The following is a 278,344-nucleotide window of genomic DNA, read 5'->3' on the forward strand; positions in this document are numbered from 1 at the left end:
CGGTTCCACTGCAGAACAACTCTTAACGTCAGAAAGATCTTTCTGATGTTCATTCAGAATCTCCTTTCTTGAAACATAAATCCCTGGGCTCAAGTCCTACTCTCCGGAGCAGCAGAAAGCAAGCTTGCTCCGTCCTCCGTGTGACAACCCTTTAGATATTGGAAGATCTTGACGTAATTTTTTTTTAAGTAGTTGGCAGGTGGTTCTGGAATTCTAGAGCGATGTGGTTTCCTTAACACCTCCCACCGAACTCCTCAGCGTCCTGGTTCAAACAGCTTATCAGTGACATCTTGCCATGATAGACTGGTATGTTTTGTTTTGACTCGTAGACAATCCTGGCGCGATCAATTAAAGGATGACTCCTAGGCCTTAACTCTTCTCTGCCGGTCGTTGAAATGCTGTAGAAATTTGGCGCGGTTGCTTAAGAGGCCTCTCCCTCAGTTTCCCCATTTGCATGATGGGGATAACGATGCCTTGATGTTTTAATTAAGAGGGATTTATTTTATTTTTTTGGCAGGCAAGGCCTGCCCTTTCGCAGTGCAGCAGCGAGAAGGAAAGTTCCACACTTGGAAACCGGCAGTCTTGGCTTGCCCTGTTAAAACGCTTGTGCAATATTTCGATCCATTCTTTCCCGGTGTGGAACAAGTGCCAGTTGTAAGTTTGTTGTCATTGGCAAAGCGTGCCAATATTCTGACTGGGCGTGTGGAAAGAGCTGCTGGGAAGGGGAGTAATTCTCCAATTTAGCCAAAGCTTCTTTGCATAGGTACAATATTTATTTCCATCCTTCCTCCAAACACAGAGCAGCATACAGGTCTCCTTGTTTATCTTCGCAACAACCCTTTTCAAGTGTCCTTACTTTCCAAGGACAGTCCCAGATTGACAGAAGCCGTCCCGGTTTCTGATTTGATCCCGGAATGTCCTGCTTTTCCTTACGTCATCTCTATTTTCATCAGAGAAATGTTCGAAGGCATGGAGTTATGCCACCCCCGAGCCAAGAAGATAAGTAACTACAGTATACAACCTTTAGAAGACACCCAAATGCAGCCCTATTTTAAATGTTCGTTGTTTTATTACAGGCATCCCCAAACTTCAGCCCTCCAGATGTTTTGGACTACAATTCCCCAACCACTGGTTTTGCTAGCTAGGGATCATGGGAGTTGTAGGCCAAAACATCTGGAGGGCCGCAGTTTGGGGATGCCTGTTTTATTATATTTTTATATATTAATAATAATAATAAATAATAATTTATTATTTATACCCTGCCCATCTGGCCGGGTTCCCCCAGCCACTCTGGGCAGCTTCCAACAGAATATTAAAATACAGAAATCCATCAAACATTAAAAGCTTCCCTAAACAGGGCTGCCTTGAGATGCCTTCTAAAGGTTTGGTAATTATTGTTCTCTTTGACCTCTGGTGGGAGGGCATTCCACAGGGTGGGTGCCGCTACCGAGAAGGCCCTCTGCCTGGTTCCCTGTAACTTGGCTTCTCGTAGCGAGGGAACTGCCAGAAGGCGCTCGGCACTGGACCTCAGTGTCCGGGCAGAACGATGGGGGTGGAGACGCTCCTTCAGGTATACTGGACCGAGGCCGTTTAGGGCTTTAAAGGTCAACACCAACACTTTGAATTGTACTCGGAAACGTACTGGGAGCCAATGTAGGTCTTTCAGGACCGGTGTTATGTGGTCTCGGCAGCCGCTCCCAGTCACCAGTCTAGCTGCCGCATTCTGGGTTAGTTGTAGTTTCTGGGTCACCTTCAAAGGTAGCCCCACATAGAGTGCATTGCAGGAGTCCAAGCGAGAGATAACTAGAGCATGCACCACTCTGGCGAGACAGTGTGCAGGCAGGTAGGGTCTCAGCTTGCATACCAGTTGGAGCTGATAAACAGCTGCCCTGGACACAGAATTGACCTGTGCCTCCATGGACAGCTGTGAGTCCAAAATGACTCCCAGGCTGTGCACTTGGTCCTTCAGGGGCACAGTTACCCCATTCAGGATATGTTGGAAGCCGCCTGGTGTGGCTGGGGCAACCCAGTCATGTGGGCAGGGTATATATACAGTGGCACCTCAGTTTAAGTACACAAATGGTTCCGGAAGTCTGTTCATAAACTGAAGCGTACTTAACCTGAAGCGAACTTTCCCATTGAAAGTAATGGAAAGTGGATTAATCCGTTCCAGACGGGTCCACGGGGTACTTAAACTGAAAGTACTCAAACCGAAGCGTATTTAAACCGAGGTATGACTGTAATAAAAATATTCTTATTATGGAATAGGACGTCCCTGTTTTCACCGGTCAAATGTTGGAGGGTATGCTTTGAGGTAGGTTAGGTTGAAAGAGAGGGGGTGGGCCCAGTGAGATTCATGTCTGAGCGGGACACATTAAAATGAATGGGCCTAATTTGAGTTGTGCTCATCAATTTCAAGTTTTGGTAAAAATTGAATGGCACGCATATCTTTTTTTAAAAAAACCAACACCACCGGGAACAAGGGAGATAATACAGTGTTTGGTTATTCCTTCCCTCTCTCCGTGAGCCTCCCTTGTCTGTCATAGCAAGGAGGGGCTCCAGCTTGCTCTGTCACAGGGCAGGAGTTGTGGGGCAGGTGATGGGGCAGATAGGAAGACGAGAGGGGAAGAAAAACGCAATTTCCTTTGCAATTTTGAAGGTTTGGTTTGCACTGCTAGGCTGCAGCCTCTCAGCACCAAAGCCATACATATGTTCTGTGTTTTCAGGACGGGAACAAATTGAGTTGCAAAGGTAACCCAAATTCTCAACTGGCAAAGCAGCGGGGGACTCAATTTACAAATGGAACACACTCAACTGGAAGCGGAACATGTTCTGCTTCCAAGGCAAAGTTCACAAACCAAAACACCTACTTCCGGGTTTGCAGCATTCTTAATCCAAGTTGTTCTTAAATGAAGGTACCATTGTACATAGTTTTGCCCTGTTTCTGATAGTAAGGGGCAAGGGGCGAGGAAATATGTAGACCACATCCAGCCACCCTGAAAAATGTCAGTCATACATTGGTATCCCCCTTCATGGATCAATGCCTTGTCGTGGCGAAGGGGCTTGAATAACTCAGAGAAGCTATGAGCTATGCCATGCAGGGCCACCCAAGATGGACAGGTCATAGTGGAGAGTTTTGACTAAACGTGATCCACCTGGAGAAGGAACTGGCAAGCCACTCCAGTATCCCTGCCAAGAAAACTCCATGGACAAAGACAACAGGCATATAAAAGTTATGACGCTGGAAGATGAGCCCCTCAGGTCGGAAGGCGTCCAACATGCTACTGAGGAAGAGCGGAGGACAAGTACAAGTAGATTCAGAGCTGATGAAGCGGCTGGGCCAAAGCCGAAAGGACGCTCAGTTGCGGATATGCCTGGAAGCGAAAGGAAAGTCCGATGCTGTAAAGAAAAATATTGCATAGGAACCTGGAATGTAAGAACCATGAATAGAGGTAAGCTGGATGTGGTCAAAAATGAGATGACAAGAATAAATATCGACATCCTGGGCATCAGTGAACTAAAATGGAAGGGAATGGGTGAATTCAGTTCGGGTGACTATCATATCTACTACTGTGGGCAAGAATCCTGTAGAAGAAATGGAGTGGCCCTCATAGTCAACAAAAGAGTGGCAAAAGCTGTGATGGGATGCAATCTCAAAAATGACAGAATGATCTCGATACAAATCCAAGGCAGACCTTTTAACATCACAGTAATCCAAGTTTATGCACCAACTACCGGTGCTGAAGAAAGTGAAATTGACCAATTCTATGAAGACCTACAACACCTTCTAGAAATGACACCAAAGAAGGATGTTCTTCTCATTACAGGGGATTGGAATGCTAAAGTAGGGAATCAAGAGATAAAAGGAACAACTGGCAAGTTTGGCCTTGGAGTTCAAAATGAAGCAGGGCAAAGGCTAATAGAGTTCTGTCAAGAGAACAAGCTGGTCATCACAAACACTCTCTTCCAACAACACAAGAGACGACTCTACACATGGATATCACCAAATGGGCAGCATCGAAATCAGATTGATTATATTCTCTGCAGCCAAAGATGGAGAAGCTCTATACAGTCAGCAAAAACAAGACCTGGAGCTGACTGTAACTCAGATCATCAGCTTCTTATAGCAAAATTCCAGCTTAAACTGAAGAAAGTAGGAAAAACCACTGGGCCAGTAAGATACAATCTGAATCAAATCCCTTATGAATACACAGTGGAAGTGAGGAACAGGTTTAAGGATTTAGATTTGGTGGACAGAGTGCCTGAAGAACTAGTGCCTGAAGAACTATGGATGGAGGCTCGTAACATTATACAGGAGGCAGCAACGAAAACCATCCCAAGGAAAAGGAAATGCAAGAAAGCAAAATGGCTGTCCAACGAGGCCTTACAAATAGCGGAGGAGAGGAGGCAAGCAAAATGCAAGGGAGATAGGGAAAGATACAGGAAACTGAATGCAGATTTCCAAAAAACAGCAAGGAGAGACAAGAGGGTCTTCTTAAATGAGCAATGCAAAGAAATAGAGGAAAACAATAGAATGGGGAAAACCAGAGATCTGTTCAAGAAAATTGGAGATATGAAAGGAACATTTCGTACAAAGATTACCATAATCAAGGACAAAAGTGGTAAGGACCTAACAGAAGCAGAAGACATCAAGAAGAGGTGGCAGGAATACACAGAGGAATTATACCAGAAAGATATGGAGGTCTCGTACACCCCAGGTAGTGTGGTTGCTGACCTTGAGCCAGACATCTTGGAGAGTGAAGTCAAATGGGCCTTAGAAAGCACTGCTAATAACAAGGCCAGTGGAAGTGATGATATTCCAGCTGAACTATTTAAAATTTTAAAAGATGATGCTGTTAAGGTGCTACACCCAATATGCCAGCAAGTTTGGAAAACTCAGCAATGGCCAGAGGATTGGAGAAGATCAGTCTACATCCCAATTCCAAAGAAGGGCAGTGCCAAAGAATGCTCCAACTACCGCACAATTGCCCTCATTTCACACGCTAGCAAGGTTATGCTTAAAATTCTACAAGGCAGGCTTAGGCAGTATGTGGACCGAGAACTCCCAGAAGTGCAAGCTGGATTTCGAAAGGGCAGAGGAACCAGAGACCAAATAGCAAACATGCACTGGATTATGGAGAAAGCTAGAGAGTTCCAGAAAAACGTCTACTTCTGCTTCATTGACTATGCAAAAGCCTTTGACTGTGTCAACCACAGCAAACTATGGCAAGTTCTTAAAGAAATGGGAGTGCCTGATCACCTCATCTGTCTCCTTAGAAATCTCTACGTGGGACAAGAAGCTACAGTTAGAACTGGATATGGAACAACTGATTGGTTCAAAATTGGGAAAGGAGTACGACAAGGTTGTATATTGTCTCCCTGCTTATTTAACTTATATGCAGAATTCATCATGCGAAAGGCTGGACTAGATGAATCCCAAGCAGGAATTAAGATTGCCGGAAGAAATATCAACAACCTCAGATATGCAGATGACACAACCTTGATGGCAGAAAGTGAGGAGGAATTAAAGAACCTTTTAATGAGGGTGAAAGAGGAGAGCGCAAAATATGGTCTGAAGCTCAACATCAAAAAAACCAAGATCATGGCCACTGGTCCCATCACCTCCTGGCAAATAGAAGGGGAAGAAATGGAGGCAGTGAGAGATTTTACTTTCTTGGGCTCCTTGATCACTGCAGATGGTGACAGCAGTCACGAAATTAAAAGACGCCTGCTTCTTGGGAGAAAAGCAATGACAAACCTAGACAGCATCTTAAAAAGCAGAGACATCACCTTGCCGACAAAGGTCCGTATAGTTAAAGCTATGGTTTTCCCAGTAGTGATGTATGGAAGTGAGAGCTGGACCATAAAGAAGGCTGATCGTCGAAGAATTGATGCTTTTGAATTATGGTGCTGGAGGAGACTCTTGAGAGTCCCATGGACTGCTAGAAGATCAAACCTATCCATTCTTAAGGAAATCAGCCCTGAGTGCTCCCTGGAAGGACAGATCGTGAAGCTGAGGCTCCAATACTTTGGCCACCTCATGAGAAGAGAAGAATCCTTGGAAAAGACCCTGATGTTGGGAAAGATTGAGGGCACTAGGAGAAGGGGACGACAGAGGACAAGATGGTTGGACAGTGTTCTCGAAGCTACGAACATGAGTTTGACCAAACTACGGGAGGCAGTGGAAGACAGGAGTGCCTGGCGTGCTATGGTCCATGGGGTCACGAAGAGTCGGACACGACTAAACGACTAAACAACAACAACACATTGGTATCAATGAGGGCTAGAAACTTGCTCTTTTTAATGCATGCACACATGCCCGCTTTTGGGAAGCTGAACCATCTTTAGGGGTGGTGGTGGTGGTTTTGCTTCAGCATACAGTGGAATCTCAGTTTTCGAGCATCTCGGAAGCCAAATGTTTCGGATCCCGAACGCTGAACACCTGGAAGTAATTGCTTCCGTTTTCAAACGCGCCTTGGAAGTCGGAACAACTTCCGCTGTGTGTTTTTCAATTTTCACTGTTGGAATTGCCAACAGCCCTTTGCACCTCGGTTGTCAAACATTTCAAAAGTCGAACCGTCTTCTGGAACAGATTACGTTTGACAGCCGAGGTTCGACTGTATTTATAACGAAACGCACACAGCTCTAATTAAGTAACAGCATCTCTCTTTACATAGAGGGGAAATGTTACTTGTGCAGTGGCAGCCTGGGTCCAATAGATGGCACAAGTCATTGTTTTTTTAAAAGTGCAAAATCAGTATCTTCACTGTAATTGAAAGGTGGATGGACGTAAGCTACTGCTGGCCTGTCCATTGGTAGCTGGGCTAGCTCAGTTGGTAGAGCACGAGACTCTTAATCCCAGGGTCATGAGTTTGAGTTGCACATCGGGCGAAATTTCTACACAGCCTGCGCAAAATGAGGTTCCCACACCCAGCCAAGCTTGACAGACAGAGGGCTTGGAATGGTCCGGGGTGCGGCACGGCAGGGCCTAACCTGATCGCAGCTCCCCTTTTCACACGAAGAAGCTCTGGGAATTGTATTTCTTGAAAGATACCGGTTTGAGCAATGTGCGTGGTCAACCAACCCTCAAGAAATGACTTGGCAGGAATGGAGAAGTGGGTGTCTTTTGGGAAGGTGTCGGGACTTCCTCTGTAGATAACCTGGACGAGTTGTTTGCAGTGGGGTTTGTGGGTAGCAAGGCGTTCTTGCATTCGTGTAGTGGTCTGGCGGTCGTGGGCAGTCGAAGACCCTTTACGATTTCTGCAACAGGGTCCTTGCCTCCAGTGTCCTTGGGCTGACCGCTCAGCATAAAAAGAGGAGGGTTGGGTTTTTTAAAGCCGTGGTGTGCTCCAAAGCGAAACATTTAGGAGCGCTGAAAACACAGTGTGTAAGTTCTGTTATGTGCAATGAAACTTCAGGGTAAACATGCTTTAAGTCACTCCGAAATAGGGTATCGGAGCACTCCAAACCATTTGCCCGTGTATGCGCACAGAAATTTAACAGAAAGGAAACACATGGAGATTGTTGCAATGCAGCCCTAGTTATTAATATTTTATAATTATAAGGGTTATGGTATAATCTAAGGAGATGCATGGCTGTCACCATCAGGAAATACCCCGGACTACTGGCATTGCTGCTACACAACTGTGTGTGAGAGAGAGAGGGACAGAAAGAGGCTTAAAATGCAACGCTCACTGTCCAAAGTTGCCCTCCTAGCAAATGCAGAATCACAAATTGTAGAGTTGGAAGGGGCCAGTCCCTGAGGGTCATCTAGCTCAACCCCAGGCAATGCAGGAATGTGCAGCTGGGTGTTCATAATACTACAACTTGGAGACGTCCAGTAAAGCTGAACAATGGGAGATTCGAGACAGAGGAAAAGATGCACAACATATTTGAGCTACTCGGGAGAGATGCAAAAAGGTCCTCTGTGCAGCAGACTGTATTGTTAAACTATGGAACTCGCTGCTGCAGGAGGTAGTGCTGACCACCAGCTTGGATAACTTTGGAAGAGGATGAGGCAGATTCATGGAAGAGAAGGTTATAGTGACTACTAGCCAGAATTTCATCATCACCCAGCCAGATGGGCGGGGTATAAACAATTATTTATTTATTATTGGTTAATTCCACACATCTTCTCAAAGTGGTGCACAAAACACAAGAACAGCTACCAAACGGTTAAGAACCAAAACAGGAAACAGCAGCAGATATTTTTTTTAACAATACAAAGGTGTCGGAGACTTATCCATCTGGCGAAGCTTGTTGGCGGTGGGGGGGATGTCTCAAAATGTTTCAGAAAGTGCAGGTGGCGAGCACCTGTCATCCTAGCGGGAACGCTCCTTCATATAACAGGGGCAGCCACACTGAAAACCCTGTTTCTGTGTCTGTCTTCTGCCTCTGCAGTTGGAGATGCCAAGTCTCTATAGCAGACATCCCCATACTTGGCCCTCCAGATGTGTTTTTGGCAATCGGTGTGATACGGAAAGGCGGGGTTAATATTTCTGCCTGCCCTAGATTTAACCACCTGACTTTTGCTGCTTGAGTCTGTGTTTTAGCAGTAATTAATCTTATCAATATGAACATTTTTTTTAACTGAATAAAAACTTTATTTAAAATTCTAAACTGCCCTTCCCCCATATGTGTCATTACTGCTGTGGGTTTGGGTTGTTTTTTATATATAGATGAAATAGTTTTTACTGTTGATATTCTTACTGCAAAATCACTTCGGAATGTTTTATGGGATGCAATTCATAAATGGATTAATGGATAAATAAAAGTATTATTATTATTATTATTATCATTATTTTGCTAGGCAATAATAACAATGTTTTTAAATACTAATACTAATAATAATAATATTGTTTTCTTAAGCAAGAATATTTGTAAGGATGTGGGAGAGGGCCTTCTCAGTGGCTGCTCCCAGATAACTTTGGAACTCCCTGCCTAGATAACTTAAACCAGCTTCCTCCCTGTTGTCCTTCTGGCGGCAGGTGAAGATGACCTTGTTCCAGTAGGCTTTAATGAAAGGTTTTGTAAGCAGAGGTTGGATAAGCCATCTGCCATGGATGCTTTAGTTGAGATTCCTCCATTGCAGGGGGTTGGACTAATGACCCTTGGGGTCCCTTCCAACTCCACAATTCTAGGATTCTATGAAAGGGCGCTGGTGCTGTACTTTATTGTAATTATCTGTATGTTTGCGCGTGCTTACAGGTATATAACATATATCACACACACATATATAACACACATATAATCTATTAATTGCTTCCCAACCCACTTTTTTTATCTGCTCTTATTTTTATCTGCAAGCTAACCTCCAGTCCCTGCCCCGGGGAATCAGGCAGGGTCAAAATAAATATATCACTGTCTTTCTCCATGCCATAATGATGCCCTTCTCAGCATCATTGGTCAAATGTTTATTATTATTTTATTTATTTATATTATTATTATTATTATTATCATTATCATCATCATCATCATCCTTAATGCCGCTGTGGCTCTTTTCCCACGCGTCACCGATCACCGCGGCAACAAAGCGACTCCGCTCGGCCTTTTTTTGGCAAGGCGCTCTGTTTCCAAACAAGTGCGTTTTTGGCCAGCCTGCCAGGTAGGCGGGGTGCGCTTGGAGAGGGTGGGGAGAGCGAGCTCCAGAGGCGGCGAGGAGTTTCCTGCTTTCCGAGCCGCCCAAGGGGTCGGTCGGGGAGCGCGCACAGAGAGGAGGCAGAGCAAGGGCGCTCGCTCTCAGCATCGTCTTCTCTCGCTCCCTGCTCTCTCCCCTCTCCGGGAAGGGAAGCAGGAAGGGGGACACTACCCTCCCCAGGAAAGGCGAAGGAGGAGGACAACAGCGAGCTGGCAGACAGAAGCGCCACTGTGGTCCGGGGGATGGAGAAGGAGGCGGCTCGGGGAGCAGCCGCCGGGAACGGATGGCTCTTCTGCGCTGCGGGCGGAGGCGCAGAGCGTGCAAGGGGCGATCGGGAGCTGCCGCGGGCCGGCGCCGCTGAATGGCCATTGTGAGCCGGAGCAGGCGGGCGAGGGCGCAGCCGAGAGAGGGCCAAAAGGAGGCGACCCGGCCGCGGGCCACTCGGCGCTGAGCTCCAGGAGCAGGCGGAGGCGGCCAGCGCCCCTGTGCGCCCCCGCGCAGCATGAGCGGAGCCGGAGGCGGCGGCGAGGTGGTCTGCTCGGGCTGGCTGCGCAAATCGCCGCCGGAGAAGAAGTTGAGGAGATACGTAAGTCCGGAGGAGGAGGAAGCGAGGCGGTTGGAAAAAACGGACAAGGAGTGTGTTTGTTTGTGTGTGTGTGTGTGTGTGAGAGAGAGAGAGAAATCGGGAGAGGCCGATCGGGCTGTGCCCAAGCGGGAGTCCAGGATTGTGTGTGTGTGCGTGTGTGTGTAGAATTGCAACATCCAGAATTGTTTGGATGGGCGTGCGCAATTGCAAAGTCCTGGATTGTTTGTTTGTCTGTGTTTGTTTGTTTGTGTGATTTGCAAAAGTCCAGGATTGTGCATGTGTAGCTTATAAAGCCCTAGTTGGTGCGTGTGTGTGACTGCTAGGTCTTGGGATTATGTGCCCATAATTGCAACGTCCAGGATTGTGTGTGTGATAGCTACAAAGTCCTTGTTTGTTTTTTGGGGGGTGGGGGGTCGGAATGCAAGGTACTGGATTGCGTGTCCAGGATTGTGTGTGTGTGTGTAAATTGCAAAGCTCATGGTTGTGTGTCATCGCAACGTCCAGGATTGTGTACGTGTAATTGCAAACTCCAGGATTTTGTGTGTGTGCAATTGCAAAATCTCGGTGCAAGCATGGATCCCCCCCTCCCCGCCGCCGCTGCCGCCGCCGCCCCAATAGCTTGTCCTTAGTTGAAGGTTAGCTAGCGGTGAAAATGATCGGGGGGGGGGCGAGCCGCGTCGCTGGGGTTGGTTGGGCTGCTGCTTGTGCAGACGGGATCGATCGTGTCCCATGAGCCCCGGTCCCAAACAAGAGAAAGGGCGAGAGAGGCAGAGGGCTGGTTTGGGATCAGTTCGGAAAGGCAGCCCGCCTTCCTTCCTCTCGGTGCCTTCTCGCACATCACACCCGTTTGTCGCTTCTCCGCGGAGAGAAGCAGGTGCGGGGAGCAAATCACCCCAACATTGTTACTTGAAAGTCGGTGCTGCGTGCCTTCGCGGGATCGCACCCCAGTGGATCGGTGGGGGTCTGGCTTCGATTTTGCCCGGCTTTTAATCCGGTGTAGGGGGTGTGTTTCTAAGTAGCACGGGTGTTTGTATATCATCACAATGATTTTCGGCGGTTTCTTCCCATCACCACCCCGCTTCCCCCACCAATTCATCTTGCCCCTTTCCGTCTCCGCTTTTGAGGTCATTTCCAGAGGTGCGAATTCGGATCAGGGCTGGACCCGGGTGCGTAAGAACAGCAATTAAAAACACACACAAACCCAAAACGCTTGCCTGGCTAGACTTTTAAAATAAATTTCGAGAGTGACTTCTAAAAACGAAACAACGAGACGACAGACTCGCCGCTTGGGTGGGTGGGTGGGTGGGGGAGGCGGGCAAAGGCGAGCGCGCGTGTAAGCATCCCTTCCCATGCCGCTCCGGAGTGACTCCGGATCTCAGTGCGGAGCTGCGGATCCAAGCGGCGCTGGGCGTCTCCGCCAGGGTTGGCCTGGGCAGCAGCCGCCACCTGGGCGGAGAGCGGCTTGGCCTGTTCCCGGCTGCGCTGCTCCGGCTGCTACAGGTGCGGACTGGGAGGGGCGGCGGCGGCGGCGATTTGTTTTCGCTGTTTGGGCTGGAGCGCTCCGGGAGCGTCTGGCTGCTGCGGGCGCGCCTCCGCCTCGGCCCGCCTCTGCGCGCCTCCTGGCGGCCTCGGCTGGGAACGCGCGCGGCTGGGTTCGCGCTGTATGAACCCGGTTCCGTCGACCCGCCCCGTCTAACACTGCCGATTTAAAGCGGCATGGCGACGCTTTAAGCATCCGCGGCTCTCCCACCCCATGGGGAGAATGGGATCCCCAATTGTTTAGTTTTGTTTTTATAAAAGCATTGAAAGTACACAAATTAACCGAGATTCGATTCGATTTGTGGAATTTGTATACCCGCAGGTCTGCCTGCCCCCTGCAATGTTTCCAAAAAAAGCTCAACCTGAGGGTCTTCTACCCAACCCCCTGCAATCCAGGAATTTTTTTTGCCCAACATGGACCTCGAACCCACGACACAGACTTTTGGCGTCTCATGCTCAGTGCTCCATTTCCTGTCAGCACCAAGCCAGCATGGACAGTTGTGAGAAGTTATGGGAGTTGTAGCTCAACAACTTTGGGAGGGCTATGGGTTCTCCCACCCCTGTGGGAGAGAGAACTAAAAACGTGCGCAAAAAACAAACTTTGTGTTTGTTTGTCCCCGTCTTTGACGTAGGAAAAAGCTTGCCATTTCTGTCTCTCGACAGCTGTCTGTCAAGCAAAAATCCAGCATGCTACTCTAGAGGTGGTCACTGACCAGCTTTTGTGGGATTTTGAGCAATGGTGATTTCTGGAGTCATTTTCCCCATCCCTCCATAATAGAGTCCTCGGTGTTTGTGTATGCACACAAATTAAACAGCGGACATATTGTAGTATAGCCGTGTCATTAAGCCGTGTGCTCCAGTAGGTGTGAGGAGCCATTAGATATTTGTCATTGCTTGTTTTTTTTAAGAATTCCTCGTTGAGTCATGGAGTCTCTTAGTGTTTCTGAGGGCATTTTCTGTGTTGATATACAGTGCTAAAGCACCTCCCGACTTAGGCCCTATTCTCATCATAAATGGAGCAAGGGGCTGTCTCCGAGATCCCCAGTTCCTTCTCCTTCTCCTCCCTTCCCATCCCTGCACGGGATCTGGAACTGGCTTCAAGGTGAGGGATTATGACTCAGCCTTCTGCAAAGTCTGCAACTCTTGGCTGCCACGACTCCTCCGCTGACGGCGAAATTGCACCAGCTTCGGGTGATGGATGAAATTGCTGAGTCCCTGATGCTGTTAGCCGAGATGCATTGCCGGTTGTGCTGCTAAATTCTGGGATTCATTAGAAAACAGATCTGAAACTTGTCAGCATTGTCGTGCCTTGACACAAAGGCAGGCTGACGATGCCTGTATGGTGAGCAGTTTTGGTTGCCACTGTGGGAATGTTCAGGGAGGCAGGAGAGGATATATTGTTTATTAATATCCTTCCTAACTTGCGCTAGCAAGTTCCTTTACTTAGCCGAGTTTTACGTTCCCCTTTAAAACGCACAGCGGATAACTGGTTGCAGGCTTGTACTGTAAGCCTTTTTGCTATTATACGCTTCAGTCTGTTTTAGACTGAATTGTACGTTCCTGGTAAGTTCCCTTAAATCCCTCTTAAAAAAATAAAGACGCCACAATCTTATTCGAAGTCAAGAAAAGAAGTTTACTTACATCAGGCAGAGCACAGTGTGAACCCTGAAGGCAGACTTAGTTACAAACTATATTCATGTGGATCTATCCCAGGGGTCCCCAAACTAAGGCCCGGGGGCCGGATGCAGCCCAATTGCCTTCTAAATCTGGCCCGCGGATGGTCTGGGAATCAGCATGTTTTTACATGAGTAGAATGTGTCCTTTTATTTAAAATGCATCTCTGGGTTATTTGTGGAGCCTGCCTGGTGTTTTTACGTGAGTAGAATGTGTCCTTTAATTTAAAATGCATCTTTGAGTTATTTGTGGGGCATAGGAATTCGTTCATATTTTTTTTCCAAAATATAGTCCGGCCCCCCACAAGGTCTGAGGGACAGTGGACCGGCCCCCTGCTGAAAAAGTTTGCTGACCCCTGATCTATCCCATATGGCAGTGATGGCCAAACTTGGCCCTCTAGCTGTTTTGGGACCACTAGCTAACAGGACCAGTGGTCAGGGATGATGGGAATTGTAGTCCTAAAACAGCTGGAGGGCCAAGTTTGGCCATCATTGCCATATGGGGATAATCCCAGTGTCCTCTGTTGGCTGGAAGCCAGCAGAGCACCTTTAGCTTAAAAAGCTGCTCCAACGACAGAGGAAGTCAAAAAGAGAGAGATGTGCTGCGTGCCTTGTACTTTTGTTACCTGGACAGGTAAGGTCACGCCCACCTCTAGTCACATGCAAAGGAAGTATGTCCCAGCCAGGAGGAAACAGGAAGTTTTCGACTGGCTGGACCAAACATTCCCTTGCATGTCCATTCTAGGAAAACAAGGAATGTTGTATTTGACTGCTATTTATGTATCACATCCCGCAGCCACATCTCAAAAAGGGGGTTATAAAGTGGGGAAAGAGGGATGCACAAGGGTGATGGAATTCATATCACCACCAGCTAAACATTGTGGTGTATTATGATGTCTGAAATAAGGATGGAAGAGGTGAACATCTCGGGCTGGGCGATACCTGGTTTTCAATATTGCAATATCTTCTTTTTTTGGTGATCACTCATAGCCGAGTAAGATTGTCTTCCATAAACACAGTTTTCACAGTGAGTCCATAAGTGACTGTGGACGCCAAGTCTGGATCCACACGTCCTTCCACAGTGGGGACATAGGTTCCCGGGCAGGAGTTGATCACGGTGAGGGTTTGCCAAGTGTGCCTTCCTGTTAGCACATTTCTCCCTTTCATCTTGACTTTGAGCATCTTCAAAGTCCGTGACACCTTTGGTAAAGGCTGTTCTCCAATTGGAGCGCTCGCCGGCCAGTGTTTCCCAGTTGTCGGTGTTTATAGTACAACATTGTGATATATCCGCCAGCTAAACTTTGTGATATATTACGATATCTGAAATAAGGATGGAGCTCTGTAGAGGCATTGGCTGGCTTCACAATTGGTCCCGCATCGTGATTTTGGCTGGCGCCTGCTCTTGTAATTTGTACGAAGTCGCGGTGAGCTGTGTCGGCGCAGTTAACAGGGGCCGCAAGAACCGAGAGAAGCATCAGCTGGGTTCAGGGTTTGTCCCAAATTGTCATTTGGGCATGGGGGCACACATGTCATGATTCACGACATATTGTCAGGTCAGAAAATGATGAAACCGATATCCCGATATGGACTTTGAACCGGTTTTGGACGATACAGCAAAATATCGCCCAGCTCTAACGTTCACATATTTACAAGCTTCAGGATAAAACCTGTGAAATGGGGACGTCGCAGCCCCCAGATGGGCTGGAAGGTGGGCGAGGGCCTTAGCTGGGTTTTATCCTTCGTTAAGGCGTCTTCCAAGAATTAGATGCATTAGTGAAATGAGTGAAGCTCACCTTGGCTAGCCGGTGATGGAAGTAAATGCCGTGGCCTGGGAGTGAGCAGGACTAAGTGGCTTCTCGCACCTGTCTAGCCAAGCAGATTAATGGCCTTTCCCTGCCCTTGCCGCTCCTGTGATTTTTGCAGCAAGGTGTTTTCGCCCACTCCTCCTCGTATCCTTTGATCTCTTCCTTCGCCACTTTCGCTTTCTTTCTCTTTATTATAAGAGACCTTTGCACCTGTGGGCTAGGCATTCTGCAGCCATGGATCAACTTGTTTCTTTTCTTCGGGGAGGGGGAGGTCGAGATGGCATGTTTTTGTCATTAGCATTAATTATTTAATGGCCGCTGAACTCTTTGAAGAAGCGAAGGGCTTTCAAAGTGCTATTGTTACAGCCCAGGAGGAGATCAAACGGGAGCTTAGAAGCCATAAAGGCAAAGCCGACCGGACGTGATTTCTTTAATAAAAATTCACCGCAACTGGGGCCTTGCAAACGTCGAAATAAACAGACATTTCTTGGAACAGTTCTTGGAAGATGGTAGGGAACTTTTGCAGATGCGGAGATTGTGGCCGCGCTCCAGAAAGAGTGGGGGAAAGCAAAACAGGAGAACAGGTTGAGGTAACCGGATGCTTTAGCTGAGGTTCCTGCATTGCAGGGGGTTGGACTAGATGTCCCTTGGGGTCCCTTCCAACTCTACAATTCTGTAATTCTATGATTAGCAGAGAATTGGGCCAGACCGAGGCAGAACAACAACTGGCCCAGCACCACCACCAAATCCTACACTTGGGAACACCCCAGCTGTACGTTTAAAATTCTGTTGTGATACCACTTTAACAGTCATGGTTTCCCCTGGAGAATCCTGGGAATTGTGGTTTCTTACCGATGCTGAGAGTTGTTAGGAACCCCTTGCAGAGCTGCAGTTCCCAGAGGCCCTTTCGAAGATGGATTGCATGCCCAACCATTCTGGAAGAGGAGTAGAGGTCTCCTAACAGCTCCCATTTCACGAAACCCTCATCCGGCTGTCTGAGGCAGACGCCTCACTCTGCCCATTGATAGGGGCGGCCCCTAGCATAGAAGCCTGCTTCAGATCCAGTTCTTCCAAAGTCCACCGATTCTTGAAGCAAAGTATTGGGGGCATACGTATAGAGCCTGCTGGATTAGGCCCTTGGCTCACTTAGTCGTGTGGTGCCGGTGGGAAACTCAAGTTGAAGCTGAGCACAAGGGCAATTCTCCCCTCTAATTTGCCTAATCTGTTTCAAATCCATCTAAATTGGTGGCTTTCACTACCTCCTGGGGAAGCGAGTTCCATAGTTTAACTAACACAGTATGCGAAGAATGACTTTCTTTTACCTACCCAGACTATTCTGGCATTGAGCTTCAACACATGTCTCTAGAGAGAGGGAGAAACACTTTACTCCATTCACTTTCTTCGTACCATACAGAATTTTTTATAAACTTCAATCGTGTCTCCTTTTAGGGTGTTCGTCGTGGTGTTGTGGTCTAAACCACTGAGCCTCTTGGGCTTGCCGATCAGAAGGTCGGCGATTCAAATCCCTGTGATGGGGTGAGCTCCCATTGCTCTGTCCCAGCTCCTGCCAACCGAGCAGTTAAAAAGCACGCCAGTGCAAGTAGATAAATAGGTACTGCTGTGGAGGGAAGGTAAACAGCATTTCTGTGCACTCTGGCTTCCATCACATTGTCCCGTTGTACCAGAAGCAGTTTGGTCATGCTGGCCACATGACCCAGAAAGCTGTCTGTGGACAAATGCCGGCTCCCTCGGCCTGAAAGCGAGATGAGCGCCACAACCCCATAGTCACCTTTGACTGGACTTAACTGCCCAGGGGTCCTTTACCTTTACCTTTACCCACACTTCTGCTTTTCCATGGGTCTGAGCAGTTTTCTGCTTGAGCCACGCTTTCTGGGTGCAGTTCTGGGTGTTTTTCCTCCTGGCCACTCCTTTCCCTGAGAAAAGCTGCTCTTTAGCCCTCAGTCGGAACAGGCGACAATCTGCAGAAAACCCAATTGCCATTTCCTCCGGTTGAGCATTAAAGAGCGGTTTTCTCTGGGGCCGGTGTGTGTGTGTGTGTATGGGTAAGCCCTAACTCACCTTCTCTCTGAACCGAAAAGTCCCAAACATTGCAACCTTTCCTCCCAGGGGATTTGCTCCATCCCCTTTATCATTCTGGTCCCTGAGCAGAGAGCCCCAGACTGTAGCATTTGCCCCATACCTGCTGCAACCCAACTTTCCCGCAATCTAAAGTGAAAGATCTACATTGGCTCCCAGTATGTTTCCGAGCACAGTTCAAAGTGTTGGTGGGACCCAGGTGGCGCTGTGGTTAAACCACTGAGCCTAGGGCTTGCTGATCAGAAGGTCAGCGGTTCGAATCCCTGTGGCGGGGTGAGCTCCCGTTGCTCGGTCCCAGCTCCTGCCAACCTAGCAGTTCGAAAGCACGTCAAAGTGCAAGTAGATAAATAGGAACCGCTACAGCGGGAAGGTAAACGGCGTTTCCATGTGCTGCTCTGGTTTGCCAGAAGTGGCTTTGTCATGCTGGCCACATGACCTGGAAGCTATACGCCGGGTCCCTCGGCCAATAATGCGAGATGAGCGCGCAACCCCAGAGTCGGTCACGACTGGACCTAATGGTCAGGGGTCCCTTTACCTTTACCTATGTTTCCGAGCACAGTTCAAAGTGTTGGTGCTGACCTTTAAAGCCCTAAACGGCCTCGATCCAGTATACCTGAAGGAGCGTCTCCACCCCCATTGTTCTGCCCGGACACTGAGGTCCAGTACCGAGGGCCTTCTGACGGTTCCCTCATTGCGAGAAGCCAAGTTGCAGGGAACTAGGCAGAGGGCCTTCTTGGTGGTGGCGCCTGTCCTGTAGAACGCCCTCCCATCAGATGTCAAAGAGAAAAACAGCTACCAGATTTTTAGAAGACATCTGAAGGCAGCCCTGTTTAGGGAGGCTTTTAATGTTTAATTGTTTTATTTCATTTTTCTGTTGTAAGCCACCCAGAGTGGCTGGGGAAACCCAGCCAGATGGGCGGGGTATAAATAATAATATATTATTATTATTATTATTATTATTATTATTATTATTATTATTATTAGACTGGGAAACTCCCAAAAGTGGAGGTTAGTAGGCTAGGAGGGGGTTCCCATAACCTATTGCAAATGATATATAAAGAGATACCGTAGTAAGAACAAAAGCCACAATGGCATCCTGATGTTTACCTGCAAGTAGCCGCATTTACACAGAGCAAGGCTGTAGCCGTTCCTTTGCTCACAGATACAAACTTGTAATGCTTTCTGTTGCTTAGCTGTTTCACGTCGAAGCGTAGCTGGCTTCAAAGGATGTAGTACATGTGTGGGTGTTTTCCTTTTTTTAAAAAAAATGGCAGAGAGTTCAACTACGCAGTAATAACAGAGAAGACGTTCGGTTTGAAAGCCTTCAATCCCGGAACAATTACTTGTCAACGTTTGGGAGCCAAGTTGTTTGCAAAAATGACACTCTGTTGACTTTTATGCAAATACCTTCCTGAGGACGGATGGGTTTATGCAAATAGAGTTTTTTTATCTTGTGGCTGCTGTCCAAGGGACAACTGTTAAAATGTCTGAGCACAGTGTTATTTTTCAGGGAAATAAGGCGTGCGCGGGTGCGCTTTTTCTGAAATCCAAAGGGGACGTCGCCAGGAGAGCATCAAATGAATATTGGAACACCTTTTTGCAAAACTATGAACCGCCCAGTAGCATAAGAGTGGTGGATCAGGCTCACATCCTGTTCTCACAGTGGCCTGACAGATGCCTGGCAGAATTCAAGCCCGCTAGCAGGACCTGAGTGCAAATTTCAGTGTTGGAAAAATGGCACCTTAAATTTTGGTAATGGTTGCCACAACGGAAAGTCTAGGCGCCTTTTTTCTTTTGGCGGTGACATTTATTATCATCATTATGATTATTATTATTATTAGTTTCATTTCTGTTCCACTTTATATTTTAAGGGACAAAATCTCGAAGTGGTTTACAACATAATAATAATAATAATAATAATAATAATAATAATAATAATATATTATTTATACCCCACCCATCTGGTTGGGTTTCCAGCCACTCTGGGCGGCTTCCAACAGAAATATTAAAATACACTAATTTCTTAAAGATTAAAAGCTTGCCTTAAGATGCCTTCTAAAGGTCTGGTAATTGTTATTCTCTTTGACCTCTGGTGGGAGGGCATTCCACAGGGTGGGTGCCACTACCGAGAAGGCCCTCTGCCTGGTTCCCTGTAACTTGGCTTCTCGCAGTGAGGGAACCGACAGAAGGCCCTCGGCGCTGGACCTCAATGTCCGGGCATTAAACACATCAAACATTAGAACATCAAACAAAACAGAATAAAACGAATTAAAGCTCCAAGGAAAATCTTTCAGATCCTTCTCTAAGTGATATTTTGCTTTCCACATCTTTATTTACCTCCTCAATCTATATCGCTGCCCCATAGCAGAAGGACTCAAGGAAGCCCATGTGGTACAGTGGTTAGAGTGTCGGACTAGGACCTGGAAGGCCGGGGTTCAAGTCCCCACTCGGTCATGAAGCTCACTGGGTGACCTTGGGAGTCAGTCACAGCCTCTTGGCCCTACCTCGCAGGGTCGTCGTAGGGATTCACTGAGGAGGCGGATGGACCATGTACTCTTTGGAGAGAAAAAGTGGGATAGAAATGCAATGAATAAGCTCTTCTGCTGACCTGCTTAAGAAAACTGGAGGGGCCAGCTTTCTGGTTGCCAAGCTGGCATCCAGAGATCTCTACGTCATCACAATTGGACCCGCGCCCGTCGGAAAACACACCTGACAATTTCTTAACACCGAGTGCAACAGCACACTGCCCTTCCCAGCAACTGGCGTTCAGAAACATCACGCCTCCAACAGTCACACCCCTCCCTACCTGCAAAACTTTGTGTCAAAATGGCAGGTGGGAATAAATATGGGGAGAAGGCGGTCTTTCCTTGGGGGTTTACCACTGGGTCATCTGGTTGATTTCTTGGTTCCTGAAAATTGTTCTGATTGGGCAGATAAAATATCACAGCGAGAATTCTACAGGATGTGTTGCTAGTGTGAAAAGTCACGATCACCGGATCCCCAGGAATGCACCTCCATCGGGCATCTTCACTTGTTTTCAAGTGGCCAATTGTTGTTTAGTCGTTTAGTCGTGTCCGACTCTTCGTGACCCCATGGACCAGAGCACGCCAGGCACTCCTGTCTTCCACTGCCTCCCGCAGTTTGGTCAAACTCATGTTCGCAGCTTTGAGAACACTGTCCAACCATCTCATCCTCTGTCGTCCCCTTCTCCTTGTGCCCTCCATCTTTCCCAACATCAGGGTCTTTTCCAGGGAGTCTTCTCTTCTCATGAGGTGGCCAAAGTATTGGAGCCTCAGCTTCAGGATCTGTCCTTCCAGTGAGCACTCAGGGCTGATTTCCTTCAGAATGGATAGGTTTGATCTTCTTGCAGTCCATGGGACTCTCAAGAGTCTCCTCCAGCACCACAATTCAAAAGCATCCATTCTTCGGCGATCAGCCTTCTTTATGGTCCAGATCTCACTTCCATACATCACTACTGGGAAAACTATAGCTTTAACTATACGGACCTTTGTCGGCAAGGTGATGTCTCTGCTTTTTAAGATGCTCTCTAGGTTTGTAATTGCTTTTCTCCCAAGGTTTGATCTTCTTGCAGTCCATGGGACTCTCAAGAGCAGGGGTCCCCAAACTACGGCCCCCGGGCCGGATGCAGCCCAATCGGCCTTCCAATCCGGCCCGCGACGACCCCCGCCGCCCACTGCCGCCGCCCGCTCTCACGGCGCGCGGCGCAGCGACGATCTAAAAAATCGCCAAAAAATCGCCGAAAATCCTTTGTGCGCATGCGTATGGGCCTCTCCTGACCCGGAAGAGGTCATTTCTGGTGCACTTCCGGGTCAGGGGAGGCCCATACGCATGCGCACAAGCGATTTTCGGCGATTTTTTTCCCGCACGGGTGCGTGTGCGCATGCGCACGGGCGCGCACTTCCCCGCCCTCCGGCCCGCTGCGCGCGCACTCCCCTGCCCTCCGGCCCACCGCGCGGTCGGCGCGGCGGGCACCGGCCCGCCGCACGGTAAGTCTGGGGACCCCTGCTCAAGAGTCTCCTCCAGCACCATAATTCAAAAGCATCAATTCTTCGGCGATCAAGTGGCCAATAGCCAGGTGCAAAATGCGCCTGGCAAATTTCGAATGCAGCTCCAGGAGGGCACCAGGCTGGCCAAGCCTGATCCAGACGACATCAGCTGCCTGGAGCGGCCTGTGTGCTGTTTTGCTTCCGTGGACCTCTGGAGAGGATGGGACGCAGCTGCGGGTTCCGCTCCCCGACATCGTGACATCACATCCCTGACCCTTGACCTGCCAAACAATGAGCTTCTTCATTTGGGTATCATCCTGTGCTCTTCCCGTTGGAAACTCAAAACTGACTGTGCAGCCTACACACTGAATGTGGGGTGGGGGCGTCGATCTAGGAAAGGAAGGGAGGGAAGAGGAATGGGGAGAGAATTTGAATCGTAATCAGACCGTACAATTCAAAAGCCATGTTTTCCCTTCTGGCTTCCTGCAGGTCTGGGAGATAGTTCCTGAGCATCGTGTTTTAAAGCTGCCAAGAAGCTGCTCAAAATATATTTTGATTTTAAAGGAAGGGGGCGGGGGGGAACAACCCAAATGTCAATCATGGCGGAAGCAGTGTGTGTGCAGGGACCGCTTCCAACAGCATTCGCTTTACGGAAGAGGTTTTTAAATTGCGTTTTGGAGGAAGAAAAGCCGTAGGCGCTCACGAGGAAAACGTAGCATTGGGAATTCGGAGTCCACGTGAATTTCTCTGGGATGGCAAACAGCAGGAACACCCAAGAGAGGGGAACGGGGGGGGGCAGGCTGTGTTCGGGTGTCAGTGGTGTGTGGACCCTGCCAAATGCCCCCCCCCCAATCTTCCCTAGGCTTGCTCCACCATCAGAACCTTCATGGAACCAGAAGAATCATAGATTTGTAGAGTTGGAAAGGACCCTGGGGTCATCTAGTCCAGCCCCCTGTAAGGCAGGAATCTCAGCTAAAGCATCCGTGGCAGATGCCATCTAAGCCTCTGCTTAAAAACCTCCAAGGAAGGTGAGTCCACCACCTCCTGAGGGCATCTGTTCCACTGTACAACAGCTCTTACTGTCAGAAAGTTCTTCCTGATGTTTAGTCGGAATCTCCTTTCTTGTAACTTGAAGCCGTTGGTTCGAGTCCTACCCTCCAGAGCAGGAGGAAAAGAGGCTTCCTCCATCTTCTGTGTGACAGCCCTTTGAGATATTTGAAGATGACTATCCTATCTCCTCTCGGTCCCATCTTAGCCAGGCTAAACATTCCCAGTTCCCTCCACTGTTCCTCATAAGGCTTGGTGTCACGGTGGCCGGATTGGGCTACTTCAGAGTAACGACTCTACACAGCTCTGCATTTTATCTTTTATTGGTGCTGAGTATTTACAGTGCTGATGGCAGTGCTATTTACAAAGACACATCTGTTCAGCTTGAATCAGAACCTCCAAGTGGCTTTTGGCACGTCTTGCGCCAGCATAACAACTTGGGGAGACCCATCCTCTTCCCCCGACGCTTTCTGCGAAGTTCCGGAGTTGGGGGGACTGGTCTGCCCCCCTTCCTTCCCCCTTCCTGTCCCACCTGGGACGATGGCTCTTCTACCCTGCCAGAGCCTTGTACACCACTTCCTGTTTCCCCACTTGAGCTGGAGCTTTCCCTCTTTTCAGCCTCGCTCGGGGCTGGGCTGGAACTCAGGAGGGGAGGGGCTTCGCGATATCCCTTGCCCCTCACATCCACCCCCCTCCCAGGCCCCCCTTCTCCCCTCCCGAGAGGCTGCACGGGTGTCGGTGGTGACTGAAAGCCTAAAAACTCCGTGCTGTCCGAGCCGGTTGGTGTGAACACCTCCCCCCAGTCCCGTTGGCCCCCTCCTTCCTCCTGGGAAGAGGGAAAGCCCAAAAAGTCCGTGGCCTCAGAGCTGGTGGGGGTGAAAATCTGCTGCCAGTCCACCTCTTCTCCTGACTGAATGGACCTCGGAGATGCCCATATCTCCTCCTCCGTGTCCTCAAACTCTGCTTCCCATCTCCATGGCGAACTGCTTTCCCCCTCCTGTGCTTCCTCCTCCTCCCCCTCCCTCTCCGGGAAGGATCTGAGGTCGCGCCCGTAGTTGGCCTTAAAGGGCGACACCCCTGTGGAGACGTGCACCGCATTGTTGTAGGCAAATTCTGCCAGTGGCAGGCGATCCACCCAGTCCGTCTGTCTCTGGCTGACGTAGCATCTCAGGTACTGCTGCAGAATGGCGTTGACCCTCTCCGCCTGTCCATTGGTCTGCGGGTGCCGAGCCGTCGACAAGCTGACCTCCACCTGCAGGAGGTTCATGAGCCGCCGCCAGAACCTGGAAACAAATTGGCGGCCTCGATCCGAAATAACCCTTAAAGGCAATCCATGCAGTCTGAAGACGTGGTCAACAAACAGTTTGGCTGTCTCTTCTGCCGAGACTGCCCTGGCACACGGTATAAAGTGGCACATTTTGGACATGAGGTCCACCACCACCAACACTGTGGTCTTGCCCCTGGAAGAAGGCAGGTCAGTGATGAAGTCCATGGATACTACTTCCCACGGCCTGTGCGGTGTGGCTAATGGCTCCAGCAACCCTGCTGGTGCTGCTCTGACCACCTTTGCTCGCTGGCAGGTGTCACAGCCCCTTACATAGTCCCGAACATCCTCCCGTGTTCCTCGCGCTTCCTCCTGAGCGGCAAGTAATTGCTGGTGTGCCTGCGCTGTCAGGTTCTGCAATTTCTGTAATTCTTGTGCCGCGGCTTCGGCCTCCAGCCTCCACTGCTCAGCGTCTTGCGCGCTCATCGCGGCCGCTCCAAAGTAGCCAGAAAGACTTGGAGGTTGCTGTCACGGTGGCCAGATTGGGCTACTTCAGAGTAACGACTCTACACAGCTCTGCATTTTATCTTTTATTGGTGCTGAGTATTTACAGTGCTGATGGCAGTGCTATTTACAAAGACACATCTGTTCAGCTTGAATCAGAACCTCCAAGTGGCTTTTGGCGCGTCTTGCGCCAGCATAACAACTTGGGGAGACCCATCCTCTTCCCCCGACGCTTTCTGCGAAGTTCCGGAGTTGGGGGGACTGGTCTGCCCCCCTTCCTTCCCCCTTCCTGTCCCACCTGGGACGATGGCTCTTCTACCCTGCCAGAGCCTTGTACACCACTTCCTGTTTCCCCACTTGAGCTGGAGCTTTCCCTCTTTTCAGCCTCGCTCGGGGCTGGGCTGGAACTCAGGAGGGGAGGGGCTTCGCGATATCCCTTGCCCCTCACACTTGGTTTCCAGACCCTGGATCATAGAATCATAGAGTTGGAAGAGACCACAAGAGCCATCCAGTCCAACCCCCTGCCAAGCAGGAAACACCATCAAAGCATTCCTGACAGATGGCTGTCAAGCCTCTGCTTAAAGACCTCCAAAGAAGGAGACTCCACCACACTCCTTGGTAGCAAATTCCACTGCCGAACAGCTCTTACTGTCAGGAAGTTCTTCCTAATGTTTAGGTGGAATCTTCTTTCTTGTAGTTTGAATCCATTGCTCCGTGTCCGCTTCTCTGGAGCAGCAGAAAACAATCTTTGTCATCCTCTCTGCACATTTCCCAGGTTCTCAACATCCTTGTGCTGCTCAGAATGGGCACAGTATCCCAGGTGTGGTCTAACCAAGGCAGAAGAGAGTGGGACCATGACTTCCCTTGACCTGGACACTAGACTTCTTTCTTGAGAAACCGGCTTCTTCCAAGAAGAGCAAAACTGCCGCATTTCACTCGTCTTCCTTCTAAGATCTCACAGTATGGCAACCGGACTCCCCCGTGTCGAGAGTGCTCTGAAAACAGCCTGCACATGAAGTCCATGTGCACCTGGTCTCATTGAGAAACATATTGCCGACGAAACAGAAGCCAGCAAGCGCCGTCCGAGCTGTTCCCATCTACCTGCTGCGATAGATCGCATAGCCGCACGTGTTTCCAAGCCCTGCTTTGCGCTCAAGGAAAGTCATGTACATTTTTAGCTCTGGATTCGTTGCTTGTGATGGCTCACGCTCAGCACTGAGCATGAATGATTTATCTTCCTCCCGAGTCCGAGTGCTCTATAAAAGACATTTAAGGGCATGCAGGAGGAATTCGTACCCTGGAGGAAACGTAAAGGGAACCGACCATTCTTTTAAGGGCTGTTCCAGATTATTATTTCTGTTTATTCAATCTATATACCGCCCTTTCATAAAAAGATCCAAGGGCGGCGTACAACATTAACACAGAACAGCAAAGATAAAAACATAATAAAAAGCCTACCGACAGACAGATGGCCTCCTGTTTATTCAGCATTTTTCCTGATTTGCTTGGCCAGAGCTGACACAGTGGTTTGTGAACACCAGATTTTTACTGAGCATTCGTTCGGATTTGTTTATGGGGCTGGTATACGACAAACAGCATTCACCCTAATTTGCTTTTGGGGTGTTTTACGCATCTTCCCGTTAATCATTCATTTGTCCTAGACTTTCCAGCGCGTTTTGTTGTTGTTTTCTAAGCGGATTTGTTGAGCTAAGGCAGTGGCACCCAAACTTTTTTCCCTGGGCAATAAAAATTGGCATGCACCATCCTGATTTTTTTTTAAAAAAAGGCACCTGGCTATCGGGCACTTGTGACCCTGTGAAGATGCCTGGGCACCAGATGGCTCTGGACATCTCCACCATCTGGAGCTGCTTGCCTGGGGATCTTGACTGCTTTCACACGCAAGCAACCCATCCTGCAGAATCCTGCCCGCGATCTTTCGTCTGCCCAATTTCAGGAACCAAAACGCCGTATTGGAAAATACGACTTTTGAGACGTCTGGCCGCAAAATGCCAACTAGGCGTTCCGTTTTGGCGACTGTAACCCTGGTTCAAGGGGCCATTTGGCACCTAGCTAATATATCTGGAGTTTCTAACACTGGTTTCCTTCTCTAACAAAAACCCACCCAGCATGGGGTTTTCTTCCTTTTAGCTTGGGGAGGGGGAAAGGCAATTTAACAGGTGGTATGATTGGAAGAAGAAGAAGAAGAAGAAGAAGAAGAAGAAGAAGAAGAAGAAGAAGAAGAAGAAGAAGAAGAAGAAGAAGAAGAAGATAAGGAGGAGGAGGAGGAGGTGGTGGTGGAGGAGGAGGAGGAGGAGGAGTTTGGATTTGATATCCCGCTTTATCACTCCCCGAAGGAGTCTCAAAGCAGCTAACATTCTCCTTTCCCTTCCTCCTCCACAACAAACACTCTGTGAGGTGAGTGAGGCTGAGAGACTTCAGAGAAGTGTGACTAGCCCAAGGTCGCCCAGCAGCTGCATGTGGAGGAGCGGAGACGCGAACCCGGTTCATCAGATTAGGAGTCCACCGCTCTTAACCACTACACCACACTGGAAGCCCTGAAATTACTCACAACATTGAGAAATTGGGCAGAGAACTTTCCTCCCTCTCCTAATGTGGGCATCCAGGGATGCTGAATGATGGAAGATTAAAAAGCATACTCCTTCTTGCAGCATGTACTGTATTTAAAACTATGGGACTTACTCCCCCATAATTTTTATTTTATTTACTGCATTTCTCCTCCATCTTTTATTTCCCAAAGTGCTCAGGGTGGCGGTCGTGGTTCACCCCCATCCTCATTTAATCTCTACAACAACCCTGTCAGACAAATTGGTGGAGGAAAAGGCTATCCATGGTTTGAGGCAGCAATGCTTCTGAAACTGCAGGAAGGGGTGTTATGTATTCCGTGGCCTGTTTTTGGCTGAGCTTGTCTTGATTAAGGATTCTGAGCTCCTGTGTTCTGATTCGATATATGATGTCCAATCACAGAACATTTCAGGATTTGGGCCTCTGCCATTGGCCCTTGTACTCTTACTTTGGCCAATACTTTGGCCACCTCATGAGAAGAGAAGACTCCCTGGAAAAGACCCTGATGTTGGGAAAGATTGAGGGCACAGGGAGAAGGGGGCGACAGAGGACGAGATGGTCGGACAGTGTTCTCGAGGCTACGAACATGAGTTTGACCAAACTGTGGGAGGCAGTGCAAGACAGGAGTGCCCTGCGTGCTCTGGTCCATGGGGTCACGAAGAGTCGGACACGACTAAACGACTAAACAACAACATTGTTCCTCGATGATATCAAGGAATTCTGAAAGCAGATGGTCGTTTGGAAGCAATCCCGCTCAATGGGATCTTGAAGGGCTTGAGTGTTCATTTTGTCCCTTGGTTTCCTTCCAAGGAAAGTGGGAGGCAGTGGAAGACAGGAGTGCCTGGCGTGCTATGGTCCATGGGGTCACGAAGAGTCGGACATGACTAAACGACTAAACAACAACAACTCTTAACAACAACAACAACAACAACAACAACAACAACAACATATTATTTATACCCCACCCATCTGGCTGGGTTTCCCCAGCCACTCTGGGCAGCTTCCAACAGAATATTAAAATACAATAATCTATTAAACATTAAAAGCTTCCCTAAACAGGGCTGCCTTCAGATGTCTTCTAAAAGTCTGGTGTAGTTGTTTGAATCGTGATTTGCAGTTTGGAAGTTTAGACAGCCAATCCCGTTGGGAGTGGGAGTGGCCCAGGCTTTCAGGACGGTATATAAGCAGTTTCTTTGCCCCTGTTGTCCGGTTATGTAGTTCAATAAAGGTTCTTGCTGTTATCATTGCGGCTTGCCTTGTGGGAACCCACCTACACTTCAGGGAGAAGGGGTACTTGTGCTCACTTCCGGCTTGCAGGCTTCCCACGGGCTTCTGGCCTGATGCCTGATTTTTACACAACACAGGGTTTTTCCATCATCTTAACGTCGCCCATTGATTGCCAGCTGGCCTGACCTAAATTCCTGCCCTTTTTATTTCAGGCGGTTGGCTTTCAAGCTAGGAATCCATTCTCTGTCTGTCTGTCTGTCTGTCTCTGGCTGTGTGTTTGCATGTTAGTTTGTCCGTCGGCACAAATAACCCAAGACAAAAAACTTCGTATGTTTACCTCAGGACATAATTCAATCCCAGTTTCCCTTTATTCCAAAAGATGCTCCCAAGTGATAAAAACTATGTCCAGTGATTATTTTAAGGATTGTTTTTGTGTGTTTATGTTTAGCGATTCCAGCTGCCTTGATTTCTGTCCGGGAAAAAGTCTGGGTGTAAATATATAAGATGGAGGATGGAGAGGAGTGTCAAGAGAATTTTTACCTATTGCAAAAAGGTAAAAAAATTGCATCCATTGCTCTGCCAACCTTTTGCCTCTAGCCCAGCCCCCCCCCCCGGCAGGTGTGGCCCCCGGGAGGTAGCCCAGAAGGGAATTTGGCTCTCAGGCTGAAAAAAAAATCCCCCACTAGTGCACTGACCCACCAGGGACCCCCGGAACCCCTGTCACGGAAATGCAAGAGAATTGCAAAGAATCCTAGTCCATGTCCCAAACGACCCTTTCTATTGTCCCTTCCAACTCTACAATGCTGTGAGTTGATGACACATTCCAGCTAGGCAAGAACACCCAAGGAGGGTGCAAAGTTGGGCTGGGGAAGGGAGGGGACAGAGGACCCGTTCCCCCCCCCCCCCCCGGATTACTCAATATGGAAAAGGTCCCTTTAAAATAGGACGTTTGAAGGCCGCTACTTAGCGCTATAAATAAATATTTTCTTAAAGTTTATTTGCCCAAGCAAATGCAAAGGGTGGTTTTTTTAGAAGCAAAAACACTACATTTTGGTCCTTAAAACTTCCGCAATAAAGGCACTTTTAGTGTTTGGTATTTGAGTGTAAATAACACTTCCCATTATGACTAAGGAGCAAATTGGTAATTCTGCGAAAGCTTCCTTCCTTCCCCCCCCCCCCCCTCTCTCTCTCCCTCTCTCTCTCTCTCTCTCTCATTTCTGTTTTGTCTCACAGAGCATGTGGGTGATTCAAACTACAATGACAGCCGTTGTTGATGGTTGTTGTGGGGTTTTTTGCCCTTTTTTCGGAAACGGTCCATGCGGAGGAAGGAATCAATTTGGATAATGAGAGAAATGGTGTAACAGCACAACAGAGTTCAGGCTGGCCTGCCAGATCTGCGTAGTAGAGGGGAAGGATGAATGAAGCAATTTGGATTAGCTGGTGGTTTTAATCGGTTTTCCTCTTCTCTTCCAATCCAGCTCAAAGCAGTTGGGAACGCTGGGCCGAGCAAAGAGTCGGCTACTGGGCCCTAATTAAGCATGTGCACCGTGATGCTTAATGCAATTTCAGTAATCTGGTTTGAATAAAACCACGTTTCTTTCTCTGTGTGTGTTTGTGTGGTCAAGCCAAGAGAACTCTTAGCTAGAAGGGCTTGGGGCTGATTCATCAGCCATGAGGATTCCCACCCTCCCCAAAGGGCATGTTCGTTTTTGTTTCGTTATCCGCCGCTTTCCGCAAAAAAGAATTGTCTCAAGGCAGCTTGCAAGTCCGTAATGGTTTAGTTTATGTAAAATATGCAGGGATTTATGATATGCAAATTGAACCATGGAAAGAGAAGAAGGGAAGTCATTGACATTTTAAGGTTGCTTAATGAATACCTATTTTGAATTGTAAAATAGAAAACTTAATAAAAATTATACACACACACACACACACACAAATAGTTCTAGTTACGGCTAGGTAGCCGTGTTGGTCTGGCGTAGGCGAAACAAAAAAAAAAATTCCTTCCAGTAGCACCTTAGAGACCAACTAAGTTTGTCATAGGTATGAGCTTTCGTGTGCATGCACACTTCTTCAGATACACTGAAACAGAAGTCTCCAGACCCTTATATATAGTGAGAGGGTGGGGAGGGGTATTACTCAGAAGGGTGGTGGGAATGGGTGATTGGCTGATAGGTGTGGTAAACCAGTTGACTGTTAATGACTGCAATTGGTCCTACAGGAAAAGGCAAGGGGTGAGATGGCTAAAAATAGCTTTATTATGTATAATGAGATAAGAATCCAATGTCTTTGTTCAGAACAGGTCTCTCCATGGTTTTAAGTTTGGTAATGAGTTGCAGTTCAGCAACTTCTCTTTCCAGTCTATTTCTGAAATTCTTTTGTAATACGACAGCTATTTTGAGATCTTGTATAGAATGTCCTGGTGTTGCAAGCCAAAAAATGGCTTACCGGTATCTTCTGAGTTAGGCCAATAAGACTCAGAGACAAGAGGAGTTAGGAGTCCATTATGTTTACTGCAAAGCAATAAGGTTACAGTCGAATCTTTTCGCAAAACTACAACCCCCCCCCAAAAAAAAGATTTGGGCAGGGGTATTTATAACATTTCAGACAAAGGATTTCAATTAAACCAATCATATTTCATTACCTCATATAAGTTTAGTACGCATGTCATTACCTAATCTGATATGCATGCGCAATAAGCATTGTTAAGTGAACCTTGATTTTCAGTAATCTGCTACAATTTTGTTAGTTTGCATAGATGAGGACCTGGGTTCCGTGTATCTATTTTCATGTAACAATTTATGTTAACTTAGCTATGAATACGCCTTTGTGTGACTGACGTAATTGCTGTCCTTTCCCTGTAAGGAAGGCCCTTGCTGAATCATAAGTTTCTTCATACAGCAAGTTCCCATAATTCACTAATATAAGCATATTCCAGGATTTATAAGGATTTACATTATCACTTTAATTGGGGCCCTTTGGGTCCCTGGTACTTTCGGAGATTGAAGTGTTCTCCTACTGCAGTGTTTCTCAACCTTTTTTGGGCCAAGCCACACTTGTTCCATGAAAAAAATCACGAGGCACACCACCATTAAAAAAGTTAAAAAATTTAACTCTGTGCCGCCCTATATTGACTATATAATTATGACTGTAAGAAACACTTGCCAATTGCTGTGTTGGTTGCAATCTCCTGTAATAAGGCTTCACAAGCCGCTGATTTCTCTGCCAGCACAATCCTTTGCTCAGCAAGTTTCAGGTTGAGCTCATCCAGCCAGCTTCTTTAAGTTTGTCTAAAACCACCCTCCCGTGGTGGTGACTGTTGAGAGCTGCGCTCGCTCCGCGTCGTGACCCGGCCGGCTTCCTTTCCGGCGGGTTAGTGCTGCCTATTGGTGGCCGCCAGGCACGTGACAATGCAAATCGCCCTTCTCGTCGCCGCACACCAGCCAGCGTCTCGCGGCACACAGTTGAGAAACGCTGTCCTACTGGTATCTGTGTCTTGTGATTCCTGATGTCAGATTTATGTCCATTTATCCTTTGGCGTAGGGTTTGGCCTGTTTGTCCAATATAGAGAGCTGAAGGGCACTGCTGGCATTTGATGGTATACACAATGTTAGAAGATGAGCATTTTTAAATAGTCCTGAGATGGTAAGTTTTATGTTGTTGGGGCCAGGAATGGTGTTGTCCGGGTGTATGTGGCTGCAAAGTTGGCACCTGGGTTTATTGCAGGCTCTGGTACCAGTGTCCATGTTAAGTCTGGTGGTTGTATTATTGTGGGTGAGCAGTTGTTTAAGATTGGGTGGCTGTCTGTAGGCAATGAAAGGTCTTCCTCCCAGAGCTTGAGAAAGAGAGCTGTCATTGTCTAGGAGAGGTTGTAGATCTCCGATGATGCAGTCCCACCTTCCGCCATCTTTAAGAGTTCATTCGCAGGTCAACTGGTGTGTCTCATTTGAGGCACACTGACCTCTCCAACTTTGACCCTTGTTGATGTTTTTTTAATTAGTGACGTGTTGTTTAATTCAAATCAAGTGGGCGAGGGGGCTTTTGCTCCCAATTCTGTAATTAGGTGACTCTGGAGTTAAAAATTAACCTGTAAAAAAACGAACTTCTAGGAGGCTCCTCTGCTTCAAAGGCAATTAAACCACTGAGCTCATAGCCCCCTCCACAATTGCTTTGGCAGCTCGTATTTTGGAAAGTTTCCCATCTCTCTTTTTAACCGTTCGGGATGTAACTTTAGTTCAGAAGGCTAATTGCAACCGTTTCTACAGTAGCCCAGACCCGTAAGCGGAGAGTCTTGAGGGACTATTCTTCATTTGACTTCCCTCTCTGCATTCATATTAGAAATAAGCACGCCGCAAATTGTGTGTCCCTTTCCCTCGTGTTTCCTTAACCTCTTATTACTATCGATTAGCTTTTCGAGGCTCAATTTAATTCTGTTGGAGCTGACTTTTACCTGTGGGATGCAATCCACTGGGAGCAGTCAAGTACAACAATACCTGTTTTGCTAGAGTGGACATGCGAGGGGATGTTGTTCCAGCCAGTCGAACTTCCTGCTACACCTGGCTGGGAGCATCTTTCCTTGCATGTGACTAGTAGATGGGGTGTGACCTTTCCAGACCTGGTAAAAGGCCAAGTTACGCAGCGACCTCTCTCTCTTTGATCCTCTTTTTCGTCCTGCAAACATCCTGATTCACCTGGACTGGACGGCTGGCAGCCAGCCAGCAGTCTCCCTATGTTATCTCCCATATGGGGTAAACCTGTTTGTACATGTTTGTAACTTTTAAGCCTAAAGTCTGCCTTCAGGGATCACACTGCGCTCTGCCTGATCATGAGTGAAACTGGCTTTTTGTTACTTATGAATAAGACTGTGGTGTCTTTATTCTTTCAGGAGGGCTCAAAGGGGTCTTACCAGGAATAATAGAACATACAGTGGCACCTTGGTTCTCAAACTTAATCCATTCCGGAAGTCCGTTCCAAAACCAAAGCATTCCAAAACCAAGGCGCGCTTTCCCATCGAAAGTAATGCAAAATGGGTTAATCCGTTCCAGACTTTTAAAAACAACCCCTAAAACAGCAACTTAACACGAATCTGATACATTAAATGAAAGCAATAACCAATGTACTGCAGTCACACAATCAATCAATCAATCACTAGCTGAACTGGGTTCCACACAGTCAGAAAAACAAACCTCTGCGTAACACTCAAAACAGAAGGGTGGCACTCAAAACAGAACACGTTTGGCTTCCGAAAAAAGTTCACAAATTGGAACACTTACTTCTGGGTTTTCAGTGTTCAGGTTCCAAGTTATTTGAGTACCAAGATGTTTGAGAACCAAGGTACCACTGTATCTCAATCTGGGCATGCCAGATTGAATTGCTTGTTGTTTTAAGAGACTCACATGAGTTGGCAACCAGCTTTCTGCTGCGTAAGAAGGGGAATCCACTCTGCTAAGTGAATAAACTTGCTAGCGCAAGTTAGGAAGGATATCAATGATCAATATATCCTCTTCTGCCACCCTCAACATTCCCACATTACCTCCCTGATGTGTCTACTGGCGTGCATAGGCTCCTTCTGGGGTAGTTAGGTTCCCACCCTGCAAACAGCTCTCACCTGTGACTCCTAGAAGCAGCTGTACCAAGGGAAAGGGCTTCGACTGGCCGGCTAAACCAGGTGAGGGACTTCCTCTGCATGCAAAGATAAAATCTGGCAGATTGAGAGGATGAGACACAAGAGTGGGTCCAACGGTCTAGGAGGCGGTTTCTGCACGTGCTATGGAGGGAAGTGAGGGGCTCATCAAACTTGGAAGGTAGCCCATCTAGGAGAAGGAAAACTCTGGTCCTAAACCTCCTTGCAACAGAAAGCAACAGGGTGGATTTGATTTAAATCAGATTGATTTAAATCTCGATTTAAATCACTAGTCAGTAAGACTTGATTTAAATCAATCCAGTTCTGGGCACCACAGTTCAAGAAGGATACTGACAAGCTGGAACGTGTCCAGAAGAGGGCAACGAAAATGGTCAAAGGCCTGGAAACGATGCCTTATGAGGAACAGCTTAGGGAGCTGGGTATGTTTAGCCTGGAGAAGAGAAGGTTAAGGGGTGATATGATAGCCATGTTCAAATATATAAAAGGATGTCATATGGAGGAGGGAGAAAGGTTGTTTTCTGCTGCTCCAGAGAAGTGGACACGGAGCAATGGATTCAAGCTGCAAGAAAGAAGATTCCACCTAAACATTAGGAAGAACTTCCTGACAGCAAGAGCTGTTCGACAGTGGGATTTGCTGCCAAGGAGTGTGGTGGAGTCTCCTCCTTTGGAGGTCTTTAAGCGGAGGCTTGACAGGCATATGTCAAGAATGTTTTGATGGTGTTTCCTGCTTGGCAGGGGGTTGGACTGGATGGCCCTTGTGGTCTCTTCCAATTCTATGATTCTATGAAATGCAAAACTGCCTAGCCCCCTTCTTCAGTTCCTCTTCTAAAGTTGGGCAAATCCAGATGTTGTAAAAAATGATTAATTTGTTGTGAACCACCCCGTGATCTTCGGTTGAAGTGTGGTGTGCAAATTTAATAAATAACAACAACAACAACAGCACCAGCTCTCCACCTGCTCTTGGACTGCGGCCCTCAACCTCTGGAGGGCCGCAGCTTCCCCATCCTTGTGCTAGATGAAGTCAACCAAGGACTGGAAGCCATCTCTTGCTCATTCTCTCCCTTCTAGGCAGAAAGCCGTTTCAGCAAGCCCCTGCTAAACCTGGCATTGTGACCTCACCACCATCTCGACTGCTTTCTAAGAATGAGAAGTAATCTAGTTTCCAAGCAACCTCCTCTCTCCTTTCTCCACAGGGGGGAGAGAGACGTTGACAGCAGCATGTCAGAGCAGGTTCCCGTATAATTCGTATAATTCGTTTCAGCCTTGGAAAGTAATGGAGGAAGGGGGCGGGAATTTGCCAGTCGTGGAGTCGTAGAATTGCAGAGTTGGAAGGGGCTCAAAGGAGCACGCTAGCCCACCCCCCTGCAATGCAGGAATCTCAGCCAAAGCATCCACGACAGATGGCCATCCAACCTCTACCTAAAAATCTCCCAAGGAAGGAGAGTCCACCGCCTCCCAAAGGAGACTGTTCATAAGGGAGCTGTTTCCAGATAAAGTACCCTAAGGGACAGAGAGAGGTTATTGGTTTCGCCCATGGAGCCCCCCCTTCCAGTCATAGGAACTTTTATAAGGGAATTGCTTAATTAATGGATAGTTTGACTTGACCTCTTAGTAAGCTGTGTGCTTCCTTTAATGGAGTGATGGCCAAACTTGGCCCTCCAGTTGTTTTGGGACTACAATTCCCATCATCCCTGACCACTGGTCCTGCCCCCCCCCCCGAAAAAAAACCAGCTGGAGGGCCAAGTCTGGCCATCACTGCTTTAATGTTTAGATATGTTACAGTCCCTTCGACTTCCAAAACGCTCGGAAACCAAAGCACGGCTTCTGATTGGCTGCGGGAAGCTCCTGCAAGCCAATAATAATGAAGAAGAAGAAGCTCCTGCAAGCCAACAATAACAACAACAACAATAATAATAATAATAATTTATTATTTATTATTTATACCCCGCCCATTTGGCTGGGTTTCCCCAGCCACTCTGGGCGGCTTCCAACAGAAGTATTAAAATACAATAATCTATTAAACATTAAAAGCTTCTCTAAACAGGGCTGCCTTCAGATGTCCTCTAAAAATCTGGTAGTTGTTTTTCTCTTTGACATCTGGTGGGAGGGTGTTCCACAGGGCGGGGGCCACCACCGAGAAGGCCCTCTGCCTGGTTCCCTGTAACTTGGCTTCTTGCAGCGAGGGAACCGCCAGAAGGCCCTCGGCGCTGGACCTCAGTGTCTGGGCAGAACGATGGGGGTGGAGACGCTCCTTCAGGTATTCTGGACCGAGGCCATTTAGGGCTTTAAAGGTCAGCACCAACACTTTGAATTGTGCTCGGAAAATCGGAAGCTGCGCTGGATGTTCGGCTTCTGAAAATCATTCGAAAACCAGAACACTCACTCCTGGGTTTCAATTGTTCGGGAGCCGATTTGTTCAGGAGCCAAGATGTTTGAGATCCAAGGTACAGGCTGTATTTGAACTGTGCATTGCTAACTTTTTTTTTGGCGTTACATTGCAGTGATGCAGTAAGCCTGCAACTCAAGCACATGTAACTTGTGCTCATCAGCCTTAAGCGCATGGCAAAAAAAGAATAATACAATAAGAAATACAAAAAAAGAATACAAATACAAAAATAAGAAATACAAAAAAAAGAATAATACAATAAGAAAGGGGACAGGCATACAGGGGGAAAGGCTATGGCAATCCCACCCGCCACTGAACCCAATGTGTTTTGACCATACGCAATGCTGACTTCAGGTGTGATCCCCAGAATGTAATCACTTGGGTAAGTTGTGGGCTAACTGTATTATTTGCCTTGGTCACTGTTTTGATCGGGGATTTACTTGTTGAAAATGTGATATGTAAGTAAATCGGCCATGACTTAAAGAAAAACCCGAAACATGCAGAGCCAACTGGGAAGGCTCTGGACCTCAGACTTCATAGATGGGGCTTCCTAGATGTTCCTCCTAGCATTTGCAAAGCCAAGCAGGGTCCAGTATGGTTTCAAATTGGATGGGGGGGGGGACTGCATGATGAGATCCCTGCATTTGCAGGGGGTTGGGCTAGATGACCCTCGGGTTCCCTTCCAACTCTGCGATTCTGTGTGCCTGCCGATCATTTGTGCAAGAGGGTCCGAGCACTCTCCAAAAGCTTTGAACACTTTGCTCCAAACTACGCTCCACAGAGTTCATTTCCGTTTTTCCCCTTTACCCCTTTGAGCCTGTTATCCCAGGTCGCTGCCTGACGAGCTGTTTCTTGGGCATTCATCCGGATCTGAATTAGATATCAAAAAGGCAACAACAATGAGTCAGGCATCGGCTATCTATTATTGAGCATGTGCTCTGATTTGCTTGCAGGGAAACTAGACAACGTTACATCAAGCAAATGTTAACCCCCACTTCCCAGTGCAGCATTATTATTATTATTATTATTATTATTATTATTATTATTATTATTATTATATCACCCTCAATCTGATAATCTCAGGGCGGTTCACAAAATTTTAAGAGTCTAGTTTCCCGAACTTTTAAAACTACTGCTGGCCTTTCCCCCTTCCTTTATTACACACAAAAGGTCTGATTTGCAGAAGGATGGGGGCAATGGGTTCATTGCACAAGAGTGCTCATAGAATCATAGAGTTGGAAGAGACCACAAGGGCCATCCAGTCCAACCCCCTGCCAAGCAGGAAACACCACCAAAGCATTCTTGGCATATGCCTGTCAAGCCTCCGCTTAAAGACCTCCAAAGAAGGAGACTCCACCACACTCCTTGGTAGCAAATTCCACTGCCGAACAGCTCTTACTGTCAGGAAGTTCTTCCTAATGTTTAGGTGGAATCTTCTTTCTTGTAGTTTGAATCCATTGCTCCGTGTCCGCTTCTCTGGAGCAGCTTGATCAACTTCAGTCGTGCATTCTGAATTGTATGCAACTAACACACACACCCAAACAATGCCTGCGGTTCAAAAGGTTGCCCCCTGCCCCCCAGGGTACTGTGTCCCCACTTGCTCCGAACCACTTTTCAACTCCATGTCATTCCCCCCCCCCTTAATTGCTGGCAAAGAAAAACGACACACGTGTGGTTTCATTTATTAGAGTGGTTATCCAAGTTAAATTATTAAATTCAGGGTGGGGAGGGGGGAGAGAGGGAGGGCAGAAAGCGTTCAAGGCATGAAGAACAGGTCCTTTCTCTGGACAGAGTTCATTCATGAGCCTCTGTTTCCTTGGGGATTGATTGCAGCCAGTTAGCTAATTGGTTTTGGGAGCTAGCCTGTCCGTGCTTTCCAGAGGAAATGTCTGTTTTACAGTTTACTATAAAGAGGATGGATAGATAGATAGATGGATAGATTTGGGTAGAATGTTATTATGATGGCAGAAAGCACCCCTCACCCTATGCCATTACAACTTCAGTGTTGTTGTTGTTTAGTCGTTTAGTCGTGTCCGACTCTTCGTGACCCCATGGACCATAGCACGCCAGGCACTCCTGTCTTGCACTGCCTCCCGCAGTTTGGTCAAACTCATGTTCGTAGCTTCGAGAACACTGTCCAACCATCTCGTCCTCTGTCGTCCCCTTCTCCTTGTGCCCTCCATCTTTCCCAACATCAGGGTCTTTTCCAGGGAGTCTTCTCTTCTCATGAGGTGGCCAAAGTATTGGAGCCTCAGCTTCACGATCTGTCCTTCCAGTGTAGAACATCAGTAATAATTGCAAATGGGAAATCCATTATAGCGTCTGCGGAGGGAAGCAATGAAAACATTAGTAGAACAATACTCAGGTGGTGTCCATTTCTCACTTAACCGCTTGCCTAGTGCCCTGTGCACAGTTGAATAGTTTTTAAATGGGCAAGCGAAAGTGGGTTTATGCCCTTAAGTGGTTTGTTGTTGTTGTTTTAAAGAGGTTTTCACGCACGATGACTTTGGGAATCACGCAATTTGTTATGCATCTTAGCAAATTGCCACAGAGAACACAGAGTACAAATGGGGAGGGGGGGGGGAAGGAAAAAATCCAAATGATAAATTCAAAACGACAGTTTCAAAACCCAGAATTCTGACGGTTGATAATACAATTCCTGGGGCAAGACTGTAAATCATCTTTCCCCAGCCTGTTAGCTTCCAGAGATTTTGGACTACGGCTCCCATCAGCCATTGCCAGCATAGCCACATACCATATATACTTGAGTATAAGCCTACTTTTTCAGCACCAAAAATGTGCTGAAAAAGCCGCCTTCGGCTTATACTCAAGGCGGGCGGTGGCGGAGAAAGGCACAAGACTGGGGGTTCGGAGAAGCGCCGCGCTGCGACTCGCCGAATCCCCGTCCTATGCTTGCTCTGTGCGAGGCGACGGGGAGGGAGAAGCGGCGAGGAAGGGATCCTTCCTCGCCGCTTCTCCCCCCACCCCGCCACCGACAGCTGGGAAAGGCACAGGGTGGTATTTATTTTTATTTTTGAAATTTACCAGTAGCTGCTGCATTTCCCACCCTCGGCTTATACTCGAGTCGATAAGTTTTCCCAGTTTTTTTTTTTGAGGTAAAATTAAGTGCCTCGGCTTATATTCGGGTGGGCTTATCCTCGAGTATACACGGTATGTGAAAATGCGCATTTTTGTGGGAGAAATTGCTTGCCCGTTAGGAATCATAGAATTGTAGAGTTGGAAGAGACCACAAGGGCAATCCAGTCCAACCCCCTGCCGAGCAGGAAACACCATCAAAACATTCTTGACATATGCCTGTCAAGCCTCTGCTTAAAGACCTCCAAAGAAGGAGACTCCACCACACTCCTTGGTAGCAAATTCCACTGCCTAACAGCTCTTACTGTCAGGAAGTTCTTCCTAATGTTAGCACTAAAATTAGCACTAAAATGCTGGTGGATTTTCGGGAGGATTTTTCTTCATTTATTCCACACGTGAAAGAAATGTGATGAGCAGACAACTGGAAGACAAGGAACCGAAGGAAGTCTAAATGGGCAAATTCACCCAAGCCATTACCAGACACCCTATTTTACTTGGTCTCATTTTGTGCTTCATTGATTTGTCTCTTGGTGCTGCGCACAACACAGGCTCATCTTGGTTCAAGGCTGACCGCCAAGTCTCCATCAGCAAAACGGAACAACCCCATTTGCAATATAGGCAGAGGATGTATAGAATCGCCTTCCCACCCCCCGTCCGGCTCGATGCAAGTTCCCTCAGCCAGGAAACATAAAATTCCCTTTCTATAGGAAGCATTTCCTCTTCCTGCCAGGATGTTTGCCTTTATAGCTGCTGCCTTGTGTTTTCCACGACCTTGTGGGGAAAGAGGGAGCCGGAAAAAACCCGGGTGTCATCCTCCCACCTTGCAGGCGTCAGCTGACTAGGGTGCCCCACTTTTTCAGGGAACTGAACAGGCTGGGCCATGGGGGCAAGAATCAAGATTACTGCCCCACTCAACCATGATGCAGGGAAATCTGTGCTTGCTGATGTCTTAGCTCTTATTGTTAAAGTGGCAGGTAGAAAGCTCCCAAGCCATCAGTTTGATGTCCATTAGTATTAGTTTTGATTTTCTTTATTCTGCTTGTTAAAAATGAAACCGTAACAGCTTGCAGAACACCCACAAGTGGGGCTTGAAACAACCATAGTACAGTAGTTTATAAGGGTTTACTTACGGTACACGAAAGCCCACAAAGAGTAATTTAGTACAGTGTTCCATTGCCAAATAGAAATTAACCATGAGCAGATTCTGTCGCAGCTCCTCTCTAAAGTCTCCCCACTCCTCTCTTCCAGGGACTTAAGGGTGTAGGAAGTGGCGTTTTACTGAGTCAGATCATTGGTCCCATGTATTGCAGCCTTGTCCGCAGTCACCAGCATTTCCAGGCTTCCTCTCTCAGTCCTACATAGAAATGGTGGGATTAGAACCTGGGACCTTGTGCATCCAAAGCAGATCCTCTATCCACTGGGCTACAGCCTTTCCCCCACCAACCATCCCTATGATTCTGTCATTTGACCTCCCCGCAAACTGGAGAAGGGGGAGAAATTCAATTTTTTTGGGGGGGGGCCTACAAAATGTTCACTTTCTGGGACCGAAAACACAACCCCATCCTTTAAACGTCATGCTTCTCTGGGTCGTGCTGTTCTCCAGCCAAGTAATTTGTACAAAAATGCAGATTTAAGTGAAAACAGCATACAAAAAAAAACCTCAATTGCCTCCGGGGGAATCGTTTTGCAAAAATGGGTGTGTTTGGCAGATGTGCATGTAAGAATGTGTGAATTAGGGGAAATTTGCACTCAGATGCTGAGGAATTTTATCACAATTTGATGTGGAAATGTGAGGGGTGCAACTTAAGACTAGAAAAATCAGAAATGGAGAGGAACAAACAGAGATTCACCCATAATAGAATCACAGAATTGTAGAGTTGGAAAGATCCCCAATGCTCACCTAGATCAGGCTTCCTCAACCTCGGCCCTCTATATGTTTTTGGCCTACAACTCCCACGGTCCCTAGCTAGCAGGACCAGTGGTCAGGGATGATAGGAATTGTAGTCTCAAAACATCTGGAGGACTGAGGTTGAGGAAGCCTGACCTAGAACAACCCCCTGCAATGTGAGAATCTCAGCTAAATAATCCTGGACAGGTGGCCATCCCTACTGCAGACTTCTGCAAAGAAATCAGGATGAATACCGTACTCAACAAACAGGTCATCTGGAAGCAACCTCAGTTCCTTCCCCCCCCCCCCCAACCCCCTGGTGAGTTGAAGGATTCAAAGAGCCATCTGCTTTTGGCTTGGTGTAAGTGGCAATGAGCAAGGCATTGCTCAATTCATAACTGAAAATGAGTCACCAGGTACAGTTCAACAACAATAGTCCCTGGAAAGGCAGTAGCTGTGGATCGCCGTGATGTGCTCCTTACCAGAGCTATGACGAGTGCCGACAACTGCTGGACAGGTCACCAACTAATACGCTCTACAATGGCTATCAAGATTATACCTCAACGCAGGCTTCGAGGAAGGAAACCAAGGGACAAAATGAACACTCAAGCCCTTCAAGATCCCATTGAGCGGGATTGCTTCCAAACGACTCTTAAGGACCATCTGCTTTCAGAATTCCTTGATATCATCGAGGAACAATGTTGTTGTTTAGTCGTTTAGTCGTGTCCGACTCTTCATGACCCCATGGACCAGAGCATGCCGGGCACTCCTGTCTTGCACTGCCTCCCACAGTTTGGTCAAACTCATGTTCGTAGCTTCGAGAACACTGTCCAACCATCTCGTCCACTGTCGTCCCCTTCTCCTAGTGCCCTCCATCTTTCCCAACATCAGGGTCTTTTCCAAGGATTCTTCTCTTCTCATGAGGTGGCCAAAGTATTGGAGCCTCAGCTTCACGAACACTCAACCAAGCTAAAAACATCCATGGGCTTTGAAGACGTTAAAACTCAGGACGCAAGGGAGAAACGTGCTAAGAGGAAGGCACGCTTGGCAAATCCACACCGTGATCAACTCGCGCCTGGAAACCAATGTCCCCACTATGGAAGGACGTGTGGATCCAGAATTGGCCTCCACGGTCACTTACGGACTCGTTGTTTAAACTGTGTTTATGGAAGGCAATCTTACTCGGCTATGAGTGATTGCCAAAGAAGAAGAAGGTAAGAAGGACTCTTCCTTCATCCATCCACCTCTTGCTAGTCTTCCCAACGTTCTCCAGGTGTGGGGCATGTGTTCTCATCCTTAAGAGAGGGACAGAGAGATGAAATTTGGGAGTGGGAAGGAAGAGAGAAAACGTAACAAGGAAGAATCCAGGAAAATAGTCTGGGATGGTATTTGTGTGTTTGTTATAAGTGTCTAAGAAAAGATTTCCTGTAAGTCCTGAAAAAGGAGAATAAGCTTTGCCTAAATATAAACAGGTTATTCTGTGGAAGTGTTAGATGGTTCCTGCGGAAAAGAGTCTGGTTTGACAGCCAGTTGACTGGGGTCTGCTCTCGAGGGCAGTCCCCCCGCAGCCTCCTTCCACTGCATTAGCATGAGATGGATCGATCCCGAGATAATCAGGCTTTTCCTTCTGCTTTCCTTCCAAGTCTCCATTTATTGAATGGGAGTAGATACCTGTCAAAAGATCTGAGAGGTGAGATAAATTGGGAGTTCTGTGACTGCGTTCGGTCATAGCGCCAAACCAGGATTTAGCATTGCACGATGCTAAATCATAGTCTCCCCTCTCCTCCTCCTCTTCCTCGGGCGAAGCTGTGAGGAAGAGATTTCTGGAAGCATTCCCGTTTCCCCCTTAACCACAGCTTAGCGTTATATCCGAACCCAGACAAGCAGTTGTTAGTCTTAACTGCGGTTCACTGAAGTAAGCCAGCGTCAAACTGTGGTTTGCAAAAGTTGGGTTGTTACAGTAAACCGCGGTTCATTGCAATTTAGGGTTGAGGCGTAGCACTAAACCGCCGTGAAGTGAAAACAGAACCGAATGGGTCCTGTCACCTTGATGTGGTCTTGACAGAGAGGGAGAAGGAGACACGGAAGCTCAAGGGTTTTGTATGAAACATCGCAGCAAAGACCCAGCTCTGCACTAAACAAAAACGTTGCATTACACCCAACCCAGGCCAATAGTTTGTGTGTTTCTGACAGAGCTTTGAAAACCTTTGGTTCCCAGTAGGACCATGCAAGGCAAGTCGAAGTCATCTTGCTGCCATTCTTCATATTTGTAGCTCCTCAAATAGAAACACCGGGAATATTTCTCTGGCATATTGGAAAACGGGTTCTTACAGTTGCTTAATAAGTCTGCTCTCCCCCCCCCCCACCTTCCACACCTAAACCTACGAGCTCTAATTTTATCTCTGCCAATTCCTGAGCGGTGAAAGGGAGATGATGAGCCCGGCAAACATGTCCTACCTGCCTATGAATATTTCACCGGAACGATCGCCCAAGGGTTACCTTAGCGGTAAGACGGACAGCGCTGCCTCCCCGGGAATTTGCGAGGTTTTAAAAAACGAATATTAAGCGTTTCCGCGAAGGGGCTCTATTCATTGTCGGGCCGGCGAGTGGTTTTGCCGTTGCCATGGAAACGACTACAGTTGCGCGGTGGGGTTTTTGAAAAGCTTCCACCCGTTAATTAAGGAGCACTTTGGGGGGGGGGAGAATCCTTTTCACCATGCAGCTTTCTCAGAGAGAAAGCTCGTAATTTTAGACTCCTTCCCGTAATTATTTGGACGGAAAGGTCACCTCTTGTAGGGCGCTGGGACGGAAGATAAAAGTTTTCAACCTGTCTGAGACCATTTTAATTAAAAGATTTGCCCTCCACTACCCAGAAACCTATTATTATTATTATTATTATTATTATTATTATTATTATTATTATTATTGGGACTTGTTTTGTTTTTCCCCTTTATGTGTACGCACGTCTATTTAAAAATAAACTCTGATGGGAAGGTTATCATCCGCCTCCTCTGTGTTTGTTTTGGCCTGGGATGCCATTCCACGTTCCTAGAAAAGCTCCATAGGCCTTTTTTAAAACTCTCAGGGAATGTCGTGGGTGCAAATGCCTTGGACCCCCTCCAGCTTGTGGAGAAAGTCCCCTCAAAGGATAGGCTCAAGATTTAGAAACCCCCCCCCCCGCCTAACAACTCTCATTTGTTTCCTTAGTCCTTGGTAGTTTCAGAATTAGAAGTATAGATTTCTTTTTTCCATTCCGGGATTTGGTTTGGAAGTTGTAGGCCCTGTGCGTGTAGGAGTAGGGGATAGATGGATCTGACCATTGTGGTTTCTCTCAGTTTTTTTTGTTTTTCCAGCCTAATTTCAGTTTGCCATTTTTCCACCTCCGCGTGTGCATTTTTAAAAAAGTCCTCGTAAAAAAAAATCCACCGGCATCTGAGCGAGCATTTCTTCCCTTGTACAAACTTTGGCATGCAGTTTCTCCATGTATCTTGCGACTTACACATATTTAACTTCTGCACATTCAGCTTTATGCTTTGGGCACCCAACAAAAAAATAAAAAGGCGATGGAAGGGGGCAGGGTATCCAGGGGGGAAAGACTTTGGCAATCCCACCCACCATCAAAGTCAATGTGTTTCAACTATACACAATTTTGGCTTTATGCGTTACCCCCAGAACGCAGCCTCAGCATATCTTGAGAGTCGTGTGTATAATGCATTTTGTATGATATTTTTACACACGTGCCTGCAAGCACCATTTAAACCTCTGGGAACCCTGTAAAAAACCAAAAATCCACCCAACTCCACCACAATTGCTCTCTGCAAACCACCTTTCTAAAACTCCAACTCTTCTCTGGACTCAGAGGTTGGTGCAAAGGCTTCTGGGTTTGCTAGATGCTGTTTTTGTGCCGTTTGCAGGTTCACAGCAATGTGCATGTGTGTGAATGCGCATGGGGAGTTGTCTGTAATTTTAGATGGAAGTACTGGTGGCTATTGTTTTTATTTTTACTCATATGTTGTTTAATTGCTTTCTAAAATACTGATAGCTAAAAAGTAAAGGTAAAGGACCCCTGGACAGTTAAGTCCAGTCAAAGGCGACTACGGGGTTGCGGCGCTCATCTCGCTTTCAGGCCAAGGGAGCCGGTGTTTGTCCACAGACAGCTTTCCGGGTCATGCGGCCAGCAGGACTAAACCGCTTCTGGCGCAATGGGACACCGTGACGGAAACCAGAGTGCACAGAAACGCTGCTTACCTTCCCGCCGCAGCGGTACCTATTTATCTACTTGCAGTGGCATGCTTTCGAGCTGCTAGGTTGGCAGGAGCTGGGACAGAGCAATGGGAGCTCACCCCGTTGCAGGGATTCAAACCACCAAGCTTCTGATCAGCAAGCCCAAGAGCAGGCATCCCCAAACTTCGGCCCTCCAGATGTTTTGGACTACAATTCCCATCATCCCTGACCACTGGTCCTGTTAGCTAGGGATCATGGGAGTTGTAGGCCAAAACATCTGGAGGGCCGCAGTTTGGGGATGCCTGCCCAAGAGGCTTAGTGGTTTAGACCACAGCACCACCCACGTGATAGCTATTGCATTCTCATTGTGAGTTTCAGTGTATCTGAAGAAGTGTGCGTGCACACGAAAGCTCATACCTATGACAAACTTAGTTGGTCTCTAAGGTGCTACTGGAAGGGTTTTTTTATTTTGTTTTGGCTGCGTCAGACCAACACGGCTACCTACCTGTAAATCATTGTGAGTTAGAATCATAGAGTTGGAAGAGACCACAAGGGCCATCCAGTCCAACCCCCTGCCAAGCAGGAAACACCATCAAAGCATTCTTGACATATGGCTGTCAAGCCTCTGCTTAAAGACCTCCAAAGAAGGAGACTCCACCACACTTCTTGGCAGCAAATTCCACTGTCGAACAGCTCTTACTGTCAGGAAGTTCTTCCTAATGTTTAGGTGGAATCTTCTTTCTTGTAGTTTGAATCCATTGCTCCGTGTCCACTTCTCTGGAGCAGCAGAAAACAACCTTTCTCCCTCCTCTATATGACATCCTTTTATATATTTGAACATGGCTATCATATCACCCCTTAACCTTCTCTTCTCCAGGCTAAACATACCCAGCTCCCTTAGCCGTTCCTCATAAGGCATCGTTTCCAGGCCTTTGACCATTTTGGTTGCCCTCCTCTGGACACGTTCCAGCTTGTCAGTATCCTTCTTGAACTGTGGTACCCAGAACTGGACACAGTGCTCCAGGTGAGGTCTGACCAGAGCAGAATACAGTGATACTATTACTTCCCTTGATCTAGACGCTATACTCCTATTGATGCAGCCCAGAATTGCATTGCCTTTTTTAGCTGCTGCATCAAGACAGCCTGTCTTGTGTATTGTCATTGTGTGTGTGTGTTTCCTGTCCTTTTATTTTTTTAAAGAAGCAACCAATCTGTTTTCCCCCCTTCCTTGTTAGGTTTGACACTTAAATAGTAAATATTAAAAGGAAGGTGGAATTACCAATGAGATCTAGCAAAACACAGTATGGCGGTTAGCAGCCCTATGTGATCCTCAGGCCACCCCAAACCCCTGGATGAACTCAGTCTGCTGGCTAGTGGGCTTGATCACTAATTGTCTTCCTTGCTTAATGGGAGAGAAGGAGGGGAGGCCTTGTGTCAAATGGATGATGTTTGATTCATTTCCTGGCTCTTTCTTCCTGAAGATAAAAAGCTACCCCATCTATCTTCAGGGCTGCTTTCTGCCAGTTTGCTAACGGGCTCTCAAAAGCAGGAGCCGGTTCGTACGAGACAGGCGTCGCAAGTATGTGTGTCCATTAGGGAGATGTCTCCTTGCTGGATGATGATAACCTACCTGCAGTTTAGTCCAGGACAGATTTCACCCCTCCGTCCCTCATTACGAACACGCTCCGGATAGATGCAGTTGTTAGCAGAGCGACTGGATTAAAGCAGATGGGAGTCTGGAAAGGAAAGAAGTTTATAGGAGAAGAGATCAGAAAGATCAAAGGTTTCGGATGGATTGGAGTAAAGTCATTGAATATGTAAAAAAAAAAAAGTATTGTCAAGATTTGGAAACACTGACAGGACTTACATAATGTCGGCAATCATCAACATAGAAATCTCTGACCATAAGAATCATAAGGAGAGTATAAGGCAGGCATCCCCAAACTGCGGCCATCCAGATGTTTTGGCCTACAACTCCCATGATCCCTAGCTAACAGAACCAGTGGTCAGGGAAGATGGGAATTGGGGATGCCTGGTATAAGGCAATAGGGACAGGGGTAAACGTAGGAAAGCGAAATAAAGACGGTGCAGAATAAAACCAATGTAGAGAAGGAAGGAAGTCACAGGCTCGGCGGAGCATCAGTTTAGTTTGACAAATTGTAAAAATACAAGCTGTATATATGTGTTCTATTTATTTATTTTACTTTTTCTTGATGTATGTCTATCTTTTTCTTTTTTCTATTGTTTTTGCTCGTTTCTATATTATCCTATACAGTGGTACCTCGGTTTATGAACACAATTGGTTCCGGAAGTCTGTTCATAAACTGAAGCGTTCATAAACTGAAGCGAACTTTTCCATTGAAAGTAATGGAAAGTGGATTAATCCGTTCCAGACGGGTCCGTGAAGTACTTAAATTGAAGCGTTCATAAACTGAAACATGGGTGTAATTGGTTCCGGAAGTCTGTTCATAAACTGAAGCGTTCATAAACTGAAGCGAACTTTCCCATTAAAAGTAATGGAAACTGAATTAATCCGTTCCAGATGGGTCCGCGGCGTTCATAAACCGAAAATTCATAAACCGAGGTGTTCATAAACCGAGGTTCCACTGTATAATAAAGTCCCTGTGTCTCTGCGTCCAGTCCCTGTATCCGCGCTACTGTACATGTGCCCCACGGACACAGGGACTGGACGCAGAGACTGGACGCACACAGAGCCCCATCCCCGTGCACTCCCTGTCCCCGCGCACTCACGCCCTCGAGCCGGGGGTGGGGGCAGAATGCGGTTCTCTCTCCCTCAACGGCTTCCCCTCCAAACCGCCGTTCCGCGCCTCGAGCTCCGGGCTCCTTCCTCCTCCTCCTCCAGCAGCAGCAGGAGCACGACCTCCTCTGGGCGGGACAATGGCGGGACCCCCTCCTCCCACTTCCCAGCAGCTCCGGCCGCCCCTCACGGCTCCTTACGGGCGCACCTCGCCCTCACGTGGCAGAGGCTATGGCAACGTTCCGCTCTTCACCACTGACCTCCCCGGTGGCCCCCTCAGCTTGACGCCCACCGCCTCGGCCCGGGCCGCCCTCCTCAGCCCGCCGCCGCCTCAGCCAGTGTGTCCCCACTCGGCCCCACTCGCCATCCCTCCAGCCGGCCTCCGAAGGAGATGGCCACCGCGACCGTGAGGTAAAATCGAGCGCGGAGGTCTGAGGGTGGGAGGGGGAAACAGGCCGTTCGCCTCCCTCGGCCTCCAGACAGCTCGGAAACCTTCCTCAGGCCTCATTCTGCCCCCTTCGAAGGCCGGCTGGGGAAATGCCTCAACGACGAGTGGGGCTCACAGCTCCCCCTCAGCCCCCTTCCCTTTGTCTCGCCTACCTACCCCCTTTTCCCAGCGGTGGGAGCGGGGCTCGCTCCGGAACTCATTGTTGGTTGTCGGGCAGCAACGCCTCTGAGCGTGTGCAGAGTGCCTGCACTTTTCTAGCGCCCATTTACTTAACGGGCTGAATGACACTAGTTGCAAAATAAAAATATTTTTTTTTAAAAAAAAGGAAAGAAGTTTATATTGCATTACAGAGGTAATTGGAATGAAAGAATTCAATATTAGGAGAAATAAGAAGAAAAGTTTGTCTTCCTAAGCCAGGCCTACACGGGGGAAATACTCATTGAGAACCACTTTTCCTTCCAACTCCTGCAGCTGTCAAATCTCAGCCATCTTCCTCGCTGACAGCTAGTTCCCAACTGACTAGGTCCTCCAGGCAGTCGGAGTCTGCTGTCATCCATGCCCATAACAAAGTCACTCCGCTATCGTGCTCCCAACAGGATGAGATCATGACAGGACGGCAGGGATTTTCATCTTGCTGGCGTTGTTAAGGGTAATAAATAATAACAGTAACGGTAAATTAATTCGCATGTCGCTTAGTCGCCGACGTGGCTTCTAAGCAGCTTGCAAGTATAAAGGCAATTGCAAAACAACAACAACAAAATTAAATACAGCGAAACAGCACCATTGAAACACTGGAATAAAAACGCACAGTTAAAATGCGCATATGATAAAAGGGCCATTAAAACTGCACCGCGATTGCAAAAAGCCAAGTAAAACAGGAGGTTTAGGTCAGGAGAGCAAACCAACGCTTGTCTTAAACAGGTATATCTTCAAGAGCTGGCAGAATACCAATACTGATGGGGGTCTCTCATATTTCAGCAGGGAGAGGGGCCACCACTGAAAAAGCCCACCTCCATGTTGCCACATGACAGTAATCGGCAGCCCACGGCAAAACTCCCTGGGTTGTATTTGTTGGTTGTAGTAAGTCCTTAAAACTGGCACATGTTAAATCCCTGGAGCATGTACGGATCGAAAGAAAATATTGAGCAGGTGGAGGGGCATGCTTGAGATTTTGAAGGAATCGCAAGTGGTGGTGGAGGAGGAGTATTAATTGGTCAGCTAGCCTTAAAACTTCACATTTTGATTTCGTGATTGTGAGCGCTCCCTGGTGAGATCAGGGGGCTTCAGGGTTGGAGAGGGTGTAATTTTGCCCTACCTTTTAGCACCTCACCTGGTGGGGCAGAGCTGTAGCAGTGACCCACAGTGGGAGGGGCAAAATGATAGTGAGGTCAGGGCTGGGGAGTGGGGTTGGACGTCATTGTGCAATGCGTCACCCCAAAAGAGGGTTTTTAAAAAAAGATAAAGGACCCCTGGATGGTTAACTCCAGTCAAAGGCGACTATGGCGTTGTGGCGCTCATCTCGCTTTCTGGCCAAGGGAGCCGGCGTTTGTCCACAGACAGTTTTCTGGGTCATGTAGCCAGCAGGACTAAACCACTTCTGGCGCAATGGAGAACGATGACAAGTGCCAGAGTGCACAGAAACACTGTTTACCTTCCCGCCGCAGCGGTACCTATTTATCTAGTTGCACTGGCATGCTTTCGAACTGTTGGTTGGCAAGAGCTGGGACAGAGCAACGGGAGCTCACCCCGTCGCGGGGATTCGAACTTCCGACCTTCCGATCAGCAAGCCTAAGAGGCTCAGTGGTTTAGACCACAGCGCCACGCGCGCCCCTCCCAAAAGAGGACAAACCAAAGATATGCACCGGATTTCCCTGTGATAAGATATATATCACACTTATATATGTGCAATATATGATATTATCATGTGATATATGTGATAACATATGTATAGAAGCAAATTTGGAAGGAAGCAAGATCACCCAGCCCTTCACATACAGAGCTGTTCCCCTGTATAGCAGGATACGTGCCCATCCCTGTTTAATAACCACCGAGGCCAAATATTTAATTCTACTATAAAAAGCAATGGTGTTTATGACTTGTGAGTCTCAAGGTATTTGCAGGCTAAGCCAGTGTTATTTTCAACCCAGCAGGCTATTAATATGCTGGGGGCATCTTTAAATGTCAGGACGCAAACTTTTTATTTCCACAAGTACCGGCGGGGGTGGGGGCAGTGTGCTGCTGAGATAATTTGGAGGGCTGCTTAGGCGAGACAGACGTGCAAAGCAGAGGCAAAGGGGTGGATCAAAACCCAGGAGAAAGAAACATCAATAATTGTGCTGTGGAAGGTCTCGGTTCAGGTCAGGTCAAGGTAGGACAGACTCAGGCTTAGGTTACAGACAGGTGCATCAGGGTCCAAATAGGGCAATAACTTTTCATCAGGCCCGTCCTAGCCATAGAGGCTAGTGGCACGGAGAACCACGGCGCCGGGCACTGGAAGGGCGCCAAGTGAGCGCAGGGTTCCAGCGATCTGGCCACGACTGCGCTCCTTCTCCGAGGACTCCGCGCTGCGCCTCCTTCTCGTTTCCCCAGCGCTGGGTTCCGCTCAGTCGAGCTTCGCCACCAGCGCGCACACAGCGCCCAAGCAGCTCTTGCTGGTCCCGCGGTGTGCGCGCTGGTGGCGAAGCTTGACTGAGCGGAACCCAGCGCTGGGGAAACGAGAAGGAGGTGCAGCGTGGAGTCCTCGGAGGTGGCCTGCCGCTGCTGCCGCGGTCCGCTTGGCACTCCCGGGCCCTTGGAGAGGCTCTGGAGGGGGGCGCTGGAGGGACCTAGCGCCAGGGCGCTGGATGGGCTTAAGACGGCCCTACTTTTCATCGATCAGTTTGGGTTTTGTGACTGTTTCTAGAATATTGCATATGATCATACATTGGTACATTATGCAGGAATGGATTTCGACACTAGGAGAGTATATATTGTTATTGCCCTTCCTTGCTCACACGAGTGAGATGAGTAGAGTACCACCTTTTGCAGTTTTAAACGTGGAAGCTAAGACAAGGTTGATTTAACCTTCTGGAAACAATAATCTAGGGTGCTTGAAACGCAGACTGGATTTTCCCTGGTGTTACCCCCTTTAATGCATCCCTTTCCCCCCCACTTAAAAATAACGTGTGCACATACACACACACACATAGTGTTTTGTGAAGAAGTAAAAGTAGCATTTACTTACATAATCTATGTCTTGAAGCAACAGTTACAGTAGCAAAAGGAAGGAAGGCTTATAACTACTATCTAAGTTAAAAAGGTAAAGGGACCCCTGACCATTAGGTCCAGTCGTGACCGACTCTGGAGTTGCGCGCTCATCTCGCATTATTGGCCGAGGGAGCCGGCGTATATCTTCCAGGTCATGTGGCCAGCATGACAAAGCCGCTTCTGGCAAACCAGAGCAGCACATGGAAACGCTGTTTACCTTCCCGCTGTAGCGGTTCCTATTTATCTACTTGCATTTTGACGTGCTTTCGAACTGCTAGGTTGGCAGGAGCTGGGACCAAGCAACGGGAGCTCACCCCGTTGCAGGGATTCGAAAAAACCGACCTTCTGATCAGCAAGCCCTAGTAAATTCAAAATGGTGTCTGAGCTGCAGAGCTCACACACACACATGTGGTCAGCTTGCAGGGATGGTGCAGAAAGAGAGTTTCCCAGACAAGAAGCAAGTATGTTGTGCCACAGTTTCCTGCCATGGCAGACAAAGGAAGTGACATCACAAGAGTTCTCTGTAGCAAAATTTACAGAAAGGTATTGCGACCCTTGGCCCCTTCATATGCCTATCTGACAAAACATGAATTGTTGGTTTGACTGCAATAATGTCCCACATGTTGAACGTGTGTGCAGCTGCCGATCTGATCTGTAATATACATTCATTCCGTCGGTTTTTTGTGTTGATTTTTTGATTCACACAAGCATCTTCGCAGACTCTTTGTCTGTGTGTACAGCACTTGTCATGTGTGAACAGCACTTCCCTGTCTTCCCCTCTTTCTTCACTGTAACATGTTGCTTCATCTCCACGTTCCAAGTCATTTCCCGGGAACTCACTTCCTGGAAGAGAGTGAGTGGAGGAAAGGGACTATTTCAGCTAGGTCCAGCTTGAGAGGCTTCCCATCGGGGCATCCGACTGGCTACTGTGGGAAGAGGATGCTGGTCTAGAAGGGCTATTGGCCTGATCCAGCAGTCAGACACTTCTTAACATCCTTAGGTTCTGTGCTCTGTGTGATTGTGTGCTGCTGGCAAGCCTGAGCTCCATGTCGGAAAGTTGGGATGTCGGAAACAAATTCCGTAGGGGACAATTCATGCCTAATCTTTCCCCCACCCACTATTTTTTCCTCTTCCAGCCAAACTCTGAGAATGGAAGAAACAGAGGAGTCAGCTGGGGCAGGGCAAACAGAATCGGCAAAAACCAGGAAAGCTTGAGCCTCCCTTGTAAATCTCCCCTCCTGCATTTGCATTAACTGGCGGTGAATGTTTGGAAAGTGTGCTTTTGGGGGGATGCTGCGCAGTCCTGCCCTCACGTAGATGTTTTTGGCAGAATGTTTTTGGACGTCCTCATTTCCAGATCCTCCACATTTGCTTTGCAAAGGGCTTTGGGGCTTCTCTCGGAGGAGAGGCCTGAGAGAGAGTGCGTTAATATTAAGTCATCTGAACTGTATGTCTCTGCCAAACGAGATTTGTTCATAGTGATGTTATTTGCTCTCCTAATTCCAAGAGGTTGAAGTGCTAAAACTCTCCCGCCCGAGGAGGCGATCCTGCACTCTAAGGTTTCACGGCTATGTATCATGAATCTCTGGTGCCTGGGGTTTTTTGTGCTGCTTTCAGTACGTATCTGGACTTTCCGTGCATTTGCTTAAACTTCTTGCACTGAAACTCCTTTCTGGTTGTGAAAGTCACTATCCTGAAACTTGCAGATTTATTTATTTTTTAAGTTTCTAGACCTCATGGCTCTGGAGCAGTGTTAGGTTCCTGCATTGCAGGGCGTTGGACTAGATGACCCTTGGGTCCCTTCCAACTTTATTCTATTCTATTCTATTATATTCACCCAAATAATCCCTGTCTTCCACTGCCTCCCACAGTTTGGTCAAACTCATGTTCGTAGCTTCGAGAACACTGTCCAGCCATCTCGTCCTCTGTCGTCCCCTTCTCCTTGTGCCTTCAATCTTTCCCAACATCAGGGTCTTTTCCAGGGAGTCTTCTCTTCTCATGAGGTGGCCAGAGTATTGGAGCCTCAGCTTCAGGATCTGTCCTTCCAGTGAGCACTCAGGGCTGATTTCCTTCAGAATGGATAGGTTTGATCTTCTTGCAGTCCATGGGACTCTCAAGAGTCTCCTCCAGCTATCATATCACCCCTTAACCTTCTCTTCTCCAGGCTAAACATACCCAGCTCCCTAAGCCGTTCCTCATAAGGCATCGTTTCCAGGCCCTTGACCATTTTGGTTGCCCTCCTCTGGACACGTTCCAGCTTGTCAGTATCCTTCTTGAACTGTGGTGCCCAGAACTGGACACAGTACTCCAGGTGAGGTCTGACCAGAGCAGAATACAGTGGTAATATTACTTCCCTTGATGCTATACTCCTATTGATGCAGCCCAGAATTGCATTGGCTTTTTTAGCTGCTGCATCAGACTGTTCTGGAAGGCCAGTGTTGTTTTCAGGCCCCAATCAGGATTGTTCCTTGCTAAGTAGAAATGTGTACTTGAATTATTAGGGTAGGATAATTCACACGTGGAAGAAGGAAAGAAGGGCACACTCACAAACCAAGCAGGCCCTTTCCGGTCCTTGATGCCATGACACAATGGCTCTCTCGACTTCTAGCGCTTAGCAAATTCCTCACCCTCGCAGGCAGTTATCACTGGACCTGTCACATAGCCAAGCTAAATAATTAGCTCATAAGCCTGGCTCGCTCAGCTCCTTCAATAATAGTTTGTTGTGCAAGTCTTTTGGATTTCTTCTTCTTCTTTTATCAGCAAGGCTAAGCAGGGCCTCGCTCTGAATACGCTGTTGTAGATCTCCTTCTGGAAAAACCAAATTCGACACATTCGCCCTTCCCTCATAAGGAATCCAGCGCTCGGAGAATGAATTCATTGTTAGGATAAACGATAAATGACTTGCGCATCCTTCTGCTGGTGCCCGAAGGTTCTCCGGGAACAGCATCGTTTTGGCTTCTTCATCCCAATGACAACGGCCTGCCATACGTCCCAGACGTGATTTCAGTGCACAAAAATATTTCAACATCATCTTTTCCCCGCCAGCTGGTGGTTCCCTCCCAGGCTGATGAGCCTTTCGCCGTTGCAGCCGCAATCGAAGGAAACACGCCTTTGCAGTTGCCGTCTCCCAATCTTTCCCAAACTACTGGCTGGGGTGTTCTCATTTCCTACACCCCTCCCGCTAGTCTTTCTGCCACCTCATCATCTCACTGGAGAGAGTGCTTGCACTTTCCCTCTTTTTGGGCAGAAAACAGCCCTGCAGATGATGTAACCAGCAGTTGAATTTTTCCGCCCTCAGCTCTCGCTGCAGACAGCCAATGACCACACCATCCTCACAAGACCCATATGGCGAAATGTTACGGTCTGCAGATGGGGGAAAAACACTGGCAAACAACAAAGATCTTTGTGTGGGTGTGTCAAAGAGTCCATACTGAGTTTTTAAAAATAAATAAATCGCAGAGCTGCCTAAATGCTGCAGGCGCGGGATGCAACACTTGAAATAAAAATTCTGGTGCCAGGACGGAGACCCAGGACCAGAGTTGGAGATCAGAACAGGTCTAGCATTAGATTTCTTTTTAGAAGTAGAAGAAACTCAGAACGAGGCAACCAGAATGATGGAGTGACGTCTGTTAAAACATTTGTGAATTCGGTATTAATAATAATAATAATAATAATAATAATAATAATAATAATAATTTATTATTTATACCCCGCCCATCTGGCCGGGTTCCCCCAGCCACTCTGGGCGGCTTCCAACAAAACAGAAATTCTAAAACACAGAAATCCATCAAACATTAAAATACAGAGATCCATCAAACATTAAAAGCTTCCCTAAACAGGGCTGCCTTGAGATGCCTTCTAAAGGTCTGGTAGTTGTTGTTCTCTTTGACCTCTAGTGGGAGGGCATTCCACAGGGTGGGAGCCACTACCGAGAAGGCCCTCTGCCTGGTTCCCTGTAACTTGGCTTCTCGTAGTGAGGGAACCGCCAGAAGGCCCCCGGAGCTGGACCTCAGTGTCCGGGCAGAACGATGGGGGTGGAGACGCTCCTTCAGGTATACTGGACCAAGGCCGTTTAGGGCTTTAAAGGTCAACACCAACACTTTGAATTGTGCTCGGAAACGTACTGGGAGCCAATGTAGGTCTTTCAGGACCGGTGTTATGTGGTCTCGGCGGCCGCTCCCAGTCACCAGTCTAGCTGCCGCATTCTGGATTAGTTGTAGTTTCCGGGTCACCTTCAAAGGTAGCCCCACGTAGAGCGCATTGCAGTAGTCCAAGCGGGAGATAACTAGAGCATGCACCACTCTGGAGAGACAGTCAGTGGGCAGGTAGGGACTCAGCCTGCGTACCAGATGGAGCTGATAAACAGCTGCCTTGGACACCGAGTTGACCTGTGCCTCCATGGACAGCTGTGAGTCTAAAATGACTCCCAGGCTGCGCACCTGGTCTTTCAGGGGCACAGTTACCCCATTCAGGACCAGGGAGTCCTCCACACCCGTCCGCCTCCTGTCCCCCACAAACAGTACTTCTGTCTTGTCAGGATTCAATCTCAATCTGTTAGCCGCCATCCATCCTCCAACTGCCTCCAAGCACTCACACAGGACCTTCACCGCCTTCACTGGTTCTGATTTAAAAGAGAGGTAGAGCTGGGTATCATCAGCATACTGATGGACACCCAGCCCAAACCTCCTGATGATCTCTCCCAGCGGCTGCATATAGATGTTAAAAAGCATGGGGGAGAGGACAGAACCCTGAGGCACCCCACAAGTGAGAGCCCAGGGGTCTGAACACTCATCCCCCACCACCACTTTCTGAACACGGCCCAGGAGGAAGGCGCGGAACCACTGCATGACAGTGCCCCCAGCTCCCAAGCCCTCTAGACGGTCCAGAAGGATGTTATGGTCGATGGTGTCAAAAGCCGCTGAGAGATCCAGCAGAACAAGGAAACAGCTCTTACCTTTGTCCCTAGCCCGCCGGAGATCATCGACCAGTGCGACCAAGGCAGTTTCAGTCCCATGATGAGGCCTGAATCCTGACTGGAAGGGATCCAAATGGTCCGCTTCTTCCAGGCGTGCCTATGGTGGCTTCCTTTGGTGGCTTCCTATGTTCTTAGGATGCAGCCACCCAATCTGTCCGTTTTGGCTTGAGTGGTACATGCCTTGGTTGGACTACTGCAATGCGCTCTACATGGGGCTACCTTTGAAGGTGACCCGGAAACTACAACTAATCCAGAATGCGGCAGGTGGCCTGGTGACTGAGAGTGGCCACGGAGACCATATAACACCAGTCCTGAAAGATCTACATTGGCTCCCAATATGCTTCCGAGCTCAATTCAAAGTGTTGGTGCTGACCTTGAAAGCCCTAAATGGCCTCAGCCCAGTAGACCTGAAGGAGCATCTCCACCCCCATCGTCCAGCCCAGACACTGGGGTCCAGCTCCGAGGGCCTTTTGGCAGTCCCCACCCCCTGCAAGAAGTGAGGTTGCAGGGAACCAGGCAGAGGGCCTTCTTGGCGGTGGTGCCTGCCCTGTGGAACTATATGACTTTTAGAAGACATCTGAAGGCAACCCTGTTTAGGGAAGTTTTTAATGTTTGATGTTTTATTAATATTCTGTTGGGAGCTGCCCAGTGTGGCTGGGGAAACCTAGTCAGATGGGTGGGGTACGAATACAAGAATCATCATCACAATCTGCTTTTCAGTCTCTGGTTTTAGCTGACAGAATGTGGAACTGTTCCCTAGCTACATGTTTTTTAAAACATTTTGTGCGGATACTTATTTGGACATCTGAAGGATTTCTCAAAATGCTAGATTTTGTGGACGTCCAATGAAGCTGAATGTTGGAAAAGTCAGAACAGATTTCTCAGAGAGAGAGAGAGATGCGAATTTTGAACACATTTCATCCCAAAGCATGCATTTATGCCGGAATGTGCATTTTTGTTTGTATTTAAAACTTTAAATACACTGTTGTTGTTGTTCTTGTTCACACTTCCCTGTGTTTTCTGCTGTGTGCGTGTGTGTGTGTGTTTGAGCTGAGGACAGCATTGCAAAATTCAGAGCATTGTTAAAAGCAATGGGTAACAGTGCCCTGATCTGCATATCAGCCTGGGAAGTACAACAGAGCTGGATTTGCTTAAAAAATGTGGGCTGAACAACCTCCTCCAACATCCCTAACCAAGTGGGATGACCCTTTGACCTCTTCATCACATGCAACTCTCTAGGCAGCGTGAGCCTATTTCTGCAGACAATTTGCCCTAGACCTCCCTCCCTGTCTCCGGCACATCTGATGTATTAGCAGCTCTGGAGAGCACGTTCATTGGGGGGGGGTGTCAACTGCGAGGTCATCTTCTAATGCAGCGAACCCGCTTGCCCCATGTGCATTAACAACAAAGGATTTTTTTTTTGTTCATTAAATAATGCATGCAGGTGGGAACTGAGTTTTGAAATGCTTGTCAAATATTCATGGGGTTAAGCAGGGTAGTGGCGGAATCAGTGGGGTCGAGGGAGGGGGAATGAAACCAATAAATGAAGCTGGTCCGATTCCTAATCCATTGTAAATCTCAGCCCGTGAGGACGAATTGTTGGGGCTGGGAGGGGTCCTCCAGAAAATTTAGGAGGGGGTGTGGAAATATGAACAAGGGAGGTGTCAGCATGGAGGGAATGAGTAGAGGGACTCATTTGTTTTATTTTCATTTATTTTTTAATGTTTAATGTTTTATTATCATTTTGCATGTGCTGGAAGCCACCCAGAGTGGCTGGGGCAACCCAGTTAGATGGGCAGGGTACAATTATCATTATCATTTGTGTTATTATTAATGCTCTGCTCTTCTACTTAGTAAGTGCTCACAGCAGCTTACAGTTGAAATAATAATAATAATAATAATAATAATAATTTATTATTTATACCCCGCCCATCTGGCTGGGTTTCCCCAGCCACTCTGGGCGGCTTACAACAGAAAAATGAAATAAAATAATTAAACATTAAAAGCCTCCCTAAATAGCAATATGATAAATAATAATCTGATTTTTTGCTGATCGCTTGTAGCCGAGTAAGATTATCTTCCATTGCTGTTGTTGTTTAGTCGTTTAGTCGTGTCCGACTCTTCGTGACCCCATGGACCATAGCACGCCAGGCACTCCTGTCTTGCCCTGCCTCCCGCAGTTTGGTCAAACTCATGTTCGTAGCTTCGAGAACACTGTCCAACCATCTCGTCCTCTGTCGTCCCCTTCTCCTTGTGCCGTCCATCTTTTCCAAAATCACGGTCTTTTCCAGGGAGTCTTCTCTTCTCATGAGGTGGCCAAAGTATTGGAGCCTCAGCTTCACGATCTGTCCTTCCAGTGAGCACTCATTTCCTTCAGAATGGATAGGTTTGATCTTCTTGCAGTCCATGGGACTCTCAAGAGTCTTCTCCAGCACCATAATTCAAAAGCATCAATTCTTCGGCGGTCAGCCTTCTTTATGGTCCAGCTCTCACTTCCATACATCACTACTGGGAAAACCATAGCTTTAACTATTCGGACCTTTGTCGGCAAGGTGATATCTCTGCTTTTTAAGATGCTGTCTAGGTTTGTCATTGCTTTTCTCCCAAGAAGCAGGTGTCTTTTAATTTCATGACTGCTGTCACCATCTGCAGTGATCAAGGAGCCCAAGAACGTAAAATCTCTCACTGCCTCCATTTCTTCCCCTTCTATTTGCCAGGAGGTGATGGGACCAGTGGCCATGATCTTGGTTTTTTTGATGTTGAGCTTCAGACCATATTTTGCGCTCTCCTCTTTCACCCTCATTAAAAGGTTCTTTAATTCCTCCTCACTTGTCTTTCATGAATACAGTTGTAACAATGAGTCTGTAAGTGACTGTGGAGACCAATTCTGGATCCACACATCCTTCCACAGTGGATCTGTGTGGTATCCGGGCGGGAGTTGATCACAGTGAGGGTTTGCCAAGCCTGCCTTCCTCTTAGCATGTTTCTCCCTTTTGTCCTGAGTTTGAGCGTCTTCAAAACCCACAACACCTTTGGGAGCAGGTGTTCATAAACAGGGTTGTTCTATTGCCCCAACTCTATTCAGTGTGGTGTAGTGGTTAAGAGCGGTAGACTTGTCATCTGGTGACGAGCTGCTGGGTGACCTTGGGCTAGTTACACTTCTCTGAAGTCTCTCAGCCCCACTCACCTCACAGAGTGTTTGTTGGGGGAGAGGAAGGGAAAGGAGAATGTTAGCCGCTTTGAGACTCCTTCGGGTAGTGATAAAGCAGGATATCAAATCCAAACTCTTCTTCTTTTCATTGCCATGATCCTACAATTTGTCAAAGGGAAACTCACCTCCAGAATAGAAATCGTAAATCGAACAGATCTTTAATCTGAGCAGGCTAAAAGCAAAGAGTAAGGTTACTCTAATTTCTGTCATAGAGCTTCAGTATGCTGATGACAATGTAGTGTTTGCACACTCAGAGGATGACCTCCAAACCATCCTAAATATCTTCGTAGAAGCTTACGGAAAGCTTGGCCTATCTACCTAACAGTTACCTCGTCCGGTTCACATTTTTTCAGCTTCTTTGCAAGAATACCATGGAGGACTTTGTCAAAAGCTTTAACAAAATCAAGATACACTGCATTCACAGCATTCCCCTAATCCACCAAGTTTGTAACATAGGAAACTGCCTTATACCAAGCCAAACCATTGATCCATCAAACTCAGTATTTCCTGTACAATTGCTGATATCCAGCTCTCCAGAGTTTCAGACGGGGGAGTCTACCAGCCATACCTGAATATGCTGAGGATTGAACCAAGGACTTTCCACGCACAGTGCAGATGTTCTGCCAGTGACCTCTGACCTTTTCCTATCAGCCTCAGCCAGCATGGTCCATGGTCAGTGATGGCTGGAGTTGCAGTCCAGCGACATGGGAGGAGATCATAGAATCATCGAGTTGGAAGAGACCACAAGGGCCATCCAGTCCAACCCCCTGCCAAGCAGGAAACACCATCAAAGCATTCTTGACATATGCCTGTCAAGCCTCCGCTTAAAGACCTCCAAATAAGGAGACTCCACCACAAACCTTGGTAGCAAATTCCACTGTCGAACAGCTCTTACTGTCAGGAAGTTCTTCCTAATGTTTCGGTGGAATCTTCTTTCTTGCAGCTTGAATCCATTGCTCCGTGTCCGCTTCTCTGGAGCAGCAGAAAACAATCTTTCTCCCTCCTCTATATGACATCCTTTTATATATTTGAACATGGCTATCATATCACCCCTTAACCTTCTCTTCTCCAGGCTAAACATGCCCAGCTCCCTAAGCCGTTCCTCATAAGGCATCGTTTCCAGGCCTTTGGCCATTTTGGTTGCCCTCCTCTGGACACGTTCCAGCTTGTCAGTATCCTTCTTGAGCTGTGGTGCCCAGAACTGGACACAGTACTCCAGGTGAGGTCTGACCAGAGCAGAATACAGTGGTACTATTACTTCCCTTGATCTAGATGCTATACTCCTATTGATGCTATACTCCTATTGATCATGTTGGGGTAGTCCTGAGCTAGGTGGAATAACGGTCTGCCTTGGCAACAGGACACTTTCCATGCATGGGGAAAAAAAGAAATGGAAATGGAATCTGTCGCAAATGGAACGGAAGTATTTCTGTTCTCCACTGAACTGAGATCAACCAAGGCCACCTCCCTCGAAAAGGGAGGTTGACTTATGTTACGTTGTGTGCAATAATGGAGACCATCCAGCCCCCAAATACGCTGGGACTACCCAAGATCGGTCACAAGGTGCCTTGCTTCAAAAAGCCCATTGCGGGGAGTCAGCTGCCATCCTGCGAACCTCTTTTATCTCCCTCCGTCTCTTTGAAACCAGGCTCTCTGTGCCCTCCGGACTTTTGAACTTAACCACACTTTCTCATCTCGTAACCTATGTTCCCCCGAACGTTTCCAGCCAGCCGTTGAGCTAATCGCACTGACAGGCGACGTCTAGCAGCAGAGAAGAAATAGCAGCAGCGCAGCAGCTGGAGAGAAGCTTTCCTAGAATGACGTGACCAGGCACACACTCGTGATGAGCGCAGAAAGATTTCCCCTTCGTTCTGCAAGGCGACGTGTCAGCCGGGTGTGAACGACATACACACCCCGCTTCTCGTTTTAGCAAAACAAAACGTGAGGACTTGTTTTGCGGGAGCAGGCCCCAGGTCCGTTGTCTCCAGCAATTGAGCTTGCGATCCTGACTAGCGTAATGCTCCTTGGAAGTTCACCTGCAGGACCTGAAAGAGGTGGCCCCAGAATCTGATAACTGGGAGTGTGCTGCCTCTGAATATCTGAAGGCCTGTCCTCACACTATTAACATCCACTCTTTTAAGGTAAAGGTAAAGGGACCCCTGACCATTAGGTCCAGTCGTGACCAACTCTGGGGTTGCGCGCTCATCTCGCATTATTGGCCGAGGGAGCCGGCATATAGCTTCCAGGTCATGTGGCCAGCATGACAAAGCCGCTTCTGGCAAACCAGAGCAGCACATGGAAACGCCGTTTACCTTCCCGCTGTAGCGGTTCCTATTTATCTACTTGCATTTTGACGTGCTTTCGAACTGCTAGGTTGGCAGGAGCTGGGACCAAGCAACGGGAGCTCACCCCGTCACAGGGATTCGAACCGCCGACCTTCTGATCAGCAAGCCCTAGGCTCAGTGGTTTAACCACAGCGCCACACTCTTTTAATGGACTCCAAATCAACCTCAGTTGCACAAGCTGAATTGGCCAGTATGTGATTGAATCCCAACCCACAAATGTTCTAGAAATCATAGAATTGTAGCGTTGGAAGGGACCCCAAGGGTCGTCTAGTCCAACCCCCTGCAATGCAGGAATCTCATCTAACGTATCCCTGACAGATGACCATCCAACCTCTGCTTAAACACCTCCAAGGAAGGCGAGTCCACAACCTCCCGAGGGAGACCCTTCCACTGTCGAACTGCTCCGACTGTCAGAAAGTTCTTCCTGATGTTGAGTAGCAATCTCATTTCTTGTAACTTGAAGCCATTGGTTCGAGTCCTACCCTCCAGAGCAGGAGAAAACAAGCTTGCTCCGTCTTCCATGTGACATCAACAAATCCCTTCCAGTACGCTGGTTTGTGCACCCAAGTGCCACAGAATCTTAAAACGGAGAGATGGAGAGAACCTTTTGCTTCAGAATTACATTTCCATTCTTTTTTAAAAAAATATATTTTTATTTTCACAATAACAAAAGAAATACATTTAATGCTCATACTTTACATTCTACAAATCAATACTGATACTCCGCCGAGCCTGTGACTTCCCTCCATCCCTGCTATTGGTTTTCAATTCAATACTCAATTTACAGCTTTCTATTCAAAAGCAAACACGAGTTGCATTAATAGAACAGGTCACTTGGGCAATAGGGCTTTCCTGCCCCCTCCTCTCCTAGGCAGCCCCTCTGGCCCTGAAAGCCTCACCTGAGAGTTAAGGGACCCTCCATAACAGAGTAGGGTGCAGTGCTGCAGAATGTAAACCTAAAATAACTCTCTGCAAGCAGAAAGCTAGGGTGTCAGAGAAGTTTGGAATGCTGTCTCCATGATGCTACACTTTTCCATTCAATGATGTTATTGTAGAGTAGAGCTTGAAGGCGCATCCTTCTCTTCAGCCTTGGGTCCCCAGATGTTGTTCGACTACAGTTCCCATCCTCCTTGACCATGGGCTAATCTGGATGGAGGTCATGGGAGCTGCGGTCGCTACAACAGATGGTTCCAGCACCTGCAATCCGAAATCCTCCGTCCCAGCAAGAGCTGTGGTTCGTATGAGTTTCCTGATCGCGTTTTCTATGAAATAGAAGGCTCCAGAAAACAACATTGCTGATAGGCGAACCTAGCGCTCTCCTGATATTTTGGACTACAACTCCCATCAGCCCGAGTCATGTGGCGATGGGCTCGTGTCGTCTGGAGCGAGCTTCTCATTGCGCTCCTCGGCCTTCGTTTCGCTGCGTGTGTGTTTGTGGCTATTGCACTGCCGCCTTAATTTATGTATCATCTGACTCCCTTAGATCCTTTATTTATGGTTCCTAGAATGAGAAGCTTTGTTTTCCTCGTTTTATTTTCTGTGTGCATTTTGAAAGCCCCTTTAATGTGGGATGTGGTGTGCCCCCCCAAAAAAAGACAGGAAACCCCCACTCCCAATTAATGAACAGGCTAAACAAAAACCTTCCGACGGACCTTTCAACACCTCCAAACTGCAACCAGTGTGGCAGATAATTAAAGTACGTTCTGGGGTGCTGATTGGATACGGCAGCAGGTCCGCTCCATGCGCATCAGGTATTTTCCCGATGAATGTGGGCAAATGTGACTTCAGTTACATGGACGATTCTTTCTGAAGGATTTTGCTTTGTGCATTCAGCTTTGGCCAATCTTCCCCTTCTCCACGCCAGCCTCCCCCTGTCTTCAGGGCACATAGGGAATCTCAACAGCACCAGAGTGGGAAGCCACTCTGGTCAACACAGGTGACATTAGGGTTGCCAGACTCAATAGAGGGCAGGACTTCTGTGCCTTTGATTGCCCTGCTCTCTTTTGAGTCTGGAAACCTTAAAGTGAAACCAGCAGACCCTTTGCTTGGAAATTAAACAAAGGTTCCATCCCGTTTTCCATTGTGTTTTTTCCCCCTCCCCCCCTGCACGCTATCTTCCCTTCCTTTTATATCATAATGACAATACAATAATCTCCCGTTCCTCCTGTTGCTCATAGTTCAAATCCCGCTCAAGAGTGCATCATTTGATATCGTTTCTTTAAGTAATCCGAAAAAGGCTTCCCTTCTTCCACAAAACAATCACCACTAGTTTCTCTTATTTTGGCTGTTAACTTTGCCATTCCTGCATAGCCCCATCGCCTTGCATATCCATTCCTTGGTGGGAGCATCGTTCCATTTTTGTGCATAAAGAATCCTAGCTGTTACATACCTAAACAGCTGGACCATCTTTTTTGGAAGCTGCCTTCTGTTGAATCAGGCGTTTGGTCCATCTGGCTCGGCAATGCCTACCTTCTTGACAACAAACCTCCAGGGATTCAGGGCGGAGCCTTTCATAATCTTACCTGGACGTTCTGCATGCAAAGCAGATGCTCTTCCGCCAAGCTCTACCGCCCTTTCCCCAGAGAGCGGCTTTCAATCAGAATAGACAGTTCTGGGTTAGATTAATCAATGACTTGGTGCAATAGCACATAGGTTCACAAAGGATGCAGTTCATTTTTTTGTTCTTAGGTATTGCTCTCAATTTCCTATTTAATTCGGATGTGGGGGGATATTAAATCCTAGCTCCCAGAAGGAGCTACTCAAGCTCAGAAATTAGATTTGTCCAGCCAGCCATGGCAAAACCAACTACAAACTCCACCTATTGCTTTGCCCAGTGACAAATTGTAGCTGTGTGCAGCCATTTCCTCTCTACATCTTAACATCTTGGCAAATGCAGGGCCATCTTAAGCATGCCTGGCGCCGTGGTGCAAAGATCCCTCCGGCGGCGCCCCCACCCGCGGTTTCCCAGAGTTGCCAACCTTTTTAAAGGGAGGACAGCGCTACCGGCGATGCACCCAGCTTTGCGGGGCTGGAGGAGGCGAGCAGAGGCTGGAGGGCAGCTCCTCCGGTGGGGAAGAGGCAGTGTCTGGATGCGTCGGCTCCCGGCTCAGTTGGCTGCTTCGTGCTGTGGTGGCCACGGCAGGCGGAGGCTCCGGGCGCAGCGTTGCTTCGGCACGCCATGGCAGAGGCGGGCAAGGGTGGCGAGCTGATGCCGGGAGGCGCCACGTCCAGCCTCCGCCTCTTCCCTGGCGCCCTCCAGAACTTGGCGCCCTAGCTCCCTGCGCCACTAGCCTCTATGGGTAACACACCCCTGGGCAAATGCTCTTTTCAAGGAGTCGCCCATTCCCAAAAGTTACAGGTATTATTATCACAAATAATAGTAAGTGGGACCTGCGGCAAAATATTGGCAGTGTGGGGTGTCCCTCATGGATAATCCAGCATTGCCCGATCGTTCTTAGAATAATAGAATCATAGAATTGGAAGAAACCACAAGGGCCATCCAGTCCAACCCCCTGCCAAGCAGGAAACACCATCAAAGCATTCTTGACATATGCCTGTCAAGCCTCTGCTTAAAGACCTCCAAAGAAGGAGACTCCACCACACTCCTTGGTAGCAAATTCCACTGCCGAACAGCTCTCACTGTCAGGAAGTTCTTCCTAATGTTTAGGTGGAATCTTCTTTCTTGTAGTTTGAATCCATTGCTCCATGTCCGCTTCTCTCTCCTCCATATGACATCCTTTCATATATTTGAACATGGCTATCATATCACCCCTTAACCTTCTCTTCTCCAGGCTAAACATACCCAGCTCCCTAAGCCGTTCCTCATAGGAAGCCGTTCTTACTCAGCATAAGCCGGCTTCCTATGTTTCTGTGGAAAAGATCGTCCCTCCCTGACGTTGGGTTTTGTCAGATTGTGTGAACAGCTAACCCTTCCCCAAGAACTGATGCACAACGGGCTCATGTACAGTACTTTCTTCATGTTCCTCTCATGCGCTGTGGACTCTCCTGTGTTTCCTTGTTGGAGAACGTGGCTGAAAGCAAACAAACCCAGCTGTTGGGTAAAAGGCAACATTGGATTAAAAGGCGCTTTGGCTGTGTAAACAAAAAGTACGTATGTTTGCATTTCGTTTCGGGAGCAAGACGCAGCAGGATTGGCTGTGCGGGTTCAGCAAGGAACAGCTCTTTTCTAGAGCCAGGTAAAGTCACCACAATCTTCTGCTCTAAAAACACTGCACTCTTAATTTGTAGAATCCTAAGAGGGGGTCATCTAGTAAAATCCCCTGCAATGCAGGGATCCCCCCCTCCCTCGGCCAATGTGGGACTCAAACCCACAGCCCTGAGATGTCAGAGCACGGGTTGGCAAACTATGGCCCAGGGGCTGGGGCCAGCGCAGTTGCCTTCTGGATCCGGCCCGCGGACGGTCTGGGAATCGCCACATGGATCGGCGTGGGGATTCTGATCATTCGAGGTGTACCATTCCCCCCCACACACACACACAGCTCAGTGGCGCCTCCTCCCCCCCTCCTCCTAGCTTCTCCCCGCCCTGCCTAGAGGAGGAAGGGGGCTGGGCTTTGTTGAGCCGCGGTTGGCTGAGCGCCATTTTAAGCAGCCCCTTTCCGGAGCCAGCCCTTTCGCTCCGCTCATCGTCCCTCCACCGCCGCCAGCCCCTACCGCTCGCAAGGCACAGGTAAGCAGCCACCAGGGCTCAGCTGGTGCTGTGGAGAAGGGAGGGGAGAGTCGTGGAGGGGTTCAAAATATAGTCCACCCCCCTACAAGATCTGAGGGACAGTGGATTGGCCCGCTGCGGAAAAAGTTTGCTGACCCCTGTGTGAGTCTCACCAACTGAGCTATTCGTCAGGTCATTTGATCCACCTAGCTCAGTGTGACCTACACCAACTAGCTGTGGGCCTCTGGGCTTTCAGGCGGGGGCATCTCCTATCCGAGGATCGAACCTGAGACCTTTGATACTCTACTCACCGGGCTACAGCCCTTCCCCACCTCTTTGTCTCCTCTCCAGACAACTAGGGGTGAATACCTTTGTATGTTCAGCAAATGTGTAAGAGAGGAGCAAGACCACACCTGCTAGTTGTGAGTTTGGTGCAAGTGATAAAGGGTCTTAATGTGGATACAGCTGCTTCGCACTTTCAGGGACCACATTCTGTGTGCCTAATAATAATAATATTAATAATTTTATTATTTATATGCCGCCCATCTGACTGGGTTACTTTCCCACCACAGGGCTGTAGCTCAGTAGAAGAACGTTTAGTTTGCATTCTGAAGGTCCTAATTTCAGTCCCCAGCTGGGAATGTACCCAGAGTCCTGGAGAACTACGGTCGGTCAGTGTAGGTGATACTGAGCTAGAGGGAGGCAGCTCTTTATGCAAACTGTAGCTCAAGCCCCAAATCAGCCATGGAGCCTTAGGGTATCCTTGGGCAAATCATCACAAATGGGGGGGCAACCTTACAAGATGTCATGAGTGCTTTAGTTGAGGTCCCCGCCTTGCAGGGGGTTGGGCCAGAAGGCCCTTGGGGCATAGCTGCCAAGTCTCCCGCATTCCCCGAGAAACCCACGTTTTTCCAGCTGTTCCCAGCCGAAAAAACGATATTTTTTTTGTTTTTTCCCGGTTTATTTTGGTGCGGCGGCCATTTTGGAACTGGGCGGAGCATGCTCAGAAGCGACTTTTGATGCTGCTTTGCCCAGTTCCAAAATGGCTGCAGCGCGACTTCTGGTGCGGCGGCCATTTTGGAACAGGGCAGAGCAGCATCAAAAGTCGCTTCTGAGCATGCTCCGCCCAGTTCCAGAATGGCGGCAGCGCTACTTCCAGTCCAGTCCCTTATTTCTCAGGCCAGAACTTGGCAGGTATGCCTTGGGGTTCCCACAATTCTGTGATTTTAGGGTTGCTGAGTGGCTGAACACCAACAAAGGCAGGGGTGGGCAGCTGACTGCTTAGGGGCTCAATGTAGGCCTACGTCTAGCCCCCAATCCCAATACTCTGAACATGGATCTCAAGCACAATTTCCACAACACCCCTCAGTCCTCTGACTTTGCACCCCAGGAATTTTTGCCTACCTGGGATGAACACTGATAAATTTAAGGTCCAGAGACACCATTGTTTTAGCAGTTAAAATGGTTTCCCACTGTGTGGCCGATGAAAAACTTACATGCATTGCTCTTCCAACTGTTGGGATACAGCCCTTGGGGATGTTACCCATAAGGCAATGAGGCCCCTGGGCTGAAAGGGATTCCTTGGCCGGGCACTAAGTCTAGCTAAAGCCCACGACAGAAGGGAATTGGGGCAAGGACAAGGGGGTGCGCGCACACTCCCAAATTTTGGGCCCCGATAGCAAGCCATGCTTTGCAAGAAGCCGCCAGAGCTCACCACAACGGCAGGGACACTACAAATGCAGTCTCTTGTCTGCCTCTCTTCATCTGCAAGGAAAGATCATCGGCCTCCCTCATTAAAATGTCAAGGCTCGTGCAGTCCTGTCCTTGGAGTGTGAATTCTTCAAGCTTGGGTTGCCCTACCTGCCAACCTGATGGATGCCCCAAGGCCGGGAGCCAATCGTGCTTAATGGGGCGTGCCTGCCCTTTTTGCAAAGAGAAACCACCTCAGCATACAGGAGCATGGTTGCTTGCGCTCGGACCTATTTCCTCATAAATGCCAATGAATCATGATGTTCGGGGGGGGGGTGTGCTTCGGGTATCTTCTTGCAATGTCTCTTGCATCTTTCCTCGCCTCTTAAAATCCGGGTCACGGCTGTGGTGCTCAACCTCCAGACAAAGAATTGCTCCATAAAAACGTGCAAACCAAGTTTGATTGTGATGTCTCGTCGCTTGTGGGAAATGCCAAGTTAAAGCATGTGCTTGTTGGTGTCTTCCCTGCCTCCCTTAAAAACTAGGGGGGGGGGTGCTGGTTGGTTTCCTAGCTGGGATTTGAACTGGAAACATAACCATTTTGGTTGCCCTCCTCTGGACACGTGGACCAATGGTCAGACTTGGCATTGAGCCTCTTCAACAGCGTTCAAAATTCGCCAGCCGCATTTTGGACCTGGCTATCGGCCACTTGCCACCAAGTGAAGATGCGCAGGCACTAGGATGGTGCCTGATGTCTCCACCATCTGGAGGTGCATGCCTGAGGATCCTTGGATCCTGGCTGTTTTCACACGCTAACAACTCAATCCTGTAGAATTCTAGCCATTATATTATATCCGCACAATCAGAACGAATTTCAGGAACCAAAACATTGTCTTGAAAAATACAACTTTTTGAGCCGCCTGGCCCCAAAATGGCAACAAGGCATTCAGTTTTGGCGACTGTAACCCTGTTTTAAGGACCTTACCTGAATACTGTGCCCAGTTCTGGGCACCACAGTTCAAGAAGGATACTGCCAAGCTGGAACGTGTCCAGAGGAGGGCAACCAAAGTGGAAACGATGCCTTATGAGGAACGGCTTAGGGAGCTGGGTATGTTTAGCCTGGAGAAGAGAAGGTTAAGGGGTGATATGATAGCCATGTTCAAATAGGAGGAGGGAGAAAGGTTGTTTTCTGCTACTCCAGAGAAGCGGACACAGAGCATGGATTCAAACTACAAGAAAGAAGATTCCACCTAAAGATTAGGAAGAACTTCCTGACAGTAAGAGCTGTTCGGCAGTGGAATTTGCTACCAAGGAGTGTGGTGGAGTCTCCTTCTTTGGAGGTCTTTAAGCAGAGGCTTGACAGGCATATGTCAAGAATGCTTTGATGGTGTTTCCTGCTTGGCAGGGGGTTGGACTGGATGGCCCTTGTGGTCTCTTCCAACTCTATGATTCTATGATTCTATATGGTGCCTAGGAGTTTTTGCAGTATAATCTAAAATATATCCCAAGAGCAAACCTGTGTCCTTTCATTCACTGAAACCTAGGGTGGTGCCCCTTTAGAAGGAAAGTGCTTGCAAGCAGAGCCCATCTCTTCCCCTCCGAGTGGATTTTGCTCTTTATTGACTTCTCAGAGCCAGGGCAGCGGAAGTTCTCTTATCAGCTACTGCTGTGATTAAATGAGTTGCCAGGGCCTTGCCTCTGAAAGGGTGTTTTGTAATCTCTTGCTAAAGTATTATGGACTGTCTGCCTCTGGTGCCTTCTTTCCACCTTTTATCTGCTGCTCTGCAATAACAGGGGAGATAATGCTTCGGCAGGCGTTGCTAAGCCAGAAATCCCTGCAAGGAAGCACATTTTCTAAGTCTCGGGACTTGCCTGACCTCACCTGCAGAGCTAGCTGGTGTCTGTATCGGCCTCTCTGCTAGCTAAAAGGCTCCACAAAATCAGGAGGTCAGGTGGCTGTTGGTTCAGCAGGGCTAAGTCCGTGATGATAGTCAAGGGGGTGACGTGAACTTTGCAGACGTAACCTGATTTACAGTGCAGTGTTTGCACGAGCGTTTTCTGGTTTACTGGAATATTGGAGCCAAATAGCGCAAATTGCCCGGGGGTTACAGAATGGCATCGTCTGGTTTCGCCATCTGCACATAAACGGAGATATGTAAACATCGGAAACCAAGACTAGGGCCCTTGATAGTTATTGGGGTGGTTATGCCCAACCCCAACAGTTTACTACTGTTCGCACCTGCCCAAGTTCAGGGCGGACATCTTGCTCTGTTTCCAATCGCCGCCTGTCCCATAGCTTCCTGCTGAAATCCCGCAACTTTGTATGCCAGGAAATATTCCATTTATTTATTTATTTATTTATTTTGACCCACGTTTGTTGCGCTGTAGCACAAGAGGGCTCGTCCAGATGGCAATAATGTTGGGGAATCCATGCAGAATGACGAATAAAGCGCGCCGATGCATGTGGATGGTCCAGTATAAATCTACCAGAAATGCACTATTAGCATAGCTGCCAAGTACCCCGTTTTCCCCGGGAAACCCCCGTTTTTACTTACCTTTTCCCGGTGGCCCCCCGTATCACTTCGTCTCCCGTTTTTCTCCTGCCGGCGGCCATTTTTTTCCTGATTTGCCCTTCAATGGGCACCAAAAATGGCCGCCACCAGCTTCAAAAGTACCGGTAGCTTCTACGCATGACCGGAAGTGCGACGACGCAACTTCCGGTGTCGCTTTGCCCTTCTATGGGCACCAAAAATGGCCGACGACGACACCGGAAGTCGTGTCAATGCACTTCCGGTGTCACACGGCTGCCGGTCCCGGATTCTGCAGTCCGGGACTTGGAAGGTAAGACTATTAGTGTGTCAGTGAAATGGTGCAGAATGCACATGGAAAAAATCTGCCACACCCCTAAAAAAAAAAACACCCCGGCAGGCAACTGTTTCTGTTGTTGTTCATATTATTATTACCCCACTTGCAGTCATCTATTCCAGGTTGCCGTTTTTGCAGCTATGTTTTGCAAGCTTTTTTAAAAAATAATAATAATAGGAAAACGAAAAGTCAAAATAAAAACTACACGCCATCTTAGTGTGAAATTTTAAGCTCAAGGGGAGAGGGTATGGATTGAAGCAGTGCAGAATCATAGAGTTGGAAGAGACCACAAGGGCCATCCAGTCCAACCCCCTGCCAAGCAGGAAACACCATCAAAGCATTCTTGACATATGCCTGTCAAGCCTCCGCTTAAAGACCTCCAAAGAAGGAGACTCCACCACACTCCTTGGTAGCAAATTCCACTGCCGAACAGCTCTTACTGTCAGGAAGTTCTTCCTTTTTTTTTTTTTTTAAAATACATTTTATTCCAATTTTCCAAATTCAACAAATTAACAAAACCAATCTTTTATACAAAATCTTATATTCACATCTTTTACCTTGCTCCGCCGAGCTATGACTTCCCCCCCTCCCTTCATGCGGGTTTCTTGTTAATTCCTTTTTTTTGCAGTTCCTTTTTTAACATATTGGTCAATTCGTAAGGTTTATTTTAGTCCTGCGAGAGTTTTTAATGATCTACAGTTTTTCTCCATATAGTCCACATATTTACTCCAGTCCTTTTGAAACCTTGTCTCCCCCTGATCACGAATCTTGCATGTCAATCTAGCATGTTCAGCATAGTCCATCATTTTTATCTGCCACTCCACAATTGTAGGTAATTCCTGTAATTTCCATTTTTGGGCTAACAAAGTCCTAGCCGCGGTTGTTGCATACATAAACAGTGTTTGATCTTCTTTTCTAATCTCTCCTCCTATTATTCCTAACAAAAATGCTTCTGGTTTTTTTGGAAAGGTATATCTAAACATCTTTTTCAATTCATTATATAAACTTTCCCAAAATCTTTTAACTTTTTCGCATGTCCACCACATATGATAAAATTCACCATCTTTCTCTTTACATTTCCAGCAACTTTTATCACCCATTCTATACATTTTAGCTAACTTAACTGGAGTTAAATACCATCTGTACATCATCTTATATACATTTTCTTTCAAGGCAGTACATGCTGTAAATCTTAAAGTTTGATTCCATAATTTCAACCACGCATCATATTCAATATTATGCCCCAAATCTTTTGCCCATTTAATCATCACTTCTTTTGTCAACTCATCTTTTGTATACCACTCCAACAACAGATCATACATCTTTGCCAAAAGCTTTGTTTTGCCTTCTAGCACTTCTATTTGAAATTTGGATCTTTTATCCTCAAAACCTATTTTTCTATCTTCTTTAAGCACATCATTTATTTGATGGTATTCTATCCATCCTGTTAACACTCCTTTAATGTCCTCAAAAGGTTTTAAACTCCATCCTTTTTCAGTTTTCGTCAAGATTTCCTCATACGTGGCCCGCCTCTTTTCCATATTTACTTTCTTAACTGTTAATACCTCTGCTGGTGAGACCCACCAGGGTGTTTTAGTCTCTAACAGCCTTTTATTTCTTTCCCACACCTCGTACAGAGATCTTCTTATCACATGATTCGTAAACCCGGTATGTGATTTCTTTTTGTCATAACATAAATATGCATGCCATCCAAATCTATTGTTAAAACCTTCCAAATCTAACAAGTCCGTATTCTCTAGAGTTATCCATTCTTTTATCCAACAGATACAGGACGCTTCATAATATAGTCTCAAGTCTGGCAGGGCGAATCCACCTCTTTCTTTCTTATCTACCAAAATCTTATGTTTTATTCTAGGTTTTCTCCCCTGCCAGACAAATCTTGATAAAATCTTTTGCCACTCTTGGAATTGCCTCGTACCTTTAACCACAGGTATAGTTTGAAATAGGAATAACATCTTAGGTAATACATTCATCTTTATTGTTGCAATTCTTCCTAAGAATGACATTTTCATATTAGTCCATCTTTCCAGGTCTTTCTTTATTTCCTTCCATACTTGTTCATAATTATCACTGTAAAGATTAATATTCTTTGCTGTCATCCATATTCCCAAATATTTTACCTTTTTAGCCACGTCGAGTCCATGTTTTAACTGTAATTCCTGTTTTTCTTCTTTCGTCATATTCATTGCCATAACCTTGGTTTTTTGTCTATTTAATTTGAATCCTGCCAATTGACCAAATTTCTCCATTACTTCTATAGCTTCTGCAACACTTTCCTTTGGATTTTCCAATGTTAAAACCAAATCATCTGCGAAGGCTTTCACTTTAAATTGCTTTGCACCTACCTTAATACCTCTAATTGTAGATAGGTCTCTTAATCTGATCAATAATATTTCCAGGACCATGATGAACAATAACGGTGATAAAGGGCAACCCTGTCTAGTTCCTTTTGTGATTTCAAAATATTCTGTTAGGGTGTTATTAATTATCAATCTTGCCTTTTGCTCTGAATAGATCGCCTCGATCCCATTCACGAATGTATTCTTCCCAACCATTGATTCCAAATTCCTCTTCATGAATTGCCAAGATATATTGTCAAAAGCTTTCTCAGCATCTACAAACATCAAGACAGCTGGTTTATCTATCTTGGTCTCCAGATATTCTATTACATCTATTATGTGTCTTACATTATCCTTTAGCTGTCTACCAGGAAGAAAACCAGCCTGATCCTTATGTATTATTTGATTTAAAACTTCTTTCAATCTCTTGGACATTATATCTGCAAAGAGTTTGTAATCATTATTCAATAATGAGATTGGTCTATAATTTTTGACTTCTAAGCCATCCGTATCCGGCTTTGGGATCAATGTTATGTATGCCTCTTTCCATGTATTTGGGATCTTTCCCCCCAACAGAATATCATTCATCATTTCCTCTAAAACTGGAACCAACAGTTCATTCAGTACTTTATAATATTTCGCCGTTAAACCATCTGGTCCTGGGGCTTTACCTTGTTTCATTCTCCCTATTGCTTGTTGTAATTCTTGTGTCGTTATCCTGTTATTTAGCTTTTTCCTCTCTTCTTCTGAAATTGGTTTCAATCCATATTTTCCTAGATACTCACTGATCTTCTTCTCATCTTCTTTCTTTTTGCAATACAAATCCTTATAGAATTTTTGAAAGGTTTTCTTAATCTCCTTTGAATCTTCCGTCATTCCTCCCTCTGTTTTAATCTTAGTTATTATGTTCTGATTTTGACGTTTCCTTAACTGCCAAGCCAACAGTTTTCCTGTTTTATTCGCCGATTCGAAATTTCTTTGTCTCATTTGTTTTATTTTCCACTCAATCTCCTGATTGATCAACATGGAGAATTGTATCTGTAACATCTTTATATTATTCTTTATTTGCTGATTCTCGGGTTTATCAATCAGGTTCTTCTCATTTTCCATGAGACATTTCAAAATTTCTTCTTTCTTCCTTTCTTTCTTTCGTTTCAGAAAACTGTTTTGCTGTATTAGAAAGCCTCTCATCACTGCTTTACTTGCATCCCATACCATATCCAGTCCGGTATCCTTGTATAAATTCCAATGAAAATAGTCTTTCAGGGTCTTCTTAGCTTTCGAGACCACCTCTTTATCATCAAATAAATCTTCGTTCATTCTCCACCTGAAGGACTTTTGGTCTTTATTTTTCAATTCCATGAATATAGAGTTATGGTCTGACAGTGTACGTGGTATTATCTCTGTTTTACTCACCCTGGGCACTAGTTCCTTGGAGATCCACATGTTATCTATCCTTCCCGAACTCTGATTTGGTTCTGAGAAGAATGTAAATTGTTTAGTTGTAGGGTGCCTCAGTCTCCAAATATCCACTAGACCCAGGTTTTCTACTAGTTCAAAGAAGGATTTTGGTAATTTACCTTCATTCTTCCTTTTCTTGGTCCTATCCAATTCTGGCACTGTCACTCCATTAAAATCGCCCATAAGCATTATCTTTTGATCCATATATTCAGTCAGCCTTTCCTCCAGATTCTTGTAGAATTCAGCTTTATTTTCATTCGGTGCATAGATTCCCACCACTAACATTTTTTCTCCCTCAATCGATATTTGAGCCGCGATTATTCTTCCTTCTTCATCTTTAAAAATCAATTTCGGATCTAATTTCTCCTTTATATACAAGACCACTCCTCTCTTTTTCTTTTCCATCGAACTTATAAACTCTTTACCCAACCTTTTATTTTTAAGAATATAACTATGTTTTTTTGCCACATGTGTTTCCTGAAGACAAATTATATCCAAATTCTTCTTCTTCAAAACATGATCAATTTTATTCCTTTTAATCTTATTATTCAAGCCATTCACGTTCCAGGAATGTATCTTCAATGCCATTTTACTTCCTACTATCAGGAAGAGCAGAAAATTATTTTGCTAAACTTGGTCGGGTTCTTTATTTAAATCCTTATCTTCTTCTTCTTCTTCCTCTCTCTCTGACTCTTGATCTTGGTCTTCTTCCTCTGCCTTTTCTTCTTCTTCCTCTCTTCTCTTTCTCCTCCTTCTTTGTGGTCTTGGGTCTTCTTCCTCTTCCGCTGTTACTTCTGCTAGAACAGCCAGTTCTGGGTCCAACTCTCCCAAAAAATTTTCGTACTTCCTCAATAATTTTCCGATATCCTGTATACTTGTCAGCACATGTCTCTTCTCCTTATAATGAAACATCATTCCTTCGGGGTATTCCCATCTATGTTGAATTCCATTTCTCTTAAGCAAGGCCACCATTGCTTTATAATTGTCGCGTTTTTTCAAAAATCTTCCTGGTATCTCTTTAAACACAATTATAGGCTTACCACTGATGATTAGCTTGTTGGTGAAACTCAGTCTTAAAATCTCATTTTTCATCTCCATTGTATTGAATATCACCACACAATCACCAGGTGCTTTCCTTGCTTTGGCCTTTGCTGATTTCACCTTAATTCTAAATACATTTACAATTGTCTGACTCACTTCTTCATCTGTTTTTCCCATCCATTTTGCCAATTCAGCAATTATTCTCGATTTGATATCTTCTCCCGTTTCTTCAGGAATACCCCTCAATTTCAGATTCAACTGTCTTTGTTTCATTTCTATCAATGCCAAATTGTCAAGCATTTGTTCATGTGCCTTATCCAGTTTTTTCACTTTGTCTTTCACTTTATCCGTTTCCTTTTTAACCTCTTTTACTTCTTTTTGTGTCTTCTTAATTGAATCTTCCATTGTTTTGGATCTCACTGACAGATCTTTTATCTGAGTCGAAAGCTCTCCCACCGCTCCTTCAATCTTCTTGTCAATCTCTCCCAATTTCTTATCCATTCGCTGTTCACTATGTTTAAATTCATCTTTAATTTTTTGCCATAAAGCTTCTAGGTCTTTAACTTCTTCTTGTTTAGAGCCTCTTCTGTCTTTCAGTGTGCTTGCCGGCTTCTTTTCCTCTTTACCTGCCATTTTTATTCAGGAGGGAAACAAAAACAAACAAACAAACAAAAAAAAAGCATTCTTGACATATGCCTGTCAAGCCTCTGCTTAAAGACCTCCAAAGGAGGAGACTCCACCACACTCCTTGGCAGCAAATTCCACTGTCGAATAGCTCTTGCTGTCAGGAAGTTCTTCCTAATGTTTAGGTGGAATCTTCTTTCTTGAAGTTTGAATCCATTGATCCGTGTCCGCTTCTCTGGAGCAGCAGAAAACTGAGCCCCGCTTGGAACAGGAGGCAAAGTGAATGGAACAAATTGGCTCAGGGCTGACATACCAGGAAAATGGGTTTCAAACCAAACTAGGAAAAGGCCAAACCCCTGAAATGAACTGGAACTGGGTCTCCAGTTGAGCATTTTGTTGGCTTAATGGCCCAATCCTTCAACCTGGGTCCTCTAGCGTCTGCAGGTGGGACGTTGTGATTAATGGATACCATTTGAACGTGCAAGGTGCCTTTTTCTTTTCTGAAGCAAGGTGCCCTTCAAATTTCGTTTGGCTGGCCAGCCATGTGGAATGCACAGATATTGGAAGGAGGAGGATGCCACTTGGGTGCAAGGAGGTCTGTGCACTAGCGTGCCATAGAGATGGATGGCCAATTTGTTTGTGTGTGCACTTGCGCACTCAGAGTAAGTTGGAAAGGGAACTTGATTTTCAGAAAGTTTGAGAGAAAGCACAAACTTCCACCCATACCATAACAGAAGCAATCCTTCATTACCGCTCCTTTCCCCACTGATTATTCCTTGAATGGTCTACATGCAAAGGGAATAGCTTGCAGGAAGCATACTTTTATATATAGGGTGTTTAATGGTACATTTTAAGGTCTTTGGGCACGTTATGCTATATGAGAGCCAGTGTGGTTGGGAATTTGTCGCCTTGCAGGTGACGTTGGACGGTGGGAGCCATGTACGTCACCTTGAGCTCCTTGGAGGGAAAGGTGGGATTTACACTGGCTCCCAGTACGTTTCCGAGCACAATTCAAAGTGTTGGTGTTGACCTTTAAAGCCCTAAACAGCCTTGGTCTCCACCCCCATCGTTCAGCCCGGACACTGAGATCCAACGCCGAGGGCCTTCTGGCAGTTCCCTCATTGCGAGAAGTGAGGTTACAGGGAACCAGACAGAGGGCCTTCTCGGTAGTGGCACCCGCCCTGTGGAACACCCTCCCTTCCAACAGATCTCAAGGAAATAAGCAGCTATCCTAATTTTAAAAGACATCTGAAGGCAGCCCTGTTTAGGGAAGCTGTGTTGTTTTAATATTCAATTGGGAGCCGCCCAGAGTGGCTGGGGAGACTCAGCCAGATGGGTGGGGTGTAAATAAATTATTATTATTATTATTATTATTATTATTATTATTATTATTATTATTATATAAATTCAATGAATACATGCACTTAACAATGTAAAATACAGTGGTACCTTGGTTGTCTATTAGGGACCCAGGTGGCGCTGTGGTTAAATCACTGAGCCTAGGGCTTGCTGATCAGAAGGTCGGCAGTTCGAATCCCTGTGACGGGGTGAGCTCCCGTTGCTTGGTCCCAGCTCCTGCCAACCTAGCAGTTCGAAAGCACGTCAAAATGCATGTAGATAAATAGGAACCGCTACAGCGGGAAGGTAAACAGCGTTTCCATGTGCTGCTCTAGTTTGCCAGAAGCGGCTTTGTCATGCTGGCCACATGACCTGGAAGCTATACGCCGGCTCCCTCGGCCAATAATGCAAGATGAGCGCACAAACCCCAGAGTCAGTCACGACTGGACCTAATGGTCAGGGGTCCCTTTACCTTTACCTTGGTTGTCTAATGACTTGGCTCCCAAACACTGCAAACCCGGAAGTAAGTGTTCCGGTTTGTGAGCGTTTTTTGGAAGCCGAACGTCGAACACAGCTTCCGCGGCTTCCGGTTGAATGCAGGAAGCTCCTGCAGCCAATCGGAAGCCGTGCCTTGGTTTTTGAATGGTTCCGGGAGTCAAAGAAGACTCCTAGAACGGATTAAGTTCGACAAGCAAGGTATTGCTGTATACCACAAAAATCCACAAAAGTGATGCAAATGTTCTAAAAGTGATCCTTCACAAAAATCACCCAGCAACATACAACAGTTACCCTGTCCACCTAAGGGTGAGCACAATGAATAAAAGAACAAAAAAACCAGACCATTAGAGCTCTCTGTAGAGATGAACAGAGCTATTTTGCCTTCACTGGAGCATTGCATATATATTGAAATTAAACAGATTTTCATAAAGGCCCTGGGAAGGTTATCTTGACCTCCCCATTCACTTGGGGAGCGACAGAGCATAAGCCTTTATCTTTCTTTCTTTCTTTCTTTCTTTCTTTCCCCATCCCATTTCCTTCTCCGCTGAGGAAGACCCAAGTCATATATTTCCCCCCCCCCATTCAGTGATGGGCGCAGCAAGATGGCTGCGCGTCTATATTTAGCTCCTCTATTAGCAGGCATGTCAAAGGGGAAATTGCATTTAGTTCCCAAACTAAATTGAAATCCGAAAGCCGGTTTTGCTTTTATTTTATTGCCAAACAATTTGCTGCTCTGCTGCCTTTGCGAAGATCCGTCTCGCCGCCTCTTCCTCGGCGGTTGCGCGGACGGTTGGAGATTTAGTGCAAAACTAATTAGGTTGCAAATCTTTGGAGTGACAAGACAAAGGAAGGCATGGGGAGGGAGGGGGGGGAAACGGCAAACAGAAGGGAAGTCATCCTTCTCCCTCCCCCTTCTGGGATATGGTTGTGTTCCTGCTCATTGAGGCTGTAATCCCAGCATCTTGAGCAGGAAGCAAGTTCTGCTGGCTCTTAATCCTTGTTGCTCCCAACTTGTACTTTGGGCTTCTTGTCACAGGGGCTTGCACTGTGGGAGCAGACCAAGTTCTGTCTAATCCTGCATGCTTCCAAGAGCTCCCAGCCAGCTGTTTTTGGAAGCTCACCAGCTGGAGACGATGCAGAGCGCCTTACCCTATTGTTTATGTCCTCCATCTGGCGATTAGAGGTATCCTGTTTCTCAACGCAGGGGCTCTTCTGTAAAGCTAAGATCTATATTGTGGGGAGTGTTAGAAATTCAGGTATATAAGCTAGGTGCTAAGTGGCTCATTAACCCAGGGTTACAGTCGCCAAAACCGAATGTCCAGTTGCCATTTGGGGGCAAGAAGGCTCTAAAGTCTTATTTTTCAAAGGATGGGCTGGCTGTGGTTGATTCTCAGTTAAACATCTGGATCGTTCAGGTGACAAACCTTGAGCTGGGTTAAGAGCTTTGAGAACTTGAAGAAGAAAAGTCACTTGATCCAGGGACAGTCCACATATTTGTAGGACTATTCCTAACTCCTTTTCTTAACAGCGACATGGACCATTCATGTTGTTGTTGTTTAGTCGTTTAGTCGTGTCCGACTCTTCGTGACCCCATGGACCATAGCACGCCAGGCACTCCTGTCTTCCGCTGCCTCCTCATGTTGGTAGCTTCGAGAACACTGTCCAACCATCTCGTCCTCTGTCGTCCCCTTCTCCTAGTGCCCTCCATCTTTCCCAACATCAGGGTCTTTTCCAGGGAGTCTTCTCTTCTCATGAGGTGGCCAAAGTATTTGAGCCTCAGCTTCACGATCTGTCCTTCCAGTGAGCACTCAGGGCTGATTTCCTTCAGAATGGATAGGTTTGATCTTCTTGCAGTCCATGGGACTCTCAAGAGTCTCCTCCAGCACCATAATTCAAAAGCATCAATTCTTTGGCGATCTGCCTTCTTTATGGTCCAGCTCTCACTTCCATACATCACTACTGGGAAAACCATAGCTTTAACTATACGGACCTTTGTAGGCAAGGTGATGTCTCTGCTTTTTAAGATGCTGTCTAGGTTTGTGGTTGCTTTTCTCCCAAGAAGCAGGCGTCTTTTAATTTCGTGACTGCTGTCACCATCTGCAGTGATCAAGGAGCCCAAGAAAGTAAAATCTCTCACTGCCTCCATTTCTTCCCCTTCTTACCATTCATAACGTAAGATATTCTTCACAGCTATGAGTGGGGTAGGGGTAAGTGAAGACAAGCGACATCAGTTAACTATAACGTTGTTCACTGCCCCTGCTCAGGCTGAACAGGTAGAGCATTTTGGTTCCAGAAATTCATTCCAACTGTGCAGATAAAGTACAGTGGTGCCTCGCAAGAAGAATTTAATTCATTCCGTGAGTCAATTCGTTTTGCGAAAAAATGCGTCTTGCGAATCGCGGTTTCCCATAGGAATGCATTGGTTTTTGCCCATAGGAACGCATTAATTAAATTTCAATGCATTCCTATGGGAATCTGCGATTCGCAAAACGAATTTTTCGCAAAATGAATTCATCTTGCGAGTCACCATCAGATCGCAGAGTCTTGCGAAAAATTCGTCTTGCAGGGCATTCGTCTTGCAAGGTACCACTGTATAACAGATAGAATTCTACAGGATAGGGTATTAACATGTGAAAACAGGCCAGATCCAAGGATCCCACCTTCAGATGGTGAAGATGTCAGGTGCCATCGTGACTCCTGGGGATCTCCATTTGGTCGCAAGTGGCCAATAGCCAGGTGCAAAATGTGCCTGTCCTTGTAGACCAGAGGTCGGCAACCTAAGGGCCATGGGCTGGAAGCTGAAAATCGCTTCGGCACCACAAACATGCACAGATGCGATTTCCGGGATCACGCTGCGCCGGCCCGGCCCATGGAGGAGTGATCCAGCCCATGCCTGGTAAGTCTTGCCAACCCGTGTTGTAGACCCTACAGAGCTAGATAGAGTGGTGGTCTTACTCCGTGCAAAGCTATGTTCCTACATTGACCCAGCACAGTTCCTGTAGTTCCAGTCAGGAATTCTTGCCAATGCTTTTGACTGGGTGAAACAGTTGCAGGCTCAACGCAGGCGTACTGCCTGAGTATCTGGGCTGCCTCTTCCCAGCAGCTGAGCGCAGAGGCCTCACCTGCGCAGAAGGAGATCGGACCTGTTTACGGGAGATAAATGCCACATCATGCTCGGCTTGGCTCTGAAAAGGCAGCTGATGAATGGTTTTGGGGCCCAATTAACTCACTGGTTGTTTGCCAAGCTATGCAGAGGTCTCCTCTTTCCTTCCTGCCCTTTGCTTTAGTCCTTGCCTGCTTCATCGGAACAAAATGCCACTTTGTCTTAATCGCAGGTGGCAAAAAGGTGACCTCTGAAGGAGGAGGAATGCACCAGTTCCTGTACTGCACGCCAAGCACGTAACAGGCGCTGTCCTCGCTCAGAAGACTTGCAGCCCCGGGAGATGAGTAGTTCCTCTCTCCGTTCCCCCCCCCCCCCCAAAAAAAGTGTTGGCAACATTATTATTTATTTATTTATTTATTTATTTATTTATTTATTTATACCCCGCCCATCTGGCTGGGTTTCCCCTGCCACTCTGGGCGGCTTCCAACAAATACCAAAATACATTAAAATATCACAGATTACAAACTTCCCTAAACAGGGCTGCCTTTAGGTGTTTTCTAAATGTCAGGTAGTTGTTTATCTCCTTGACCTCCGATGGAAGGGCGTTCCACAGGGCGGGCGCCACTACCGAGAAGGCCCTCTGCATGGTTCTCTGTAGCTTTGCAGGGACTTTTGGGTGGTGGCTCCCCATTTGTGCCTCTGATGTGGTACATGTGTCTCCCTCGCTGTTGATGCCCAGAAGAAATCTAAAAGCATTCCTATAGCCCAGGCACTTGATGGCTGATTGATACTGGCCGTGAAATTAAGAACTGCAAAGCTGTTACAGTATACGTTTTTAGATTTTTCTAAATGTATTTGAATTGTCTTGGATGGTTTTATATATTTTTAATGTTTTAAACTGTTTTTATTTTGTTTTTAATTAAAATTGTACCGTTTTGAGCTTTCAACGTTTGATGCCTTGTTTCCTTTTGGAAGAAGGGAGGGAGTCGAGTCTGGTCCACCAATATTAGGCGTGAGAGCAAAGTGGAACCTCATACTGCCTTGCTTGTGGATTTTCTGTGAGGGGCCTGGTTGCTGTCACTGTAAGAAGCAAGGCACTCAACTAGGTGGCCTCTTGGTCTGATCCAGCTACTCATTAGAGATTTTTAAGCAAAAGATGGAGAGGGGTAAAGACCTGTTATTTCATTGGGTCTCTTCTTTTTGATATTGTCTGCCGCTGTTGGAGAACTCCTGTGTTGCTTCTCTTCTGTCTTATGTTTACAGCGTCTTAATTGCTGAATGTCGCTGTTAGTTAATTGTTGTCTTAACTGATTACTATTTTTAACGGCTGTTGGGACTGCTTTGGGAGTCATCCTGGTTGTAGAAGCTGTATGCAAATGTTATTGTTGTTGTTTAGTTGTTTAGTCGTGTCCGACTCTTCGTGACCCCATGGACCATAGCACGCCAGGCACTCCTGTCTTCCACTGCCTCCCGCAGTTTGGTCAAACTCATGTTCGTAGCTTCGAGAACACTGTCCAACCATCTCGTCCTCTGTCGTCCCCTTCTACTAGTGCCCTCAATCTTTCCCAACATCAGGGTCTTTTCCAAGGATTCTTCTCTTCTCATGAGGTGGCAAAGTATTGTAGCTGACTCAGGGCTGATTTCCTTCAGAATGGATAGGTTTGATCTTCTTGCAGTCCATGGGACTCTCAAGAGTCTCCTCCAGCACCATAATTCAAAAGCATCAATTCTTCAGCGATCAGCCTTCTTTATAGTCCAGCTCTCCAGCAAATGTTATGAATAAATATAAACACAAAATAAATCAGAGCCTCTCTTGGTCTGGCGGCGGCGGTGTTTTCCATGGGCGTATTCTGCAACCTGTGACTAATGCAATAAATAGTGCATTTAAAAGGTAAAGGGACCCCTGAACATTAGGTCCAGTCGCGGGCGACTCTGGGGTTGTGGCGCTCATCTCGCTTTATTGGCTGAGGGAGCCGGCGTACAGCTTCCGGGTCATGTGGCCAGCATGACTAAGCTGCTTCTGGCAAACCAGAGCAGCGCATGGAAACGCCGTTTACCTTCCTATTTATCTACTTGCACTTTGATGTGCTTTCGAACTGCTAGGTTGGCAGGAGCAGAGACCGAGCAACGGGAGCTCACCCCGTCACGGGGATTCGAACCACCGACCTTCTGATTGGCAAGCCCTAGGCTCTGTGGTTTAACCCACAGCACCACCCACGTCCCAAAATAGTGCAATTACTAGTGGATTAATACGGGACTGTCCATGCATATTCCGCTTTCGTTAGTTGCCCTTTGGTGCTACCCCAGCGTTGCAGCAATACTGCCGTCAGGAGGGGCACCCTTGTTCTGTAGCACAGCAAAAAACGAGACAGAAGCATACCTGCCAAGTTCCGGCCTGAGAAATAAGGGACTGGACCGGAAGTAGCAAACCAGAAGTAGCGCTGCCGCCATTTTGGAACTGGGTGGAGCATGCTCAGAAGCGACTTTTGATGCTGCTGTGCCCTGTTCCAAAATGGCCGCCGCACCAGAAGTCGCGCTGCAGCCGTTTTGGAACAGGGCAAAGTAGCATCAAAAGTCGCTTCTGAGCATGCTCCGTCCAGTTCCAAAATGGCCGCCGCGCCAGAATAAACCGGGGAAAAACAAAAAAAATCCGTTTTTTCGGCTGGGGACAGCTGGAAAAACGGGGGTTTCCCGGGGAATACGGGAGACTTGGCAGCTATGGACAGAAGTAGTAATGAATCGAAACAGTTGTGGTATGAAAAGACACAGGGTTTCTGCCGGAAGTTACAGGCCATGAACTGATTTGGAAACAAAGCTGTGTGTCCCCCAGGAAACGTTTGCAGGCCAAACCAGTATTGAAAGCAGTATCGTCTATAACCACCTGATACCATCATGAGCATAAATAATCGATTTGTTTATTATTTTAGTCTTGAGAACATAAGAGATTTGTTGTTCCGAAGTTTCCATCATTCAGTTTCGTTGCATTTCCTCAAATTTTGAGAGGGGGAGGAAAAAACTTTGCTCTATCCCCTTTCTTGAAAGGGTGCTTAGTTTTGTATTGCCTGACGTGTATGTAATCGGTAGTTCTCGCCAATAGATTACAAGTGAGCCCAACCCACGTGGAGCGCAACTCAAGAAAATCCTGTTGGGACCTCATAATGCAGAACAGGCCCTCCTAATAGCACGAGCCAGAGTTTATCTCCCCACCCTGGAAACGTGGCCCAAAATTGCACCTATACTTTATAAAATCAGCACAGGGGGCATTGGTATCAGGGGGCTTTACCTACAGATGCTAGCAAAAGATGCTCTCTGTGGTATGTTCAAGTTATGTGCGGAGGGGCACTTCATACGAAGGCGTGCAGCATTAGCTGGGACAGCTGTGCATTCAAGGACTGGGTGGATCTCATCCGCGCTCCCATGACAACCTATGATTAAAGGCCGGCGCTGTTTCTCGCGCTTTTTAAAATTCTAGCTCCGGTCCCTGCTGTCTGTCTCTTGACAGCTGGGCCAATATGCATTCGACAGATCCATGCGCTGCTTGGCAGGGAGACGCATGATCTGAGAAACAGCCCTCGGAGCGAGCGTCACTCAGCCAGCTCCATCCTACATACAAAACAGATGTTTTCCGGGGAAAGGGAGATAGAGTTGAGCGCCGCAGAACGTTCGGAGACTTGTGAAATTGGTCCTCCGTTAGCTGGGAAAGGAGATGGAGACGCCTTTCAGTCATCCCACACCAGCAGAAGCAACACAGAGGTATCTCATAGAGCAGGGCTGGGGGACACTTTCATGCCAAGGGCCACATCCCATTGTCGGCAACTTTGGGGGGCCGCATAGCAGTGAAGTGAAAGTGGGCAGGGTAGTTGCAGACACCTCCGCTTCGGTGCATAGATCAGGCATCCCCAAACTTCGGCCCTCCAGATGTTTTGGACTACAATTCCCATCTTCCCCAACCACTGGTCCTGTTAGCTAGGGATCATGGGAGTTGTAGGCCCAAACATCTGGAGGGCTGCAGTTTGGGGATGCCTGGCATAGATGCTGAATTGGAAATGTGGGGGACCTTAGAGAATCAAGCTGCACAACACACACACACACACATGCAGATACTGAGCTTTCCATGAGTTAGAATCATAGAATCATAGAGTTGGAAGAGACCACAAGGGCCATCCAGTCCAACCCCCTGCTGAGCAGGAAACACCATCAAAGCATTATTGACATATGCCTGTCAAGCCTCTGCTTAAAGACCTCCAAAGAAGGAGACTCCACCACACTCCTTGGTAGCAAATTCCACTGCCGAACAGCTCTTACTGTCAGGAAGTTCTTCCTAATGTTTAGGTGGAATCTTCTTTCTTGTAGTTTGAATCCATTGCTCCGTGTCCGCTTCTCTGGAGCAGCAGAAAACAACTTTTAGTGTTAGTGTGTGTTAGTGTGCCGCAAGTTCAAAAACGTATTAGGAGACATTTTGCGACGGGGGTCCCCGGAGATTTTGACTGCCTAAGGGGTCACCACAGGGGTTAATGTGGCACTGAATGGTTTAGTGGTTAGCACGTCTGAATTTGGGGAGACCCGATTTCACAGCCCTGTTGAGACAGCTGCCCTGACTGCAATCCTATGGGTAGTTTCCTGGGAGTAAGCCCCATTCAGCTCAGTGGCGCTACCTTCTGACAAATGTAGGGCACACTGAGTTTTAAACGCAGCAATACAATCTTCAGCCCGCTGAAATGCTTTTAATTACGGGCCCCATTTACATGCGTTCAGGATGCGAATCAGTGCGAATCCGGAAGTGACCTGGAATCGTCATAAAAGATGTCACTAAAAGGGCGGGGCCTTTGACTGTGTCGACCACAGCAAACTATGGCAAGTTCTTAAAGAAATGGGAGTGCCTGATCACCTCAACTGTCTCCTGAGAAATCTCTATGTGGGACAAGAAGCTACAGTTAGAACTGGATATGGAACAACTGATTGGTTCAAAATTGGGAAAGGAGTACGACAAGGTTGTATATTGTCTCCCTGCTTATTTAACTTATATGCAGAATTCATCATGCGAAAGGCTGGACTAGATGAATCCCAAGCCGGAATTAAGATTGCCGGAAGAAATATCAACAACCTCAGATATGCAGATGACACAACCTTGATGGCAGAAAGCGAGGAGGAATTAAAGAACCTTTTAATGAGGGTGAAAGAGGAGAGCGCAAAATATGGTCTGAAGCTCAACATCAAAAAAACCAAGATCATGGCCACTGGTCCCATCACCTCCTGGCAAATAGAAGGGAAAGAAATGGAGGCAGTGAGAGATTTTACTTTCTTGGGCTCCTTGATCACTGCAGATGGTGACAGCAGTCACGAAATTAAAAGACGCCTGCTTCTTGGGAGAAAAGCAATGACAAACCTAGACAGCATCTTAAAAAGCAGAGAAATCACCTTGCCGACAAAGGTCCGTATAGTTAAAGCTATGGTTTTCCCAGTAGTGATGTATGGAAGTGAGAGCTGGACCATAAAGAAGGCTGATCGCCGAAGAATTGATGCTTTTGAATTATGGTGCTGGAGGAGACTCTTGAGAGTCCCATGGACTGCAAGAAGATCAAACCTATCCATTCTTAAGGAAATCAGCCCTGAGTGCTCCCTGGAAGGACAGATCGTGAAGCTGAGGCTCCAATACTTTGGCCACCTCATGAGAAGAGAAGAATCCTTGGAAAAGACCCTGATGTTGGGAAAGATTGAGGGCACTAGGAGAAGGGGACGACAGAGGACAAGATGGTTGGACAGTGTTCTCGAGGCTGCGAACATGAGTTTGACCAAACTGCGGGAGGCAGTGGAAGACAGGAGTGCCTGGCGTGCTATGGTCCATGGGGTCACGAAGAGTCGGACACGACTAAACGACTAAACAACAACAAAAGGGTGGGGCGGAACAGGGTGTTTGCGGGCTTTTTCAGTTACACACAATTTCACGGAAGTGTGTGACGACCAGGAACGTAAGCCCTGCGCAAATTGTGGCTTTTCTGTATAAATGAACCTTTGCAAAGATTCTGCTGATGTTGAGGAGGGCTTTGGGTTCAGACTTTGCATTTTCAACCCCTACAAGCCCTCCAAAATGATGTTACAGGTCACACGACTCACAATATAGATATATTTATTAATTCAGACTATATACTTTAGTGCCTTGTGCCCTGAGCAAGTTGGAAAGAGGTTTCAAGATACAATTGTGCTAAATAAATGTTTCCTCAGATCAGGCATTGGCAAATGGTCTTGCTCAGCGCTTCCGCCGCCCTGGACCAGAGTTTACTGACAGTGCCCATAAATCACAGCTCTGCATTCATTGCCCATTCAAGGTTGCTTCCAGCTAGTTCAAGGCCCATCCAAGAGATTTTTCTGCATGAGGCAGCAAATCTGTCACAGACAGACAGACACTTTTTCTCTTTCTTTCTCTCTCATTAACTTGTCTTCTCCGGGCCCTTTTCATTTCATCTATCCTTTTTGCAGCTCACAGTGGTACCTCGGTGTTCAAACGTCTCCTTTGACGAACATTTCAGTTTCCGAATTGTTTGCCGTAAATGCTTCTGTTTTCGAACGCACCTCAGAAGTCAAACATGAAGCGCGGCTTCCGTATTGAGTTTTCCGTTTTGAGGCTTCCGTACTGAGTTTTCGGTTTTTGAACGTTTCGGAACTCAAAAGACGGTGTTCCGGAACACGGATTACGTTCGAAAACCGAGGTTCCACTGTAAAATCTTTTGGTGGATTGGGCCCCATGGTTCTGACGTCTCTTGTCAACCTGCTTATTATTGAGCATCCATCTCAGATTTCTTTGCACAAAGTTTGGGAGTATTTTGCAGGACATTGTCTGCTTATTCATCCCAATTGGTCTGCTAGGAAGTAGCCCAGAGAGGCTGGGACAACCCAGTCAGATGGGCAGAGTGTAAGAATATTATTATTATTATTATTATTATTATTATTATTATTATTATTATTCCTTCGTTTCAGTACTCAGCAGAGAGAAGTACTGAGGCAAAATCTAGAATTAGTTGACCCTGCCTGTCAAGGCTTCCCTGAGTTGGGAAACTTTTACCGCAGTCAGCATACATAAGCAAATTCTTTTGGACAGTGGTGCCTCGACTTACGAGTTTAATCCGTTCCGAAGGCACCTTCGTAGGTCGAAAAATTCGTAAGTTGAAAAGCGCCATTGGAAACGTGGTTTCCCGTAAGAATGCATTGGAAACGGAAGAATTCGTAAGTCGAAGCAACCCCATCTAAAAATTCGTAAGTCGAAAAAACCTTATCTAAAACCGCCACGGTTTCCGTTAGGATGTCGAGAAATTCATAAGCGTGCGGCCATTTGCCCCATTCGTAAGTCGAACAATTTGGTTGTCGAGTCGTTCGTAAGTCGAGGTACCACTGTACTTTTGGTAAGTCGCACTCCTATAATACCTAATAAGAAAGCTTCTGGGGTTTTTTTTTAACAAAGGTTCTTTTAAACATTTTTTTTCATTTCATTGTAAATCATTTCCCAATATTTCTTAATATTTTTACCACATATGGAAAAATTTCCCCTCCGTTGCTTTACATTTCCAACATTCGCTTTCCTTAGTTTTATACATTTTTGCTCATTTTGCTGGAGTTAGATACCATCTTTACCTCATTTTCATATAATTTTCTTTGATCGCCACACATGTTGTAAATTTTATATCACTTTTCCATAAATTTTCCCATTCCGCCATCTGAATGTTATGTCCCACATCTTGTGCCCATATAATCATGACTGATTTTACCTCTTCATCCTTCATCCTGCATATATACAGAAGCAATGTACAGTGGTACCTCAGATTACAAACGCTTCAGGTTACAAATGCTTCAGGTTACAGACCCCGCTAACCCAGAAATAGTACCTAAGGTTAAGAACTTTGCTTTAGGAACAGAACAGAAATCGTGCTCCGGCGGCATGGCGGCAGCGGGAGGCCCCATTAGCTAAAGTGGTGTCTCAGGTTAAGCACAGTTTCAGGTTAAGAACGGACCTCCAGAACAAATTACGGTCTTAACCAGAGGTACCACTGTACATAGGTTAATACATTAGCAGGGTTTTAAGAATACATATACCAGATTTTTAGAAGACATCTTAAGGCAGCCCTGTTTAGAGAGGCTTTTAATCTTTAATCGATTATTTCATTCTTCTGTTGGAAGCAGCCCAGAGTGGCTGGGGAAACCCAGCCAGATGGGCGGGGTATAAATAATAAATTGTTGTTGTTGTTGTTGTTGTTGTTGTTGTTGTTGTTGTTATGTAATTTTATTGTGAATGGACTACAGGTGATTTCAACATGTTATAAACTTAACAATGGACATGCAGTATCTCGATAAATAATGAAACCAAGGAAGGGATTAGAGGGAAGTCCATTGGTTTTGTTTTGTTTTGTTTCTGTATTGTTTTTTTTTAAATTTTTGTTATTTTTGGAAAATTAAAAAACATGACAGGCTCATCCATGCTAGCCAGGAGATGCTTAATTCCAGGAATTCAGACTGTTCCCAACCTCTTCTCTCTTTCCTAGGCATGGAAGAAGCGATGGTTCATCCTTCGCAGCGGGCGAATGAGCGGAGACCCCGATGTGCTGGAGTACTACAAGAACGACCACTCCAAGAAGCCGCTGCGGGTGATCAACCTCAACTTCTGCGAGCAGGTGGACGCCGGCTTGACCTTCAACAAGAAGGAGCTGCAGGACAGCTATGTCTTCGATATCAAGACTAGCGAGAGGACTTTCTACCTTGTGGCCGAAACGGAGGAGGATATGAACAAGTGGGTCCGTTGCATTTGCCAGATCTGTGGATTCAACCAGTCCGAGGAGAACCCAGGTATGCGCAAAATTTCATGGCAGAGAGGTGGCATCTAACTTCATACATCGCTACCATTTAGAATAAAAAGCCCTTAAAACAACGGGCAGTAAGCTCTTGCGGAAAAGGTTGTTTCTTACATGTATAAGTGGAAAACCTGACATGTATTTTCTAGGATGAGAGCAGGTAAGTTGACAAGTACATTTGTGTGGTCTAAAGCAACCATTCTTTTCAAGCTGTCCACAGGGAACAAAAATGACCGGTGACCTTGGTGAACCACGTCGTGAATTTGGGGTGTCTTAGTGAACCACGTCCTGAATTTTGGGGGCTCTTGGTGAACCACGTCCTGAATTTTGGGGGTCTTTGTGAACCACGTCCTGAATTTTAGGGCTCTTGGTGAACCAGGTCCTGAGGTTGGGTGCTCTTGGTGAACCACATCATGAATTTTGGGGGTCTTTAGCCTGTTCAATAATCCATTCCTGGTCCTCACTTCTTATAGGTCCTCACTTCTTATTGTACATGTGAAAAGGATCTAGGAGTCTTGGTAGACCACAAACTTGACATGAGTCAGCAGTGTGATGCAGCAGCTAAAAAAGCCAATGCAATTCTGGGCTGCATCAATAGGAGTATAGCATCTAGATCTAGGGAAGTAATAGTACCACTGTATTCTGCTCTGGTCAGACCTCACCTGGAGTACTGTGTCCAGTTCTGGGCACCACAGTTCAAGAAGGATACTGACAAGCTGGAACGTGTCCAGAAGAGGGCAACCAAAATGGTCAAAGGCCTGGAAACGATGCCTTATGAGGAACGGCTTAGGGAGCTGGGTATGTTTAGCCTGGAGAAGAGAAGGTTAAGGGGTGACATGATAGCCATGTTCAAATATATGAAAGGATGTCATATAGAGGAGGGAGAAAGATTGTTTTCTGCTGCTCCAGAGAAGTGGACACGGAGCAATGGATTCAAACTTCAAGAAAGAAGATTCCACCTAAACATTAGGAAGAACTTCCTGACAGTAAGAGCTGTTCGGCAGTGGAATTTGCTGCCAAGGAGTGTGGTGGAGTCTCCTTCTTGGAGGTCTTTAAGCAGAGACTTGACAGGCATATGTCAAGAATGCTTTGATGGTGTTTCCTGCTTGGCAGGGGGTTGGACTGGATGGCCCTTGTGGTCTCTTCCAACTCTATGATTCTATGATTCTAGGCATGTCCATCTTGCAGCGTCACAAAGCCATACCGTTAGCACTTGCTTCCAGAGCCTTTCACTTCATGGTTTAAAAAAATCTGCAATAGTGTCCTTTTAATCTGTTCACTCTTGCCCTTGCCGTTTCTACATTAGAATACTGCATGCTCCAAGTGAGTCTGCTTTGAAGGCAGTTTGGAAAGTACAGTGAGTCCAAAATGCGGTTGTTAACTGGAGCCTGCAGTTCGGAGCACACAACTCTGGTAATGTTTTATCTTTGCTGGCTTCCAGCTTGTTTTGGGACCCAGTGGTAGTTTTGACCTTAAATGGCCTGTGACGGAGATAGCTTAAGAACCGCCGCCTCTGATACTGGAAGCATCTGAAACATTTGAGATGTGCATCAAAGACTGCATTTGGTGCTGCTAGTGGAGGTGTGTTATGTTTGACAGGGCCTTATCAGCTGTGGCACTGTCACGGTCCGGTCGGCGGGCGGTTGAAGCCCTGGCTGAGGACGTCAGGACCAGAGGCAAGATGGTGATGTAGAAGCAGGAACAGGTGCAGGGCTGAGGGTCCAGCAGCAGGCAGTCGCAGGGTCAAGGAGCAAGGCAGAGGCGAAGGTCTGGGAGTCAAGGAGCAAGGCGTCGGCAAGGCAAAGGTCCAAGGGTCGAGGATCAAGGCGTCGGCAAGGCAAGGGTCCTAGGAGCAAGAGGCCAGAGGCAACCAGGCAGGGATAGTGTTGCTGTGGCAAAGAGCTGAAGGGAAATGCTGAGCTTTTATCCCTCCCAGCTCCTGCCACCAGGTGCAGTGAGGTATCAAGTGGTCTCACCTGAGTGGTCACTCCTTGCCTCTCCAGCACAAGCTGAGGCCTCACCTGAGTGGTCACTCCCTGCTTCTCCAGCACAAGCTGAGGCAGGCCCCAGTCCTGCAAAGCACTACAGGCCCCAGAGCCTGACTCCTGCCCATACTCCTGACAGGCACCAAGGTAGCAGAACACCTTCCGAAAGGAGGTCTGCTTGGGTCCACACTGCCTTCATGGTGTAGTGGTTAAGAGTGGTGGACTCGTAATCTGGTGAACTGGGTTTGCTTCCCTGCTCCTCCACATGCAGCTGCTGGGTGACCTTGGGCTAGTCACACTTCTCTGAAGTCTCTCAGCCTCACTCACCTCACAGAGTGTTTGTTGGGGGGGAGGAAGGGAAAGGAGAATGTTAGCCACTTTGAGACTCCTTCAGGGGAGTGAAAGGCGGGGTATCAAGTCCAAACTTCTCCTTCTCCTTCTCCTTCTCCTTCTCTTCTTCTTCTTCTGTGGGCAGGGAGTCTGTGGCTCTTCCAAAGAGCCTTCGGGCCACAGCCTTATCTGAAACTGTGTTTCGATCATGTGGAATTTATAGTACCATATTTTTCGCTCCATAAGACACACTTTTTCCCTCCTAAAGAGTAAGGGGAATTGTCTGTGCGTCTTATGGAGCGAATGCACTGGACGGCAGTGGGATCCCTCGGCTCCCGCTGCAGTTGGGAACTGAGAGATGCCTCCGCCGCCGGAGCCATGGCTCCCGCTCGCTGTAAAGCAAGCAAAGCGAGAGCCGCTTACATACACGCTTTGCGTGGCTCTCGCTTTCCTAGCGAGAGCCGCTCAGAGCGTGTAAGCGGCTCTCGCTCTGCTTGCTTTGAGGCGAGGTGAGAGGAGGGACGGAATAACAAATAAGTAATTCCTCAGTCCCCATGCCCTACTGAAATGAAGCCAAAGTAGGTGCCGCTGCATTTGCTGGCATAGAGCCCTTCGTGTGTTCTCTTCTCCCAATGGCAAGAAGTGGAAGAGCAGCACTGCAGGGCTTAGTTGACTCTGCTTCAGCCTTAGAGCATGAGCGATGTTCCTGTGAGCCTCCAAATGTTGTTGGACTGCATCTCCCATCAGGCCCTGCCAGCACGGCCAATAATAATAATTACAAATACCTTCAGGACCGCCGTTTCCTTCTTATAACTCAGTAAAGTAGCACCTTCACTAATGGTGTCATGTCAATATGAATCATATCCAGTTTCCGTATGCTGGGTTCTTGGGAGAGGGACCACCAGATGGCATCTCGGTGATGAATGCAAGTTGTTTGGCTTTTTGGAGATGTCCCTTTGCAGGACCTTGGTCTCGACATTTATCAGCCAGGCGTCCGGGCTGCAGTTTGTGTTCCCGTTAGCAAAACAAGCCCCGGTTCTGCAGAATCAATACGGGACTTCCAAGTGTAATCGGAGTCTGGCTATTGTCATCAGTAGCACCGTGGAAAACAAGCTAGGAGCAGACTCATCCCAGAGGGAGAAGAGGAATTGCTTGAGATGGAAAAGCTCCAAGCGTCGACCATTTGAAAAGAGCGCTGTCTTCCCCCACAGACCCTTTGCCCCCTCCATCTCGCACTTGGTTAGCGCCCTAGGAAAGGAAGCAAATTCACCTGCCAGGACCGATCTCTTCTGAAATAGCCTAACGAAAAGCCACGGCGTTTGGCGGCAGCGAACTCAGCAGAAGTGTCTGGATGCATTAGGGAGGAGAGGCGTCTCGATGGGGGAATCAGTTGCTCCCAACCTGTTTTATGTTCACGGGAAGAAGGAAGACTTGAGCCTACAGAGGACATATGGCCGTTTATAGACATTCCTGATGCATTCTGGGTATAAAAGGTAAAAGGGTAAAGGGACCCCTGACCATTAGGTCCAGTCGTGACCGACTCTGGGGTTGCGGCACTCATCTCGCATTTTTGGCCGAGGGAGCCGGCGTACAGCTTCCAGGTCATGTGGCCAGCATGACAAAGTTGTTTGGCTTTTTGGCAAACCAGAGCAGCGCACGGAAACAGCATTTACCTTCCCGCCGGAGTGGTACCTATTTATCTACTTGCACTTTGACGTTCTTTCGAACTGCCAGGTTGGCAGGAGCTGGGACCGAGCAACGGGAGCTCACCCCGTCACGGGGATTCAAACCGCCAACCTTCTGATCGGCAAGTCCTAGGCATAGCTGCCAAGTACCCCGTTTTCCCCGGGAAACCCCGTTTTTACTTACCTTTTCCCGGTGGTCCCCCGTATCACTTCGCCTCCCATTTTTCTCCGTTATTTTCTCCTGCTGGCGGCTTCAAAAGTTGCGTCGACGCACTTCCTGACATGCGTACAAGTGACTTTCGAAGCCGACGGCGGCCATTTTTGGTGCCCATAGAAGGGCAAAGCGACACTGGAAGTTATGTCGACGCAACTTCCAGTGTCACACGGCTGCCGGTCCCGGATTCTGCAGTCCGGGACTTGGAAGGTAAGGTCCTAGGCTCTGATTTAACCCACAGCACCACCCGCCTTCTAAATCCTCATGTGGCTGAACCTTCCCACCAAGAGTGATGGTCCTCTAGCTTCTCTCCTGCCCTGCCTGCCTCTTCCTCCTTGATTCACCAATCTTTCCCCTAGCCCAGCATTCTTCAAAGACAATAGTGGGGACCAAAGCCCTCTCTACCTGGCCCTTTGGACACCCCTCACTCATCCTGCTTCACACCCCTTCTGCGTGTTTTGGCCTAGCAAGGATGTGCCCCTGAAACCTGATAGTGCCTCTTGATTGCCTGGACAGAGGGATGTTTCAGTACGTGTAGAAACTAACCTACTATACAGTCATACCTTGGTTTTCAAACAGCTTAGTTCTCGAACGTTTTGGCTCCTGAACTCTGCAGGCCCGGAAGTAAGTGTTCCAGTTTGTGAACTATTTTTGGAAGTTGAACGTCCGACGGGGCTTTCGGGGCTTCCGATTGGCTGCAGGAGCTTCCTGCAGCCAATCAGAAGCCGCGCTTTGGCTTTCGAACGTTTTGTAAGTCAAACAGACTTCTGGAACAGATTCCGTTCGACTTCCAAGGTACGACTGTAATGTCAATTTTTACATTCATTGCTCTGCCCACTTTTGTGGAGACTGGACAAATTAATGAGGACTAGTCTTAGTAGCATTAGTAACCGTAATGACTATGTTGCATGCCACCAAGCAACAGATGGCGACAAGGGGCAGCAGTAGAAGAGTAGTCTTTGTGTCTGCTTCACAAAGTCACTTAACACAAGCAGAGTCCAGAGAGGAAGAAATCCCAATAACACTTTGCTGTGGTAAACAGTGCATAGCCGTAGGCGAAATAAAGTTTTGCCTTCCTTAGTTCAGGCCTTGTACAGAGCAGGGAGACATTCAACCAAACACGCAGAGGACAAACTCCCTCGGAAGTGCATAGCCAATCAGAGCACTAGAGATCATACTACTCTGACTGGTTGCTAAGCAACAGCTCCACACATGCCCCTTGGTTAGCTGGTTTACTGATAACATAATTAACCCTCGAGTTGAAAATGTAATGATTCCTGCTGCTGCAAATCCAACACTGTCCGGCTTGTAGGCGCTTCCAGGAACTATCTGTATGGCCACTATATACGGCTCCAAGTGGATCTTTGGTTTTATCCGTCAGGGCACTTCTGGATCTTGTTATCCACAAGCTTGGTGTGCGCTCGAGCCACGTGGTCTCGTTCTTTGGGCTTGACTTGCAGCATTCACGCCAAAGCACTGGCTACCCCTGCTGCAGAAATGCCAATCGCTTCTTAGGAATGGCGCTGTCTGTATTTTGCCTGCCCCAATGGGCAGGTGTCCAACTCTCCTCTGGGAACCGAAGTTTCTCATCTTGTTTTGCTAAAACATACTTTGTGTGCCATTAGCTCTCTGCGCCTCTCTCTTTCTGCCTCCCCCTCTCACTTTTGGATCAGATGAGGAATCCTGCCCAACCCACTCTGAGCTATGCTTAAAATAAATACTGCTCAGGGTACAAGTGCAGGCTTCCCATAAAATGCATCTGTGTTTGGCTGCGGTGAGACTAGATGGGCCCGATCCAGCAACCAAACTCTTCTTCTGTCCTTAAGTGCATCGTTCAGATTTATGAAGCAGGAACGCTCGTGGAACAAAAACACGGACTCAGGAATGTGATTTGTTTTCAGCAACTGGGTGCTCCCGCAACCTGAGTGCAGTGCCCGTAAGTGCCAACTCTGTAGGGCTGAGGTGTCTTCAGCCCCCCACCAAAGTCTGTTGGGATGGGGCTGAGCCCCATCCCCACCCCAAATGTGTGCTGGATTACCATACAGGCAGAGTAGGCACCGGCCGATGAGCCCTTTTCGGAGCCCTGCAACAACAGATCAAAATAATATTGATTAGATCTTGATCTTCCGCACACGACAGATAATCAGGGAATTCTGGGAGCTGTAGTTTGTTACGTGTGCTGGGACTTTTTAGGAGACCCTCTAGTCCCCTCACAGAGCTACAATTCCCAGTGTACCCTGTGAAAAGGCATTGATTGTTAAGCCACTCTGGGGGTTGTAGTTTTGCTAAGGGAGTAAGGGTGTCTCCTAACAGCACTCAGTGTCTTTAAGAAACTACAGCAATGGGAAGAGAGTGCACACACACACGTGATGGTGAAAAATCATGTGTGTGTTTAATGTGCACTCTCTTCCCATTGCTGTAGTTTGTTAATGAAATGCATTGCGTGCGGAGAACTAGCTTGCAAGAAAATATTAGCAGGCAAAATGGCACACAAAGGTGTGTATATATTAAGCGATAAAATGCCTGTGGGTTTCACGAGGACTTAATTGCAGAGAAATGCAGAAATACAGATGCCGGAAGACTGGTTAAATGAGAAACGGAAGGGACCAAGTGTCACAGAGTCATTTAGCTCCATCGGTAGTGCATGAGACTCCTAATATCGGGGTTGTGGGTTCGAGCCACATGTCGGGTTAAATTTCCTGCATTGCAGGGGGTTGGACTGGATGACCCTCGGGGTCCCTTCCAACTCTGTGATTCTATGACCCACCCACCCCTGCATGCCCTCAGGCAGTGTTTCCCAAATGCCTGACACTTGAGCATGAAAAATAAGGGTTAACTTGCCTGCAAAGGAGCCTGTTTTGAGGAACTGTTTGAAGTCATACACACACACACACACACACACACACACACACACACACACACACACACACCCCGATGCATTTCTGTGCGTGGCCTGAAAAGCACAACCTTGGAAGTGTGTACAGTGTGTCTCCTCAGGTCGCACAGTTCCTGCCTGCCCCCCTCTGGTATGGGTTTTGCTTCTCTCCCTCTGCACAGAAGATCTTTGGAAAGGAGGACAAGAGAAAGGCAAGGGGACAAGGGGAAGAGAATGGAGGGGAGGGGGTGGGGTGTCTGAGTCACAGACTGTTCTGACACAGGGGCACAAAGGACTTAGTGTGAACACAGCAGCCTCTGGAAGCAAAGTTCAGAGCGGCCCTATCAGAGAACTCTGTGTGCTCACAATGGTCCTCTGGTGGCAACAGAAGTTAACTTTTAACTCCTCAAGACTCCTGTTGCTTTTCTGGGAGGAAGTGAGCAGCAAGCAGGCAGAAAGCCCCAGATTAAATGCCCTGCATCTCTTATGTAGGGCTGGGATATGATGATGATGATGATGATGATGATGATGATGATGATGATGATATTCAGGACAGATCCTGAAGCTGAGGCTCCAATACTTTGGCCACCTCATGAGAAGAGAAGACTCCCTGGAAAAGACCCTGATGTTGGGAAGGATTGAGGGCACAAGGAGAAGGGGACGACAGAGGATGAGATGGTTGGACAGTGTTCTCGAAGCTACGAACATGAGTCTGACCAAGCTGCGGGAGGCAGTGCAAGACAGGAGTGCCTGGCGTGCTCTGGTCCATGGGGTAACGAAGAGTCGGACACAACTAAACAACAACAACATTATTATTATTCATTTCAATCCTATGCTGGTTTGTATTCTTATGGGGGGATGCAGTTTACAACCTACATTAAAACATCAAATAAAACATCCCAGAAGAAAACATTACATTCCTCCGGCGGTCATTCCAGAGCAATGAATTAATGCATATGTCATAGAATCACGGAGTTGGAAGGTACACCAAGGGTCATTTAGTCCAACCCCTTGCAATGTCATCCGACATCTGCCACCCTCATTGCTAGTGGGATGGCTGCCTCCAGACAGTTCTTAGGTGGGCCAAAAGTAGATTCTTGCTCGACGGGGTTGAACAAGGACTGTTTTTCCCCCAGTTTCAAAATCACATCTCCTATCTAGAGTTTAGATTTTTAAATATCAATTTTTAAAAGCGTGGCTTTGTGGTTCAACCTGTAACAGTGATATATTTCTTCCAGTAGCACCTTAGAGACCAAGTAAGTTTGTTATTTGTATGAGCTTTCGTGTGCATGCACACTTCTTCAGATACACTGAAACAGAAGTCAGTGTATCTGAAGAAGTGTGCATGTACACGAAAGCTCATACCAATGACAAACATAGTTGGTCTCTAAGGTACTACTGGAAGGATTTTTTTTCATTTTGTTTCGACTACAGCAGACCAACAGGGCTACCTACCTGTAACTAGTGATATATTTGTTAAATTATGATCTAATTTCCCTGTAGCATGGTAAAAAGATAAAGGGACCCCTGACCGTTAGGTCCAGTCGCAGACGACTCCAGGGTTGTGGCGCTCATCTCGCTTTACTGGCCGTGGGAGCCGGTGTACAGCTTCCGGGTCATGCGACCAGCCGCTTCTGACGAACCAGAGCAGCGCGCAGAAACACTGCAGTGGAACCTCGGTTTATGAACACCTCGGTTTACAAATTTTCGGTTTACGGACGCCGCGGACCCATCTGGAACGGATTAATTCACTTTCCATTACTTTCAATGGGAAAGTTCACTTCAGTTTATGAACAGACTCCCGGAACCAATTGTGTTCATAAACCGAGGTACCACTGTATTTACCTCCCCACCGGAGTGGTACCTATTAATCTACTTGCACTTTGAGGTGCTTTCGAACCGCTAGGTTGGCAGGAGCAGGGACCGAGCAACAGGAGCTCACCCCGTCCCGGGGATTCGAACGGCCGACCTTCTGATCGGCAAGCCCTAGGCTCTGTGGTTTAACCCACAGCGCCACCCGCGTCCCATTGTAGCATGGTAGGGGCTTCTAAAATAGTTCCTGCGAGGATTTCCATTTGCAGAACTCCCTCTCTGAGCAAGTGCAACTATCTGTTTGCCCGGGCCTTTGAGACAGGAATGCTTACTGAGATTTCTGCAAGTGGTATTGCTTTGTATTTTTATTATAATTATTTTAGAAATGTATTTTTGGATTGCACTTTTACGCTGCTCACTGGCCTCCCATGGGAGAGGAGGCAGTATAGAAATGGAATCAACCTAGATGAAAGGGATAGCTGAGTCGGTTAATCTCATGGTTGTGGGTTTGAGCCCCGCTTTGGGCAAAGGTTTCCTGCATTGCAGGGGGTTCGACTAGGTGATCCCTGTAGTCCCTTCCAACTCTACCCTTCTAATAATTTAAAGATAAAGGATCCCTGGACGGTTAAGCCCAGTCAAAGGCTTTTCAGACAAACCTCGCTTTTCAGGCAGAGGGAGCTGGCGTTTGTCCACAGACAGCTTTCTGGGTCTTGTGGCCAGCATGATTCAACTGCTAATGGTACACAGAGGACCATGACGAGTGCCAGAGCGCACAAAAACGCCGTTTACCTTCCCACTGCAGCGGTACCTATTTATCTACTTGCACTGGTGTGCTTTCAAACTGCTAGGTTGGCAGGAGCTGGGACAGAGCAACAGGAGCTCACTCCGCCTTGCGGATTCGAACCGCCGACCTTCTGATTGGCAAGCCCAAGAGTCTCAGTGGTTTAGACGATAGCGCCACCCGCATCCCTACCCTCTGTACTGCCTGTGCATCCTATATATATATATATATGTTTGAGTTTTCAACATAAAATACAATTAAAGCTGAACTCATCCAAAGAAGATAGGAAGGAAAGAAGCCAGAAGAAAATAAAGAAGTGGAAAAGAAGAAGAAGAAGAAGAAGAAGAAGAAGAAGAAGAAGAAGAAGAAGAAGAAGAAGAAGAAGAAGAAGAAGAAGAGTTTGGATTTGATATCCCGCTTTATCGCTCCCCGAAGGAGTCTCAAAGCAGCTAACATTCTAGAAGAAGAAGAGGAGGAGGAGGAGGAGTTTGGATTTGATATCCCGCTTTATCACTCCCCAAAGGAGTCTCAAAGCAGCTAACATTTTAGAAGAAGAGGAGGAGGAGGAGGAGGAGGAGGAGTTTGGATTTGATATCCCGCTTTATCACTCCCCAAAGGAGTCTCAAAGCAGCTAACATTCTCCTTTCCCTTCCTCCTCCACAACAAACACTCTGTGAGATGAGTGGGCTGAGAGACTTCAGAGAAGTGCGACTAGCCCAAGGTCGCCCAGCAGCTGCATGTGGAGGAGCGGAGACGTAAACCCGGTTCCCCAGATTACAAGTGCACCGCTCTTAACCACTACACCACACTGGAAGCCCTGAAATTACTCACAGCATTGAGAAATTGGGCAGAAAGAACTTTCCTCCCTCTCCTAATATGGGCATCCAGGGATGCTGAATGAAGAAGAAGAAGAAGAAGAAGAAATAAACACAAGGTCCTCTGTCATAATTACATTTTAACCCTTATTCCTCACACAGAAGAGTGAAGCCTCCCAGTTCTCACCTGGGAGCCTCCCCCTCTTCTCCCAGCCTCCCACTCTGGGAGATCTTTTCTCTCCTGCTCATCATACAGGGTCCTAGTACCACTGTATTCTGCTCTGGTCAGACCTCACCTGGAGTACTGTGTCCAGTTCTGGGCACCACCGTTCAAGAAGGATACTGACAAGCTGGAACGTGTCCAGAAGAGGGCAACGAAAATGGTCAAAGGCCTGGAAACGATGCCTTATGAGGAACGGCTTAGGGAGCTGGGTATGTTTAGCCTGGAGAAGAGAAGGTTAAGGGGTGATATGATGTCCATGTTCCAATATATAAAAGGATGTCATATAGAAGAGGGAGAAAGGTTGTTTTCTGCTGCTCCAGAGAAGCGGACACGGAGCAATGGATTCAAACTACAAGAAAGAAAATTCCACCTAAAAATTAGGAAGGACTTCCTGACAGTAAGAGCTGTTCGGCAGTGGAATTTGCTACCAAGGAGTGTTTCTTTGGAGGTCTTTAAGCAGAGGCTTGACAGGCATATGTCAAGAATGCTTTGATGGTGTTTCCTGCTCGGCAGGGGGTTGGACTGGATGGCCCTTGTGGTCTCTTCCAACTCTATGATTCCTTCATCTTCTCCATCACCGTCCTGTGCATACCTTCATTAATCCAAGATAGGAAACTTCAAAAAGCAAAGCATGAACATGGGACAGAATTAACAGGGAGAAAAGAAGAATGAAAGACCATAGGAAAGCAAAACATACGAACTAAACTCTCTTTTAATATGACATAGGGTTGTTGAAGAATCGCAAAAAGGCCTCCGGCAACACATTTAAGGCCTCTGAACTGCAACGGCATGTAGTTGCAGGGGCCGTTGGCTTAAGAGCGACACCTTAGCAGGCCAGGGAAATGGCAGCAGCTGCAGCAGACCCCCGAGTGCTTCCTCGCCATTGTGAGCAGCACACGCCCGCTTCCTTCCCTGCTGGCTTTGTGCGCTCGGCGCATTGTCTCTGGGTGATGGGGGAAGAGAGATCATGAGCAGATTAACAATGACTTGGGGGCAGCTCGCTCGTATAGGCAGGTCGCCATGTGCGCTTTCTTGGCAGGGGTTGGGGTAGGGGAGGAGGGGATGGGTGTCAAGCGCTCGGAGGAGCAGGAAGTCGGCAAACGCTTCGGCACATGGCTGAAACAAAGGGCGGGAGAGGGATTCGATTCAGTTCACGTTTAAAAGCGACCCCGCGTAACCCCCCCTTTCCCCAAACAACGTGAAAAGTGAAACACAGCGTCTTCGGAATCCGTGCCTCCGCGAATTTTCTAATGCTCTTCTTCTCCAGCAAAGCAGTGCGTACAAAAATGCCGAAGTGTCCATAGCGATGCATAAATTAGAAGGGGGGAAAAACCAGCATACAGAAATGCCTTCATTAGGGGAAATGGATTCACAAAGCTGTACATTGGGCAGAACTGCATACAAACAAGTATATATTCCTACGAAAACGGTGGAGAATTTTTCACGAGGACTTTCTAAGGGGGTAAATGATATAGAGAAGCAAATTTAAGATTGGGGAAATGCGGAATTGGGAGAAGCTGATATTGGAAGATTTGCCGATCCGTAGCTGAAATTAATGAAATAGGAACAGGGGCACGGACTGCCTTGGAAGGTGGTAGACTTGCCTTCCCTGGGGGGGGGGGGGGGGGTTAAGCAAAGATTGGATGGCTACCTGCTCGGGTTTCTTTAGCTGTGATTCCTGCATTGCAGGGGGTTGGACTAGAAGACCCTTAGGGGTCCCTCCCAAGTTCTATGATTCTATGGTGAGAAGACTGCTCATGCAGACTGCTGGTTTATTGTGACTGTTTTCAGCAACATTTCAGTGACTCATTAATAGTATAACAAAATAAAATAAAAAATCCCTTCCAGTAGCACCTTAGAGACCAACTAAGTTTGTCATTGGTCTGAGCTTTCGTGTGCATGCACATTTCTTCATTAGAATCATAGAATCATAGAGTTGGAAGAGACCACAAGGGCCATCCAGTCCAACCCCCTGCCAAGCAGGAAACACCATCAAAGCATTCTTGACATATGCCTGTCAAGCCTCTGCTTAAAGACCTCCAAAGAAGGAGACTCCACCACACTCCTTGGTAGCAAATTCCACTGCCGAACAGCTCTTACTGTCAGGAAGTTCTTCCTAATGTTTAGGTGAAATCTTCTTTCTTGTAGTTTGAATCCATTGCTCCGTGTCTGCTTCTCTGGAGCAGCAGAAAACAACCTTTCTCCCTCCTCTATATGACATCCTTTCATATATTTGAACATGGCTATCATATCACCCCTTAACCTTCTTTTCTCCAGGCTAAACATATCCTTCTTGAACTGTGGTGCCCAGAACTGGACACAGTACTCCAGGTGAAGTCTGACCAGAGCAGAATACAGTGGTACTATTACTTCCCTTGATCTAGATGCTATACTCCTATTGATGCAGCCCAGAATTGCATTGACTTTTTTAGCTGCTGCATCACACTGCTGACTCATGTCAAGTTTGTGGTCTACCAAGACTCCTAGATCCTTTTCACATGTACTGCTCTCAAGCCAGGTGTCACCCATCCTGTATTTGTGCCTTTCATTTTCTTTGCCCAAGCGTAGTACCTTTCATTTCTCCTTGTTAAAATTCATCTTGTTTGCTTTGGCCCAGTTGTCTAATCTGTTAAGGTCATTTTGAAGTGTGATCCTGTCCTCTGGGGTATTAGCCATCCCTCCCAATTTGGTGTCGTCTGCAAACTTGCTCAAGATGCCTTCAAGCCCATCACCATGCACAAGCTAGTCGTGCCATGACATTGTGCCACCACACTTTCAGTTTTGCACTGAAAGTTTTGCTAAACCACCACTCCCCCCCCCAAAGCACACACAAACCACAGGAATGCTGGTATCTGGCATCAACAGGAAGTATTTAGGAGTGGGTAGATCAGAAAGCAGAAGATGCATTCTAGCACTTTGCTATGCTGCTCTTGTATATTACAAAAGGTTTTGGGGGAAAAGTCATAAGTTATGGGATTTTAGGTTTGGAAAAAAGTTCGCTGTTTAAAAAAAAAAGTCATAAGTTTTGGGATTTTAGCAGGAAGCTATGGGACATGCCTGCATAAGCTGGTTTTTATTATTTCTTTCTTTTTTTGGAGGGGGTTATATTGTTTCCTGCTTGGCAGGGGGTTGGACTGGATGGCCCTTTTGGTCTCTTCCAACTCTGTGATTCTATTGCACTAGTTCAGGCATCCCCAAACTGCGGCCCTCCAGATGTTTTGGACTACAATTCCCATCTTCCCTGACCACTGGTCCTGTTAGCTAGGGATGATGGGAGTTGTAGGCCAAAACATCTGGAGGGCCGCAGTTTGGGGATGCCTGCACTAGTTGGAGCTGAAGCAATATAACCCACCCCCACCCCACGCCAAAAAAACCTTATGCAGGTGTTGAAAGCACAATTATGTACAGAATCATGAATGCAAATTATGTCCCAATAGTATCGTGAGCACAGATCATGAGCACAATAAAAAGGATGTCTGGAGGGGGCTCACAGATTTGTAGTTGGGAAACAGGGTCGACTTCCTCTGGTCAATAAAACTATATTTATTTACTGCCAGTAAGTCCCAAAGGGGGGGGGCACTCCGTCAATACAACACAATAAAAACATGTGTCAATAAAACGCATTGATATCTGAAAGACCGCCTCCTTCCCTCCAGACCCTCTAAAGTGTTAAGAACAGTAGCAGGGAGGGGGCCACCCTTGGTAGTTTCAGAAATGGAGGGGGGACGACGTGTGTTACCCAGAAAAAGGTATTCTTCGTGGCAGCCTTATGGTTCAAATCCACACTCGGCCAATGAAGCTCAGGGTTGTGGGTTCGAGTCCTGCTTTGCAGGGGGTTGGACTAGATGACACTCAGGGTCCCTTAAAATTATTCTTTCCGCACACAGGCACCTTCATTGCACAGCTTTCTCTCTATGCTGAAGACTCAGCCTCTGCACCCTGGCCTTTGACACTTGAGTTTAAATTTTTTAGGACCTGCTGTTGCTGTAGTTTAAATTTGCTTTAAATGGGTTTTAATGTTCTGCTTTACATTGCTGCGACCTGCCTTTGGGATCTTGTGGTGGCCGGGGCGGTGGGGGGGCATTGAGAATAAATAAAATAGGAAATACATTAACAGTTTGTTGGCCAACTTCGACCAAAGTTAGCATTTTTGGTTGGCACCAGAGGCTCAAAAGAGTGAGTGCTTGCCGTACATGCAATATATGAAGCAATAATTTTATAGCCAGCTGCCTCTTTAATTTTTATTCTCTCTCCGTAAATGTCTTTGACCCGAAGTTTCCTGAGTCCCAAGCAACAAGTTATTTTAAGAATCCAGCGCTATTTGGCTTTCGTTTTAAAGAGTAAACAATTCCAGAGGAGAGGAGTATATTTGGCACACAGGAGATGCTGAAATATGTTTGATTATGTCCCACTCCCCTCCCTTCTTTCATTGCCTCTATTTATCAAGCGACAGAGAAAACATAAGGAATTTCTCTCCTGATTAAGCCAGTCCAGCCATGTCATTTTCAAAAGCCCACATGCAACAGGCCCCTGTGTGATCAAAGATAGATTGCTCTGAACATGGGGGTTCCATTTTGGCTTCAGTGGCCATGAAAACACTATAAATGTAAAGGGACCCCTGACCATTAGGTCCAGTCGTGACTGACTCTGGGGTTGTGGCGCTCATCTCGCGTTATTGGCCGAGGGAGCCGGCGTACAGCTTCCAGGTCATGTGGCCAGCATGACAAAGCTGCTTCTGGCGAACCAGAGCAGCGCACAGAAACGCCGTTTACCTTCCCGCCAGAGCGGTACCTATTTATCTACTTGCACTTTGACGTGCTTTCAAACTGCTAGGTTGGCAGGAGCTGGGACCGGGAGCTCACCCCGTTGCGGGGATTCGAACTGCCGACCTTCTGATCGGCAAGCCCTAGGCATCGTGGTTTAACCCAGCGTTTCTCAACCACTGTTCCGCGACACACTAGTGTGCCGCGAGACGCTGGCTGGTGTGCTGCGACTTGCGGCGACGAGAAGGGCGATTTGCATTGTCACGTGCCTGGCGGCCACCAATAAACAACACTGACCCGCCGGAAAGCAATATTTCTCCTCCTCTTTCCCAAAGCTCAGTGCAAACGAGCCTGGCGGCCGCCAATACACAACACTAACCCGCCGGAAAGCAATATTTGGCAAGTGTTTCTTACAGTCATAATTATAATATAGGGCGGCACAGAGTTAAATTTTTTAACTTTTTTAAATGGTGGTGTGCCTTGTGATTTTTTTCACGGAACAAGTGTGCCGTGGCCCAAAAAAGGTTGAGAAACACTGGTTTAACCCACATCCACATTTAAAGCTCCATCATTAAAAACGAAACGAATCTCTTAAACATAAAAAAATGCAAACAAAAATCAGATACCAAATATTACTGCGCCTTCAAGAACTGCAGAATTTCTTTTCATTTTATTTTTTCAAACAACAACGTAAATTAACATAATAAAACAATCCACCCTAACCCGGAAGCTTGTGTTGAAGGAATAAATACAAAATACAAAATATCATGAGTGTTGATCCCAATTTCCTTGCACAAGGTTACAGAGAGGTTAGATTATATCCTGTCTTCTTTTCACATTTGTTCTGATTGGTTTGTGGGGTGGTTAGACAACAATGATCGTTCATTCCGATTCGCTTGCGGAGTATTTTACACATCTTCCCGTTGGTCATTCATTCATCCCGCACATTTCCGTACATATCCCTTTCACTTTCCAAACCACAAAAAGTCTGTGGTTGTGTGGGGATTTACTGAATTAGTTATATCTGAGTGAGATTTAATCTGCTTTAAATGGGGAAACCTGAAGTTCAGATATGCGCTTCATTCCTTCCCACAAAACACGGAAAGTTTGGAGGCAAAACACGGAAACCTCGACGAGAACAAGTTAAAAAACACACCAGAACAATAACACCCATACAGAACTTGGGATCAAGCTAATAAATTCTACCCTTATCAGCCTAGGAGGAAATAAATAACAACAATAAAACACAATTAATGAAGTTGTTCAACGATGAATAAATACCCAGGGAATTCCCACAGCCTGGAGTCTGCAGTGAAAGGGAGGAGGGCGATGAAAACCAGTCTCCTTTTTTTCTCAGCAAGAGGCTCTCAAAGAAAGAGGGATGTGTTGTCCTGACATTTACGAAGTTCCGGAACAGCGCGTGATGGGATATAGAGACTTTAAGGGAAATAGGGGCTCTGCCTTGTTCCTAGGAACAGCTGGAGCATATGCCGTGTTAAACAATTGAAAGAGAGACAGGACAGGAAGTCAGCCTAGGCATGAGCCGTCCTGCAGCTGTACTCCACAGCACCTTTTCCCAACGTGATGCTCTTCCATCATTCCTGCTTGTGGACTGATGGGAGTTGGAGTCCAAACAGTATTTGGGGAGCACCAGGTTGGAGAAGCCTGTGTGTGTCTTCTGCCCCCCCTCCCCAAGGTAGAGGGTTTGGACCTTACAGGGAAGTTTTTAATGTTTGATGTTATCACAGGGCAGTTCGCAACATAAAAATACCAAACACGGATGCTTGGGGGACTCTGGTTGTTGTTGTTGTTGTTGTTGTTGTTGTTGTTGTTGTTGTTATTACCCCACCCATCCGGCTGGGTTTCCCCCAGTCACTCTGGGCAGCTCCCAACAGATTAAAAACAGAATAAAACATCAAACATTAAAAACTTCCCTAAACAGGGATGCCTTCAGATGTCTTCGAAAAGTCAGATAGTTGTTTATTTCCTTGACATCTGGACGGGAGGGCGTTCCACAGGGCGGGTGCCACTACCGAGAAGGCCCTCTGCCTGGTTCCCTGTAACTTCACTTCTCACAGTGAGGGAACCTCCAGAAGGCCCTCGGAACTGGTAGACAGCTGCCCTGGACACAGAATTGACCTGCGCCTCCATGGACAGCTGTGGGTCCAAAATGACTCCCTGGCTGCGCACCTCGTCCTTCAGGGGCACAGTTGCCCCATTCAGGACCAGGGAGTCCCTCACACCAGCCTGCCCCCATATGCCCCATAAACAATATTTCTGTCTTATCAGGATTCAACCTCAATCTGATAGCCACCATCCATCCTCCAACCGCCTCCAGGCACTCACAGAGGACCTTCACATCCCTTCATTGGGAGAACTTTCCATTCATTCCTACTCTCTGCTTCCTGTTCCAACCCACAAAAGGACCTCTACCCTTATTCCATGACTTTTAAGCTTACTTGGGAGTGTTTGGTGAGGTCATTTGCGGAAAGCTTTTTGGAAGTACACTGAGACTAGGTCAACTGATAGCTCAGTTGGTTTGAGCGTGGTGCTGATAAACCCAAGGTTGCAGGTTCGATCCTTGTATGGGACGGCTTCATATTCCTGCATGTCAGAGGGTTGAACTAGATGGTCCTTGGGGTCGCTTCCAACCCGTACAGTTCTGTTGTTGTTTAGTCGTTTAGTCGTGTCCGACTCTTCGTGACCCCATGGACCAGAGCACGCCAGGCACTCCTGTCTTGCACTGCCTCCCGCAGTTTGGTTAAACTCATGTTCGTAGCTTCGAGAACACTGTCCAACCATCTCGTTCTCTGTCGTCCCCTTCTCCTAGTGCCCTCAATCTTTCCCAACATCAGGGTCTTTTCCAGGGAGTCTTCTCTTCTCATGAGGTGGCCAAAGTATTGGAGCCTCAGCTTCAGGATCTGTCCTTCCAGTGAGCACTCAGGGCTGATTTCAGTACAGTTCTATGATTCTATATTTGTTGGAAGCTGCCCAGTGGCTGGGGCAACCCAACCCACTGGGCAGGGTACAAAGAATGAAATGGTTGTTGTTGGATTCCAACTCCTATTAACCCCAGTCTGCATGGCCAAATGTCCAAAGGTGACGAACACTTTGGGTTCTACACATCTATAAAGGCCTTCGAATAAGGGTATAGATGAGGTGGAGATGGGGGGATGAATAGAGGAACAGTTCATCTAATCAGTTTTATAGTGATTCTCCAAAGTCACTGGCTTGCTGATTTCTTTGGCTCCCTTTCTTGTGTGTGTGTGTGTGTGGTATAGATACCAGTGGCCAAAGAGTTGTTTTCATCTACCACCCAATAAGAGCATTGTTTCAGAGAGGAAGGAGAGGGTGGGGGAATTATTTTTTTAACCCGCAGGATACTTTGTGTAGGAGTTTTGGAGCGAATATCAGGAGCTGAGGTGGTTTTCTTTGGTCTAGAGATGGTGTGGGGATCAGCTGTTTCATCGGCTGACTCATCCGCTAGCCCTCCTGAGAAGATCCGCCGGCAGGCAGCTTGGGCGTACAAGAAATGTGCTTTGTTGTTGCTGTTTTTATTTATTAAATTTATGTAATGGCAAGGGTGTGAGAAGCCCCTGAAGACCTTCCCAAGTTCTCCCTTCCCAAGTTGGCAACCGGATTGGATTTATTTCAAGGGACGCAGGATCCTGGCTTTCTGTTTCAGGTTGTCAATCACTTGGTATTGAGTTATGGGGAGGTTGCATAGCACAGTGGCTGGCAAAGCTGCAGGAGTTAATCATCGGGGGGGGGGGGGCTATGTTCTCCAGTTCAGGGGCCATGACATCATTAGCTAGAAAAGTGTAGCAGCCAGGAGGTCCGAAGATAAGAACGTAAGACACATCTGCCGAATCCGGCCAGTAGCCAATCTAGCCCAGCATCCTGTTCTCACAGTGGCTCTGACCAGATGCCTGGGGGGGCGGGCGCAGCTGCATGGGGGGCTGGTTAGATTGTGGTGCTGATAATGCCAAGGTTGCAGGTTTGATCCCCGTATGAGGGAGCTGTAATTTTTTTATGCAGTAAGTGTCCCCATGCTCCTGCTCGTCAACCTGGGAAGGGAGCCCATCTAGGAGAAGGAAAACTCTGACCCTATACAGTGGTACCTCGACTTACGAACGACTCGACAACCGAATTTTTCGACTTACGAATGGGGGTAATGGCCGCACGCTTACGAATGTCTCGATATCCGAAAGGAAACCGCGGTGGTTTTAGATAGGGGTTTTTATTAAAAGTTCCAATTAAACACATTTAAACAATAAAAAAAAACAAAAAAAACACATCACATAAACATAAAAAACACAAAAAAAATTCTTCTAAACATCTTATCAATTATTACACTTTTCTTTGCTCTGCCGAGCTTTGACTCCCCTCCCTCCCCCCAATCGGTTTTTGTGTCCATTCCTGTCTTACAGTTTCTTTATTCCTTCTATCTAAAGTCAATTCGTAGGATTTATTTCAGTCCTGCAAGTGTCTTTAAACTTCTACAATTCTTCTCCATATAGTCCACAAATTTGCTCCAATCCTTTTGGAACTTTGACTCTCCCTGGTTTCGGATCCTGCTAGTCAGTCTTGCTAATTCCGCATAGTCCATCATTTTCGTCTGCCACTCTTCAATCGTCGGTAACTTCTGAGTTTTCCATTTTTGGGCTAACAAAGTCCTAGCCGCGGTTGTCGCATACATAAATAATACTTGATCTTCTTTCACAATCTCCTGTCCTTTAAGTCCTAATAGAAAAGCTTCAGGTTTTTTGGGAAAGGTATATTTAAAATCTTTTTCAGTAGATAGGGATTTTTCGACTTACGAATTTTTAGATATTTTTCCGTTTCCAATGAATTCCTATGGGAAATCGCGTTTCCAATGGCGCCTTTCGACTTACGAATTTTTCAACCTACAAAGGTGCCTTCGGAACGGATTAAATTAGTAAGTCGAGGCACCACTGTACCTTTCTTGCCTTGCGGGATATCTTATTCGGGAAAAGAAAAGACTGAGGAAGAAACCCTACACAAATCCAGACTGGAGTCCCTAAGGCGGTTGTGTGCTTCCTTCTGGCAACTCCAGCATCCAAGCTCTGCTTTCCTTTGGACCGCATCAGCGAGGCTGAGAGAGGGGTCTTGTCTTCTGGGCAGCCCAGGACACACACACACACCCCTACAAAATGGCTCAGGCTTGTGCCCCAAGAAGGTCACTTCAGCGCCGCGAACACAGGAGTTTGACTTCACCCCCAGAGGCACACTCCATTGTCTCTCGAGACAGATGGATGACAGCAGCAGCAGCAGCAGAGTGACCCTCTGTTGTTGTTGTTGTTTAGTCGTTTAGTCGTGTCCGACTCTTCGTGACCCCATGGACCAGAGCACGCCAGGCACTCCTGTCTTGCACTGCCTCCCGCAGTTTGGTCAAACTCATGTTCGTAGCTTCGAGAACACTGTCCAACCATCTTGTCCTCTGTCGTCCCCTTCTCCTAGTGCCCTCAATCTTTCCCAACATCAGGGTCTTTTCCAGGGAGTCTTCTCTTCTCATGAGGTGGCCAAAGTATTGGAGCCTCAGCTTCAGGATCTGTCCTTCCAGTGAGCACTCAGGGCTGATTTCCTTCAGAATGGATCGGTTTGATCTTCTTGCAGTCCATGGGACTCTCAAGAGTCTCCTCCAGCACCATAATTCAAAAGCATCAATTCTTCGGCGATCAGCCTTCTTTATGGTCCAGCTCTCACTTCCATACATCACTACTGGGAAAACCATAGCTTTAACTAGATGGACCTTTGTAGGCAAGGTGATAATTTGGCAACATTGCGGAAGCAGTACCGTACCACTGGCAAAGTAGGATAATGTGTGGACGGTGCCATTTAAATCCTCTACGAGTGCCCTGTTACTGCATCCGTCACAAGTTGCAGAAGACACCTGCAATGACAAAGCAAGACGGGAGTCTGGCGATGCTGCGTCCCTCATATATCTCTTTCCTATTCGAGTTGTTGCATACGAAGAGCAAAAATTGAGGGGTTTGTGCGCGGACGTAAAACTTTATGATGCGGAGCCTTTTCTCTGGGTTCCTTGCTGTTAGCACAAAAAGAAAGACTTCAAGTATCCATCTGATCTCCCGAAGCAGAGCAGATTGAACAAATCGGTCCCCGGGGGTTGTATTATGAACAGGAGTGTCAGCAGAGTTTGGCCCCACTGAAGGTGGGGTGACCTCTTGGTGGCAGCTTTGCGAGAAGCCTGCAGCAGCAGCAGCGAACTGAAGGCGGCTTGCATTTATAAGGCGGGATATCAAGCGAGCACATTTCACGGCTGCGTTGCTTTCATCTGGGGCCAGCTTTTCGGCTCGGGCGCAAGCCCTCCTCCCCAGCTCTCTGTCAAACCAATACAGATGTTTTCACACAAAACCTCTCATCTCTTGCCCTCCACCCCCGATAATTGCAAACAAAGGTTTTGAGTCCCATCTGGAGGGGCTTCTCTCTCTCTTCGCTGGGCTTTCACTCTCACAATTAAAGAAGTCGCGTCGAAGCAGCTCTCGGTAAAGCAGCGGGAATAGTTTGGGTTTCTCAAATCCAGCCAGTGCTCTGCTTCTCTAACCAAGACTAGCTCCTGCAGACATAACTGGTCTTTTTTTAAAAAGACAGCGGTGTCAAAGCATTCCTGACAGATGGCTGTCAAGCCTCCGCTTAAAGACCTCCAAAGAAGGAGACTCCACCACACTCCTTGGTGGCAAATTCCACTGCCAAACCGCTCTTACTGTCAGGAAGTCCTTCCTAATGTTTAGGTGGAATCTTCTTTCTTGTAGCTTGAATCCATTGCTCCATGTCCACTTCTCTGGAGCAGCAGAAAACAACCTTTCACCCTCTTCTATATGACATTCTTTGATATATTTGATCATGGCTATCATATCACCCCTTAACCTTCTCTTCTCCAGCCTAAACATACCCAGCTCCCTAAGCCGTTCCCCATAAGGCATCGTTTCCAGGCCTTTGACCATTTTGGTTGCCCTCTTCTGGACACGTTCCAGCTTGTCAGTATCCTTCTTGAACTGTGGTGCCCAGAACTGGACACAGTACTCCAGGTGAGGTCTGACCAGAGCAGAATACAGTGGTACTATTGCTTCCCTTGATCTAGATGCTATACGCCTATTGATGCAACCCAGAATTGAATTGGCTTTTTTAGCTGCTGCATCACATTGTTGACCTTCCTGGTGTGTAGTCAGAATCTCCTTTCTTGTCCATTGGTTGGAGTCCTACCCTCCAGAGCAGGAGAAAGCAAGCTTCCTCCATGCAACAGCCCTTGAGCTATTTGAAGATGGCTGTCCTTATCGCCTCCCAGTCTCTTCTTTTCCAGCTCCTTCAACCATTCCACATCAGGCTTGGTGGTCCAGACCCTTGATCATCTTGGTTGCCCTCCCTTAGTGATTGGTCGGAGGTCACCCAGTAAATTTCATGGCTGAGTGAGAGTTTGAGCCCTGCTCTTCCCAGCCTGCACTCAACCAGTGGTGAAGAATGCTTTTCGACCCAAGAGTCGCATTGCCTCATTAGCAGCCTTCCAGGGGCCACAGACCCATTCCTCTCCCTCCAAAAGGCATTGGTCTACAGCCCAAGGGTCTTCTCCAGCCAGGAGGAGAATGCAGAGCAGGACTAGTGAGGGGTGTGGCCGAGAGAGAGTTCCAGGGGCCAGGTAAGGATGCCTGAAGGGCCACATTCCATCCCCAGTTCTATTCTAACAGCTGCACCAATCTGTCTCAATATATTTTTCCTGGGTTTTGGAAAATTTCAGCATTCATTTTCAAAAGCTTTTGTACTTAGGAATCTTGGCTGATGAAATTTTACTTGATATTCATGAACTGCGTTTCTGCCACACAGGTGCCCAAGACTAAAGCACATAGGCATACAAACACACACGCATATATATGAACACACAAAGAAGATTGCAGAGGCTACGTCACTTGCTGGAATCAATAGAATCTGAAGACCAGAGAGCATTAAAGCAAATCGATGGGACATGAATAATCTAACTCCTTTTTCCTGGCGTGTTTTTCCTCCCTCTAGCCAGTTTATAGAGGGCACTCACTCTTGAGTTTTGCACAGCTATTCTTGTCACTCGACAAGAAACCGATCCGTTTCTGCCAGGGTGTACCTGCTTACTTGTGTGAACAAAGGTTTCAGAAAGCGATCTCTTGGGTCCCTATACAGGCTAGCAGATAACGAGCGACGTCTTCTACCGCGGGTATAATAAAACAACAATAAAATGGTATAAACAAAGTCCAAAAGTCACTCTCCTGGCAGGAAAAATAAGGCTTGAAAATGTGTGGCAGAGCCTAATATTGTGTGACAGGAGCCGGAAAAGCGATTCTAGTGACTGAGAGATTCAGAACTCTGTAATAACACCTTGGTTAGCTGAGCTCGAGAGAGGGGGGGGGCAATGTGATTAACTCAGTTGGTAGAGCATGAGACTTTTAGTCTCAGGGCCATAGGTTCAAGCCCCACATTGGGTGAAAAATTCTTGCATTGCAGGAGGTTGGACTAGAGGACCCTTAAGGTCCCTTCCAACTCTACAATTCTATGACTCTTGATTTGTTCAGGCCAGAAAACTGTGGTTTGGGCAGCTTATGTTGACAGGTAAAGGGACCCCTGACCATTAGGTCCAGTCGTGACCGACTCTGGGGTTGCGCGCTCATCTCGCATTATTGGCCAAGGGAGCCGGCGTATGGCTTCCAGGTCATGTGGCCAGCATGACAAAGCCGCTTCTGGCAAACCAGAGCAGCGCACGAAAACGCCGTTTACCTTCCCGCTGTCTGTAGCGGTTCCTATTTATCTACTTGCACTTTGACGTTCTTTCGAACTGCTAGGTTGGGACCAAGCAACGGGAGCACACCCTGTCACAGGGATTCGAACCGCCGACCTTCTGATCGGCAAGCCCTAGGCTCAGTGGTTTAACCCACTGCACCACCTGGGTCCTAGCATGTTGACCTGTAAGGCAATGTTATTATGCGTTCCTCGGCATGGGGTGACTCTGTTGGTGCACAGTTTCAAGAAAATCATCCCATAGCATTGACGCTGGCAAGGCGTAATTGAAATATTTCCTTGCCCTTTCCCTAAAGATCACCAGAGACGGGAAAATGTTTTCCTCCCGTCTAATGCAAGATAAATAGCTGAGCGGTGGTATTAATTAAAGTCGAGAAAAGTCCTATATGGAATGAGGCATTTAATCACCGCCAGCATCCCTGTGCGCATCATCATCAAGTGAGGAGTGTTGTTGACTTTGATTAAGCAAGGGAGACCCCTCTGCCTACTCCATCTGGCTCCTCCATTCCCCTCAAATTCGGCACTTTGTCTTGGAATCCATCCAGGCATTCTGTGCTTGGAGCTCCTGCCGTTGTCGTCTTTCTGGGAAAGCAGGTATGGGAGGAGGGTGTTTTGGTTCAGGAAATAAGCGGCATTAACCTGGCCTTCCCCAATGTCAGGGATGGCTGGACACAGAGGAAGGGTGGCAGGCACCAGCTGGGGACATAGCTGCCAAGTCTCCCGTATTCCCCGGGAAACCCCCGTTTTTCCAGCTGTTCCCAGCCGAAAAAAACGGATTATTCCCCGTTTATTCTGGCACAGCGGCCATTTTGGAACTGGGCGGAGCATGCTCAGAAGTGACTTTTGATGCTGCTTTGCCCAGTTCCAAAGTGGCTGCAGCGCGACTTCTGGTGCAGTGGCCATTTTGGAACTGGGCACAGCAGCATCAAAAGTCGCTTCTGAGCATGCTCCACCCAGTTCCAAAATGGCAACAGCGCTACTTCCGGTCTGCTACTTCCGGTCCAGTCCCTTATTTCTCAGGCCGGAACTTGGCAGCTATGGCTGGGGAACCCCCAAGGGAAGAAGTCTCAGAGCCCAGGGCGTGGTGATGGGATGACAATGAGTGGTCAGAGGGAGAAGACTGGGGGGGGAGGTGTCAGAAGCTGAAGAGGGGCCCATGGGGAGGCAGAGATGAGTCAGGCAGGTGAAGAAGCCAGGATGCTTCCACCTGCTGCTGCAAACTACGGCCCGCGGCCCAGATGCGGCCCAATTGGCCTCCCAATCCGGCCCGCGACGACCCCCGCCGCCCACTGCCACCGCCCGCTCTTACGGCGCGCAGCGCGGTGGCGCGCTTCCAGATTGGAAAAAATAGCCGGAAATCGTTTGTGCGCATGCGTATGGGCCTCTCCCAACCCAGAAGAGATCATTTCCGGTGCACTTACGGGTCGGGGGGAGACGCATGCGCACAAATGATTTTCGGTGATTTTTCCAACCTGGAAGCGCGCCACCACGCCAGTAAGTGTGTGTGTGCATGTGCACGGGCACGCCCTCCCCCGCCCTCCGGCCCGCCGCGCAATCGGTGCGGCAGCACCGGCCCAAAGCCGGGTAAGTCTGGGGACCCCTGGCCTAGGCTGATGATTGCCACATTGAGCATAGGCTAGCACGTTAAGTTAGCTGCACATCACAGATCAAATACAGGTCAAACTTTTTATTTTGCACAAGATGTATAGACAAGTAAGAAAAACAATAAGCAGTCTATCCTTTGCATACAGTGGGGGGGGGGGAACAATCCAAATGTGTTTTGAAGCCTTTCTAGCTTTCCCCCTCCCTATATATACGACCTGCTAATTCAACTTGCTCTGCTCTGCTTGTGAGATGCACACACCCTTCTAAACCCTAATAAATTATTTCCAGATTTCTTTACGCGCTCAGTCCTAATATATATGTTTTCCCCCAGCATTGTGGTTTCCCGGGACTTTTCAATCTGACTTGACTTGTAAGTGCTTCAGTTAATTTCCCATTTCCTCTCTTCCACTTCCTCCCATTTGGTTTCCAGTCAGTGCCGTCTTCTTATGACTTCATCTGCTCGCTCCCGAGTTTAAGCTGAAACCCAAAACAAAAAGGGATTGAGGAGCTGAAGTCTGAAAAAGCCTTTGTTGCACTTCGGGGGGGGGCGGACTTTGGTTGGGACTGTGGCTTGGGATAAAAACTGATAACCCCCTCCTCCTCTACAGTAAGGATCCTGATTATACCCCCATGTGCCTGCTACTTCCAGCTTAAAAAATAAATTAAAAAATAGCACGGTAAGGGATTGGTGAATCTGACAATTTTGGTTTCTCCCTGCTTCTTGTTTTTCCAAACTTTAAGCTCACTTCTTTTGTGATTTTTTTTAAAAAAAAAAGTTCTGAAAATTCACCAGCATTTTAATGTGAATTTTGTCATGTACAGTACCTTGGTTTACAAACTTAATTCGTTCCGGAAGTCCATTCTTAAACCGAGGCGCGCTTTCCCTAATGAGGTCTCCCACCGCCGGTGCCCTTCCACCGTTCGGATTCCGTTCTTAGACTAAGGAAAAGTTCTCAAACTGGGACACTATTTCTGGTTTTGCGGAGTTTGTAAACCGAATCGTTCTTAAACCAGACTGTTCTTAAACTGAGGTACCACTGTATACGGGACCCAGGTGGCACTGTATACGGGACCCAGAGTCTAGGGCTTGCTGATCAGAAGGTCGGCGGTTCGAATCCCTGCAACGGGGTGAGCTCCCGTTGCTCGGTCCCACCTAGCAGTTCGAAAGCACATCAAAGTGCAAGTAAATAAATAGGGACCGCTCCGGCGGGAAGGTAAACGGCATTTCCGTGCGCTGCTCTGATTCGCCAGAAGTGGCTTTGTCATGCTGGCCACATGACCCGGAAGCTGTCTGCGGACAAATGCCAGCTCCCTCGGCCTATAGAGCGAGATGAGCGCCGCAACCCCAGAGTCGGACACGACTGGACCTGATGGTCAGGGGCCCCTTTACCTTTACCTTACCACTGTATACATATTTTTGCAAGCAATTTTTCCTAATGTGATCCTGTATGCTATTTTCACTAACACGCGCACATGGTTTAACCCCAGTATATACACTTTTCTACAGTGTTGGTCTCCTTTGGGAAGAAAGCCAGGACATAAATTTAATTAACAACAACAACAACAACTTGACTGAAGAAGTGCATTGGCAAATTAGGGGAAAATATGAGCTTTGAAGGATTGATGCTTTTCAGTTTATGAGTTGTGCAAATTAGGTCTGTTTGCTCGTAGATGAGAACTGAGCCAAATTTCTTCCCCATCCCCTAAACACAACTTCAAATGACATGTTTAGCATCATCTGCAGCTCTGGCTCTTAGCTCATGAATCAGAGAATGTTGCCAGCATCACAGGCTGTTCTTCTCATCCTCAATTTATAACAGGGTCCCTGCTAACGTTTAGTTGACTGACAAGTTTTTAAAGGACCCAACAAACAGACCCCTGTGTCGCAACACGATGACCAATGTCAATATACAATATGAAAATCTTTAAAGAATTTCTTCAGAACATCACACGTTAATAAACTGAATTCTTTGAAAGTATCTGCAAGTCTCTAAGTCTTTAAATCAGGCATCCCCAAACTTCGGCCCTCCAGATGTTTTGGACTACAATTCCCATCATCCCTGACAACTGGTCCTGTTAGCTAGGGATCATGGGAGTTGTAGGCCAAAACATCTGGAGGGCCGCAGTTTGGGGATGCCTGCTTTAAATGAAGCAAAGTGTCGGACTTTATCCGGTGAAAAGCAAGCTGTGAACCTTTGTGTAGTCAGCAAATACGATGTCCAACACTGCTGGTGAACAGTGATTCCGGATAATGACCACTGTTTCATGGAATTCTTCTTCAGTGTAGCAGAAGGATATAGAATTGCTTCATTAACTGAAAATAAAATTGACCTGCACATGCATGGCAACTTACGATAACAAAAATTATAAACTGTGCATATAAACTGTAATGTCAAAGTAATATAAAAGAGTACATACCCCATCCTTTTTTCAAATAAATATATGTGGAAGTATCAATTGCTATGGAACAGTGCTCATATAATTATGTAGTTACTGCTACTGGCAACATTATTAAAGGTAAAGGGACCCCTGACCATTAGGTCCAGTCGTGACCGACTCTGGGGTTGCGCGCTCATCTCACATTATTGGCCGAGGGAGCCGGCGTATAGCTTCCAGGTCATGTGGCCAGCATGACAAAGCTGCTTCTGGCAACACAGAGCGGCACATGGAAACGCCGTTTACCTTCCCGCTGTAGCGGTTCCTATTTATCTACTTGCATTTTGACGTGCTTTCGAACTGCTAGGTTGGCAGGAGCTGGGACTAAGCAACGGGAGCTCACCCCGTCACAGGGATTCGAACCGCCGACCTTCTGATCAGCAAGTCCTAGGCTCAGTGGTTTAACCACAACGCCACCTGTGTCCCTGGCAACATTATTAGAAAGATATATAAAGCCGACTCCAGGTAGTGCTCATAAGAAGGAGATTGAGTTTAAAGGTACAGTGGTACCTCGACTTATGAACAACTCGACAACCGAATTTTTTGACTTATGAATGGGGGTAATGGCCGCGCGCTTACGAATGTCTCGACATCCGGTGAAAATTCGCGGCGGTTTTAGATAGGGATTTTTCGACTTACGAATTTTTAGATAGGGTTGTTTCGACTTACGGATTTTTCCGTTTCCAATGCATTCCTATGGGGAAATGCGTTTCCAATTGCGTTTTTCGACTCACAAATTTTTCGACTTACGAAGGTGCCTTCGGAACAGATTAAATTCGTAAGTCGAGGCACCACTGTACAGTACACAATAACAGCCAAAATGTAAGTAATCATATATCATATAATCATGTATATTGCACCTGGTCATCGTGCTGCCTTTGATATTGCTGAGGTTTTTAAAGGAAGCTACTGGACCAGGGGTCCGCAAACTAAGGCCCGAGGGATCCGGCCCACGGACTGTCTGTGGATCGGCGTGGGGATTCTGTTCGTTCGGGCTGCACCATTTCCCCCCCCCCCTGTGCTATTCCATTCCCCCCTCCCTCACACCACAGTGGTGCCTCCTCCCTCCCTCCTCCTGGCTTCTCCCCGCCCTGCCTAGAGGAGGAAGGGGGCTGACTGAGCGCCATTTTAAGCAGCCCCTCTCCTGAGCCAGCCCTTCTGCAACGCTCATCTTCCCTCCGCCATCACCTTGGTGCTTCTGTGGGCCAGAGAGCAGAGTAGAGGAGCTCGCTCTGCCTACCCACGAGAAGCGGCAGCGGCGGTCGTGGCCACAGCAGCAGCCCCTGTGAAGGTAAGTGCAGTGGCTGGGGCTGGGGGGTGGGGAGGAGGACTACTTGCCCCCCTCACCTCCTTCCAGACCCCCCCCCCGGTGCCGCTTCTCTGGCCTGCCACAAGGTTTGAGGGACAGTGGACCGGCGTGCAGCTAAAACAATTTGCCGACCCCTGTACTGGACAATAGACTAATATAGCAGGTGCCCTTCATAAGGTTGGAGACAATGCATCCTGTGGATCTAAAATATGTTGTTGTTGTTGTTGTTGTTGTTGTTATTATTATTATTATTATTATTATTATTATTATTATTATTAACAGAACAGCAACAAGATTAGCACACGAGCAATTAGCATTTGGAAAAGGATTCTCGTGGGAATGACATAAAGTTTAGACAAAGTTCATAGAATCATAGAGTTGGAAGAGACCACAAGGGCCATCCAGTCCCACCCCCTGCCAAGCAGGAAACACCATCAAAGCATTCCTGACAGATGGCTGTCAAGCCTCCGCTTAAAGACCTCCAAAGAAGGAGACTCCACCACACTCCTTGGTAGCAAATTCCACTGCCGAACAGCTCTTACTGTCAGGAAGTTCTTCCTAATGTTGAGGTGGAATCTTCTTTCTTGTACTTTGAATCCATTGCTCCGTGTCTGCTTCTCTGGAGCAGCAGAAAACAACCTTTCTCCCTCCTCTATATGACATCCTTTTATATATTTGAACATGGCTATCATATCACCCCTTAACCTTCTCTTAGGCAAGGTTATGCAGAATGAGATGCATAGCTTTGCCTTTATGTTCAAGAATCCCTCTCTGCCTTTCCCTGCTCTGCCCTTCAAAGAATTGATTGCAGTTAAAATAACCAAGATATATAATGCTTTGAGGTCAGGGTGATCTGGCTTGGCCCCTTCTTTGCTGCTCCTGCTCCTGCTCCTTTTCATTTCTCTATCGCAGGCTCTGGTTCTCTGTTGTTCTCATGTGACTTTTGCTTCTTTGGAAAAGGCTTCATATTTCCATCTCTCCCTCCCCCTCCCTCTCTCTTAAATGACTATTACAAGATTGCCATCACTTCTGGATAGGGATGGGTGGGTAGGGATGGAATTTGATCCAGTTCTCATTTAAAGTCGGATTTATTTTCCAATACTGCCTGCAGGCTGCAACACGGGCATCTTTCAAAAATCACGCATACCTGAATTTTGCAGTGTGTTTCTCAAGCCAAGTAGCATCTTCGGAAATGCATACATATATATATATTTGGGTGCATAAATATTCCTATATTAGAGAATGTAACTTATTCATACGCGAGAGAAATTGCTTGGCAAAAATGTGTCTTAACGGGGGAAATGAAATGCAGGTGTGCATCTAGAATGAGCAACCCACACTATAAAACGGTGATGAATTTCCATTAAAAATATTTTTTCTTTTTGGTGGAGAATTGAAATTAATATTTTTTTTGGGGGGGGGTGCAATCTTAATTCCTTATTAAATGCCAGGAAAAACCAAGATCATATTTGTGTGACCTGTTTATTGCAAAATAATCCCACTTGGTTTGCAGGGACGTTAGATGATGTTGTTGTTGTTGTTTGTTTAGTCCTTTAGTCGTGTCCAACTCTTCGTGACCCCATGGACCATAGCACGCCAGGCACTCCTGTCTTGCACTGCCTCCCGCAGTTTGGTCAAACTCATGTTCGTAGCTTCGAGAACACTGTCCAGCCATCTCGTCCTCTGACGTCCCCTTCTCCCTGTGCCCTCAATCTTTCCCAACATCAGGGTCTTTTCCAAGGATTCTTCTCTTCTCATGAGGTGGCCAAAGTATTGGAGCCTCAGCTTCACGATCTGTCCTTCCAGTGAGCACTCAGGGTTGATTTCCTTCAGAATGGAGAGGTTTGATCTTCTTGCAGTCCATGGGACTCTCAAGAGTCTCCTCCAGCACCATAATTCAAAAGCATCAATTCTTCGGCGATCAGCCTTCTTTATGGTCCAGCTCTCACTTCCATACATCACTACCGGTACTGGGTGATGTTGCATCAAGCAAATGCCATATCACACTTTCTGGTGCATTTTCCCATCTAAAAAAATAGCATATTTGAGGGTGAGAGGGGAGGAGCACGTTTGTTGTGCAACAGCTCCAATCAGCTTTAATTCTGCAGTCGGAATTTGCTGGCATAAAGTTGAATCTTCCTTTCAGGACCTCCATACACCCTGCCCAGCCTAGTGCCCCAAGAAGGTCACTTCGGTGCTGCAAACACAGCAGGTGCCCACATTCTTTGAGCAAATCATGCACACGAAACTGTTGGAAGCGCAACTGGGGAGAGATCATTGTTCTTCTCCAGCAACTTCCCATTGCAGGGCGAGTGTTGGCTTCCTGGCATTGATACGGTAGCACGAGCTGGGGGGAGGGTGTCTGTTTCCCCCATACAGCAGGCTCCCCCAACCTGACACCCCTCCCCCAGATGCCTTGGACTGCGACTCTCATCAGCCCCTGCCAGCACAGCCTCCCGGAGGGCACCGGGTTGGGGAAGCCTGCCTCGCAGCTAATGAGATAAACTGCGCTGTCATCTCCAGGAAACAAAACATTTGTACCTTAAGCGCAAGCTGACTACAGTTGCAAGGTGTCTCCAGGCAGTTGCTCATGCTGACATGATTAAAATAGTGGAAAATATTTGCAGCGAGTCAGAGGCAAAACAACTTTGGAACAAATGGCCTGCTGATAGCATATGTGTTCAGACACACAGCATGCAGATTAAATGTCAAGTGGATTTGGTGACTCAGGGCTCGGTGCCCTTCAGGTTCTCCTTAAAAGCTGAGTCGCTTTAGATTGCTGCCGCTTAGGCCGTTCTCTTTCCTTCCCTCGCCAAAACTCTCATCTTTCTGGGCCCATTCGCACAATACAGTTTCTTTTTTAAAGCTTAAGTACATGAGGATAGCCCAAACAGATCAAGCCAGTGGCCCATCTAGTCCAGAATTCTGTTCACACAGCGGCCAACTCAATTCCAGTGCATGCACGACTTGAACACTCTTGCCTCCTGTGGTTTGCAGTAACTGGTATTTAGAAGCATTTACTGCCTCCGATATACCTGTGTCCAGGGCGGCTGTCTGCCAGCTCTGTCTGGTACGCAGGCTGAGACCCTCCCTGCCCGCAGACTGTCTCGCCGGAGTGGTGCATGCTCTGGTTATCTCCCGCTTGGACTACTGCAATGCGCTCTACGTGGGGCTACCTTTGAAGGTGACCCGAAAACTACAACTAATCCAGAATGCGGCAGTGACTAGTGACTGGGAGTGGCCGCCGGGACCACATAACACCGGTCCTAAGAGACCTACATTGGCTCCCAGTACGTTTCTGAGCACATTTCAAAGTGTTGGTGCTGACCTTTAAATCCCTAAACAGGCTCGGCCCAGTATACCTGAAGGAGCGTCTCCACCCCCATCGTTCAGCTCGGACACTGAGGTCCAGCTCTGAGGGCCTTCTGGTGGTTCTCTCACTGCGATAAGTGAAGCTACAGGGAACCAGGCAGGGGGCCTTCTTGGTAGTGGCGCCCTCCCTGTGGAACGCCCTCCCACCAGATGTCAAGGAAATAAACAACTATCTGACTTTTAGAAGACATCTGAAGGCAGCCCTGTTTAGGGAAGTTTTTGATGTTTGATGTTTTGTTGTTGTTGTTGTTTAGTCCTTTAGTCGTGTCCGACTCTTCGTGTCCCCATGGACCATAGCACGCCAGGCACTCCTGTCTTCCACTGGTTTGATGTTTTATTGTGTTTTTAATATTCTGTTGGGAGCTGCCCAGAGTGGCTTGGGAAACCCAGCCAGATGGGTGGGATATAAATAATTGTTGTTGTCGTTGTTGTTAAAAAATAAACAGTTATTTGACTTTTAGAAGACATCTGAAGGTAGCTCTTTATAGTGAAGTTTATAATGTTCGAGGTTTTACTGTGCTAGATATGTTTAATTTGTTAAGAAGATGGAGCGACCCAATCAGATGGGCAGCATGTAAAATTTTGTTGTGGTTGTTGTTGTTGTTCCATTATTGTGGCTCCTTTTCCCCAGCCCTTTTTTCCTACTTTACCTTGCCTGGTCTAGACCACAGCCTCTCTCTCTCCCCATGCCACTCCCCCAACTGTTCCTTCTTTATAACCAAAGTGCTTTGACTGAAAAGTTTCCTTTCAACTCGGATAATGCCTCTTGTTTGCCTGGATGGTATGTGAGAGCTGTTGGACAGTGGAACAGTCTTATCTCAGGAGGTTGTGGACTCTTCTTCCTTGGAAGCTTTTAAGCAGAGTTTGGATGGCCACCTGTCATGGATGCTTTAGCTGAGATTCCTGCATTGCAGGGGGCTGGACTAGAGCGTGCATCCCCAAACTCGGCCCTCCAGATGTTTTGGGACTACATTTCCCATCCTCCCTGACCACTGGTCCTGTTAGCTAGGGATGGTGGGAGTTGTAGTCCCAAAACATCTGGAGGGCCGAGTTTGGGGGTGCCTGGACTAGGTGACCCTCAGAGCTTCCTCTGACTCCACAGTTCTATGATGCTGTGAATGCTTCCCCACATCGTAACTCCTTGTGCACAGAAATCTAGCATACATACAGTGGTACCTCGACTTCCGAATGCCTCGACTTACGAAGCTTTTTACTTACGAAGCCGGCAAACCCGGAAGTATTTTTGCCGCGCGCGCAGCCTGCGCAGAAACGGCGCGCATGGTATGCGCAAAGCGCAAAATTGCGCTTCGTGCATGTGCAAAATGGACGCTTCAACATCCGAAGGTTTTGACTTACGAAGAGCGCCGCGGAACGGATCGCCTTCATAAGTCGAGGTACCACTGTATATCAAGGGGATAGGATCGCGGCCCAGGTTTCTGCTTGGCGCAATTGCTTTTTACATGCAGGTAGCATTTGTTTTTAAAAGAAAATGGCATTCCGACATTCAGCCCCTCGTGTCTGCAGTCTGTCATAGTGAAGTCCCGAAGGAACTGCTTCTGCCGATTGTGTGGCATGGCTCCTTGTGAGGACCGTAAATTTTATTAAATAAGGCAAGGGTGCTTTTTCAGCCAAGCCTATCTTCACCCAAACAGCCCTTTTCTCATGCAAATTCTGCCCTTATCTCCGAGAAGGAATGCCACTGGTAGGGACGATTGTCATGCATGGTGAAGAGAAACAGCTTTAGCTGTGCGTATCAGGACCCGAGAATAGAGCAAACATGGGGGGGGGGCTTTTCATGCTTCGCAGTAGCAGCATTTCCAGTTCATTCTGAAAATAATACATTAGGTTCCTATCGCAGGACCAAGGAATCATTTGCCATACCCGTGTCACGTTTTTAAATTGCAAATTGCTGAAAGGCATCTTGCAAGGGATGCTGGGTTATTGTGCCGACGGAAGTGTCAGAAACTTGGCTTGTTTTTAATTTGAGTTTTTAGAAGGTGCAGACCCAGTACTTTGTTAAGTGCACAGTTAGGATCTCAGAGGGGGACAGAGGAAAGGGTTTTTAAAGCGGGAGGCAAGGCTCATTGGAATAGCATCTGTGTTGCATGCTGAAGGTCCCAGGTTCAAAACCTAATACCCTCTTCAGGCAAGGCTGGGAAAGCTCCTGCCTATTTTGTTGTAATCCATCTGTCTCGAGAGAGTGCAGTGTGCCTCCGGGAGATGAAGTTAAACTGCTAGAGAATCACGGAGCCTGCTGTGGCTGTGAAGACTGGTAACTCCTAATGCTGCCGCCTCTGTTGTTTTTGCTGCGTTTGCAGCACCAAAGTGGCCTCTCTGGGGTGCAAGCCTGGCCAGTGAAACGGAGATCTTGGGCTGCCAAAACAGCAAGACACACACCCTCCTCTCGGTCTTGCTGATGAGCTCCAACAGAAAGCAGAATAAGATGTTTGGCATCAACTGGGCTGAAGGAACTGCAGGAAGGAGGCGTACAAGGTGCCATCCAACCGCCTTAGGGACCCCACTCCAGATGTGTGCAGGGTTTATTCCGTAGCCTTTTCTTCTCCCAGAGATGTCCCATCTCTCTGGTTTAGGACCAGAGTTTTCCTTCTCCTAGGTTAGGGGCTGACAACCTAAGGCCCATGGGGGTCGTTTAACTGGCCCATGGACCCTCTGCCACCCGTTCGGTCGGCTCCCGTGTGCCGCACTAAACCAGCGCGGAGCAGAGTGGGGACCGCCTTCCGCGATGCTGGTTGGCTTCCCATTGGCTGCAGGAAGCTCCTGCAACCAATGGGAAGCTGCGCACGCCTCCTCCGCACCGGAAGGAGCACCGGAAATAGTGTTTGTACGTGTGCGTGTGTGTGTGCGCACACACTCTGGCCCACCACGGGGTCTGCGGGACCGTGAACCGGCCCAAGCCACAAAAATTTTGCTGACCCCTGTCCTAGGTGGACTACCACCCAAGGCAGATGGGCCCCACCTGCCCCTCACTTCCCTCTACAGCAAGCATCCCCAAAGTGCGGCCCTCCAGATGTTTTGGCCTACAACTCCCATGATCCCTAGCTGTGAGGGACAGGGGATATCGCGAAGTCCCTCCCCTCCTGAGTTCAAGCCCATCCCCGAGCACAGGGGAAAGCAGAGAGAGTTCCGATTCCAGTGGGGAAGCAGGAAGTCGTGTCCGAGGCTCAGGCAAGGTAGAGGAGCCAGGGTACCAGGTGGGACAGGAAGGGGCAAATAAGGGGGGGAGACCCATCCCCCCAACTCCGGAATTACGCAGAAAGAGGAGGGGAAAGAGGATGGGTCTGCCAAAGCTTTTGTGTTGGAGAAAGACGCGCCAAAAGCCATTCGGAGGTTCTGAACCCGACTGAACACCTAGCTCCGTGTATATAGCAATGACTTCAGCACTGTAAATACGCAGCACCAATAAAAGAATAAAATGCAGAGCTGTGTAGAGTCGTTACTCTGAAGTAGCCCGCTCCGGCCACTGTGACACTAGCTAACAGGACCAGTGGTTAGGGATGATGGGAATTGTAGTCCAAAACATCTGGAGGGCTGAAGTTTGGGGGTGCCTGCTCTACAGCATGTGCAGAAACCGCCTTCTTGACCGTTGGCCCCACTCTTGGTCTCATCTGCTCAATCTGCCAGAGCCCGTCTTTGTACACAGGGGAAGTCCCTAACTCAGCAAAGGTTTGACACCCATCAGCTACCCTCACCTGGTTTACCTGGCCAGTCCAAGCCATTTCCCGAGGCGAGAGCTGAGTGCCGGGTGGGGGGGGACCAAAGGTGGACAAACTACTCCAGAAGGAGCATGGCATGTCCCTCTCCAGCTCCTGCACCATACCCTGGAGAACTTCTGGCAGTCTTTCTTGAGAGACAACTGTGGATTGCACCTTAGGAAGCGAAGGGAAGCTGTTGGAAGGTTGTAGTGGCTCTAGAAACAGATGCAGGAGAGACATGTTTTGTTGCAGCTGGGGCAGATGATGGATGCACAACCTGACTGTCTTGTCTCCAGGCATTGTGGTCATCTGCAGGGGATTCCCGCTTGGTGGGATTGATGTTGCCAGCCTTCACATCACATTTGCAGACATCGTGGAGGGCTCATGTTTTTAATGCTGGCTGTTTTAAACCTTCAAGGCCCCCTCCTGTTCTCCCCCTGGTCTCTCTGAGCTTCCTTGCATCCAGAGACGGTGGAACAAAACAAGACCGCGCCTCAGGCCTGTGTAACAGATAGAATTTCTTTCTCACATTAGAGCGGTTTGAGTACTGATCTCAGATAATCTCCAGCCTTGATTTACTCCGTGTCAGGAGAATCTCTTAATTCTCTGCCAGATCCTTTTCTTCCTCCCCTTTTAAGACCCTGCTGGGGAAAGGAACGCTTCGCAGTGTCAGTCTTCACAGCAAGAGAAGATACCATTGTGCAGCAGTAACATTTTCTTCTTCATTCCGTTTGCTAGATTTCTGTGCGTATGTGCGTGTGTTCTGCATCCACAGGAAGTTCAAGTAAATGTGGAATAAAACAAACTTCCAGGGCTTCACAGAACCCAACATTTCCTGTTGGAACTACGCTTGCATTTTTTTTTAAGGAAGAAAATAGCAACCTCCCAATCTCCCACACACACACACATGCCGAAAAACACAAAACAGGGACAATGTTTTACCAGGAAGAGGTGCCGAAAATAGGGACTGAACCTGGTAAACAAGAGACAGATGGAACTGCATCAAACAATTTTTATTTTCAGCATATGCCCTTCATTGGTTTTGTTTTTCACATTTGTAACTTGCTTTCAAAACTAGCTTGGACTACTGCAGTGCACTCTACGTGGGGCTACCTTTGAAGGTGACCCAGAAAGTGCAATTAATCCAGAATGCGGCAGCTAGACTGGTGACTGGGAGCGGCCGCCGGGACCACATAACACCGGTCCTAAGAGACCTACATTGGCTCCCAGTACGTTTCCGAGCACAATTCAACGTTTTGGTGCTGACCTTAGAAGCCCTAAACGGCCTCGGTCCTACATACCGGAAGGAGCGTCTCCACCCCCATTGCTCAGCCCGGACACTGAGATCCAGCGCCGAGGGCCTTCTGGCGGTTCCCTCACTGCGAGAAGCAAAGCTACAGGGAACCAGGCAGAGGGCCTTCTCGGTGGTGGCGCCCGCCCTGTGGAACGCCCTCCCATCGGAGGTCAAGGAGATAAACAACTACCTGACATTTAGAAAACACCTAAAGGCAGCCCTGTTTAGGGAAGTTTTTAATGTGTGAGATTTTAATGTATTTTGGTATTTGTTGGAAGCCGCCCAGAGTGGCGGGGAAAACCCAGCCAAATGGGCGGGGTATAAATAAATAAATAATAGCACCAGCCACACTTGGGCGTTTTCTGGGACCCACCAAAGGCAATGCCAACCCTCACACCATCATCCCAGCCACCTTTAGGCTGCTTTCGCGTGCGCCCCCCCCTTAGACTCCCAGATGGTCGCTCCGTTGTCTCCTCTCGCTAGAGAGAACGAGCGTCTCACCCAGTGATGGTATATGCTGCTTCTGAATGGGACATCGATGGTGAGCATTGGTTTTGGGGGAGACTTCAGATGGCAGCTGCCTGGCACCGGTCAGAACTGAGCAACTTTTATTTTGCTGTATTAGCAGCACCGAAGTGACCACCCTGGGGCGCAAGCCTGGGCAGTGTGTCTGGAGGTCCTGGGCTGCCCAGATGACAAGACACACACACACCCCTTGGCCTCGCTGGTGTGGTCCAAAGGAAAGCAGAGCAAGCTGTTTGGCATCCAGCTTGGCTGCAGGTGTTGCCGGAAGGAGGCATCCAACCGCCCCTAGGGATGCCGCTATGGATTTGTGTAGGGTTAACACCTTAGCTTTTTATTCTCCCAAATATATCCTGCAAGGAAGAGGGTATGGGTTGTTCTTCAGGGTTTATTCCTGAAGCCCCTCTCACAAAGGAGTATAGCTTGATGTTTTTATCATGTTCTTAGATATGCTGTAAGCTGCCCAGAGTGGCCGGGAAAACCCAGCCTGTCAGGGTTGTTACATCTACTCCAGAGTAACGACTTTCCACGTGCTTGTCTTTTAAAAGTCTTTATTAGTGCACCTTATTTACAGTGTAACGAGTTGCTGGTTTCATGTCTCCTTACTCCGATTCAGAATCCGGCACTGCCCCTTTTCGCGATTTTGACCAACATAAAAGCCTCGGGACAGTGAATCTCCTCCCCTTTCTCCTCCTCCTCAACACCGGTGTCGGGGGGAAGGGTCTACGCTCTGCCTTCTGCCTGTACACCCTTCCCGCCTCTCTCTCTTCCTGCCTGTGGAGCAGGGGCTCTCCAATGCTGCCAGAGCCCTGGCACTCCTTCTCCGTCTCCTGACTCACCCCTTCAGACCCCGCGCTTTCATGACTGCTTGGAGACGGGCTGCTTCTGATGGGGGGGGGTTCTCTGTAATCCCTCCCCCTTACACATCCAGATGGGCGGGGTATAAATAATAAAAGTATTATTATTATTATTATTATTATTATTATTAGCCACAAGACAGCAGAGGTTTAGGATCAGAGTTTTTCTTCTCCTAGATGCTAATAGTATTCGTTACAAATAATAAGATGTAAAACCCATATAGTTCAGGAGAAATTGTTACAGGTAGGTAGCCGTGTTGGTCTGACGTAGTCGAAACAAAATAAAAATAATCCTTCCAGTAGCACCTTAGAGACCAACTAAGTTTGTCATTGGTATGAGCGAAGAAGTGTGCATGCACACTTCTTCAGATTCTTTGTGTGCATGCACACGAAAGCTTTTTTATATTTTGTTTAAAGTATTCTTGTTTACCCAAGCATTTGATGTCTGGTAGATCTCAGCAGTGGCATCTCTGAAATTTAGTAACTGAGGGTATCTTATTTTTTAGATGGTTCTTACTTGTTTTAAAATGTTTTTGAATGGTGTTAATTGCTCGCAAATAAGTTCTAGGTTTTCTCCTTTGGGCTCCCTCGGAAGGAAAGACAGGATGCAAATTTAATAAATCATAAAGTGGATGTTCAAGGGAGGGATATTGGTTTGTTTCGCCTTTGTCTTATCACATATTTTGTGTTTTCATTTCACATACATTGCGAACCACCCTGTGATTTTCGGATGCAGATCGTCAAGCAAATTCAATAGATAACAATACTAAAATAATAAACAAGCAAACAAACAGCTTCACCTGTTTGCAAATATTCCCCATGAACCCCAGATCCTTTCTCGCTCTCCAACAGCGACCCAAAGTAAAGCACATCCGCTGAATTTTCCGCCACAGAGGACAAACATTCCATCTCCTGACTTATTTCCCCTCCTTTTGCTTCTCTCTGCGCCACAGCAAGTTCAAATACAAAGCAGGTCACAGCTTTCTTTGCCCCTTCCCCTTGCCTCTATCGATGGGGTTTCGTCTCCCGAAACTCTTAACGGCGGCGAGTGAGTTCTGAACCCGCCGCAATCGCTAATAGCACTTAGTGGCCGGGTCATTGTGGGGAGAAGAGCGAGGATACATTTTTGAAAATCAATGCCAGTATCCAATGGAATGGGCTCCCTTGGGCTGAGAAGCCTGCTTTTACTAGAGGTTATGGAGTGTGAGTCTGTTTTGAGTGACGCCTGCTCATGTGTCTAGAATAGCGTGCTGAGTAATGGACCTATTTCTCCCACCTAAAATCTGAGCAATGAACCTTCACCCCAATTCATTCATCTTCCTCTCCAGCAACCATGCCCCAAAATATATTCCACTCTGTTCCCCCCCCCCTTAGCTTGTTTAAACAGCATGCATCTTTTTAATCTATTTTTGTTTAACGTTATTAAGCAGTAAATGATCACCAGTTCACTGATAACTTAGAGCATAAAAATACTTCCCCATTAACAATAAAAAATTACTGCGTAGGGTGCCATGCATGTGCTCGTTAAATACTTTGGGGGTGGGAGACTGTCTATTGATCTATTGGCATAATTTTGGTAAAACTGAATCAAAGCATTCCTCTTCTTCTGTAATTTCCTATTTCCTGAACAAAGGAAAGAAAAATAATTTTAAGGTCGTTCCGCTGTCATCGATCAAGGCATACCCAAACCAAGTTACCAGTGGGTTCACGGGGACTATATATCCTATCATGCTTCCAGCTACTATTATTTCTTCAATCCAAAAGGTCTATATTTTAGGGTACGTCCAAAAATTATGTGTGTGTGATGGACGTAGCCAGGATTAGTGGTGGGGACGACGGCACAGGATTTATTGGGGGGCAGAACCGAGCTATCTGTGACACGATGAGTCAGTTAGTTAAGCATTTTCTTTTATTTACTTGATTCAGGGGGGGAAAGCTGCCCCTCCACCCCCCATTTGGCTATGTCCCTAGTGTGTACCTCTTTTTATTTGTATGTTTCAGGGTTCCCCCCCCCCCCAGACCAGTTGAATGAAAAAACTAGTTTGGCAGCCGTACATTTAAAAGCCAGCTCCTGGCATTCTGTCACTTCCTTGTGTGACCAAGAAGCAAAACCCAAAAAACAGGACAGGTTTGTTCATCCAGGAGCTGATTTGATTAATCCCCCCCCCCCCGTTCCTCCTGCCTCCTTCCACATTTCTCCTCCCTTTCTCTACCCCCCTGTGCAGCAGCTGTGAAAACGGAGAATGCCGCACGAGGGATTGAAAACAAAACTGCCAAAATCGTAATGGCCCTAACCTGGTGCTCTCCAAATGTTTTGGACTGCAATTCCCATCAGCCCTCGCCAGACCCACTCAGATTATTACTGCCCTTCATCTGAAGATCACAATATAACAATACAAAACAAGGACACAAAATGCCTAAGAACGACAAGCCAATAACCCCACCTCCCAAAAGCACATTTAAAAGGCCATAGAACTTAAAGGTATGTAATGGAGGAACCAGGCGAGCCTTCCTGGGGAGAGCATTCCACAAACGGGGAGCCACCACAGAAAAGGCCCTGTTCTCGGATGTTGCCATCCTCTGGACCTCACCTGGAGGAGGCCCACATAGAAGGACCTCAGATGATGATTGCAGGGTCATAATAATAGCATAATTAGGCAAACGTGATGACTTAAATTCCAATAGCGTGCTGTGCTGCCAAGGTAGCTCTCCTCTGCCCAAAGAATGGAATTTGAGCATTGTGCATGTAATCTATCCCTGGACTGAGCTATGCAAATAACTTTCCCCCTTAATCTCACCCTGACACCATTGAATTTAATGCTCAATATTGATCGGCGGTGCGCACAGGCACCAACCAATCAGTCAGAACCACGCACTGATGTTATTTTGCTCTCTCTAAAATAGGAATTTGTGGTACGGCTAAAAGAAACCCTGCAGACATACCTATTTTTATCACTTGACAACGTATAGAAGGCTGATGAATCACCTTGTTTAGACAGAGGAGAGGAGGAACATTTAGTCATCCCTAGGTTGTTAGGCTCCCCTATCAGCCTCTTGCCAACATGGCCATTGGTAGCTAAGGATGATGGGAACTGGAATCTAGGTCCATGACTCAGTTGGATAGCTCAGTTGGCTAGAGCATGGTGCGGATCATGCCAAGGTTGCAGGTTCGATCCCCGTATGTGACAGCTGCCTATTCCTGCATTGCAAGAGGGTTGGACTAGATCAGGCCTAGGCAAACTCTGCCCTCCAGATGTTTTGGAACTACAACTCCCATGATCCCTAGCTAACAGGGCCAGTGGTCGGGGATCATGGGAGTTGTAGTTCCAAAACACCTGGAGAGCCAAGGTTGCCTAGGCATGGACTAGATGATCCTCAGGGTTCCTTCCAGCTCGATGATTCTATTGTTCTACATCTGAAGAGCCACTCGTTCTCTGTCCCTGATTGCACATTTAATGCACATTGCTTCTTCCAAAGAATCATGGGAACTGTTTGTTTGTTTGTTGGGTGTTGGGCATTGTAGCTCTGTTAGGTTCTGTCTGATGTTTAGAAGACACCTGAAGGCATCCCTGTTTAAAGAAGCTTTTAAAAATTCGATGAATTATTGTATTTTAATATTTTGCTGGAAGCCGCCCAGAGTGGCTGGGGAAACCCAGCCAGATGAGCGGGGTATAAATAAAATTATTATTATTATTATTATTATTATTATTATTATTATTATTATTATTATTATTATTTTAAGAGTGACAATATCTCCCTCAATTCTTCCTGTGCAGATTCTCTAAGAAACATTCCTTCTGTCCTTCACGGGCCACGTTCCTCCCCGGCTGAGCTGAGTGGCTCCAGCCAGCGGCTCCTGCGAGAACGGAAGTCGTCCGCTCCTTCGCACTCCAGCCAGCCCACCCTTTTCACCTTCGATTCACCCGCCAACCATATCCGGACCACCCTCTCTACCAGCGCCCCTCAAGACTATCTCTTCCTGCACCAGTGCATGAGCAGGAAATCTGAGAACACCAGGTAGGATTTTGGCTTTTGGCTAAGGATTTGGGGGGGGGAGAGAAATTTGATTCGGTTCACATCAAATATGAATCTACCTAATTCTCACTTTTCGAAACAGTACGCAGAGTGAAACGCAAAGGTCCTTCGAAATTCACACTTCTCCGAATTTTGCAATGCAGCTCTCCAGCAAACCACCATTTGCAAAAATTCACCTGCCACCTTAAAGCGTGCATAGAACTGCGTATCTTAGTTAAGGTACAAGAATGCTTCAGCATTGGGAGAAATACCATGCAAAAATATGTGTTTACTGGGAAAAATTGCATACTGTATGAAATGTCTTATTATTGGGAGAAATTCACACTAAAGTTGCTGGTGAATTTTCAGGAGGACTTTAAAACAATAATAAACGCAAACTGATGTGGAAATGTTAGGAGCTGAACTTCAGACTGGAAAAACGAGAAGCCAATATTGACAGATTCACCCATTGCATATTCTTTGTTGCCTACAAGCTCAGTGCCTGAGAGCCATTGTTTATTTTTAATAACGTCGCACTCTGCCCTTCCAATGAATTTGTAATGCTTAGGATGGCTTAGGGCAATTAAGCCCAATGGGTAGTGCCCAGAGTTCTTCCTACTCGGAGGACACCGCTTGAAATGAACAGCCATTACTATCTTAGGTCCATTAGTTTCAATGGGACTACTCAGAGTAGGGCAAACATTGGATAAAGGGTAAAGGGACCCTGACCATTAGGTCCAGTCTTGACCAACTCTGGGGTTGCGGCGCTCATCTTGCTTTACTGGCCGAGGGAGCCGGCGTACAGCTTCCGGGTCCTGTGGACAGCATGACTAAGCCGCTTCTGGCGAACCAGAGCAGCGCACGGAAATGCTGTTTACCTTCCCGCCGGAGCGGTACCTATTTATCTACTTGCACTTTGACGTGATTTCGAACTGCTAGGTGGGCAGTTCTTCAAAAACCACTGTTCTGTAAAACTTTAGGCACAGCCATTTAGGCTTAGTGGCAAGAGATCTGAGAGTAGTCTGAAGCTCAAGCGACAAGAGGCAGCTGCTGGTCTTTCAAAACAAGACACATCTTACTTTGCAATTGTTCTGCAAAGGAATAAAATAGGCCCATCGTGCAAAATAAAATAAAATCCTGTAGTCGTTTTATACATATCTCCACCTACTGGTGGTGAAGCAGTACGGCACAGAAGCTGCCAAATGACCTCTTGGTTGAAGCTTTTGTGTGAGCATATATATTGCTCACACAAAATAGTTAAAGCTATGGTTTTCCCAGTAGTGATGTGTAGAAGTGAGAGCTGGACCAGTAAAGGAGGCTGATCGTCGAAGAATTGATGCTTTTGAATTTTGGTGCTGGAGGAGACTCTTGAGAGTCCCATGGATCAAACTGATCCATTCTATAGGAAATCAGCCCTGAGTGCTCACTGGAAGGACAGATCCTGAAGCTGAGGCTCCAATACTTTGGCCACCTCATGAGAAGAGAAGACTCCCTGGAAAAGACCCTGATGTTGGGAAAGATTGAGGGCACAAGGAGAAGGGGACGACAGAGGACGAGATGGTTGGACAGTGTTCTCGAAGCTACGAACATGAGTCTGACCAAACTGCGGGAGGCAGTGGAAGACAGGAGTGCCTGGCGTGCTCTGGTCCATGGGGTCACAAAGAGTCGGACACGACTAAATGACTAAACAACATATATTGCCTGGCTCCACATGTTCCCACTCAACAGCTTCGATCTCCAGAACTGGCACCAGATAATAACTGTTCCGTATTTGCAAGAACTCTGATCTGTTTTAGTGTGGTAGCACCTACACTTTGGAACTCCCAGCCTCTTGAGAGCACCTTCGCTGTACTCTTTTTGGCACCTGCTCAAAACACTCTTGTATAATAGGCAAGCCTATCCGGATGCTTAGATGCATAGGTGTTATAGTATTGTAATTTCTGGTATGTTTTAAAGTAGGGTTGTGATTCCCCCCCTTTTTTTGTTTATTTGATTTACTTATTGATACTTAGATATACAAAAGCACATATCCATTACAAAGCCCCTTTTATAATATACTAAAATAAGTCTAAAACTTAGTCTAGAAAAGAGTGAAGTCAGAAAGAAGAAAAGAAGAAATAATAATAATAATAATAATAATAATAATAATAATAATTTATTTATACCCTGCCCATCTGGCTGGGTTTCCCCAGCCACTCTGGGCGGCTTCCAACAGAAAAACAAAACACAATAATCTATTAAACATTAAAAGCCTCCCTGAACAGAAAATTAGAGAAAGGGGGAGAAAAAGGAAAGACAGGAAAAGCTACGGGAAAAACAGAAAAAAGTAAAAGGACTTCCGACTCTCTGTCCTGCAGCTACATATACTATTCATTGTGATTTTTTTTCTTGTTTTACCTTTGGGTATACCACTTTGATTGTTGTTTTTTTTAAAATAACAGTCAAGAGGTGTATAGATTTTATGAAACAAATACAGAAATATGTGCTGTAAGCCTTCTTTATTCTAGCAGTGTTGTGGCTTTTCGTTTAGTTTCTGCTGGCCCCAGTTGGTTTGTTATCATTATACTGGTTTCCAGTTTCCCTAGAGCTTGCTGCCTTTTCCTTCCCATCAAACCATACTGGAACGTGCTGGAAACGTGATGTGAGAAGGGACCCATAAATGGCCCAAAGGGCGGTGGGCAACAGCTGGAGAGGTACCAGCCATGTGAATCAGAAGGCCCCAACATGCTTGAACCACAGCTGGATTCTCGGTGAACCCCGGGGCTTTCCCGGGCTCAAGAGAATTTCACCCCTACATCTGTTTTTCATTAATAATTAAAAGCATGCTTCGCTTCTGATGCAGCTAATGGAAGGTCATTAAAAACCCCTTTGTATCCAGCCATTTGGGACCTTTCAACAGCATTGGGTTGCATCCACCAATAGCACCGGATGAGAGGAATAGATGTCTGCTTCAGCAGTGGAGCTTCCCCAACCTCTCCACCACCCGACACACCCAAAAACTCTGCTCCAGAGGGTTGGAGGACCTGCTAGAGCATCTGGAATTTGCAGGGGATCAGAGAGGAAGGGGTAGTTCCATTGTGCAGCAATGGAACGCGGGTGGCGCTGTGGTCTAAACCACTGAGCCTCTTGGGCTTGTTGATCAAAAGGTCAGCGGTTCAAATCCCCATGACGGAGTGAGTTCCAGTTCCTCTGTCCCAGCTCCTGCCAACCTAGCAGTTCAAACACTTATCAGTGCAAGTAGATAAATAGGTACCTCTGTGGCGGGAATGTAAACAGCATTTCCGTGCACTCTTGATTTCCATCATGGTGTTCCGTGTGCCGGAAGCGGTTTAGTCCTGCCAGCCACATGACCCATAAAGCTGTCTGTGGACAAACGCCGGCTCCCTCGGCCTGAAAGGAGAGATGAGCGCTGCACCCCATAGTTGCCTTTGACTGGACTTAACCATCCAAGGGTCCTTTACCTTTAAATTCTTAAATTTAAATGCCGGCTGATGGGATGACTGAATGAGCTTCCCTTGCTCTTTCTCTTTTAAAAAAACATTTAAAATTGTGTGTGTTTATTAAGATCTGTTGTAGGTGTGTGCACATTGGTGCATTAAAATCTGTGAGCGAGGTCATCCTGGTGGAGCTGGAGCTATTTGATATTTGCAGTGCAGCAACCCAAGGGATGGCTTTCTTGGTGGTGGCCCCCACAGTTATAGAACTTCTCTGAGATGCAACTGGTGCCAGTTCCTAAGAGTTTTTGGTGCGTTTGCTGGGCATAGTGCCTGTTTGCGATTACCCTTTCGGTTTTCTGCTTGCTGCAGGTCGCATGGTCCATTTATTTGTAATATTTTACTGTCTCTCTGCTATTTTAATGGCTTATGTAACCTGCTCTGGGATTATCGTTGCAATGAACTGCGAGTAATTGTATCCCATAGTACTCATCTTCATTGTTGCCAAGGCTGCAAATTTCCTTTCACAACACTTGTGTGACCCAAGACAATTATTCACAATTTTACAGGCCACTATGTGGAGCTCAGAGCCATAGGTAAGATCACATTACACAGACCAGTTACTGCTACGATCCCACAGTTGGGGTTTGAGAGCTTAACGTCTCTACACTATAAACCCATTTAAGTTTTATAGCAGGTTGTTACAACATTTCTCCAAGAATCGTGAAAATTATAATTTGTTGATGTATTGAGACTTCTCTGACAAATCCCCACCTATCCCTAAACCAGATTGCATTTTCCAAATGTTAATGGAGAGGGAGAGCTGCTTCACACAGCAGCTTGCTAAACTGCTATGTGAAGGCCCCCTGCCATGTTACACCTCACTGCAGGGGTGTTTAATGGGGGGGGGGGTAAGGTGACTTCCCTCCCTCTGTTAAACAGCTCACCCAGCCTGCTGTTCCGCATGCTGCAGAGCGTGACGACATGTTACATTTCTATTTCTATAGGAAGATATTAGGCAGTGCCCAATGTGAATCTCTGCCTCACGGCTTCTCTCCCACTTTTCATTTTAGGAGTGCTAGTTTCTCTCAAGCCACAAGATCCTCGTTCTTCATGAGAAGCGACCCATCTGTCCAGAAGCTGTCTCAGGGGAACGGGCACTGTGTCAACGGGGTGGGTGGGCAAGTCCACGGCTTCTACAGCTTGCCCAAGCCGAGCCGGCACAACTCGGAGCTCAGGGACAGTGCCTACGACCTTCCGAGGAGTTTCGGGTGCTACACGCACACCAAATCCAGCCTCACGGGTTCCGAAACGGATAGCGAGGAGGTGTACACCTTCAAAACCCCCAACAACACCCTTTGCAAGGACTTCGGGGAGCTGTCCACTGACTCGTACGACGTCCCTGGCACCCCTTTGTCCATTTATCAGATTCCACGGACATTCACGCTGGACAAGAACCACAACACCCTGGGGGTGGCCTCCAACGAAACGCCTGCCACTCCCCCACCAAGGCCACCTAAACCAGGGCAGCCAGAAACACGGTGGGGCAGCCCTCAGCAGCGCCTGCTAGATAGCGAAGGCCTAGGCGTGGGCTCAGTTGCCGCTACCATTCCCAGAAGGAATACACTGCCTGCAATGGAAAACTGCAAGCTGCATCGAGGTGCGTATCAGAGCTGTTTGCATTGGATGACTATAGGTGGCTATACTGCTATGACTGCCAGCGGTTCTCCGAGGCTTTGGGCAGGAGCTGCGGTGCATGGGCTGTTAGGGGAGGGGCAGTACCTCTGATGGGGTAGTTGGTCCACCTTTGGTCCCCACCTTGCAATCAGCTCTCACCTATGGCTCCTAGAAGCTTGCCAGCATGAGACAGCGGCCACACCCCAGGAAACAGCTTCCACTGACTGACTAAAACAGCTGAGGGCAACCAATGAGTTTCCAACCCTCAGTGAGTGTCGGGCTGGGCTGAGGAGGAATGGTGGGAGCTGGCCCCTTCTCCTGAACATTCCCAAGGGCAGTAACTGGACAGTATTGATTTAGAACAGCGGTTTGCAGAGGGGCCTAGTCCAGAGGGGGGAAGCTGGGAAATACTGGGTGAGGAACAGCTAGAAGAGGAATCATAGAATCATAGAGTTGGAAGAGACCACAAGGGCCATCCAGTCCAACCCCCTGCCAAGCAGGAAACACCATCAAACCATTCTTGACATATGCCTGTCAAGCCTCCGCTTAAAGACCTCCAAAGAAGGAGACTCCACCACACTTCTTGGCAGCAAATTCCACTGTCGAACAGCCCTTACTGGCAGGAAGTTCTTCCTAATGTTTAGGTGGAATCTTCTTTCTTGTAGTTTGAATCCATTGCTCCGTGTCCGCTTCTCTGGAGCAGCAGCAAACAACCTTTCACCCTCCTCTATATGACATCCTTTTATATATTTGAACATGGCTATCATATCACCCCTTAACCTTCTCTTCTCCAGGCTAAACATACCCAGCTCCCTAAGCCATTCCTTATAAGGCATTGTTTCCAGGCCTTTGACCATTTTGGTTGCCCTCCTCTGGACACGTTCCAGCTTGTCAGTATCCTTCTTGAAACACCAGGAGAGAGAGAGCTGGCAGATTCAGTGTCCTTGGACAGCATTCCTGACCCCCCCCCCCTTCGCCTATGAGTAGACGGGCTTGGAAAGTGATAGAACAGAGAGCCCAGGGGCAACAGGCTCAGATTACCCAACGTGGTGTAAATTAGTAGGGACAGATGGTGTGAGCCTTTACTGGGAACAATGCCATTTCTAGAGAGAGATATACATTCCTTTGTCTCTCACTGTGATTATTAAAGAAACTAACTGGTAAGAGCGCTCCTTTCGTTTGATTTGCTTATTCACTACCACCGAGGGAGGGACCTGATTCCCTGAAGCCTGGCAGTGAGGGACTTTCCCTGCATGCAAAGACAGGCTCTGGTGGCTTGAGCAGATGAGACCAAGAGTGGGTCCAATGGTCAAGAAGGTGGTTTCTGCACATGCTGTCAAGGGAAGTGAGGGGCAGGTGGGTCTCGCCCACTTGGGAAGGGAGCCCATCTAGGAGAGGGAAAACTCTGATCCTAAACCTCCAGATTTTGGGAGAAGAAAAAGCTAAGAAGTAAACCCTCCACAAATCCCAAGTGGAGTCTCTAAGATGGTTGGGTGGTACCTTGTATGCCTCCTTCCAGCAACTCCTGCAGCCATGGTGGTGTCAAAGGTCTTGCCCTGCCTTCCTTTGGACCATCTCATCAAGGCTGAGAGCAGGGTCTTGTCTTCTGGGCAGCCCAGGACCTCCATACACACTGCCCAAGCTTGCGTCCCAGAGAGGTCACTTGAGTGCTGCAGATGCAGCGGTTTCCCTTCATCCCCGGAGGCGCACTCCATTGTCTCTCGAGACAGACGGATGCCAACAATAAATGGACACACCACTCTTGCATCTCCATCACTCAGAAATAGAATTCCTATTCCAGAAGGACCTTGATGTAGAAAAATAAGAGGCGGGACAAAATTCCTCCCAGGTTCTGAGGCCCATCCGGCTCTACTGTTAGACAACGTGGGGCGAGAACCGGTGGTAGTATGTTGAAGGAGAGAGCTGTATCTGTTGCATGGCTTGCATTAGTCAGTTGCCCTGAGGGTGCAGATGATGTACAACTTCATCCAACGCTCATGAAATCTGCACTCTAGGAATTTTGGCTTTTGTTTGTCCTCCATCTAAAAGGAATTGGGAGAACCCACTAAGTTGATCCTCTAAATAAACTTTGTTTACTGTTTGTTAACTGTGATTTCGATGTCACTGATTTCAGCTTCATCTTGTGAAACGTATGAATATCCTCAGCACAGCAGCAGCAGCGCAGTTCAGTCAGCAGAGTCTGTGAATGCTGGATTCAACTCATATCTGGTAAGCTATGGGTGCTCGGTTAGCTGGTGTCCTAAGGACTAGCAACTTGAGGTTTTCTATAAATACATACATACATATATACCCTGAGATCGTCTTCAGAGGCCCTCCTTTGTGTACGCCCTCCTCAAGAGGTTCGGAGGGTGGCAACATGAAAACGGGGCCTTCTCTGCAGTGGCTCCCCATCTGTGGAATGCTCTCCCCAGGGAAGTTCGCCTGGCACCTTCTTTATACACCATTAGGTGCCAGGCAAAAACATTCCTTTTTAACCCGGCCTTTGGTTGATCCAATTTACATCCTATCCCCTTTTAAAATGTGCTTTGGGGGGGGGGAGGCTATTGGGTTGTTGTTTTTAATTTTATTATTGTGGTTTTATGTCTTGATTTTATTCTGTGAACCACCCTGAGACCCCCGGGTATATAAATTAAATTAATAAATGAATATAAAATAATATAAAATCTGTGCTTCTCAGGAAGCTGCCTTGCAAAAAATTCCGAAGACCTAGAACCTGAGTTTTCCCTCTCTGCCGCCTTTCCCACCGGCTCTGCTCTCACTTCCAAGTGTCACCACCTTCTCCCTTCCCCAGCAAAACAAGGCGACGGTGGCTCGCTCTCACAGCGCGGACTCAGAAGACAACTATGTGCCCATGAACCCAGGCTCTTCGGTCCTGATCAGCACGGAGAGGTCGAACGACAACTCTCAGCACCTCTACATCCCCATGAGCCCCGGGCCTCACCACCTGGACTTGATGGGCATGTCCTCCTCTACCTTCCCGGTCCACAAAGGTAGCAGCAGTTCTCAGCTGCACAGGAGGATGAGCGAAATCCAGCCCCCGCCCGTCAACCGCAACCTCAAGCCAGACCGCAAAGGTAAGCCCCGCTTCCCTCCAAGCTGCCCTCGGCTCTGGGCTTTTTTGGGTGGTGGTTCTCTCACAGGGACGCAGGTGGCTCTGTGGGTTAAACCACAGGGCCTAGGGCTTGCCGATCAGAAGGTTGGCGGTTCGAATCCCCGCAACGGGGTGAGCTCCCGTTGCTCAGTCTCTGCTCCTGCCAACCTAGCAGTTCAAAAGCACGCCAAAGTGCAAGTAGATAAATAGATACCGCTCCAAGCGGGAGGGTAAACGGCGTTTCCGTGCGCTGCTCTGGTTCGCCAGAAGCGGCTTAGTCATACTGGCCACATGACCCGGAAGCTGTACGCCGGCTCCCTCGGCCAGTATAGCGAGATGAGCGCCACAACCCCAAAGTCGTCCGCAATTGGACCTAATGGTCAGGGGTCCCTTTACCTTTACCTCTCTCCCAGTGAGTCTATTTCGCCATACCAGGGGGTCCTTGGTGCTCGTTCTCAGTGGGCTCCTGCTGGAGGGTGGGCCCTTAGCAGATGCCAACCATGCCAACGTTTGGATGGCTCGCCAAAGGCACTTGAAAAGTGCTGTCTACCTTTGAATGCCAAACGGGAGCCTCCCACCACCTCCGAGCTGACAGACGAAGATTTTGGACAGGCTATTGGTTTATTTTTTATTTATTTAATGGAGGCACGTCCAACAAGTAGATCGTGATCTACTGGTAGATCACTGGACGTCTGTGGTAGATCACTGACTGGTATATCACTGGCTTCCCCCAAAGAAGCTCAACAACTTCAGCTCCCCTAAAAATGCTCAACATTTTAGCCCTTAACCCCCCAAAACAGGGCTTTCTTCCCGCCTCAGAAAAGCTCAACAACTTTGACCTGAACCCCTAAAAAACAGGGCTTTCCTCCTTCCTAAACAACTTTGACCTGAACACCCCAAAAGGTGGTAGATCACTGCCAGTTTTTAACTCTGTGAGTAGATCGCAGTCTCTTCGGAGTTGGCAACCCCTGATTTAATGCATTCACATGCCACCCTTGCCTCCATGGAGCTCGAGGTAGTTTACGTGGGTTCTGCCTTTTCCCCCTCTCAACAATCCTGTGAGGTACCGTAAGTGTGGATTAGGCTGAGAGACTGGCCCAAGGTCACCCAGTGAGCTTCATGGCTGAGTGAGCCTTAGTCTTCAAGGTCTTAAAGCTTGACCAAGTTTGTCCTATTCTATTCTATTCTATTCTATTCTATTCTATTCTATTATTCTATTGAGCTGTTCTGCAATGGAACAGACTCCATCAAGAGGTTTTGCACTCTCCTTCCTTGGAGGAGTTTAAGCAGTGGTCAAGCATTGCGGGGGGGTTGAACTAGATGACCCTCTAGGTGCCCTCTAGCTCTACGATTCTATTATTCCCTGCTCCCATACCCTAGCTTATCCCTCATTTCAGGGGACTGGGAGTTATTTTGGGAGGGGTTTTTTTGCATTCATTTCGTTCAGGGAAGGGACTAGGGCTTGCCGATCGGAAGATTGGTGGTTCGAATCCCCGCAACGGGGTGAGCTCCCGTTGCTCAGTCCCAGCTCCTGCCAACCTAGCAGTTCGAAAGCACGTCAAAGCGCAAGTAGATAAATAGGTACCGCTCTGGCGGGAAGGTAAACAGCGTTTCTGTGCGCTGCTCTGGTTCGCCAGAAGCAGCTTTGTCATGCTGGCCACATGACCTAGAAGCTGTACACCGGCTCCCTCGGCCAATAATGCGAGATGAGCGCCACAACCTCAGAGTCAGTCAAGACTGGACCTAATGGTCAGGGGTCCCTTTACATTTATAGTGTTTTCATGGCCACTGAAGCCAAAATGGAACACCCATGTTCTGAGCAATCTATCTTTGATCACACAGGGGCCTGTTGCCTGTGGGCTTTTGAAAATGACATGGCTGGACTGGCTTAATCAGGAGAGAAATTCTGGTTCACCAGAAGCGGCTTAGTCATGCTGGCCACATGACCCGGAAGCTGTCTGCGGACAAACGCCGGCTCCCTCGGCCTGAAAGTGAGATGAGCGTGCAACCCCAGAGTTGTCCATGACTGGACGTAACAGTCAGGGGGTCCCTTTACCTTTTAGTTCAGGGAAGGAAAGAAACCACTTTCCTGCCGTTTTCTTCTGTGGGTGATTTGATATTTCTGCAATGTGTGTGGCAACTGCTGTGGCTTGAAGCTGCATTTAGAGGCTAATATCCGCACCTCAGGGACCCAGGTGGCGCTGTGGGTAAACCACTGAGCCTAGGGCTTGCTGATCAGAAGGTCAGCGGTTCGAATCCCTGTGACGGGGTGAGTTCCCGTTGCTCGGTCCCAGCTCCTGCCAACCTAGCAGTTCGAAAGCACATCAAAATGCAAGTAGATAAATAGGAAGCGCTACAGTGGGAAGGTAAACAGCGTTTCCGTGAGCTGCTCTAGTTTGCCAGAAGCGGCTTTGTCATGCTGGCCACATGACCTGGAAGCTATACGCCGGCTCCCTCAGCCAATAACACGAGATGAGCGCTGCAACCCCAGATTCGGTCACGACTGGACCTAATGGTCAGGGGTCCCTTTACCTTTACCTTTTATCCGCACCTCAGGAGGCTGCCAGTCTGCCATAAGCACCTAAGAAGAGTCTGCTGGATCAGGCCAATGGCCCATCTAGTCCAGCATCCTGTTCCCACAGCGGCCGACCAGACGCCTGCCAAATTCCTGTTTTTTTTTCTATCAGTCCTGTCAATCAAGTGTCCATTAAACGATTGCTCAGATCTCTGACTCAGATCTCTCTCCGCTCCAGCAAAGCCAACGCCTCTGGACTTGAGGAACAACACCGTTATCGATGAGCTTCCCTTCAAGTCACCGGTCACCAAGTCCTGGTCCAGGCCTGGGTGAGTAAAGGACCCCTTGTCCGGCACAGACCAGGCTTGGCTGCTCTCAAAGCGACCAGCTTTCTTAAGTGAAGATCTTGCCCATGAAACAGAGCAAGGGCCCTCCATGGGGTCAACAGAGGGTTGAAGGGGGACTTATTCACACTTCCGTTTTCCTCTCCTCTTTCCCCCCGGGAAAAGTCACAGTTTTAGCACTCAATCGGAACAAACAGCAATTGAGTTCTCCGTGGACTGCTGTTCGTTCCGATTTAGCACCAAAGAGCAAGTTTTCCGGAGGAAAGCGGTTGGGGCATGTGCAGAGTCCCCATTCAACACGCCAGCGGATTGTGTAAATGGAGGGGTGGGGGGACAGGATGTGTAAGGGACCTCACCTAGCCCAACTCATCTTCTCAACTCTCATTACAGCCAGACCTTCAACTCCAACTTTTCCCAATACTGTCGTCCCATCTCCACCCAGAGCATCACCAGCACAGACTCCGGAGACAGTGAAGAGAATTACGTAGCCATGGTAAGTCCCTGCAGAATCCATTTCTCAGTACAACCTAAGTTCTCTCTCCATACTCCATCTTCCTCCCTCGTCCTTAGTGCCCCCAACCCCAGCTCACATTTTAGCAGTGGGTGAGCAGCATTTGAACCCCTGGTGGCTGCCCGCCGTCTTAATTTACCCAAAATGCAATGCCTGGCCTCAACACAGGATGCTGCCTGTACTGAGTCAGACCATTGGGGCCCATCCAGTGTAGTATTGCCTACACGGACTGGCAGCAGCTCTCGATTATTTTAGACAGGGCACTCTCCCAGCCCTGCCTGGGACTGAACCCGAGACTTTCTGCATGTAAAACAGGTGCTCTACCGCTGAGCAGTGTTCCTTCTCTATAGATTTAGATATTTGGTCTAGGTTTTATAGATCTATAGGCTGGGTCATTGCATTTTGGGTAAATTAAATTAAGACAGAGGACAACCACTGAGAATGTGTCATGGGCTGGGCTGGACTGAAGGATTGGGAAATGCAATCTCAGGGAGATCAGAATCATAGAATCATAGAGTTGGAAGAGACCACAAGGGCCATCCAGTCCAACCCCCTGCCAAGCAGGAAACACCATCAAAGCATTCCTGACAGATGGCTGTCAAGCTTCCGCTTAAAGACCTCCAAAGAAGGAGATTCCACCACACTCCTTGGTAGCAAATTCCACTGCCGAACAGCTCTTACTGTCAGGAAGTTCTTCCTAATGTTTAGGTGGAATCTTCTTTCTTGTAGTTTGAATCCATTGCTCCGTGTCCGCTTCTCTGGAGCAGCAGGAAACAACCTTTCACCCTCCTCTATATGGCATCCTTTAATATATTCGAACATGGCTATCATATCACCCCTTAACCTTCTCTTCTCCAGGCTAAACATACCCAGCTCCCTAAGCCGTTCCTCATAAGGCATCGTTTCCAGGCCTTTGACCATTTTGGTTGCCCTCTTCTGGACACGTTCCAGCTAGTCAGCTCCTAACAGAAGAAGAGGGAGAATATTTGCTGCCCCCCCCCCTTCCAGCGTTTCCAGAAGCAGAGAGACAGGCAGACACAGAAGCTGCACAGTTGAGAGAGGAACTACCCAGCTATGAGATAGTAGCTAAGCAACCAGAAGGGAGGGAGCAGCTGGGCAATATATCAGTTGAGAGGGGGGGTGTTCTGAGCGTGTCAGAGAACAAAGGAGACACGGGGGGGAGGGACTTTCCATTGGCGACCCAGAAGTGGGGTGGAATCAGAGTGAGCAACCGATACCCTTGCAAAGGGTTACATGTTTGTACTTCCTGTAATAAAAGGACTATAAATCTACCAAATGCTTGTTAATTCTTATCGGTGAGCTACAAGAAGGGAGAGGGGAACTCCTGTACTTGACAGAATGGGAGCAAAGCTTTGCTCCCATCTAAAAACCACACTACTTCTCATCCAGCAGGAAGGACAATGGATGGTGAGATGGCTCTGGGTCATGCCTGCGAGGGGCCCTTCTGAGACTCTGGGGCCCTTGCCTAATGCTTGACCTAACCAGCCACTGGCACCGAGTCCGAGGCTACCAGCCGGCTGCTAATCTTAGTTAGGAAAACTATAGTCTGTAATTAAGCCGTATATGTTGATGCAGGCAGTTCCATCAGCCCCCGCTTTGCTGTTCCTTCCGGAAGTCGGGAAACAAACCATAAAGCTTTCGGCGTGAGCCAGAGTTGTGGTTTCTTTCTTCAAACCAAACCGTGAACAGGAGTTCCAAGAACAGACCTTGGCTTCTGACTGTGGTTTCTTTGGAAAGAAGGAATCCGCAAGCGCCGGTTTGTGGCCGGTCCTGTGCCTTTTTCACTTGTTCCTTCTTTATGTGTCTTTTCCAGCAAAACCCAGTCTCTGCATCGCCCATCCCCAGCGGCACAAGCAGCCCGGCCACGAAAAAGAGCACAGGAAATGTCGATTACCTGGCTCTGGACTTCCAGCCAAGCTCACCTGGCCCTCACAGAAAGGTATAGCCCAAAGACTTTGCATTAATCAAATGGGGTGCAAACAAGTAATGTTCTGTCCCATTCAAGCAATGCACTTTCTGCATAGCATCCTCTGAACTATACATTGCTTGTGTATTATTATTATTATTATTATTATTACCGGTATTATTTCAATTTGTATACTACGCTAGACCCGCAGGTCTTAGGGCGGTTCACAACGTAAAATCGCAATATATAAACACAAAACGCATAATAAAAATAAAAAACAATAACAGCCCCCCAACACATTTTTAAAGGGCATTGGATGTCTATCAGCCAAAGGCCTGGTTAAAGAGGAATGTGTACAAGAGACACAACTGTTGCTCCACCCCGTTTTGCCTCTTGGCACACCCGCCATGTGGCCCCCGAAAGGTTGTGTATAAGGGAATGTGGGCCCCAGGCTGAAAAAAGGTTCCCTTCTCTCACCACCCCCTGCCACCCACTCTGTTTTGGGGTAGATGTGCAACCACGTTCAACTGTTATGTGCTTCCTTCTTCCCCGTCACCAGCCCTCCACATCCTCGGTTGCCTCAGATGAGAAGGTCGACTACGTACAAGTTGACAAGGAGAAGACGCAAGCTTTGCAAAGCACCATGCAGGAGTGGACAGACGTCCGGCAGTCTTCAGAGCCCAACAAGGCGGTGAAGTAATAGCCGGCGGAGGTACACCAGGATAAAGAGAGAGAGGAAAAAGAGAGTGAGAGAGCCTTCCGGAAGGGCAGAGACTAAATAGTTCTGCCCATCAAGGCGCTGGGCCACCGGCCGTCGTTCAGCAAGGACTGCTAGCGCCAGGGTCGATTGAGAAAGCAAAGTTCACTTCCGGGGGGAAAACATGGCTGATAACTGCTTGCCAGTGCTAAAGGATGCCAGAGCTCCTGGTGCAAAATTTATCTGCAAAATTCAACATAGCAATACTGGGAATCTTGACGGCCTGCATGCTTTCAGTCATCACCGAACCCGCCTTGTATCCACCGTTTTCTCCTCTTCCTCAAAGTACACCTGACCCGAGCCCAACCGGTGCCGGTATGGCAGAATGTTGGGCTTCTGCTGGGATATCTTTGGTCTCCCTTTTGCCTCCCTCTTCCGTCTCCTGATCCCTTTACAGGAGAGAAAGTGGCCAGACGTCGGCTCTAAGCGTGTTTGATTTTCAGCAAAGCCTGTGGAAGCGCTGGTTTTTGTTTACCTTGCAAATTACAGGCATCCCCGTCCTCGGAGCACTTAGGAGAGCTATCCTTGTGAGGACGTGGGTGTAAGGAAACGACCACTGCTCGTTGGCATTTATCAGTTTCTTGGGAAAGTGTGTTGGTTCCCCTCCGAGATTCTCCTTCACAAATCTTCATGTCGAATCTTTTCTGAATTCTTGCATATTTGTTGAACATTTGCGGAATATTTGATATCTGTATCTGATATCCTGTAATGTTTGAGTTCAGCCTTTGATGTTTGACCGTGTTTGGTAGCTGGTGTGCAGTTGTGCTTAGTAGGTGAGTACGTTTGATGTCTGGCAGCTCAAGAGATTCGTAGTTGAGACCGTCAGACGAGCCCTGTCGGGTTGTGCTAAAGGTCTATCCAGTCCGACGTTCCATTTCCAGGAATAGCCACTGTTCATGTCCAATGCTTGCCAATAAATCTAGCGCACTCAAAACTCGTTAGAACTTTTCGCATTTTCGAAACGAAAATTCAGGTGTTGGCGAAAGGTTGAATATTTACAAATATTCAGCTGTAATGTGTTTGAAATTGCCCATTGCCTCAATGCTTAGTCCAGGCACAAAACACACACAAAAAAAAACCCACAAAAAAGATGTCAGCAAAATTGTCCTGTTAGGTTTGAACCCTGTCTCACGGTAACCCTCCAGATTCCTAGTCGTATCTGGATAATGGCAAAGGTGGATGTGCCACTGAATACCAGCTGAAAGTGGGTTCAAGCTCTGTGTCATTGTGGCTACAAGTTAAGTGATGCACTCGACCCATAGTCTCAACATGCCTCTTTATGGAGCGAATTCTCATATCTGCATGCTGTAAGAACTTCAATCTCTTCCCCATCTAATGGCATGAAGTCAAGGAACCTGGAAAAATCAGGGTGGGGTGACATTAAGAAGTCCCTGCCTAAAATTGTCCAGGGTGATCAGACAGGGAAAGGAATAACGTCTTGGTCAAGGCTAATTGATTAAAAGGTGGAGCCCATTTTGTAGAGCCACGAAAACAACCCCACTAACTTGCTTGCTGCAACAGGATGAGCGCAGATTGCTGTAGAACAGGCATCCCCAAACTTCGGCCCTCCAGATGTTTTGGACTACAAGCCCCATCTTCCCCAACCACTGGTCCTGTTAGCTAGGGATCATGGGAGTTGTAGGCCAAAACATCTGGAGGCCCGCAGTTTGGGGGTGCCTGCTGTAGGAGTAGCAGAGCTGAGCGAGCACTTAATGTGCAAGGACAGCAGGAGAACAGAGTTCAGGCTGAGAATGAAGAGGCCAAGCCCCAAATAGAATAAGAGGATCGTAGAGTTGGAAGGGACCCTGAGGATCATCTAGTCCAGGCATAGGCAAACTTGGCCCTCTAGATGTTTTGGGACTACAACTCCCATCATCCCTAGCTAACAGGACCAGTGGTCAGGGATGATGGGAATTGTAGTCCCAAAACATCTGGAGGGCCAAGTTTGCCTGTGCCTGATCTAGTCTAATTCCCTGCAATGCAAGAATATGCCGCTGTCCCATACTAGGATCGAACTTGCAACCTTGGCTTGATCTGCACCATGGCCAACTGCTCAATAATAATGATAATAATAAGAAGAAGAATAACAATAACAGGGCCGTCTTAAGGTCATCGGGCGCCCTGGTGCAGGGATCCCTCTGGCGCCCCCCCACTCTTAAAAAAAGGGGAAACTCTTACCTGGCGTGCCGGGCGGCGGGAGCCTCACGGCAGCCCCCGCACCTCACAGCAGGGCCGCGCTGTGCCGGAGGCCGCCTGCCTGTCTGATGCCGCCGGATTGAGTGGGGGGGGTGCCGCTGCTCCACACGGCCTTCCTCCCTTCTCCCAGCGGAGCGGGGTGCCTGGGCAGGCCAGGCCATGCCGGGTTCCTTCCCGCCAACAGGGCGCTGCGTTTCATTGGTAGAGGTGCTGCCATGTGGCGTCACCTCTACCAATGGAACGCAGCGCCGGGGTGAGGGATGACCCTGGCGCTGCAGAGCGGAACAGGGTCCTAGTGCCCCTGTTCCGCTCGCTTCCCTCCCTGCTCTCGCGGCACGGCTGGTGGAGGGAAAAGGGAGGCCGCCGCGAAGCTCTCCCACTTGCTGGGGTGCCCCTCAGCGCCCCCTGATCGCCCAGGCGCCGTGGTGCATTGCGCCACTAGAGTCAATGGGCGAGCCGGGCCTGAACAATAATTTATTATTTATACCCCGCCCATCTGGCTGGGTTTCCCCAGCCACTCTGGGCGACTTCCAACAAAATATTAAAATACAATGGTCTGTTAAACATTAAAAGCTTCCCTAAATAGTAAGATTCTAGATCTTTTACCTTTCTAGAATATCCATGTGGCTTTTCACGTAGCTGACACATTCCTTTTGGATGTAATATTGGACAATCAGCAGACATCCCTCCCTTCCGCGCAAAAAACCCCAACAACCTTAAAAGCACTTCTGGGCATCCCTGCGTGATGTGGTAAGTGCATGGAGAGCTCTGTATATGCCGAGTCCATTATTACGTACTCTGACTGGCAGCATCCCTTTGGAGTCCCAGTTAGAAAGAAGGATCTTTTCCTGTTACCTGAAACCTTATCCATCTAACTGGAAATGCTGGAGATTAAACCATCTGCATGCAACCCATTGGGTTTACTGCTAAGCTATAGCCTAAAACAGAGAGTGCTGTGCCACCCTGGGGTGCCTTGAATGGTGGTCAGGGGTGCCGCGGGCAACACTCGCCTCTGTCCCTCTTTCCTTCCCTCCTTCCTCTGATGCTCTCTCACGTCTTTGCCTCCCAAACCGCTGTTGGTTGCAGCAGCCTTGGCTACAAGCTCCACGGGTGAATGGTGCCTCTGGGAGGCACCTCTCTTTGGGGCACTGGGGGGCAGCACAGAGGCCAGGGGTGGCAGCAGTGGCTGCCCAGGAGACTCCCAAGGAGAGGGGAGAGGAGAGGAGGCTGGGGGAACGCTACAAGCATACCTGCCAAGTTGCTGTCAGAGGAATAAGGGACCGGGCCGGAAGTAGCACTGCTGTCATTTTGGAACTGGGCGGAGCATGCTCAGAAGTGACCTTTGATGCTGCTTTGCCCAGTTCCAAAATGGCCACCGCGCCAGAAGTCCGTTTTTTCAGCTAGGAACAGCTGGGGAAACGGGGATTTCCCGGGGAATACAGGAGACTTGGCAGCTATGGCTTCAAGGGAGAATGAGAGGCTGCCAGCTCTGAAGGCAAGGGGTGACATCACTGGGCTCCTGAGCCCCCACAGGGGTGCCGCAGAAAGAATGGTCAAGGGAGCTGTGGACTCAAAAAGGTAGAAAACCTCTGTCCTAAAGGTACAGCCAGCCTACACACCTCCACCTGTCCCTGAGCATAGGCATGTACAGCACCGTCCTGTGGTTGCTTACACAAAAGTAAGTCCCACTGTGTTCAATGGAGCTTTTCCCCAGGTGTATATTGGACTGCTGCCATAATGTGACGCATTGCTATGTCATTGCACAGTCATACTTCAGTTGAAGTACACCTCGGTTTGAGTACTTTCAGTTCAAGTACTCCGCGGACCTGTCCAGAACGGGTCCATTACTTTCAATGGGAAAGTTCGCTTCAGTTAAGTACACTTCAGGTTAAGTACGGACTTCCGGAACCAATTACACTCATACCTCGGGTTAAGTACACTTCAGGTTGAGTACTCCGCGGACCCGTCTGGAACAGATTAATCCACTTTCCATTACTTTCAATGGGAGAGTTCGCTTCATGTTAAGTACAGACTTCCGGAACCAAATGTGTTTGTAGTAATAATAATAATGATAATAATAATTTATTATTTATACCCCGCCCACCTGGCCGGGTTCCCCCAGCCACTCTGGGCGGCTTCCAACAAAATATTAAAATACAGAAATCCATCAAACATTAAAAGCTTCCCTTAACAGGGCTGCCTTAAGATGCCTTCTAAAGGTCTGGTAATTGTTGTTCTCTTTGACCTCTGGTGGGAGGGCATTCCACAGGGTGGGTGCCACTACCGAGAAGGCCCTCTGATTGGTTCCCTTTAACTTGGCTTCTCGTAGCGAGGGAACCGCCAGAAGGCCCTTGGTGTTGGACCTCAGTGTCCGGGCAGAACGATGGGGGTAGAGACGTTCCTTCAGGTATACTGGACCGAGGCCGTTTAGGGCTTTAAAGGTCAGCACCAACACTTTGAACTGTGCTCGGAAAGGTACTGGGAGCCAATGTAGGTCTTTCAGGACCGGTGTTATGTGGTCTCGGCGGCCGCTCCCAGTCACCAGTCTAGCTGCCGCATTCTGGATTAGTTGTAGTTTCCGGGTCACCTTCAAAGGTAGCCCCGAGGTTTGTAAACCGAGGTACCACTGTACTGGGTACAGGGGGGTAGATTACCACATTCCTTGGAGCTTGCTTCTCAGTGTGGATAAGGATGGATTGCAACAGGGGTCGGAGAATGCCATTTGGCGTTAACTCCGCATGCCAAGACCCGTCCACCTTATTCTACCTGGCTCTTTGAAGCCAGCCTGCACTGGGGCTGAACCTCTTCTCCTCCCCCCCCCCCCACCTTTCGCGCAGTTGTAGTGCATAAAGATCAGCTCATAAAACTGGCATATCGTGTCTTATGACCGTACGCCACCATCGAACGAGACACCGTCCTCGTGTCCTATGAATGTTTGCTCAGAGGTAAGCCCTACTATGTTCAGTAGCGCTTGCTCCCAGGGGAGTGTGCTTAGGATCGCAGCCTCAGTTAGCCTCTCCCACATGGCTGTGACCTTCCCTTGCACTTTGTACAGGTTTATCATGGGTAGCCAGCGAAAGCTATGACGTCGAGAATTAATTGTGCACTGACCTTGCGACTGTTAAAAAAACAGCTGTAGGATTTCTTTCCATGCTTAGCTTTCTGGAAAGCAAATTTCTATAATTCCTACTGGTGGAGCACTGGTGTGTGGCAAACCCTGCCTGGAGATTCCGTTCAATTCGTGAGAATTCAGAACTTGTGCTGAGTCAGCCTAGGTCCACATTCCCTTTCTGACTTGGCTCTGGGAAGCTTGCATACAAGGCACGACACAACAGTTCTTGTTTGCTTGATGTTGGCAGCTATACTGCCCCTATACACCGGGGGTCCCACTTAATAGCCAACCGCTTATTTTCTCAGGCCAGGGCTGTTTCCCGGGGTCTTCTCAACCATTATTTCAGAACATGTGCAAATGAAAACAGCGGCATGATGAGACTGATTCACAGTGGAAGCCCACCTCTGGGATAAAGAGGGGAACTGGTCATCTCTGGAGCAGAAAATAATCCTCTTTTAACAGCGCTGTGGGTGGGGAAATTCTGTATCTCCTCCTTAGTGGTAGTGTCCCAACTCCCCTTAGTGTCCCAACTCTCATCAGCCCCAGTCAGCAAGGTCAGAGAAAATAGAACTGTAGAATTGGAAGGTACCCAAGGGCTATCTAGTCTAACCCCCCATCATGCAGGATGATATGGGAGTTGTGGTCCAACAGCCACAGGTCCCCTGCACTAGAGGCTCTGTTTAGGCACAGACCTACATTTCATCCTGCAAAGACTTGGTTTGCACACGCAGGAGGCGAGCGGTGATAACAACTGCCAAGTGCACCTTTATAATCTCAAGACTGCAAGTGAGGGTTATGGTTCGCAGGAAGAAGGGTAGGGCAAAAATGTCTGCCTTTCTACATGCAGGGAAGTCTGCTCAGCCATACAGCTTCTGCATTCCCCTCCCTGCCTGCAGTCTGAAGCAAAACAGTCTGCTTGCAAGTGTAGGTACATGTCAAAAACATGGGCACCGCTCTTTCTTTTCCATCCTAAATGTGCAGGCCGGCACTGCCCATTAGAATGGCACCTGAATTTAGCTTTAGAGAAAATGCAGTGACTATTTTGCCCACCAGCTTTTCAGGCTAAGTGTTGCGTTTTTGACTGTCTGAAGAACCCCAAATGCTTCTTAAATGTCCCTTTCTGACACCCGTCACTGCTCAGATCTCTTCTCTCATTCCCTTGATGACCTACTCTGTGGACTTTTTGGGTTTTCTTGCACCCTGCTTGTGTCCCACAAAGTATTTGGGTTAAGCTCCACGAGAGGCTGTTTGGACGGTCTTATTTGCAGCACATTGTTTAAAAATGGTGAACAACTTGTGGTCTCCAACCCTATAAGGAAGATAGTGTTTCCGTTCCCTACCTCGCGGGGTGCCGTGGGCACTAAGAACAGGAGAAAGAGCATTTTAGCTGGACCCTAAGCTATCTGGGACACCACTATGGCATTCCAGCAACCAATATTACAAGTGTAATGAAGAGACATTTCTCTGTCTCGCTGACTGTTAAAAGCCCTAATCAAAATGGCGGAGACTTCAAATGGATTAGGACTCTGAGCAGTTGTTCTGATCCACCGATGTCATCAAACACAATGAACAATTCCCAGCCAGTCTGATGAGCAATGAATTCTACTTGTTGGGAAAACCATGAATAAATCCAAGGGAGGGAAAAAGAAATAGAAATAATTGTGAATCAGCCTTCACTGCAAGGATGCATCAGCTGCATAATTGAAAAAGAAAATACTTCTTTTTTTAATGTCAGACATTTTCCCAGTTGTTGACAGCTTGGAAAACTGAAATGGAACGGTTTTGAAGATTATTATTATTAATTCCTATTTAAAGTTTCCAGAGACACCTGAGCTTTTGCAAACTTAACCAAGAGCCTAAGGCCCCTCCCAGGTTCTCAGATTGCGGTTTCCCTGCCTGAAGTGGTAAAAACCTGTGTCTGAGGTGAAGGTGAAGGTTCATATGACACAAGAATGAAGGAAGGAAGCTGGCTTACGCTGAGTCAGACTGTTGGACAATCTAGCTCAGCTATGTCTACACTGGCTGGCAGAAGCTCTCCAGGGTTTGAAGCAAGGGGTCTTTCCCAACCCCCAGGGGCGTAGGAAGATAGGGGCGGTGGGGGTGGTGCGCCCCAAGCGATGTGATCCCAGGGGCGCCATTGCCGCTGCCCGCCCTGCGCACAGCGCCCCCGCCCCAAAACGCATGCCACGTCACAGGGGCCAGCACGCCTGCTCTCCGCCCCCGGTGGCAGAGCATGAAGCTCCGCCGCTCCCAACCCCACCTGGAGAAGCAACCTAGGACCTTTTGCATGCAAAGTAGACGTACTCTGCCACCGAACAACAGCACCTCCCCAGCCACCTGCTATGTTTCTGCACACACATTGCCTCGCCTCCCTGACCGTGCTGTTTTCTACGTGCAGGGATTTTGGTTTTAGTAGTCGGCCGAGTTCCCACCTGCGTGGTGAACTGATACATGTAGACACAGCTTTGTCGCTGGGATGAGGGCAGCAGCCTGATTTCTAACCAATTCCCAGACTTCCTGGGCAGAGTGGCAGCTCCGTTCACATAGCCTTCTCGGTGGTGGCGCCCGCCCTGTGGAACGCCCTCCCATCAGATGTCAAAGAGAAAAACAGCTACCAGATTTTTAGAAGATATCTGAAGGCAGCCCTGAGGCTTTTAATAGATTAATTTATTTCATTTTTCTGTTGGAAGCCGCCCAGAGTGGCTGGGGAAACCCAGCCAGATGGGTGGGGTATAATATTATTATTATTATTATTATTATTATTATTATTATTATTACTTGGCTGCCCCAGGGATTTGGGAAAGGCTGGCTGGCAAGGTTTCCTCTCAGGTGATCGCTACAGGATCACAAGCAGCAGCCCCTTTGACCTTTGAATCAGGCCCCTCTCTGATGGCTACCTGGATTTGAACCTGCCAGGCTTTGACAGGCAGCCCGCTGTGGGGCTCCCACTCGGTCCAAACTGTCAGACATAGCCTTGTGGGACCGTTCATTGAAATGTCGGTTTTCGCATTCCGCTCTAAACTGAAACCCTACAGCTTCCATTGAAAGCACCCAGGCCGCCTCTTCCTCTGCTAACCTCTAGTCACACAAGACATTGCCTTGCATGTTCTAGCGCTGTTGAGTTTTCCCATCGACTGCTACTAGCCAAGATGGTTGACTTCCAATTCTGCTGTTGCTAAAGTCCCAGTTGCTAGAAGTCACAGGCAGGAAGAGTGCCGTTTACATTCAGGTCCTGGTTGCGAATTTCTGATGGTGGAATCTGCCTGACCTCTGTGGGAACAGAATACTGGACTAGATCAACTATCTCCATCCCTGCTCCCCTTAATCAGCTTCTCATTTATAGGGGTGAGTTATAGGGAGACAGAATAGAATCCCCATATACATGCCTGAAACAGAAATGGGATCACGTGACCACCATGTCAGTCACATGATGAGAAAACAAAGCCGGTGAGCTGGAAGCGACATCGGCAGCTGCCAAAACAAATGCAATGTGCTCCTTTTCCCATTTTGACAGGAGATAAATTTGTCCTACTCCTAAGGGGCCCCGATCAACATAGCGAACATTTTGCACAAGAATCCAGAGCAGCATCCGGTTGAGCATCTTACCAAGAGTTTGCATTTCGAGGGGTGCCACCCTAGCAGTTCTTAGGTGGCCTGGCATCGACACCCAGCATGCTCAAAACCGCATGCTCAAAACATGCCTGTTCTGGGCTGGGGCCAGTGTGGTGTAGTGGTTAAGAGCGGTGGACTCGTAATCTGGGGAACCGGGTTCGCTTCCCCGCTCCTCCACATGCAGCTGCTGGGTGACCTTGGGCTAGTCACACTTCTCTGTGCGTCACATCACAGAGTGTTTGTTGTGGGGGAGGAAGGGAAAGGAGAATGTTAGCCGCTTTGAGACTCCTTCGGGTAGTGATAAAGCAGGATATCAAATCCAAACTCCTCTTCTTCTATCCACCTTTCTGGGGTGCGGGCATGCCAGGCCAGTGGGGCACACAGCTGCAATAAGTTGTGCTTTAAAATTCCCCATAATGGCAGGGTGGGAGGCACTACTTCAGAAGGATCACGACACCAGTTTGCCAATAGTGCGCGCGCACACACACACACACACACACACACACACAAAACTCGGGAGGGTGTGGGCTCTCAGTTCTTAATACACACATTACCTCAACTAGGGGCAATTTTGTGTATCTACAGCAGCCAATTGGAGTGGCCTCGTTCCTTCTCCCCTCCCCACGTAAGCATTCTGATCATATGCTTGGAGAATTCCGCGCTGCTCATCTGGCACCACTGCATCATAGGTTTTGTATTCCAAAATTGCCAACAGGAAGAGGAGCTCTACAGGCCTTCAGTGGTAGCCCCCCCAAAAAACTTTACCATATAGCGTAGAAATGAGGGACCTGTAGCCATGCAGCGCTTGTTTGAGTAGTACTCCCATCAACCCTGGTTATTGATTATGCTGCCCGGGGCTGACGGGAGTCTGTGCAGCTCAATAACACAAATCACAGGTTTCTGATTAGTGAAAGCAGGTAAGACCTAAGGCCGATGGCATTGGGTATTGCTGGAAACCGGGCGGCCCTGTTATATGCCTAAACTTAAGCATCCACAAAGCCTGGTGGCATTTGGATAAAGGGCTATTTACACATGGACTTGGTCGTTCCATGGATAGACATCAGATACAGCTTTTCGGAAACCAGGGTTCAAGAAACCAAGGATCTACATTAGCAGAGGGGAGCCTGGGGCCCTGCAGGTGTTACTGAACTCCAGCTACCATATGGCCCAAGCTCAGGATGATGGGAGTTGTAGTCCAGCAACATCTTGAGAGTCTCAGGTCCCTGTTGCTGAGGCTACATAATGGAAACATTTCACTGTTAATGCAAACATTTTCACCAGGTGCAGAGAACATCTGGCTCTCCAGATGTTGGACTGCAAGAATGGCCGAACATCATGTCGTAGCAAAGCAACATCTGGAGGGCCAAAATCTCACCGCATACGATTTAGGGTGATTTTATAATGTGTCTCCGAAAGCAACTCAATGAGGAGCCTTTAAGGGCGTTTAATAAAAGGAACATTGTGCTATAGTTACTTTGCTATGAATGTCCTAAAATGAATGGCTGTTTTTGGTGAAGGGGGTAAGAAATGTTTTATTTCATAAGAATACTTTTGGGGTTTTTTAGGAGGGCAAAAAAAAAATAGTCTCTTTTTTAAAAAAATTAAAATGTGTACAGCGTGTTCGTTTTGTGGTGTCGCCATTTGAGCTGGCTATTAATTTTTCTAGTCGCTGTGGATTGCTAATCCCTTAAATTATTAATTTATTCTTTGTGAGGGGTTTTTTGGTTGTTGTTTATATAAAAAAAGACACTTTTGACACACTTATCCTGTAAAACTGATCTTGTGCTTAACCTAGATAATACTTTTTTTAAAGAAAAGAAACTTATTATTTTTGCTGTTAAATAAATGTGACCTGTGCCTAAAAGCAAAAAAACAAACAAACGTGTCTCTCTCTTTTATTAACTAGCACAATTAGGAGAGCAGGCTGTTGAGGGAGTTGCTATTTATATTGCTAATTAAAGTACTCGCTGGTGCATTTTAAGAGTTCGGAAGAGAGCTAAATCGCTTGCAGGCGACCACAGTGCCTCGAGACAGACAGTCAGGTTGAGAATCCATAGCGATGACCACAGGAAGAATGACCGCTAGGACCGCTAGGAGGAGAGCAGAGAGAAGGAACACCCTGGTGCATCTGCAACAGCACAACCGGACGCCTTCATTTGCCCCAGCTGCAACAAAACATGTCTCACCTGTATCGGTCTCTGCAGCCACTGCAGGCGCTGAAACTCTCCAACGGTTTGACTTCACCCCCAAAGGCGCACTCCTCCATTGCCTCCTGAGACAGATGGATGCCAACAGAGAGACAGGTGCTATACTACACAAGTAGGAATGGACACAGACACAGCCTGAAATGCACTGAAATGGCTTTGATACCACTTTGACAGTCGTGGTTTCTTCTAAAGAATCTTGGAAACTGGGTCTCCTAACACCTCTCGGCAACCTTGAGAAACTACCATTCCAAGGATTCTTTGGGGGTAAGTCATGACCATTGCAATAAGCAGATTCATGATCTGTCCTGGCTCGTGCCTTTAAGTGAAAGGTGGGCAATAAGTCCTACACCCCCCGGGAAGGCGTGCCAAAGACCACAGGAAAATACCAGATCTCTCCAAAGGTGGAGAGAAAGCACAGAGAGAGGGATTCAAGGTTAAGAGCTCCTTTCTTGCCCCTATGGAAACTTCCACTGTCCAGCTGCCATTAAGAATTTCAATTTCTGCAGAGCCAAGAAGAAAGAACAAAATCGCTGCGGAGTTCCTGCTCTCATCAAGGCGCAAAATAGAAATAAAAGGAGGTGATTTTTTTTGCATGTGTATGTATTGGTGTATTCCATTATACAGAAGTTTAAAATATTAGCCCGCCAGTAACCCTGGATTTGGACAACCAGTGAATTGAGCCCGAGAGCAGCGATTTCCACGAGCAAAAAAAAAAAATCTGGGTGACAGCCATGGGTGTGCATTTTTTAAAAAATCAGCTAAATAATCAGTTAGCAACCAACCTCTGCTTTCATATACTGCAGAGCCACCACATGACCCACAGTCTTAACATACTGATTTGGAGTGGAGGCGCTAGGAGGCAAAAGAAGTCTCAGCCAGGACCGTATTCTCAGATGTTGCGATTCCTAGAATAAGAAATAGGGGGAATCGGCAAAGGGAAGATTCATGTCAGGAGGACCAGCCTTTCTAAACATGATTCATCCCTGGGTGGCTGTCTAGGTCAACGAGGAGAGAGTGCTTCTTCGGTGATGGCATGACTCACCTGAGCTCTCTGATAGAGCCCAGGTGAGACCTCCTACCTAACGTGCCACAGGCTGAGGTTGGATACGGTACTTGAGAAGGGGACTAGCACATCCAGCAGCTTCAAAGTCTAGTATGAGAGAGGACATGTGCACCATTTCAACCCCCAAGGCCAGTGCTGATTAACAACCGTGTTGCCCTGTGGCCTGAATTATTCTAAGCCGCCATATTCTTCTATTCCCGCCCCCCCCCAAGCTCCCATTTCTCTTTCAGTTCCACTCAAAATATCCATGGACTCGAAACAGGACAGGGGTTTAGAACCCGCCGCCACCCTGCTTTGAAAAGGCATCACAGGGCAAGGGTTCCTGTCGGTAGAAATCCCCGCGAGTCCAGTTTGCTGCACTGTCCTCCCTGAAAAGACACCCCTCTCGAGGGGTTTCGCAAAAGGATTCCGCACCCTTTCACAAGGGGAGAAGGTGGAGGTGCGGCACCTCGGTACACTTTGAATTCAGTCTTCCTGGCGGTCCTAGGAAGTGCAGTTCTGTGAGGGAGCGGAGAATTCCCTCCTCAGCACCCCTCAGAGAACTACGTTTCCCAGAATTCCATGGAGAGTTAGGGCCAGGCCGTTCAAAGGGTCGTGGTGCTCTGTCTCGGCCACAGTGGGCCCAGTTCTCCTGTTGCTAATAGGTTTTAAAAGGCCAAAGGATCGTTGAGCACAGTGGAGCCTTGCTTGGAGGTGACAGTGTCGGCCATTTTGTGTCGGGTCAACAATGGCTAGAAGACGAGTCCGTGAAAAGAGCTTGACCCTCCACCGGGGTCGTGCCCACAACCCCCCGAAGAGCTATCGTCGTCGTCGCCATCAAAGTCTTTCCACCACAGAGGGGATTTGGGCAAGGCCGAGATGTAGGCACTTCTGCTTCGGGCTTCCTTTTCTTGCTCCTGTGGCACGGGGAAACAAAACAAAGCTCAGACATGGTATACACCTTGTGACGATACTCCCCTCTCTATTACTAACAGTGTGCTGAAGGAATTCAGTTATTGTTCCAACAACCCACTATTCCTTCTTTCTCCCAAATAAACTCCCTGTTTTTATATGGGTTTGCTAGTACATAGAGTACAGTTCCAGCTTTCCAAATAACGTGGCTCTGTATCCTTAAAAACTCCAGGCAAATGTTTCAGGAACCACCTTGTGCCATCAGTAAGGTTTCCCTCTCAACTCAGGTTCACCTCAGCAGCTGTTTGCCTCAGCACTTTAGCCACTGCAAGGCACTCTTTCCCTCCACTTGCCTCCTCTGTGCGTGACTTTGGGATGCAAACTATCCACCTGCTCCTCAGGCTTAGTTTTATCTCCCCACTTCAGTCGCCACCCTTTTGAGTTTAGATACGTTGCTGGAGTAAGGAGGAACATCCAATTTGACACAACAACATAGATGAAAGCTCTATTTAACTGGAGAACATGTATATTTCTTTATGGTTTCATTTGTTTAAACTCTTACTTCATCATCTTCTTTTAATATAACACAGACTTGTTAATACAGCTCCTGCATCCCTCTCTAACACTCTACTCCCCACAACGGCCGACTCCCAACTCTCAACTGCCAATTCCCAACTGCCATTTAGAATCCCATCAAGCTCCGCCTCCCAAGGAACACCTGCTTATACTGGGAGTGATAGATTAACCCATGATGAACCAGAATCATCATCAGGCATCATTCCGCCACACACCTCAAATCAGTTAAGGAGATAACAACAACCCCGTTGAGGCTAGCCAACATGGCGCCCTCAAGATGGTGCATCATCCCTGAACATTGGGCTACCATGTTGGCTGGGACTGAGGGGAGTTGGTGGAGGCCACCAATATGTGGAGGCCACCAACCTCCTTGACTCTCTCTCAGCAAACAAGTGGGGCCCTGTAACAAAACATTGCAGTATGGAGTGCTTCCGTCCAGGGTTCCAATCACCCCAATTCATCCACTCCCGCCACCGGGCAGATGGGGCTCATCAACCTGGGAAGGTAGCCCATCTTGGAGAAGGACAACTCTGGTCCTAAACCTCTGCTGCCTTGAGGAATATCTTCAGGAGAAGAAAAGGCAAAGGAGTGAACGTTGCACAAATTTGGAGTGGAGTCCCTAAGGTGGTTGGGTGGCGCCTTGTTCGCCTCCTTCCGGCAACTCCTGCAGCCAAGCTAGTGCCAAACAATTTGACCTCACCCCCGGAGGTGCACTCCATTGTGTCTCGAGGCAGAAGGGTGCCAACCAACCAACGGTTTTGCTCTTTCTCCCCACCCCGGTCAGTCCCAACAGTATTCCATCCCCATGGAGCATGAACAGTCTTCACTGGCTTGTTTGGGGTGTCCCCCCCCTCCAGCCACCTCTATTTGTGGGTTGTTGTTTTTTTTTGGAGGAGTGGACAGACTTGCGTCCAATCCTAAATCCATTAAGTTCTTTAACTTCCCGGGTGACCCATGTGATCACTACTCTCTCTTCCTGGGATACGTTCAAAGACAGAATCGACTAGGATAATGTGGACAATGTGGTAGTTCTTTCCACACTTTATATGTAAACATTTTTCTCTGGCCTCCTGCTGCAGCTAATCCATTTTATTCCCCACCACGACCTGGTTGTCTCCCAACCACCCATGGCAGTCCCCATGCACGGAGTCTTAAGCATATCTGGCGCCATGGTGCGAAGATCTCTACGGCGGCGCCCCCCCCCCAAAAAAATCCCAGATTTTCTCTCGCCCTACAACTCTGGCTCGGAGCATTTTTGGCGCCCACAGGCGGCAAGTGGGGAAATAACTCTGCCGTCCCTCCCAGGATACTTGCGCTCACTAGCGGCCGCTGTGCTTTGCCACGTGGGGAAGGTGGGCGAGACCCCGGAAGGGGCAGGCTCGGCTGGGCCAGCCGAGGACGGGGGAGCCCTTTGCTTCCAAACAACCCCGCCACTTTCTCCTGCCGCCTCGGCCATGGCTTGTCATCTCTTGCCGCCGCTGCTCCTCCGCCTCGGCAGGCAACCTCGGCCAGATCCAGTGTCTTCTCCGTCCACCGCGGCAGATATGCTTAAGTCTTAAGACTGCCCTGGTCCTTCTAAAATGTCATCTGTCTGGCGCAGCAGTGCCCCTGGTGGCCAGGCGCCCTGGCGCATTGCACCACCCAACCCAGGCCTAGAAACATCTCACCAGCAAAAGCAGCTAAGCGATTTAGCTTAGTGCTTTGTTGGATATAACCGTCAGAGGCTGCTGATATCTTACTTGTGTGCAAGCAGCATGGTCTTGGCTCATCTCCATGAGCAAGGAAAATCTCAAATCTGTATCTATGATGGGTAGCCAATGTAGCACTCTCTAGGTCACTAGACTACAACTCCCATTATCCTGGACCAACGGCCATACTGGCTGGGATTGATGGGAGTCGGATGTCCAAAAAAAAAAAAAAAGCATATTGGCTACCCCTGGCATATACGACAACTGCAGTGATGGAGCTGGCATACCTTACTGTCATGGAAATCTACTCAGTATTGATCCAGAGCAGATTCCCAATGTATAGTTAGCAGAGTAAAAACTTAAACACGTTGCAGGATTCCCCAAAAATAGACCAGAGGCCATTAATATTTCATCCAGCAGAGCTTTGCTGCTACTGAAGGCAAGCGAGCATAATGGTCACAAATCCAATACATTCAGGATTGGCCCTGTCCATAAGAAATTTGTAGCAGACTTAACTTAAACTTCCCATAACTTCTAATAAGTCTAAGCCTTGACACTAAGCATACTATGTACAGAACACCACACCAGAAGGAAGAGAGACAGAAAGGGAAAGAGTGAAACCCAGGCTCCTTCTGGCCTTACTTTTATAGTCAGCATGTCCTTGACAGAGATAAGAAGAGAACTAGTTTAAGTCAGCTGTACTCGGCTTCTCTGAAGGAATAACCCAAACATCATGAACCTTCTGCTTGTTTTCTTTCACGCAAAGAAGCTTCCAGAAGCCTCCAGAATAAAGTAGAATAGGAAAGATCTCAACACATACTTTCTGCACCAAGAAATGCAAACTGACGCTTACTTGCAAGTACAGGATGTTATCTTTCGCAATGGCTTCCATCAGGCTCTTGTCTGGAGAATGCAAGTCCCCATTCACCCGGCCGGACTCTCCGGTGGCCCCACGCCCCGCGTCTCTCGACTGGCTCGCCCTCTGCCTATAGAACAGCAGGTAAGCCGTGTCCTTGGGCAGGAAGGACGTCACGTTGCTGACGGACTCGAAAGACGAGAACGAGACCCTGGTGTCGTTGAAGAGGTACCACTGGATCGCAACGTCCGGAGGTTTCTCTGGCGCGCCGCTCCGAGAGGCGTCCTTCGGGTTGCTTTCGGCCGCCACGTCCTCGCACTCTCGGGCGTAGCAGTAGTAATGGCCACTCTCAGAGGAGACCCCAGAATGCACCACCACGCTGCAAAGGTCGTACACCACTGAAGCAAAGGCCTTGCGTGCCGAGGCGCTTCGTGCCGGGTTCGCTCCGCTGCTCGGGTCCTCGGAAGACGTCAGGACCGGAAGCTTCAACACCAGCGGGACGGAGACGTTGTCCAGGATCTTCCTCCTCCTCATGGCCCTCAGGTCAAAGGAGAACCTCAGCAGGGTGAGGATGAGGTAGTGAGGCCCCTCCGTCAGTTCGGCCAGCTTCTCCGCGTCCTGAAGGGAAGCGCAATTGTCACAGTGATAGCGGTTCTCCGCCGTCAGCATCTCGGGCGATAAGAAATAATTTATCAGGTCGGGGACGGATCTGGAGACTCTGGGCCCGTGAATTTGCTCCCTCAGAGCCAACAGCGCGTCTTCGTCGGGCTTCGCGCCGGTAGCGTCTTGCTCAGCTCTCGGGGGGAAAGGAGTCTCTTGACTTTCAGGCCCCAACGTTTCGACGGGCAATACTTTGGGGTGATTCTCTCCCGGTGCAGCTGGCTTAGTGAACCTCCTTGGCGAATCGCATGTCCTGCTTGGTACTTCTGTGCTCGACTGAACGGCCTGCGGGCCCATTTCTTCTACCGGTAAAAGAGAGGTACTGCTACTGGCTATAGGCACAGGATTATCAGCTGGTGGGAAAGCCAAGGAGAGGTCCGTGAAGGCTTCTTCTCTGGAAGAGACTCTCAGGCACTTCAGACATCGGATTTTCGTCTTAATTCTGCCCCCAAACATTTTTTCAATTAAAGTCTTGTTTGCAGGCTGCTGTTGCTCAGCCTGAGATATCAGTGTGGACTCTTTGAGCTTCTGGTAGATTCGCCTTCCTGTTCTCTCTTCTTCATGAAGCCTTTTTTGGGGGTAATAATAATAATAATAATAATAATAATAATAATAATTTATTATTTATACCCCGCCCATCTGGCCGGGTTCCCCCAGCCACTCTGGGCGGCTTCCAACAAAATATTAAAATACAGAAATCCATCAAACATTAAAAGCTTCCCTAAACAGGGCTGCCTTAAGATGCCTTCTAAAGGTCTGGTAATTGTTATTCTCTTTGACCTCTGGTGGGAGGGCATTCCACAGGGTGGGCGCCACCACCGAGAAGGCCCTCTGCCTGGTTCCCTGCAACTTGGCTTCTCGTAGCGAGGGAACCGCCAGAAGGCCCTCGGCGCTGGACCTCAGTGTCCGGGCAGAACGATGGGGGAGGAGACGCTCCTTCAGGTATACTGGACCGAGGCCATTTGGGGCTTTAAAGGTCAGCACCAACACTTTGAATTGTGTTCGGAAACGTACTGGGTTGGGGAAGGAAGAAGAGAAATATGCTGAAGAATGTCACCAGTGAAACCATCCTTCCATCGTCGGAAGGAGGTGCTACTATGCTCTTAGATCTAAGCCCCACATCTCAAAATGAGCGGCAGTAATAATAATATTTATTTATTTATTTATTTATTTATTTATTTATTTATACATACCCCACCCTCCCCAGTCAAAACCAGGCTCAGGGCGGCTAACACCAATAAAATTACAATAAGACATAAAAGAAAAGAAAACAATTAATTAAAATGCAGATTAAAATACAACATTAAAATTTAAAATGCAGCTTCATTTTAAGTAGTCCATAAATCCAAACCATGAGGGAGGAAAACACAGGGGTCAGACTGAATCCAACCCAAAGGCCAGACGGAACAGCTCCGTCTTGCAGGCCCTGAGGAAAGATGACAAATCCCGCGGGGCCCTGGTCTCCTGTGAAAGAGCGTTCCGCCAAGTTGGGGCCAATACTGAAAAGGCCCTGGTCCTAGTCGATTCAGTACCAAAATCATATTATGTTCTCCTAGAAGGAAACTGGACAAGCTGCCTCTACAGACAGACACTGAAACCTACAGTATCTTTATTCTGGAAGGCATTTTATAAATCAGTTTCGCCATTTTAATTGACAAATCCATGTCGCAAATCAACTGAGTTTCAACTTGTTCTATCCCTCGGTTGCATTTCTATAGTAAGTTCAGTGTTAGCCTCATGCTTTTACACGCAAGCTGCTTGATAAAGCAGGAGGCAAATAATTTAACATTCTTATTTTAAAAATCTGGTTGAACCAATCCGTATCCTGACACCGTGGATTGTGGCCACAAGGAAGTCCAATGAGAAATGCAGAGGGAGAGGGGACAAGGAAGACACACACCTGCCATTTTCAGTAGTGTCTGTATTCAGAGAATCTCCCTTCCTCCTCAAAACAAGCAAACAAAATCTCTCCAAAATGTACAGGGCAATTTTAAGGGCTGAGCTTTCACAGGCTGTGAAGAGAGCGGGCATTTGGGCAATCTTCGGGGTGCGTGTGGAGAAAGGATAGGCCAACATGCGAATTTCAGTTTTCTCGGCTTTCCAGTTTTAAGTTCTCCACATTTCTAGATCGGTTCACAATTTATTTAACCTTATTTGGTTTAAAGTCCTGAAAATTCAGCAGCAGTTTAGTGCATATTTCTCCTAACAAGAACAGTAATAATTTATTACGTAAACTTATACCTATCCGACTGGGTTGCCCCATTCACTCTGGGTCGGTTCCAACATAATATAAAACACCATTAGGTATCAAACATTTAAAATTTCCTAATACAGGGCTGCCTTCAGATGTCTTTGGAAAGTTGTGTAATTGCTTATTTGACATCTGATGAGAGGGCGTTCCACACGGTCGGTGCCACTACCAAGAAGGTCCCCCTCCCTTCTCGGTAGACTTTTTTTTTGCATACAGTTTTACCTAATATTCATGGTTTTGATTTTTTTTTACAAAGCATATTTTATCTGAGAAGGATGCATCTTACCGATCGAGCAGGTACTTGAGGTATTCGGAGCAATCTTGCTGAGCTCCCCTGGTGAACCAGGGAGGCCAGGAAGCAGAGAAAAAGCTTTCAGGAGAGATGGCAGGCCGCTAAGAGGGATTTAAGAAAGGTGAGTGGGGAACAGAAGGGAAAATGGTGAAGAGACACAAAGCATTTGCCGTTCAGATACCCCGTGTTTCTCCGAAAATAAGACACAGTCTTATATTTATTTTTCCTCAAAAGAACACACCATGGCTTATTCTCAGGTGATGTCTTTTTTTTTTTTAAGTAACTACAAGGTTAAACTGCCAATCACTATGGCATATTATCAGGGTATGGCTTATATTCCTCGAATGCTTAAAAATCCCGCTGTGGCTTATTTTATGGCTACGTCTTATTTTAGGAGAAACAGGGTACCAAAACCTGCGCTTTTTTCACCTGTGCTTTTAAAAGTTTAAATCATGGCCCCAGTTGATTTTTATTGCTGAATTTATATATTAGGTGGTTTAAAAATTTGAAATCTGCCTCATTTTAGCTAGAAAGCTGGGGTAGACAGTCGCCAACACATACAAGAAAGAAGATTCCACCTAAACATTAGGAAAAATTCCTGGCAGTAAGAGCTGTTCGGCAGTGGAATTTGCTACCAAGGAGTATGGTGGAGTCTCCTTCTTTGGAGGTCTTTAAGCAGAGGCTTGACAGGCATATGCCAAGAATGCTTTGATGGTGTTTTCTGCTTGGCAGGGGGTTGGACTGGGTGGCCCTTGTGGTCTCTTCCAACTCTATGATTCTATGATTCTAAGTCCATCAGTCCCCTTAACGTAGACATGGCAGCTGCCTCATTCCATACCTGGTTTGAGGCAAAGTATATAATTTGAGGCTCGTCCTCCAGACCTCTAAACGTCAACCCAAAATGGAAACTGAACAGCCCCTTTGAGCCAAGAAGCAGCGGGTTCAAATCTTACCATGGGTTCTTGAGGAAGCCACCCTATCCAAGGCTCAACTCCCTTCCTCCTCGCCCCATCTGGGATGCAGAGCTTAATAATACTGACCAAGGGACCTTGCAGGGCTGTTGCAGATCATAATGCAAAAAAGGAGCTTTGAACGTTCCTAAGGGAAGCATAACACAAATGCAGGAATTGGTAAATGCACTGACTTACCTGGCTGTGCTCTAGAAAGGCAAACAGCCACTGCAGCTTCGCCATCAAGGGCTGGGAACTGTTCTCGGCTAAGCTCAACACTGAACGCCTGAAGCTGGAAAAGGAAGTTTAGACACTGAGGTGGTATAGAAAGCAAAGACACAAAAGAGCATCGTAATGAGAAGCCTGAGCTCCCCGATCGACAGTGGCAACCCCACAACCAAACACCAACACAATCTTTGTGTTTTACAATCATGAGAAACCAGGGCTTCTCCAGACAGGTGCTTTTGTGCATGTGTATTCTGCAACACATGTGTGTATTCTGCACAACACAGATGTGAAGTGCTATGCGACCAGTTTAAGCAGTCACGGCTTCCCCCAAGGAATCCTGGGAGCTGTAGTTCATTAAAGGGAGCTCGTACTTATTAGAAGACACCTATTAACCACACAGAGCTGCAGTTTCTAGAGTAGTTTAACAACCAACCCCTCTTCTCAGGGGACTCTTAACCCAGATTGGGCTGGAGTAGACTTCACCCCCCGAGGTGCACTCCATTGTCTTTCGAGACAGACGGATGCATGGGCGTAGGCAGGGGGGCAGGAAAGGGCAGTTGCCCCCCCTAGAAGCAGGGCCGCTGGCCAGCCTGCCCCGCTGCCCGCCCGGTGCCGTCTCCCTTCTCCCTGGCTGGCTGTGGGGCGGGCAGAGGGAAAGCCAGGCAACCGCTTTGCGCGGCTCTGGGGCTTTCCCTCCACCCGCCCCAGCGATTGCAGAGGGGGAGGAGGGGATCAGAGCAGCCCGATTTCGGGCTGATCCTGGCGCCCCCTCGCCCCTGCCGATCGCGGAGGGGGAGGAGGGAGTCGGAGCAGCCCAATTTCGGGCTGATCCTGGTGTCCCCTCGCCCCTGCCGGTCAAGGAGGGAGAGGGGGGGTCAGAGCAGCCCAAAATCGGGCTGCTACGATCCCCTCCTCCCCCTCCGCGATCTCCGGGGCAGGTGGAGGGAAAGCTGGCTTTCCCTCCACCCGCCCCACAGCCAGCAAGGGAGAAGGGAGACATCCCTTCTCCCTGGCTGGCTGTAGGGCGGGTGGATGGAAAGCCCCAGAGCCGCGCAAAGCGGTTGCCTGGCTTTCCCTCCACCCGCCCCACAGCCAGCAAGGGAGAAGGGAGCTTTCCTTGCCCCACTGTGGCCCCTCCCCCCTCCCCTTGGCCCTGCCCCTTGGCCCCCCTAATTTTCATCCTGGCTACACCCCTGGACGGATGCCAGCAACTTTTTAACCAATTCCTTTCCCTTATTATACTTCCTTCGAAGTCCCTCTTCCCCACCTGAAATTCCCACAAGTGTATTAAATTTCTTCACCAATGCAATCAACGGGTGATTACGACTTCTATTTGCTTCTGTTCACTGCAGATTGAACTGCTTCTCTCGCTTTGAAGGCTTCAGCAGCAAACATTCAACTATATTTTTATTTGTTTATTGCGTCTATATCCTACATTTCCCCCTCCACCCAGCTCAAGGGGGCACCCACAGTTCTCTCCCCCTGCTCATTTCATACCCACAGCACCCCTGTGCGGTAGGTTAGGCTGAGAGGCAGTGACTGCCCCGAGTGAACATCGCTTATGACCGAGCAGGGATTTGAACAGAGGTCTCTCAGATCTTAATCAGGTACTCGACCACTGCACCACACTGGCTCACGGTGATTTGTTGCTGAAGGCTTTAAAATGTGAGAAGCAACGCAGCCGGAAGGGAACAGAAAATGGGCTGCTAACATGTGGCACTTTGAATAGCACCGAATCAGAACTTCCAAACCTATCATTAAATACGAAACCAGGTAAGGCTGAAGGGGAAAGCAGAGGCGTAGGAAAGACACCTACTCAGAGGCCATGAAGAGCGCTTGGATGATGCTGTTCATATAGCAGGTATTACCCAGGTTGATTAACCCTATTTTCCCCGTTTCAGATTTGGAAGCCAGTCGAGGATAAAAGCTGGCCAGTTCATTCTTCTGGGAAGTCCAGGCGTTCTGCCCGAGCAGATATTTGATTCGGTCTTCATTCGGAATCGGGAGAGTCTCACGAGGAATAAAGCAAGGGGGAAAGTCAGGGTTAAGTCTGCAGTGTTCACAGCTCCTTTGGTTTAAAAGTTTTTTTTAAAAAAGCAGGATTGTCTCATGCTATCATTCTGACCCCCATCGCCAATTCTAAGAAGCATCTCATTTCAGCTGCATAAAGCTGAAAGCTTATTCATCCTCCCCCAAAGGTTTCTTCCATGCACACAGGGGAAAAAAACCCCCAAAGAGGAATTACTTTTATCGCCTCCACGACAGGTTCGTAGAGATCTGGGAATCCTGAGAATCGGAAGAACATGCAGTGGATTAGCTCAGCCAGCTGTTCCAGGCAGCTCGCCGCAGAGTTGGAGTTTTCCTTGTGGAGGGCAGCAACCACCCTCGGGATGTGTGGGAGAAGCTTTAAGAGAGGAAAAAAGGAGAGGTACAGTCAGGCTAAACTAGCAAAAACCAGCCGCAGGGCAGAGCTGCACGCGTAAACCAGATGCTTAAGGGTTAAAATGTCACTGGCTTTTGCTGTCACTCATCCCACAACTGGCCAATCGTCAAGGACTCAGTAGAAGACCCCACCTCTTCATTCCAAAAGAAACACCTGGGGTGTTTACTGCCGCACATTAAACTTTGCATGTGCACAAGCCAAAGTGTGCCTCCCTCAATTCCATAGCTGCCAAGTACCCCGTTTTCCCTGGGAAACCCCCGTTTTTACTTACCTTTTCCCGGTGGTCCCCTGTATCACTTCGTCTCCCGTTTTTCTCCGTTATTTTCCCCTGCCGGCGGCCATTTTTTTTCTTTCAGATTTGTCCTTCTATGGGCACAAAAAATGGCTGCCGCCGGATTCAAAAGCCGCATCTACGCATGTCCGGAAGTGCATAGACGTGACTTCCTGTGTCAGCGGTGGCCATTTTTGGTGCCCATAGATGGGTGGAGCGACACCAGAAGTTGTGTCAACGCACTTCCTGACATGCGTACAAGCGACTTTCGAAGCCGGCGGCGCCCATTTTTGGTGCCCATAGAAGGGCAAAGCGACACCGGAAGTTACGTCGACGCAACTCCCGGTGTCACACGGCTGCCGGTCCCGGATTCTGCAGTCCAGGACTTGGAAGGTAAGCTCAATTCAGAACCTACAAATGTGTATCTCGTTTATCAGAACTTTGGCTCTCTCTAGCATCAGACCTCTGCTTCTGTGTCAGGGATTGGGAACCTGTGACTCTCCAGATCTTGTGGGTCTCCAGCTCCCAGCAGCCCCAGCAAGCTTGGCCAACGATCCTGGACGATGCAAAAGTTGCAGTCCAACTGGGGGTCCGGGACATTCCTGTTCTACCTGGTTCTTAACTGAACACCTGTACGTTTAAACATGAGCCATGACATGCTTTGCCTTACCAAGTGAAATGCTTCATGGGAGTGCTGGAAGCTCAACAGCATATAACGCAGGATAGAGAGTTCTCCCTCCCGCAGAATAGGGTACAGCAGCTTGGAAAACACCTGTTGGAAGAGAGGAGGGCCTCATTATTAACATGGTAGGTGAGCAGGAACCCACAACCCAATGGCTCTTGAGTTACACGAAAATAAAGTAAAGTACCCCTGACAGTTAAGTACAGTTGCAGACAACTCTGGGGTTGCGGCGCTCATCTCGCTTTACAGGCCGAGGGAGCCGGTGTTTGTCCGCAGACAGTTTTTCCGGGTCATGTGGCCAGCATGACTAAGCCGCTTCTTGCGAACCAGAGCAGCGCACGGAAACGCCGTTTACCTTCCCGCCGAAGCGGTATCTATTTATCTACGTGCTTTTGAAGTGCTAGCTGGGACAGAGCAACGGGAGCTCACTCCGTCACGAGGATTCGAACTGCCGACCTTCCGATCGGCAAGCCCAAGAGGCTCAGTGGTTTAGACCACAGCGCCACCCGCGTCCCCCTGAGTTACACTAGTGGCCAAAATTGTGGGAACATTTTGGGAAAAGTGTATTTCATGAAGTTTGATGGCTCAGAACACCACTTTTTTTGGAGCAATACCATAAAATTATATATCAATGGAAAGATAATTTAATGAAGACTGCAATGCCACAAAGTTTGTTCAATTATCTGTATTCTGTCAAACACCAAATAACCAGAAAAAGGAAACACAACTTGCTTAGGTTGATATGCAGTAGCTTTCCTTTCATTTGAATGTAGCCAATGAGCATGAGTGTTTAGAGAGTCAATTAGGTATTAAAGGTAAAGGTAAAGGGGCCCCTGACCATCAGGTCCAGTCGTGTCCGACTCTGGGGTTGCGGCGCTCATCTCGCTCTATAGGCCGAGGGAGCCGGCGTTTGTCCGCAGACAGATTCCGGGTCATGTAGCCAGCATGACAAAGCTGCTTCTGGCGAACCAGAGCAGCGCACGGAAACGCCGTTTACCTTCCCGCCGGAGCGGTCCCTATTTATCTACTTGCACTTTGATGTGCTTTCGAACTGCTAGGTGGGCAGGAGCTGGGACCGAGCAACGGAGCTCACCCCATTGCAGGGATTCGAACCGCCGACCTTCTGATCAGCAAGCCCTAGACTCTGTGGTTTAACCCACAGCGCCACCTGGGTCCATCAAACCTCAGAAATAGATCTATGAGCCATCAAACCTCAGAAATACACTTTCCCCAAAAGGTTTCCGCAATTTTGGTCATTAGTGTATATTGTCGTTGTTGACATCTTTCTGTCTCGAGAGGCAATGGAGTGCGCCTCTGGGGGTGAAGCCAAACCACTGCGAAGAATGTTGGACTTTGGTTTAAATCAGCACGGAACATCCCTGTCGGCCCCAGTCAGCATGTGCCGTGGGTATTTTGTGGGGACCCACAACTGTTTATTATTTCCAAACGTTCCCCCTCTGACATAAGCGATTTAAGCCTTTATAAGTTAAAAACAGCCCCTTGAATTATTTCTGGAAGATAACAGCATGGCAGCGCTGATGTCGGAGGGCTGAACATTGACTCAAACACACACACACACATGCCAGAAATTAAGTTATGTTTCTATAATTCCCAAATGGGCTCCCCGAGGGCAGAGAAAACTTCCCTCCCAGTGCTGAATGCATGTCAGTCACTTGTATGCAGGCTTCCACGAAGAAGCAAACTGACCCTCTCAATTTTGGACAGCGTGATTTCAATCAAGATGCTGAACTTCTTCACCGCAGCCAAACCCTTCAGCAACGCTATGATCCATTTGTCTATGTTCTTCCCCAGAGGCCAAGACACCCATTCAATCATCCTGCAAAGAGAAAGAGGGAAGCAAGGTACCGCAAGGTAGGATACGCAGAATAGCTTTCCAAGGTGCAAGCCAGGTCCAGATGAACCTGATTTCTAAATGCCAAGTTCAGGCAATGCAATCCTATTCGTTCCTACTCAGAATTTAAGACCCGTTGCTCTCAACGTGGCTTCCTCTACGGCAGAGTTTCCCAAACTTGGGTCTCCAGCTGTTTTTGGACTACAACTCCCATCATCTGCAGCTAGCAGGACCAGGGGGCAGGGATGATGGGATTTGTAGTCCAAAAACAGCCGGAGACCCAAGTTTGGGAGACCCTGCAGTCTAGGATAATTGCATAAAGCAGTGGTTCCCAGTTAGGGGTCTGGAGACCCCTGGGGGTCCGCAGAGCACACCCAGGGGGGCCACAGCACCATCCCCTACCAGGGACTCACATATCTTGTTAATTGCACAGCGAAAGCCACAAAAATAACTTTTAACTGAATAAATTTTTAGCTGAACTTCTAAGTTTTTCCAAGCACTAACGAGTTTAGAGGACTCTCCCACTGATTGTAGGCAGGGTTTTCTGTGAATCTTGCCTTATGAGTTTGGGATTCATGTTTCATCTTGGAAGTCCAACAGGGGAAATAGCTAAACAAATTGCCACTAGGATTAGCACAACAGCCCACCCTCTGATTTTATTTAGTTTAGTGCTAGGGCTGGGTGATACTGCGCAGGTCAATTCTGTGTCCAGGGCAGCTGTTTATCAGCTCCATCTGGTACGCAGGCTGAGACCCTACCTGCCTGCAGACTGTCTCACCAGAGTGGTGCATGCTCTAGTTATCTCCCGCTTGGATTACTGCAATGAGCTCTACATGTGGTTACCTTTGAAGGTGACCCAGAAACTACAACTAATCCAGAATGCGGCAGCTAGACTGGTGACTGGGAGCGACTGCCGAGACCACATAACACCGGTCTTGAAAGATCTACATTGGCTCCCAGTACGTTTCCGAGCGCAATTCAAAGTGTTGGTGCTAACCTTTAAAGCCCTAAATGGCCTCAGTCCAGTATACCTGAAGGAGCGTCTCCACCCCCATCGTTCTGCCCAGACACTGAGGTCCAGTGCCGAGGGCCTTCTGGTGGTTCCCTTGTTGCGAGAAGCCAGGTTACAGGGAACCAGACACAGGGCCTACTCGGTAGTGGCACCAGATGTCACCAGATGTCAAAGAGAAAAACAACTACCAGACTTTTAGAAGACATCTGAAGGCATCCCTGTTTAGGGAAGCTTTTAATGTTTAATAGATTATTGTATTTTAATATTCTGTTGGAAGCCACCCAGAGTGGCTGGGGAAACCCAGCCAGATGTGTGGGGTATAAATATTTAAAAAATATTATTATTATCATCATCATCATCATAATCAGAGAGGTAGGGGGGTAGCTCAGCAGTAGAGCATGAGATTTAATCTCAGGGCCATGGGTTCGAGTCCCATTGTTAGGCAAAATCAGTGTTGTTGTTGTTTTTTAAAGTGTTTAGGGGTACTCTCATTTTGACTCAAGAAAACCACCATTTTATAGTTCTGGCTGGGGCTGATAAAAGCTATGGTTCAAGACACACATAGAACACCACATACGGCCTACTCCTGCCCTAGAAGAAAAACAGTTCTCTCCAACCTGGTGGGACTCAGAGAAGTCTCAACATCTCTGAGTGACTACTGCCTCCTGCATCTTTCCGACTGCTAGGAAACAACCATTTGCCAGGAACGGGTCACTTGCTGCGCTGACGTCATTTGGACGAATGCCCAGAGTCTGCGCAGTCTACGCAGGAGGGGGCGAGTGCCTGGAAAGGAGCCCCAGATGCAAGGACTATTCTGGCCTGCCGGCTGGCTCTCAAAAACTCCTCCAAATCACCCGCCCATCCCTTGCATGAGCCTAATTGCATTTCATGGGCCCTGCTTAATGTCTCTCCCAATTCTGCCCCAGCGCGGGGGCTGTTTTAAAAAGGGAAAGGGAGGCCATCGATCTTCCAAGGGCTAATTATAGAAGCCAGATGCCTTTTAGTAGTAGCATGGCCAGCAAGCATCTGCCATTAGCTGCCCATGGAAAGGAGGAGAAGAAAGAACAATAATTGAACCAAGTTGAGAGGTGTGCGTGCGCATGTTCTCTGCAGCACTTTTAGCTTTGCAGGACACAGCAAAACAAAGAATCATGTGTTCCCAGAAAAGCACCGGGAGGAAGAGGAGGACTCCTGTCCTGAGAGCATTATGAGTATGGGTGGGTGCATCTATTTCCCAAATCCGTGCCATTTTTGCATGTGTTCAGTCACAAGCCCATCCCACCCTGTTCTCATAATCTATTGTTTTAAAAGAAATCTGCAGGATATGCATAGAAAAACATACAGTGGTACCTCGACTTACGAAGACGATCCGTTCCGCGGCCGTCTTCGTAAGTTGAGGTTTTCGGATGCCGAAGCGCTGCTTGTGCGCATGCGCGAAGCGCGAATTCACACTTCTGCGCATGCGCCGACCGCACACGCGGCAAAAAGACTTCCAGGGTTGTCAGCTTCAGAAGTCGAAGCGTTCGGATGTCGAGGTATGACTGTATTTATAAACGCTTTAGTGACTTCTGCCTGTTGGGACTGGTGGGGTGGAAGGCAGGCTGGCCTAAGCACAAAGACACAGACAGAATTCTACAAGGGGCAACCCCCGAAGCTAAAGCAGGGCCGATAGCCAGAGCCAGCTCCCTCGGACTAGATGTAAGAAAGAAAGCAGGGGCGGTAGTCTGAGGTTGGTGCGTGACAGGAGCAATAGCCCGCACTAAATCACACTGGGCCAGCTGGAGCTAACTCTTCAGTAGCAAAACAGGATCTGCAGAGGGGTGGGAGGCCTCGTGAGCACAGAAACTCAGGTCATGCCCCCCCCCCAGCCAGCTATGTCTTCTCCTCTCCTGGGTGTTTTCCAAGTAATCAGAGACTGCGCCTCTGTTTCTGCCTTTTGTCTTCCCACTTCATGCCTCTCCTGGTTCTGGGAGACCAGTTAGAAGGGGAGCTTGTTGCAGCAACAGGAAAGAGACACCATCCTTGACCACCTGTGTTGTCCCAGCACCACTCCCCAGGCTCTGAGCCTTCTTCCCTTGGGGGTTCCCCAGCTGGTTCCTCCCACCATTCCTCTGCGTCCAACCAGCCCATGACATCGGGCACTGCCCCCATTCCCTTGTGTATTCTGACACAGGGATAAATATGAACCGGAGGCTATTTAGGTAGTACTTCTTGACACAGAGCCGTAAAGGTAAAGGTAAAGGGACCCCTGACCATTAGGTCCAGTCGTGACCGACTCTGGGGTTGCGGCGCTCATCTCGTGTTATTGGCCAAGGGAGCCGGCGTACAGCTTCCAGGTCGTGTGGCCAGCATGACAAAGCCGCTTCTGGTGAACTAGAGCAGCACACGGAAACACCGTTTACCTTCCCGCCGGAGTGGTACCTATTTATCTACTTGCACTTTGATGTGCTTTCGAACTGCTAGGTTGGCAGGAGCAGAGACCGAGCAACGGGAGCTCACCCCGTCGCGGGGATTCGAACCGCCGACCTTCTGATCGGCAAGCCCTAGGCTCTGTGGTTTAACCCACAGAGTTATGGCCAAATTCCTGAAGGATAAGGCTATCCCTGGCTATTATCTCCACCATCAGAGGCCGCAATAATTCCGAATATTAGTTTCTAGAAGTTGACAGAGGGGAGAGTGTTCTTGTGCACGGTTCCTGCTTGAGGGTTTCCCAGAGGCATCTGGGTGGGTGTTGTGAGAAGAGGATGCTGGAATGGATGGACCACTGGCCTGATCCTGCAGGCCCTTCTTCTGTTCCTTTGCACACACCACAAAAAAGTATTTTTAGCACCATTCGTGAAAGCAACCCACCCTGCAAGTACACTCTGGGGAACCCTTCTCTCCCTCGGCATTCCTTACCTGCCAATTGCCATCAACATCTGCACATCCGTTATGCTGTCGTCGTTGGTGAGGTTTCTAAGGATACCATCCATGAGTTCTAGGGGAACGTACTGGACCACGCTGGCTAAGGCAATCGATGGTGGGTCCTGCTCATCTACAAGACCGTCAAAGGCAGAGGCAATCCAAAAACAAGTGGCATCAAGAATTAGGACGGTCTACTTCACAGCTGCTTAGCAATGCACATTTTAGCAACATATTTGCTGCTCCAGAGAAGCGGACACGGAGCAACGGATTCAAACTACAAGAAAGAAAATTCCACCTAAACATTAGGAAGAACTTCCTGACAGTAAGAGCTGTTCGGCAGTGGAATTTGCTGCCAAGGAGTGTGGTGGAGTCTCCTTCTTTGGAGGTCTTTAAGCAGAGGCTTGACAGCCATTTGTCAGGAATGCTTTGATGGTGTTTCCTGCTTGGCAGGGGGTTGGACTGGATGGCCCTTGTGGTCTCTTCCAACTCTATGATTCTATGATTCTATGATTCTATGATTTATTTCACTGTGTGTTTCTACCTATCCAGGGACTTCCAGGCAGCTAACAAATCAAATACTCAAACACACACACACACACACACACACACACACACACACACACACACACACACACCAGAAAAGGGAAACAGAGGTCAGGGCAAACCTAAATCAGCATATCTGAAATGTGTATGGCTCCCCCAGTTATATTGTTGTGGCTGGCATCCGTCTGTCTTGAGAGGCAATGGAGTGTGCCTCCGGGGGTGAAGTCAAACTGCGGTGTTAGCAGCACCAAAGTGACCTCCCTGGGACGCAAGCCTGGGCAGTGTGTGTGGAGGTCCTGGGCTGCCCAGGCGACAAGACCCCCCTCTCAGCCTCGCTGATGTGGTCCAAAGGCACCAGCTTGGCTGCAGGAGTTGCCGGAAGGAGGCGTACAAGGCGCCGTCCAAACCGTCTTAGAGACTCCACTTTGGATTTGTGTAGGGTTTAGGGTTTATTCCAGGCATAGGCAAACTCAGCCCTCCAGATGTTTTGGGACTACAACTCCCGTCACCCCTATCTAACAGTACCAGTGGTCAGGGATGATGGGAGTTGTAGTCCCAAAACATCTGGAGGGCCGAGTTTGCCTATGCCTGATTTATTCCTTAGCCAAATATATCCCACAAGGCAGCCAAGGTTTAGGATATCCTAGGTGGGCTCCCTCCCCAGGTAGACAAGCCCCATCTGCCCCTCACTTCCCTCTGCAGTCCCTGCAGAAGCCGCCTTCTTGACCGTTGGACCCACTATTGGTCTTGTTCTCTCAATCCGCTGGAGCCTGTCTTCTCATGAAGTCCCTAACTCCCTGAGGGTTTGAGACCCATTGGCTGTTAGGAGTCATCCTACACACGAGTATGACCCTAGCAGAGACACATGCCCAACTGACATGTTCTCTCCCTCCTGGTTGATCTTCGGGAGCTTCAAAAGCTTTCTTCTGCCCGAACATCACAGTGACTGATGCCAACAGATATCAGCACACTTAGGGACCCGTAGAGTGTTCGCAGTTTGCGTAACAGACCTAAGCAACTCAGCATTTGGCTAATCTATGTTTATTTACATATAAACACACATGGAGCACTGCAACATGGCTCCCTCTCTCTCTAACATCAGACAGCAAAGAGAAAGAACAAAGGACAATAATCCCATTTCACAGAACACAGTAACACAAACATCCTATCTCCGTCACTTCCCACTCCGTGGAATGTAAGTACACACTGTCGTGTGATAGACAACAATCCCATGACTGCAGACACGGGGAATGAATCTCCAGCATCAGCTACCCTCACCTGGGTTATCTAGCCAGCTGAAGCTGTTTCCCAGGTGTGGCTGCTGTCACACGCTGGCAGCTTCTACAAGCCCCAGATGAGAGGTAAGTGCAGAGTGGGGACCAAAGGTGGATAAACTACCCAAGAAGGGGCACGTCATGTCCTCCAACAGAGGTACGATCCCTCCCCAAACACCCCCACCATCATCTATAATCTAATAATAATTTTTAAAAAACAAAACTCTCTTAAGAGTTCTTCAGATACACTTGAAACAGAAGTGTCAGACCCTTATATATATATACAGAGGGTGGTGGGGGAATGGGTGATGGGCTGATGGGCTCCATGGTTTTAAGCTTGGTAAAGAGTTCCAATTCAGCAACTTCTCTTTCCAGTCTGTTCCTGAAATTTCTCTGTAATAAAACAGCTGCTTTGAGATCTTCTTAAAACCTTAAAACCAGGCTTAAAACCATGGAGCCACCTGGGATGAATCAAGACATCGGATTCTTATCTCATTATGCATGATCAAGCTTTCTTTAGTGCCTCAGCCCTTGCTCCCCCCCCCCAGGACTAATTGCAGTCATCAGCAGTCGTTAACAGCCATCTACAGGTTTACCACTCCCATCAGCCCATCACCCATTCCCCCCCCACATACCCCACCCTCTGTATATATATAAGGGTCTGACACTTCTGTTTCAAGTGTATCTGAAGAAGTGTGCATGCACACGAAAGCTCATACCAAAATAAAAACTTAGTTGGTCTTTAAGGTGCTACTGAAGGAATTTTTTTTATTTTGCTTCGACTCAGACCAACACGGCTACCTACCTGTAACTTAAAAAATCAACACACACACCACCACAAACCATGATTATCACTAGCACTGATGCTACGAAACATGTTCCACACGTGCAGCCCCCTCACCTGTCGAAGAGATGATAGTGAAGAGCTCTTTCAGGGACGGGAGAATGGAAGACACCTGAGTCTTCCAGATCTTCTGCAGCAAGGCGCTGACTTTAATCACCTGGTCCAGGAAGTCGACAATGGCCTCCTCCCTTCCCGAGGCAGGGCGGAACTGCCCGATGCACCTTACAAGCTGCTGGCAAAAGAGGGCTTGGCGCTTGCCCATGGGGATACATTGCGGGTACTGGGTTAAGAGCTTGCTGATTCTGACGCACTGCTTCAGGCCCGGCCTCTCGCAGACCTTCCGGAGAACCTCCGTCCTGAGCAGGCTGAAGATGTCGTTGGCCGAGGGGCCGTCCGAGACAAAGGGCAGCCCCAGGTGGATGTAATCTAGCACATAAACACTCCTCTTCCCGAGGGGCCCGTAACCCTCTTGCAAGAGGCTCAGGAGGAAACGGGCGTTGAAGAACTCTTCAAAGGCTTCCCGGTGGTAATGGCCGTAGGCTTCCAGGACCTCTTTGCCGATGGACCTCTTGAACTTGGTGTCGCCCACCAGGAAAAGCTTGGTCGAAAGCTCAAGCATCAGCCAGCACTGCTCGCTGTCCATCGACTGCTTCGAAGCCTCTATGACTCGCCGCACCAGCCCTTGCTTCATGTGGTCGGGGTAGGAGGACATCAGAATGGCTTCGAGAATCTTATCCATGCTGGCGCACCACACGTGCTGAAAGAGAATCGAACAACGACAAGTTTAGTTTACAAATTTACTTCTCCCAAGGACGGAAATAAAATTGCAACGTTTCAGAATGCCGTAGGCTAGGGATTGCCAACACAGCACCCGTGGGAACCAATTTGGTGGCCCTCGTGTATTTGTTGTTGTAGGGGAATCAGGACACCTGGCTTGAGAGCAGTACACGTGAAAAGGATCTAAGAGTCTTGGTAGACCACAAACTTGACATGAGTCAGCAGTGTGATGCAGCAGCTAAAAAAGCCAATGCAATTCTGGGCTGCATCAATAGGAGTATAGCATCTAGATCAAGGGAAGTAATAGTACCACTGTATTCTGCTCTGGTCAGACCTCACCTGGAGTACTGTGTCCAGTTCTGGGCACCACAGTTCAAGAAGGATACTGACAAGCTGGAACGTGTCCAGAAGAGGGCAACCAAAATGGTCAAAGGCCTGGAAACGATGCCTTATGAGGAACGGCTTAGGGAGCTGGGTATCTTTAGCCTGGAGAAGAGAAGGTTAAGGGGTGATATGATAGCCATGTTCAAATATATCAAAGGATGTCATATAGAGGAGGGAGCAAGGTTGTTTTCTGCTGCTCCAGAGAAGCGGACACGGAGCAATGGATTCAAACTACAAGAAAGAAGATTCCACCGAAACATTAGGAAGAACTTCCTGACAGTAAGAGCTGTTCGGCAGTGGAATTTGCTACCAAGGAGTGTGGTGGAGTCTCCTTCTTTGGAGGTCTTTAAGCAGAGGCTTGACAGGCATACGTCAAGAATGCTTTGATGGTGTTTCCTGCTCGGCAGGGGGTTGGACTGGATGGCCCTTGTGGTCTCTTCCAACTCTACGATTCTAGGATTTATGTATTTTAATAGGAGGGCTGAAACGGCAAGTACAGTGGTACTTCTAGTTATGAACTTAATTCGTTCTGGAGGTCCGTTCTTAACCTGAAACTGTTCTTAACTAGAGGCGTGCTTTCACTAATGGAGCCTCTTGCTGCCGTTGCGCCGCCGGCACACAATTTCCGTTCTCATCCTGGGGCAAAGTTCTCAGTACTGTAACTCTTCCAGGTTAGCGGAGTTTGTAACCTGAAGCGTTTGTAACCTGAGGGTTTGTAACTCGAGGTACCACTGCACTTCCTTCACTGGTAGAGATTTTCTGAATGGGGTGCACAAGTGTGCTCTGGGTGTGTGACTGAGAGAGATGCATTTGGGAATTAGAATTGTAGAATTGTAGGGTTGGAAGGGACCCCAAAGCTAATCTAGTTCAACCCCCTGCAATGCAGGAATCTCAGCTAAAGCATCCATGACAGATGGCCATCCAACCTCCAAAGAGGAAAGTCCACAACCTCCTGAGGGAGACCACTGTTGAACAGCTCTTACATTCAGAAAGTCCTTCTTGATGTTTAGTCAGAATCTCATTTGTTGCAGCATGAAGCCATTGGTTCGAGTCCCGCCGTTCACAGCAGGAGAAAACAAGCTTGCTCCATCTTCCATGTGACCCTTTAGATATTTGATGATGGCTATCGTCTCTCTCTCTTCTCACTCTCCTCTTTTCCAGGCTAAACATACCCTTCATTACTGCCTCCTATGTGGGAGAGTCTGGATGAGTTAATCATAGAATCATAGAAACGTAGAGTTGGAAGAGACCACAAGGGCCATCCAGTCCAACCCCCTGCCAAGCAGGAAACAACATCAAAGCATTCTTGACATATGCCTGTCAAGCCTCTGCTTAAAGACCTCCAAAGAAGGAGACTCCACCACACTCCTTGGTAGCAAATTCCACTGCCAAACAGCTCTTACTGTCAGGAAGTTCTTCCTAATGTTTAGGTGGAATCTTCTTTCTTGTCGTTTGAATCCATTGCTCCGTGTCCGCTTCTCTGGAGCAGCAGAAAACAACCTTTCTCCCTCCTCTATATGACATCCTTTGATATATTTGAACATGGCTATCATATCACCCCTTAACCTTCTCTTCTCCAGGCTAAACATACCCAGCTCCCTAAGCCGTTCCTCATAAGGCAAAGAGTTCACCTGGTGTGATAACACACCATTCCAGTTGACTATGGGGAGCAAAGAAAAGTTATCTGCACTCCCCATAATGCCCTTGGCCAATGCTCTATCGGTGGCATTTGTGGGGAAAGTAAATGGCGGCTCCCATATCGATCCCCATAGTGCTGATAAAAGAACTAGAGAAAACAGTAGATCCTGCTGGGCACTGACACCAGGGCCGGGCCAAGACACTTTGCTGCCTGAGGCAAGAACAGGATGGCACATAACGGACGCTAACCAGACAGTCGAACCTTACTTAAAGTTGAGGGGACAGCACCCTCTTTCACGTGGCACAACACAGTTCTGTCCTTCAAACCCTCTCTGCATCACTGCCTGTCCTTTGGCACGTGCCGCCTGAGGCAGCTGCCTCACTCTGTCTAACGGCAGGGCCGGCCCTGAGCACCGCGGACCTGGTCCCATTCAGCCTGCCAAAACGCCAGCTGCACAGCTCTCTCCCCTCCCACCCATCAAGACCATGAATCCCCAGGTGGGCACTCATGTTTCAGAGGCAATTACTGGCTCCTCGTTAGGAAAGACTGGGCTTTATGCTGATCGTGCACCATCACTCAGATGAGAGGATAATTCTGCAGCAGCATGTGGCGTGCGCCGCCCGTCCCTACCAACATTCGCCGGTGCTCCTGGGCTAGGAATGAAACCGTTGTGCTTCTTTCCAATAAAAGTCTGAGGGCGGGGGGGGGGGGGAGGGAAGTGAAAATCAGGAAACTCTTTCACTAATTAGCAACAAAAACAGAAATGGGGGGAGGTAATAAATCTGCTGGAGACGCTGGGATTTCACTAGAACTACTAGACAGAATGAAGCTCTCGCTCGACGGGGAGTTTGAACTGCGTACAAAAGGAAGGAAAGGAAAGTCCGATGCTGTAAAGAAGCGAAAGGAAAGTCCGATGCTGTAAAGAAAAATATTGCATAGGAACCTGGAATGTAAGAACCATGAATGGAGGTAAGCTGGATGTGGTCAAAAATGAGATGACAAGAATAAATATCGACATCCTGGGCATCAGTGAACTAAAATGGAAGGGAATGGGCGAATTCAGTTCGGATGACTATCATATCTACTACTGTGGGCAAGAATCCCGTAGTAGAAATGGAGTGGCCCTCATAGTCAACAAAAGAGTGGCAAAAGCTGTAATGGGATGCAATCTCAAAAATGACAGAATGATCTCGATATGAATCCAAGGCAGACCTTTTAACATCACAGTAATCCAAGTTTATGCACCAACTACCGGTGCTGAAGAAAGTGAAATTGACCAATTCTATGAAGACCTACAACACCTTCTAGAAATGACACCAAAGAAGGATGTTCTTCTCATTACAGGGGATTGGAATGCTAAAGTGGGGAATCAAGAGATAAAAGGAACAACTGGCAAGTTTGGCCTGGGAGTTCAAAATGAAGCAGGGCAAAGGCTAATAGAGTTCTGTCAAGAGAACAAGCTGGTCATCACAAACACTCTCTTCCAACAACACAAGAGACGACTCTACACATGGATATCACCAAATGGGCAGCATCGAAATCAGATTGATTATATTCTCTGCAGCCAAAGATGGAGAAGCTCTATACAGTCAGCAAAAACAAGACCTGGAGCTGACTGTAACTCAGATCATCAGCTTCTTATAGCAAAATTCCAGCTTAAACTGAAGAAAGTAGGAAAAACCACTGGGCCAGTAAGATACAATCTGAATCAAATCCCTTATGAATACGCAGTGGAAGTGAGGAACAGGTTTAAGGATTTAGATTTGGTGGACAGAGTGCCTGAAGAACTATGGATGGAGGCTCGTAACATTATACAGGAGGCAGCAACGAAAACCATCCCAAGGAAAAGGAAATGCAAGAAAGCAAAATGGCTGTCCAACGAGGCCTTACAAATAGCGGAGGAGAGGAGGCAAGCAAAATGCAAGGGAGATAGGGAAAGATACAGGAAACTGAATGCAGATTTCCAAAAAACAGCAAGGAGAGACAAGAGGGTCTTCTTAAATGAGCAATGCAAAGAAATAGAGGAAAACAATAGAATGGGGAAAACCAGAGATCTGTTCAAGAAAATTGGAGATATGAAAGGAACATTTCGTACAAAGATTACCATAATCAAGGACAAAAGTGGAATGGACCTAACAGAAGCAGAAGACATCAAGAAGAGGTGGCAAGAATACACAGAGGAATTATACCAGAAAGATATGGAGGTCTCGTACACCCCAGGTAGTGTGGTTGCTGACCTTGAGCCAGCCATCTTGGAGAGTGAAGTCAAATGGGCCTTAGAAAGCACTGCTAATAACAAGGCCAGTGGAAGTGATGATATTCCAGCTGAACTATTTAAAATTTTAAAAGATGATGCTGTTAAGGTGCTACACCCAATATGCCAGCAAGTTTGGAAAACTCAGCAATGGCCAGAGGATTGGAGAAGATCAGTCTACATCCCAATTCCAAAGAAGGGCAGTGCCAAAGAATGCTCCAACTACCGCACAATTGCGCTCATTTCACACGCTAGCAAGGTTATGCTTAAAATTCTACAAGGCAGGCTTAGGCAGTATGTGGACCGAGAACTCCCAGAAGTGCAAGCTGGATTTCGAAAGGGCAGAGGAACCAGAGACCAAATAGCAAACATGCGCTGGATTATGGAGAAAGCTAGAGAGTTCCAGAAAAACGTCTACTTCTGCTTCATTGACTATGCAAAAGCCTTTGACTGTGTCGACCACAGCAAACTATGGCAAGTTCTTAAAGAAATGGGAGTGCCTGATCACCTCATCTGTCTCCTGAGAAATCTCTATGTGGGACAAGAAGCTACAGTTAGAACTGGATATGGAACAACTGAGTGGTTCAAAATTGGGAAAGGAATACGACAAGGTTGTATATTGTCTCCCTGCTTATTTAACTTATATGCAGAATTCATCATGCGAAAGGCTGGACTAGATGAATCCCAAGCCGGAATTAAGATTGCCGGAAGAAATATCAACAACCTCAGATATGCAGATGACACAACCTTGATGGCAGAAAGTGAGGAGGAATTAAAGAACCTTTTAATGAGGGTGAAAGAGGAGAGCGCAAAATATGGTCTGAAGCTCAACATCAAAAAAACCAAGATCATGGCCACTGGTCCCATCACCTCCTGGCAAATAGAAGGGGAAGAAATGGAGGCAGTGAGAGATTTTACTTTCTTGGGCTCCTTGATCACTGCAGATGGTGACAGCAGTCACGAAATTAAAAGACGCCTGCTTCTTGGGAGAAAAGCAATGAGAAACCTAGACAGCATCTTAAAAAGCAGAGACATCACCTTGCCGACAAAGGTCCGTATAGTTAAAGCTATGGTTTTCCCAGTAGTGATGTATGGAAGTGAGAGCTGGACCATAAAGAAGGCTGATCGCCGAAGAATTGATGCTTTTGAATTATGGTGCTGGAGGAGACTCTTGAGAGTCCCATGGACTGCAAGAAGATCAAACCTATCCATTCTTAAGGAAATCAGCCCTGAGTGCTCCCTGGAAGGACAGATCATGAAGCTGAGGCTCCAATACTTTGGCCACCTCATGAAAAGAGAAGAATCCTTGGAAAAGACCCTGATGTTGGGAAAGATTGAGGGCACTAGGAGAAGGGGACGACAGAGGACAAGATGGTTGGACAGTGTTCTCGAAGCTACGAACATGAGTTTGACCAAATTGCGGGAGGCAGTGCAAGACAGGAGTGCCTGGCGTGCTATGGTCCATGGGGTCACGAAGAGTCGGACACGACTAAACGACTAAACAACAACAACTAGACAGAATGAAGCTCTCGCTCGACGGGGAGTTTGAACTGCGTACAAAAGGCCAAGGTATTATTTTTGCCACTGTGAACTTTCCTTTCGGGAAGCCGGTAAATGCGAGCGTAAAAGCATCTGCTTTGTATGTCGGAGGTGCCAAGTTCGATTCCCAGCTCCCACCTGAAACCCTAGAAAGCCACTTCCTGTCAGGTTCCGTTCACACGGCAGTTTATCCCAATTTCCTTACGATTTTCTAGCTGTTGATCTCCACATTCTACCGGAGCTTTAATGGGATGCAAAAGCCGCTTTTTGGAAAACGGACGGAATACAGAGAATGCTTAGCGCTCATTTCCATAATACAAGGAACAACTATTTTGCACACGTCCCATGCATGCGCAACCGCTAACATGTGCACCGTTTTTTGCCCCGGAGGTGGGTGGGAATGGGGCAGGACTGGCTTACACATGCTCTGCCGATATGCACAATGACCCAGAACAAGATCCCCACACAAACAGGGAGTTGCCTGTATTTGATCAGGAAGTTTTTTAATGTTTGACATTTTATTACGTTTTTATACGTGTTGGAAGCCGCCCAGAATGGCTGGGGCAAACCAGCCGGGTGGGCGGGGTATAAATAATAAAATTATTGCTGTCGTTGATTACTGGGGAGATGATCCTTGTTTGCAGCCTCCTTAACCCAGAAAATTGTGGGAGAAATGTGAGAAAAGATGGGGCAGTATACCAGCATGCAGTCCTTCCCTGCCGTTTCCTTTTTTCATTCTAGAACACAAATTTTTATTGATACAACTGCAAGAAGGAAAGAAAGCAAAAATACAAACAAAAATAACAATAAACACAAAATTTTCTTAACAAAATAATAAAACGAAAATTGGTCTTAGAACTATAGACCCGACCTCCCGTTTATTCCTTATTTATGTATTATTTGTTGCCCATACACACTTTTATCATGATTTAACTAATTCTAGATATTTCTGCAAGAAGATCAAACCTATCCATTCTTAAGGAAATCAACCCTGAGTGCTCACTGGAAGGTCAGATCGTGAAGCTGAGGCTCCAATACTTTGGCCACCTCATGAGAAGAGAAGACTCCCTGGAAAAGACCCTGATGTTGGGAAAGGAGAAGGGGACGACAGAGGACGAGATGGTTGGACAGTGTTCTCGAAGCAACGAACATGAGTTTGACCAAACTGCGGGAGGCAGTGGAAGACAAGAGTGCCTGGCGTGCTCTGGTCCATGGGATCACAAAAAGTCGGACATGACTAAACAACAAGAAGATAGATCTTAGGTCTCATATCTTACTTGAAACTATTACTGAAATTATTTAAATGCTCCAACAGAATTTAAAGTATATATTTCAAATATACTTTAAAGACCTCCCATTTTGAAACAAATTCCTGTTTTGGTTTATTCTTTATTTTTTTCTGATAGACCATATAATTCCGCATATTCTGTCAGCTTTTGAGTCCATTCATGAATAGAGGGGCTTTCCTGCTGTTTTCATGGGGGGGGGGTGTCACTGAGGGAACTGAGACACATACTTGCAGAAAGGATTGGGGATTAGTGACCTTGGCCTATGACATTTGTTGCTGTGTCACACCTGTGTCGCTCTACCTGCAAACCAGGTTTTGATCATCATGGATTGTAAAGCTATCAATGGCTACATATTGCCTCCTCCAGGTTCAGAGGCCAAGTGCTTCTGAATACTAATACTAAAAGGTAAAGGTAAAGGTAAAGGTAAAGTGACCCCTGACCATTAGGTCCAGTCGTGACCGACTCTGGGGTTGCGAGCTCATCTCGCATTATTGGTCGAGGGAGCCAGCGTACAGCTTCCAGGTCATATGGCCAGCATGACAAAGCTGCCTCTGGCAAACCAGAGCAGCACATGGAAACGCCGCGGTTCCTATTTATCTACTTTCATTTTGACGTGCTTTCGAACTGCTAGATTGCCAAAAGCTGGGACCGAGCAACGGAAGCTCACCCCGTCGCAGGGATTCGAACCGCCAACCTTTTGATCAGCAAGCCCTAGGCTCAGTGGTTTAACCCACAGCGCCACCTGGGTCCCTCAATACTAATACTAATACTAATAATTTATTATTTATACCCCGTCCAACTGACTGGGATGCCGCAGCAACTCTGGGTGGCTTCCAACAGAATATTAAAAACACGTTAAAACATCAAATATTCTTCTTCTTTGGCAATCCCTCGTAGCAGAGTAAGATTGTCTTCCATAAACACGATTTTAACAATGGGTCCGTAAGTGACTGTAGAGGCCAATTCTGGATCCACACGTCCTTCCACAGGGGGGACATCAAACATTAAAAACTTCCCTAATCAGGGCTGGCTTCAGATGTCTTCGAAAAGGCAGATAGTTGTTTATTTGCTTGACATCTGATGGGAGGGCGTTCCACAGGGCGGGCGCCACTACCGAGAAGGCCCTCTGCCTGGTTCCCTGTAACCTCACTTCTCACAGTGAGGGAACCGCCAGAAGGCCCTCGGAGCTGGACCTCAGTGTCCGGGCAGAATGATGGGGGTGGAGACGCTCCTTCAGGTATACTGGACCGAGGCTGTTTAGGGCTTTAAAGGTCAGCACCAACACTTCGACCTTACAGTCTTTCTCCGGTTGACAATGCAATTATCCTCTTATTGTTGCAGAGCTATTCAGACACATTCAGCCGTGTTTATCCCTTCCTCCCCAAATTTACTGATTCGAAAGGTTCGTAGGACACCTTTATGCCAAATGGCATTCAAGGTGGCTTAGCAACATTCCTTTAAAACACACACACCCCTATATACAATTAGATCTACAGCAGTCTTACAGACGTTTTGGACTATGGGTGGCTTCTATACTCAAGAGTAGGCCACACTGAAATTTCAGTGGGTTAAACATAGTTGGGTACGCCTTTCATTGCTGGGCTGATCAGAATTGTAGTTTGAAACAGATGGAGGGTATAAAGTTGGGGATTAGGACCTCAGGCAGCCTGGGTTTATGGGAGGGCTTGGGACCCTCGTACCTACGGGACCGCCTCTCCTGGTATGCCCCACAGAGGACCATACGGTCCACAAACAACAATATTCTGGAGATCCCGAGCCATAAGGTGGCTAGATTGGCCTCAACTAGGGCCAGGGCCTTTTCAGTATTGGCCCCAACTTGGTGGAACGCTCTTTCACAGGAGACCAGGGCCCTGCGGGATTTGTCATCTTTTCGCAGGGCCTGCAAGACAGGGCCTGTTCTGCCTGGCCTTAGGGCTGGATTCAGTCTGACCCCTGTGTTTTCCTCCCTCATGGTTTGGATTTATGGACTACTTAAAATGAGGCTGCATTTTAAATTTTAATATTGTATTTTAATCTGTATTTTAATTAATTGTTTTCTTTTTTATGTCTTATTGTAATTTTATTGGTGTTAGCCGCCCTGAACCAGGTTTTGACTGGAGAGGGCGGGGTATAAATAAAAATTATTATTATTATTATTATTATTATTATTATTATTATTATTATTAAATGAACACATGAACAATGTCCCAGTAGCCTGGGAACAAAACACTTCTCTGTTTCAACTTAGCTCATCTTCATGGCCTGTCATTATCTCAGCCTAAATATGCTGTTCCTTTAAGAAGAAAAACCCAATAAAATCAAAACATATCCTGAAGACAGAAGTGCTTGCTTGCTTGCTTACATAGTCAATTTTCTGCATGGGGTTGAGGTTGAGGGTGTGTGCCGGGGAGAGGAGAGTCTTTTGCTAGCTTCTCCACCCCCCCCCCCTTTCCATCCTGCAGTAGCAAAGAAAGGAGCCAAGAGGAAATTTCAACTTGACCTCCCTGTCCTTCATCCCTTTTCCAAAGCCACCTCCTGCTCTGCCAGCCAAGCTATTACATCACCGACTTTCTGCATCGTCAAGATTGCTGGGCAGTCTGGGCTCACTGAGACCTGCACCCTTGCTAAGCACCAGGAATTATGGGGCAGCGCTGTTGGCTTAAACCCTTGGGAACTTTGGGGTGCTGCAGAGGAGGAAGTGCTGAACAGTGTTCATCTCAAGAGCCACATTCCCTTTTGGGCAGCTTTCTGGGGGCCGCACGTCACTGCTGGGTGGGGCCAGAGGAGAAAGTGAGCAGGGCTATGAATGCGAGTTCTGACATCGTTCGGTAGGCTCGCTTCTACACAAAACGAGATACGGGACCCAAAAGCAAAAGGCGGGGGGAAGGAATGGTGGATTGTCCAACGCACTTCTACACACATTCAGACAACCCTCTCCAACCTGTATCCAGGTAAACAAGAAGCATCATCAGAGTTCAAGGGGACATTCCAGTCAGGCAAAACCCCTTATGGAAGGTCAAAAGCAGGACTGGTGGCTCCAGAGGGTGTGTACCTGGGGAGAGCCCTCAGGGACAGGTGGTGAGGTCCAGAGTTTCTCCACCCCTGACCTTGCAAGTTGAAGGTGCAGGATGCAGACATGTTGTCCTTGTTGCCTGGTCAACAATGCTTGCAAATCTGTGGGTTTTTTAGTGCCCTTTCAAGTGACATGGTCTGGCCACTAAACCTTGGAAACCAGTGTGGGATAAATCAGCCTGATATAATCAAGATGCTTAACTCTAATTAATGCATGAAGGGGTTAAGACCATAGAGTAAGCTGTCCTGCCAGGCTTAGCTAGGTCACTCCTCCTACCAATCTCTTTGTTCCCTCTCCTTCACCATGTGAACCCTACCAGTAAGGGGGTCTAACCAAGATGTGCCAAAGCTTGGACTGCGTGTCTTAAGTAAGCCATCTTTGTTTTTCTATAGAAATAATTTAGAAACATTTGCCATTTTACTGCCGGTCTTTTCTTGCTGCTTTATGGGAAAGCACATGAATCTGACCTTTGAAGAGTTAGTAAGTAAACCATTTTTCAACTTGTCAAACGTGTGGTCTCTTCCTATGCTAAGAGAAGTGGGAGACTTTGGAAGAAGGGGATATTTAAAAGGTCTCATATTTCTACACTTTACTTTGCTGGATGTTTCGTGATTCTAATTCTCTGCTGGGGTTCTCTCATCAAAGAGTACTTGCCCCGAACTTGTATCTAGGCATCCAGGGAAATCTATTATTATTATTATTATTATTATTATTATTATTATTATTATTTATTATTCCTAGCATTTCCCCCCTTTAACCAACATACAAATTAAACCAACAAGCAACACATCCCAGAGTGGCCATACATTTGCACTCCAAAAGAGGAGACAACTACAGTAGCCTGTGCTTTTCAAATGTGAAGCTCTGAAAGAAGGTTGCATCCAAAATTTATGATCAGGACTGTGGCATGACCATTTCCCCTAGGCCTTATTCTGTGCCACTAACTGCAAAATGATACACAAAGCTTTCCCTTCATTACCTATCCTTGCCAAGAAAAGAAAAGAAAAACCTTTATTAATTTTTTCTCTCTTAATACCCTAGCAGAGTGTATGGGTTGTTAGGGGAAGGGTGGTACCTCTGGTGGGGGACACATTTTGCTCCTTCTGGGTAGTTTGTCCACCTTTGGTCCCCACCCTGCACACAGCTCTTACCTGTGGCTCCTAAAAGCTGTCAGTATGTGACAGCAGCCACACTCTGGAACGACTTTGACAGGCTGGCTAAAACAGGTGAGGGTAGCCGATGGTCTCAAAACCTCAGGGAGTTAGGGGTTTCCCCTGCAAGGAAAGACAAGCTCCGGAGGATTGAGCAGGCAAGACCAATAGTGGGTGGGTCCAAGGATCAAGAACAGGCATCCTCAAACTGCGGCCCTCCATACGTTTTGGCCTACAACTCCCATGATCCCTAGCTTAACAGGACCAGTGGCCAGGGAAGCTGGGAATTGTAGTCCAAAACATCTGGAGGGCCGAAGTTTGGGGGTGCCTGATCAAGAAGGCAATTTCTGCCTGTGCTGTAGAGGGAAGTGAGAGGCCTGCCAACCTGGAAAGGGAGCCCATCTAGAACAGGATTCCTCAAACTCGGCCCTCCAGATGTTTTTTGGGACTACAACTCCCATGATCCCTAGCTAGCGGGACCAGTGGTCAGGGATGATGGGAACTGTAGTCTCAAAACATCTGGAAAGCCGAGTTTGAAAAAGGAAGACTCTGGCCCTAAACCTCCGCTGCCTTGTGGGAGAAGAAAAGGCTCACAAATTCGGAGTGGAGTCCTTGAGACGGTTGGATGGCGCCTTGCACGCCTCCTTCCGGCAACACCCGCAGCCAAGCTGGCGCCAAACATCTTGCTCTGCTTTCTTTTGGACCACATCAGTGAGGCCGAGAGGGGGGTCTGGGCAGCCTAGGACCTCCAGACATACTGCCCAGGCTTTTAACACAGCCGTTTGACTTCAGCCCCGAGTCAACATGCATAGGATCGGACTGAAAGAGTGCTTAACTCAAGACAGATCGCCCCATGGTCTCAGGATGTTTTACTCCACATTCTGTACGACTTCGTTTCCATTACATTTCTCGACTAGTGCCAACTTGTATTAAGGATTTAAATTTTTTTTAAAAAAATTAGCAGCCTTCACACAACAAGGTTTTGCAAAATGCAGACACTTTCATAATCAGCAAAACCAGAGGCAAAGCGTTCCTCAAAAATGACACCCACTTCCTTTGGGAGAAAGGGCAGGATATCAGGGGCGTAGCCAGGATCAAAACTGGGGGGGGGGGCAAGCCATGGTCGTTCAGGGGCGGGGCCAAGGCACGGGAGGGGAGGGGCCACGAAGTGGGAATGTGGGCGGGGCTACAGGGCCAGCAGGCCCAATGACATTGTGGCGGCGGCGGCAGCGGCCACCTTGTGCTTCTGGGGCTGGCGAGAGGGGGTGGCTACCCTGCTTGGCTGGAGAGGATGGGAGGGTTGGGCAGGCGAGAGGGGGTGGCAGGGCAGGCGAGGGCGAGGCAAGGCACGGCCGCAGCCACGGCGGCTCCGAGGCGTTGCTGCATATCAGCATAATATTTCAACCATGTCGTGGGTTCAAGCCCCACCTTAGGAAAAAATTCCTGCATTGCAGGGGGTTGGACTAGATGACCCTTGTGGTCCCTTCCGACTACAATTCTATGATTCTATTGATATATTGCCATAGCATATGCATCATTCTGCTTTCTTTAATTGTCCTAGACATAGCAGCCAACTCCTAGAGGCCTAGGTGCCTCCCCCCCCAATTACTGGTAAATACCGTATTTGAAAGAGTCACCCCCCCCATGTTGATGGGCTTTCTATGTGGGGCTTATCTCCCCCCCCCCGTATTTTATTAAGGATGGAAGAGGGAGGGAAGGAAGGAAGAAATAGAGAGAGGGATAACTCATATTTGTGGGTGTCTCTGGGTGACGCTGTGATGCTGGAACTCTGCAGCAAGAGGACGGGAGGGTCGGGCAGGCGAGAGGGGGTGGCAGGGCGGGCGAGGGCGAGGGCGAGGCAAGGCACAGCTGCAGTCACGACAGCTCCGAGGCATTGCTGCATATCAGCATAATATTTCAACCATGTCGTGGGTTCAAGCCCCACCTTAGGAAAAAATTCCTGCATTGCAGGGGGTTGGACTAGATGACCCTTGTGGTCCCTTCTGACTACAATTCTATGATTCTATTGATATATTACCATAGCATATGCATCATTCTGCTTTCTTGAATTGTCCTACTCCTAGACATAGCAGCCAACTCCTAGAGGCCTAGGTGCCTCTCCCACCCCCACCCCCAATTACTGGTAAATACCATATTTGAAAGAATCATCCCCCCATGTTGATGGGCTTTCTATGTGGGGCTTATCTGCCCCCCCCCAGTATTTTATTAAGGATGGAAGAGGGAGGGAAGGAAGGAAGAAATAGAGAGAGGGATAACTCATATTTGTGGGTGCCTCTGGGTGACGCTGTGATGCTGGAACTCTGCAGCAAGAGGAAGATACCGGTACGCCTGTACAGGAGCCTTGTAAGCAGCTTTCTCTCTGCTTGATTTACAGCAGGCACGTCCAACAGGTAGATTGTGATCTACCAGTAGATCACTGGATGTCTGTGGTAGATCACTGGTAGGTCACTGGCACCCCTAAAAAAAGCTCACCCAAAATTTTCCTCCTCCCTAAAAAAAAGTTGAACTATGACCTGAAGCCCTAAACAAAAATGGGCCTCCCTCCCTCCTAAAAGAAGCTCAACAAGTTTGACCTAAACCCCCCAAAACAGGGCTTCCCTTCCTTAAAAAAACTCAACAGCTTTGACCTGAACCCCCCAAAAGGGGGTAGATCACTCCCAGTTTTAAACTCTGTGAGTAGATCAGAGTCTCTTGGGAGGTGGCCACCCCTGATTTACAGTATACAGATGCAGGAGGAGGGGCAGACTGGAACACCTGTGCTTTTTATAAACATCACTGTGTCTGTCAAAGCTACAGCCCCCCCTTTCTTATTCACTTCCTTTTAGCCTTGCAGAGCCACCTTAGTCAAATTGAATCCTCTGCACCCTCATTAAATCGTCAATAGAACTCTTAATGTGATTCCTGAATGCTCATTAACAACTTCCACTGAAGAACAATAGGGTGAAGTGGTCAGCTATTGAAACTTGCCTGGAGATATCTGCTCCATTGTCTTAACTGCTTAACTACTGGTAGCCACTTTGCTTTATTTATTTGATGTGTTTTTGTTACAGCTGTTTCCCCCCCCCCCCAGCAAGCGGAGACTTAGCTACTCTTGCTAAAGCAAAGCCCTTTCCACTTCAGTTTTTGGAGGGGAAAAGTGCTGGTTATGGTCTGTAAAATACATTAATTTTTTGCTTATAGGGGGGGGGCAACTGCCCCCTCCTGCCCCCCCCTGTCTACACCCATGCAGGATATAATTGTAATAGATGAACAATAAATTAAAAATAAAACTAATTTCATATCATAACTCTGAGACAAAGAATTCACACCAGATCCATTCCCTCCTTTGCATCCTAGAAGCAGTGGCGGAGCTTCATGCTCTGGCACTGGGGCGGGGGGTGGGAACAGCAGGTGGGGGCGGGGCTGGTGCGTGTCCCGGGGGCGGGGCAGGGACACCCAGCGTGAGTGGGGAGGCAGCCATGATGGCTTCCCCCTGCACTCCTCTTCCTCCGCCAGTGCCTAGAAGGAAGGTTATAATTTGAACCACAAACTGAAGATCAACAATCCTATGCACATTTTCTGATTAATGGCATTGGCCCAGTATACCTGAAGGAGCATCTCCACCCCCATCGTTCAGCCCGGACACTGAGGTCCAGCTCCGAGGGCCTTCTGGCGGTTCCCTCACTGTGAGAAGTGAAGTTACAGGGAACCAGGCAGAGGGCCTTCTCGGTAGTGGCACCTGCCCTGTGGAACACCCTCCCATCAAATGTCAAGGAAATAAACTACCGTACTACAGTATCTGACTTTTCGAAGACATCTGAAGACAGCCCTGTTTAGGGAAATGTTTAATGTTTGGTGTTTTATGATGCTTTTATATTTGTTGGAGTAGCTGGGGCAACCCAGTCAGATGAACAGGATACAGATAGAAGAAAGAAGAAGAAGAAGAAGAAGAAGAAGAAGAAGAAGAAGAAGAAGAAGAAGAAGAAGAAGAAGAGGAGGAGGAGGAGGAGGAGGAGGAGGAGGAGGAGGAGGAGGAGGAAGTTAAGTCCCACAGTGGTGGGCTTTTCCCTCCCAAGCAAGTCTACATATGATCACAAGTTTTTATTACTACCATTTCTGAATAATCCATTTGCTTTGCCTCACAAAACCATCCTTTTCTTTCATCAAACAGACCTGGAAGAAATCTCTCGTGATTTCTGTCTGCGGATTCCACAAACACAAGAAATGAAAAGGAGTCAATATGGGTACACTTGCACAATTTGAAATGAATGGGTTTTATACCATAATTATATGACACTTCTGGCGAAGAGAAAGTGTGTATCATAAAAAAGAGGGTGAGTATTTTGTTCAGTATAAAGCTGAGTACCAGATCTCAGAAATACCGTAACTGTCATGGTGAATCAGGTCAAAGTGCTACCGCTCCCAGATTTATGTCTTCGGCAGTGTGCAGCCAAATGACTCAGAGAAGCCTACAAGTCAGGTATAATGAAAATGGCCAGTCCCTCTTTCTTTCTTTCTTTCTTTCTTTCTTTCTTTCTCTCTCTCTCTCTCTCTCTCTCTCTCTCTCTCTCTGCTTGTGCCCAGTAATGACAGGTATACTGATGCCCCTATTTACAGAAACACAATTTTAGTTAACATCGCCAATAGTCAATGGCAGACCTAGCCTTCATGAAAGTGCCCAAGTCATCTGTAATAACAGCCATAACAACTATGCCAAGACAGTCAATAAGTTCCAAGTGTGGTGGCTTCTTTTCATTGGCTTACACACTCATCTTCCCGAACCTGGTGTTCTCCAGATGTTTGGGACAGCAGCTCCAACCTGGAGGACACCCAGTGTACTTAAGAACAGTGGCATAGCGTGGGTTGCTGGTGCGTGGGGCAGGCAAGAGTCCGATGGCACCAGAAGGTACCCCACCCCCTGAGCCAAGCCCTTGGTGGGAGACTCCTCCTGACACCCACGAAGAAGAATGCCGGGCCAGGCTGCCCTGGGGTTGCCCGCTGTGGGCTTGGGTAGAGCAGGGATCCCCCAAAAGCCGGCGCCTGTGTGGGGCACCTGGTTGCACCCCCTCATAATTTTGCACCCAGGGCCATAGCCCCCAGGACCTCCCCCCTTCCCTACACTACGCCACTGCTTAAGAATCAGACCAATGGCCCACCTAGTCCAGCACCCTCACAGGAGACTTTACTTACAGGTGGTGTTTGTACAGTGGTTAGTATCCCAGAGAGCCCTGGGTTCAAATCCCCACTCTTGTCACATAGCTCATTGAGGGACCTTGCGCCAATCTCTCTCTCTCTGCCCAAGCAACCCACGGGATTATTGCAAGGATAAAGCATACAAGTGCACATCTATTTATTATTGCATTACCATCCTGCCTTTCCTCCAAGGCGACAGGCACTCCCCAGTTCACAACAACCCTGCGAGGTAGGTTAGGCAGTGACTGGCCCAAGGTCACACTCAGTGAGCTTCAAGGCTGCGTGGGGATTTGAACCCCTGTCTCCTAGGCCCTAGTCTGACACTCTAACCACTACACCGGGCTGGAGAACCTTTCACAACACTTTGCGCTCCTTAAAGAAATGACAGAATGTAACAAATAAATGCATGTGTTTACTGCACCACAACTGCACTTCTCTGATGGCGCTAATTCTGCAGCAGTTCTTATTACAGAAGTATGTGGTGGTGACAGGATGGAGAGCGCATAAATTTCAGTCTGAGTTAGCAACGAGGCATTCCCCCTGGACTTCTTCTTGCATCATGCCAATAAGCCTGACAACTTTTTTAGTTTTTGCCAAGGGTTTGTTCTGCTGCAAGAACATCCCTCCATCTTTCTACACTTGCTATTCCCTTCGCAGACTCACCTGTCTCGCCAAAACCTGACCATACAGTTACAGTACTTAGTTCACAAGAGGATGGCAGCCCCAGGGAATAGAACAAGTGACCGGAACAAAAAAAATCAAGTTGAATCAATAACCGGTGCTCCAAAATCAGTTCCCAAAACCACATCTCGGCCTTGAAAGAGATGAGGTTCCTGCATTGCAGGGCGCTGGGATTTGATGACCCTCTGGGTCCCTTCCGACTCTACGATTCTAAGTCATCCTCCAGGGGGGGAAAGAGCAGCACTGAGCATGTGCAGAGTGCATCTTAAGCAGCTAGAAGACAACATAGGAAGAGCGCAGCTGCATTAACCCAAAGATCAATGGTCACTTTCCCTGCCACACCCCTCCGGAAAGACCACAAAGTGGAGGCAACAGGGCAATTGCCCTCTTCTGTCATTTGCCACCCAGCATCAAGCACTCAGAGGTATACTGCCGCTAAACATGGAGGCTCTGCGCTGCTAGCACAGCCGCATCTAACCTCCATGAATTCAGCTGTGAGCACAGGGTTGGTCTAGATGACCCGTCGGGTCCCTTTCCAACTCTACGACGCTACGAACTTGGAAGAGGGGTCAAAAAGAGGTGTTTGCACTGAGATTCTGAGCCGAGGAAGCTCCCCAAACCCAAAGGACCGAATGGGGCCACCCTACACCCATTTACCTGGGAGCAATTTCCCCTCCCGCTTGCAAAACCCAGCGGCGTTTCCTCGCCGAGGAACCTTCCGCACTGCACGCGCGCGTTACCATTGCGCAAAACGGGGAGCCGCGGGGAGGCAAGCAAGCAAGCGGCCGTACACTTACTTCTCTCTCCAGGTGCAGAAGACGCCTTTGCAAATAATAATAATGATAATGATAATAGCCACGCCCCACTTTTCCTCCAGTGCCCCGCTTGCAAAAAAACAAAACAAAACCCAGACCTGGTGGTGCAGAGGAAAAGCGCCAGGAGCTGCTTGCTGCAGCCGGCGCTCATCACCAGGGAACCACCTCCGGCTGCTTTAGGAGATGGGCTCGCTCTGTGGGTTTGTGTTTTTTTTAAAACCCTCCCTCCCCCCCTCCCCGAGTCACAATTCCAGGGCTGCGTCCCCTTTAACACCAGCTGATCGCCGGCCGCCTTTGCCCCGCAGCCGCCTGGGAATTGTAGTCCCGTCCCCGACCCGCGGCGCTGGCACCGGAGGCGCCCAGGAAATACAGTTCCCACGGAGCATTGCGGCCGGCTAGGGCTGCTTCCCTTCGTCTCCTAGGCAGGGCATATCCACTTCTCTCTCTTTGCCTCCCCCCACTCCCCAGTCCACCCAGGCTTTCCCATCGGTTTTTTTCCTTCTCTTTCTCTTTCTCTCTCCCCTTCCCCACCCCCCAGAAGCATCTGCGACAGGGGTCCAAGCAGGTTGGCAGCGCGACAGGTAAGTGATGCGAAGGAGCCAGGTGCGCAAAAGGGGGCAGAGGATGCTGGGGGGAAGCCCTCCTATGAATGGGATGTTGGCTGATCCCAGGAGAGATCAACAGGGGGATCCCAAAGGCTGGGCCCCTCAGAGGAATGCCTTTGGTTCAAGGTGCACCTTGAATGGGTTTTGTTTGTTTGTTTGTTTAGGGAGGGGGGGGGCTTTTAAAACCTAACTTTCTAACATTTCTAACGAAAACTGTCGGAAAGTTCCTCTGCCGCTAGGGAAGGGAGAGTTACATCTGTTGAGTTTCCGCCTGTCAGGAAGTTAAAGGTGACTGGTAGAAGACATGTGCCAGGTCCTTTTCCGGTTTGACATTGTCCTTCCACTATGGTACCCAAAGGTGCTCCCAAGCCGACCATTTATACACGCTTACATAAATTGTTGATATCAAGGCAACGTGTCCGTATCTAAACGTCTTCCAACATTATGTACAAGCTTGTAAACTGCTCATTTCTTAAATGTTACAGAGCAACAAGGTCCCTACACAAGTAAAAGGTATATTCATATTATTTCCCCCACCATAAGTTATCTTACAATAGTCAATAAAAGGACCCAGCTCTATTCCAAAGTCTGCTGTCATCCCATAATCTTACAACCTCATTGTTTTTTAGTCTTTGTGCTGTCTGATCATTTTTTTATTCAATCTCTGCATGCAAATGCCTTTACTTTTCTCCAGCTCCAGTTATTGAGATCATAGAATCATAGAGTTGGAAGAGACCACAAGGGCCATCCAGTCCAACCCCCTGCCAAGCAGGAAACACCATCAAAGCATTCCTGACTGATGGCTGTCAAGCCTCGGCTTAAAGACCTCCAAAGAAGGAGACTCCACCACACTCCTTGGCAGCAAATTCCACTGTCAAACAGCTCTTACTGTCAGGAAGTTCTTCCTAATGTTTAGGTCAGGCATCCCTAAACTTTGGCCCTCCAGATGTTTTGGACTACAGTTCCCATCATCCCTGACCACTGGTCCTGTTAGCTAGGGATCATGGGAGTTGTAGGCCAAAACATCTGGAGGGCCGCAGTTTGGGGATGCCTGGTTTAGGTGGAATCTTTTTTCTTGTAGCTTGAATCCATTGCTCCGTGTCCGCTTCTCTGGAGCAGCAGAAAACAACCTTTCACCCCCTTCCATATGACATCCTTTTATATATTTGAACATTGTTTAGATGTGTGTTTGCACAGAGACATAAAAATATACCCTTTTATAACCTAGACACTTTTCTTTCTTTTTTTACTCATTCTAGGGAGTTGTGATACTCCAGTGGCTAGAGAGATGGCCTTGGAAGTTCGAAATACAATGTTATGCCACAGCTTTAGCTGTGAAGGTGACCGGGGGCTCTGGGGTCAGGTCACTATTTTTCTGCCTAACCTACCTCGCAAAGTTGTTGTTGTATGCAAATGCCATCCGCTTTGGAGGAGGGGCAGGCAGGCCATGAATGAGACATAAATAAACCCTCTGCAGTAGGCTGTATTATTTCTGTTTTGGAGAACGGAAACTGTGATTTAAAATTGCCCAGAGCCTCTCAGCAAACTCAGGTCTCTCACTCTGCTCCCACCATCCTAACTCTAGGGAGAGACGGCAGCTCATTTGTAGAACATCTGTCTCACATGCAAAAGGCCCCAGGTATCTCCTGTTTTAAAAAAGTAATTGGATAACAGGTAATGTGAAAGAACCTTTTCACACATACTACTGTCAAGTCAGATGTCCCCCCATCTTATATTTGTGCAGCTGGTTACTCCTGCCTAAGTTTAGAACAGGCACCCCCCAACCTTCGGCCCTCCAGATGTTTTGGACTCCAGATGTTTTGTTACTTTGCTTTGGCCCAGTTCACCAATCTTTTCAGGGCATCTTGAATTCAAATTCTGTCTTCTGCGATGTCATCTGCCAATTGGATGAGCATCCCCTCAATTCCTGTTTCCATGTCATTTATAAAGACGTTGAACAATAACAGGCCCAGGACAGAACGCTGCAGCACCCCATTTGTCACCTTTTTTCCAGGATGATATGAGCAGGGCTGGTGCGTCCATTAAGGCAAACTAGGCATCTGCCTAGGGCGCCAAAATTGAGGGGGCACTGGCCAGCCTGCCCCCCCCCGCCCCCCTGGTGCTGCCTGGGCCTGCCTCCTCCGCGCCCTCAGCTGTTGAGCGGCTTCAATTATCTGTTCTAGAACTTTTCCTGGTATCGACATCAAGCTGATCTGTCGCTAGTTATCAGGATCAACACTGGCCTATCTCTAGTCTCTAGTCTGCAGAAACCTCACCTGTTCTCCAAGAATTCTCAAAGATTGTAAACAGAGGCTCTGAGATTATATCTGCAAGTAGGTTCTCTGTCTTCTCCATGCAGAGAACCTACTGCTTGCTTGGAGGTCCTCTGTATGGGGACCTCTTCTTCCTCTTGCTTCGAACATATCTGAAGAAACCTTATTACTCTATTATTATTATTAACCTTTTTTGAACGTCTGAGCTCATTCTGAGCTTTATCCCGCCTGACCTTCTCCCTGCAATGGTTTGCTGTTTACATAGTAGTACAATGAAGTGATAAATGCACTTCTGTGAGGAGGGAGTTTCATAGTTTAGGGGCTGCCACAGAGAAGACCCTGTCCCTTGCTACACCCACTACCACCACCTCGATATTGCAAGGGCAGCAGAATTACCAAGAGGATTCTCTGCAGATCTTAACACACAAGAGGATCTCATAGAATCATAGAATCATAGAGTTGGAAGAGACCACAAGGGCCATCCAGTCCAACCCCCTGCCAAGCAGGAAACACCATCAAAGCATTCCTGACAGATGGCTGTCAAGCCTCGGCTTAAAGACCTCCAAAGAAGGAGACTCCACCACACTCCTTGGTAGCAAATTCCACTGCCGAACAGCTCTTACTGTCAGGAAGTTCTTGTAGGGAAGGAGGAGGCCTTTCAGATATTTGAGGCTTGTTGTTTAGAACTTTTAAACACTAATGTGATACTGCCAAGTTACATGTAACCGGTGAGAGTAAGGATGGTGTGTCTGAGACAATGAAGTGATGTTCCTAGTCAGAGTAGGAAATAGTAGCTAATGGGCAGATAGTCTGACAACTTCTTCTATTTTAGGGAGAAAGAGGGATGCTATACTTTCTGGCAGATCTGTTTCGATCAGGGCCGTCGACATGACTTTTGTCTGCTGGGTCCACATTAGAATTTCTTCTAAATGCAAAGTAGTTGAAAGCCAAGATAATCGCAAGACCTTGAGCTGCACGCAAAGCCTTTTGCATGACCTCAGCTCCTTGGAAAGATGAATGTAGCTAGACCAAGCTTGTTAGAGGCAAGGTAAAATTAAATTAAGGTTGCCACGATCTCTGCACTTAATTGAGAGTAAGCTTGGCTGAATTCACGGAAACTTCCTTCTGAGCAATCCTGATTGGGATCGGGCCAGGGGGCAGACTCTGATGGCTGAACCAGTTTTCTAGTTTTTGTGTCTGAGGGCAGACGGCAAGCCAGAATTGGTAAATCATCTGTTAATACACAGCTAGTTCCTTTTATCTAAGAGCACCAACCTGGATTACCTATGATCTTATCTTTAAAGGTAGGACTGGTTTTAAGGGATTAAAGGTACATATAACGAAGTGGAGAGATGGGGCCAAAAATACCAGACAGGACATGTGCAAATTTACCTTGATTAGCTGTGCCTTGCCTTATGATACAGCCCTGAAGATAAACATGGAGATATTTTGGAAGGAAGGGTTTTTTTTTAGGGTGGGTTTTAAATTGTGGTTGAGGCCACGGTGGCCTTAATGTTGCTTGTGTATTTACATATCTAACCCTCTCTTGTACACCCCAGGGCTCAGGGGAACTTATATCAACGTCTGCAGTTGTTTTTGCTTGCAGCGCAGCTCAGTTTTGAAACCTTTGAAGGCAGGGTGGCACTTCCGTAACAAGGCTTTTGCCCATTTGACATCCTCCAGGTGTCTTGGACTCCAACTACAGCTCCCATCAGCACCAGACACCATGGCCAGGGATGCTGGGAGTAAGTCCAGCAATACCTGGAGAGCCACAGGTTACTCACCTGGTCTGCACTGACTGACAACAACTCCAGGGATTTCAGAACAGAAGAATATACCGTGTTTCTCATATTATAAGACATGTCTTATATTTATTTTTTCCTCAAAAAAACACACTATGGCTTATTTTCAAGGGATGTCTTATTTTTTTCCTCCTCCTCCTGCCGCGGCCGGCATTGCTGCTGTGCCTATCACTATGGCTTATTTTCGGGGTATGTCTTATATTCCTTGAATGCTTAAAAATCCTGCTATGGCTTATTTTATGGGTATGTCTTAAAATATGAGAAACAGGGTACAGTCACACCTTGTTTTTCGAACAGCTAGTTCTCGAACGTTTTGGCTCCCGAACGCTGCAAACCCAGAAGTGAGTGTTCCGGTTTGTGAACTATTTTTGGAAGCCGAACATCCAATGCGGCTTCCGATTGGCTACAGGAGCTTCCTGCAGCCAATCAGAAGCTACGCTTTTGTTTCCAAATGTTTTGGAAGTTGAATGGACTCCCGGAACGGATTCCGTTCGACTTCCAAGGGACGACTGTAGAAAGAGTCTTCTGTATCCAGCCATTTGCCCTTACCCTCCAACATTTCTCTCATAAAAGTAGGGGTGTCTTCTTCTTCTTCTTCTTCTTCTTCTTCTTCTTCTTCTTCTTCTTCTTCTTCTTCTTCTTCTTCTTCTTCTTCTTCTTCTCCCCACCCATCTGACTTGGTTGCCCCAGCCACTCTGGGTGGCTTCCAACATATATAAAAACATACTAAAATGTTAAACTTCAGATAACTATATGCATCAAGCTACCCACTGCAACTCAACACAAGTCTCATTCCTTTGCACTGAGCTATGGCTCTTTCATAGGTGGGACCCAGGTGGCGCTGTGGGTTAAACCACAGAGCCCTAGGGCTTCCTGATCAGAAGGTTGGCGGTTCAAATCCCCGCGACGGGGTGAGCTCCTGTTGCTCGGTCCCAGCTCCTGCCCAACTAGCAGTTTGAAAGCACATCAAAGCGCAAGTAGATAAATAGGTACCACTCCGGCGGGAAGGTAAACGGCATTTCCATGTGCTGCTCTGGTTTGCCAGAAGCAGCTTTGTCATGCTGGCCACATGACCTGGAAGCTGTACACCGTCTCCCTCGGCCAATAACGCGAGATGAGCGCTGCAACCCCAGAGTCTGTCACGACTGGACCTAATGGTCAGGGGTCCCTTTACCTTTACCTTTATGGCTCTTTCATAGCCTTTCCTATGTAGACAGACACAAAATTGTCCCCCAAGTTAGCCGTCACTCCACAGAGAGGTGTATCCTTGCTGTAGCTAAAATACAGAACGGCTCTGGCCAGTTGTTTGACATTTTTTCAAGGTCAGTTAAGCCACTGCTTTGCCGATAGTTATTTTGAAAACAAAGGGGGTGGAATTTGTGCAGGAGCAAAAGTTCACCGGCGCAGCCACTTGTTTCAAAGCTGGGCCGTCAGGTTGGACCACAAGCATGGAGAAGGTCAAATATCCACATAGGACTCAAAGGTCCCTCACTGGCGACCTTTGACTCATGTGCACATCAACACTCTCCACCCAAGGGGCCAGTTTCCTACCTGCGATTCTGTTATCCTCCAGGTATTATCTAGGCCTTAAGTCAGGGATGGCTAAACTTCAGTATACCTGAAGGAGCGTCTCCACCCCCATCGTTTAACCCAAACACTGAGGTCCAGCTCAGAGGGCCTTCTGGCAGTTCCCTCACTGTGAAGATGTGAGGTTACAGGGAACCAGGCAGAGGGCCTTCTCGGTGATGGCGCCCACCCTGTGGAACGCCCTCCCACCAGATGTCAAGGAAAGAAACAACTATCTGACTTTTCGAAGACATCTGAAGACAGCTCTGTATTGTGAAGTTTTTAAATGTTTGACGTTTTATTACGTTTTTATATTTTGCTGGAAGCTGCCCAGAGTGGCTGGGAAAACCAGCCAGATGGGCGGGGTATAATTATTATTATTATTACAGTGGTACCACAGTTCTTGAACTTAATCCGTTCCGGGAGTCCGTTTGACTCTCGAAACTGTTTGAAAACCAAGGCGCGACTTCTGATTGGCTGCAGGAGCTTCCTGAACTCAAGTAGAAGCTGCATTGGACGTTCGGCTTCTGAAAAGCGTTTGCAAACTGGAACACTTATTTTCGGGTTTGGGGTGTTCAGGAGCTGTTTGGGAACCAAGGTTCCACTATATCTGCCTCTTAATTATGCACCTGCATAATGGCATTTTGTCCCCTTGGCAAAGGGCACCTATTATTTTGCGCTTCAGAGTTGCAACAACAACCAACTGAATTGTTGTTGATAAGTTTATAGTTGATACAACGAAGGGTTTTTATTATGATTTCTAATTTTCTTCGATGATCAATCTTACATATTTTTACATGCCCTTCCTCGCCACTTACCAGTAGATACTTTCCGTTGAGCGGTATACGCATTCTTCACATTGTTTTATTTATTTGTAATTTGTTCCATTTATTAATCGCTTCCTCTAAAATATTTAGAAGCCATTTAACAATACAGTAAAAGCATAAACAAAGCAAAAATCGGACCCAGCTTCCCATAAGAGGCATCTATCTGTTTGGTTACTGTGAGAACTGGATGGTTCTCAGGAATATATGGCTGGCCACTATTGGACTTAGGACACAGATTAGTTTTAAATGTGTTATACCACCGTGACACCAGATGGCGCTGTAGAGTTTGATCCTTCGCTAACGTGATTTCCCGTTATGAGCTTTGCAACGTGTTTTCCTGAAACGTTTTTTTAAATGTGTCTAGATCCAGCCTTAGAATGCAGACGGAAAACTTGTGCTCATCCAGCAAAACATTTCTTGCGTTTCTTATCCCTTGTGTTTCCCTTGGCACCCTAATTGGCTTACTCCCTCCAAGATCACTCTTTGCCCGAGTGGTCTTACCTCACGGATGGGTCGGTGAAATAGTCTTTCCAGCCTTAAATCTCACCTGACGCAGTGAATAAAGAGTCGTGGGGAAAGGCCCGTCCACGCAGCCAACTGTTATTCTTCTCTTCCATAACATGCAAGGATTCAGCACGCCGTGTCATAATGGAGTGAAGAGGGTCTGAAAGTTCTGACTCCTAACACACCTTTCCATAACCTGGTACAGTGGTACCTTGGTTCTCAAACTTAATTCGTTCCGGAAGTCCGTTCCAAAACCAAAGCGTTCCAAAACCAAGGCATGCTTTCCCATAGAAAGTAATGCAAAGTCATTCCAGACTTTTAAAAACCGTCCCTAATACAGCAATTCAACATGAATTTTACTAACAAGACCATTGATCCATAAAATGAAAGCAATAATCTATCTGCTGTACTATAAAATAAATATGTCAGTATTGTAGATGATAAAAATTAATTTTTTTTTTTGCCTTACCAGCACTGATGATAGTCATTGTTTGGATGGGGGGCTTTTATCAATTTCTGCAGTCACGCAATCAATCAGTCAGTAGCTGAACTGGGTTCCACACAGTCACAAAAACAGATTAACCGAAAAAGCCTCAAGAACAAAAACACAAAATACATAGCAAGAACAAAAGCACCAAACTTAATCCATTCCAGAACTTTGTTTGACTTCCAAAATGTTCAAAAACCAAGGCGCGGCTTCTGATTGGTGCAGCCGTCCCTGAAACAATAGCCGACAGCCGCATCGGACGTTCGGCTTTCGAAAACCGGAACACTTACTTCCTGGTTTGGGGCATTTGAGAACCAAAGCGTTTGAGAACCAAGGCCCCTAAGTAGGGTCCTCAGATTGTCGTTGTACTACAACAGCCATCAGCCCCAGCCAAGAAGGGGTAATGGGAGTTTCGTTAGCAAGTTTCTCTTTCTTTCTTCCCGACATGTATACCCCACAAGAGGAGCTCAAGGCGCCATACGTGGTTTTCATTCCTCTGTTTCATCCTCACAATAACCCTGTGAGGATTTGAACCCAGGTCTCCCAAGTCCTAGTGTGACTTTCTAACTATGCTGACTTTGTGCCAATTAATAAATTAGTAGACATTGTAAAGGTACCTTGTCTCCAAACGGTATATATCTGGCCTTGGCAGAAGACCTAGTGGTGGACTTGCGTGCAGCTTCTTGAATTCACAGCCCTGAGATTTGCAGCGGGGAAATTGTTGTTGACTTTGAGGCAAACTGGCATTCAGCACTGCTACTGCTGACCCATTACTACAGGTCTCCATTTTTCCCTGTACCCAAGAACTCATTCACACAGATTCATACCATCAGTTGATTTCCTCTTCACTGCGTTACTCAGAAGTTGGAAGCCTGGTGGTATCTGAAGGTGCAAAGTAGCTATGCTGAAAAGTGTTGTTTTCTGGAGTCATAGAAGTTCTACCTGTGGAAGTTTTGTTCCCACTTGCAAGCCTACCCTGAAAGCTGCAGTTACGATCTTGCACGTGGGAACCGAACACCTAGAAAGTGGGTCCTCAGGATGTTTGACAGACAGTGGAATGGTCTCCCTCGGGAGGTACTGGGCTTTCCTTCCTTGGGAGATTTTTAAGCAGAGGTTGGATGGGCCTCTGTCCTGAATGCTTTAGCTGAGATTCCTGCAGGTGACCCTCAGGGTCCCTTCCAACTCTATGATTCTATAATACAGCCTTCCAGGTGCTAGTACAGGTGTGCAAAGCCCTAATCAGCTTCCAAAAGAATAAGAAGAGTTTGGATTTGATATCCCGCTTTTTCACTACCCCAAGGAGTCTCAAAGCGGCTAACAACCTCCTTTCCCTTCCTCCCCCCACAACAAACACTCTGTGAGGTGAGTGAGGCTGAGAGACTTCAGAGAAGTGTGACTAGCCCAAGGTCACCCAGCAGCTGCATGTGGAGGAGCGGGGAAGCGAACCCAGTTCACCCAGATTACAAGTCCACTGCTCTTAACCACTACACCACACTGGCTCTCAAAAGATCATCTCACCCCCTTAGATACCCAACCAGTTATTGTGCTCTGCAGGAGAAGGCTTCCTGCTGATACTGTCAGAGACTGGCTAGAGACTGAGGAGTGGGGCCCTGGGGAAAAGGGGGTTAGAAGCTGAAGGAAGAAGGGATCTGGGGCAGCCCGTAACAGCCAGGAGACAAGAGTCAGGCAGGGTTGGAGAGTGAAGAGCAGGTCCAGGAGGACAAGAGGGATGGGTCCACCTGGTGGAGAGTCAAGTGCTTTCACACCTCCTCCTCCTCCTCATGTTCCTTCACCTCTCCTGCTCCACCAGAAGAGGACTGAAGAGGGAGGTAAATGGAAGAATTTTAATGCACTCAAGTTTCTCCCCCTCCAAAAAACAAAACAAAAATAAAACCATCCCTAAATGATGCATATGCTAATGTCTGATGCTCATTCCTTCCCGCCCAGATCTGCTCCTGACCTCCCTTCCTCCCACCATGTCAGAGCCTATAACGCTAAACGTTGGCGGGAAGCTGTACACAACATCGCTGTCCACCTTGACCAGCTTCCCAGACTCCATGCTGGGTGCCATGTTCAGCGGGAACCTGCCAACCAAGAGGGACAGCCAAGGCAACTGCTTCATTGACCGGGACGGCAAGGTTTTCCGCTACATCCTCAACTTCCTGAGGACCTCCCACCTGGACCTCCCAGAGGACTTCCAAGAAATGGGCCTGCTCCGCCGAGAAGCAGATTTTTACCAGGTCCAGCCGCTGATCGAGGCCCTGCAGGAGAAGGAGGTGGAGCTCTCGAGGGCAGAAAAGAATGCCATGCTCAACATCAGCTTGGACCAGAGGACTCAGACGGTTCACTTCACCGTCCGGGAAGCTCCCCAGATCTACAGCTTGTCCTCTTCCAACATGGAAGTGTTCAACGCTCACATCTTCAGCACCTCCAGTTTGTTCCTCAAGCTTCTGGGCTCCAAACTCTACTACTGTTTCAACGGCAACCTGTCCTCGATATCCAGTTACCTGCAGGATCCCTACCACGTGACCTTGGATTGGGTTGCCAGCGTGGAAGGGCTGCCAGAAGAGGAGTACACCCGCCAGAACTTAAAGAGGTTGTGGGTCCTCCCGGCCAAGAAGCAGATCAACAGTTTCCAGGTGTTTGTAGAGGAGGTACTGAAAATCGCCATGAGCGATGGCTTCTGCGTCGACTCCTCTCACCCGCACGCCTCGGATTTTATGAACAATAAAATTATCCGGCTAATACGGTACAAGTAGGTGGGGCCTCTCCCCCCTCCCCCGTTCCGCTACACATAGCAACGATCCGCTGAGGTTCGTGTCTGGACATGGGTTTCCCTTTTCGAGCCCGCTTCATGAATCATGCGCTAATAACCTGAATTAAGAAGCTAGTTTTCTGCTTAACGGACTAACCAGTGTGTGTCGAACCTCCAGATTAGGGATGTGTGACGGATTGGTTTGTGGGCCAGGTGGTAGGGGGGGACTGAGGAAGATCTCTGGTTCTGTGTCAACCAATTGCCCTTCGAAGAAGAAGAAGAAGAAAAAGAAGGGTTTGGATTTGATATCCCGCTTTATCACTATCCTAAGGAGTCTCAAAGTGGCTAACATTCTCCTTTCCCTTCCTCCCCCACAACAAACACTCTGTGAGGTGAGTGAGGCTGAGAGACTTCAGAGAAGTGTGACTAGCCCAAGGTCACCCAGCAGCTGCATGTGGAGGAGCGGAGACGTGAACCCGGTTCACCAGATTATGAGTCTACCGCTCTTAACCACTACACCACACTGGCTCTCACCACACTGGCTCTAAGACGTGTCATCAGGAAGGGACGAGTCCATTCTTGTAGGCACCAGCAATGACATCAGCACTGGGGGCCTGATGTACTGCCCTTGGATGCCCCCCTTGCATGTTCGATGCTATATTGTGCCTGGCAAGGAAGAGGCAGAAAGGGCGAGGGAGGGGGGAGGGGGGATGTTGATGGATAAATCTGTTTCCCAAACGGCACAATGCCAGAATGAAGCTATTCATCCCTGATCTGTTGGGGTTGACAGGGCAAAATAGCAATATTTAACTGTTTACACAGAGACTGGGAGTTGTGAAGAGATGCCACATTTTGTTTAACGACGGGTGACTCATTTTAACCTCTCTGCCTCATTTTTCCCACTGGGAAGAGACTTGTGCAATCTTAGCTTACTATAAAGGGCGGCCGAGAGGCTAAAGGCGGTTAAGGATGTCTGTGTTTGGGCAAGAGCTGGAGGATTCTGGGTGAGGGAGACTTTCTGACCCGAGGAGGACATGATAGCCATTGGAGTTGATTTCCTCCTGGGTCACATCATAACGTCTCTGGCACGCAGATATGAAATTGCCCAAGTTTCCCCAGTGCAGCAGTTGACCCTCCATGCTGTTGCTGTTTCCTTTAATGTGAATGACCAGTTGTAAGATTCAAACGATCTGAAGAGGCGGCCTCCGGGATATTTGGGGCTTTTGCCTGTGGTACAAAATGGAGCATGGATGGCTTCATGGTACTGTACTACATAGGCTAGTGGGGGATATCTGTCTCTACTAGCTGGCTGCTAGGTAGAAAGAAGGGCCTCTGCATGCAGAAGGCGCCTGGTTCAATCCCCAGCTTCTGCTGATAGGACTGGGAATATTCCCAACTGAAGTGCCGCTGCCGGTACGCGTGGATGATACAGCGCTAGGGAAACAAATGGTCCTGGTAAAACGTTGGCTTCCTATGACCCTGTTTGTTCCTAAGGAGAAAGGAAGCAACTGAAAACTGGCCTAGCATCTATATGGAGAGTGCTGCTAACAGGCACTTGACAAATGCAAGATCATAGAATTGTAGAGTTGGAAGGGACTGTGTGGGTCACCTAGACCAACCCCCAACCGTGGGGATCGAACCCATGACCCCGACATTAAGAGCTACATGGCTCAGGGCTGAGCTACCAGCTGAGCTACATGGCTTGGGGCCATTATATCTCCTTCTAGCCTTTCCAGAACCAGCCAGCAAAGAGAGCATTTTGCAGCTGGTTAAAGGTAAAGGTAAAGGGACCCCTGACCACTGGGTCCAGTCATGACCGACTCTGGGGTTGCGCGCTCATCTCGCATTATTGGCCGAGGGAGCCAGCGTATAGCTTCCAGGTCATGACAAAGCCACTTCTGGCGAACCAGAGCAGCACACGGAAACGCCGTTTACCTTCCCGCTGTAGCGGTTCCTATTTATCTACTTGCATTTTGATGTGCTTTCGAACTGCTAGGTTGGCAGGAGCTGGGACCGAGCAACGGGAGCTCACCCCATCACAGGGATTCGAACTGCTGACCTAGTGATCAGCAAGCCCTAGACTCTCTGGTTTAACCCACAGCGCCACCTGGGTCCCTTGCAGCTGGTTACCCCAGCACTAATAATAATAATAATAATAATAATAATAATAATAATAATAATAATAATTTATTACTTATACCCCGCCCATCTGAATGGGTTTCCCCAGCCACTCCGGGCAGCTCCCAACAAAATATTTAAAACACAATAAAACATCAAACATTAAAAACTTCCCTAAACAGGGCTGCCTTCAGATGTCTTCTAAAAGTCAGGCAGTTGTTTATTTCTCTTTGACATCTGATGGGAGGGCGCTCCACAAGGCAGGTGCCACTACCGAGAAGACCCTCTGCCTGGTTCCCTGTAACCTCAGTTCGCTTAGTGAGGGAACCACTAGAAGGCCCTCGGAGCTGGACCTCAGTGTCCAGGCAGAATGATGGGGGTGGAGACGCTCCTTCAGGTCTACTGGGTCGAGGCCGTTTAGGGCTTTAAAGATCAGCACCAACACTTTGAATTTTGCTCGGAAATGCACTGGGAGCCAATGTAGATCTTTCATGTGGTCTCGGTGGCCGCTCCCAGTCACCAGTCTAGCTGCCGCCTTCTGGATTAGTTGTAGTTTCTGGGTCACCTTCAAAGGTAGCCCCACGTAGAGCGCATTACAGTAGTCAGATTGAGAAGGGGTGTTGGACACGGGCGGACATGGATTCTCAGAGCAAAAAGAAAAAAGCATGAAGGGTCCTAGGTTTAGATCAGGCCTGCACAACTTGTGACCCCCTCACCCCCAAAGAGAACGTAGCTCACTAGCCACGCGCTTCATTTGGAGTTGATTGCATTCCTGCATTGCAGGGGGTTGGACTGGATGACCGTTAGTGTCCCTTCCAACTTGGCAATTCTATTGCTGTATTTATTCGCTTGAGGCGGCAATCCCACTCCCACTTATCTGGGAGTGAGCCCACTGAACACAGCGGGGACTTAACTTCCGAATAAACGTGCGTAGGAGGGTGCTGTTAGGGGTTCACAGCCCATATTTTGCATAAGTCTCCGGAGGGCTTAACGAAAAAAATAATATATTGCATAAAAGAAAGCAGAAGAAGCAACAGATTGTTTTAAAGCCATAGTGACTAAAATGCACGAAAGCGATTAAGAAAAGCAGGTGTGTTTCTAGGGTTTCTAAGTCATCTCTCTCTAGGAAGGCATGCAACTGACGCCAACAGTGGTAGCCAATAATAGTAATAATAATAATTATTATTATTTATTATTTGTGCCCCACCCATCTTATTTGGTTGCCCCACAGCCACCCTGAGTGGCTTCCAACCACTCTGGGCGGCTTTCAGCATATATAAAAACCATTAATAATAATAGCATTGGACCCTACGCTTGTTGTCATCCCTGGCTATCAGCCATAATTGCTGGGGCTGATGAGAGTTGTAGTCCAACAGTGATCTTGGGTCCCCTGGCCTATGGTATAGCAGCAGAGTGGGCAGTCAGGATAGAGGGAGCTTGCCTCAGGACGGACCAAAGATGTCTCTAGGAAATGGGTTGCAATCATTGTAAAAAACATCTGACTTTTTTGTGCACAGAAACTAGCCCTGTAAAAATTCTTTTGAGATTTCAGTTCACCACCTCTTGGAAAGAATTCAGAGCCTGGTAGAAGGTGACTTTGAAATCTGCTTCATCAGGATGCCAAAGTGACCCTTTGAAAGGTGTCCTTAGATGTGGACACTCGATGCTCCGTGGGGGATTATTACGAATGGCGTTCAGTTCTGCAATAAATGCCAAACTCCATGACAGATCCTGCAAAGACATCTTATTGCAGAGTTACGGGGTCTTTGGGACTCTCTCCAAGCATATTGGGTTTAACAGATGTTTATAATAAATCTGCTTGTTAACTTTAGAAACACGCCTCTTGAGAATTCCGCATGTGTGTCTGGGCTTGGTTTATGACCGGTCGCAGTATCCCACAGGTAGTTATTGAATGACAAAAGTAGAAGATGAAGCATGACCCTTGTCCTCACCCCACCCCCAAGTTGCATGGCCATCATTGACCAAAAGGCTGATCAAATTTAAGAGCATTTTTCCAGACACACAAACTGGCATGGCAGCCCCTTACAGATAGATTGTGATTTTCTATGCATCAGGGGCAGGAAGCATTGTGATCATGTTGAAAAAGCATTGCCTTTCATTAAACTGACATCTAGGATAAAGGTAAAGGTAAAGGGCCCCCTGACCATCAGGTCCAGTCGTGTCCGACTCTGGGGTTGCGCGCTCATCTCGCATTATTGGCCGAGGGAGCCGGCGTATAGCTTCCAGGTCATGTGGCCAGCATGACAAAGCCGCTTCTGGCAAACCAGAGCAGCGCACGGAAACGCCGTTTACCTTCCCGCCGGAGCGGTCCCTATTTATCTACTTGCACTTTGATGTGCTTTCGAACTGCTAGGTGGGCAGGAGCTGGGACCGAGCAACAGGAGCTCACCCCGTTGCAGGGATTCGAACCGCCGACCTTCTGATCAGCAAGCCCTAGACCCTGTGGTTTAACCCACAGCGCCACCTGGGTCCGACATCTAGGATAGATGACTGTAATAAATTGTACATGGTAGTATGTCTTGTCTTTGGAGAGTCTCCAGAAAACTGAAGTTAATTCCGAATACAGTCCCTGCATCACTAACTGTAAACTGCGCTGTGATCTTTGGATGAAGGGTGGAATCAGACAATAGGACTATTATCTGGGCATAGGCAAACTTGGCCCTCCCAATGTTTGGGGGCTACAATTCCCATCATCCCTGACCACTGGTCCTGTTAGCTAGGGATGATGGGAGTTGTAGTCCAAAAACATCTGGAGGGCCGAGTTTGCCTATGCCTGCAATAGTCTCTGGGTACCAAAAAAACAAAGCGATGATTGGTTTTCAAGCCTCTAGGGCACAGGAACCTGTGGCCCTCGAGATATTGATGGGAGATCTCCAACTCCCATCTGCTTCAGGCAGATTGGCCCTTTAGTCAAAAATGAATTTTGGAGGTTTTACCATAGCTGCCAAGTCTCCCGTATTCCCCGGGAAATCCCCGTTTTTCCAGCTGTTCCTAGCTGAAAAAACGGATTTTTTTCTGTTTCCCCCCGGTTTATTCTGGTGCGGTGGCCATTTTGAAACTGGGCGGAGCATGCTCAGAAGTGACTTTTGATGCTGCTCTGCCCAGTTCCAAAATGGCTGCAGTGCGACTTCTGGCGCGGCGGCCATTTTGGAACTGGGCAAAGCAGCATCAAAAGTCACTTCTGAGCATGCTCCGCCCAGTTCCAAAATGGCGGCAGCGCTACTTCCGGCCTGCTACTTCCGGCCCGGTCCCTTATTTCTCGGACAGCAACTTGGCATGTATGGGTTGTGTTGTGTATTGAGTCAAAGGATTTTATCTCTGTATTATTATTGTCTGTATTTGCATTAGGATAAAGTAACTGCCTTTTGGTTCCAGAGGGTACAGCTACTATTGGTTCATTTAAGCTGCTGTATTTGGATCCTCTGTCTTATTGGTTCCCTCCAAAAGGCAGCACTGTGATTGCCTGATATTGTTCCCTCCAAAATGTATCCCTTTCTAGCTAGTTCCCTGTCCCTATAAATGTAGCCTTCCTGCCCTCACAGTCAGTCTTGTTCACTTTAATAAAGAGCTGTTACTAGAGAACTGTCTCCAGCATGTTTTGTCAAGAGAGCTGAAATCACAAACCCCACGTCACAACAACTGGCGACGAGGATGGGATCCGGAATGCTGAGGAGCGGTTAAACACAACCCTGCCTCAGAGTCCGGATTGCAGCTGAGAACAAGACTCACTGGCCAGCTGAGAAGACGACCCTGCCCGCTAGGACAATGGAGAGTCCAAGAGTATTGGAGCCCTTCCAGCCATCAGAGCCTCACACCTGGGAAGACTACGTCGAACGCTTCGAGTTCTTCGCGGTGGCTCAAGGGATCACCGATGCCAGCAAAAGAAGGGCCACATTCCTGAGCTACTGTGGGCCCGAGACCTTCAAGCTAGCCAAGGCATTACTTGCTCCAGCGAAGCTGAGTGAGACATCTCTCCAAGATATTCTTGCCTGCCTAACAAGCCACTTGGCGCCTACTGAGACCAAGATGGCCCGGCGGATGGAGTTCCATAAGAGGCAGCAGCATGCTGGGGAGTCTGTATCCGCATTTCTGGCTGAACTCCGGAAGCTCGCTCAGCACTGCGGCTTCCAAAATCTGGAAGAGACTCTCCTGGATCGGTTTATTGGTGGTCTGAGCAGCAAGAAAGCCAGAAGACGCATCGTGGCTAAAGAAGAGGTTACCCTTGCATCAGCCTTGAAGGAGGCCACCGCCACGGAGAATTATGAAAGAGAGGAGCTTGATGCCAGTCGCAAGGCCACTAAGCCACAGATAGAAGTTGCGCATGCCATGGACGAGCTAGAGGCTACTCCGAGCCAGAGCCCAGTCCGTGGGGTCGAGTTGGTGCGTCAGGCCTGCACAGTGCACAAAGATCACCGAGGCAGTTGCCCAGGTTGTGGCGGAAACCATGGGCGGAAGAGTTGTCGTTTCAGGGATGCTATGTGCCGGATGTGCGGGAAGACAGGTCACATCGCCAGAGTCTGTAGATCGGCGGCGTCAGGAGCAACAGGAGCACCTAGACTGGAGCATTGCAGACCGCCCACAGCAACTCATTTTCGAAAGGACTGCCACTACATAACGGAGATCAACGGGAGGGCCGTGCAGTTTCCAGCGCAAGGCAAGGCACACGTCAAGGTGAAGATTGAGGGTCAGCAGTGCGACATGGAGGTGGACTCTGGATCTGCATTCACCATTGTGTCGGACCAGACCGCGAAGACATTCTTCCCCAGGGGTAAGTTGCCCCCTCTGGAGCCCTTCCCGGCAACCTTGCAGTCATACTCAGCAGGCCGCATCCATGTTATGGGAATGTGTGCCGTGAGAGTACAGTTCCGGGACAAACAGGCTGTACTCAAACTGGTGATTGCGAAGGGCAGTCGCCCCAGTCTCCTGGGCACTGACTGGTTTCCCGCCCTGGGACTGAGTATCTCAGGGCTTAATTCAATCCAAACCTGCCCTGAGATGAGCGAGGCATTATGCAAGGAATTTGCTGGTCTCTTTAATGGAAAACTGGGTTGTTATAAAGGGCCCCCAGTTGACTTCGAGTTGGACCCCGGGGTGACCCCAATCCGACTCAAACCAAGGCGAGTGCCATTTGCACTGCAACCCAAGATCGAGGCAGAGCTGGATAAATTGGTCAAGCAGGGAGTTCTCTCACCCGTGGACTCTGCTAAGTGGGAGACTCCAATCGTCACGCCCCTTAAAGCAAATGGGGAAGTCAGGATATGTGCAGATTACAAATGTACTATCAATAAGGCACTCAGGGGAAACTCATACCCCATTCCAGTCGTATCACATCTGTTGGCTAAACTGGCTGGGGGCAAGGTGTTCGCCAAAATTGACCTGGCACAAGCTTACCAACAGCTGCCAGTAACCCCACAATCAGCGGAAGCACAGACTATTGTCACACATAAAGGGGCGTTCAGAGTTAACAGATTACAGTTCGGAGTTTGTGTGGCCCCAGGGATTTTTCAAGGGCTCATGGAACGCCTGTTAAGGGGTCTGCCGGGGGTCTTGCCATTTTTTGATGACGTTTTGATTGCTGGAAAAGACCCACAGGAACTGGTTGCGCGTGTCCGTGCAGTGTTGCTCAAGTTCAAGGAGGTGGGGTTGCAACTGAAAAAAGAAAAATGCAGTTTTGGGGTGCCAACTGTGGATTTCTTGGGGTTTAAAATTGATGCATCAGGCATTCACCCCACAGATGCTAAGATTAAGGCCATCATCGAGGCACCACGACCACAGAACAAGACGGAGTTGCAGTCATTCCTGGGACTTATTAACTTTTATCATTCATTCTTACCCCAGAAAGCTTCGGTAGCTGAACCATTACATAGACTTTTGCAGAAAAAGAATGTGTGGCGATGGGGGCGGGAGCAGCAGAAGGCTTTTGACTCCTTGCGAGAAATGCTGAGTAGCAGGAGCGTCCTTGCTCATTATGATGAGTCGAAGCCGCTGGTCCTGGCATGTGATGCCTCTCAATACGGCCTGGGGGCTGTGCTGAGTCATAGGGAACCAGATGGGTCGGAAAAGCCCATCTCTTTCTATTCCCGTACGTTGTCACCCACGGAGCGCAACTATGCTCAAATTGATAAAGAGGCACTAGCAATTGTGTCAGGAATCAAAAGGTTCTATGATTATTTGTACGGTCGCCATTTCTCCATTGAAACGGACCACAAACCACTGTTAGGGTTGTTCAACCCAAACAAACAAACGCCACAAATTCTCTCCCCCAGAATGTTGCGTTGGTCAATTTTCCTGAATGGGTTCCAGTACACCTTGACCCATGTGCCGGGGAAACAGTTGTGCCACGCTGATGCGCTGAGTCGATTGCCCCTTCCTGGCGGGAGCAATGAGGATCCTGCTCCGGCGGAGCACATTATGATGCTAGAAACACTTCCGGGGGCTCCTGTAACAGCTACTGATATAGCTGAGAAAACGAGGAAAGATGCTGTTCTCTCCCGTGTGCTCACTTGGGTGGGGAGGGGGTGGCCAGGTGGTCCGCATGAAGAAAAATTCAGGCCTTATGCGACAAGGCAGCACGAATTGTCCATGCATAAGGGTTGTCTCCTATGGGGAGATAGGGTGATCATCCCAGCACCACTGAGAAACAGGGTTCTTGAGACGCTTCACATGGGACACCCGGGAATGGTCAGGATGAAGTCACTAGCCCGATGTTATGTGTGGTGGCCTGGAATGGACCAGAACATAGAACAATGGGTACGAACATGCAAGGCATGCCAAGAGGTGCGGCCAGAAGTGGCCAGAGCACCAGTCCACTGGTGGGAGCAGTCCAGGACTCCCTGGAGCCGGCTGCACATAGATTTTGCTGGGCCATTCCAAGGGAAGGTCTTTTTGGTTATCGTTGATGCATATTCCAAATGGTTAGAAGTGGCGATGGTCCCTAGCATGGCATCAGCTGCCGTAATCAAGGTGTTGAGGCAGCTGTTTGCAACCCACGGGTTACCTGAGACCATTGTATCAGATAATGGGGCAGCCTTTGTATCCCAAGAATTCAGGGCATTCTTGGCTGATAACTTCATAAGAGGGGTCACATCCGCGCCCTTTCACCCATCCTCCAATGGGCAGGCTGAGCGCATGGTAAGAACAGCCAAAGAATCCATTGCGCGCTTAATGGAGGGTAACTGGTCGGCTCGCATTGCGCGAATGTTATTTTTGCAGCATGCGACGCCGTGTACTGCGACGGGCAAGTCGCCAGCTGAGCTGCTCTTAGGTAGAAGACTGGTAACGGTGCTGGATTATGTCCACCCAGATAAAATGCCAAACCGTAATTCAAGAGCAACACCCCAGGCTGAGACTGACACAACAAGGTATCTCGCCCCTGAAGATCTGGTCTGGGTGAGGAACTATTCACGAGGTCCGCGGTGGGTGGCCGGTGTGATCACCCGGGCTAGTGGACCTGTGTCCTATTATGTGACCTTGGAAAATGGGCAAGTTTGGAAGAGACATATAGATCAGCTGAGGCGCCGGGCGCTCAGCAGGGAGGAGTCAGATAATTCATCCCTGGCTAATGACGCACAGCTGCGAGACCAGAGTGAAGATGGCCCAGAGGTGCAGTCACCAGGGGCTTCAGCAAATGAACCAGGGTCTGCTAGTCCTCAGGATGACGAGGTACAGGTAGGGGACCCTGAGATGTCTGGGACTCCATCTGTTCCTGATGAAACCCCTATAGCAGCCCCTCCACCACAGGTAACACCCAATCCAGAACCTGCAACACCTGTTGTCAGGAGATCAAGTAGAAGTTGTAGGACCCCACAGTACCTGAGGGATTACGTCTGCTGTGCTCACTAGGGGGGGAGGGGTGTTGTGTATTGAGTCAAAGGATTTTATATCTGTACTAGTGTATTTCAGCCCGTTCAATAACGGGCGCTAGAACATCCTGGGGTTTGGAGAAGCGCTTGCGCAGCGCTTCTCCGAACCCTGGGACCTGTCCTTACTGTCGGCGGCAGGGGGACAGGAACGGAGGAGGAGAAAGCGCTGCTTTCTCCTCCTCCGTTCCTCTCTCCCAGCCGCCGACAGCAAGGAGACATCCTGGGGTTTGGAGAAGCGCTTGTGCAGCGCTTCTCCGAACCCTGGGACCTGTCCTTGCTGTCGGCGGCAGGGGGACAGGAACGGAGGAGGAGAAAGCGCTGCTTTCTCCTCCTCCGTTCCTCTCTCCCAGCCGCCGACAGCAAGGAGACATCCTGGGGTTTGGAGAAGCGCTTGCGCAGCGCTTCTCCGAACCCTGGGACCTGTCCTTACTGTCGGCGGCAGGGGGACAGGAACGGAGGAGGAGAAAGCGCTGCTTTCTCCTCCTCCGTTCCTCTCTCCCAGCCGCCGACAGCAAGGAGACATCCTGGGGTTTGGAGAAGCGCTTGTGCAGCGCTTCTCCGAACCCTGGGACCTGTCCTTGCTGTCGGCGGCAGGGGGACAGGAACGGAGGAGGAGAAAGCGCTGCTTTCTCCTCCTCCGTTCCTCTCTCCCAGCCGCCGACAGCAAGGAGACATCCTGGGGTTTGGAGAAGCGCTTGCGCAGCGCTTCTCCGAACCCTGGGACCTGTCCTTACTGTCGGCGGCAGGGGGACAGGAACGGAGGAGGAGAAAGCGCTGCTTTCTCCTCCTCCGTTCCTCTCTCCCAGCCGCCGACAGGAAGCAGACATCCCGGGGTTCGGAGAAGCGCTTGCGCAGCGCTTCTCCGAACCCTGGGACCTGTCCTTGCTGTCGGCGGCAGGGGGACAGGAACGGAGGAGGAGAAAGCGCTGCTTTCTCCTCCTCCGTTCCTCTCTCCCAGCCGCCGACAGCAAGGAGACATCCTGGGGTTTGGAGAAGCGCTTGCGCAGCGCTTCTCCGAACCCTGGGACCTGTCCTTACTGTCGGCGGCAGGGGGACAGGAACGGAGGAGGAGAAAGCGCTGCTTTCTCCTCCTCCGTTCCTCTCTCCCAGCCGCCGACAGCAAGGAGACATCCTGGGGTTTGGAGAAGCGCTTGTGCAGCGCTTCTCCGAACCCTGGGACCTGTCCTTGCTGTCGGCGGCAGGGGGACAGGAACGGAGGAGGAGAAAGCGCTGCTTTCTCCTCCTCCGTTCCTCTCTCCCAGCCGCCGACAGCAAGGAGACATCCTGGGGTTTGGAGAAGCGCTTGCGCAGCGCTTCTCCGAACCCTGGGACCTGTCCTTACTGTCGGCGGCAGGGGGACAGGAACGGAGGAGGAGAAAGCGCTGCTTTCTCCTCCTCCGTTCCTCTCTCCCAGCCGCCGACAGGAAGCAGACATCCCGGGGTTCGGAGAAGCGCTTGCGCAGCGCTTCTCCGAACCCTGGGACCCGTCCTTACTGTCGGCGGCAGGGGGACAGGAACGGAGGAGGAGAAAGCGGCGCTTTCTCCTCCTTCCTTCCTCTCCCCCAGCCGCCGACAGGAAGGACGCGCGCACTCTCCCCCCCCCCCCGCCTCCTCCAACCGCCGCTCCTCACGGCCAGGGAGGGTTGTGAGGAGGCCTTCGCCGGCCTCCACCCCGGCGGGAGCGGCGGTTGGAGGAGGCAGAGTGGGGGGAGAGTGCGCGCGCGCAGTCTCTGCTGTCCAATCCCTGTATCCCTGGGGCACATGCGCAGTGACCCAGGGACACACGGGACATCTGGACGCAGGGACAACATGGACATTATTATATAGGATTATTATTGTCTGTATTTGCATTAGGATAAAGTAACTGCCTTTTGGTTCCAGAGGGTACAACTACTATTGGTTCATTTAAGCTGCTGTATTTGGATCCTCTGTCTTATTGGTTTCCTCCAAAAGGCAGCACTGTGATTGCTTGATATTGTTCCCTCCAAAATGTATCCCTTTCTAGCTAGTTCCCTGTCCCTATAAATGTAGCCTTCCTGCCCTCACAGTCAGTCTTGTTCACTTTAATAAAGAGCTGTTACTAGAGAACTGTCTCCAGCATGTTTTGTCAAGAGAGCTGAAATCACAAACCCCACGTCACAACAGGTTGTACTCCAGAAACAACTGGAGGGCTTCAGGTTCCCCACCCCCAGCCCTGTCAATAAGCATTTCCCGATATTCAGCAGAAACCTACCATCTTATAATTTCACCCATTCTAGCTTCCCAGGCGCTTTATCATCTTGGTCACCTTTGCTGTAGTTGTAGTTCAGCAAAAACCTGGAGAGCCAAGGATTCTCCACAGCTGGCTGAAATGAAACCAGTAAGGTTAAAAGAGGAAGCAAGCTAAACACCTGCAGGACGTCTCTTCAAATCAAGGGATGTCCGTTCCAATCACTTTCTGACTTGCTCATTCAGATGGACAATAAATTTGTGCTTCCCCATTAGACAGCTGATACCGGTACAACTTTGTATATTTCTGGTGTGCAAAGTTTCGCACCCATTTTCAGATCCTAGGTTTGCATGGAATTCAAGCGGCTCTGGCAAAATGAAGAACAATAACAGCAATAATTTATCTGGTACCTACGAAGCTGTGGGGGGGTTTCAAGCTCACGTTACTATTTGTTTATTATATTTATCAGTCCTTTGTGTAATGAGCTTGCAATCAATCCTCAGTGTGAATACAAAGCAAGATTTAAAGCCCAAGCATTCTCAGTGGATGGAGCTGTACTAACAATGACAACTTGCTGTGGTCTGCAGGCAAGGTGCTGAAATTTCATTCATTCCTGTTATTACTTCCTGTGCCCCAGCACTGTGCTCTAGTCTGCCAGTCAAGAAGCAGCTTTTGCACGACACAAATTAAGGCGGCGACGCTATGCATTTAAATTTAGGAGTACGTCCAGTGGGACTGAAGAGTAAACATCCCTTTAGCACTTCCAGTTCCAAAACAGTGAGATCCATATAGCAAAAGACTGCAACCCTATGTTTAACCCTATACACCAGGCATCCCCAAACTGCGGGCCTCCAGATGTTTTGGCCTACAACTCCCATGATCCCTAGCTAGCAGGACCAATGGTCGGGGAAGATGGGAACTGACTGTAGTCCAAAACATCTGGAGGGCCGAAGTTTGGGGATGCCTGCTATACACTGTCTGCCAGGACCCACCAAATTATTATTATTATTAATTGAATTTATTATTATATTGAATTTATATACCACCCTATACCCAGAGGTCTCAGGGAGTTTCACAGAATAGATAAACATAAAAACCACTACCGGTGTGTGTGTGTGTGTGTGTGTGTGTAAAATCAAAATAAAAACAACCCAATAAATTATACAGGGTCAGGATTTAGACTTGAGACTATTGCGCATTTAGAAGCCTGCAACCCTATCACAGTCTGTCAGCAATAAGCCCCACTGAATTCTACAGGAACAAGACTTGCAACCAACTCATAGCTGCCAAGTTTTCCCTTTTCTCGCGAGGAAGCCTATTCAGCATAAGGGAAAATCCCTTTAAAAAAGGGATAACTTGGCAGCTATGAACCAACTGCACATGACAAGCAAAGAACCGGTTGCAAACAGCATTGAAACCCCGCCTGCGTCGAGGCGGCTGCATTGACACACTCCCGCCTGCAGGGGGTGTGGCAAGGGGCGAGCCAGGACGTCGCGAGTAAAGCCAGCGCGCAGGCGCAGTACTTTCCCCTTCCGCGCAGGCGCCTGGATGCTGAGAAGGCGGTTGAAATCGTTGCGGCGCGGCAACGGCTCGCCTTCCCGCCCCCCGACGCATGCGTAGTGCCCGCCGGCCCTCTGAGGCGCGAGCGGAGGCAAGCGGGCCGTGATGGCGGCGAGCGGAGGCGCAGGTGGCGGCGGCTGGTTCGCGGCTCTGGCCTTCGGGGTCACGCTGCTCAAGCTGCTCCTCGTCCCCACGTAGTAAGGAGCCCGGATTCGTTATTATTCCCCCCTCACATCCTTCTGGCGGGGAAGGGGCGGGCGCGAGGGGGCTTCCGGCGCCGCCATGATGGACGCGGCTGTTCCTCGCAGGGGCCGCTCCGCCCTCCAGCTGCCTGGTCGCTCTCTGTCTCTCTCTCTGAGTCTACCTTGGGTTTCCTGTTGCAGGGCTTTCCTCTACAGCAGCGTTTCCCAAACGTTGGGCCTCTCGCAGTTTTTGGACTACAACTCCCATCACCCCGACCGCTAATTCTGCTCGCTAGGGATGATGGGAGTTGTAGTCCAAAAAAACAGCTGGGAGACCCACGAGCTTGGGAAACCGCGCTCCATATTTGGCCTCTTATGAAATGAATGCGTGTCACGGAGAAGGTGGGCAGAGGAATGTTTTTTTACCCCCTGCCTCTCTTAATCGTGCAGAGTAGGAAGGGACCCCCAGGGGTCATCCAGTCCAACCCCCTGCGATGCAAGGGAACTTTTGCCGGAGGTGGGGCTGGAAGCCACGACCCTGAGATTACAGGTCTCATGGGTTGCTGACAGAACTCATGGAGATCCAACGAAGCGGAATGTTGTATGGGGTTTTTAATGTTTGATGTCCTACCTGTGTTTTAATTTGTTGGAAGCCTCCCAGAGTCCCTGGGGAAAACCCGATCAGATGGGTGGCAGGTGTATAAATGAATTATTATTATTATTATTTTCAGGATAGGAAAGAACGTGATTCTTCATGCAGCACATAGACAAACTATGGGACTTGCTTCCCCAGGAGGCAGCAATGGCCACCACCCTAGACAGATTTAAAAGAGGATTAGACAAAGTCAAGGAAGAGGAGAGAGCTACTAGCCACTGTGAGAACAGGATGCTGGACTAGATCCAGTAGGCTATTCTTAATGTTATTCCTAATTCTTCCAACCCTCCTGTAATGTCAAAAAAAGAGGGTGGGAAACCTGAGAGTCACTCTGTAGAATTTACGCTGCAACTTTTAAATGATAACAAAATATACGTTTCATAAGCTAAGCTCCAGTAAGTGTAAAGTTAGGAGACATATGTGTGAATTGCAGAACAAGCAACGCAAATGTGGTGCTTTACAAAGAACAGGTTTGACAGGTCTCTGCCCTGAGGGGATTGCAATATAAAATGGACACCAGGCAGTCACACAGGAAGGGGAGGGAATTTGAAACATAGGTAGGTGGGAGGAATATGGAATTGTTTTGATCAGGTATGCTTCGGCTTGCTTGCAATCAAGCAAGTAGAGAACCCGCTGTACTCAACCCGCTGTACTCCCTTGGGTGGAAAAAGATTTCCTCAAAACTCACTTTTTCCCCTTTTGATCACACTCCATTCCCTACACCTTATTGCAGGGATGCCAACATGGTGACCTCATGCTGTCTGGGACAAATGAGAGTTCACAAAATCACAGAATTATAGAGTTGGAAGAGACCCCAAGGATCATCCCCAGAGATGCACTCCATTGTCTCTTGAGACAGAAAGATGCAAGCAACACATTCCCTCCATGTTGCAAATTTTGGCAGTTCCAGCTTGTCCTAACATCCAGGGATCAAACTGTCCTCTTTTATGTAACTTTCTATGATTCTGTGTTAATGGTATGAGCCCACTTTTTTGTCGGTTTGCTCTGAAAATCCTCCTTACCTTTTGGTCATCCAATGCTGTGTACATTTACCCGTGCATATAAATGGGAATGTGAGTTGTAGGTGTGGTGATAATTGAATTGCCAGAACATATATTTAAAATGTGGCAGAAGTAATTGAAATTAGGAAACAGAATTAACTGTAGGAAAGCTATCGTGCACAGATACCTACAGAGATGCATAGACATACATGTTAATTCATAGAATCATAGAGTTGGAAGAGACCACAAGGGCCAACCCCCTGCCAAGCAGGAAACACCATCAAAGCATTCCTGACATATGGCTGTCAAACCTCTGCTTAAAGACCTCCAAAGAAGGAGACTCCACCACACTCCTTGGTAGCAAATTCCACTGCCGAACAGCTCTTACTGTCAGGAAGTTCTTCCTAATGTTTAGGTGGAATCTTCTTTCTTGAAGTTTGAATCCATTGCTCCGTGTCCGCATGAGCACAACTGCTGAAAGTTTTTCTCTTGTTAACAACCTAGCAGAGAGTTCCTCACCAGTTCTTATTTACCTGTACTATAGCACTGGAAATTGCAAAGTAGAAATGCTCTGGTTTCTCTTCAGATTATATAAATCTTTTGCCTTTGACAAAGTATAAAGCTATGTGGTATGATCCAGATACTAATATCTAACTTCTTGTAGTCATTCCACAGATTTTGAAGTGCATAGGAACTGGCTAGCCATCACCCATAGCTTACCAGTCTCTCAGTGGTATTATGAGGTAAGTGTGTCTTTCTGCCTTTCCAGAAGTGTGCTTGGTTCTCAGAACAGTGAGGTGCAGCACCTTGTGGCGTTTTGCAGATGATTAAAGGCTGCCGTCAGATATCCCTTCCTTGTTACTGGAAGCTGAATGGACCTCCAGTGCAGGCAAATGAAATGTCTTTTGCCTGTTCTTCCAGGCTTCCTAGAGTAAAAGTGAAGGTCTCTGTCTGGTTTAGAACAGCCAACTGATCCAGATCGTTCCCCTTTGCACATTTTTTTAAAAAGCCACCCTAATGACTGCAAAGCATTTGATTTGTGATGGGCTATTCCCGAAATGAGAGATCCCTTGATGTTGCACTTGCCACGGGTTGAATGTGCATATGTGAACTAGCCTACAGTTTAAGGTCGTCCAGTGATTGACACCTGCCTTCTCACTTGCATTCTTTCCCCATGTTTACAGGCAACTTCTGAGTGGACCTTGGACTACCCTCCCTTCTTTGCATGGTTTGAGTACGGGCTTTCACATGTTGCCAGATACTTTGACAAAGAGATGCTGGTCATCCAGAACCTCAACTATTCCAGCTACCCAACCATTCTTTTCCAAAGGCTTTCGGTCATCTTCACAGATGTGCTCTTCATCTACGCAGTTCGCGAGTATGTTGGTGCCCCTCCATTGTTTTTGAATAAGAAGTCTTTATGTTTTGAGTTTTGGGAGAAGGGAAGATAAGCCACTGGAATCTGGAAAGAAATGACTCAGCCTGCCTCTTGTTGAAATCAGTAAATGTGTTGAAGAGTAGAATAGATGGGAGTATTTTTTTAATAAATAAAAAAAACCTGCTTGGAGGAGAAAACAGTGTTAACATAACCTATAAACTGCACCTGATCTTTAAGAAATGTGTATGGAAGAACAAAGGGATTTGGATTTTGTCCGTGTCTTTATTTCTCCTCTGCTCAGGTGCTGTAAATGTGTAAATGGGAAGCGAGGTGCAAAGGAACCTCTGGAGAACCCTCAGCTTGTCCTTTCAGTTCTCCTCTTATGGAATTTCGGCCTCTTAATTGTGGACCGTATCCTTCCAACTCAGGTGTCAAAAGAAATCTGGCCAGATAACGTAAACCAAACATCAACATTTGGTTGGGTTTGCGGGGGAGTGGGGAGATACCTATCAAATTCTAATGAGAATTGGAACTGCTAAATTTGCTACTGGTAAGAATTGCAACTGGTCATTCAACATGGAAGTTGAATTGAAGCACTAAAGTTTAAAATGTTTCCTGGGTTAGGGCGTCTTTTTGAAGTGGACGTTAGTCCTTAACTCAATCACAGACATTCATTTTCAGTACAATGGCTTTCTGTTTGGATTCATGCTGCTTTCCATCGCACGGCTAATCCAGGTAGTGTATTAAGAGGCGGCCATGCCCAATTCCTATTCTGGAAGTCTCATCCAGCTCTTAAGTGTGCTTTCTGTTTATGTTGGCTTTGGATTATTTGTTCTTTCAAATAACTGCCTGACCTTTCTCTTCCCTGTTGCCCCACACTCCCTTTCAGAAAAGGCACTTGGAAGGGGCTTTTCTCTTTGCTGTCCTCTTGCACTTCAAGCATATCAACCTATATGTCGCCCCAGCATATGGTGTGTACCTTCTCCGGTCCTACTGCTTCACTGCAAATAATTCAGGCAAGTTATTGATGATTTCATAGTGGGAAAGGTCAGGGTTTGGATACACTGCCAGGTGAGAAAGAAGACTGCCATATTGGCTGGGGTTGTAGTCGACAGTATCTGGTGGGCACCAGGTTGGGAAAGACTGGTCTATGACAATAATTTAACTACCGTATCTCAGAGGAGGATCTTGTTTTATAATGGGAAGAAAATCAAAACACACTGCTGAAGCATTTCTTGTTTCTTTCACCCATCTTCTTCTGTTTTAATCACAATATTTTCGTTTCCTCCAGATGGATCCCTCCGATGGGGCAGTTTCAGTTTTCTTCGCTTAGTTGCCCTCGGATTCATTGTCTGCTTTGTTTCTGCACTTTCACTGGGACCATTTATTGTTTGGGTAAGGACCCTGATCCTCTTTAACACATGCACGTTTATACAGTTTCTTAAGGTTGCTGCTTCCTGAGTGATGACTGTACGCAAGACGTCCTTTACTAATTGTTCCCATAAGCAAGTACAAAGGATAGCTACTATATGTATGAATAATATGCTTTATAAGTTGATCGAGTGTGGGGAACATTCTTGACTTGGCTGTTAGCTCAGGATAGCTCGATCTGTAGAGCATGAGACTTTTAATCTCATGGCCATGGGTTTGAGCCCCGCGTTGGACAAAAAGATTCCTGCATTGCAGGGGATTGAACTAGTGGTCCCTTCCAACTCTGCTATTCTATGATTTCTGCTTGGATTTTTAAGCTGATTTTCTATCCAAAGGCTCATTTAAAAATATTTTAACAATATGCAACCACATGACCAGTAAAAGCAATACAGCCACAACCATAAATGTTGCGTTACTTAATATAAAGGAAAATCTTTGCCTAACTTTCTAACTTCCTTTTTCTTTCATTAGGGCCAGCTGCCTCAGGTCCTCTCTCGTCTCTTCCCTTTCAAAAGAGGCCTTTGCCATGCATACTGGGCTCCTAACTTCTGGGCACTGTACAACGCCCTGGACAAAGCGCTCTCCGTTATTGGTAGAGTATCTTAACCCTGCACGTATTGATAGCAAATACTTGTTCAGTGATTCTTGTTCCCTTTTTGAAATCTTCAGTAGGAGAAGCCTGCTGTGTCTGACCAGCACAGTGAAATGGCAGTTACTCCCCTTGCATTTTATTATTAATCTTTTGAAAGTATGCAAAAGAATATATAAACATGAGGATGGTTTAACTGGGTTGGGTAAGTGGGATGTCCAGTCCAATGTCTTTCCTTTGGCAGTCATCGGATACGACAGCAGCAGGGAGATTTTCATGCAAGTTCTTCATCTTTATACAGTGGTACCTCAGTTTATGAACACAATTGGTTCCAGAAGTCTGTTCATAAACCGAAGCATTCGTAAACCAAAGCGAACTTTCCCATTGAAAGTAATGGAAAGTGGATTAATCCGTTCTAGATGATGAAAAACACCCCCTAAAGCAGCAGGGCCTTCGCTCCGATGCCTTCGCGGAGGCCGGGGAGCACTTCCGCGGCTGCAGCCCAGTCGCAGAAGCACTCCCCAGCCTCTGGGAGGCATCGGAATGAAGGCCCGGCTCGGATGCATTCGCAGAGGCCGGGGAGCGCTTCCACGGCTGCAGCCCAGTCGCGGAAGCGCTCCCTGGCCTCTGGGGGGCATCGGAACGAAGGCCCAGCCTCCCCGAAGGTATCGGACGCTCCGGTGTCTTCCGGGAGGTTTGGCCTTCACTCCGATGCCTTCGGGGAGGCCGGGCCTTCGCTCTGGGCCTCCAGGAGGCATCTGAGCGAAGGCCCGGCCTCCCCGAAGGCATCGGGTGCTCAGTAGGCCTCGGGCACCTCGGTTTACTAACTTCCGGGTTAGGATTGTTCGTAAACCGAAAATTCGTAAACCAAGGTGTTCGTAAACCGAGGTACCACCGTACCGTCATCTCCTAAGCCACTGTGTTTACTCATCTTCTTCTTTGGCGATCACTCGTAGCCAAGTAAGATTGTCTCCCATGAACACAGTCTATACAGTGAGTCCGTAAGTGACTGTGGAGGCCAATTCTGGATCCACATGTCCTTCCACAGTGGGAGTTGATCATGGTGAGGGTTTGCTAAACGTGCCTTCCTCTTAGCATGTTTCTCGCTTTCGTCCTGAGTCCAAGCGTCTTCAGAGCTCATGACACCTTTGGTAAACGCTATTCTCCATATGAACCGCTCCTAGGGCAGTGTTTCCCAGTTGTTGGTGTTTATACTACATTTTTTTTAAAAAAAATTGCTTGAGAGAATCTTTAAACCTCTTGGTTTTTTTTAATATATTTTTTTATTAATCGTTTTATCAACAAACATACAAAAATACAAAAAACATCAAAATACAAAAATACAAAAATCAAACAACATATAACAGAAAAATATATCATTTCTCATCCATTTTGGTAATCATTGTCTTCAGGCTTCCCCAATTCCCTACTATCTGATTTTCATTTTTGTAAACTTCTATAGCAGTTTCTAAATCTTCTTTCTTGTCCATCATCTAATCTCTTTAGAACTTCATAGTTAAATCATCTTCATATCATCTATCCTTATTTCAAACTTTTAATCTTCTATTATTTCCCTAATGCCTTAACCTCTTTGTTTTCCTGGATATTCAAACTCTAATTATCGAATACATTCCCTATATACATTTTAAATTTCTTCCAATCTTTTAAAACTTTATCATTTGTCTGGTCCCGGAGTCTTCCTGTCAATTCTGCCAATTCCATATAGTCCATCATTTTAATTTGCCATTCCTGCTTCGAAGGCAATTCCTCTTTTTTCCAATATTTTGCTATTAAAATCCTAGCAGCTGTGGTGGCATACATAAACAGATTAACATCGTCTTTGGGAATTTCTTCCCCAATTATTCCAAGCAAAAAGGCTTCCGGTTTTTTCAGAAATGTGTTTTTAAACATCTTTTTCAATTCATTATAAATCATTTCCCAGAAGCCTTTTATCTTAGGGCATGTCCACCACATATGGTAGAATGAGCCAACATCCTGTTTACATTTCCAACATTTATTGTCGCTTTTGTGGTACATTTTAGCTAACTTGGCCGGTGTCAGATACCATCTATACATCATTTTCATCAAGTTTTCCTTCAACACCGTACAAGCCGTAAATTTCATACCTTTCTTCCATAATTTTTCCCACTCCGACATCATCACATTGTGACCCAGATCCTTGGCCCATTCAATCATAACTGATTTTGTTTGCTCATCTTTCAAGTGCCATTCTAACAGCAAATTATACATTCTGGACAAATTCTTGTGGTCTGTCTCTAATAACTCCATCTCTAGTTTCGATTTTTCTGATTGGAATCCTAATTTTTTATCTAGCTTAAATGCTTCATTTATCTGCACATACTGAAACCAGTCGCTCAACCTATCTTTCAATTGTTCATATGGTCTTAACTTAAAGTGGTTTCCCACTTCCATCAAAACATCTTTATATTTCAACCTATTCTCATCCATATTTGTCCTTTTAGGTTTCTTTGCCTCAAGTGGTGAGATCCACCTAGGAGTTTTCCTTTCCAACAAATCCTTATATCTCATCCAGACATTAAACAATGATTTCCTAATTATATGGCTTTTAAAACCTTTATGCAATTTCACTTTATCATACCATAAATATGCATGCCAACCAAATGCATTGTCATGGCCCTCTAAATCCAGCAAATCATCATTATCTAGCAAAAACCAATCTTTCAACCAACAAAAAGCAGCAGCTTCAAAATAAATCTTTAAGTCCGGCAAGAAAAATCCTCTTTCTTTAACATCAGTCAAAAGTTTATATTTAATTCTTGGCTTCTTCCCCTGCCAGACAAATTTAGACAATATCTTCTGCCATTCTTGAAAACATTTCATTTTGTCAACTATCGGTAGGGCCTGGAATAAAAACAGCAATCTCGGCAAAACATTCATTTTAACAGTTGCTATTCTACCCATTAAAGACAAATTCAGCCTCGTCCATACTTCCAAATCTCTCTGGATTTCTTTCCATAATTTCTCATAATTGTCTTTATATAAATTCAAATTTTTTGCCGTCATATTAACTCCTAGATATTTCACCTTTTTTACACACTTCAGTCCTGTGCATTCCTCTATATTCTGTCTCTCTTGTAATGTCAAATTTTTATCCAATACTTTAGTTTTCCCTTTATTCAGCTTAAAACCAGCCACACTGCCAAATTCTTGAATTATCTGCAGTGCTCTCACTGCACTCTGTTCGGGATTCTGCAAAGTCAATACTAAGTCATCTGCAAAGGCCTTTAACTTATATTGTTTCGAACCCACTGTAATCCCTTTGACACCTTCATCGCTCCTTATCATATTCAGCAAAACCTCTAGGACAGTAATAAATAGCAGGGGGGAGAGTGGGCACCCTTGTCTTGTTCCTTTCTCAATTCTTATCTCTTCTGATACCACATTATTTACAATAATCTTCGCTCTTTGCTCAGAATAAATACCATTAAGCCCATTAACAAAATTTTGTCCAACCTCCATTTTAGCAAAATTTCTTTTCATAAAATTCCAAGAAATATTATCAAAAGCTTTTTCGGCGTCCACAAAGATTAACATTGCTTTGGTGTTTATTTTCACTTCCAGCCTCTCCAAAATGTCTATTATAAATCTTACATTATCCTTCATATGTCTTCCAGGCAGGAATCTTTAAACCTCTTGTTGACCACTAGTACTACACTTTCCATTTTTAAGTTTGGAATAGAGTAGTTGCTTTGGAAGATGATAATTGGGCATCCTGAACAACATGACCAGTCCAGTGAAGTTGATGTTGAAGAATCATTGCTTTGACACTGGTGAGCTTTGCTTCTTCCAGTACAATGGCATTAGTTCGCCTGTCTTCCCAAGCGATGTGTAAAATTTTTCGGAGGCACCATTGATGGAATCTTTTGAGGCATTGGAGATGGCATTTATGAGTGTGTGTGCACATTCAGAGGATGACTTCCAACCCACCTTAAATATCTTCGCAGAAGCTCACTGTTTACTAAAGTAGAGTTGGTTATGTGCGTGTGCCTCAGGCATCTTGCTATGTCTAAAAGGACATTTTAGTAAAGTGTTTAAAAAACCATTTGGGCTGTGTAGCGTCCTTGCATGACTGCACATGTCGACAATTAGGCTGCTGGACACTCGGCAGCGGTCCCTCAACTGTAGAATTCAGTGCCTGTTGAGCTTAAGCGAGCCTCATCCTTTAGTCTTTAAACAGACCTAGAAGACCTGCTTTTTCCTTGAGACTTAACCCATTCAGTGCAGTTGGTTAGAGCATGGTGTTCATAACGCCCAGGTTGCAGGTTAGATCCCTGTACAGAACAGCTGCATATTCTGCATTGCAGGGGGTTGGAGCAGATGGTCCTCAGGGTCCCTAACAACCCTACATTTTTTTAATCCTGTGTAATATAGGTTGCGATTATAAACTGACTCTGTTAAACCTGCTGAATTTTTATTTTGGTCTTTAATGCTGTTTTTTAGCACGAACATAATATTTTAAACTATATTTTATATTGTAGCCTTATCAGCTAGTAAAGGGTCCTTTAGTTGCCCCAAGCAGGACAGAGATAGTCAAAACGACACCGGGGGTTCAGTTTCAGAGAAAGAGTTTTAATCTCTATATAGAGAGACTCCTGATGACAAGAGTAAAGCAACACAAATTGCAAAGCTTTTTTATACCCTTCTTTTGGTCTCTTTCCCCATCCTCTGTAAGAGTGTGTACGCAAGGGGGTCACGCATGCAAGGGGGTGTGCACATCTTCCTGTGTCCAGTTGTTCTCATAAACACATATTACGCCATGTGCATAAACACATGCTGACTAATGCTGCCCCAGTGCTTGCCTCAAGCAGCCTTGGCTTATCTTGCCTGTTCTACGCATCAGACTGCACGTCAGACAAAGCCAGCCATCATCCAGCCTTGAGCTGGGCATCCTGTTCCTTTTTGCTTTGCCCTTTGACACACTTTGGTGCAGAGACACAGAGGCACTGAAAGCATTCTAAACAAGACATCCCAGGGCTACAGCCATACAGTCAGAATTCATACAATGCAAGCAATGCAAACTATAGGATCCGATTTGGCTCAATAATACAATTAGCAAATCACTCCTCCACAATATTATATTTGGCTTTGGGTTTTTACTTGTGCTATGAGACACTTTGAAGCATCTGCTCAAAAACTGGCTTGTAAACCTTTAAATAAAATTTAAAAATTCTCTGGATGTAAATCGTGTCGAAACGAGACGTGGGACTTGCTTCCACATATATTTAGGGTGGGTATGGTGTGGCTGACAATGTGCCTGTCCTTACAAACTTCATTATAACTTCCAGGTCTGAAATATAGATTCCTTGACCCTGCAAAGATGCCCAAGGCTGCCATGACTGGGGGGCTAGTCCAGGAATTTCAACATACCGTCCTTCCTTCAGTGACTCCATTGGCAACTTTGACCTGTACTGCCATCTCTATGCTGGTAAATCCATATCACTCTACCCCTCTGACCACAACTTCATCTGCTTGCAAGCACAGCCCACAAGAAATTTCTCCCCGTTTAAAACGAATGCTCCCCTGTTGAAGCACCAACTTGCTTACATTGAATGTTCAGCCCACTCTGGTCCCTGCCAGTCTATTATGCCTTAAAAAACAAGAGTTACCACTAGTTTTGCTTACTTCTTTTATGCCTTTAACAGTGGCCTGACATGCGGAAATTCAAAGGTGAAGCTTTTCCTGGGTTAGAAGTACAGGGATGGGGAAAACTTCAAATCTATAATAATAATAATAATAATATATTATTTATACCCCGCCCATCTGGCTGGATTTCCCCAGCCACTCTGGGCGGCTTCCAACAGAAAAATAAAACACAGCAATCTATTAAACATTAGAAGCCTCCCTGAACAGGGCTGCCTTCAGATGTCTTCTAAATGTCTGGTAGTTGTTTTCCTCTTTGGCATCTGTTGGGAGGGCGTTCCACAGGGCAGGCGCCACCAGCGAGAAGGCCCTCTGCCTAGTTCCCTGCAACGTGGCTTCACGCAACGAGGGAACCGCCTGTGTTAGGTTGCTGTTAAAGAGCCAGGAGCAGACTGTCCTTAGGTGGGGTAAAATGTTCAGACCCAAGAACCACCATTAACTGCAATCTGAAACATGAGGTCAGCTTCATTGTTGTGGATTTTGTTTTTACAGATTCTCTTAAATTTCACTGTTTGTCACCCTTTCTCCACCTCCCCCACTCCTGCTTTTTAAAAGATGGTTGTGGCACCACAGGAGCACCCATCACTTGAAAAGTATAGGGTACAAGATTGTTTCAGCATTATCCTCAAAACTACAATTCCCAGAGTTCCTTGGTTTGGGACCCACGTCAGTTAAACTGGCATGTAACGTAGGTTGTACCTAGAATCTCAAAAAGGCAATTTAACACTTTCTGGCAATGCAAAGCAGAATAATACAGTGGTACCTTGGTTGTCGAATGGCTTGGCTCCCGATCAAATTGGCTCCACAAACACAAAAATAGGTGTTCCGGTTTGCAAACGTTTTTTGGAAGCTGAACTTGGAACTTTGGAAGCTCCTGCAGCCAATCGGAAGCCGTGTCTTGGTTTTCAAACAGTTCCAGGGTCGAACGGATTAAGTTTGACAACCAAGGCACCACTGTAAAAATGCAGAGCTTAGCAACTGCTATGATAAGCCTGTGTTCCCGGCGCTGAAATGCACCACTGAAGCTTTGTTTTCTGCCTGTTGTTTCTAGCCCTCTGTTTTCTGTCTTTGGTTTAAACCCCAAGGGCCCAGAGGCTTTCTACGGTGCCTGGTTCTCTGCGCGCTGAGCTCCTTCATGTTTGGGTGGCATGTGCATGAGAAAGCAGTCCTCCTCGCCATTCTCCCTCTGAGGTAAGGGATGGAAAGGGGTTCAGGTTGCGTTTTTATAACTTCCCGTCTTCACACTTGGACCCCATTCTGGGCAAGATTGTGGGAAGGTTGGCTTACAAATATCACACCACAAATGACATAATGGAATCCAAAGAGTGTAGTTTTCTTAATTCGATTTTCCCTTTAAAATTTCCATGGCTACATAGGACTTCCCTGTGGATCTTGGGCCTGTTTCTGTGATATCTTAGAAACAAGTCAGGGATAAAGCAGCTTCTTGCAGCTGAAGAGCAAAACAAGGAAGCAGCTTTGGAACTTGACTTCCTTGTTCACGCTGCTGCTGCAGGAAGATCCCAGGTACTGCTGCAAAGGTGGACTCCCAATTCCCTTCAGCCCCAGCCAGCATGGTGGGAACTGTAATTCAACAACCTTGGGAACGCTACAAGTTTCTCGCACCTGTTGCACATAGTTAACCAGAGCTGAACTCTGTGAAATGTCTGGATAGACATGCATAGTGTTGTGCTGGGAGCATGGTGGCAACAATGAGGGAGGACCTTGAAGAAAATGATCTCCTCCTTGAACGGCTTAATGGCTACTTTCCAAAATCTCCTGTTTTTGGTATGCGTTTTTAGCTTGCTGGCTGTGGAGCGATCCAGAGATGCTGGCACTTATCTGGTTCTGTCTACTACAGGACATCTTTCCCTTTTTCCTCTACTATTTACAGCACCGGGTAAGTACCTTCTATGTCTCACCACCTGCCTAAAATATAAATATATGGCTTACACATTCATTTCCAAAGATTACTGATGTACGTGAAGGGCCGTCGACACATCAAGAATATACATCATCTAGGACTGCTTCCTTTCGTTGACTAAAATTCCTTTGAATTGAACAAAAGGGTTCCCAGATTAGTGGGGGAGTGCCTTATTTTTAATGTAAGTACTTCTAAAACAGCAGGTGCCTCTTCTCGGAAGGTGATGTAGCTCAGTGGTAGAGCATCCAACTTTGCACGGAGAAGGTCTCAGGTTTAATCCTTGCCTTCTCCAGGTAGGACTGGGAAAGACCCCCATCTGAAATCCCGGAGAACCGCTGCTAGTCATTGTAGGAAATACTGAACTAGATGAGGCAGTGGTCAGACTCAATAGAAGGCAGCTTCTTATGTGCCTGCTGCCAACTTTTTGTACACTGCTTAGAGGAGTGTATTTTTATTTTAATCAAGTGGTATATGCACTTTGTTAAACAAAATAAACGTCAAAATACAAAGAGTATTCCCCCCCCATTGTTTTGTCCATATACAACATCTGCCAACTGTTTGTTGTGTTTCAGAACTGCCTATTAAAATCTTGCTCATGCTGCTCTTCACGGTGTATAGTTTCTCCTCGCTGAAGGCCATATTCAGGTAATGACCAACTGCTCAATCTTACCATGTCTAACCACAAGTTAGTTGTTGGGTTCAGTGGCCCTTACTTCCAGCTAAGTGGGGTTAGGATTACAGCTAAACGTTTTCGCAAAGGCGAGCTTCCATTAGGGCAGGCATCCCAAAACTTCGGCCCTCCAGATGTTTTGGACTACAATTCCCATCATCCCTGACCACTGGTCCTGTTAGCTAGGGTTCATGGGAGTTGTAGGCCAAAACATCTGGAGGGCCGCAGTTTGGGGATGCCTGCATTAGGGCTTGCTTGGCTTGCAAATGTCTCTGAGTACCATCACCTGCCACCAGCCTTAGTTCATCTTTTGGTTGTCTTTGGGAGGTGAGCCCCACAACATTTTAGACTGGGGTTCCTGGTCAACCTAGCGAGTCTTTGCCTGCTTTTGCATTTAGATTGGGGATGGCAAGCCTGTGGCCTTCTAGCTGTGTCTTTGGACTCCTAGCTCATCAGTCAATGGTCTGGAATGCTGGGAGCTGTAGAGCAAAAATATTTGGAGGGTCACTGGTTCTCAATCTCCGATTTAGATATTTCCTCCAGAATAAGACATGCTTGCTCTGCTTTGCAAAAGGGGCGATTTTAGATATCAGTTACTATTTCAAAGTGATAATTTGTGAATTGATTATATTAAAATCCCCCCTTTTCTGCTTTCTCTTTCCACAGAAAAGAAGGACCTCTGCTTAATTGGCTGGAAACAATCTACCTCATTGGGCTGATACCTCTGGAAATCTTGTGTGAAATTGTGATGCCTTTCACCACCTGGATAGTCAAATTCCCTTTCCTCCCTTTATTGCTCACCTCTGTATATTGTGCTGTAGGTGTCACATACGCTTGGCTCAAACTGTACATCTCTGCCTTTGCGGGACCACCAGCTGTCAGGCGAAAGAAAGAATAGTGATGCTTACAACATACCTGAGTCAATGGTGATACCTCCAGAACAGCCGCCAACTCATGCTAAATGGTGTTGGCTCCTGCCACACATGGTGCCATGTGCTGTTCATGCAGGGGTGCTCCAGAAATAGCTGCTGTTTCTTTAAGGATGTGGGAGCAAGAAATTAAGCGAGCAGATACCCTTAAATAAGCAGGGGTGATTCTTAGCATGAAAAGAGAAGACAGTCATTGCAGGAGAAGCCTTGTTTACAAAAGGATGCTTAATTAGAGGGTTTTTAAAAATGGAATTGGACTTTCTTTTTTACTTCCAGTTTGAGCTGAAGCAATCACTGGTTATGTTTAACGAGTTTATCCTTACATGTAATGTGTAAGGTTACTTGTATGTATTATGGGACTGTTCTCCAGAAAAGAAACTTGGGCTGCATGCCTAACCTCACTTATCTGGGCATAAGCTCCACTGAATTCAGTGGGACTTGCTTCTGAGTAGATACGGGTAGGATTGCATTGTCAGTTACAAACGTGGGGGTGAAAGATGTGAATAAAATCTACAATAATTGCTTTTGTAAAAATAATTGTAGCGTTACATTTTTTTATGTACAATATTTGGGTTCCCGTGAAGCTAAGGGTTCTCAGCCTGTGGTCCTTGGATGGCCTCAGGAAGTCTGAACCTGGCATAAAAATGCTTTTTCCCTCCCCTAAGTTTCCTTCATGTGCTGATATAAGATAACACAGACGCATATGCATACATGTAATATAACTGCAGGGGGGGGGACATGAAAGCTTTGGGTGAGAGGGAAAAGCAACGCACAAAGTGCAGAGAGCGATAATTTAATTAGAGCTGGAAAGTGCAAAAGAAGCTTGGTGACCCTTTACAATAGCAGTGATCATAGAATCTTAGAGTTGGAAGGGACCCAAGGGTCATCTAGTCCAATCCCCTGCAATGCTGCCATTAACTAACATCCGTAATGGAGGAAAAACTATTGTGGTCCCAAGAACTTCATCACAATTCAGCTGTTTCACTGCTCCTATATGTAGATTGGGCAAAAGGAAAAACAATCTGGTGGTAGACCTCCGACTGATTTGCAGCTAATCTGCAGCAGTTTCTGATTCCCAGTTGTTAAGCAACAACCAAACAACATTTCCCACCTAAATTAGGCCGGAATGAAGCTAACCAGGAGTGGACTTTCATGTGAAAGGACCATGGGCTTGGTTCACCATGCACTCAGTTCAGTCCTGGTCCTAAAAACAGTTTCCTAGGCTCAGAATATGCTCAAAGGCACCCTGCTGTATGCCTTTTGTAAAAAGGTAATGGTAAAGGACCCCTGGATGGTTAAGTCCAGTCAAAGGCGAATATGGGGTTGCGGTGCTCATCTCACTTTCAGGCCGAGGGAGCCAGTGTTTGTCCACAGACAGCTTTCCGGGTCATGTGGCCAGCAGCACTAAACCGCTTCTGGCACAACGGAACACTGACAGAAACCAGAGCACACGGAAACACCGTTTACCTTCCTGCCACAGCAGTACCTATTTATCTACCTACACTGGCATGCTTTTGAACTGCTGGGTTGGCAGGAGCTGGGACAGCAACGGGAGCTCACTCCGTTGTGGGGATTCGAACCGCCGACCTTCCAATTGCCAAGCCCAAGAGGCTCAGTGGTATCTGGCTTCAGTTTGTAGGCCCCTAGGTTCAAGTAAAAAAAAATGTAGAAGGCTGGAATCTGCCCACCTCTGGTGTAAACTACAACAATGTAATGCAGCAGCAAAAAGCTTATGCTATTCTGGGCTGCATCAACAGAAGTCTAGTGTCCAGATCAAGGGAAGTAATAGTACTACTGTATTCTGCCTCGGTCAGACCACACCTGGAATACTGTTTCCAGTTCTGAGCACCACAATTTACGAAGGATGTTGGCACGCTGGAATGTGTGCAGAGGAGGGCAACCGAGATGATCAAGGGTCTGGAAGCCAAGACTTATGGGGAAAGGTTGAAGGAGCTGATTATGTCTAGCCTGGAAAGGAGGAGATATCACAGCCATCTTCAAATATCTAGAGGCCTGTTGCGGAGGATGGAGCGAGCTATTTTCTCCTGCTCCAGAGGGTAAGACCCAAAGCAATGGATTCAAATTACAAGAAAGGTAATAGAACTTTTTGATGGCAAGAGCTGTTCAAATTTGGAGGTGATGGACTCTCCTTCCTTAGAGGCTTTTTAGGCAGAGGTTAGATGGCTACCTGTCACAGATTGTTTAGCTGAGATTCCTGCATTGCAGGGGGTTGCACTAGACTAGATGACCCTTGGGGTCCCTTCCAACTACAATTCTATGATTCTAACTCATTACTGACTTCAGTGATGGTTTCCAACAATGCTGAATACCAGTTTCTGGGAACCTCAGGAGCCTGGCAGGTGGGGTGGGAGAGAGTGCTGCTCTTGTGCTCAGATCCCGCTTGCAGGCTTCAAACATAATATTTTAATTGATTTTATGTATATGGGACCCAGGTGGCGCTGTGGGTTAAACCACTGAGCCTAAGGCTTGCTGATCAGAAGGTTGGCGGTTCGAATCCCTGTGACGGGGTGAGCTCCCGTTGCTCGGTCCCAGCTCCTGCCAACCTAGCAGTTCGAAAGCACGTCAAAATGCAAGTAGATAAATAGGAACTGCTGCAGCGGGAAGGTAAACGCCGTTTCCATGTGCTGCTCTGGTTTGTCATGCTGGCCACATGACCTGGAAGCTGTACACCGGCTCCGTCGGCCAATAATGCGAGATGAGTGCGCAACCCCAGAGTCGGTCACGACTGGACCTAATGGTCAGGGGTCCCTTTATCTTTACCTTTTATGTATATAGTTTCACTTCTAACAATGCTTACATACTATTCTACATAAGTAGAATGTCCCTATTTTCTGAATAATGCTGGAGGGCATGTAATTTTTAGCAATTATAATTTTAACTGTAAACCACCTGCAGTCACACCATGGGGAAAGGCTGGGTATAACTAAACATAGTAACAATAATATTAATGTTAATTGATGAGGCATCTGGATGGCCACTGTGAGAACAGGACTCTGTAGTGGATGGGCCACTTCTTTGCAAGGGGTTGTTGATCCGAATCACGGCACCAAATATAAGCCAGAAAATAGCTTATCTCCTGAGTTTACATCAATAAAACTCAGAAACGAGAGGAGTTAGGAGTCCAACGTTGTTTATTGCAAAGCAATAGGTTACAGTTGGATCGTTCTGCAAAACTGCAACCCTGCCCGGTGGTCCAGGCAGAGGTATTTATAAAATCTCAAAGCATTAAAATTTTCACCAATCATCATTACCTCCATTCATAATACACATGTGCAATAAGCACTGGCAATTTCTGCTGATTAAGTTATGATTTTCACCGTATTCTGTTACATTGTGTTAGTGTGCATGTTGGGAACCTGTGTTGTAGCCATTTGCTTTGAGGTGTATCTTTGTGATTCACATATTAGCTGTATTTCTGATCCAGTTTTTTTGGGGGGGCAGCAACTTGCATAATCATCAGTTTCATAAAGTAACCATAACTTCTCTATTAGAAGCACACTCAATGATTTACAGGGGTACACATGATTACATTTATTGTGGCCCTTTGGGCCACTGCCACATTAGAATCCTTCCTTATGTTCACCCCTTCCTCCCAGGTTGAGCACTGCAGCCTTATTGGCTGGCTGCCTCCCTGCCGCCATGATCACCCAAGCCGGCAGGTGAAGAGGGGAGGAGAGGGCGCAGTGCCGGATTTATTTATAAGTTAAATAAGCTATAGCTTAGGGCCCCACTCTCTTGGGGCCTCCCAAAAAAAAAAAATCAAAGGGAAAAAAACTTGACTTGGATGATGGGCTTGAGGGCATCCTGAGCAAGTTTGCAGATGACAGCAAATTGGGAGGGGTGGCTAATACCCCAGAGGACAGGATCACACTTCAACATGACCTTAACAGATTAGACAACTGGGCCAAAGCAAACAAGATGAATTTTAACAAGGAGAAATGTAAGGTACTACACTTGGGCAAAAAAAATGAAAGGCACAAATACAGGATGGGTGACACCTGGCTTGAGAGCAGTACATGTGAACAGGATCTAGGAGTCTTGGTAGACCACAAACTTGACATGAGTCAGCAGTGTGATGCAGCAGCTAAAAAAGCCAATGCAATTCTGGGCTGCATCAATAGGAGTATAGCATCTAGATCTAGGGAAGTTATAGTACCACTGTATTCTGCTCTGGTCAGACTTCACCTGGAGTACTGTGTCCAGTTCTGGGCACCACAGTTCAAGAAGGATACTGACAAGCTGGAACGTGTCCAGAAGAGGGCAACCAAAATGGTCAAAGGCCTGGAAACGATGCCTTATGAGGAACGGCTTAGGGAGCTGGGTATGTTTAGCCTGGAGAAGAGAAGGTTAAGGGGTGATATGATAGCCATGTTCAAATATATAAAAGGATGTCATATAGAGGAGGGAGAAAGATTGTTTTCTGCTGCTCCAGAGAAGCGGACACGGAGCAATGGATTCAAACTTCAAGAAAGAAGATTCCACCTAAACATTAGGAAGAACTTCCTGACAGTAAGAGCTGTTCGGCAGTGGAATTTGCTACCAAGGAGTATGGTGGAGTCTCCTTCTTTGGAGGTCTTTAAGCAGAGGCTTGACAGGCATATGTCAGGAATGCTTTGATGATGTTTCCTGCTTGGCAGGGAGTTGGACTGGATGGCCCTTGTGGTCTCTTCCAACTCTATGATTCTATGATTCTTAAACCTGGATGTACATTCCAAAATTTTAAGTTAGCGCTTAATAATTACTTCACTATTAATATACTTCTTTTTAATTGTATTTCACTATTAATATACTTCTTAATTGTATTTCAGTTCAACAATTACTTTGATAAAAATACATATTTTGTTATGTGCAAATGGCTTTTGATACCTATTAGGTCCAAAAACAAAGGACAGGTGGACATATAAAGGGCCCCATAACCTTCAGTAGCTTAAAGCATCAGACACGATCATATTCATTACTATGACTTATTATTTTTAGTAGTAGTGGTAGTAATAGTGATGATGATGATGTATAATAATGTAATATTTATTCCAAAAAATGTGTATACCGCTTGATTGGAAAAAGCCGCTCAAACACTTTACAAAAAGAACAATACAATTATTAGTAAAAACAATTAAAGCATTCAGAAAAATGAAACTAGTGTTTCACACCATCCCACTATCCAAGCAGTATGAGATTTCAGGGGTTTCAGGCACTTGGCCAAGATTCGGTGTCCTTGGAATGAGGCACAGCTGACTGCGGGAGGGCGGCTAGGAAGCGGGGAACCAAAAAGCCGCGGAACCTCCGCGTCGCTGACCGCGTGAAATGCGGAGCGCGGGGAGACATCGCTGAGGGACCGCCCTTGCCCTTGTCTCCGAGCCGAGGGGAGGGGAGGGGAGGGGAGGGGAGAGGGAACCAAAGAGCCGCGGAACCTTGGCGTCGCGGCCGGGAGTCGCGAGGGACGGTGTTGCGGTGCGGACCTCCCCCTGCCCTTGAAGCTGGGCCCTCCTCGAGCGGCGCCGCTGCTGCTGGTTCTCCGCGCCCTTGTCCCCGGCCTCCGCCATGTCGTCGTCGTCGCCGCTGTACCTCCGGCTGCCGGACGAGGCTCTGTCGCTGCCGCCCCCGCGGCTGCTCAACGTGGGCTCGGGCTACCTGGGCTTTCTCGGCTGGCTCAGCGTCTTGCTGGATAACGCCATCAACAAGAGGCCCGTCCTGCGAACGGGTGGGTCGAGGCCAGGGGGGGGGGGAGAGAGAGGGAGGGTTCCTGAGGCAATCGCTCTGTGCATGCTCAGGGGAGGGGTGCTTGGTGCCGGGGAAACCGCTCTACGCATGCTCGGGTTTGAGGTGAAGAAATGTCTCCCTGGGCTGTGCAAAAGGGCATCTAAGGAAATCACTCTGTGCATGGTCAGAGTCAGCGGGGCCAACCTGAATGAAATTTTGGGTCGGGGGGGGGAGCCCAGGGCCGGAATTTGTTTTGATGAGGCCCTAAGCTACTGAAGGTAATGGGGCCCTTCATACGTCCAGCTGTCCTTTGTCAACAACAAAATTGTTGCTGTTTGTGTGTGTGTGTGTGTGTGTGTTGAATATATGCTATATGGTAATTTATGGACCTAATATGTATCTAAAGCCATTTGCACATGTTGCCATGCAACCAGTCCATGCAGAATGTAGGCACCCTATATTGTATATAGAAATGAGCAAACCAGTGATATTTTAGGGAGCAGGCTAGCAGGCGGGGCCCGTGACTTACATCATAGGAGCATACACAACACAAAACACTGTTGCTGTATGTAGGTTTTATTTTATTTGTTTTTTATCTTATATTTTGGAAATGTACATCCAGGGTTTTTCCTTTAATTTTTTTTGGGGCCCCCCAAGAGAGTGGGGCCCTAAGCTACAGCTTGTTTATCTTATATGTAAATTCGGCACTGAGGGAGCCACACACATACACCCCATTTGAATGGCAGTGACCGTTAACTTTGGCGGCCCCGGCCCCCCACAAATATTTAATTATGGGGGGGGGCAAAGACACCTCGGCCCCTTGGAGTTGGCTCCTATGGTCCGAGTGGAGGTGGGCGCACCGGGGGGGGGGGCTCGCTGCCCTGCCTTGTGCTCACAACCCGGGGTTTGGTGCAAGGGAAATCACAACTCTGTGCATGCTCTGGGGTGGCAGCTGCTGAAGCTGAGTCCTCCTATTGAAAAGTAGAGAGGGTGGGCAGGGAAGAATTTTCTCCATGAGACAAGATGTGGGGAATAGGGAGGGCCCCATTGATTCCATGATTTGAAAGCTCAGGTTCTTGAGAAATAATAATCCAGGTCAAAAGGGAATTAAGCAGTTCTTACTCTCTCTGGTGTTTGTTGCCTTTGAGCACATTTTCAGATTTGGTGCTACGTGGCCGAATTATGAACGCTTCACATTGTGCTCAGCTCAACTAAAAATAAAACAGAGCAAAATGCTTCCTGGAGTTTTCCGTTCACCCTGTTAAACTGATACCCCTGCTCTCCCCCATTTCCTCCCTCTTTTTTCTTTGTCCTGTTCCAGGAGTCCATCGCCAAGTCCTGGCCACATCTATTTTCTTCTATATAGGTTATTACCTCCGTAAGCGAGCCAATTACGAATATGCTCTAAAGGATAGACAACTTTCAGAATACGTAAGGCACCATCCTGAGGACTTTAAGAGAAAAGGTACATTTGTGATAAGCTGTTGGGTATGCGCCTCCGTTGCTCCCATGGTCCAGGGCAATGCAGCCGGGGATATATGATGTGATATCAGTACAACGGTAGCAGAGATTTAAACTTCCTTGTCCCCACGCAGTTGTAAGACTTTTTTCAGGTCCACTACAAGCAAGTCTTGTTTGCTGTTGGACGACTAAGCAAGTGGCTTTTTAACAGCCCTGTTCTACTGCACGAAAATGCCACAAGGGGGTGTAGGAAAGCAGTGCTTGCACACATACTGTATATGTTGCATGTACACCCCTACCCGTGGCTCTCAAAGAAAGGCCTCTCCAGGGAGGTAAAGATGGCCAAGCTAGAGGTGTTGAAAGCTAATCCACCTCTCCCTGGAAAGTAACCAAACACCCCTCTGAGTGAACCATACACCAGAGTTCCAGCCCTTGTCAGTGGTTTGTATGGAGTAAATTGTACCTCCCTATTTTCCTATGTTTTCTGTATGTGAATGTAGCAGTGGAAGATCCCAAATCTCAGAGAGAGGCTGCTGTTCAGATATATGTGAAATAAGGCAGTTTTGGTGAAAGAGAGTTCTCTGCTATCCATCTTCCCCCCAAAAACCCAGGGCTAGTTCATACAACATGCGTGTTGAGGGCTGTATTATTTATGCTAAATAAATTATACTCTGCTTTTCTTCTCCACAATGGTGTAGTAGTAGTAACAACAACAATTTATTATTTATACCCCGCCCACCTGGCTGGGGAAACCAATTTATTATTTATACCCCGCCCACCTGGCTGGGGAAACTCAGTACGGCTCCCAATAATAATAATAATAATAATAATAATAATAATAATAATAATAATAATAATCCGACAAAACATCAAACATTAAAAACTTCCCTAAACAGGCCTGCCTTCAGATGTCTTCTAAAAGTCAGATAGTTGTTTATTTCCTTGACATCTGATGGGAGGGTGTTCCACAGGGCGGGCGCTACTACCAAGAAGGCCCTCTGCCTGGTTCCCTGCAACCTCACTTCTCACAGGGAGGGAACCACCAGGAGTTCCTCGGAGCTGGACCTCAGTGTCTGGGCTGAGCGATGGGGGTGGAGATGCTCCTTCAGGTGTTTGCTCATAGTGGCTTAAAAATATAAAAAGCAAACATTGAAACAACAATGATTATCAAACAAAATGATAAGTTGATTGACAACAAATTATCAAACGAAAAGGAGCAAAAAAATAGACCTTACACTCACAATATAGACATTAAAAACAATATAATGAAAAGCTTTCTATAAAAAAAAAGTTGCTGGCAGAACAGAAAACATAGAGAAAGATAACCAAACTCCTTGTCGACAGGGTGTGGGTGGATGGCACCACAGAGAAGGCATGGGGGCACAACAGCTAAACCTTTAAGGATAGGTAGATTTACATAGGCTTTGCTTTCTTTCTTTGTTATCCTGCTTGCAAGTAATCAGATCTTCCCAGCTGCTTCTGCTGCCACTATTGTGACAAACCGTTGTTTGATTTTAAAGGGCCGGGGGGGGGGGGGGAGGCAGAATAGAGTGAGGCAGTGACAGCTGCAAGCACAGGCCACAGTTTAACACAGAATAAAGTATACTTAAACTCAGTGAAATCGATGGATTTAAGTACATATAAGTCTGTGCCAGGGTTTTAATAGCTGTGACACCTCATCTTAGAAGGCCGGGAGAAGATAATGCACACTCTATCAGCTCTGTGGTATGTGAATGTTTGATGTCATGCAGCCTTAGCGCTGCTGAATAATGCAGAGGAATCTCCATTGCCGGTTTGGACCTCAGAGCATCGAGTCAGGCTGTGTGGAATCCTTTCCCTCTTTAAGAAAGGGAGAGAGCGGCTGAGGAATGTGTGGACTGGAGGAGAAGGAGCAAGAACAAATTTCCATTTGATGGCTTGTCTCGGGGCTCTAACTGTGTGCCCCATATGTTATGCGTCCCAACTGCATCCCTGACTTCTAGACTTGCAGTTGATTGTATAGAAGCTGTCCTGAATCTCCTGCCAAGTAGTCACATGATCACTTCAGACCATTGCTTTGGTCAGTTGCGGTGGCCCAGTGGGACCTCCCGGTTCAGAGAGAATATGCCATTAAATGCTAGTTGCTAGAGAGGAAGCAACAATAAAGGAGAGCTCTTGCCTTCATGCCCTGCCCATGAACTTCTTCCCAGAGGCATTTGATTGGTCACCAAACAAGATGAACCTTGGGTCTGCTCCAGCAGCGCTCTCCCTGTGTAGATGCTGATTGCAGAATTTGGGTTCCTAGCACAGAATTCCTGGTCCGTTTTGTCATTTTGCATGATTTTTGAGGTTTGCATTTACTTGGGGGCAGGATAGTTCTTGCCTTATTTTCATTGAAATCTTTTTCCAATTAATTGTGATGTGAACTGGCTTTTTTTAAACAGCATTTCTTCTTCTTTTTGATAGATAAGAAACACATGGCAGAAGTTCTGGAGAATTTCCATCCAATTCGCTGAAGACTTTGCAAACAGTTGGTGTCTCGCTCGTTGTTTTGTTATCCCATGAGTAATCTGTTGAGTGTGGGATTTGTGCATAACCTATGTCAGTAGTTGAGATGGAACTACTTGTTTCAAACACTTGGACCTTTAATCTTATAATTAAAGCAATGACTAAGTAATGTGTGTTTTTATTGTCTTGGGGGAGAACAGGGGAGTTTGGAATCAGGTTTAATTAACGAATGGGATTGCATGATACGGCAATAGTTGCTGCTTTCGGTCCAAGCTAGATGTGACACTATATTATTTCTAACAATGGCTACTAGTCATGAGGGGTATTTGCAGGCTCAGAGGCCTATATATTATTTATTAATACCATTATATCCCATCTTTCTTCTAAGAAGCTCAATTTGGTGTACGTGGTTCTCCCTCTTCCCATTTTTTTGTGGGTAGGCTGACCTGTCCTGCCAACTTTCAGTGGCATTAAAAAAGTTGTTTCATTCTCATATAACCGCAAGAACAGATACCCTACCTGAAGAACTGGACTCTTAAGTTGGGTAGGAAAAAAAAATGTAATATACTTCAAAATACTATAGGGAAGTAAAGTGCATCTTTAATCCAATGAGCATTTATAATTGTTGAGTTTTTTCAGTTCTGCCCAAAATTGTTGAGCTTTTTTTTTTTTTTGGAAGCAATCCCGCTTAATGGAATCTTGAAGGGCTGGAGTGTTCATTTTGTGCCTTGGTTTCCTTCTTTGAGGCCTGCATTGAGGTATAATCTTAATAGCCATCATTTCAAGGCCAGACTAGATTTTATTTACTTAAGGGGTTTTGTACCAGCCTTTCACCCCAAGGTCCGAAAAAAAAACCCACCCAATTTTTAGGTGGCCCACAAGCCCCACTCCAACTTTATGGTTTTCTGCAATGTTGACCCAGCATTGCACACCACACACCTGCTGAAACTGCCTGTTCAAACAGACCTCCCATATTTGCAGGTTTTGACTGCTCTTTGTTTTGGGTGGCACTAGTCTTTTCAAGAAGCAGAGCGGAGTGACCTGGAAGCCTGTTTGCTTAGCTTTTTTGGCAGCCTGTCCTACCTGCTCTCTGTGAGATTGTGAAGGTTAAAAAATAAAATAAAAAAGTTCAATATAATCTATTTCATCTTCTAAGGTTAGTAAATCTTAGGAATCTGCCTTTTGCGGAGTCAGACCATTGATGCAGCTGGCTCAGCTGCACTGCTCCAGAGTACTGCATTTTCCCTCTTTCTTCCTCTAACTCTGTTCCTTGCTCAGGCAAACAAGGGGGTCCCATGTTCCAGACCCGCTACCAGTTTTGGTAGCTATTTCCTGGCTACAGGACAAGTTTGGGGAATCATGCGCTTCTTTCAAGGAAAACAAATGTGTGTTTTGGTACCATCAGTTCCTCTTTTGGGACATGGGTTGGTGTCACCTGCCCTGGGAGCTCCTGGCTGAGCCCAAGCATGTGACTGAAGGTTGATCATCTCTTAGCCAAGTGCACTTTTATTAAAAACCAAGAGGGACATAAGGCTGGAGGATAACATACTGTTTCAGACACATGGTTCTTATATATTTAGATATGTGTGCATTTGTTAATGTTATTCTATATTTAAGACCTTAAAATTATTATAACAGAATGGGGGGGGGGACTGCTGGCCAAGGCAAGGCGAACTAATACTTCTCAGGGAACAGTCTTAGCACAGTGGTAGAGCATCTTACTTGGATGCTGAAGGTCACAGGTTCAATGCCCAGCATGTCCAGACAGGTGTGGGAGAGACCCCTGCTTGAAACCTGCTCTGCCACCTTGAAAGACTCCAAGGTTTATCTACATTTATCTTTCCTCAAAATTTTCCAGGCATGGTCCATGCATTAAAGCACTGTGTCCGAGTGCCTCCACCCTTCCCCCCCCCCTTTGCTCCAGAGTGTTATAAGAATTTTAAGGTCTCAAATATAGAATATTCTTAAATGCACACATATCTAAATACAGTATATGAACCATGTGTGTGAAATAGTACAGGAGAGCAATCCTGAAGCCATTTTTTTTAAATATATTTTTTATTAATTTTATTAACAAACATACAAACATACAAAATACAAAATACAAAAATACACACATAACGAAAAAATATATCATTTCTCAACCATTTTGATATTCATTGTCTTCCGGCTTCCCCAATTCCCTACTATCTGATTTTCATTTTTATAAACTTCTATAGCAGTTTCTAAATCATCTTCCTTATCCATCATGTAATCCCTTTAACACTTCAAAGTTAATTCATCTTCATATCATCTACCCTAATTTCTAGCTTTCAATCTTCTATTATCTCCCTAATGCCTTAACCTCTTTATTTTCCTGGATATTCAAACTCTAATTGTCAAATACATTCCCTATATACTTTTTAAATTTCTTCCAATCTTTTAAAACTTTGTCATTTGTCTGGTCCCGGAGTCTTCCTGTCAATTCTGCCAATTCCATATAGTCCATCATTTTCATTTGCCATTCCTGTATCGAAGGCAATTCCTCTTTTTTCCAATATTTTGCTATTAGAATCCTAGCAGCTGTGGTGGCATACATAAACAATTTAACATCATCCTTGGGAATTTCTTCCCCAATTATTCCAAGCAAAAAGGCTTCCGGTTTTTTCAAAAATGTGTTTTTAAACATCTTTTTCAATTCATTATAAATCATTTCCCAGAAGCCTTTTATCTTTGGGCATGTCCACCACATATGGTAGAATGAGCCAACATCCTGCTTACATTTCCAACATTTATTGTCACTTTTGTGGTACATTTTAGCTAACTTGACCGGCATCAGATACCATCTATACATCATTTTCATCAAGTTTTCCTTCAACACCGTACAAGCCGTAAATTTCATACCCTTCTTCCACAATTTTTCCCACTCCGACATCATCACATTATGACCCAGATCCTTGGCCCATTCAATCATAACTGATTTCGTTTGCTCATCTTTCAAATGCCATTCTAACAACAAGTTGTACATTCTGGACAAATTCTTGTGGTCTGTCTCTAATAATTCCGTTTCTAATTTCGATTTTTCTGGTTGAAATCCTATTTTTTTATCTAACTTGAATGCTTCATTTATCTGCACATACTGAAACCAATCGCTCAACCTATCTTTCAATTGTTCATATGGTCTTAACTTGAAGTGGTTTCCCACCTCCATCAAAATATCTTTGTATTTCAGCCTATTCTCATCCATATTTGTCCTTTTAGGTTTCTTTGCCTCAAGTGGTGAAATCCACCTAGGAGTTTTTCTTTCCAACAAATCTTTATATCTCATCCAAACATTGAACAATGATTTCCTAATTATATGACTTTTAAAACCTTTATGCAATTTCACTTTGTCATACCATAAATATGCATGCCAACCAAATGCATTGTCATGGCCCTCTAGATCCAGCAAATCATCATTATCCAACAAGAACCATTCCTTCAACCAACAAAAAGCTGTGGCTTCAAAATAAATCTTTAAGTCTGGCAAGGAGAATCCTCCTCTTTCTTTTACATCAGTCAAAAGTTTATATTTAATTCTTGGCTTCTTCCCCTGCCAGACAAATTTAGACAATGTCTTCTGCCACTCTTGAAAGCATTTCATTTTGTCAACTATCGGTAGGGCCTGAAATAAGAACAACATTCTCGGCAATACATTCATTTTAACAGTTGCTATTCTACCCATTAAAGATAAGTTCAACCTTGTCCATACTTCCAAGTCTCTTTGGATTTCTTTCCATAATTTCTCATAATTGTCTTTATACAAATTCAAATTTTTTGACGTCATATTAACTCCCAGATATTTCACCTTTTTTGCACACTTCAGTCCTGTGCAATCCTCTATATTCTGTCTCTCTTGCAATGTCAAGTTCTTATCTAATACTTTAGTTTTCCCTTTGTTTAACTTAAAGCCTGCCACCCTGCCAAATTCTTGAATTATCTGCAGTGCTCTCACCGCACTCTGTTCAGGGTTCTGCAAAGTCAATACTAAATCGTCTGCAAAGGCTTTTAACTTATATTGTTTTGTACCCACTGTAATTCCTTTGACACCTTCATCGCTCCTTATCATATTCAGCAAAACCTCCAGAACTGAAATAAATAACAGGGGGGAGAGTGGGCACCCTTGTCTTGTTCCTTTCTCAATTCTTATCTCTTCTGAGACCACATTATTCACAATGATCTTAGCTCTTTGCTCAGAGTAAATACCATTAATCCCATTAACAAAATTTTGGCCAACCTCCATTTTTTCAAAATTTCTTTTCATAAAAGTCCAAGAAATATTATCGAAAGTTTTTTCGGCATCCACAAAAATTAACATTGCTTTGGTGTTTATTTTCACTTCCAACCTCTCCAAAATATCTATTATAATTCTTATATTGTCTTTCATATGTCTACCAGGCAGAAATCCTGCCTGATCTTTATGAATTAAGTCTTTCAACACCCTTTTCAGTCTTGATGCCAAAATACTAGCAAATATCTTATAGTCCACATTTAATAAGGAGATTGGTCTATAATTCTTAACCTGAGTCTTATCCACATCCGGTTTTGGTATCAGAGAGATAAAAGCTAATCCTGAAGCCATTTTGACTCCCAGTGACCTCAAATATTCCTCTACAGTAGGGGAGGCAAATGGGGAAAGCCTTGCCATTGTCTTCTTGCTTGCAAATCCTGTCTTAAGGGTGTATTTGTGGATGAAAAGGGTGAGCTAAAAGTATTAACCATCACCAAAGAATGGCCAGACTGCCCAGGTAATGAATTCAGAGACCATGATCAGATGTCCTGGTAGACAAGATTTCTGATGTAGACCCGCCTCCTTCTGTGATGTATGTACGTATGATGTTTTGGGGGGTGGTCTTGGGCTACAGGGTGGGCAGTTTCAAGAGTCTATGTAAGGGCTTGTGCACCATTGTTCAGGGTTCTCCTACCTCCTGCGTCCGATGAGTGGGGACCCTGTTGCAACAGTTCCTTGAATAAAGATCAGGCTCACTAGCCGCTTTGATTCTCAATATACTCTGGTTGGCCTCTGTTGTTTTCTCCTACAATAGGGAACCCACTTAAGGATTCTATACGGACTCTGGAATACCCCATAAGGGAAAGGGAGCAGCTTTTCTTATAATAAGGGACCCAGGTGGCGCTGTGGTTAAACCACTGAGCCTAGGGCTTGCTGATCAGAAGGTTGGCGGTTCGAATCCCTGTGACGGGGTGAGCTCCCGTTGCTTGGTCCCAGCTCCTGCCAACCTAGCAGTTCGAAAGCACGTCAAAATGCAAGTAGATAAATAGGAACCGCTACAGCGGGAAGGTAAACGGCGTTTCCATGTGCTGCTCTGGTTTGCCAGAAGCGGCTTTGTCATGCTGGCCACATGGCCTGGAAGCTATACGCCGGCTCCCTTGGCCAATAATGCGAGATGAGCGCGCAACCCCAGAGTCGGTCACGACTAGACCTAATGGTCAGGGGTCCCTTTACCTTTTTACCTTTCTTATAATAAGAGCTTTAGATGATGTTGCTGTGTGAAGGTGCGTGCAACTTCAAAGTATGTACAAAAGCACATTGGGGAAAAAGACCTTAGTGCATTGCAGAGGACATGTTGACACAACAGCTTAAAGCAGCGGGAGAACAGCCTGCCAGCATTAACAAATATAGCCCACGGAGCAGAGGAGACTTCAGCAATGAGCAAACACATCTTAGGTTCTTCCTGCTAGAAGAGCAGGTATGTCACAAGTCATTTACATTTGTAAAAGGTTGAAAAGGGTGTTCTTAAAAGAGCAGGAACCCTAACTTTGAAAAGGTGTTTGTTACAGGTAGGTAGCCATGTTGGTCTGACGTAGTCGAAACAAAAACAAACAAAACAAAAAAATTTGTGTGCATGCACACTTCTTCAGATACACTGAAACAGAAGTCACCAGACCCTTATGTATAGTCAGAGGGTGGGGAGGAGTATTACTAGGAAGGGTGGTGGGAATGGGTGATTGGCTGATAGGAGTGGTAAACCTGTTGACAACTGTTAACGACTGCAATTGGTCTTGCAGGAAAAAGCAAGGGGTAAGATGGCTAAAGAAAGCTTTATCATGTATAATGAGATAAGAATCCAATGTCTTTATTCAGACCAGGTCTCTCCATGGTTTTAAGCTTGGTAATGAGTTGCAATTCAGCAACTTCTCTTTCCAGTCTGTTTCTGAAATTTTTCTGTAATAAGACAGCTACTTTGAGATCTTGTATAGAATGTCCTGGGAGACTGAAGTGTTCTCCTACTGGTTTCTCTGTCTTGTGATTCCTGATGTCAGATTTATGTCCATTTATGTTTGGAAAAGGTGGCAATCCTAGAACTGGTGGGCGAGGAAAGTCCCTAACAGGGATTGAGAATTCCTTCTTGGACTCAACTAAAATCTCGGCTTGATGTTATGGGAAGGTCTGCCAAAATTTCTGGATCATAGAATCATAGCATTGGAAGGGACGACAAAAGTCATCTGATCCAAACCCCTGTAAAGTGCAGCAATCTTTTGCCCAAAATGGGGCTCAAACCCATGACCCTCAGATTAAGAGCCTCGTGCTCTACTGACTGAGCTATCTCAGCTTCTGATGAAAGATAGTTCTGTGGCATGCTGTGTGTTTCACATGCAGAAAGTCCCAGCTTTGATCTCCAGGTAGGGCTGGGAAGGTATGCCTATCTGAAGTCCTGGCCAGCTCCAGGCTGGAATAATCCCTTAGCAAAATACTATTGGGGGCGGGGCTCCTAGCAGGGACAGCCAATAGCAGTTCTCTCTTGCAGCTGCCATTCTAATGTATGCCCCTATGGTGACATCACTCCATGGAAAATTCTTAGATTCAGTAAACCAACACCGAGGGGGAGAGAGAAAGAGAAAGTTGAATTATAGGCACTGATGCCCTTCATTTCCTCACAGATGCCATGTGATGGCACTGACGGAGCTTGTCTCCAGTGAAAATGATTTCAGATAGTCAGAGAGCCATTACCAATCAGGGTAGTAGACAACTACAGGACTAGATGAAACTGGTCTAGGCAGCTTCAAACAATGCAAAGTGCTTTATTAGTCTGAACTAAAAGCAAATATTTAAACATCAGAAAGCAATGGAATCCTAAGGCATACATTTGCCATGGAGTTTATAGATATACATAAATACCGTACAGATAGCTGTTTTGTTCACAAATATAATATAGATAGCAATTACGTTCACAAATATCAGTGCTTGATTTATTCAAGTAAAGTCCATGCTTTGGGGTGGATGCTGCAGTCAAGGTCTCTAAATTGTCCATTAAGAGCCTCCTTTGCACAGCCTCAGACAGAGGACCCAAGCTGTACACATGTGCAGGTTCAGAAATGCAGGTTGTCCTGGAAAATGGAGAATAGAAAAAGGTGTTAACAAGGTGTTTTGTGGCTTAATTTAAACCAAGGGTAACTGTGCCCCGACCCTAGCACTTTATTGGTAGCCAATATGGGGTTCTCCTGATGTTCTTGGGGTACTACAACTCCCATATTCCCAGTCCACATGACCAATGGTCAGGGATGATGGGAGTTCTAGTCCGGCAACATGTTGGCTTAGCTTTCCATTGAATCCAAAAACTCAGGCCTGCAATATGAGCAAAGTAATAGAAGATGGATTACCTCTGAGAATATGCAGAGGTCCCAACCCTCACCACTGAAAGATGGACCTGCCAAGTCAGAAGATGGCATTCCATAGCCCAGCCTGTCTTGACCTGGTGGCTACAACTTCCCTCAGCCACAGCCAACAATGGCCACCAGATTAACCAGGAAGGAAGGAAGAGTTTGCAAGTCTATTTTTAAAAGCTCTTTGACTCTGTTAATGGGCAGTGCAGCAACAGGAAGCTGCAGTACGGTGGTGCAAAACCACGTTTTATCACACCCACTTCTATGGGTCGATGGTCGCAATGTGGAAAGTTTAAAAGCATGGATGCATAAAGCATGGAAGGAAAGCAGAATGTTTGATGCAGGAAACCAGCTGATAGAGCCTTCCACAAGCTGTGCCTGCCAGATCTTTTTGACCACGGTTCCCATAGTCATGTTGGCTGGGCTTAAGGGAGAACAGTAGGTGGGAGAAGGCCAAGCGAGCTGATAACTCACCTTTGGTGTCCTCGGCTTGTGTCTCACCAGCGGAGAGAGATTTCGTTCTGGTTGATCTGCCCCATGATTTCATTGTATTTGGAAGTGACGGCGTTGGCCCTCCTGGTCAGCTGGGTGAGGACGCGGTGCAAGCCAGACACGTGGTAATGGAAAAGATCTTCCAGATCAGCCTTCTCCTTGCTCTCCTCTTCCTTGAGGCTGGGATTCTGGAAGTCAAGGTGTGCTAAGCCACCCTCTGCCCTCCCCTTGATTGATTTCAGCAGAGTGTAATCTTCATACAGGTCTCTCTCGCTGCTGGAGTCTCCGTTGCTCGAGTTGCTCTCAAATGTTTCAGACTGGTCTTCCAAGGAGACCCCGAGGAGGAGGCTGGGAAACATAACCGTTTGCTCCATCTTGCGGACGGCAGAGACGTATCCTTCCATGGCGATGGATCGAGGGGGGTTCTCCGGATCTGAAGTTTGCTTCTTTTTCAGAGTCCCAATCCGTGCTGTGCAGGGAAGGTTAGCTGGGTGGGCCGTGTTAGGTTTCAGCCTTGCTGGTGGCAATTTATAGAGCAATCTTGGTCACTTTCAGAAAGCCTGAGTGGGATAGTTCCATGCCAGCTCTAGACCCTCCTTTCCCAGTGAGCCAATCCCAGCTTCCCGTGAATTGCAAGATTTAGGCAGTGTCACCCGTCTGTGGCTTGCAATGTGATTTTATTTACAGTCTGGATTCTTTCCCAGATTCTTTCCCAAACCCTTTTGCCCCTATCAGCTACTTGGCATAAAGTTGGATGCTTGCGGGTTCACGTCGTCTCCCCCCGCCCCCATAATGAAAGAGAGAGAGAGACCTAAATTAAGTAATCACCAAGACTGGTACTAAATTAAACAGCTTTTGGCAAGCTACACTGCTGGGAAACCACAGAAAGACTGCCTTGGATGGCATTGCATAATTTGCACTCAGTTTGTGATAGCTGGTTCCCGCCACCATCTTGCTGCTGGGCACGTGAAGCAGAGATCTTGCAGGACCCCAGAGCCAGAAAAAGATGTTTAGCAAGCAGCCTAAGTCTGGAAATCTACATCCCGTCTGAGGGGCTGAGCACGAGTCTCTAGCCCCGTCTCCTCTCTGTTTATACTTCTAATTTCAGGGACTTGGGCAGAGGTCTGTCTTGCCACCTGCAACAAGATGAAGATGCCAGATGGAAGTAATATTTACTAGCAAACTGCTTAGGAATGTAGGAAGCTAACTTATAGAGAGTAAAAGAATTGGTCCATCTAGCTCCCACGGCAAGTGCTTTCAAGCTGACGGCAAGGGGTCTCAAGAGTTTCAAGCAGGTTCATTGGGCGAGAGAGCTTGAGTATAATATACAGTGGCACCTTGGTTCTCAAACTTAATCCATTCCAGAAGTCCATTCAAAAACCAAAGCGTTCCAAAACTGAGGTGCGCTTTCCCATAGAAAGTAATGCAAAACGGATTAATCCATTCCAGACTTTAAAAAACAACCCCTAAAACAGCAATTTAACCGGAATTTTACTCTCTAATGAGACAGTTGATCCATTAAATATGTACTGTACTATAAAATAAATAAGTCAGTATTGTAGATGATAAAAATTAAAATATTTTTTTCTTACCTGCACTAATGATAGTCATTGTTTGGATGGGGGGGCTTTTATCCATTTACGCAGTCACACAATCAATCAGTCGGTAGCTGAACTGGGTTCCACACAGTCACAAAAACAAATTAACCGAAAAAGCCTCAAAAACAAAAATGCGAAAATAAATGGCAAAAGTGGCAAACTTAATCCATTACGGAAGTCCGTTTGACTTCCAAAATGTTCGAAAAACCAAGGTGAGCCTTCTGTTTGGTGCAGGCGCCCTGGAAACAATAGCTGACAGGCACATTGGACGTTTGGCTTCCGAAAAATGTTTGAAAACTGAAACACTTACTTCTGGGTTTTTGGTGTTTGGGAACCAAGGTGTTTGAGAACCAAGGTACCACTGTAAAACTTACAGCATGGGAGAAGTTATGGAACTGGGATTTGAAATTCACAGCATGTTACACGTTGAAAGAAAACTATATGAAAACTACGTTTGTACTTAACTCCTCGTAATATTTGCTGGAAATGCAAATGTGATGGACATGTAAGGCAGTAAAAAAAAGGGAAATGATATACAGTGGTGCCTCGCTTAACGAACGCCCTGTAAGACGAAATTTTCGCTTTATGAAAAATTCGTCTAGCGAATCGTGGTTTCCCATAGGAATGCATTGAAATTCAATTAATGCGTTCCTATGGGCAAAAATAAAATAAAATAAAAATTCAATGCATTCCTATGGGATTCGCTAGACGAATTTTTCGTTATAAGAATTGACCTGTGGAACGAATTAAATTCGTCTAGCAAGGCACCACTGTATAATGAATTGCAAAAAAAGTTTAAAATAACCTTTTCTATTAACCCCCCCCAAGCCTTTCTTTTAGGAATTTTAGGTGCCGAAATCGCAAAGGAGCAGAAAAGACTATTTATGTATGTGACCACAGCTGCTCGGATATTAATAGCCCAGAGATGGAAAGAAGACAAAGACCCTGCCAGGGAAGAATGGTAGATTAAGTTGATGGACTATGCTGAAATGGCAAAATTGACCAGAAGAATTAGAAATCAGGAAGACTCAATTTTTAATAAGGAATGGGGAAACCATTGTAGGCAGCTAAAAATCATTAGTAGGATTGGAATAATACTGGTAGCACAGAAATAGACTGGAAAGAGAAGTTGCTGAACTGCAACTTATTACCACGGAGAGACCTGGATTGAATAAAGACACTGGATTCTTATCTCATTATACATGATAGAGCTGGAAGGAATTCACACCCCTTGCTTTTTAGACCATTTGCAGTTGTTAACGGTCATCACCAGCTATTAGTCTGTGAATCACCCACTCCCTCCACCCTTCTGAGTAATACCTCCCCCCCCCCACCTGACTATATATACACCGGGTCTGGGGACTTCTGCTTCAGTGTATCTGAAGAAGTGTGCGTGCACACGAAAGCTCATACCTATGACAAACTTAGTTGGTCTCTAAGGTGCTACTGGAAGGAATTTTCTTATTTTGTTTCGACTGGTAGCACAATTCAAAGTGTTGGTGCTGACCTTTAAAGCCCTAAACGGCCTCGGTCCTGTATACCTGAAGGAGCGTCTCCACCCCCATCATTCTGCCCGGACACTGAGGTCCAGCTCCGAGGGCCTTCTGGCGGTTCCTCACTGCGAGAAGCAAAGCTACAGGGAACCAGGCAGAGGGCCTTCTCGGTAGTGGCACCCGCCCTGTGGAACGCCCTCCCATCAGAGGTCAGAGAGATATACAACTACTGTACCTGACATTTAGAAAATACCTAAAGGCAGCCCTGTTTAGGGAAGTTTTTTGTCTGTGATATTTTAATGTATTTTAATGGCCAGATGGGCGGGGTATATAATAAATTATTATTATTATTATTATTATTATTATTATTATTATTATTTTGAAGTTTGGATATAATGGAGATGGAAAAGCACTGTATTATTACAAAAGATGCAGGAGGAAATGGTTAACAAAAGGATCCACAAAGGGGAAGAGGGAAGTTCAGGAGATTCTTTGGAATCTTGTTTTGATGTTGGCTGTTGATAATTGACTGTAAAACTTTAAACTGAAAAACTAAATAATTTTTTTAAAAAGAGTTTCAAGCAAGGAAACTCTTTCCTCCCTACCTGGAGGTGGTGGGGACTGAAAATGGGACTTTCTGCATGCATCGCCAATGCTCTGCTGCTGAGCATTTCAACTTTTGTGGGTACAGGTAAGTAGCCGTGTTGGTCGGAGTTGAAGCAAAATAAAAAAGTTCCTTCAGTAGCACCTTAAAGACCAACTAAGTTTTTATTTTGGTATGAGCTTTCGTGTGCATGCACACTTCATCGGATACCTGATGAAGTGTGCATGCACACGAAAGCTCATACCAAAATAAAAACTTAGTTGGTCTTTAAGGCGCTACTGAAGGAACTTTTGTGGGTTTATTTACAATGCTGGAGTGTGCATGATCAGTTCTAGTCAGCTGCCTCTCAATGGTCAGCAGCATAACTTTAAAAAAATACCCAACCAGACAGGCATAGACCCAGAATACAATGTAAATAGTTTTGGATGCTTGGCTGCATCAAAACAGTCTTTGAGCAGTGATGTTGTCTTTCAACAGACAAATGAGAGAGAGAGAGAAAGGGATGTTCTCTGTTCTGGGATGCGTCTCCTGAGCAGTTCATGGCAGGCCAGGTACACACATGGCTGTCTAGCCAAACAGGGCATTGCCTGGGCTGACAAGTGGGGTGATAACTTGGGCAATGGGTTTGTGCCACCTGCCCCAGACTGAGACTGAGTGAGCATGTGTTTGCTGGATGATCATCGCCCAACCAAACACCAACTGTTAAAGGGAACGCACAGGGTTTGGGAAAGGTTCGGGGATCTTTGCTGCATTTCTTACATCAGACAAACACCTGCCTTTTGGGAACTGGAATTCAGGGTTGCCCAGTGAATGGATTGGCAGCAGATTCCGGCGTCAAATACAGTCACACCTCGGTTTAAGTACGCTTCGGTTTGAGTACTTTCAGTTTAAGTACTCCGCGGACCCATCTGGAACGGATTAATCCACTTTCCATTACTTTCAATGGGAAAGTTCACTTCAGGTTAAGTACGGACTTCCAGAACCAATTACAGTCATACCTCGGGTTAAGTACACTTCAGGCTGAGTACTCCGCGGACCCTTCTGGAACGAATTAGTCCACTTTTCATTACTTTCAATGGGAAAGTTCACTTCAGGTTAAGTACGCTTCAGGTTATGTACAGACTTCCGGAACCATTTGTGTACTTAAACCGAGGTACCACTGAATAGACATGATAAGGAATTAAGGACTACACTGCCTTATGGTGGTTTTAATAGGGAGTTAGAGAAATTAATGGAGGATAGGGAAGTCAATAGCTATCTGGCCAAAGAGCACCTTGCCTGTAATGACCAGTGGGATGATACTTGTCTCTGGTGGCAGGTAGTCGAGGCAGCCAACTCCAGAAGGGAAACTGTGTCCATTTATTGCAGCAAGGAACAGCATTGTGCTGCCTGGGGTGGTTGACAAGATGTCACGGACTGGCTGGATTGCAGAGGGTTAGGTGAAAGCCAGATGGCCAGTGCCAATTTGCCAAATGGAAAACTTCCTGCCTGGCCCCAAATACAGTGGTACCTTTGGTTGCGAACGGGATCCATTCCGGAGGCCCGTTCGTGACATGAAAAGGCCGCATCCTGAAGCGCCGTGTCTGTGCACACGCATGACGCAATTCGGCACTTCTCCGCATGCGCAAAGCACGATTTAGTGCTTCTGCGCATGCACACACCAAGCCCGGAAGTACCCCATTCCGGGTCTTCCACGTTCGGCGCATCCGTAGCTTGAAAAGATGTAACCCGCAGCGAACGTAACATGAGGTGTGACTGTACGGCGGCTGATTTAGTCCATAGAAAGGTCAAAACACTAGTAAAAGCAATAGAATTCAGGGTGGGTAGGTGGGAGATCTGGCAAAAGACAAGGGAAGACTACCGGGCAGGCCACAATTTAACAACCCCTGGGAGTTGGCCCAAGCATCCCCATTGGCTGGTTGGGCCCTCCATCAGAGGAAATACCATTCACGATCTGCTGGCGTTGGCCAAGAGCCGGCAGCCGGGCAAGCCTAGCTGCCATTCGCTGGATCACTTGCGTGGCCCGAGGCCTGGACGTGACTGTTGTGTATTGAGTCAAAGGATTTTATATCTGTATTATTATTGTCTGTATTTGCATTAGGATAAAGTAACTGCCTTGTGGTTCCAGAGGGTACAGCTACTATTGGTTCATTTAAGCTGCTGTATTTGGATCCTCTGTCTTATTGGTTCCCTCCAAAAGGCAGCACTGTGATTGCTTGATATTGTTCCCTCCAAAATGTATCCCTTCCTAGCTAGTCCCCTGTCCCTATAAATGTAGCTTTCCTCTCCTCAGTCTTCAGTCTTGTTCACTTTAATAAAGAGCTGTTACTAGAGAACTGTCTCCAGCATGTTTTGTCAAGAGAGCTGAAATCACAAACCCCACGTCACAACAACTGGCGACGAAGGTGGGATCCGGAATGCTGAGGAGCGGTTAAACACAACCCTGCCTCAGAGTCCGGATTGCAGCTGAGAACAAGACTCACTGGCCAGCTGAGAAGACGACCCTGCCCGCTAGGACAATGGAGAGTCCAAGGGTATTGGAGCCCTTCCAGCCATCAGAGCCCCACACCTGGGAAGACTACGTCGAACGCTTCGAGTTCTTCGCAGTGGCTCAAGGGATCACCGATGCCAGCAAAAGAAGGGCCACATTCCTGAGCTACTGTGGGCCCGAGACCTTCAAGCTAGCCAAGGCATTACTTGCTCCAGCGAAGCTGAGTGAGACATCTCTCCAAGATATTCTTGCCTGCCTAACAAGCCACTTGGCGCCTACTGAGACCAAGATGGCCCGGCGGATGGAGTTCCATAAGAGGCAGCAGCATGCTGGGGAGTCTGTATCCGCATTTCTGGCTGAACTCCGGAAGCTCGCTCAGCACTGCGGCTTCCAAAATCTGGAAGAGACTCTCCTGGATCGGTTTATTGGTGGTCTGAGCAGCAAGAAAGCCAGAAGACGCATCGTGGCTAAAGAAGAGGTTACCCTTGCTTCAGCCTTGAAGGAGGCCACCGCCACGGAGAATTATGAAAGAGAGGAGCTTGATGCCAGTCGCAAGGCCACTAAGCCACAGATAGAAGTTGCGCATGCCATGGACGAGCTAGAGGCTACTCCAAGCCAGAGCCCAGTCCGTGGGGTTGAGTCGGTGCGTCAGGCCTGCACAGTGCACAGAGATCGCCGAGGCAGTTGCCCAGGTTGTGGCGGAAACCATGAAAGGAAGAGTTGTCGTTTCAGGGATGCTATCTGCCGGACGTGCGGAAAGACGGGTCACATCGCCAGGGTCTGTAGATCGGCGGCGTCGGGAGCGACAGGAGCACCTAGACTGGAGCATCGCAGACCGCCCACAGCAACTCGTTTTCTAAAGGACTGCCACTACGTAACGGAGATCAATGGGAGGGCCGTGCAGTTTCCAGCGCAAGGCAAGGCACACGTCAAGGTGAAGATTGAGGGTCAGCAGTGCGACATGGAGGTGGACTCCGGATCTGCATTCACCATCGTGTCAGACCAGACCGCGAAGACATTTTTTCCCAGGGGTAAGTTGCCCCCTCTGGAGCCCTTTCCGGCAACCTTGCAGTCGTACTCAGCAGGCCGCATCCATGTTATGGGAATGTGTGCCGTGAGAGTACAGTTCCGGGACAAACAGGCTGTACTCAAACTGGTGATTGCGAAGGGCAGTCGCCCCAGTCTCCTGGGCACTGACTGGTTCCCTGCCCTGGGACTGAGTATCTCAGGGCTTAATTCAATCCAAACCTGCCCTGAGATGAGCGAGGTATTATGCAAGGAATTTGCTGGTCTCTTTAATGGAAAACTGGGTTGTTATAAAGGGCCCCCAGTTGACTTCGAGTTGGACCCCGGGGTGGCTCCAATCCGACTCAAACCAAGGCGAGTGCCATTTGCACTGCAACCCAAGATCGAGGCAGAGCTGGATAAATTGGTCAAGCAGGGAGTTCTCTCACCCGTGGACTCTGCTAAGTGGGAGACTCCAATCGTCACGCCCCTTAAAGCAAATGGGGAAGTCAGGATATGTGCAGATTACAAATGTACTATCAATAAGGCACTCAGGGGAAACTCATACCCCATTCCAGTTGTATCACATCTGTTGGCTAAACTGGCTGGGGGCAAGGTGTTCGCCAAAATTGACCTGGCACAAGCTTACCAACAGCTGCCAGTAACCCCACAATCAGCGGAAGCACAGACTATTGTCACACATAAAGGGGCGTTCAGAGTTAACAGATTACAGTTCGGAGTTTGTGTGGCCCCAGGGATTTTTCAAGGGCTCATGGAACGCCTGTTAAGAGGTCTGCCGGGGGTCTTGCCATTTTTTGATGACGTTTTGATTGCTGGAAAAGACCCACAGGAACTGGTTGCGCGTGTCCGTGCAGTGTTGCTCAAGTTCAAGGAGGTGGGGTTGCAACTGAAAAAGGAAAAATGCAGTTTTGGGGTGCCAACGGTGGATTTCTTGGGGTTTAAAATTGATGCATCAGGCATCCACCCCACAGATGCTAAGATTAAGGCCATCATCGAGGCACCACGACCACAGAACAAGACGGAGTTGCAGTCATTCCTGGGACTTATTAACTTTTATCATTCGTTCTTACCCCAGAAAGCTTCGGTAGCTGAACCATTACATAGACTATTGCAGAAAAAGAATGTGTGGCGATGGGGGCGGGAGCAGCAGAAGGCTTTTGACTCCTTGCGAGGAATGCTGAGTAGCAGGAGCGTCCTTGCTCATTATGATGAGTCAAAGCCGCTGGTCCTGGCATGTGATGCCTCTCAATACGGTCTGGGGGCTGTGCTGAGTCATAGGGAACCGGATGGGTCGGAAAAGCCCATCTCTTTCTATTCCCGTACGTTGTCGCCCACGGAGCGCAACTATGCTCAAATTGATAAAGAGGCACTGGCTATTGTGTCCGGAATCAAAAGGTTCTATGATTATTTGTACGGTCGCCAATTCTCCATTGAAACGGACCACAAACCACTGTTAGGGTTGTTCAACCCAAACAAACAAACGCCACAAATTCTCTCCCCCAGAATGTTGCGTTGGTCAATATTCCTGAATGGGTTCCAGTACACCTTGACCCATGTGCCGGGGAAACAATTGTGCCATGCTGATGCGCTGAGTCGCTTGCCCCTTCCTGGCGGGAGCAATGAGGATCCTGCTCCGGCGGAGCACATTATGATGCTAGAAACACTTCCGGGGGCTCCTGTAACAGCTACGGATATAGCTGAGAAAACGAGGAAAGATGCTGTTCTCTCCCGTGTGCTCACTTGGGTGGGGAGGGGGTGGCCAGGTGGTCCGCATGAAGAAAAATTCAGGCCTTATGCGACAAGGCAGCACGAATTGTCCATGCATAAGGGTTGTCTCCTATGGGGAGATAGGGTGATCATCCCAGCACCACTGAGAAACAGGGTTCTTGAGACGCTTCACATGGGACACCCGGGAATGGTCAGGATGAAGTCGCTAGCCCGATGTTATGTGTGGTGGCCTGGAATGGACCAGAACATAGAACAATGGGTACGAACATGCAAGGCATGCCAAGAGGTGCGGCCAGAAGTGGCCAGAGCACCAGTCCACTGGTGGGAGCAGTCCAGGACTCCCTGGAGCCGGCTGCACATAGATTTTGCGGGGCCATTCCAAGGGAAGGTCTTTTTGGTTATCGTTGATGCATATTCCAAATGGTTAGAAGTGGCGATGGTCCCTAGCATGGCATCAGCTGCCGTAATCAAGGTGTTGAGGCAGCTGTTTGCTACCCACGGGTTACCTGAGACCATTGTATCAGATAATGGGGCAGCTTTTGTATCCCAAGAATTCAGGGCATTCTTGGCTGATAACTTCATAAGAGGGGTCACATCCGCGCCCTTTCACCCATCCTCCAATGGGCAGGCTGAGCGCATGGTAAGAACAGCCAAAGAATCCATTGCGCGCTTAATGGAGGGTAACTGGTCGGCTCGCATTGCGCGAATGTTATTTTTGCAGCATGCGACGCCGTGTACTGCGACGGGCAAGTCGCCAGCCGAGCTGCTCTTAGGTAGAAGACTGGTAACGGTGCTGGATTATGTCCACCCAGATAAAATGCCAAACCGTAATTCAAGAGCAACCCCCCAGGCTGAGACTGACACAACAAGGTATCTCGCCCCTGAAGATCTGGTCTGGGTGAGGAACTATTCACGAGGTCCGCGGTGGGTGGCCGGTGTGATCACCCGGGCTAGTGGACCTGTGTCCTATTATGTGACCTTGGAAAATGGGCAAGTTTGGAAGAGACATATAGATCAGCTGAGGCGCCGGGCGCTCAGCAGGGAGGAGTCAGATAATTCATCCCTGGCTAATGACGCACAGCTGCGAGACCAGAGTGAAGATGGCCCAGAGGTGCAGTCACCAGGGGCTTCAGCAAATGAACCAGGGTCTGCTAGTCCTCAGGATGACGAGGTACAGGTCGGGGACCCTGAGATGTCTGGGACTCCATCTGTTCCTGATGAAACCCCTATAGCAGCCCCTCCACCACAGGTAACACCCAATCCAGAACCTGCAACACCTGTTGTCAGGAGATCAGGTAGAAGTTGTAGGACCCCACAGTACCTGAGGGATTACGTCTGCTGTGCTCACTAGGGGGGGAGGGGTGTTGTGTATTGAGTCAAAGGATTTTATATCTGTACTAGTGGATTTTAGCCCGTTTAAAAACGGGCGCTAGAGGAAGCGGCCTGCCGGGACTGGCTTGGCGGTGGCGGGTCTTCCCGCCACCACCAAGCCAGTCCGCAGCGGGGGTTTTTCGCCGTTTGCCTTCCCCTGGGGGAGGCAAACGGCGAAAAACCCCGCCGCGCCGCAAATCGGCTCCGGGACTGGCTTGGCGGTGGCGGGTCTTCCCGCCACCGCCAAGCCAGTCCGCAGCGGGGGGTTTTCGCCGTTTGCCTTCCCCTGGGGGAGGCAAACAGCGAAAAACCCCGCCGCGCCGCAATTCGGCTCCGGGACTGGCTTGGCGGTGGCGGGATGTTCCCGCCACCGCCAAGCCAGTCCGCAGCGGGGGCTTTTCGCCGTTTGCCTTCCCCTGGGGGAGGCAAACAGCGAAAAACCCTGCCGCGCCGCAATTCGGCTCCGGGACTGGCTTGGCGGTGGCGGGAAAAAGGGGAGGAATTCCTCCCCTTCTTCCCGCCGCTGCCAAGCCAAAGCGGGCCTCCCTCCGCGCCCGCTGCCGCTTCGGCTTCCTCGGGTTCCCCGAGGAAGCGCCGTCCCATGCCGGAGGTGTGCGGCAAGGCTGCCGGGGGGGGGAGCGCTTCTCTCCCCCGCCGCCTCACCGCGCACCTCCAGCATGAGACTGGGCTTCGGAGCGGCGGTTGGCGGAGCGGCAGTTGGCTGTTCCCTGTGTCCCGAGAGCGCGGGTCCAATCCCTGTGTCCCTGGTTGTCCCTCCGTCCAATCCCTGTGTCTCTGGGGGACATGCGCAGTACCCCAGGGACACACGGGACATCTGGACGCAGGGACAACATGGACATTATTATATAGGATTATTATTGTCTGTATTTGCATTAGGATAAAGTAACTGCCTTGTGGTTCCAGAGGGTACAGCTACTATTGGTTCATTTAAGCTGCTGTATTTGGATCCTCTGTCTTATTGGTTCCCTCCAAAAGGCAGCACTGTGATTGCTTGATATTGTTCCCTCCAAAATGTATCCCTTCCTAGCTAGTCCCCTGTCCCTATAAATGTAGCTTTCCTCTCCTCAGTCTTCAGTCTTGTTCACTTTAATAAAGAGCTGTTACTAGAGAACTGTCTCCAGCATGTTTTGTCAAGAGAGCTGAAATCACAAACCCCACGTCACAACAGTGACACCGCCCACCACAGAAGGTGAGCGGACGTCCTCTAACTCTCCTCTTTTCCAGACAAAACCTGCCCAGCTCCCTCAACCGTTCCTCATCAGACATTGTTTCCAGACCCTTGATCATCTTGGTTGGCCTCCTCTGCACTCGTTCCAGCTTGTCAATATCCTTCTTAAATTGATCCTTATTATTGAAATGTTTGCCGCCTTGTTTCCTTCAGGAGGAAGGGTGGGATAATAATAATAATAATAATAATAATAATAATAATAATAATAATAATAACGGGCCCAGCTACAGGAAGAAGGAACCCTCTAGTTCTCCCATTATGAACGCAGGAATTGCTTGGTCTCTTTCAGCTTTAGGAACAAAAACCCTGCAGAGATGAAATCTCCCTTCACCTTATTTTCCTCGCCTTGCATCAGATCTCTTCCACTGCCCTGTGGTCTGTTGGCGATGAAGAACTGCAGACACAGCTGAACACTTCGTGTTCTGGCAGAAGGCTTGGGCCAAAAGGAATGGGTCAAAAGAAATGGGCTCCATGCAACTTTTCACTTGTCGAGACAAATTTCTCCATCTCTGGAGATGGGTCTTGCTCCAAAGTGGCAGAATATTTCGTCAGCGCTCATCCTAACGCCCAGCACAGCTCTTGTCTATTATCGAGCATTTGCAAAATCGTGTGGCCTTGCTGAGTCCCAGTGTGGCCTTGCTGAGTCCCAGGGTCAAAGCAGTAGGCACAGTTCAGTTCCATTTTGGGGAGATTTGTAAATAAAGCCACATTGTTAGCTGCCAAGAAAGGAAGCAGTTGCCTCATATGTTCAAGGATAAAGGTTACGATTGCCTAAAACGGTGCTAGAGCAGTGTCTTTTTTTTTCTTGGCACCGAACCCGTCCTGATCACTCGTCGGGTGACTGAGCTCCATCCAGTCTTCTTTTCTTTTTTGAAAATAATTTTTATTTGGTTCTACAAATCTAAGATTGTAATCATACCACATCAAATCCACAGTTAAAAGATTCCTCCGAATCTCTGGACTTCCCATCTTCCCCTCCGTAGGTTCTGTTGTTACCCCTTTTCTGCTGCATCTTTCCCCAATAAACCAAGTTTTTTGTAACTCCATTATAGTTTTCATTACATTACAAGTGTTATTGCAGTCCTGCGAGTGTTTTCAGCTGCTTACAGTGGTCTTCCAGGTAAATTATAATTCCCCCCCCCATTCCTTATTAAAGTTTTTGTCTTCCTGGAATCTGAGCTTCCCAATCAATTTTGCCATAATCCATCAACATCATCCATCAACATGATGATGGAGCAGCTAAAAAAGCCAATGCAATTCTGGGCTGCATCAATAGGAGTATAGCATCAAGATCAAGGGAAGTAATAGTACCACTGTATTCTGCTCTGGTCAGACCTCACCTGGAGTACTGTGTCCAGTTCTGGGCACCACAGTTCAAGAAGGATACTGACAAGCTGGAACGTGTCCAGAAGAGGGCAACCAAAATGGTCAAAGGCCTGGAAACGATGCCTTATGAGGAACGGCTTAGGGAGCTGGGTATGTTTAGCCTGGAGAAGAGAAGGTTAAGGGGTGATATGATAGCCATGTTCAAATATATAAAAGGATGTCATGTAGAGGAGGGAGAAAGGTTGTTTTCTGCTGCTCCAGAGAAGCGGACACGGAGCAATGGATTCAAACTACAAGAAAGAAGATTCCACCTAAAAATTAGGAAGAACTTCCTGACAGTAAGAGCTGTTCGGCAGTGGAATTTGCTGCCAAGGAGTGTGGTGGAGTCTCCTTCTTTGGAGGTCTTTAAGCAGAGGCTTGACAGGCATATGTCAGGAATGCTTTGATGGTGTTTCCTGCTTGGCAGGGGGTTGGACTGGATGGCCCTTGTGGTCTCTTCCAACTCTATGATTCTATGAACATGATCTGCCATTCTTCTCTGGTAAGGACTTTATCTTCTTTCAATCTCTGGGCTAACAGCATCTATGCAGTCTTTTCTGCTCCCTTGGAATTTCAGCACCTACAATTGCTAATAGAAATGCCTTGGGTTTTTTTAAAATAAAAGTTATTTTAAACTTTTTTTCAATTCATTATATATTTTTTCCCAGACTGCTTTTATTACCTTACACACCCACCACATAGGATAAAAGGTGCCTTTTTCTCTTTACATTTCCAGCAGATATTTGTACCTGTCTTGTACATTTTTGCTAACTTAAAAAGGTAAATGACCCCTGACAAGTACCAACAGTACATAATTTTCATGTAATTTTCTTTCAACGTACAGCATGCCGAGAATTTAATATCTGTTTTCCTTTTTTTAAAAAAAATAATTTTTATTAATTTTTAGAAAAAAAAAACACATACAAAGTATACAACATAAACTCTATCCCTTCATTTTCCCTCCACCCACCAGCCCACCTCTGCCACCAGTGAGCCCCATGGGTATTGGGGAACAAAGGGGTCCATTTTAAGCTGGGTTTGACCTCCCCCCCTCCTTCCTCCCCCCTCATCCCCCCCCTGCCACTGAGAGGACAAAGGCGGAGGATCTCTGGGGATTGGCTTATCCCCCAGCTATTTCTTCACTGTACTGGAAAAAAGAAAAACAAAGAAAAAAGGAGAGAGAGAGAGGAAAAAAAGCAAAAATATGAGAAGGGGGAAAAAAGGGAAGGAAAAAAAAAGGAAAAAAGAAAAATATTAGTGGCTTCCACGACTCTCCTCCTCCTGGATTTCCCAACCTCTTTACATAGTTATGGCGGGTTTTCTAATCCAATTCAGAATCTTATTCTTATAATATTAACACAATCCTCCTCCTTCTTCATGCTGTCCCCCTCTGAGCCCCCCCCCCCTGCCACTGGGGTAGCCCGAGGAGTCCAGCAGTCAAAAGGTTCCATTTTTGTGTCTGGGTTTCCCTCCACCCTTCCCTCTCCCCTCAAGGCACCCCCTGCCACTGGGTACCAAGAGTAAGAAGGGGGAGACAGGCAGTTTTCCACCCAAACACCTGATCACCAAAATTATTCAAAAACAGACTCTAAGCATATTTCCTCAGCCATTCTTTTTACTCCCTCCAGAAAGCTCTTAACCTTAAACTATAAAAATCTCTCCCCCCCCCAATGTCCCTCCTCCCAATTGGATCAGCATATCCTTTTAACAGGCCAAGATTCCGACACCGTTATTCATAGACCAAAAACAGTACCTTAAACTAAAAATTTTACCCCACACCAATTCTTTCCCACATCCACTTCCAGACCTCTGCTCCTCCCTCTTTCTGCCTTTCCCTCCCTTCACTAACACCATTCAACATTTCAGTCTCTCCAGGATTTTCACTTCCATCAATCTTCTCTTCACTTTGCTTCTCCTTGTCGGCCTCATCTCTTTGTTCTGATCTTTGTTTTTCATCATCCAACACATATTTTTTATAGTCTGAATCAGTCTCCAAATTGTCCTCAAATTGTTGCTCCTCACACACAATCTCATAATCAAAATTGTCCTCTAAATCTTGCTCTTGCACCTCATTCTCCTTTTCTGTTGGATTGAAACATTGCCTTTCCTTGTAGATATCTTCCCATGTTTGTAGATAACCCAGCACAGCTTCCTGGAAAGCTCGAGAGAATTTTGTTTTCATAGCTCACTTGAGCACAGGCAGACCAGAGATAAGGGCAGAAGGGTACTGGAAAATTCCTCTCTACAACGTTTTCGGCTCCATCTTGGCTGTTCTTATCCTTTGTCTTTAACCTCATCAGATTTCAAATTTACAGTCCGCTTAAATCCTTTTAAAACCTTTTGAATCAATTTTTCCAATTCACAGGAATAAAATCGTCTTTCTTAGCCCTTTAACAATTTGACAGCTTTTGATAGCTGTCAAAACGTCCTCCCCCTTGTTGCTGCTGAACCTCAAGGGGCAACGACACCGGGGGGGCTGGGGAGGTTTGGAAAAGTCTTTCTTTCTCTCGGGTCCGCAATCTTGAAAGAAGTTTTCCCTTTTCGGCTTGGGAATATTTAATGCGCCTCCCGATTGTCCATTTGGAAGAGATCGGCTTCCGTTACTTTAGAATCTCTTCCTATCTTCAAATTTAAATTTTTTAAGATCCGAATAGAGATTTAACTTACTTTGAAGAAGTCTTTTATTGCCTTCTTTTATTGCCTTTTATTGCCTTTTATTGCCTTGGAAGAATCCGCCGCTTGCAGGCTGAGGACTCGGAGCTTCACTTCAAGGAGGTAAGATGAAACCCAAAAATGGCTCCCGCGACTCCACTCCGCTGGCTCTCGATTGCTCTACTGAGCTCTCGGGCAGCAGAGGATTCGCGTTCGGAACAAACAGCTGGGCACTATGTCACCGAGACTCTCTACTCGGTGTTTTTTCGGGGAGTCCGCTCGCTCTGCGGACTTCCCCCCCCTCCACGAAGCCAGGGACTTCAGAGCACGAAGTCCCTGCGTCCAACTTCACCAGCGCGACGAATCGGAAGCCCTAATATCTGTTTTCCATAACCTCTCCCAAGATGAGAGTTGGATATTATGTCCCAAATCCCTCGCCCGGATTTAACCTGTTCAACCTTTGTGTGCCATTCCAAAATCTATCTTCCATCCAGTCTTGCTGCATGCATTGTCCTCAATAAGAATGGAAGATTTAACTACTCTCACCGCTTACAGCCCATCTTGAATTGCATTTGGCACCTCAAGAAACCTGTAAGCTGTAGACCCAGGGAAAATCTCGCCTCCTAGCTATGGGAGGTTCCTTCTCTGCCGTGCAGAAGATGGAGTGCCTTCGGAAGAGCCAGACGGCACATTTGAAGCTGACTCGGACAGTGGCCAAGAACTGTATGAATACAGTGGTACCTCAGGTTAAGTACTTAATTGGTTCTGGAAGTCCGTAGTTAACCTGAAGCGTACTTAACCTGAAGCGAACCTTCCCATTGAAAGTAATGGAAAGTGGATTAATCCGTTCCAGATGGGTCCGCGGAGTACTTAAACTGAAAGTACTCAACCTGAAGCGTACTTAACCCGAGGTATGACTGCATTACACGCAGGTGAAATCCACGAAGCACTCAGCAGAAGACATTCACGAGGGGTTCAAAAACCAGGAAGCTGTTTTGTGCTGCTGTGAGGTCCTCCATCCTATACTCAGGTTGCATATAGGTGTTTCTTTCTGCTGCTGATTTCCATGGCATCTTCGGGGAGGGGCAAGATGTTGCAGGTGACCTCTGCCCCAGGCCCTGAGGAGGCCATGGACGTGCCAGTAAGAATAGATGGAACCAGACTAGATGAACACGTAGCTTGATCTGGGGCTAAGGCATCTTCCATTGCATCTTCCAACCCTTGCCCTGACCCTGACCATGTATCAGTGTTCAGAGGGGAGCTGGATTTCCAGACTTAAGCCGTTGCCAAACATCTTTTTCCACAAAATCTCTACTTCTCATGACCCCCACAAAATGGTAGCATGAACCAGCTATCACAAACGGAGCCCAAATTATGCAATCATTCTCCTGGCACCGTCCCTGTGCTTTCTGCAGGCCAGGAAAGTGCCTTGCCAAAGTTGTTAGGAAATTTCCATTCAGCAAAAGCCCAGATGATAGCTTAATTTAGATTTCTCTGCCTCTCTCTGATTATTGGTCAGTCAAAAGACAATCTGAGCCCTCAAAAGCCCTAATAGAATCACAGAATTGTAGAGCTGCAAGGGATCTTGAGGGTCATCTAGTCCAGCTCTTACCACCAGAAAGTTCCCCCTGATGTTTAGTGGACTCTCCATTCTTGTAACTTTAATTCATTGGTTCGAGTCCCGTCCTCTGGAGTAGGAGAAAACAAGCTTGCTCCATCTTCCATGTGACAGCTTTTTGGATATTTGAAGAAGGCTGTCATATCTCCTCTCAGTCTCCTCTTTTTCCAGGCTAAACATACACAGCTCCTTCAACCGTTCCTCATAAAGCTTAGTTTCCAAATCCTTGATCATCTTGGTCGCCCTCCTCTGCACACCTTCCAGCTTGTCAACATCCTTCTTAAACTGTGGTGACCAGAATTGGACACAGGATTCCAGCTGTGGTCTGACCAAGGCAGAATAGAGTGGGACTGTTACTTCCCTTGATCAGGACACTAGACCTCTTGATGCAGCCTAGAATAGCATCAGCTCTTTTTGCTGCTGCATCACACTGTTGACTCATGCTAAGTGTGAGAGTGAGTGATAAAACAGGATGTGTCTCGAACTCAGTAGAATAGGACAGGATGCCTGTCAGCTAAGTTAGAATAGGACAGGATGCCTGTCAGCTAAGTTAGAATAGGACAGGATGCTAGGACAGGATGCCTGTCAGCTAAGTTAGAATAGAGGGTGCCACGTCAGCTAAAGTTAGAGGGTGCTATGTCAGCTAAGTTAGGGTAGAGATAAGGAAGTATAGCCCCTGCTTCCTAATAAGGTTAAACTTTAAAATAGCGAGCGTAGATTGGTTAATGTATAGAAATGTGTCTTACTCAGGTAGATTGTAAGCCAAGCCTCTAAAGGAGGGGCGGCAGCAGTAGGGATGGATATAAGCTTATGCCTGTACATTGCTCTTGGCTCTTCGCCACTCAGGTCGTGGAGCCCGCCTTTGCAAACGCGTTACAATAAAGAGGAAGTGGTAAGACTTACTTCGGTGCCTCCTTGTCTGATTGCAAGTCCACGTAAGTGACTTCTCACAATTTTGGCGCCCAACGTGGGGCCCTCGACGGTCTGCGCGGCGGGAATCTCGGAAGAGGGTCGGCCGGCACTCCGTTCTTTTCGGAGAGACCCACTGTCCGGACCCCGTGGTGACAGATCCCGAGGGCTGAACGACGGAGAACCGATTTAAGTGTGTCTAAGGGAAGTAAGAGAAAAGAAGCGGTCAGGGACCGTTGCAGTCAGGGACTGCCTTGCCCTGCAGGGACGCCTGCCAGTTCACCAGTCACCGAGAAGGAGGCACTGGACTGAAAGGGGTGAGTATTGTGTGATTTCCTGAGAAGGGAAAGACTTGGGAGAAGGAGGGTCGTGTATGTGTGAAGTCTCTGTGTGAAAGAGAGGTTCCAAACGGACGCGTGAGTGTGGACCGGGGCCCGGGACCCGGCGAGAGGATTAGCTTGCGGTTCCGTCTTCCCGCGAGGGGAACGGCCAGGCGATTCCATGCGTTTGTGTGAGTGATTGAGAGACATTTTGCTATGGGGAAGGCACAGAGTACGTGTAGAAGAACGTCAGGGACAAGGGACAAGGATCCCATTGACCCCAATAGCCCGTTGGGACAAGTACTGTTACAGTGGGATGAAAAGGAAATCAAGCCATACAGCCAGGGACTATCTAAGGCAACTATGATAAATCTCTGCCGGATAATATGGCCAGAATACCCTATAGGGCCAGGAGGGGAATTTAATTGGAACTCCAATGGAGAAACAGATCCATATTGGATAAAACAGCTGAAGTACTATTTGATTAGGTCTAAGAAGGATAGGGAAAAACCATACATCGAATTATGGTCCCATATAACCTTTTTTGGCCCAGATCCTCCTCCTTTAAAACAATTTCCCCTAAAGGAGAAAAAGGAAGAGTCGGAGGATGAGATGGTGTCGGTACCGGCCAGTACACAAAGGATTCCCAACCAACCAGACAACCACCAGGCACAGGAAGGAGGGGCAGGGTCATTAATGAACCCAGATTTGGCACTAATTAGTCTGGGAATGGATGATGAGCCCCCAGAATATTCCCTGGGGACGTCTAAACCGACCGCACCTCCCTTTCATACCTCCACCCCAGCGGCCCCCCTTCATCCCCGTATGTGGAAAAGAATAGACCAACTGAAGAAGGATGTGATTAATCTTCCACTCAGCCCCCCCCACCCCTCGAATGGCTTGTAATTTTGGACCTGACAACCAGCCTGATAGTCAGTCATCCATACAGTCGTTCCCACTTCGAGAGACCCCGGGTGGACTGACTGCAGCAGGGAATCCAGTGATGGTATATGTAGTGAGTCCCATCAAACCCTCGGAATTGAGGGAACTTAAGCAAACTCTACCAAAATTACATGAAAATAGTCAAGAAGTAGCAAGCTTGCTACAAATGTGGATGGGACCTCACCTATATACCTACACTGAATTAATGTACATTCTGGGGCACCTCTTCACCCCAGAGGAAAGGGCTATGATTAGAAGGGCAGCAATGGCATACTGGGAAACCCGGCAACAGGCACTGCAGCCCGCCCACCCAGTAGCATCTGATGTGAAATATCCATTGGCGGATCCCAATTGGAACCCTAACAATAATGATCACAGGACACACATGAGCGATTTAAAAGAAATGATTATAGAAGGAATTAAGACTGCGGTGCCACAAAGCAGGAATCTCACTAAGGCGTTTGAGGTAAATCAGACCAAAGAAGAGTCACCTGGAGATTTTGTACAAAGAATCAGGGAACATTTGACCAAATATTCTGGAGTAGGACCAGATTCGCCAGCCTTTGATAACTTACTGAAAATGCAGTTTGTTACCAAGGCTTGGCCGGATATTCAGAAGAAGCTGCAAAAGATGGATTGGCAAGATGCCACAATTAGTGAACTAGTGAGAACTGCGCAGCAGGTTTTTGTAAACAGGAATGTTGTGAAACAAAAGCAGAAGTGTCAGATGATGGTAGCAGCCATACAAAAAGCGGGGGAAGGGGAGAAGAAGTCAGAGGAACGGACAGAAAATAAGGAACAGAAGATTACAGGAGGATATCGGGGCAGAGGAGGATATAGAGGGAGAGGCTCCTATGGCCCAACTAGGGGAGGGGGACCCAGGCCTGGAGGAATAATGTGCTACCGGTGCCAGAGGATAGGTCATTTTGCTAGAGATTGTAGGACACCACGGGAGCAAATACCTGATGTGCCTAGACAGAAACAGGAACAGCCACAGACCACCAGGACAATGGGGGAAGTGGGGGCTGAATTGTACAGTTTGTATGATGAATAGGGACTCTCCGGCTCAGGCCCCGGGACCCGGAATGAGCCATTGGTGAATCTATTTGTGGGTCCCTCCCAGAAACCTATTGTGTTTCTGGTGGATTCTGGGGCAGCCCGATCTTCAGTCTGTGTAAATATACCGGGAGTACGTAAAACATCCAAAACGATTAAGGTTGTGGGAGTAAGTGGGAAACCAACTGAAGTACAGCAGTTAGAACCAAGCAGAATCACCCGAGGAGAATGGGGGGTTGAAAGCTCCCTTTTGTTTATACCAGAATCAGGGGTAAATTTACTGGGAAGGGATCTAATGGTTCCCCTGGGATTTAGATTAATGGATGAAGAACAAGGGACACCAATGTATGTGCTCCAAACAGAGACTGAAGAACAGATTAACCCCAAAGTGTGGGTGGATGGGAAAACTATGGGAAGAATAGATATGGAACCTATAAAAATTATGGTCAAGCCCGGAATTACCCATCTCTGGACCCCACAATATCCTATGAAGAGAGCAGGAAGGATAGGTCTGCAACCAGTAGTAAACGCCCTTTTGAGTCAGGGGCTCCTAGAGCCCACAATGTCACCTTTTAACTCCCCGATCCTGGCAGTTCAAAAGAAAGACGGCAAATTTAGGATGGTGGAAGATTTGAGGAATATCAACGGGATAGTCATACCCCGATTTCCCACAGTGCCGGATCCTTACACCCTGTTAAGTAGGATACCTCCCTCCACTCGCTGGTACACAGTCATCGATTTAAAAGACGCCTTTTGGGCATGTCCACTGGATGAAGGGAGTCGAGATCTGTTTGCTTTCGAGTGGGAGGATGTGGAGACTGGTCAAAAGAGACAATATAGATGGACAGTCTTGCCCCAGGGATACACTGAGAGTCCCCTGTTGTTTGGACAGGCATTGGGGGAAAGGCTGAAGGAATTTAGGCCCACCAAACCCAATAAAATCTTGTCATATGTTGATGATTTATTATTGGTTGGGGAAAAAGAAAAGGAGGTTAAATTGGATTCCATTCGATTGTTGAATTGGCTGGGCGATCTGGGAGTCAAGGTATCCAGGGAAAAGTTGCAGTTCACTGAAAGGAGAGTCAAATATTTAGGGCACATATTGGATGGGGGAACCAGACAACTGGATCCAGATAGGGTAAGAGGTATTATGGAATTGAAACCCCCGAGAACTAGGACTGATGTGCGAAGAATGTTGGGATTGCTGGGATATTGCAGATTATGGATAGACCAATATTCAAAATTAACCCAATTCTTGAATAAAAAGCTGATTGGGAAGGAAGAGGAAGTATTGTGGGATGAAGGAGACAGGGAAAGATGGGAAGAAATTAAGAGGACCCTAATCGCCAGTCCGGCATTGGCCCTGCCCAATTTACAACAACCCTTCCATCTATATGTGACAGTGGCATCTCAAACGGCAGTGGGGGTGCTGGCTCAGAAAAGGGGAGGAAGATACCAGCCGGTGGCTTATTTGAGTACAACATTAGAACCAGTGGTTAGAGGGTGGCCAGCGTGCATACAAGCAGTAGCAGCAG

The 278,344-nt window shown here is 47.4% G+C and overlaps 6 protein-coding genes and 1 non-coding gene across 7 annotated transcripts; 5 read left to right on the plus strand and 2 right to left on the minus strand.

The window, feature by feature from the left end:
• Positions 1-9,637: 9,637 nt before the first annotated feature.
• GAB2 (GRB2 associated binding protein 2) lies at positions 9,638-149,493 on the plus strand. The gene is made up of 10 exons (XM_035114566.2): positions 9,638-10,223; positions 90,367-90,667; positions 133,842-134,082; positions 138,587-139,173; positions 141,325-141,419; positions 142,003-142,285; positions 145,056-145,146; positions 145,552-145,654; positions 147,507-147,632; positions 148,159-149,493. The coding sequence occupies exons 1-10, from the start codon at positions 10,140-10,142 to the stop codon at positions 148,297-148,299; spliced, it is 2,052 nt and encodes a 683-aa protein (XP_034970457.1). The 5' UTR covers positions 9,638-10,139; the 3' UTR covers positions 148,300-149,493.
• Positions 149,494-160,084: 10,591 nt separating this feature from the next.
• USP35 (ubiquitin specific peptidase 35) lies at positions 160,085-199,728 on the minus strand. Its single transcript, XM_035115540.2, has 11 exons — positions 199,541-199,728; positions 180,821-181,520; positions 178,097-178,232; positions 174,042-174,171; positions 172,323-172,424; positions 171,184-171,342; positions 170,755-170,948; positions 168,909-169,002; positions 167,755-167,861; positions 164,555-165,785; positions 160,085-161,442 (listed from the first exon to the last, which is right to left on the minus strand). The coding sequence occupies exons 2-11, from the start codon at positions 181,500-181,502 to the stop codon at positions 161,278-161,280; spliced, it is 3,000 nt and encodes a 999-aa protein (XP_034971431.2). The 5' UTR covers positions 181,503-181,520; positions 199,541-199,728; the 3' UTR covers positions 160,085-161,277.
• A 272-nt stretch (positions 199,729-200,000) lies between these two features.
• On the plus strand, positions 200,001-214,618 carry KCTD21 (potassium channel tetramerization domain containing 21). The gene is made up of 2 exons (XM_035115927.2): positions 200,001-200,139; positions 209,570-214,618. The coding sequence occupies exon 2, from the start codon at positions 209,599-209,601 to the stop codon at positions 210,379-210,381; it is 783 nt and encodes a 260-aa protein (XP_034971818.1). The 5' UTR covers positions 200,001-200,139; positions 209,570-209,598; the 3' UTR covers positions 210,382-214,618.
• Positions 214,619-224,222: 9,604 nt separating this feature from the next.
• On the plus strand, positions 224,223-240,907 carry ALG8 (ALG8 alpha-1,3-glucosyltransferase). Its single transcript, XM_035116133.2, has 13 exons — positions 224,223-224,344; positions 226,650-226,728; positions 227,170-227,363; positions 227,665-227,774; positions 228,031-228,098; positions 228,253-228,379; positions 228,655-228,758; positions 229,266-229,386; positions 234,711-234,850; positions 236,117-236,256; positions 236,865-236,962; positions 237,559-237,631; positions 238,323-240,907. Exons 1-13 carry the CDS (start codon positions 224,253-224,255, stop codon positions 238,552-238,554), a joined length of 1,578 nt encoding a protein of 525 aa, XP_034972024.1. The 5' UTR covers positions 224,223-224,252; the 3' UTR covers positions 238,555-240,907.
• Positions 226,846-226,983, plus strand: LOC118085830 (small Cajal body-specific RNA 3). The gene has a single exon (XR_004692704.1). It is a non-coding gene; the product is annotated as a small Cajal body-specific RNA 3 (non-coding RNA).
• A 3,106-nt stretch (positions 240,908-244,013) lies between the features above and the next one.
• NDUFC2 (NADH:ubiquinone oxidoreductase subunit C2) lies at positions 244,014-248,423 on the plus strand. The gene is made up of 3 exons (XM_035116593.2): positions 244,014-244,307; positions 245,628-245,771; positions 248,213-248,423. Exons 1-3 carry the CDS (start codon positions 244,148-244,150, stop codon positions 248,260-248,262), a joined length of 354 nt encoding a protein of 117 aa, XP_034972484.1. The 5' UTR covers positions 244,014-244,147; the 3' UTR covers positions 248,263-248,423.
• Positions 248,424-255,271: 6,848 nt separating this feature from the next.
• On the minus strand, positions 255,272-256,927 carry LOC118085787 (mid1-interacting protein 1-B). Its single transcript, XM_035116804.1, has 2 exons — positions 256,370-256,927; positions 255,272-255,619 (listed from the first exon to the last, which is right to left on the minus strand). The coding sequence occupies exon 1, from the start codon at positions 256,789-256,791 to the stop codon at positions 256,393-256,395; it is 399 nt and encodes a 132-aa protein (XP_034972695.1). The 5' UTR covers positions 256,792-256,927; the 3' UTR covers positions 255,272-255,619; positions 256,370-256,392.
• Between the last annotated feature and the right edge of the window lie 21,417 nt (positions 256,928-278,344).

This window comes from Zootoca vivipara, chromosome 4 (assembly GCF_963506605.1).
Source record: "Zootoca vivipara chromosome 4, rZooViv1.1, whole genome shotgun sequence".
In the NCBI taxonomy this organism is placed as follows: Eukaryota; Metazoa; Chordata; class Lepidosauria; order Squamata; family Lacertidae; genus Zootoca; species Zootoca vivipara.

Bases quoted from the DNA above. Each gene is read 5' to 3' on its own strand.
- USP35 (XM_035115540.2), bottom strand. From the start codon at position 181,502: ATGGATAAGATTCTCGAAGCCATTCTGATGTCCTCCTACCCCGACCAC. The intron at 178,233-180,820 runs GTGAGGGGGCTG...ACGGTCTTGTAG, and splicing joins CACTATCATCTCTTCGACAG to ATGAGCAGGACCCACCATCG. The intron at 167,862-168,908 runs GTAAGTCAGTGC...AATCCCTCTTAG, and splicing joins CCTTTCTAGAGCACAGCCAG to CGGCCTGCCATCTCTCCTGA.
- LOC118085787 (XM_035116804.1), bottom strand. From the start codon at position 256,791: ATGGAAGGATACGTCTCTGCCGTCCGCAAGATGGAGCAAACGGTTATG.
- NDUFC2 (XM_035116593.2), top strand. From the start codon at position 244,148: ATGTCGTCGTCGTCGCCGCTGTACCTCCGGCTGCCGGACGAGGCTCTG. The intron at 244,308-245,627 runs GTGGGTCGAGGC...GTCCTGTTCCAG, and splicing joins GAGGCCCGTCCTGCGAACGG to GAGTCCATCGCCAAGTCCTG. The intron at 245,772-248,212 runs GTACATTTGTGA...TCTTTTTGATAG, and splicing joins TGAGGACTTTAAGAGAAAAG to ATAAGAAACACATGGCAGAA.
- KCTD21 (XM_035115927.2), top strand. From the start codon at position 209,599: ATGTCAGAGCCTATAACGCTAAACGTTGGCGGGAAGCTGTACACAACA.
- GAB2 (XM_035114566.2), top strand. From the start codon at position 10,140: ATGAGCGGAGCCGGAGGCGGCGGCGAGGTGGTCTGCTCGGGCTGGCTG. The intron at 90,668-133,841 runs GTATGCGCAAAA...CTTCCTGTGCAG, and splicing joins CCAGTCCGAGGAGAACCCAG to ATTCTCTAAGAAACATTCCT. The intron at 145,655-147,506 runs GTAAGTCCCTGC...TGTCTTTTCCAG, and splicing joins AAGAGAATTACGTAGCCATG to CAAAACCCAGTCTCTGCATC.
- ALG8 (XM_035116133.2), top strand. From the start codon at position 224,253: ATGGCGGCGAGCGGAGGCGCAGGTGGCGGCGGCTGGTTCGCGGCTCTG. The intron at 228,099-228,252 runs GTAGTGTATTAA...ACTCCCTTTCAG, and splicing joins CCATCGCACGGCTAATCCAG to AAAAGGCACTTGGAAGGGGC. The intron at 228,759-229,265 runs GTAAGGACCCTG...TTCTTTCATTAG, and splicing joins TGGGACCATTTATTGTTTGG to GGCCAGCTGCCTCAGGTCCT.